The sequence below is a fragment of the Vulpes vulpes genome, chromosome 3 (genome assembly GCF_048418805.1).
Source record: "Vulpes vulpes isolate BD-2025 chromosome 3, VulVul3, whole genome shotgun sequence".
Lineage (NCBI taxonomy): Eukaryota > Metazoa > Chordata > Mammalia > Carnivora > Canidae > Vulpes > Vulpes vulpes.
Window position 1 is genome coordinate 85,988,449 of NC_132782.1, and position 208,303 is coordinate 86,196,751.

At 42.1% G+C, this 208,303-nt stretch overlaps 7 protein-coding genes and 1 pseudogene across 18 annotated transcripts; 4 read left to right on the forward strand and 4 right to left on the reverse strand.

The window, feature by feature from the left end:
- The first annotated feature begins 939 nt into the window (after window positions 1-939).
- Window positions 940-4,585, forward strand: OCM2 (oncomodulin 2). The gene is made up of 4 exons (XM_025986163.1): window positions 940-1,000; window positions 1,863-1,995; window positions 2,629-2,738; window positions 4,560-4,585. Exons 1-4 carry the CDS (start codon window positions 940-942, stop codon window positions 4,583-4,585), a joined length of 330 nt encoding a protein of 109 aa, XP_025841948.1.
- A 9,697-nt stretch (window positions 4,586-14,282) lies between these two features.
- Window positions 14,283-80,548, forward strand: CCZ1 (CCZ1 homolog, vacuolar protein trafficking and biogenesis associated). Of its 4 annotated transcripts, XM_025986157.2 has the most exons (15): window positions 14,283-14,459; window positions 15,632-15,729; window positions 15,820-15,913; window positions 16,183-16,260; window positions 16,639-16,686; window positions 17,416-17,499; window positions 18,606-18,781; window positions 26,387-26,468; window positions 28,572-28,633; window positions 28,916-29,027; window positions 34,990-35,023; window positions 35,614-35,731; window positions 42,459-42,617; window positions 42,889-43,016; window positions 44,146-44,493. In XM_025986157.2, exons 1-15 carry the CDS (start codon window positions 14,346-14,348, stop codon window positions 44,199-44,201), a joined length of 1,443 nt encoding a protein of 480 aa, XP_025841942.2. In that variant the 5' UTR covers window positions 14,283-14,345; the 3' UTR covers window positions 44,202-44,493. The 4 variants fall into 4 exon arrangements, with proteins under 4 accessions (XP_025841942.2, XP_025841945.2, XP_072609263.1 ...); XM_025986160.2 differs by lacking the exons at window positions 42,459-42,617; window positions 42,889-43,016; window positions 44,146-44,493 and adding exons at window positions 47,630-47,720; window positions 48,101-48,216; XM_072753162.1 differs by lacking the exons at window positions 42,459-42,617; window positions 42,889-43,016; window positions 44,146-44,493 and adding an exon at window positions 80,442-80,548.
- On the reverse strand, window positions 46,828-106,846 carry LOC112909962 (radial spoke head 10 homolog B-like). 2 transcript variants are annotated; one of them, XM_025986156.2, is made up of 20 exons: window positions 106,497-106,846; window positions 104,350-104,662; window positions 97,903-97,978; window positions 94,481-94,549; window positions 92,595-92,768; window positions 90,496-90,581; window positions 89,283-89,403; window positions 81,537-81,713; window positions 80,457-80,616; window positions 79,798-79,919; window positions 75,707-75,896; window positions 73,498-73,612; window positions 72,450-72,529; window positions 72,199-72,347; window positions 70,111-70,218; window positions 66,196-66,336; window positions 63,827-63,952; window positions 62,196-62,289; window positions 48,161-48,359; window positions 46,828-47,110 (listed from the first exon to the last, which is right to left on the reverse strand). In XM_025986156.2, the coding sequence occupies exons 2-20, from the start codon at window positions 104,604-104,606 to the stop codon at window positions 46,936-46,938; spliced, it is 2,619 nt and encodes an 872-aa protein (XP_025841941.1). In that variant the 5' UTR covers window positions 104,607-104,662; window positions 106,497-106,846; the 3' UTR covers window positions 46,828-46,935. The 2 variants fall into 2 exon arrangements, with proteins under 2 accessions (XP_025841941.1, XP_072609262.1); XM_072753161.1 differs by lacking the exon at window positions 94,481-94,549.
- Window positions 106,847-107,520: 674 nt separating this feature from the next.
- On the reverse strand, window positions 107,521-134,830 carry PMS2 (PMS1 homolog 2, mismatch repair system component). Of its 7 annotated transcripts, none has more exons than XM_025986225.2 (16): window positions 134,421-134,541; window positions 133,170-133,236; window positions 132,428-132,567; window positions 131,697-131,783; window positions 131,413-131,515; window positions 130,526-130,709; window positions 127,464-127,631; window positions 126,784-126,881; window positions 125,087-125,186; window positions 123,998-124,082; window positions 122,184-122,339; window positions 118,058-118,931; window positions 114,126-114,293; window positions 111,450-111,550; window positions 111,071-111,240; window positions 107,521-108,234 (listed from the first exon to the last, which is right to left on the reverse strand). In XM_025986225.2, the coding sequence occupies exons 1-16, from the start codon at window positions 134,524-134,526 to the stop codon at window positions 108,091-108,093; spliced, it is 2,751 nt and encodes a 916-aa protein (XP_025842010.1). In that variant the 5' UTR covers window positions 134,527-134,541; the 3' UTR covers window positions 107,521-108,090. The 7 variants fall into 7 exon arrangements, with proteins under 7 accessions (XP_025842010.1, XP_072609259.1, XP_072609261.1 ...); XM_072753158.1 differs by having other exon boundaries at window positions 132,428-132,562; window positions 134,421-134,511; XM_072753160.1 differs by having other exon boundaries at window positions 133,913-134,498.
- Window positions 134,670-142,176, forward strand: AIMP2 (aminoacyl tRNA synthetase complex interacting multifunctional protein 2). Of its 2 annotated transcripts, none has more exons than XM_025986230.2 (4): window positions 134,670-134,802; window positions 138,687-138,893; window positions 140,576-140,807; window positions 141,657-142,176. In XM_025986230.2, the coding sequence occupies exons 1-4, from the start codon at window positions 134,788-134,790 to the stop codon at window positions 142,043-142,045; spliced, it is 843 nt and encodes a 280-aa protein (XP_025842015.2). In that variant the 5' UTR covers window positions 134,670-134,787; the 3' UTR covers window positions 142,046-142,176. The 2 variants fall into 2 exon arrangements, with proteins under 2 accessions (XP_025842015.2, XP_025842014.2); XM_025986229.2 differs by having other exon boundaries at window positions 134,788-134,922.
- EIF2AK1 (eukaryotic translation initiation factor 2 alpha kinase 1) lies at window positions 142,175-174,436 on the reverse strand. The gene is made up of 15 exons (XM_025986228.2): window positions 174,156-174,436; window positions 167,168-167,326; window positions 163,797-163,930; window positions 162,397-162,434; window positions 161,066-161,165; window positions 160,438-160,518; window positions 159,467-159,566; window positions 158,862-158,919; window positions 157,854-158,175; window positions 156,550-156,661; window positions 152,972-153,072; window positions 147,230-147,344; window positions 146,890-146,972; window positions 145,597-145,830; window positions 142,175-143,235 (listed from the first exon to the last, which is right to left on the reverse strand). The coding sequence occupies exons 1-15, from the start codon at window positions 174,271-174,273 to the stop codon at window positions 143,098-143,100; spliced, it is 1,893 nt and encodes a 630-aa protein (XP_025842013.1). The 5' UTR covers window positions 174,274-174,436; the 3' UTR covers window positions 142,175-143,097.
- On the forward strand, window positions 148,977-152,308 carry ANKRD61 (ankyrin repeat domain 61). Its single transcript, XM_025986231.2, has 3 exons — window positions 148,977-149,177; window positions 150,089-150,186; window positions 151,363-152,308. The coding sequence occupies exons 1-3, from the start codon at window positions 148,977-148,979 to the stop codon at window positions 152,306-152,308; spliced, it is 1,245 nt and encodes a 414-aa protein (XP_025842016.1).
- Window positions 174,437-192,653: 18,217 nt separating the features above from the next.
- Window positions 192,654-193,014, reverse strand: LOC112910009 (endothelial differentiation-related factor 1 pseudogene; annotated as a pseudogene).
- Between the last annotated feature and the right edge of the window lie 15,289 nt (window positions 193,015-208,303).

A 208,303-nucleotide genomic window follows, 5' to 3' on the forward strand; every position in this document is an offset into this window, starting at 1 on the left:
CCACACTGCCAGCGGGGTTCATTTGCAGAACTGAAACCTTAGTTAAGGTTTGTTGAGGTTTGTTTTTAAAAATTGGCTGTTCCCACCCACATTCCCTTGTGCTATAAATAGAAAAAAAAAGGTTTAATTAGTAAGGCAAGACATTTGAGCTACGTCTACTTGATCCTTGAAAAGGAAATCTAAGAGGTTCTTACTATCACTTTTTCAACCCTATATAAGGTAGGTCAGTAAGGTAGCAAAAGCACATCTGTTTTTCTGCTCCTTCAATTCTTTTTCCTGATTCTTCTTGGGGGAAAATCTAAAACGGTGAGTAGCTGGTGGACCTACAAGACCCCAGATTCTTCTTTCCTACCTGCGTTCATATTACGCTGGTATGTGCTGTGCTCAGATTTCTTTCCCCATGGACTTGACACCAGGAAAGATTTTAATCTCTGATGGATGGGCTTTTCATGTCTTTGATTCCCAGCCTTCGGGATAGATAGCATCTTTTCCACAGAAGGGCTTTGAGTAGCCCAAGTTGTATCCTTTCCCATGTGACATTGGCAACATTGCATTTTCAGTGCATGAAAATACCATTGCATTTGTAACATGGTTTACTTTTGGATGTTTTGTAGATGCCTATGAAAGTGATTGGTTGTGCAAATGTCATTTTCATAAGAAAATGGGATCAAATAATTCTTTAAGTTGTATTTCTTAATTCTGCCTTAGGAAAATATTCAGGAGAAGGCACTGAGACAACGGGGGCTGGAATCATTTCAATCGATGGTTTGCATGTGGCTATTTTGTCTCATCACTTAATAGGATATACCTCGATCTCATGTTTAAAATTTCCCTACCAGCATACAGTTTCAGTGGGCCAAGGAGGGTGTAGTCCCCATAGATATGCATGTCACTGCTTGCCGTTGACCACAGCTCATTTATTGTGTGCACAGGTGAAAAATGAGCATCACAGATGTCCTTAGCGCTGATGACATCGCAGCAGCCCTGCAGGAGTGCCAAGGTAAAGGGCAGTGAGGCGGGGCTGGGGTCTGGGTGGGGTATTTCCCACCTGGTCACACCTCCAGCAAAGCCAAGAAAATTAAAATGTGGACTTTGCTGAACATTCATGGGATCAGAGAAGAAAACTGTTACCAGTGAAATAACTACAATGAGAGAGCATAGGATTCCTTTGCTGTCAGGTGGAAGAAACTTACTAAAAGTGAAAAAACGTGAGGATATGATAGACTGAATCCAATGACTGCATTTCACATTCTCCCCCGCCCCCATTAGACCAGTGCTGCTTGAGTCTTGAACACTCAGCCTATTAAAAGGGAAGGGGGAGGCATGGGATGGGAGGGCGGGTAGGAAGGAAGGGGGCAGCAAGAGCAAGTGGGCAGGGAAGTGGGGAGGGCCATAGGAGATGCTGTCACAAAGTCACCTGGTCTTGGTTGCCTCAAAATCTTGCACTAGTCACAGCCCTGTCTTTTTTTTCTTTTTCTTTTCTTTTCATTTATATTTCTTTTCTTTTTCCTTTCCATTCCATTTCCTTTCCTTTTTTTTCTCTTCTCTTTCTTCTTCTTCTCCTTCTCCTTTTTAGAGTGGGAGGACAGAGCTGGAGAGGGAGAGAAAGAATCCTAACCAGGCTCGACATGGGGCTCGATCTTATGACCATGAGATCACGACTTGAGCTAAAAATCAAGAGTCAGACGCTTAACGGATGAAACCACCCAGCACCCTATCTTCTTTAAAATTTGAAAACAGAGCCTCCCTGTAGCTTGATGATATCATGAAGAGGGTTTTAATAACTTATGTTTCCAGCACCTTGGTCCAAATAGAGAATGTGACCCGATGAGCCTCAGAATAACCCTCTCTCTGTCCTTCAGACCCAGATACTTTCGAACCCCAAAAATTCTTCCAGACATCGGGCCTCTCCAAGATGTCGGCCAGTCAGGTGAAGGATGTTTTTCGGTTCATAGACAATGACCAGAGTGGATATCTGGATGAAGAAGAGCTTAAGTGAGTTTTGTCCTGAGCTTGCGTGGCACCCCTGACATTGCTAGGTGGGTTGGGAGCAGTGGAGGCCAGTTTGGTAGTATTTCTTCAATGGCCAGCATTGACACTGGTTCAGCAGAGCCCCATGGAAGGGAAGAACATGAGTCACTGGGCCATGCATCTTTCCTTGTGAAGCACTAGACATGGGCGCTAGAGACTGTAGGTACAAAAATTCATTCATTGTAGGTTTTTTCTTTGGCAAATGTACTTATCAACAAAACTGTGAAAAAGCATTTTAATCTTTTAAAATTTACTTTTTATTTATTTTTTGAGAGAGAGAGCAAGAGCAGGGGTGAGGGTCAGAGGGAGAAGCAGACTCCCCCCTGAGCTGGGAGCCTGATGCAGGACTCAATCCCAGGACCCCAGGATCATGACCTGACCTGAAGGCAGACAATTCACCAACTGAGCCCCCAGGTGCCCCTCTGAAAAAACACTTTTAAAAATAAAATGCCCACCAGTAGTTTCTACAAGGAAGGCAAGTTTGGCTTGTGAAAGCCTTTGACTGAATATTGCAATGGCCGGGAACAGTTGGTTTGCTTCAGGAGAGAAAAGGGTAATTTTTTCAGGAAATTTCCACCAATTTTGATTGTCCTGCAGGTTTTTCCTCCAGAAGTTCGAGAGTGGTGCTAGAGAGCTGACAGAGTCAGAAACCAAGTCTTTGATGGCAGCTGCAGACAATGATGGTGATGGGAAAATTGGAGCTGACGGTATGTTCACACATGCACATAGCACAAACGAATTTAGCTCTGGAAGCAATCTGGGGGACTTGGGCGATGAGATCAAGCAGACATGGTTAGTGAAGATCCCCCTTTCTTAACTTTGCTGAGCTTCAGCTTTCTCATTTGTAAAATGGGCCTGATGCGAGGATACAAATGATGTACGTAGAGGCTAGCATGATGTCTGGGGATGTACCATAAAAGCTGATCCTGTGAATCACTGTCTGTGACCCAGGAAATACCCTTCACCTGACAGGGGACTAGCTATTGTCTGGCTAATATTTGCAAGACACCCTAATGCATCATGAGAGTTATGTGAGGAATTTTTACCACTGAGATTTGAACCCCCCTAAGGGAAGAATTGACATTCTCAAGTGTGTCTTGTATCAAAATGTCTCTTGACTTGAATAGGAAAGCCTCTTAGCTTTCAAGGTTTAAACAAATACATTTTATTGGACATTAGCCCACTGACTGGACAATATGGGAGAGTAGATCAAACATCATGTACAGAGACTTTTGTGTGCAGAGCCCTATATTAAAATTTTAGTATAGAAGCACGGCTGTAGGATTATTTTCATCCAGTTCAGTCATATTGTTTACATGTTTTTTATTTTTATCTTTTTAAAAATTTTATTTATTTGAAAGAGAGATCACAAGGGAGAGGGAGCAGCAGACTTGCCGCTGAGCAGGAAGCCCAACACAGGGCTCTATCCCAGGGCCCTGAGATCATGACCTGAGCCAAAGGCAGATGCTTAACCAACTGAGCCACTCAGACACCCTACTTACATGCCTTTTAGCTACACTGTGCATGCCAACTCAGGAGAATTTATGGTCTTTGAGGTGGTACTCATTGGAGATTAAAAATTCCTATTTAGATACTCCTTTTAAAAACCTATCCAGGGGATCCCTGGGTGGCGCAGCGGTTTGGCGCCTGCCTTTGACCCAGGGCGCGATCCTGGAGACCCAGGATTGAATCCCACGTCGGGCTCCCGGTGCATGGAGCCTATTTCTCCCTCTGCCTGTGTCTCTGCCTCTCTCTCTCTCTGTGACTATCATAAATAAATAAAAAAAAAATTTATAAAAAAAAATAATAAAAAATAAAAACCTATCCAAAATTATACCACTATGACTTTCTACACAGGAGTTAATGTAGCTTCTATACATAACTCAGAAAAATAGTTTAGGTAAGAGAAAATATATTTACTTAAATCTAACCACCAAAAAATTCCAAATAGGCAAAGTGTACCAATAAATACAGAGCAAATCCCCAGTTTTCCAATTTCAGTTGGTCACATCTGCTCATTCTTACCACTACCATCATCACCAGCATTTAGTAATATAAACTCTTGGGGGTAAGGTTAGAGTTCATCAGACAAAAGGGAATTCCAGGCCCCGCCCCCATGAATTATTTCCTACATCTGCACAACATAGATTTAGAAAAGAGGAAGGAAACCCCCAATCTGTCTTAAAATAGCCAGACAGAGAATTGAGTGATCCCAGACTGCAATAAGTTATTATACCAAATCCATGTGTTGTCAGAGGGAAATGGCTGGACTCACAAATTCGAATACAAGGGGCTCTATTGCAAAGCTGAAGACGTTTGTTAGACTTTGCAGGAAGATGCAACACTATAGACCATCTGCACCTGTAGTCAGTGACACATTTTCCCCCTCCTTTTGTGCCCGTGGAGGGGGCCAAACCCATCACCGAACAATCTGCTTCCCTTCCTCTTCAGAACTCTCACTGGCCACAGCATGTCTGGAAAAATACCAAGCCATCTCCACTGATGTTTTCTCACCTCTTCTGTTTTAGAATTCCAGGAAATGGTGCATTCTTAAAAGCCCCAGGCTGTGGAGACAATCAGCCAGAAGGTCTCCAAAGCCCCAGGAATGGGAAACACCACTTCCTCTCCCTAATTTATTTATTCACTCCCCCACCCCCACCCCCACAAGTGCTTCTGCAATTTACTCCTGTTTTAGTGAGGTAATAAGACAGTCATTCATGAATTTTCGATGGTCAGTATGCCCTGATGACTCTGTAAGGCCCTCGGCAGACAATGCCTTTAAAATTCATCCAATAAAGATAACGTTTCTCATCATCTGCTGATGTGTGGGTGTGTTGTTGTTTTGTTTTGTTTTTTTCAGCAAGGTACAGGAATGAAAGCAACTTGGGAGCCGAGGGCTTTTAGAAATATTTCTGGTCTTATCAAGCACTAAGTGGAGTGTACAACCAACAGAGGAAAAGGTTGGGGGAAGAAAAGTGACACACAAATGGCACTGTCAGGCTAGGATTTTCTTAGGGAGTTATTGGAGGCTGAAAGTAATACAAAGAAATTTACAAAGAGCCTAAAATCACCTTTGCTTATGTGTTAGATGGCCTAAGAGGGATTTAAAAGCCAACAGTACAGGACAGAAAAAAGTGTGAGGCTACAGTGGCCCCAAAGCTAAGGAGACTTGCTCTGCCAAATGGGCACAAACCCATTTTTCAAGCTTGCTGCTTTTTTTTTTCTTTTTTCTTTTCTTAGAAAAACAAGCTATCTGAGACTTGCCTGTCTGACCCAACCTCCTGCCACCTCTCCCTTTCTATCATTACTTTCCTGGCTCTTATTTGATACCACCTGAGCCAATTACACCGAGAATTGCCTTAACTTTGGAGGTGAGCCTTGGGGTCCTGTTACATGGTGTTCATCAGGGTGGGGCAATCTCAAGCAAGGAAATTCTCACTGAGCTGATTTCCAAAGGTGGCAGATGCAAACTGTGGTCTCTGGCTGACCCTGGAAGTTAGGACTCCAGGGAGGAACTGAGCCATTTTCCTGGGAGCCTGCTGTAAGGCTCACACCTTTCACTCCACATGGAGGCTCATAAGGCCCTGGGATCTCCTGGATTGCTTCCTTCACACTTAAGTAGCTCAGTGACTTTCGAACCCCTGTTTTTTGGAGGGCCATGTTAGCTTTTCAAAGCATAGGGTGTATGCTACAAGGGGGCCTCTGGGTTACTCCAGGAGGCCAGTGTTCCCACATTTTTATTTTAAAAACTATGTATTTATTTTAATATGCATTAAAAAATTCAACTAGAACAAACATGTGATTTCAATACCGCTAGGTTAGAACAAAACTAAGGGGAATATCAGGTTTTTCAAAGCACATCGATTTGAAGAACAGTATCAAGTGATATTCGAGATACAATGTGGTATTTGGAGGGACAAATCCCATAAAGGGCACAACCATTCCCTCCTCATGCCCAAGCCTTCTTGGCAGGAATCAGGCTAGGTCTTCCCCGCCTCAGCTTCTCCTGGTGTGTGCAAATATCCCCCATGTGCATCTGTGATTTGCTCACACTAAAGACAGCAAGAGGGTCTTTCTGACCAATACTGACAACTTTAGAGCCTTGATTCTTCAGACAATCCATGTGTTGCCTTTGCCTTCACACCACACATGGATACTCTGATCCTTCTGTTATTTCATGTCTCTCTGTTAGCTTTTCCCAGCCAATGGTTCTTTATCCCAGCTACAGCTCTAAATACCTCAAAGTGAGCCTGCCCCGTTCTTTCGTGGGGCGGGGGCTCAGGCCACCATACACGTCAGAGAAGCTAGGTGGTTGATGATGTTTTAAAAATACGTGTTATGAGCTTCTAAGCAATCCATCACCCACTGGCACTGCAAAGGCAACATCGCCCTCATCTAGGTGAGATAATCAGTTTCTCATTTATTTTCTGTCACTGAGGAGGGCATCTGTCTAGGGATAATGACTGGAGGGGTTAGATGGAGCACCCAGGGGACCCTGTGTCATTGGGTCATACTGATGTCCTGACTTGAGGAAGCTATTTGAAAGAAGACGTCTACAAAAGGATCCATTGCCACAAATTTTCCACAGATAGGATTATGGCCAGTTATTCATGAATTTTATTCATTCTGCTGTTTTAAAATGACAAGTCCAATTATATTTGGCCATGTCAGGTATATTGCTTTTACATTGTTTCAACCCAGTTTTAGGAACTTAATTTCAGAGTCATTGTCAATAGAAAATAAGTAGCAATCAAAACAAAATAAGTAGCCATTTCTGTGTACCTAGCATCCAAAACGTGTCAGGTGGTATGCTTCCATGAAACAATCTTTACTCATAACAATTTTAAATTACATTATTTGGATTTTTAAGTGTGCTGGCAGGGAGGAGGGGTGGTACATAACTCCATCCCTGAATGCAAGTAACAACTCTGGGCATTTGAATACATTTGTTAATTAGCGCTTTTTATTTTTCTGATTATTTTTCTAAGTTTATATTTTGCAAAGACGTTAGCATTTCCAAATCTTTGGTAAGTATAATTTGAAAACAAAAAGCGTTTTCAAAAATTACCCGAGTTTAGTCATTATACAAACTTTGTACAGGGTAATTCATTTTTAAATGAGTCTTATTCAGTATTTACCTCACCAAAGAGAGAAAGGGTACATAAAATGTCAACATCGGTTATCTCCAGCTGGAAGTATTACAGAGCAGTGTGGTAAAACTGAGGCCTTTAAAGAAATGGAGCATAGTAACTAGAGAAATGAAAAACAGATGTAGAATTTACCCAATTTTTGTCACTAAGCCAAATAACAAATTTTGATTTTAAAAAACTTTCATGCCAAAGATGTATCCCACACTCAAATGAATGAAAGCCCTACATACTATTCTGTTCCTGAAATTTCTACTGATTTCTTTGGACTCATTTATATTTTTATATACTGAGGAAAAATTTAAATACGTTAAATATAACATATCCAGAGTCTAATCAAAACTGGAAAAAATCCTGAAATTGTAACAATCTGGAAAAAGGATTGACATGCATGTAAGGCAACTTTTGTGCTTGTGTTCTTGATTTTTAACTAATTTGCAGATGACCACTAATATACCTCAAGAAAGAATGTTCTCAGCAGCGGCGAGATATATTTTAACTTTGAGATGAGGGCCTAGAGCATATGATAGATTACAGAAGTCTGTTTTTCCTACTTGCTTATAAGATAGGGCTGCGACTGTGGCTTTAATCTGGACTACTTTTACTTCATTGTAGTTTTGACTGACAGTTTGGTAGTTTATAATTTAATGGATGTGATTTGAAAGCCAGTTACCTGAATGTGCCTAATTGTTGAGGCTAATAATAAGAATTACTAAAATAGTTCAAACATTTTGGGTATTTTGCTTCAGCATCTGCACATTATGAAATATTTACATTGATTTTTAAATACATAGTTTTCACCATATTCCCAGCTCAAAAAGAAAGCACAGAAAAACAGCAAAGATGTGAAGTGCTCGTCCGTTCAGGTTTACAAACCACATAGTTAATTCTGTGTGACGATGCAGTTTAATTTTGTCTAATGAGTACTCGGGAATCTAATTTCAAGCAAAAACCTATCTTATATCTCTCCTGCGAATGTGAAGGTATGGTATTACTTTGCAAACACTTAAGACGACAGATGAAATTGGAATCAGGAGGCTCGTTTCCACCTGGCCTGTTAATTTATTCACTGGAAAGACTATTCATTTACATGAGGTTGGTTTTAACTGGTTTCAAAAAGTCAGCTTTTTCAGGTAAGGAGTAGATTTTGACATTGTCTTCCTAGGTGTTTTCTACAATGAAAGTAAATAGATTCACATCCTTGAACTATTATTACTGTTATTATTTATTCATGCTGGAATCACCTGAGGAGTTTAATTTTACTCTTTTTAAAAGATTTTACTTATTTATTTCAGAGAGAGAGAGAGAGTGTGCACACGGGGGGGGGGGGGGAGCAGAGGGAGAGGGAGAAGCGAGCTCCCCACTTGGGGAGGAAACCTGAAGTGGGGCTTGATCTCAGGACCCCCGTATCATGACCTGAGCTGAAGGCAGACACCCAACCAACTGAGCTACCCAGCCACCCCTCCTTGAATTATTTTTAAGTGATGAAATATTTCATTTTTTAAAATGATTTATTTATTTGAGGGAGTGTGTGAAAGAGAACATGGACAAGCAGAGGGGAGGGGTAGAGGGAGAAGCAGACTCTCTGCCAAGCAGTGAGTCCAATGTGGGACTTGATTCCCAGACCCTGAGATCATGACCTGAGCCGAAGGCACATGCTTAACCAACTGAGCCACCCAGGTACCCACGCGATAAAATATTTCAAACATAAAGATGACAATAGGTGACAACAAAACACCTGTGTACTTAACGCCTCACTTTATCAAATCTTGGCACTGCTTGTGTCAATTTGCTTGGGCTGTTGGTACCAGTCTTAGGTGGGTCTGAGATTTGGGGGGTAGGGGTGAAGCGATAGCCATGGTACTTTTATTATGGAAATCAGTAGGGGATGGTCACTTATTCGCTGGCTCCCCTCCTTGGTGTGGGGCCCTCCTTCAGCTCTCATGTCCAGGTGTGTCTTTTCTGCTCTGACAAAGTACAGCAGCTTTTCCTGGAGAAGCCAGTTCACTTAGGTTGTTTCCGTACTATTGAGAATAATGCTACAGTGAAGAAGGAGTGCAGATCTCTCTTCTAGATAATTTTCGTTTCCCTTGGATACATTGCCACAAGTGGGATTGCTGGATCATATGGTAGTTCTATTTTTAATTTTTCTGAGTACCCTCCATACTGTTTTCCATAGTGACTGCACCAATTTACATTGCCATCATCAGTGCTCGAGGGTTCTCTTTCTCCACATCCTGGCCAGCATTTCTTTTGTCCTTTCAGAAAACTGACCTACCAGGTGTGAGGTGATACCTCATTGTAGTTTTGATTTGCATTTCCCTGATGATGACTGATGGCAAGTGTCTTTCCATGTACCTATTGACCTTTTTCTTTGGAAAAATGTCTATTGAGATCTTTTGCCCATTTTTAAATTGGGTTATTTGGGTTTTTTTTTTTTTCTATTGGGTTGCATGAGTTCCTTGATATTTTTAATATTGACCCTCATCAGATGTGTGGTTTGCAAATATTTTCTTCCATTCCACAGGTTAACTTTCCATTTCATTGATGGTTTCCTTTGCTGTGCCGAAGCTTTTTAGTTTGATTTACTCCCAATTGCTTATTTTTGTTTTTATTGCCTTTGCTTTTGGCATCAAATCTAAAAAATCATCATTGAGACCAATGTCAAGGAGCTTACCCCAGTTTTCATCTAGGAGTCTTACTGTTTTAGTCTTTACATCCAAGTAAAGTTTTTAATTTTTCACTCAAACCTTTAATCCATATCAAGTTGATTTCTGTATATGGTATAAAAATAGATATCTAGTTTAATTCTTTTGCATGGGGCCATCCTGTTTCCCCAACACCATTTATGGAAGAGACTTGTCCTTCCCCTGTTGTATACTCCTGGTTCCTTTGTCATATATGCATGCATTTATGTTTGGGCTCTCAATTCTATTCCATTTGATCTTTGTGTCTGTTTTTATGCCAGTTGTATAGTGTTTTGATTATTATTGCTTTGTAATATTGTTTGAAACAAACTTTGAAATACTGTTTAAATTATTTAACTGGTCTATTCAGATTTTCTACATCATTTCAGTCTTGGTAGGTTATACATCTCTAGCAATGTCTCCAGCTCTCCTGTCATCTAATTGCTTGATGTGTAATTATTCACAGTAGTTTCTTATGATCCTCATTAGTTCTGTATTACCAATTGTCATGTCTTCTCTTTTGCCTCTGATTTTTGCATCTTTTTTCTCCATCTAGCTAAAGGTCTGTCAATCTTGTTTATTTTTTTCAAAGACCTACCTCCTCATTTCATTGATCTTTTCCATTGTCCTTTAGTCTCTATGTCGTTTCTTTCCAATCTGATTTTTGGGTTTTCCTCTTTTCCTACTAAATTTGGGCTTAGTTTGTTCTTCTTTTGTTAATTCCTTGAGGTGTAAACTTAGGCTGTTTGAGAGCTTTCTTTTTTATATATATTTTGTTTATTTATTTGAGAGAGAGCACAAGTGAGCACAGCAGAGGGAGAGGAAGAAGCAGACTCCTTGCTGTGCAGCTAGCCTGGACACAGGGCTCAATCCCAGGATCCTGGGATGATAACCTGAGCTGAAGGTAGTTCCTTTATGGACTGAGCCACCCAAGCACCCCCCTTTCTCCCCCTTAATATAGGCACTTATCTCTATATACTTCCTTCTTGAAACTATTTTTGCTGCACTCAGTTTTTGCTATATTGTTTTCATTCCCATTTGTCTCAATATATTTTTTGATTTCCATTTTTGAAAAATATTTATTACTTATGTTATAATATATAACAATATAATATATATTATGTTATTATATATTACTTATATATTTTTTGATTTCCATTTTTAAAAAATATTTTTTATTATTATAGCCACTGGAGGGCGCTCTTGTCCTATTTAAAACCTGCTTTTTGCTATGGTGTTAGTGGGGCTCAGGAATGCCTGCTGGCTCTCAGAGCTAGGTAATTTGGGGGCCCATCCCTTAGGTGGTGACTGTAAAAGTTGGCATACTACATGTGTTGAAGGGAACCAGAGGGGAAAATCGGGTGTAGTGCCCACCAGCTATTTTGGGTTCTGGGAAGGATTGCAGCCAGCCCCTGAATGCGTGCTAAATTAGAAGCCAGACCCTCAGGCAGCGGTTCGTAAGTGTACAAATTCCTTCCAGGCAAAGACCACAGATAGACATTTCGCCTGCTCCCTTTCCACTGAGTTTAGAAGGGATTGCCATGGGGAGTGCTCACATGCCCATTAAGAACTACTTTGCTATATAGTCTTGTAGGTCTAGTAAATCCAAGTCCCACTGGCATTCAAAGTTAGGTGTTTTGGAGATGGGAGCTGTGGGTGGGGGTCTTAAAAGTTGGGGTGCTCGATGTACAATCCAAACCCAGGGAGAGGCTAGGAGTTGAGGGTTCCCTCCTAATTGTATGATGCTGTGCTCAGGTAGGCATTGTGACAAGACCATGTCTCACCCTATTCTAACCCATTTTGATCTGGGTATTTCCTCATTTGACTGTGTAGGAGTCACTCAGCTTGTTTCTGGATTTCTCCCAGAAGGAATTGCTCTATGTATAGCTGTACATTCAGTGTGTTTGTGGGAATAGAGAAGTTCAGGGGCCTCCTGAGGTGGGGGGGGGGGGGTGGGGGGGGATGCCAAAGCCCTACATGGGAAAGGAGTATTTGGTGCTCAATCCATACTAGTAACTCATCTTTATTCCTCTCTAGTCTTGTGGTCTTGAGTGGCGGGGTCCATCGAGGCCACAGCTACCTCCACTCTGTCCTGACTTTAAGGCCGCTCAGGTTTGGCTTTCTCTGAATTACTTCTATATATCAGTAAAACATTTGGCTGCTTCCTGCACCGAGTAGCAACCTACTGCCTAGACACTCATGAGGCTATGGTACCGTTGCTTGCATCACACTTGACACAGAGGGAAACTCTGTGAGGCTTGCTACCTCCCCAGCTTCACAAGGAAGCAACTACACATTCTCTCTACTTTGAGGTCTCCAAAACCATCTAAGTGTCCATCATCACCACTCCTCCCACACCACGCCCATGTACAACCCCAGACTGTGAGAGAAGGGGATGCATCAATATCTAAGCTTTTTTGCTTCCCGATTTGAAACTTAAAAATCTCTTTGATTTCTGGGTTTTTGTTTCATTTGGTTTTGTATCATCTGTTTCCTGTGGCAGTTAATTTAATTGATTGGGTGCAGGGGAGGCAAAGTCTACAAGGAAGTAGAAGTGTGCTGGGGAGAAAGGTTGACTAATATTCTAAAGTGCTCATGCATCACATTTGCATAGTACTTTGTACTTTACAAAGTGTTTTCACTTGCACCATCTAGTTTAATTCTGCAATAACCTTGTGAGGCAGGTACTAACCTTATTTCGCCAAGGAGGAAACTGAGATTAAATAACATTAGTGATTAGTCAAAAGTCATTCAACTGATAAATGGCAAAACCAGAACTCAAATCCAGGTGTTCCGACGTCAGCCCTGGGCTCTTCCTTCTACTTTTCCAGAAGTATTTACTCAGGGCCAAAGGAGGCTTCTTTATCTTGGAGTTTTCAAGTTACATGGAGTCACAAGGTCCTGGGCAGGTGCTTTAGGGTCCCCAAGGAAGATGGGACTGGTGGGCAGCACCTAGAAAAAGCCAGAAGGTACTCCTAGACCTCAGTCCTATCCCTTGGGCTCTCATTTAACCATGGTAGCTCTGCATCTATTTTATGTATTAGAACTCTTTGGGGGATAGAAAGAGAGAGAGGATTCTGTTACCTTAAAATATTTTAAAATTATTGCTTTAATACCAAAACACTGTATTTAGTGCAGAATTTCATGCAACAGAGCAAGTTAGCTGGGAAAGTGTTTCAAGGGCAAGTAATGACAACCATTTGTTGAATAATGATGAAGTGCTGGGCACTCTATATTCAATTCGTGGTCCCATTTAATTCTTTTTAAAAAAGATTTTATTTATTCATAGAGACACAGAGAGAGGCAGAGACATAGGCAGAGGGAGAAGCAGGCTCCCTGCAGGGAGCAGGATGGGGGGCTCTATCCCAGGACCCTGGGATCAGCACCTGAGCCAAAGGCAAGTGCTCAACCACTGGGCCACCCAGGCGTCCCCCACTTAATTCTTAAAGCAAAATTCCTACTAGGCAAGCATTTGCTACTCATCATTTTACAAATATGAACTAGAGGCTGGAGAAAAGCTAGGTAACAGGTCCCAGGTTTCGCACTGTGCGAGGGACCCGGTTAGGATAAATACCCAGTCCAAATTCCTGTGCATAACCTCCCTAAACATTAAAGTCTACTCTACCAGGTTGAATAAGAGGTCCTGTTCCTAAACTTCACCTGTGACCAAGGAGTCATCCTAAACTGAGGTCTTCTTGAGTTTGGCCAAGCAGGCTGCCATGCAAGGGCTCGGACTCCCAATACCAGAGGCCAGAAGCGACGAGCTGTTCCAACATGGCACAATCCATAGGGCTCAAAAGCAAGTGACTCCTCGATGCGAAGAAAGGACGATGCCCTGGTCGCCGAGGCCCGGGACGGGGCGCTCCGCGGGGAATGCCACGCTCTGCTCCTGCGTGGACCACACACGCCGCGCCCTCGCTTCTGCGCACAACCTTTCTCCCCAGAGCCACGGGAGCTGGGCTAAGACGCAAACCCCGTTGGTTAGGTTTGACCCAGCGGTCACCTCAGGTCGCTCAAACAGGGATCAAAAAAGCCTATACAGGCCAGGCGGGACCCTGTAGATGATGGAAGTGGGCAAATCGCCCAGCTTAATGCACCTCATCTTCCTTTGCGCCTTCACTCTCCCTTCTAAAAAAAAAACAACAAAAAAAAAACCCCAAAAAAACAACCTATGCCCGTTCTATTTTTCTTTAAATACTCAGTTCTCGCTTCAGCCAGGACACAAACCTGGGAACCACCAAACAAAAGAAGTTTCACTTTCACCTCCACTCTCAAACAAGAAGCACCTGCGGCAGAAACCAACGCAAAACGAACCCTCACGGGGCCTCGCCAAAAGGGGATGGTGGGCGGCAGGTTCTCTTTCCGGGTCGGCGGCGACCACTTCCGGGGCGGCCGCGAGCGAGGCGGAAGTGCGGTCTCCTCAGGGTGGCTGTCTCTGGGCGGGCCGAGGGAGGCTCCCGAGGCTGGGGGCCGGGCCGGGATGGCGGCAGCGGCGGCCGGGGCCGGGGCCGGGACGGCCCAGGAGAAGCAGTTCCCGCCGGCGCTGCTGAGCTTCTTCATCTACAACCCGCGCTTCGGGCCGCGCGAGGGCGAGGTGCGCGGAGCGGTGCCGTGGGCGGGTGCCAGCCGGCGGTCGGAGGAGGGCCGGAGGGCGGGGGCGGTGGCCGGCCGGCTGGCTGGCGTCGGAACCGGAGAAGGCGGGGGGTGGGGCGCGCCCGGGGGAGGGGGGCGGGGGATACCGCGCAGCACCTGTCACTCCCCTGCCCGGGCGGCTTTTACCGAGGCTGCTTTGTGCCGGGCGTGCGCCCGCGGAACGAGTGGGGGCCGGGCAGGGTCTCTGGACGGAGGCTCGGCAGGCTCATCACGCCACGCAGGGTGAGTGAGTTTCCGCGCTTCTGCGCCAATCCCGGGTAACTAAAATTGAGCTTATGTTTTTGTTAGTACAAGTCCCGGACTAGAAGCATGGATGGAGAGTGGTGGCCTATGTGGTCCTAAGATAACTCAGGCTTGAAGGAGCATAGGAAAGTTTTGTGTTGTTTTTCCGAATTGCTAAATAAATTCCAGGGATGGGTTTTGTTTGTTTTATAGGTGGGGACGGTGACTTCCCCAAAGGATGTCCGGTTGGGCTGGCAGCAAATCACGTTTATTTATTTATTTATTATTTATTATTATTTATTTATTTAATGGGAGACACAGAGGCTGAGACATAGGCGGAGGGAGAAGCAGGCTCCCTCTGGGGAGCCGGATGGGGGACTCTATCCGAAGACCACCCCCCCCCCCTTCACGACCAGAACCAAAGGCAGATGTTCAACCACTGGGCCACCCAGGTGCCCCTCAGGACCCTTTGAAAGGCTCTGAGTTCTAATGCTCTTGAACCTGCTGAGTTTTACTCGCAAGGAGGCAGTAAGTCTGCACATGTGCGCACATGCTTTTTTTTTTTTTTTTAACAAATGGTGTTTTTTGCAAAATTAGTGTGAGGAAAGAAACTGTAAGATTGAGTTTTCAGAGTAATTGTTTTGTGCGCCTCCAGAGGACTTGTGACTTAACTTGTAACTTAATATCACAATGGCCTTCCAGGCTGGTGAGCATCATTTACATATCGAGGAGAAGACAATTTCTGATTTTTCTGAAAAGGGTTTTTTGTTTTGTTTTGCTGCTGGCATGTGTGATGTGAGAGCTTGACATTGAACAGCATTTTCAACAGCTGAGATGATTTTTTTAAAAATGCTTATGTTAATGTGATGATTTTGTTTCTCCATACTTTAGGAGGAAAATAAAATTTTATTTTACCATCCAAATGAAGTTGAAAAGAATGAGAAAATTAGAAATGTTGGATTATGTGAAGCTATTGTACAGTTTACAAGGTAATGCCCTTAAATGCAGAGCTCAGTAAGCTCAGTGAATTCTTACAACTTCGAGAACCGTCCCCCAACATTTTTTTTTAACCTTTTTAGGACCTTTAGTCCATCAAAACCTGCAAAGTCTTTACATACACAGAAGAATAGACAGTTCTTCAATGAACCAGAAGAGAATTTCTGGATGGTCATGGTACTTGCATATAAAGTACATCTTTTTGAGTTTGTGTAGTGAGATTATGGGTGATCTTTTCTCTTAGGACTTTAGGAAAGTCCTCTAGCTATTGCAAAGTAAAATTACAATAAAGTTGGTTGCACATATTCAGTGTATGTGTTCTTGGGGCTGTTTTAAGAAGTTGTGTTTTTGGTGTTGTGATGTGCTCAGATTTTTTCATTTAAGAGAAAATTAAAAACTTATGTAATTGGATCATTGTGTAATTTCGTCCCATCAAAATTTTGTAGGTTGTTCGGAATCCTATAATTGAAAAGCAAAGTAAAGATGGAAAACCAATTGTTGAATACCAAGAGGAGGAGTTGTTGGTAATGTGTCATTCTTTGTTTCATATTTTTAGAAAATGTTACTGAATATGTTGAGTGACTTGGTCAAATTTAAGCAGTCACCTTTGTAGAAGATTCTGAGGTTCTGCATAGTGACGTTTCATATCAGTTTACATTAGCACAGTTGTATAAAAATCTGTATCTTGTCTCCCTAGTGTCTTCTAATCATCTTTTTATAAGCCCTCCTAAAATTAGGCTTACTGGTTCATAACTGAATTTAAATACATCTTACTGTCAGCACACAACTGTTGTGGGTCCAAGCTTATAAGCACTATATTGCATTGCCAAGAGTCATTGTACATTTGCTATGCCATGGACTTTTTCCCCCTTGAATTGAGATCTGTGTCTTTATGCTTGCAGGACAAGGTTTATAGTTCAGTGTTACAGCAGTGCTATAGCATGTACAAGGTAAGCATGAAGTTCTTTCTGAATTGAGTCTAGCCAGTTACTCCTGTTTACAGGGATTGTTTCAAAATCTTAGTTCTTTAGATGACTGTGTGGTGACTATATCTGTTTTAAGGGAAGAAATAATGGGGCCTTTGAAACTGCTTTGAGATTTGTGTATATAGACTTATTCACTGAGTAGTGAGTCTTTCTCTGTTCCTAGCAGTACTAGGAATGTATCCCAGTTGGTAAACAAGAGAGTCCAAATGCTTGAGGAAAAGGCATACTGTAGATATTTGTATGATTTAAGAAGTCTGGCAATATTATTTACATAAAATGAAATTTAGTTATGAGATGAGGTTATGAAAAAAAAAATGCGGGGTGCCCAGGTAGCTTAGTTGGTTAAGCATCTGACTCTTGATCTCAGCTCAAGTCTTGATCTATCTCAGGGTCATGAGTTCAAGCCCAGTGTTGGTCTCTATGCTGAGCATGAAGCTTACTTTAAAAAAAAATAATCTCCCAAATGATTCAGTGATTACACAGAAATGATATCACTTAACAGTGTTGATTTTGTGTGTGATTTATTTTATAATTCAGGCCCTTTCATGTAAATATTTTCTATATGTTTAAAAGGAATGGGGTGGGGGGTTAAATAAGCCAAATTAGTTAATCTAAAAGGAAAAGAATTTGTTATACTGGTAAATTGCAGGGTATAAGAAACTGACTTTTAAAAAATTTTTTTTGCATCATTAGCTTTTTAATGGTACATTTCTGAGAGCCATGGAAGATGGAGGTGTCAAGCTCCTAAAAGAAAGATTAGAGAAATTCTTCCATCGGGTAAGTATTATGAATTTTATTTATAATCCTTGTAGTCTTCAAAAAGACTTTTAGAAATAAACATACAATTTTGCTTCTCCTTTAGGAAAAACTTAGGACTTGAAAGTGACAAAGTGTAAGATACATTGTGGCAAAATCAGATCAGTGAGAAAACTCTTTAGACTTGCATTCTTGAATCTTTTCATAACTTTTTGTGCAGGATCAGAGCATCCTGCCATTTGTGTGCATCCCCACATCATCTTGGAGACACCTTTTGTCTTCATTCTTGGTCCACCTGTGTCGTTAGTGTGGGCTTACTCAAAATGAACTTCCTGCATGATGATTGGTCAATTAGCTGAATTTAAACTCTTTACCTGAATCATACATTCTTATGGATTGATTATGGTTCACTGAACAGTATTGTTTAATCTGTATTGATGCAACGGAAAAGTTATTGCTGTGATATAGACTTTATCACCTTAGTGGTTATTAGTGTGATTTTTCCCGAACAACAAATGAATGTGCCTATATAGTTGTCACTCTGTTACACTGTAAGTTTTTTATAGCTTATCGCTGGTAAAATTCAGTTTAGCTTAGAGTAATAATTCTCAATTTATTTTTTCCCCTAAACTACATTTTCTCTGTTTTTGAATTATTTTGTTTTTATGAATTACTTTTGTTTCCTTTTTGTTTCTTCATTCTAATGACCATCATTTACTCTTATGCTGTCTCCTGACTTCTGTCCTTGCCTTTTTATTACTCTCCTACCTATCAACAACTGACTACCTGTGCTCTCAGTGTTATTTTTGTAGAAGATGGCACTGTCAGTCCATATCAATGTATAGGTCCCTAATGAGATTAATATAATTTGAGAATCATTCATTTAGGGAATTAAGTACCTCAAAGAGATAAGACAATCCTGAATAAATATTAACAGTTTACGTTTGAACTTTATATTTTGAAATTGGTATTGATTTCACATCCAGTTAGCTGCGGCTCATCTGCTTATTGGTCTTCTCAGTGTGCTAGTATGTAATCTTATCCTAAATTGACTAATTATTCTCAGCTTTCAGAGTGCTATATTCAGTGTACTCTTAGTAAGTTTAATGCCTTATTTTTTCCTACAGTACTTGCAAACGTTGCATTTGCAGTCATGTGATCTCCTTGACATTTTTGGTGGAATCAGCTTCTTCCCATTGGATAAAATGACTTATTTGAAAATCCAGTCCTTTATTAATAGAATGGAGGAAAGCCTGAGTATAGTCAAATACACTGCCTTTCTCTATAACGATCAACTAATCTGGTATGTACACCCTAAGGCTTGGCATATAAAAGAAGAAAACCTATTAAGATAATAAAAACAGCAGTGACTGGATTGATAGGTTGTCAAATTGGAATGAATAGCAAGGGGGCAAGGTAGGAAGCATCTTTACAGATGCTGTCAAAATAAAGCAGTGATCATTTAAAATAAAAGTAGGGTGATTTGGGTTAAAAAGATTTGGGTTAAAGGGGAATTTAAAATCGGTTGCATGAAAGGTATAGAAAATGTTCGTGTCAAGTTTAGGGATCCTATTTTTATTTGGGTGTTCTTCGGAAAACTTCTTTAAAGAAACAGTATGATAAATGTGGAAAGCATACTTTTCATACTTTATTTTCAAGCTAGATTTTTAAAAATATCCAAGAAGTTAAATGTGCCATAAAACCAGAAAGTTACCTACTGGCAACCAACTGTGCATCCTGTAGTAGCAACAAAAACATAATTTCTTTGGAAGTGTTGATACTCAAGAAAAAGGAGAAACTAAACTCTCTCAGCCACCCAGGACAGCTCTAGAAAAGCCATGTGACCATGACCATATAGAGGCTGTGTGGCTCAGAGACGTCCAGAGCCCCCTGATTGTCTGAGATGGGCTCCTAGAGTTCAGGAGCTGTTCCGGGTGCTCACTAGTGTTGAGCTTTCATGTTTACATGGACTGTATCCCACTTTCTGCAGTTCAGGTTGTGGCCGTATTTGAGCCCAAAAACTTGAGTTCAGCTAACACAAAAAGCAGTAATGGTTTCTGGAAACCTTTCCTCTCCCTGCCAAGATCTTGTGGCATCATTTTAGGAAGAGAAATAGGCTAATCGAAAGAAATTTGAATCCGTTTATAAAACACGTTGATGAGTTTTCATGTAGAATTTGTGTGTGTGTCCTGTTTCCCCCCCCCCCCCGCCCCCCCATGAAAGCAGCATGAAATCCAGATGAAAAAGCCCTTCCCTTCACATTTATCAAGTTGTTTAGCAGGACACATGATGCTATATTAGCTGGTCCTGTTCTAGTTGCTTTTTATAATTTTCACGCTATGGTAGTCAAATGAGATTCTTAATGCTGTTGTGAGAGGTGGAAGAGTTAACACAGGGTTGGAGGGTGTCAGGTCTGAGGAGGGAGCAGCCCTCCACAGGCAGAAATTCCAGGGAGGTGCTGCTGGGAAGGCTTTCTCCCTTACCCCCCTACCCCCATTCCCCCACCCCAGTAAGGAGACAGACGGATATGCTAGAATTCCATGGCAGTCCATGACCTGGGTGCTCCTGTCAGAGGAAGGTAGCTCAGATTCTAATCACCTGACATAGCATAACCCCTGACGTGGGCATGAACCCAGGGTGAGAAAGGGTACAGGCCTAGAGCAAGAGGGTCCCCCTCAAAGTCAGCAGCTTCTGCTGAGAGGCCGATGAGCCAGTAGGACCAGTGGAGTTGAAGTCTGGAAGCCTGAGCTCACAGGGCTGCATGTTGCCCTAGTCCTAGGGATCCTGTTGGCATCTTTCTCTTTGTGAAGAACAGCCCCTGGAGTTAAGCTGTGCCCAGCTCCGATGGCTGCACAGCGCTGCTTTGGGATCCCACCATAATATGCAGACAGGGCAAGGTTGGCCCCAGGCAGTCATCATAAGGAGGAGTTTCAAAAAAAACAACATATTGTGGGAGGCAACTGTTAGTTACAAAGCTGGTCTGTTTAAATACCAATGAAGTATTTTATATTTCACGAATAGGATATATATTTGCTCTTAATTGCTTACTATTATATATGTGTGTACATGTGCCCATGTGCACGTATTTAGTTTTGAATGCTTTGTGAAGTGGAGCCCAATGTTTTTTTTTCCAATCATTTTAATTTTTTTCCTCATGATAAATATACTCTTTAATCCCATCCCCTATCCCCCCGCCCCACCCCGTAACCATCTGTTTGTTCTCTGTAGTTAAAAGTATGTTTCTTGGTTTGTCTCTCTCTTTTGTCCTTTGCTCATTATTTTTTTAAATTCCACAAGTCAAGTCATATGGTATTTATCTTTCTCTGACGTATTTCACTTAGCATTGTAGTCTTTAGTTCTATCCATATTGCTGCAAATAGTAAGATTTCATTTTTTATGACTAATACTCTGTTGTATGTGTGTATATATATATATATATATATATATATATATATATGCCATATCTTTATTCATTTACCTATTTTCGGACACTTGGGCTGCTTCCATAATTTGGCTATTGTAAATGGTGCTGCTATAAACATGGAGGGGGTACATGTATCCCTTTGAATTAGTTTTTTTTTTTTTTTTTTTTTGTATATTTTGGATAAATATCCAGTAGTACAATTGCTAGATCGTAGGATAGTTCTATTTTCAATTTTTCTAGGAACCTCTGTACTGTTTTCCACAGTGGCTGTATCGCCACCAGTTTGCATTCCTAGCAACATTGCATAAGGGTTCCTTTTTTCCCCACATCCTCATCAACACCTGTTGTTTCTTATGTTGTTAATTTTAGCCATTCTGACAAAATTACCTCATTGTAATTTTGATTTGCATTTTCCTGATGATAACTCATCATGAGCATCTTTTCATGTGTCTGTTGGCCATCTGGACATCTTCTTTGGAGAAATGTCTGTTTATATCTTTTGCCCATTTTTTATTTGGATTATTTGTTTTTTGGGTAATGAATTATATCAGTTCTTTATATAGTTCAGATATTAATCCTTTATTGGATTTGCAAATATCTTCTCCCATTCAGTCGGTTGCCTTTTTTATGGTTTCCTTCACTCTCCAGACACTTTTTATTTTGATATAGTCCCAATAGTTTATTTCCCTTGCTCTAGGAGACATATCTTGAAAAATGTTGCTACAGCTGATGTCAGAGACATTACTGCCTGAGCTCTCTTCAAGGATTTTTATGGTTTCAGGTTTCACATTTAGGTCTTTAGTCTATTTTGAGTTTCTTTTTGTGTATGGTGTAAGAAAGAGGTCCAGTTGCATTCTTCTGCATGTTGCAGTTGTGTTTTCCTAACACCATTTGTTGAAATGACCATCTTTTCCCCATTGGATATTCACTCCTTTGGTGAAGGTTAATTGACCATATAATTGTGGGTTTATTTCTGGAGTTTCTGTTTTATTCCACTCATCTATATGTCTGTTTTTATGCCATTACCATACTGTTTTAATTACTACTGTATTATAATGTAACTTGAAATCTGGAGTTATGATACCTCCAGTTTTGTTTTTTCAAGATTGCTGTGGCTATTTGAGGTATTCTGTGCTTTCATACAGGTTTTAGGATTGTTTGTTCAAGTTTTGTGAAAAATATTGTTGATGTTTTGATAGGGATTGCATGAAATGTATAGATTGCTTTGGGTAGTCTAGACTTTTTTTTTTTTAGTCTAGACATTTTAACAATATTTGTTCTTCCATTCGATGAGCATAGAATATCTATTTGTGTTGTCTTGAATTTCATCAGTGGTTTATAGTTTTCAGAGTCTTGGTCTTTTACCTCCTTGGTTAAATTTAGTTCTAGATATTATATTGTTTTCAGTGCAGTTGTAAATGCAATTCTTTTCTTAATTTCACTTTCTTATGTATGGGAAAAGAACAAATTTTTGTAGATTGATTTTTGTGACTATTGAATTAATTTATCAGTTCTGATAGTTTTTTGGTTTTTTTTTTTAGGGTTTTCTACATATAGTGTCATGTCACCTGCACGTAGAATTTTACTTCTTCCTTACCAACTTGGATGCCTTTTTATTTCTTTTTTGTTATCTAATTGTTGTGGCTGGGACTTCCAGTACTATGTTGAATAAAACTGGTGAGAATGGACATGCTTGTCTTGTTCCTGACCTTAGAGGAAAAGCTCTCAGTTTTTCCCCATTTAAAAAAAATTTATTTATTTATTTATTCACCAGAGACAGACAGAGACATAGGCAGAGGGAGAGGAGAAGCAGGCTCCCTGCAGGGAGCTCAGTGCAAGACTCCATCCCAGAATCGCAGGATCCTGCCCTGAGCCCAAGGCAGATGCTCCACCACTGAGCCAACCAGGCTTTCCTCAGTTTTTCCCCATTGAGTATGATGTTGGCTGTGGGTTTTTCCTATATGACCTTTATTGTGTTGAGATACGTTCCTTCTAAACCTACTTTGCAGAGGGTTTTTATCATGAATAGATGTACTTTGTTGAATGCTTTTTCTGCATCTATTGAAATTATTTTTTGGTTTTTATGCTTTTTCTTATTGATGTGATGTATCATGTTGTTTTGTGAATATTGAACCACCTTTGCATTCTGAGAATAAATCCCACATGATCATGGTGAATGATTTTTTTTAAGTATATTATTGGGTTCAATTTGCTACTTGTTTATATTGTTTTGAAATTTTCTGATTGAAGTTAGAAACTCTTATTTGTCCCAGGACATGGCCAGAACCTTATAGACTGTAGGTACTTGGTAAATGGTTGTGAGCTTAAAGCAAATAATTAGTAGAAAATATCTTCTAGGTTCTTGACTTTGTTGCATTTAATGGATGGATTTGGTTTTGCAGTGACCATGATAGGATTAGACATTACTGCTGTTTGGTAGGAGGATGTCAGTCATTTTTCTTGTCCAGAGTTCTTGGCCTGTATTTTGAGGAAAAAAAATTTTTTTTAATATTTTTTTATTTATTCATTTGACAGCATAAGCAGTGGGAGGGGCAGAGGGAGATGGACAACCAGACTCCCTGCTGAGCAGGAAGCCCAACACAGCTTGATCCCATGACCCTGGGATCATGACCTGAGCCGAAGACAGATGTTTCACCAACTGAACCACCTGCGTGCCCCTGAGAGAATTTTCTTTTTAGTGAATTGATTTACCTTCCAGGGGTTAATGCTTCCATGAATAAATGCTTTAGGTATTTCTTAAGTTCATCAAAGTTGACCATCCCCTTGGATCTTGCTTGACTAGATTATTTTATATTTAATACATGACGATAACATCTGTATTGTAGACAAAACTGATCTTGATATGAAGGATTCTGCATTGCACACAAATTGAATCAATTGAGATTTAAGCTGAAGAAAAGTTTTTTTTTTTTTTAAGAAAAAAATTATTCGTATTAAATAACCATATTTGAGAGACTTTGAGAGAACCCCTGAACAACTTCTGAACATGAGTGGGCTATTGTCTGTGTGATGTGAACCATTGATGGAGTCCTGAATCATTTGGACCTGTCAGTGCAGGGATTTTTTGCTTTATTTATTTATCTATTTGCACTAAAGAAGGAACTTTTAAATTTACCTTTTTTTTAAAGAACTTTTCTCCAATAATAACATTTCCATAATTATAACGAATTGTTGCCTCATTTATTTTTATAGGGGAGCAGAAGTAGGGATAGGAGTGGCAGACACTGGAGAGAGGCCTGCTGTGGTCCAAGCTCATGGAGATCCTACAAGTAGGGCAGGCCTTTCTGTAGGCAAAGTGGGAATCACCTACTTGGGGTTTTTTTTGCTCTGAACAGCTGCCTGCAACTTAGTATTTTTATTTTTATTTTATTTATTTTTTTAAAAGATTTAATTTATTTATTCATGATAGACATAGAGAGAGGCAGAGACACAGGCAGAGGGAGAAGCAGGCTCCATGCTGGGAGCCCGACATGGGACTTGATACGGACTCCAGGATTACACCCTGGGCTAAAGGCAGGCGCTAAACTGCTGAGCCACCCAGGGATCCCAAGTATTTTTATTTTTAAGTTTTCTATCCAGAAGACCAGTACCAAGTTATTTAATGCCTAGCATTAAATCTGAAGTAAAATGATAAAGCCCTAATCACAATGCACAGTAGAATAGTTACAGGCTGCTTTTACAGAGTTTTTTCTTCTTGGTGTCCTATGGCCTAGAACAGCACCGTCCAGTAAGAATCTAGTGCAGGGGCCTCTGGGTGGCTTCAGCTGGTTAAGCATCCAACTCTTGATTTTAGCTTAGGTCATGATCTCAGGGTTGTGAGATCAAGCCCTGTGTTGGGCTCTGTGCTCAGCAGGTGTCTGCTTGGGATTCTATCTCTGCTCCTCCCACTGCCCCTCTCCCTGCTCACTTGCTCACACCCTCTCTCTCAAATAAAATCTTAAAAAGAATATAGTCCAAGCCATTATATATAATTTTAAGTTTCCTAGTAGCTATGTTCAAATGAAAAGAAACTAGTAAAATTAATTTTTTAGCCTGGTATACCTAAAATTATTTATTTCAACATGTAAAAGCTTAAATTATTAATGAACTATTATAAATTTATTACTTGGACATGTAAACATAAATTATTAATGACCTGTTCTTTTTGTGCTAAATCTTAACAATCAAGTGTATGTTTTACACTCACTTTGATGAGCCACATGTCACACATTTAGTAGCCAGATGTGCCCAGTAGCTTCTCTTACTGGAAGTGCAGCTCCAGAAGAAATTGCCCAGCACATAGTTCTTTATGTACTGTCTTCTACCTATCATCGACAGCCTCTCCCCACCAGTACTTCTGACTATGTCTTAAAAGGAAGATAACATCCAGAACCTGTTTTGTTTTCCTCTTTCTCTCTTCTTACCTCCATTATTTCTGCAAAAGAAGAAAGTGGGTGACTTTTCATGTGTTTGATTTGGAGATTCCATCTGCCCAGTTGGCTGTATGGTACTCTGAGTTAGAGTTGTTGTAGGACAGACAAAACAAACCTGCTTAAAGGGCTAGGGCTCCATCCCTTATAATTTTAGTTGTGGACAAGACCTTATGAAAATAGAATCTGGAAAGGAGTGAGGTGGCAGAGGAAGGGTTGAGACAGCATTGGAAGAGTCTCAGGAAGGGAGCAGCATGTTATTTGTTAAGGGAAGCCAGATTTTTGTAACAGATGGTTTCACTAGGAAAAGAAGAGAGTGCCTCTGGAATAGGGTATAGAGGCTTGATTTATATAAAGCTGGATTTCATCACGGGATTTTTTTTTTTTTTTTTTTTTAGTTGTCTCAAATAGAAAAACCAGACACAGACTCATGGTCTGTTTATATCCCTACCTAGAAAACTGATCTCAAATAAGGTCTGAGGCCTGCTGGTGTCTCAGCACTCTTTCCACAGTGCTACTTATTCTTGCCTCATTTCAGATTAGACTTACATGAAAGTTTGTCTCTTTCTCTTCGCCTCTCTGCCTACACTGAGGTCATAGAATGAAAATCCACATAAGTTTCTGACACCTGGCAGGAGCAAGTTCCCCATCTACAGCATGCCAGTATTTCCCAGGAGGCTCTTGAAAGTGTGTGGCATTCTCATATAGCCTGGAAAGCAAAGAAAATCTACCTGAAGTGGAGCGTGGTGGTTATTAATGCTCCCTGAAGAATCCTATATGGAATTCAAGCAGAGAATCAAGTCAAACCAAATCAGACTAGTGACTTTTTGTTTAAAATGGCATATAGAATACAAGATGACATAGTAGTAGCCTTTGCTGGATCAAGATAGAATGCTCGTGCCAAACTAGTTTGATTTTGGAATTTCCCAGTCAGGGAAAAGACTTCTGAGTATAATGTAAACAAGACAAAAGAGGAGTTTTATTATGATCAGAAATACAGGAGACGGAAGACGGGTTCCAGGCTTTTTAACACCATTTTTTTCTGATGTTTCAGGAGTGGGTTAGAACAAGATGACATGAGAATTTTATACAAATACCTCACCACATCTCTGTTTCCAAGGCATATCGAACCTGAGGTATGTCCGGGCATTAGTCCTCCTCCCCCTCCACCCCAACACCTCTGTCTGTGTCTATGTGTATGTATGTTATATGTATACATACACATGGACACCCGGGGCGGGGGGTAGGGGGAGAGAAGAGAGAGTGAAGTAACATGGTGGTGGGGGCAGGGGCAGCTCTGATCTATATTTTACACTGCTAGTGTGATATTTATTTGGTTGTGTATCCCTTAGCACAGAAAACCACGTATGTCAGCTCTTCTTCATCTTTTTATGTTCAAACACAATTGCAAAGGTTTGTTTTTAAGAGGAGCAGTTCACTGAGTAGAGGGTTTTAGGTAGGGTTCTGGGAATTTGAAAACACCCAGGATCTTTGACAGAACAAAGGTTAATCCTGTGATCTTGTCACCTACAAACATGAGATATCATTCAAGTAGATGTCCTATTGCTTGCCTTGCTTTTCCTCTGTGATACTTATTTTCCCAGTTTTCTGCAGAGACCTGTAAGTAGTATTGCAGCCTTCTCCCCAAAATGTCCTTTTGCAGCTTTCATTAGGTTGGAGGTAAAAAATATTCATAGCCCATAAACCATTTTGGCTCAGGTGCATGCATGCACTTGCTCGCTCCCTCCCTTCCCTCCATTTAAGGCTGCGACTTTTTTTTTTTTTAAGATTTTATTTATTTATTCATGAGAGACAGAGAGAGAGAGGCAGAGACACAGGCAGAGGGAGAAGCAGGCTCCATGCAGGAGGCCTGATGTGGGACTTAATCTCAGGTTTCCAGGATCACGCCCTGGACTGAAGGCGGCGCTAAACCGCTGAGCCACCGGGGCTGCGGCGCTAAACTGCTGAGCCACCGGGGCTGCCCAAGGCTGTGACTTGAAACAGGAAAAAATCTCTTTGATAAGAAATTGAAAGTAGGATTTTGAGAAGGACCTAGTCCTGCATGTAGTTCCTTTCTAGGCAGTTTGAGTACAGTGGCTTGTGTTTCTTAAGTACATACTGTGTCCCAGATGCTGGACTGAGTGGCCAGCAAATGTGCATTATCTCCTGGCATCCTGACAACCATCCTGAGTAGGATATCTTATCCCCATCTTGCAGGTAGGATATCAGGTGAGGGGGGTTTAAATGATGTATGTGGGGTAACCTCGCTGGTAAATGGCAGGGCCAGGACTTGATCTCAGGGTCTGCCTGATGCTAAAGCAACTGCTTACCTCCACACTCTCAGGAGGCTTTTCCATGTGTGACAGTGCAGCTGCCACAACAGAAAGTTCTATTTGGTACTTTATTATCTGTCCAAGGAGCTGCACTTATAAAATAGGAAGCCAAAATATACAGCATGGCATTGTGAGTGTAGACACATAGATCTTTTTTTTTCTCAGGACAGACTATGTGAGAGATGGATATACATTTTTATTACTGGATTTAGAATGTTTTTCTTTTCTTTTTTCTTTTTCTTTTTCTTTTTTTTTTTTGCGTGGGGTTATATGCTAAAATTTTATATATTTTAGACTGGAAGAATGTCAGAATTTTTTAGAAGAATGAGAAGTTTTAGCTAGTGACTTTTAGATTTGGATTTTTTTTTTTTTTCCTTTTTCTGGGCATATCAAAATAGCACATCTTCAGCAAAGACTGTTAGGGATGTGCTACAAATACAAATCTGAGGAGGCGTGATGTCATGGCTGAAGGCAGGGGCTTTGATGTTAGACAGGCTTGGGATTGACACCTGGCCCTGCCACCTAGGAGCTGTGTGCCCTGGGGAACTTCTAACTTGAGTTTCCACAACAAAAAAATGGGAAGTATGTGGTGCCTCTAGGGGTCCCATGAGGTGGTCATTGCCTAACATACATTAACCACATGGGAAATTTCGATTATTGCTATTCAAGGAACTAAATCAGTATATGGAGTTGAGAATATGATGAAGTTCTGATCATTCTGGTTCACATCAGTACATTCTTTATGTACCTCTTATAATCCTCCCTCCCTTTTTTTGGTGGAGAGGAATATAAGCAAATGATACAGGAAAATGGCATGGAGCCAACTAGAAGATATGAATGTTGTTTTCAAAGCTTTGAAATGAGAAAATCTAATAATCTATTTCTCAACATTGAATTTGTTTACAGCTGGCAGGAAGGGATTCTCCAGTAAGGGCGGAGATGCCAGGAAATCTTCAACATTATGGAAGGTAGAACTTCTGTTCTTTGATGTATGGTATTGAATTTTATTATCTTTTTTGGCAATGGTAAAATCATCAACACTGAATTACCTTTGTGCTATTTATTGGCAGTAGTCAGTAAAGGGAATTCTGTTGTTTCCAGTGAATTAAAACTTTATCATACTTTGATTTGGTGTTTTCAAAGTGGTGTCTAGCTTCCAAAAAAATGAATATAAAGTGGGAATATGTTCTGTTTTATATATTCCTGTATATCATTTACCTAATTGAATTATTTCCATGCTTATTTTTCAGATTTCTTACTGGACCCTTGAACCTTAATGATCCAGAAGCAAAATGCAGATTCCCCAAAATTTTTGTAAATACAGATGACACTTATGAAGCACTGCATTTAATTGTTTATAAGGTAACAACTGTTTTTCCTGCCGGTGTTACAGATTAGTACAAAAGCAAATCTTTGTTGCACGTGTGCACAAGTGTGTGTGCGCCTACATACCTCTCAGATATTTCTCAGAACAGATATTAAAAGTTCTAATTGCTGTAAAACTCAAAATGAGTGCTTCTCTGGAACAGTGGGTTTACTTTCAACTCCTTTTCAATTTTTGTTGGCTAGTGAAAGAATCAATCACTCTGACACTGTCTGAGGCTGTGCCTCAGAAACATTTGAAGTCCTGTGTGCTCATCAATCAGAGGCCATCAAAGATTGTGTTGCTTGTCATTAGATGCCTTCTGATATGGGCCTGGCCACACGTCAGTGAATGCTGCTTTCACGGGTTAGAAAGCCAAGGACTTGCTGATGTTTTTTTTTTTTTAAAGATTTTTTAATTTATTTACTTGAGACAGAGAGATACAGAGAGAGAGCACAAGCAGAGGCAGAAGCAGGCTCCCTGCTGAGCCAGGCATCTGACGTCGGGCTTGATCTCAGGACTGGGAGATCACGACCTGAACTGAGGGCAGATGCTTAACCATCTGAGCCAACCAGGTGTCCCAGGACTTGCTGATTTATAATCTCAGTTATAACTCAGATATGTTAGATTGATTTTTCAAAAGGTGGGTTTTGGTTCAAGAAAGAAGGTTAAGCATATGTATTTATTTTCTTCCCCACTTGAGAGTATAATTATGTTTTAATTTCTAAAGGCCTAGAAATGAGGGCATGAGAGCACAGAGCAGAAGTGAACATCAGATTACAAGGGATCTGTCTCTCCCTGGAAGGCAGAAAAAGGGAGGATGATGGATGAAGTGTGGCCAAGGACATGAGTGGACAGGGTGCAGTGAGCCAAGAGCCCATTTGCTGCCACAGAAGCCCAGAGAAGCTCTTGGCTTGGAGACAGCACCAAAGGGAGCAGGAGTGGGAAGTGAGCTTGGAAAGAAGGGGAGTAAGTGAAGTGTTATATATAAACCAGCCAGGCACCCCTTTTCCCATCCTTATACACACACACACACACACACACACACACACACACACACACACAGAGGCAGCTGAGCACCTATCCCTGGGTGAAAGTCAAGGGTCCTTTCAAAGAAAAACAATCCAGGGAGTCCTAGCTCAGCTAGAGTATGAGCACCTGAGAACAAGTGGTGATTGTGGGTGCTCATAGGACTTCTGCCCTCATCCTGGACCCAGTACAAAGTCTCCCTCCCTGATGTGTTTGGAAAAATAAAACTGTAGATCTTGAGAGAAACAAAAATAACTCTGGAACAGAGAGAACTTCTAAAAATTAGCATCCACAGAGATCAGAGAAGTGTATCTATAGGACTGAAACAGGAGGACATCAAAGAGTCAGGGTTAGAGTAAACTCAGGTTAATTGAAAACATAATTGTTCAAATTATTTATTGGTGCAAGATATACATAGCATAGAACTTGCCATTTTAACCACTTAAGTGACATTTAAGTTATATTCACAGTATTGTACAACCGTCACCACTGCCTGTTTCCAAAACTCGTCTTCACCCCAAATTCTATATTTATTAAACAGTAACCCCTCCAGCCCGTCTCCTGAAAATAAAATTTTTGACAAGAGAACCCTTGATCAGAAGGGTTCAAGATAAGTTGCCCTTCCTCAGATATAAGATAAAATGACAAGAGATGAAAATATGGAGAAAAGATGGGGGAGCGGGATCTCGACATCTGATTCACGGAAAGTTGGAGGAGAGGAAATTATTCAGGTGTATGATGAGGATACGTCTAGCAAAGGCCCACTGAATGTCTCACACAGTGAATCAAAAAGACCCACTCCAACCCACACAATTGGCAGTTTCAGAAGCATAAAGAGAAGATCCCAGAAGCTTTCAGAAGGAAAATCAGGTCACCTGTAAATAAAAGCAGCATTAGCAGCAGTTTTCTTACAGGCAGCAGATGTTAGGGAAGGAAAACTTCCACAGTTCCGAGAGAGAATGATTTTCAGTGTAGAATTCTTTGCTGAGCCAAACTATTCCATCACAGGTGAGATGGAAGAGAGGTGTGTTAATGGTAAAAAGTCTCAGACAGGTTACTTCGTGCATCTGTCCTTTGGGTTTGTGTGGTGTTGCGGGTGAGAATCAGGAAACAATGAATGAGAACACTTTAGAATCCACAAGAGTGGCCCTAACCCATGAAAATAGTAAGAGGAAGGCTTGAGGTGCTAGAGCTCCAGGTCTGTGATGAAGTTAGCACCTCAGTGACTCCTGCAGTGGAACAGAGGAAGGGGGCTCCGCTCTGGGTGCCCAGGCTTCAGAACAAATAGATGTTGCATTCATAAAATAGTCTGTGAGATTTGAGTAAATGTTGAGGGAATGGCACAGGAGGACAGAATTCCAGGCAAGTTGTACAGATGTGTCTGAAAATGAGCCATAACTGAGGTAGGGAGAAGTCCAATTCTGTATCAAGTTCAGAATCCTCTGAATGACTCAGGGGAATGACTTTGAAGCCAAGTGGAAGAAATACCCTGGTACACTCTGTTGTTTATTGAATTTCCATTTTTAGAGTCAATCAATAGATAGAATTTTTAATAGGATCACAGGCGTTTAATAGGCATCACAGTTATTTAAAAAAATTTTTTTTTCAAAATAGCTTGAGATATAATTTACATACTGTATAATTAGCGCCTTTAATGTATTCAGTTCAGTGGTTTCTAGCTGCAAAGTGCAAGGGTCCCCAAGACCACCCCTTGCTCCTGACCCATACTCGCTCAGGAGTCCCCAAGACCACCCTCGCTCCTGACACTGCTAGCTCCGAGACCCCCAAGACCATTGGGCCCACGAGTTCACTAGAGGCACTCACAGGACTCAGAGAAGCCAGTACACTCCCAGTTAGAGTTGATTACAGCAAAGGAGTACAGATGAAAAATGGTCCAGGGAAGAGGCACCTGGGGCAGTATCCAAGGGTCACCCAGCACGAGCTTCCAGATGTCCTCTCCTGGTGAAGCTGTGCAGACAGCACAGGTCCTGTTTCTCCCAGCAGTGACGTGATGTGTATGTAGTATGAACATCCAGGGAAGCTCACAGGAGCCTTGACATCCAGGGTTTTTACTGGGTGTTGGCCACACAGATGCACCTGACTGCCCGTGTCACTGGCCTTAGTCTCCAGCCCTCCAGTGGCCTGCTGATGCCTGTGGGCTTGGGGCCTGAAGGGATGTTGGCCTGTGTTTTTTTCCTTTCGAAGTTACGGTCTGGTTTTGGTATCAGAGTACTACCAGCCTCAAGCTAAGTTGGGAATTGTTTCTTCCTTTCCTGTTTTTTGGAAGAGCTTGTGAAGGATTGTTGTTAATTCTTTTAATAATTCACAGTGAAGCCATCTACAGCTGGGCTTGTCTTTGTTGGAAGCCTTAATGTTGTGAAAGAGTCTCTGTACTTATTCTGTGCCTTATTGTCTATTTCTTCTTGAGTCAGTTTCAGTTGTTTGTGTCTTACTAGGAATTTGTTTTGCTTTTGAGTTGTTTCGTATATAATTTTTCGTAGGATTATAGCCTTCAAATCCCTTTTTCCCCCATAAATCAGTAGTGATGTCTCCTCTTTAATCCCTCATTTTAGTGATTTGTGTCTCCTCTCCTCCCCCATTTTTAAAAAAATTATTTATTTATTCATAGAGACACAGAGAGAGGCAGAGACACAGGCAGAGGGAGAAGCAGGCTCCTCGCAGGGAGCCCAGTGTGGGACTCGACCCTGACCCCAGGATCACGCCCTGAGCAGAAGGTAGCTGCTCAACTGCTGAGTTGCCCAGGTGTCCTGTGTCTCCTCTCTTTATGCCTTGGTCTAGGTGGTCTAGCTAAAGGTTTTTCAATTTTGCTTATCTTTTAAGAGAACCAACTCCTGGTATTGCTTTTTTTATATTGTTCTCGATTTCATTTATTTCTGCTCTGATCTTCGTTATATTCTTCCTTCTCTTGCTTTAGGTTTAGTTTGTTCTACCTTTTTTCCAAGGTCTGAGGATGGAAGTTTAAGTTCTTGATTTGCAATCTTCCTTGTTTTTAACGTATGTGTTGATGGCTCTGAAGTTATAAAGACTGATGCTGCTAATACTCAGATTTAGTAGGTTTTCTTAAAGAAACATTACTCCATTTGCTGTCTGCCCTTAGGACACTTTCCCTCTGGAAGCTTAACATTTTTTTACAGTTTTCTCCAGTTATGGTGTTTGAGGTCTGTGGAGCTCCTCATACTGCCATTTTGAACGGGCTCCCGAGTCCTGGTCCTCTGTAGGTACCTATTGATGTGTGTTAGGAGTAACTGATGTGGTGTCTGAGATGAACATGTAGGTAAGGCAGGACTGCCTCAGCTGCCAGTCGTTGGGGAAGTGATGGTCTCCCAGGTTCATAATGCTGTTCTATGTGCTTTTCTATGTATTTGAAATTCTTCAAGTTTTTAAAAAGGGACATGAAAGGTACTTAAATCAACCAGGATGCCTAGTGGCTCAGTGGTTGAGTGTCTACCTTTGGCTCAGGCCATGATCCCAGGTTCAGGGATCGAGTTCTGCGTCAGGCTCCCTGCAAGGAGCCTGCTTCTCCCTCTGCCTATGTCTCTGTCTCTCTCTTTGTGTTTCTCATGAATAAATAAATAAAATCTTTAAAAAAAAAAAAATCAACCTGGAAGGAGTCACACATACAGTTGCCTACAGGAACCCTGCAGATGGCAGACATAAACAGATGGGGCTTCAGTGTGTGTGGGGCTATGAAACACCATGTCACAAGGAGGCCAGAGGCCACTCACATCCACTAGGTAGCACCTTGGAATGTAGAACCGGTGCTCTCAGATGCCCTGATATTTCAGGAGAGGCTGGAAGTGGGAATTTATGTAGGAAACCTCATTGGCATCTAAGTCAAAGTTACACAAAAAGAAACATACTGGCTGGAACTTGCCTGTGATCCATCAGTTTTTGCAACCTGTTTATAAGCAGTTGATAATTATGATTCACTTAGAAAATAGTGCTGGTGTGCTTAAGTATGTGAAAACAAAGTTATAGCTGCTAGGGCTCGAGAGGTGGATGTGGGGAGAGGTGCCGATGGTGGATAGGGTAAGTGTCCTTGTGTAAAAAGCAGCTGTTTTCCAGGAGCTTGTGCCTGGGACTGTGGCATGAGAAGTGGGCCATTTGGAGCTGTAAGGTGACCAGTGGGGAGGCTGGAGTGGCTCTAAACCACAGGGAGGGAGAAGAAAGCCAATGGGGGGGTCATTGCTGTCGTAACATGAGTAGGGATTCAGTGTGACATTTGAAGGCCACCGTGGTAGAGCCCTGGTGTCTGAAATGGTTAGAAGTGGCTGCCTATTGGAACAGGCCTCACGAGGAGCTCTGTGGCTTTTTCTCCTAAGGCCATATTCTGTGTGACTGTTTTTGCACTGTACCATGTATATAGTATCCACTGATAAATAATTCGAGTTATGTGATTTGTGGTCTTGGTTGCTGTAGCTCATATTACAACTGTCACATTCACTCATAAAAAGGGAGACAAGGGAACATCATTTTGCTGGGGGCTTTTTAACTATGTTCGTGCAAATTTTCAAACATACACAAAAATAGAGACCAGAACAGTGAATCCCCAGGCACTTATCACACAGATTAATTTAATTAAGAATATGCTAATCTTTCATCTGTTTTCCCTGCGTGTTCTTTGCTAGAGCGTGTTAGATCATGTCATTTCACTCATAAATGCTTCAATTTGCATCTCTAATAAGGGCATCTGTTTCCACCTAACCACGTGTTATTAGCACACCTAGCAAAATAAACAGTAGTACTTCCTTCGTGTCCTCTACTGTCCTGTCCATATCCAGATTTCTCCAGTAGACTAAAAAATATCTTGACCAAGTGATTCAAGTCCAGATTCAAACAGAGCCACTGCATCGTCATCGAATTGCTTTTTTTGTGCCATTTTGTAATCTTTGGTTTGTTTTCTCTTCCCAGGCCATGAGTGCAGCTGTTTGCTTTATGATTGATGGTAGGTACACACCTGTATCTGACTTCAGCCCAAGTAGATAAGCCTTTTCTCTTTACGCTTTGCTGTGTTCGTTCTATCCCTAAACAGTAAACATGTTGTCATAGAGGCTCTCTTAAGCATGGCTGCCCTCTCTGATTTCTGCCGTGGTAAATAGTCCTGGTCTTCCTGCTTCCTGCAGTAGGCCCTGGGCACCTTTCTGTGCCTCTTTGCCCATGAAGTGCTAACAAGAGTACCTTTGTCAAAGGGGGTTTGGGGGCTAAATGAGGTAATGTTTATAAAGCACCAGAGGGCAGCTGGCCCCTGAGTGCTGTATGGTATTAGTTAAATATTTGACCTTCTTGGGTCTAGTGGGGGTAGTCGGCAAATTTACCCATGCCACAGGTGTGTTTATATCGATATTCACAATGAGCTGGGGTCTCTGACTCTTCTAGAAGTTTCCCTTGGGGAGGGGAGGGAGAGCCAGTTACTGCATTGTTTTATTTTCCTAATCAGTAAAGTTTTCATTGGAATACTGTGATCAAGACTATTAGATGAATATTGACCTCAACACAAAGAATTCTAAAACTTACTGGCATTTTTTAAATTGTTAGCCTCTGTACAGCCCACATTGGATTTTTGCCGAAGACTGGACAGCATTGTTGGGCCCCAGCTCACGGTGCTGGCGTCTGACATCTGTGAGCAATTTAACGTCAACAAAAGGATGTCTGGGTTTGTACTTCATGTTTACTTTCTAGCATTTAACTGGTTTGGGAAGAGTAAGGGTATTTCTACTTAAGAATATGGATGGTAATGTCATTCATGTTTTCTTTGAATCCAGAAAAGAGGTGTGCAGTTCAGTCCTGTCTGATAAGCTCGCAGGGGAACTCTCCCTGAGCTTTTCTGCTCCACGATGATGGCTGGGGCTGGGTCTTCTGGGAACACATTTCCTCGCTCTGCCCTGACTGTGGCGTAAACATACGGGGTTAGGCATACTAGCTGTGCCCATTGGCTGGACCTCATGAGCACCACCTCACGTTCTGCCTGCCCAGTGGTAAAATTCACACTGGCAGTGTTAATTAGCAGGGGTTTGCTTTGTGTGGACAGAAAGGACTTTGCTTCTTGTGCATAAATGTATGGGGTGAAGTTAGCTGTGATGTAGGCCATTAGGGCATTGGGCCAGAGTTTGGTGCCTTAAAAGACGCTGGCTCCAGTAATATATCAGGAGACTCAGGTTAACTTCATTATTTTAAGAACACTGGGAAGTCACTGAACCTCTTGCTACTCTTCTCAATGTAAAGTCAAATTGCTGTAACGATGAAGCAAGCACATGGGAAGTCCTTTGAGAAACATAAGCCATCTATGAACTTTCTATGTTTGTGAAGTTACGTGTTTGAATTTATGTATAACCTGTGTGCGTAGTGACTCCATGCTGTGTGTATATGGTCTTACAGAAGCGTCAGCCTGTAGAGAGGTCACACATAGGGTCCAGGTGATAGTACGAATAGGTTTTGTATCTGTGCGTAGATTGTTACTGTCAACAGCTTGCTTTGTGTTAGAAAAGATAAGGCCAAGAAATGAACATGCCAGACCACTTTCCATCCTGAGGTTTAATTGTTTTTAAGTGAATTTAATTAACATACAATGTATTATTTGTTTCAGAGGTAGAATTTAGTGACTCATCAGTTGCATATAATGCCCAGTGCTCATTCCATCAAATGCCCATCACCCAGTTACTCCCCCGCCCCCCACCTTCCCTTCAACATAACCCCCCCAGTTTGTTTCCTAGAGTTAAGAGTCTCTTATGGTTTGTGTCTTGAAGTTTAATTTTCACCATTAAACTGTCAGATTCTCTTTTCTGAAAGAAGCCTAAGTGAATCAGATCTGTTTGGTATCATGCAAATTATAAACTGTTGAGAGGAAGTGTAGTTCCCTGTTTTTCCACCCCACTCCCCACCTCCCAGCCGTGGGGCGATTGCTGGACAGGGTACCCATTCTGCCGTGCCTTCCATAGATGTGATGGATTTTACATAACTCCCCAGCAAATATCTCAGGTAGACTTGCTGTCAGGGACCTTCTATTCTGCAATCTTGGGATTGTTCAGAAGTCATATCGTATATTCTCATTTTTAACTTTGGTTTTATTTATGTTTTTATGGTTATTTATTATGGTATGTTATTTTTATAACATACAAGTGTGGGATTTATATGTTGTTTATTTTAGTAGTCATTTCCTTTAGATTTCTACCTTCAGTGTCATACATATGGCTTTCTACTCCAATATCCTAAAAATATGCCATTTTTATCTCTGGCACTTTATGGTTTTATCTTCTGTGTTTCAATCTTTAATTCACCTGGAATTTTCAAGCAGTAGAGGAAGGGCTGTAATTTAAGATTTTTATTCCCAAATCAATAGTTGAAGAAAGGAGAGAGCTGTGGATATTAATAATCTAATTTCACTAGAAAGGAGTTTTCTCCCTGATATTTTATTATGAAAATTTTCAAACATAGGAAGTGGAAAAAATGACAGCCTGAACACATATGCAGCCCCCCATCAGACTCTACAGTTAATACTTCGCTGTGTGTGGTTTGGCACAGATCCATCTACTGCAGGGGACAGTTTCTGACTGCCTAGAACCACTGTGTAGTGTCTATGGCCCCTGAAAGATGGACGCCTGGAAAACTTGATGATAGAACATACAACTTAGGGCAGTGCCCAAGAACAGAGACTCTAGAGGCATAGTTGTTTGTGTCTTTGAAAGGTGACCTAAAGGTTACTCTCGATGCATCTAAGATTTTGCTTGTAAGGGGCTCTTGTTGCCAAACTGTAAGTCTCAGCTGACTAGAAATGCTCTTGAGTAGGAAAGATAATGTGCTTTTCTTTTGGAGATCCTGACCCAGGTCAAACCATTTTACATACCAGTTCTAGGACCTCCAAGACTCACATCCTAGCTCCTAGCATTGCTGATAGGTGGGGAGTACTGTGTTATTAGGCAGCCAGCCATCCTGACCCCAGAGGTCAGTGCCAGGACTCCAGGGCCCAGCTGTTCTGATAGCCTCAACCCTCACTGGGAGGCAACCATAGGGCTAGCTCAGGGCGTAATCTTTAGTGTCAAATTCATACTCATAAGCTGTGGTTCTTTTAATGTTCCTTATGAAATTGAGGTCGCTCCTTTAAGGAATGGCATAAAGTAGGTTTGTTTGGCCTTTGGTTTCTATTACTTGTGTGACACCTCGATTTTTTTCTACTTAAGGACTTTGTAATTCAATTATTTTAAATGTTTTTCTTAAAAAAAAAAAAATGTTTTTCTTTTTTTTGAGAGTAATTTATATCCATAATTTTTAAATTCAGAAATATAAATATTGGAAATCTTAACTCATTTAGCATGTATCTTTTTAGACCTGTACACATAGGAAATCAGTGACCTAGACACAGTGTTTTTTACTGGCAGGTTTTTAAAAATAAAGTCATGCTGTAAATCTGTAGCTTTTAGAAAATATATGGCATGAACATCATTTTAAACCAATAAATATGGATCTATCTATTCTCTTTCATGGCTTCATAGGTACTTAATTGGATAGATGAGCTCTGTTTGTTTAATCATTGTTCTATTTGGTGGGTAGCCTGGTTATGGCTGTTAACATTCAAACAGCTCTGTATTAAATGATCCGATGTGTTAGGAGATGTCCCTGGCATGGAGTTCTGGGGCAAAGGGAATGTGCAGTGACAGTGTGGGTCACCTCGCACTCATTCTCCATGCTGTGTCTTGACATCTGCTAGGTGACACTCGAGGTTGGCATTTCTGTCTCTTCCATGAACTGCCTGTCTGTGTCCATTGGCCCTTCCCACTGAAGTGCTTTAAATCTTTTCTTTCAGCACTTTTCATGTAATACTCTTCAGTCATACCACGTATTTTTTTAACTTTGGTTTTACTATTTTTTATAACATTTGGGTTTCATATGTAATCCATTTCATTAGTCATTTCCTTTTGATTTCTGTTTTCACTGTCATATTTGCAGCTTTCTATCCCAGTATCATTCCATTTTTATCTGTGGTATTTTTATGATTTTATCTTCTGTGTCTCAGTCTAATTCACCTGGAATTTTTAAGGGCTCTAATTTAATACTTTTTCCCCAAAATCAGTAGTTTTCTGAATCTGAGACATTTATTTCTTTCACATATTCTTACTTACTAGCCACTTTGAATACTAAATTTGGAAAGGGAGGAGGAGGAGGAGGAAGGACAAAGTTACTGGAAAAGGAGACTCTTTCCTGTGAGTGATTTTTATAATCCTTTTTTAATCAGTCATTTTGAATACATTTGTAAAACAGAGACGCCTGGGTGGCTTAGCGGTTAATCATATGCCTTCTTCTGGGCGTGATCCTGGAGACCCGGGATCGAGTCCCACATTCGGGCTCCCTGTATGGAGCTTGCTTCTCCCTCTGCCTGTGTCTCTGCCTTTCTGTGTGTGTGTTTCTCATGAATAAACAAATTAAATCTTTTTTTAAAAAAATCGAAAACAGCCCAATTGCTTGGGAGGCTGATGGTGCTAGGATTTCTACGAGAAGTGAGGAGTAAAACCGTTGACAGAAGCTTGGTAAGAATAAGACTTAGGATGGGATGCCAGGCGGAGAGACATGACAAGGGATGGGTTAGTCTGACTGGCGTGCAGAGGTGGTGCAGTGGGAGCAGGGGCTCAGAAGCCCTGCTCAGAAGTCCTTCCAGGACAGGGTTCACATGTATATTCCTGGGGCCCAGCTGTGCCTCACTTCCTGATTATCCTAGACATGCAAAGGAGCAAGAGCTGTAATGTTTAACTCCTACATGAAGGCCAGTTTTCCTTTTTACAGTATCCACGTCGGTCAGTTCAGAATCTTTTTTGTTCAGTTCATTAAGTGAGGAATAGCTATCCTTATCCAGAAACCACGTGTGTGGCAACCTTTAGCCATCTGGAACGAGGCCCAGAATAAGTAAAGCCACCAGATGGTCTCAGTTCCACCAACTATTGACTCCACAGGGAAACTCCACAAGCAATCAGGCACCTGCTAAACAGCTGATGATTTCCTCCATGGGCTCAGGGCCTGTAGTAACCTCTCCTGGCATGCTTTTGAAGTTTGGATAGGTTTTCACATACCTGGTTCTTAAACACTTAGTCTCTGGCATCTCAGTAAAACTGCTGCTCTTTACTTGTGAGAAACCTCCCTGTGACTCTGCCAGTCACGGATACTTAGGTTTTCAGCTGATAGTAGAAGGGGCAAAAGGATATAAAGAAAGGGTTGACAGAAAACAGAAAATCTGTAAAAAAACTTTGGACATATGAACTGAAAAAGCATAGACTACAACCAGTTAAGACAGGCCTCGCCTTTCCATGTTCTTTGAGGATATCGTTACTGTGCTATGATATTTTAAACCAAACTTTGTAACATCGTCAGGAAGAATTCTGTATTTCCCTGCATTCAGTGTATTTTATATTGACGTGATTAACTGTATTTAGCATGTTCTTTTTTAAGAAGGCAAGAAATTTTCATTTCTGTGTTTAGGAGGAAAAATGCTTTGGTGTTTAAAAGGAGTCCGTTTTCACTCTTTGGAAAAGATACCATGTGAATGTGGCCACTACTACTTCAAAACTAGCACACCATTTCCATTTGTTAGATGTTACTTTTGACATGACTAATGAGTCTTAGGATGCACATTTTCCTTGCTGTTTTTATTGTGAGCAGGTCTCTCCTTTTTCTTTTTCTTTTTTTTTTTTTTTAAGATTTTATTTATTTATTCATGAGAGACACAGAGAAAGAGAGAGGGATACAGAGAGACACAGGCAGAGGGAGAAGCAGGCTCCACACAGGGAGCCCGACATGGGACTCGATCCCAGGTCTCCAGGATCAGGCCCTGGGCTGAAGGCGGCACTAAACCTCTGAGCCACCAGGGCTGCCCTCTCCTTTTTCTTATATGAAGAGGACAACTTAATTGTGAAAGAGCAAGTAGCAATTTTTAATCTATTTCTGTTTTTTTATTATCGTAGTGGAAGGTGGGGTGGAAAGAGGCCACATTGGTCCCTGTCTTAACTACTGAATAGCATTTGCTAATGTAAATTTCTACTGGGGGTAGAAAAGAAATCATTTAGATCTTAGAATATTTTTACATATTCTAAATGAGGGAGAGAGGGAGGCCACAGAGTGTTTTGGAGTGAAATGGAATAGCCAGGACTGTAAGCCCGATTGAGGCTGGGTAGGAGTTTATATGCCCAGACAACTAAATTCACAACTCTTTCCAAGCATTTTTAAAATGTTCTATTTTTCCAGTGTTTCTTGTAGTTATACGTGCTTTTGTTAGTTTTAGGGGGCCTACGAAAAACATATTCTGGTTTTGTGAGAATTCTCTTTTCATGTTCCTGGACACTAAGCCATCCACATTCTTTCTTTGCCTAGATGTAAAGTATTACAGTAGTAACCCACTTTTCCGGAGGTCGGATTTCCGGCACCCTCAGCCCACCAGAACATGGCTCCTAACCCTGAAGTAAGCAGAGAAGGCTTCTGAGCCTCCCAGTGGCAGGGCTGCTCAGGCTGTCACCACACCCCAGAGTGTAACTTAAGGGTGCTGTGAGCAGGGAGGGAGGGAGGCCCCGGGAGCTGTGGCCTCGCTGTCAGAGTGGCTCCCTGAGGAGTCCAGACTCTGACCTGGGAGGCAATGTGGTAGCATTGTCTGGTTATTTCAAATAATAAAAGATGTATTCCAATTAAAATATTCTTTATGCTTCAGCAGTAAAGCCGAATACACCTTAGAATGGTCTCCATTTAGGGTAACAAAAGCTTTGTTACCATAGTAAGCTTCAATTCTCCCTCCCTTACGTACAGGGAGCATGTTCATTCCCTGGCACTGTGGGATAAATGAGCTATTCCTCTCCTAAGACAGGTCAGCAAACAACTTCTGCAAAAGACCACATAATACACCTTTCAGATTTTGTGGGCTGTATATGTTGCAAACACTCAACTGTTGTTGAAGTGCAAGTGGCTGTAGATAATATATGACCTATGGGTGTGGCCGTATGCCAACAAAACTTTAGGAAAATGGCCACATTTGGCACCAGAGCCACTAGTCTTTTGCTGACTCCTCTGCTAGAAGACAGATGACTTGTGTGTAGTTTGCATTTGTTTTTAAAAATTCAGTGAATAATCCAGTGATTGCCATTTCTAAAAGCACTATTATTGAGAAAATCACCACAAAATGGTTATAATACTGGTTTTTCAAAAAGATAAGCTTTCTGGAAAATCCCATCATTGGATACTTCATGGGTATCAAATAAGTTACTATTAGCATCTTAACTGAGATTCTTGATTTGAAGGCCCCATCATCAAAAATACAAGGCCTTCGCCACATGGATTTAAGGTTTTAACATTGTAGTGCTCTTGTTAGGATAAATATTCTTTGAGAATGACATTTTAATGACATGTTTTCACAGGTCTGAAAAAGAACCCCAGTTTAAGTTTATCTACTTCAACCATATGAATTTAGCCGAGAAAAGTACAATTCACATGAGGAAAACACCTAGTGTGTCACTTACATCTGTGCATCCGGACTTAATGAAGATTCTGGGTGACATCAACAGTGATTTTACTAGGTAATTCTAACAACTTCTCAGATTAGGTGTCCCTTTTCTAAGAATAGAAGAGGCATTGGAGGAATCTTCTTCAAAGAAGAGCATCCTGGAGCCTCCCCAGAGGGAGCCCCCCTTTTGAACCGATCAGGAGGCCCCAAAGTCAGTAGTCACTTGCATGTGGGTCCCCAGACTTTTCAAGTGACTGGTTGTGGCTTCTGGTCTTAGAGTGGTGGGTCTTTCACGCTCTAATAACCCTGTAACAAACTATTGCATTTTGGAAACTGTCTTGCAGAGTGGATGAGGACGAAGAAGTCATTGTGAAGGCAATGAGTGATTACTGGGTTGTTGGGAAGAAGTCTGACCAGCGGGAATTGTATGTTATTCTGAATCAAAAAAACGCAAACCTGATTGAAGTAAATGGTAAATAGGCTTTGGTACTTGAGCAGAATGCTGTCTGTTGAGTGTGCTGAGAAACCTGCTAGAGAGCGAGTCACACAGAGGCTGTTGAACAACAGCTCCCCATTGCTTAAAGGAAACCATGATTTAATCCATTCTGTGTTTTTCTGTTGCACAATTCCTTGAAAATATACATGAAAAACTTCCCTGGGTTACAGGAAACTTGGCAGTGGCCAAAGGAAAATTTTCCATAATGCTAAAAGAAAGAAAACTCCCATGGCTTTATTCACTGTGTATAAAAAAGTCCACTTTTATTCCCAGTGAAGAGGGAGTTCTCTTCCCAGGGAGAACTGTGAGGTTCATAGGGCAAACTACAGCCCCGTCTGTGGGTGAGCTCCCTCTCTCTCGCCTTCCAGTCCTGATGGTTGGTCTGGTCCCCCACGCCCTGTGGTTCCAGCAACTGCCTCGGCTGATCCTGACAGCTGCTTGGGCTGGAGGAGAGGATGGTGTCCCCTTCGCCACATCGGGCTCCTTTGCTCCTCTGCTCGAGCTGGAGCGGGAGAGCTGGGGGATTGCTCTATACAGGAGAAAAGTTGGGTGTGAGGTTTCATTTTTTGCACGAATCTGCTAGGACATGGTTCATTTTTTTCTTACTAGTACTTGTAGTGAGAGTTGCATGCATTAGAAACAGCAGTGACTGACCCCGGCACAGGGGGAGTTGAGTCATGATGGTGCCACCTCAGCAGGGCGCTTGAACCACAGCCCTGGTGGCAGTTGGGGTTCCTCGGGGGTTGCACCCAATTGCTCAATATTTTAGAAGTTGTGCTCCAGGCCCCCAACTGGTGGGTGTTGCCAGCACTTGCGGTGTTAGGCATGCACCTCCCTGGGCCCAGACCAGCTGCATGTTGATGTGCGGAACAGTACTGAGGCCTTTAGGCAAGGGAGGCTGACTTTTTGTTGTCCTTTTCCTTGATTGATGACCATTTCTGACCTAGGCCTTAAGAGATTAAAGGTCATTCAATGCAGACATTTATTCCCAACTATATTCCAGAAGAGTTTAAGGTACTAAAATATAAAATATAACCTATAACCTTTCAGGTGAAAACCTCAGTTTCTCACTCCCCTGTTTTCTGTTTGTTTGGTTTTTTTGCAGAAGAGGTAAAGAAACTTTGTGCAACACAGTTCAATAACATATTCTTCTTGGATTGACCGATAGTGGCTCACCGAAACATCTTTTGAAAAACAACTCAGCAGGCATTTTGTTTACCACTGCAGGTTCTCGGTCATATTATTGACTGAATTAATGACAATAGTAAAGCAATACTTGCTTTGAAGAATCAAATTTCTACTCAGTCTGATGATCCCCTGGGGTTTTTAGATTTTAAATATTTATGTGGAAATAATTAAAGGTAGTTGGCTACATCTCTTTCATTCCATTCTTTTGACATTATGTGAATATTTTACTGGAAAATAAGACGAATAAATTGTTAAGGTTTTTAAATTCTGGTTTGGCTCTGAGTCTCTCACCTGTTGCTTGTTTGTGGACCACCACCCTGCCCCCTCTCCACCCTGTGGGCCCCTGGCTCATCCTTGGGGATATTCTAGCTGCTAGAGCTGCTCAGAGTTTGGGTCCCTTCCCTACTACCTGCTATAGCAAACCCAGAAGCATTCTGTCTCATGTGTTCATTGCTGACTTAATTGCTAGACTTGGTTTTTCTCTTGAGTACTAATGTGATTTTTCGACCATATGTAATACAAAGAACTGAATGGAAGTGCCCCAGTGTGGTCTAAACGTCAGGCATTACTCATTTGTCATGTAGAACTCTTGGGTAGCCGCAGCCGCTTGCGTCCTCACAGCTGACACGTAGCCCGGCTGGATTTATTTACCGTAACTTGGTTGTTGGGCCATCCGAGTTTAGGGAAACCAGTACTCCCCTGGCTCTAGACAGGGCTCTCCACCTTTTGCCTTTAACCCAACCTGCATGGCAGAGGGCCAAGGACTTCTCACCGACATGGAGTATTTTTGTTGCCGCTCTCATGTCTTACGTAATTTACTCTTTCCATTATGAAATCATGAATCACTCTTAAGCCATGAGGTACCTGAGATTGTGCTTTGGTCTGTGCAGGCATTCTGTCTCATGTGTTCATTGCTGACTTACTAATTGCAGCACAATTAGATCAGGGTCTCTGATGTATCCTTTGGAGTTGTACTTTTCAAACTAAAATGCAGTCAGTGTTTAGCTCTGTTGCATTCTTGTTTCTGCATGTTAAAACTTTTTTAGTTTTCCTTGCTTAAATTACCCATATCCATTGCTAAATGTCTTTTTGATCAGTTTCTTCCCTGTACTTCTGCCAGCTTTTGCAAGGTCAGTATGTAAGATGTTTATGAATGCATCTTTTTGGTGGTTGGTCCTTTTATCATTTCTAGTTTTATCCCTGTTATGCTGTTTGCCTTAAATTCTGTTCATTTTCAATTTTATTTTATTTATTTTTTTTTAAATTTTTTATTATTTATTTATGATAGTCATACAGAGAGAGAGAGAGAGAGGCAGAGACATAGGCAGAGGGAGAAGCAGGCTCCATGCACCAGGAGCCTGATGTGGGATTCAATCCCGGGTCTCCAGGATCGCGCCCTGGGCCAAAGGCAGGCGCCAAACCACTGCGCCACCCAGGGATCCCTCATTTTCAATTTTAAATTTATTTTTTTGAGTGAGTGAGCAGGTAGGGGGTGGGGAGGAGGAGGAGAGAATTGAGACCCCGAGACCATGACCTGAGGTGAAACCAAGAGTTGGACCCTTCACCAGCTGAGCCACCCAGGTGCCCCTAAACTGGTTTTTTTGTTTGTTTGTTTTATAAATTTTATTTATTCATGAGAGACACAGAGAGAGAGAGGCAGAGGGAGAAACAGGCTCCACGCAGGGAGCCCGACATGGGACTTGATCCCAGGTCTCCAGGATCACGCCCTGGACTGAAGGCGGCACTAAACCACTAAGCCACCAGGGCTGCCCTAAATTGCTCTTTTTGATACTGCTTATGATTCCAGGCATCTTGATTAGATTTTCCTGCTACATATCTTTATTTTCATCCTTCCTATCTGGTTTTAAGAGATTTCCCTTGGAAAGAGTAACTCAAGTAAATTCCAGTTTTGAACCCAATCTAGTCATCTGGGTGCCGGGCGGGGGTTGGTTTGAACCCACTCCCAACTGTGTGCCACATCGGCACTTTCCCCACTATCTTCTGTGATTTCGGTTTCCAGCTTTTTCCTTCATTTTCCTTTCCCAGCATTGTGGACCCCGTTTCCTTCCTTTTGCTTCTTTGGGAGCTATAGATTGTATGCTTACAATCTTTTGGTGCTTACCCTTAAATTTAACACAGATCAGCATAACGTTTCCTAACACAGACTTAAAGTTTCACTTCACCTCTGGCTGCACACGCATTCTTCAGCCTTTCCACCTTGGCCTGTGGTCCCTGCTGCATTTGCAGTGCTGGGGAACTGATAGGGGAGCAATGGGTCAGGAACTGGATAAGAGGCAGCACGTGAGGACACATAAGATTTGGATACAGGGGACTGACAGGGGCAAGGAGGTGGTCCAGGCTCAGGCTGGGGCCCTGAAGAAATGTTTTAATTAGTCTGTCCCCTGCCAGCTATCCTGTGATGAGTTTTGTCAGATTCTAAACTTCATCACTCATACTGTCCTTTGATTTAAAAAATATATATATGGAAGGTGCACGCATTTAATACCCAGGTGTGTATATTCATTCAGCTCTGTTTCAACCACATAAGAAACATGAAATGCAGTGGCCTAGGCAGAGGTATTTCAAAAACACTAAGACAAGAAGTAAAACGCAGTTTTATTGGTCAGGAAATGTGTTACAGTACTTCAGTTGTCAGTTCCTTTTACATCGGCTTGTTCCTGGAGCTTGTGTACAAATGCAGTAGCCTCTACTTTTTCTTTTTCTTACTTGTGACGGGCTTGCTGGATGGGGGCACTATGGTGTCCTCCTTAGGGGGGCTGGGTGTGAAACTTGAGGATGGAGCATCCACTGGTTCCTTGATCACAGTGATGTCGATCTCACAGTCTGCTCTTTTGGCCTCTTCCTCTTTCAAGCTGTTCAGCCTAACACAAGAAGCAAACAGGGGAAGACAGCTTTGTTTTTACTTCACAATTTCAAAGCCAGATTTTATGCTGTATTTTGTTTACACCAAATTGGCCATACCTAGATTTCAACTAGTTTTTGTAAGCAAAACTGTAAATTGTCCTCACTTGGCCTGAAATAAAAAGTAATACCATATATAGACACTCCAGAATAAAATTTCCATGTATCTAAGGTGATTTTGGAACATTTTCCTTTATAGCAACCAAAGCAGCTAATAAGTGGTCTTTTAAAATACTCTTGTGATCTTTGCCCGTAAGTATAGGATTTTTTTAAAAGAAGTTATTTGAGAGAGAGTGAGCACATGAGCAGGGATGGGGAGGCAAAGGGAGAGGGAGAAGCAGACTCCTTGCTGACCAGGGAACCCAATTCAGGACTGGATCCCAAGACCCTAAGATCAAGACTTGAGCCTAGGCCAGATGCTTAACCAATTGAGCCACCCAGGTGCCCCTGTAAGTATATTTTACTGCTTTCTTCAACAGACCAATGGGCTTGAGGTGTGCTTTGCAAAGAGCAGGCTCTAGCACTCTGGACAGACGTGACTGCACAGTTCTCTACCATATTTCTAGAAAGGTAGGTGAGCAGCAGGTAGTGGGGTCTCACCACATGCCAGGCACTGTTGTAGATATTTTACATCAGCTCACTCAGTCCTCACAACAGCCCAATGGGGGATTATCTTACAGATGGGGAAACCGAGGCATGGTGAGTGGAATTTATCCAAGGCCACCAAGGGGTGGGACTGGGATCTGAACCTAGCAGCCTAGCTCGGTGGCCTCTCAGCCACGATGTGGACTTGAGTCTGTGTGAGCCCTGGGGCCCAGGCATCCTCACCCCCTGAGAGAACCGGTGGCCATAGGCAGGATCCTTCTGGCAGTTCCAGGTTCTCGGTACCACCAGAGGAGCTGCATCTCTGAGGAAGTCGTACATTTTTAATGAAAGCATTTGGTCCACAGCCACACAGATGGGAAGGAAAGATCATGGAGGACAGGAGCAGAGAAGTTCTGTGAAGTTACCTAGCTTCCAGCTCATCGTTTTCGAGTTTCCTCTGGTGAGCCTTGGCCATGTAATGCAGCCTGTCCTCCCTTATTTTCTCCTTGAGGGTTTCTTCGTGTTTGTGTGCATGGAACAGTATGTTCACAAAAAAGATATACAAACTCGTGATCCACACAGCAAGTTTTTCTTTTGGTTCATCCTTGGATTTTTCTTTTCTCTCTGGAAGAAAGTTTAAAGTGAGCCTGAATACAAATCCAGTTCTGCAACTTTATACAATGACTAAGCATCCTCCTCTCCTGGAAGATGGGGTGATGCTATGCTTCCCCTCAAGCTTGGGAGGGCTAAGGTAACCACAGAGTGCTTCACTGACTACCTGGAACAAGGCAGGTACCTGTCAGTAGACCCAGAGCTATGATTATTGATGTTCTGAATCTCCTGGTATTTTTTTTCTAAATGGTGTAAGTATTCTTGTTTTCTAAAATTAAAACTATGAATTGAATTTAAACTAGAAAATTTACATTTTTCATGTTTTATGTGGGAGGGGACCTTGGCTTTTGCAGTTTTCAAAGGCAGTTAAGAAAATAGGATTTTTAAAAAGATTTTATTTATTTAGAGAATGTGAGCAGGGGAAGGGCAGAGAGAGAGGGACTCTCAAGCAGACTGCACTGAACACAGAGCCAGACGGGCTCGATCCTACCACTCTGAGATCACACCCTGAGCCCAAATCAAGAGTTGGATGTTCAACCAACTGAGCTATCCAGGCATGGCATGAAAGAGGATTTTTAACTCTCAAATAAATAAGAAGGTCGGTAGAACCACTGACTTGGTAAGAGTTGCTTCACATCTACAAAGGCCAAAAGATACACACTTTGGAATGTGTTTAATTCTGGGAAAAGAATGCTTTGGATGGTTCGGTAATATCAATAAGCTCTGGGATATCTCAAGACAGCAAGTATTTTTAGACTGTGTCTCTAGCATGGGCTACTCTGGCTGTGTGAGGGCAGGGATGGGTAAAGTGGGTGGGGGGACAGGGACAATGGAAAGGTGGGTTCTGCAAGCAGTCCAACTTCCCATCTCAGGAGCCACTGTGGCAAGCATAGTGGAACACTAATAGGGCCTTAGTGCCAGTACCAGATTTTATAAACACTGAGAGAAACCTTCATCTGCACTTTACACATGAGTTCCTAGGTTATCCATATAACCTGGAGCGGGCCCAGGCTTGGGAAAATGTTGTGCCTGGAGGTAACTGATGAAGAACACCTCCCTGGGATTGTGTTGACCCTCTTCCAGGCTCTGGGAACCATGTCAAGGAGCATGCACAGTCTCTGCTGCTGCTGCTGCTGCTGCTGCTGCTGCTGCTGCTGCTTTTATTCTTGATACTTCCGAAGCAGAGGCTTCGGAAGTATCAGAGTGCAGGAGTCCAGAGCATAGATGTGAGCCAAACAAGTTAGAGTCAAGGCTCAGCTATGCCACGTATTAACTGTAACCTGCAAGTGAGTATTTGTGCCTTGGCTTCCTCATCTGCAAAAAGGGAACCATGGAGGACTTACCTCACAGAGGTGGTGTGAAGGCTAGATGATTTAATACAAGTAAACAGTGATATGCTTGTGGTTTCCCCACAAGTCATGTTTGCCAAAGCAAATAATTACAAAATAAATGGCCACACACCAGGAGAAAATATCTGCCAAACATATCAGATAAAGGATGACTTGTATCCAGATTACATAAATAGCTCAATGAGACAACCCAATAAAAAGAAATTTTAAACACACACTAAGTGTTGGGAGAAGACAAGGAGAAACCAGACCACTTCCTATATTACTGATGGCAGATAAAATGGCATGGCCAATTAGGAAAACAGCCTGGCTATTTTAAGCACTAAGCATAGACTTAGCATATGACAGAACAATTCCGCCACTGGATACCTACCCAAGAAAAGTTAAAATATGTCCACCATGCCTTACACACCAATTTTCACTATTCATGATAGCCCAAAGTGGCAACAGTCCAGCTAGATTAAGACGGAAAAACGTGGTTTATTCGTACAATGGAACACTACTCAACTGATCAAAGGGACACAATGCTGAGATGTTACAGCATGAATGAATCCCCAAGTAATTACAAGTGAATAAGATGACAGATGCAATAGACATATGATTCCATTTATTTGAAATGTCCAAGAAGAGCAAATGCACGAAGAGAGAAACTAGGCCATTGATGCCAGCTGGCCCACAGGAGCCCCCAGCACCCCATGCACCTCACCACATAAGGTGGGGGGAGTGAGCGCTCACAGAATGTGGGCCAGGGAGAGACCACCAACTTGAGTTTTAGCACCATCTCGGGAAAGCAAGAAGGAGGCTGCCAGCACACGACCTGATATGCTGTGGGATGGAGAGAAGGCATGTGGGCTTAAGAATTCTGCTGTAAGAGGGACTAAGAAATATTGAGCAGGTGTGGCCTTAGGTGGTCTGAGAAAGCTTCCGAATCCCTAGCAAGGCCGAAGGAAGGTTTTATTAGTGGAGGTTTCAGATACAAAGACAGCAACACAGGCCTTAAAGAACACGAACCCTCTAAGAAATGTGACCACTGCAAGAGCACAATAATCTTCTAGTAACCAAAGTTATCCATGGAGGTTTGCAATGGACCCGACTGAACGTTCAAAATAGCCATTTGAAGGATGCTCAGGGAGGTAGAAGCACACCCAGGAAGAAAATTCCATGAAATCAGGAAAACAATGTACAAATAGAAGGAGCTTATAACAAGGAGATGGAAATCACAAAGAACCAAACAAATTGTGGAACAGAGGAACGTGAGATGAAAATCCAGTAGAGCATCAACCACAGAAATGGAGCAGAAAAAACACTCTGTGGATTAAAAGACAGGAACTTTTGAATTAATATTGTTTAGGTCTCATTAATTTAGCATGTTTTAGACTCCGGGAATTCATCAGGGATCTTCCCACTCATGTAGGTTTTATGTACCCACCCCTGCCTCTTTCCCAGTGGAGAAACAGGGGTCTAGTTTGGTTTTGGTTTGGGGGTTTTTTGAGTCACATTTTCAAACCAGTCTTGGTTATACTGATTCTGTTAAATGAATTGAAAGGTTTTTAGCATAAGCTTTAGAGTTTTGAAAATAAGAATGTAAGAACAATTCTTATATTGGTACTGTCTTAAGTTTTTTTGCTCCTAAAATTAAATATAGGAGAGTAACTTTTTTTATGGTTTTCCCCCCATGATTATTCAGGGTTTTTTTTGTTTTGTTTTGTTTTTTTTGTATTTTCCTGAGTCAATTTTTGTTATTATCTTCCTAGAAAAGAATTTCAAATTTTTCACATGTATTAGCTTGGAGATGTATAGCATCCTTTTACTACACTTAAAAAAAAAATCTTGGGACACCTGGGTGGCTTAGTGGTTGAGAATCTGCCTTTGGCTCAGGTTGTGATCCCAGGGTCCAGGGATCAAGTCCTGTATCACCTCCTCACAGGGAGCCTGCTTCTCTCTCTGCCTGTGTCTCTGCCTCTCTCTGTCTCTCATGAATAAACAAAAATCTTTTTTTTAAGAATCTCATTGGTGGGTACTTTTTCCTTCCAAGAGAGATGATATGTGTTCTATCACTTTCATCCTGACTGTACTAGGTTGGGGGTGTCTGTCTTCTCACATAAAAAAACAGCTTTCAGAATGATCAATTTTAGTAATTTTAGTATTTTTGTTTTATGCATAATTTAGGAGTTTATATTTTTGTTAATGCCTCCTCCTGCTGTCCTTATATTTCATTACTCCTCTCTTCTACCCTTTTTTGGCCAAATGTTGAAGTTACCATGTTTTCTTGTTTAACGGTGAAAACATTTAACACTATCCATTTTCTTAGGTTATAGTTTTGACTGTATCTCATAGGGAGTGTTTCTATTTTTTCAGTTTTCTAAGTATCCTCAGAAATGTAATTTTATTTTTCTCTAAGGATTAGTTAGAATAGAGGACCTCCTATTTGGTGGAAATTTTTGTTGTTTTGGTTTTAGTGCTTTTAATGTCCCAAGTGGTTGTATGATGGTTTGCTGTTTAACTGAATACAGCTGGCCCTTTTTAAAATAGGAAGACCCCAGTGGCATTAGATGACTCCAGCAAAAGGAGAGGGATGAAGCTGGAAGCCAGTTTAGACAGGGCTGAGTAATGATCTGAGAGTTGGGGAAGTAGAAGCAGCAGATAGAATGCTAGGGGGCTTTTTACCAGGGAGGGGGATAATATTAGAAGGAATATGAGGTACTTGAGCATCTTTAAAAACCATCTTACTCCATACACAAAAATGAAATGGATTAAAGACCTCCCCCAGAAAACTCCTAGAAGAAAACATAGGTAGTAATTTCTCTGACATCAGTCCTAGCGACATTTTTCTAAATGTGTCTCCTGAGGTGAATAAAAGCAAAAATAAACTATGGGGACTACATCAAAATCAAAAGCCTTTGCACAGTGAAGAAAACCATCAACAAGACAAAAAGGCAACCTACAGAATAGGAAAAGATGTTTGGAAATGATAATATCTGATAAATTCTTCATATACTTAGGGTATTAATCCCTTAATACCAAAATCAAATAATCCTATTAATAAATGGACAGGGAAAAAAAATAAATGGACAGGGGACCTGAATACACATTTTCCCAAAGACATTCAGATAGGCAACAGACACATGAAAAGATGAACATTCATTATTGGAAACACAAATCAAAACCACAGTGAGATATCACCTACACCTATCAGAATGGCTCAAATCAAAAACACAAGAAATAACAAGTGTTGGAAAGGATATGGAAGAAAAAGAACCCTTGTGTATTGTTGGTGGGAATGAAAATTGGTGCAGCCACTGTGGAAAATGGAACGGAGGTTCCTCAAAAAATTAAAATTACCATATGATCCAGTGGTTCCATTACTGGGTATTTATCTAAAGAAAATGAAACCACTATTTTGAAAAGGGATATGCACCCCTATGTTTATTGTACCATTATTTACAAGAGCCAAACATGGAAGCAATTCAGGTGTCTATCCATAGATGAATAGATGAAGGTGTGTGTGTGTGTATATATGTACACACTATGTACATATTTATACCTATTTATACACATATATGCATATGATGGAATATTACTCAGCCATAAAAAATGAGATCTTGCTGTTTGCAACATGGATGGACCTAGAGGGTATAAAGTTAGGTGAAGTAAGAGAGACAAATACCATAGGATTTCACTCATGTAGAATTTAAGAAAACAAATGAATAAACAAGAAGAAAAGAGACAAAGTCTTAAATATGGATAAGAAAAAAAAGAGACAAAGTCTTAAATACAGTCTGGTGGTTGCCAGAGAGGTGAATGGGAGGGATGGGTGAAATTTTAAAAGAGGGTTTAAGAGTACACTTATCTTGAAAATCATAGAGTAATGTGTAAAATTGTTGAATCATACTGTAATATGAAACTAATACAACACTGTATGTTAATTATACTTCAATTTTTTTTAAAAAGTGAGTGAAACTCCTGAGAGATACAAGTCGGCTGTGTAAGGATATAGTCAACAGTGTCAGGCTGGAGAGATGGACATGCAGGCCCCACACCAGAGGGGCACTGTCCTGACAGACTGATTCAACTTGGTAGGATCATGCTTCAAAAGTCAACTCCAGGAGAAGTGGCATCACCAAGATGGTGACATAGGTCATCACCTGACTTCACTCCCCCTTCAAAAGAAGAACCAGAACAAGACACCACTGGGAGAATCCTAGAATGCAGGGGTGAAGCTGAAGCCCCCCTGCACCACAGAGAACAAAGCAGCACTGGAAGAGTAAGAGGAGCAGTTAAATGCTGCCCACACCCCCCCTCAACCCTCAGGCTGGCACAGCACCACGATGAGGCCACCCCTGAGCCTGTGGTTCCTCCAGTGGGGAAAGAGAGTCCAGGGTAGACATCCAGTTCCCTCAGCATTGCAGGTCCCTCCAGTCTTACCTTATGGGAACCGCTAGGGAATCTGAGGACTCAACCACTAGGAATTTGATTGTAACAGAAGTGTGTGGGGGGGTGTCTTGCAACAGTCACTGCACTGAGATCTTGGCAGACTGAGTTCCTACCTGCAGCACCCAAGTGGCAGCCCACAAACAGCATCGTTGCACACCTACAGTACCAAATTGGTGGTGAAACCTGACCAGGAAACTCCACAGGGTACAGATCAGCCTGACTCATATCCTCAAATGAGGAGCTGTGCCAGCCCTGGAACCTGGTCAGCCCCACTGCCCTGGCAGGAGGGCTGAGTCACAGCCTGACTTACAACATCTGAACAGAAAGACAACAACACCTGCAAACTGTATAATCCAACACTTAAGCAGAAAAAATGGCAGCCAGTGCCATGTGTGGAGGGTTCCACTGCTCTGCCCAAGCAGAGTAGCTGATTTATAGCCCCACCCAGTGCTAAGGAAAGCTCCCAGCCCTGCTCAGCCAGAAAGCCTGGCCAGAACACCTGGAACTTATGTAGTCCTACAACACTTGAGCAGTCTGGTATGCGGAGCTGAAAGCCTGCAGAGCAAAGCCAGTGGCCTTGTTTAACCAGGAAACATGGGGGCATGGGTTGGCTTGAGTCAAGACTACAAACAAAAAGCCTTATCCACCTCAGGATAAGGCTTTTCCCTCTCCACTCAGCCAAAGAAACTAATTCATAACACTACTCCCCACCCCTTCCACCATGCCTCATTGTTGGATAGTCTTTATCCCACCCAACAGCCCTGCACTTGAACAGAGAGCACAGCCTAGAATTTTCCCTGTCTGCAGAGCAAAACCAGTAACCTGTCTGTCCAGGGAATTATTTCACAAAATTGTCTGATTCAGGAATCCCAACAATAAGACATGCCATCCAAGGACCCTGTCCTGCTGCCCCATTAGAGTAGGGAAGCTAATTCATAGCCTTGCATACAGCTGAGAATACTACCCAACCCCAACCATCTAGTAAGCCTGACCAGAACACCAAGGCAACCATGAAGCTGACCCTGTAGCCTCACTTGTGTAAGGAACCAAGCCACCAGTCCTACCTAAAAACAGTTGTTAGCCAGCAGCACCTTACTCCTGTCAACCTCAGAGCTCACACAGTGGCCTTGCCATGAAATAGAACTGATAACAAGCCCCCTTGCCCAAAAAAGTACCACCAGACACATCCAAAAACCCAAATTGAGCTTATTGGTGAGCAACTGTCTCTGCTAATGCAAGCCTGTAAAATCTCAAATCAATACCCCTTGCTCAAATGCATAGATACCAAAGTAAGGAATCAAGAATTATGAAAAACAAGTAAACATGACACCACCAAAGGAAACTCATAAAGCTGTAATAAGTGACCCTAAAGAAATGGAGATCTATAAACTGCTGAAGAATTCAGAACAATCCTCTTGAAGAAGTTTAGTGAACTACAAGAATATACAATTATACAAAATTAGGAAAACAATGCAAGAACAAAACAAGTTCAACAAAGAGGCCATCAAAAAACCCCAAAACCGAAATCCTAGAGCTTAAAAATAACCAAATTGAAGCTTTAAAGTCAGAGTGGATCATGCAGAAGAAAGAATCAGAGACCCAGAAGATAGGGCATTTGAAGTTACCCAGTCAGAGGAGCAAAAAGAAAAAAAAGGTGAAGAAAGCCTATGGCATTTATAGAACACAATTAAGAGAAACAATATTCTCATTATGGAAATTCCAGAAGAAGAAGAGAAAGGGATATAAAGTTTATTTATTTATTGTAAGGAAATCCTCCTTTTAAAAAAAACATTTTATTTATTTATTCATGAGAAACACACACACAGAGAGAGAGAGAGAGAGAGAGAGGCAGAGACACAGGCAGAGGGAGAAGCAGGCTCCATGCAGGGAGCCCGACATGGAACTCAATCCCAGGTCCCCAGGATCATGCCCCGGGCCAAAGGCGGTGCTAAACCACTAAGCCACTGGGGATGCCCTATAAAATATATTTAAAGCAATAAATAATGGCTAAAAACTTCCCAAGCCTAAGAAGAGAAAAGGACATCCAGATCCATGAAACCATAAAGACCCCAAATAGGTTGAGCCCAAAGAGAGCTACACTGAAGCACATTATAATCATCAAAATTAAAGAATTTTGAAAATAAGAAGTTACATATAAGGGAACACCTATGTGACTACTGACTGGTTTATCAACAAACTTTTTAGGCCAAGAGAGAATGAAATGAGCTATTCAAATATTGAATCAATCAAGAACTCTACCCAGCAAAGCTGTCCTTCAGAAATGAAGGAGAAAGACTTTTCCGAACAAATAAAAGAGGGAGCTCATCACTGCTAAACCTGCCTTATAGGAAATGCTTAAGAGGGCGCTTTAAGTAGAAGTCAAAGGATACTAATTAAAATCATAAAAACATAAGAAGGTAGTATAAAACCCACTAGTAATAGTAAATACATAGATTCTGTAATATAGTAATGGTGGTGCCTAATTCACTTACAACTCTAGTTCAAAAGTTTAAAAACATAATAAAAATAACTAAGTTACAATAATCTGTTATTAGTTACATAATCTAAATATATGTAAATAGGGATCCCTCAGTGGCTCAGTGGTTTAGCACCTGCCTTCCACCCAGGGCATAAGCTTTGAGTCCCAGGATCGAGTCCCGCATCAGGCTCCCTGCATGGAGCCTACTTCTCCCTCTCTCTGTGTCTCTCATGAATAAATAAATAAAATCATAAATACATAAATAAATGTATGTATGTATGTATGTATGTAAATTGTAACATCAGTAACCTAAAACATGAGGGGGAGAAGTATAAAATTTAGGAATTCTAATGAAGTTATCAGTTTAAAATAGGGTATTCCAATTTTAAGACATTTTATATAAACCTTATGGTAATTACCACAAGGGAAAAATCTATACAGATAACACAAAAAATATGATATTATAGAGTTAGAGCATACTGATACCAAAGACATCAAAACACGAAAAAAAGAAACCACAGCAGGATAAAAATACAACAGTAGCTCTATGAAACAATCAGAAAGCAATTAATAAAAGAGCAGTAGTAAGTCCTTACCTATCAATAATTACTTTCAGTGTAAATAGATTAAATCTCTAATCAAAGGCATTGAATAGCTGAATGGATAAACAGACAAGATCCAACAATAAGCTGCATCCAAGAACTCATGTTAGTCTTCAAGGCACACAGACTAAGAGTGAAGTGGTGGAAAAGACATTTCAACCAAATGGTAATCAAGAAAAAAAAAGGCAGAGGTAACTATACTTATATCAGACAACATAGACTTTAAAAATAGTAAAAAGAGACAGGCAAGGTCATTATATAATGATAAATCATCCATCAGGAAGATACAATTGTATTTATGCACCCAACTTCATGGTACCTAAATAAATAAAGCAAAAACTAACAGAGCAAAAGGAGAAAAAAGCAATACAATAAAGTTGGAGACTTTAATACCCTACTCTCAACAACAGATAGGTCATCCAGACAGATAATCAATAAGGAAACAGCAGATGTGATCAATGCTGTAGACCAAATGGAGGACCTAACAGACATATACAGAACATTCTGACAACAGCATAATACACATTCTAATCAAGCACACGTGGAACATTTCCTAGTATAGAATATGTGTTAGACCACAAAGCAAGTCTTAGCAAATTCAAGAAGACTGAAATCCTATCAAGTATCTTCTCTGACCACAATGGTATAAAACTAGAAATCAGTAACAGGAGAAAACCTGGAAAATTCACAAACACATGGAAGTTAACACTCTCCTGAATAACCAGTGGGTCAAAGAAGAAATTAAAGGGGAAGTTTATTTTTTTTTAATTTTCTTTTTATTTATTTATGATAGTCACAGAGAGAGAGAGAGAGAGAGGCAGAGACACAGGCAGAGGGAGAAGCAGGCTCCATGCACCGGGAGCCTGACGTGGGATTCAATCCCGGGTCTCCAGGATCGTGCCCTGGGCCAAAGGCAGGCACCAAACCGCTGCGCCACCCAGGGATCCCTAAAGGGGAAGTTTAAAAGTATCTTGAGACAAATGAAAATAGAAACACAATATACAAAAATTTACAGATGTAGTGAATATAGTTCAAAGAAGTTCATATTAAGAAACACCTACATTAAGAAACAAGAAAGAACTCGATTAAACTAACCTAACTCTGCCATGGAGAACTAGAAAAAGAAACTAGATCCAAAAGTAGCAGAAGGAGGAAAATCCTAAAGATTAGAGCAGAAATACACAAAATAGAGAACAGGAAAATAGAAATATTACCAAAATTGTTTTTTCAAAAAACCAACTCTTAAACAAAATTGACAAACTTTTAGCTAACCAAGTAAAAAAGAGAGAGGACCCAAATCAACAAAATTGTAAATGAAAACAAATATATTTCTGTGGTATTAATTGTAATAAGTTTCCTAAGAGGCTATTAGGAACAATTATACACCAACAAACTGGATAATAACCTAGAAAAAGGGAGAAATTCTTAGGACTATACAACCTACCAAGATCGAATGAAGAAGAAATGGAAAATATGATTGGACCAATTACTAGTAAGATTGAATTAGTAACCAAAAATCTCCCAGCAAAGAAAAGCCCAAGACCAGATAGTTTCACTGTTGAACTTTGCCAAACATTTGAAAAAAATTAATGCCAATCCTTCTCAAACTCTTCCCAAAAACTGAAGAGGAGGGAACACTACCAAATTTTTATTTTACGAGGTCAACATTACCCTGATGCCAAAGCCAGAAAAGAACACTAAAGGACCAGTAAAGAAAACTACAGGCCAATATCCCTGGAACAAAAATATTCAATAAAATACTAGAAAACTGAGTTTAGCATATTAAAAGGATCATTCACCATGGTCAACTGGGATTTACCCCTGGGGTACAAGGATGGCCCAACATATGCATATTTCATATGAATGAAATAAAAAATTATATGATCATCTCCATAAACACAGAAAAAGCATTTGATAAAAGTCAATGTCCATTTATGATAAAAAACCCTTAACAAGGGGTGCCTGGGAGGTTCAGTCAATTAAGCAACTACCTTCAGCTCAGGTTGTGATCTCAGGATCAACCCCCATGTCAGGCTCCCTACTCAGCAGGGAGCCTGCTTCTCCCTCTCCCTCTGCCCCTTCCCCCCACTTGTGCTCTCTGTGAAATAAATAAAATCTTTAAAAAACCCTTAAATTAGGTACAGAAGGAATGTACCTCAACATAATAAAGGCTATGTATGGGGTTCCTGGGTGGCTCAGGTCATGATCTCAGGTCCTGGAATTAAACCCCGTATCAGGCTTCCCAGTCAGTGGAAAGTCTGCTTCTCCCTCTCCCTCTGCCCCAACCCCCCTGCTTGTGCTCTCTCTCTCAAATAGATAAAATCAAATACATACATACATACATACATACATACATACATACATACATACTATCTATTACAAGCCCTCAGCTTATATCATACTCAGTAGTGAAAGATTGAAATTTTTTTCCTTTAAGATCAGGAACAAGAGAAGGATGCCCACTCTCACCACTTTTATTCAACATAGTACTGGAAGGTCCTAGCCAGAGCAATTAGGCAAGAAAAAGAAATTTAAAATATCATAATTGGAAAGGAAGAGGTAAAATTGTCTCTATTTGCAGATGACATGATTTTATATGTAGGAAATCCTGAATATTCCACCAAAAAAATGGATAGGTCTAATCAATGAATCAGAAAGTTGCAGAATATAAAATTAACATGCAGAAATCAATAGTGTTTCCATACACTAACAATGAATTATCAGGAAAAGAATTAAAGAAAATGATCCCATTTGCAACACTATCAAAACAATAAAATACTTAGGAAGAAATTTAGCCAAGACGGAAAAAGATCTCTAATCTGAGTACATCAAGACTGATGAAGGAAATTAAAGAAGACAAAAATAAATGGAAAGGTAGCCCACATTCATGACCTGGAAAAATTAATATTGTTAAGGTGTCAATACCACCAAGAGCCATTTATAGATTCATTGCAATCCCTATCAAGATTCCAATGGCATTTTTAATAGGTAGAAAATTTACAGCTCTAAAATTTACATGAAACCACAAAAGACCCCAAATAACCAAAGCATTCCTGAGAAAGAACTAAGCAGGAGGCATCATACTTCCTGATTTGAAGCTACACTACACAGTATAGTAATCCTAACAGTATGATGCTGGCCAAGACCAATAGAACAGAATCAGAGCCCAGAAATAAACCCATGTGTATAGTCAGTACTTGACAAGGAAGCCAGGAATGTTCAATGGAGAGAAGATCGTCTCTTCAATAAGTGGTGTTGGGAAAATTGGACATTCACATATAAAAAAATGAAACTAAATCCCTGCCTTACACCATTTATATTAATTATTTCAAAATTGTTTAAGAATTTAAATGTAAAATTAGAAGCCATAAAACTGCTAAAAGAAAACAAGGAGAAAAAGCTCCTTGACATGGATTTTGACAAGGATTTTTTTGGTTATGATGCCTAAAGAAAAGCAACATGATCAGAAATAGACAAGTGGAATGACATCAAATTAAGCAAACGAAATGAACAAAATGGGGCAGCCCGGGTGGCTCAGCGGTTTAGCGCTGCCTTGGGCCCAGGGTGTGATCCTGGAGACCTGGGATCGAGTCCCATGTCAGGCTCCCTGCATGGAGTCTGCTCCTCCCTCTGCCTGTGTCTCTGCCTCTCTCTCTCTCTCTCTCTCTCTCTCTCTGTCTCATGAGTAAATAAATAAAATCTTTTTTTTTTAAAAAGAAATGAACAAAATGAAATGACAACCTGTAGAGCAGGAAAAAATATTTGCAAACCATATTTCTGATAAGGGCTTCAAATTGAAAATATTTAAAGGACTCTACAACTCAACAGAAAAAAATTAATTAAAAATAAGCAAAGCATCTGAATAGACATTTTTCCAAAGAAGATATACAAGTGGCTAACCAGTACATGGGGAAAAAAAGTGCTCAACATCACTTATCATCAGAGAAATGCAAATCAAACCACAATGAGAGATCACCTCACACCTGTCAGAATGTCAACCATTGAAAAGACAAGAGATAACAAATGTTGGTGGGGCTGTGGAGAAAGAGGAGCCCTTGTGCCCTGTTGGAGGGAATGTAAATTGGTGCAGTCACTCTGGAAAACAGAATGGAGGGTACTCAGAAAATTCAAAATAGAAGTACCATATAACCCAGCAATTCTAGTCCTGGGAATATATCCAAAGGAAACAAAAACACTACATGGAAGAGAAATCTGCATCCATAATAATCAAGTCATGGAAATAACCAAAGTGGTGTCCAACAGATAGATGGATGAAGTTGTGGTATATATACAATGGAATTCTATTCATCTGTTAAAAAGGAGGAAACCCTGCCATTTGTGACAACATGGATGGGCCTTATAGGCATTATGCTAAGTGAAATCAGCCAGCCAGAGAAAGACAAACACTGTATGATCTTACTTATATATAAAAATTTTAAAAATAAAATAAAAGCTCAGAAAAAGAGACCAGATTTGTGGTTACCAGAGGCCACAGTTGGGGGCAAGAGGGATTGGATGAAGGTGGTATAAGCTTCCAGCTGTAAGATAAGTAAGTACTAGGGATGTAATCTACAGCATGACAACTATAGTTGTGATATAGAAGAAAATTGTTAAGAGTAGATCCTAAGATTTCTCATCACAAGGAAAAAAAAATTTTTTTTGGTTATCTATATGAGATGATGGTTATTAACAAAATCTACTGTGGTGATCATTTCACAACATACATATGTCAAATCATTATGCTGTATACAGGCTGTAAGTTACTTACATCTCAACAGAACTAGAAACAAAATACAAAAACAAAAAAACCTCAGCAAGATCATGCCTTGAAAGTGAACTCACTCTGTCAAGTGGGTGGCAGGATTGGAAGTAGCGCTACCAGCCTAATTATATTTTTAAAAGACAGTTGTACATTTTTATAAGCCTTATATCATTTCTAAGCAACAGTATGCAAACATTAGAATTCAGTAATTCAAATACTCACCATTTTGAGACAAAAGAAAGGTTAGCCCTTTTCCTGGAGATTTAAAGTTCATTTTGGAAATTCTTTCATTACTTAGAGACTTCTTGATCTTGGGCTTTTACAAAAAAAATCATAAAGCAAAATATGATTTCTGCATCAGTGTGGATTAAAACTAATTTTCTGCATTACAAATAATTAGAAAATTATTAACGAGGCCATTCTCTTTAAGCAAAAGAGACTATCTTTGACTATTTTTAACCTGCATAAAATATTGCTATTTGTATAATTAAGGAAATGAAAACAGTTATTATATCCACTAAAACCTTCCTCCCAAGAAACCAAAGATTTGAAAGTCTTCCCTGGGATGTTGGAAAGTGTTTAGTGCATAGAGTTAACTGTGTATACGTTCCAATATTAATGGCTTTAATTTCCAGATATAATCTGTTCACATCCACATTTTTGCTTCCAACTAGATCTCAACCCCAGGCTTGTGTCTCCATTTGTGCCCCCTGGGTGTGTCTGATCAGTTACTTTAAGCCTAACGTGTCTAAAACCAGCTCCCTAATTCTGCCCCCAAACTTCCATCCCCCCCACTCCAGCCTTCCCTCATGGCAAATGACAACTGTCATTTGTCTTCCAGTCATTCAGGCCAGAAGGCTTTGAATCATCTTGGCCTTCTCTTTCCCTCTCAAACTCCGCAGCCTCTGACAAGCCTGCACATAATTCCAAGAGCTTCCTTACTAGTTTGTCAACAGTGAAGCTATAGGGAGCCTACTGATCTCTGCTCTGGGGCCCTTCCGCCTCACTGAGAAGGAAAGCCAGGCCCGCACCATGGCTGGGCACCCTCCTGGTCTGGCCCCGCTGCCCCACTGAATTCCTGTGCCCTGCCACTCTGGTGTGGCTGCACCTGCTGATCCACTTTTCTTTCAACAACCCAAATACACCCTCATGCCCATGACTTTTGACATGTCTACACCTTGTCTACACCTGTGAAACAATCACCTCGGTCAAGAAAGTGAACATTTCCATCACCCCAAATTTCCTGTGCCTCTTGGGATTCCTCCCTTTTCTCTCATCCACAGAATACTCTTCCTCCAGATAATCCCATGGTTGCTTCCCCACTTCTTTCACATGTGCTCAAATGTCACTTCATCAGAAGACCTGTCACCACCTCACCCTGTCACTCCACAGCCTGCCTTGTTTTTTACCTTATCCCTTGTACCTCGTAAATGTGAGGAGGTGTAGCATTGTGGTAATGGGTGGAAATTCTGGAGTCAGACTGCCTGCATATAGACCCCCCGGCCCCACTAGTTACTGGATCCATGACTATGGGCAGGTTACCTAACCTTTCCATGCCTCAACTCTCTCCTAGAGATGGGAACAGTACCCGAAGGTGGTTTGGGGTGTCAAATGAGCTCCTCCTGGGAAGTGCATGGCACCTGGTAAACACCCCAGGAGTCTTAGTTAGCTATTATTACTGTTCACATGTCTCTCTCTCCTACTGGAATGTGAAGTCCACGAGAGGACAGGTTTTTGCTTCACTGCAGGTCACTAGCACATAGAAGCATGTTCATCACACAGTAGGTGAGCAAAACTCGTTAATACTGCAACCAGGTAACTGTTGTTATGTGGTTATAGTTGTACATGCAAACCTCTGATCTCCTTATTTTGCTAAGATCAAGCATGAGTCCCAGCTTGCTTGAAGAGGACTTGGTGCTGCCATCCTCCAGATCTGATTCCTGGCTTGTTCCTACACTTGAACTCCTGTTCTGGATGTTCTGAGCAAGGACAAACACATAAGAGGATTTGGGGTTTCCATGGACACACAAACACGATTTTTAAAAAAGATTTATTGGGGGGATGCCTGTGTGGCTCAGCAGTTGAGCATCTGCCTTTGGCTCAGGGCATGATCCCTGAGTCCCAGGATCGATTTCCGCATCGGGCTCCTTGCATGGAGCCTGCTTCTCCCTCTGCCTGTGTCTCTCTCATGAACAAATAAATAAAATCTTTAAAAATATATATTTATTGGGGCACCTGGATGGTTCTAAAATAAGTAAACCTTAATGACTAATTAATTAAAAAATAAAGATTTTATTTATTTATGAGAAAGAGAAAGCACAAGCCAGGGTGGAGGGGCAGAAGGAGAAGGAGAAGCAGACTCACCACTGAGCAGGGAGCCTAATGCAGAGCTCCATCCCAGGACCCAGAGATCATGACCCGAGTCAAAGGCGGACATTTAACCTACTTAGCCACCCAGGTGCCCCCACACACGATTTTAATGAAGTATAATTTACAATTAAGCTACACATAAAGTATACTTACTATTGGATGATTTTTGACATGTCTATACCTGAGAGACAATCACCTCAGTCAAGACAGTGAACATATCCATCACCCCCAAGCTTCCTGTGCCTCTTGGGAATCCCCCCTTTTCCCTCAGTCTCAGGCAACCACTGATCTGCTGTCACTACAGATTACTTCGCACTCTCTAGAATTTTATATAATTGTACTTTTTTTGTCCTTTCACCCTGCATAATTATTTTAAATCATCCTTGTCCTATATCATGAGTTCTTTCATTGCTGAGTCATACTCTATTGTATGGATATAATAGGACTTACCTTGTTGGACATTTGGAATGACATATTAAAAAACTGAAGTGCACATGGTCCAGTGATTTCTGAGGATGACCCCCTAGACCAGTGTTCACACTCGGTTATTGGAATCCATGTGATGCCATCCATGAAATCACGGATGAATTCAAGGCAGACATTCATTTCCCTCAGAGCCAAGCCCCAGACCACGGCCCATGATAAGGCCTCCAGTGATCCAGAAAAGCCATCAGTCATATCCTCAATCTAGAAGAGGCCTATCTGGTTATTAGGTAGACTGTGAGGTAAGGTTGAACATGGAGCTCTCTCCAGCACACAAGGAGTCTGAGACACATCAGAGAATTGTGGAAAGAGTCGCTCTTGGGATCCCTGGGTGGCGCAGCGGTTTAGCGCCTGCCTTTGGCCCAGGGTGCGATCCTGGAGACCCGGGATCGAATCCCACGTCAGGCTCCCGGTGCATGGAGCCTGCTTCTCCCTCTGCCTGTGTCTCTGCCTCTCTCTCTCTCTCTCTCTCTCTCTCTCTCTCTCTCTCTCTGTGTGACTATCATAAATAAATAAAAATTTAAAAAAAAAAGAGTCGCTCTTTACACAATAAATAATGTGCTTGTGTGCGCAGGTCTGAAGAGTTCCATTGGCCCCCAAGACTCTCCCTGTGGCTCCAAATGAATGGCTCAAAACTCAGAAATCCTCTAAGCCTATTTAAGACAGCCTCACCCACGTCTACTTGGTATCAATTTGCCCCAGCAGCTGGATCCTTCAACAGGGTGGCTGACACTGCCTCTACTCCACCAAGGTCTGGCAGTGGGCCTTGAGTCCAGGAGGCCTGTCCTATGAGCTGGCCACATCCTAAGGGACCCATCTAACATCTCATGCACACTCAGGAGCTGTTTCTTAACATCTTCACTCTGGGACAGGCTCTCCACTCTGGTAAACTCTAGATCATGTAATGAAACATTTCATTCTAGCCCTTCTTGTCCACCCAATGTGTTGGTTGGCACTCTGACCTTCATCAGGATATCTCTGCTACTGTGGTTTGGAGTTGATGCCCTGGGTCATGACCAGGGACCTAACTTTTTTTTAAAGATTCTATTTATTTATTCATAAGAGACAGGCAGAGAGGTAGGCAGAGGGAGAAGCAGGCTCCGTGAGGGGAACCCAACCTGGGACTCAATTCTGGGACCATGACCTGAGCTGAGGGCAGATGCTCAACCACTGAGTCACCCAGGCGTGTCCCAAGGACTTAACTTAAATACAATATACTCTTTCAAAATATGAAAGGAAGTCTCAAGTTTTTTCATAAGTCTTAAATTATTTCCTGAAAGGTGACAAAAACCCAAGATAGTTTTGATATTGGTTTAACCATGCCACAATGAAACCATTTCTTGCTCTGTAGATTCTAAGACACCTTTACCTGATTCATCATATAAGGGCTTCCATGTTTGTTTCCAGACAGGTCCTCATTTGGAAAATTTAAATATTCTTTAATCATTTGTTCAGTAACAGAGATGAGTGCGAAGCTTAAGAGAGCTTCAAAGAATTCCAGGAAAACCAGCTGAAACATAAGAAAGTATAAAGGGTCTTATTCATTCTGACATACTCTGAGGTAGACAAGTGAGTCACCTGGGTGTTGGCTTCTTTCTCCAGAGGATGCCACCTCATTCAACACCCACCTATCATGGGTGCATGCCTCTTTGAAATAAAAACTACAATATTTAAAAGATTATGTGCATTCGATTATTAGAGTTATAAGCCATTTTCTATTTTGATGGAAACTTTATTTTATATTAGTTAATTGAGGACATTTTAGAAAGGGTTTCCTTTTTTCTTAAGCTACTTAGACCAGTGGCATCTGAAGTGACAAGTGCAGGTGTTACCCACTTGGCAGCCATGCCCCTCCCGGCTGTGTGCACACCTGACCACGGGCCTGCCTCCACCCGAGCAGCACCTGCAGCAGGGACAGCTTGCTTGGACTTTGATCATTCACCTGTCTCTTGGTCCTAAACCCAGAGCCCTGTGAGTCTGAGCTGGAACAGGCTTGCTCATTTGACCGATGGTGCCAGGCCAGCCCCTGCCTGCTGCCAGGGATCTGCTTAGCATCCCTGAAACCTCAGTGTCCTCTAGGCTAACAGTTGGTTGACACCTGTCCAAAGATGGCTGGTAAATGAGACATTTGATTAGCTCAAGGGCAGGACACTTTTAGTTTCTTATCCCCAAATTTGACTCTTCCTGTGACCCCACCTAACTCTCACTCACTACCCACCAAGCTCATAAACTGTCTTACCACTATGCCAGACCGCACCTCCCAAAGACTTTGCTATTTGCTGAATTGAACCACGCTGAGCATCAATTTCTCCGTCTGTAAGATGCGTCAGTACCATATACTTTGGATCAAATACATATACATGAGGATCAAATGAGATCCTGGTGTGAAGTGCCTGTCACCCCACTTGTTGAATCATTAGTGGCTGGTATTTGTAGCTGTTATCTTAAGTAAAAGCACAGGCCAGTGGGTTCCTGCCCCTACCCAGGCACCCATTGTCACTGGCCTTGAGGTGATACCAAACATCCACTTTGTAAGCATGACCCACAACAAGAAGAATCTTGCTTTCTTACTAGCTGTTCTGCTCATGTCAGTCCTACATCTTCCTCCCCTAGCAGAGAGCAAACTTTGAAGACACAGCACCCCACCTCGCACTGTGGGTGTTCTGTAAACATCAGACAGATAGAAACAGTGCCTACAATTAATAGCTCTAGCCTACTCTGTGTATCCTGGCTTATGATTTTGCCTGTCAGCTTGAGAAAAGCAGCCTAAAGTTTTTGTTCAAAATGGAGTTATTCTTACAGTTTGGATAAGATCTGAAGGGAACTCACAAGCATCGTGAGGTGGAAGCAGCACAGTGGCAGATGGGGAGCTCACCCAGTATAGACACTGGAATGACAAAGTCCTTGGGAGACACTGGGATGGGATGAGTATATTTTACACTTAAGGAGGACATGAATGGGGGGGTGAGAGAGCAAAGGGAAGACTGTTATGGGCTGAATTATGTCTCCCAAAAAAGTTGGAGTCCTAACCCCCAGCACCTCAGATATGACCTTATTTAGGGATAATGTTTTTAGAGATCAAGTTAAAATGAGATCATTAGGGTGGGCCCTGATCCAACATGGCCACTGTCCTTATAAGAGGGAAATTGGGACACAGAGACAGACCCATGGCGGGAAGATAATATGAAAAGACCTGGGGAGATGGCCGCCTAACAAGCCAAGGGGAGAGGCCCAGAGCACAGCCTTTCCTACAGCCCCAGAAGGAACCAGCTCTACCTTAACTCAGTGACTACTGGCACTACATTTCTGTTATTTAAGCCCCCACAAAAATGGCGGGGTGGGGCACAGCAAGTTTAAATGTTCTGAGGTAGGAGCATGATGGGTGTGTTGCAGGAACAGCTTGGAGGCAAGTATGACTCAGTGGTCAGACAAGGACTCAGCAAGGTGGCACCATCCGTGTCTTGAGGGCCTTTACTCCAAGTGAGATGGGAAGCTGGACGGTGTGAGCAGGGGAGTGACCTGGCTGCTGCCCTGGGCAGTGGGAGGATAAGAGATGAATCAGGAAGATTAGTGAGCGGCTTTCTAGGTGACGATGGGTGGCTCGGCCAGGGTGGAAGCAGTGCAGGTGGTGGGAGGTGCCACATCCTGGATATACTTGAAAGTGGAGCCAACAAGATCTCCTGAAGATTTGAATGTGGCCTATGAGAGGAATCATCGAGACAGGGAGGGGGCCTGACAACTGGAGGGTGGAGTGCCATCAACACAGGGGGTACACAGGGGGAGGATGAGGGTCACAGCTGTAGTTTGGAGTGTGGGACACTCTGGGCTGTTAGAAGCCCAAGAGGCCACTCTGGCTAGGCCATCTGGAGCTGGAGCGCACGATTTGGGTTACAGATACAAACACTGGCCTTGTCCTCAGAATGATTATGAGACAAAGGGTGGGCGTAGCTAGAGAAAAGGACCCAGGCCTAAGTCTGGGGCACTTGGACAGGATGAGTGTGGCAGAAGTTGGAAAGGAACCAGCAGTGAGGGAAATGGAAGATCAGGGAAAGAGGGGAAGAACATGTTTGAGGTGGGAGACATGGTATTTCAGGTGCCACGGCAATGCCCCCCGGGGTAGGTCATTGCAGAGTCACTTGTGGCCTGAACGCAAATGGTGTTAGCTGAGTTGGGGGAGCCACACAGATCCCACCCTTTAGGACCTGTCCAGAAGAGGCAAATGCTCAAGGTCAAGGAGTAGATTCCTGGTGGCAGGGGTCGGGCGAGGGGAAATCAGGAGGAAGGATTAACTGGTTTGCACCACTTCCGTTTATAGAAGAAAAGACTGAGCCTGGGGAGGCCGAACTGGCCAAAGCCCTTCTGCAAGGAGTGCTGAAAACTGAAGGCACTTAGACTAAGTCACTAGAGATCCATCAGTGTCTTTGACAGGTTATAGGACTCATCTCCCAGAAAAACACACACGTGTATTAAATTGCTAAATTATCCAAGAAATAGCATCGTACAGATGACCCTTGAACAACACAAGTGTGAAGTGTGTGGGGCCACCGATATGCAGATTTTTTTTTCTATGCATACAAGTGCTGCAAATGTCTTTTCTCTTCCTTATAATTTTCTTAAATTTTTTTCCTCTAGCTTATTTATTGTAAGAATACAGTATATAAAGCCACCTGGGTGGCTCAGGGCTTGCATGTCTGCCTTGGGCTCAGGTCGTGATCCCAGGGTTCTGGGATCCAGTCCCACATCAGGCTCCTTGTGCAGAGTCTGCTTCTCCCTCTGCTTATGTCTCTGCCTTTCTCTCTATGTCTCTCATGAATAAATAAATACAAATCTTAAAAAAAATACAGTATATAATACAAAATACATGTTGATTGCCTGTTAATGTTATCTGTAAGGCTTCCAGGCAACAGCAGGCTATTGGTAGTAAAGCACTGAGGGAGTCAAAGTTATACCTGAATTTCTGACTGCGTGGGGGTGTCAGTGTCCCTAACTTGTGTTGTTCAAGGATCCACTGTAGTTTCATATCCTTTTGACTTCATTCACTACTTCTTGACATCTGAAATATTCTTTGTTATATTAACTCTAGTTTTCTAACAATCAAGGAGATACAGCTATATAGATACACACAGCTATACACACATGTATGTATACACACACATGCATATGGACATTCACGTATTTATGTATGGGGTTAGAATGCTTTTCAGTCAAATCTTGGTTCTTATTTGTATCCAAGGCAGGACAGCCTCAACCATATCTGCACTATTTGTGACACCTCTTTACAAACCTCAAGTTCAAAGTTGCTGTCAACACCGTCATGTATGAAAGGATTATCCTCTGCGATGACCTCCACAAATTTGGTTGCTGTTAATTCTTTATTTATCATTTTAAAGTCCTGCAAAAGAATCAACCAATTAAACCACAATGGCCTGTAATTACAAATAGTTACATATTTTTAGTGTCAATTTATATCCATATGACACTTTAAGGAGATGTTCTAGAAATGCGTATCTTTGAAACTGATCCTCTTGAAAAGCATTCTAGATTAACATTGGTATTTACCTCTCTAGACCTTCCCTAATCCCTCCAAAAAGAAAAGTGTCTTTAGAGGGATAAACAAAGGGCCGAGGGGTTGGAAGAGTAGATGATCCAGATGTGAGTTATTGGCCCAGCTGTACAAGTAGGGAAATGGTGCACTGGGGGCCACAGAATCAGGGTGCTGTGGGTACTCAGGAAGGAGACCCCGCTGGAAGTAATGCTGCAGGCCAGGCTGGACACAAGAAGACTCCCTGAAAGTCCAGGTATAGACCCTGTCCGCATCAACACTGCAAACAGGAGGTTTGCTCTCAGAGATACTGAACCAGAGAGCATTTGGCCCAGGACACACTGTCTCTCCTAAAGTCAGTGCTGCCGAGATTAAGGATTAAGTGAAAGTGCACCTCGCAGGGCCTGGCTCTGTGCTGGCCGACCCTCCTCTCTCCTAAGCTGCGTGCAAACCAGGCTCATAAGTTCTACTGGAAGAATCGTACTGACACCACGTGAACCCACTGATCCATCTCAGTATCACTCAACGGGAACATTCCTGAGGCGATGCAACACAGAACCACCTGTGGCTTTGTCAGGGGAAGAAACCCAGAATCCAGACAAGCCTCTAACTGTACTGCTTCACTGGATGTGCGGGGGAAGAGAAGAACATGGTAATGAACTTTGGGAGGATGCCGCCAGCCCAAATTGGAAGGCTGACCCATCTAGAGGGACGATGACCTCGTCTCTTCAATATGAGGCCATGGAGAAAGGAGGAAAGTGAACAAATAAACAGGATACAATACTCCTCCCCCAAACACACATACTTCTAACAAGCTACTTTCCTCTAGTAGACACTAGGTCACTGTCCCTTTTACACACACACACACACACACACACACACACACACACACACACGACACTGTTAGACTTCCTGAAAGCACTCTATTCCCTATGAGTATTTGACTCATTTTCTCATTTATCTTCCCATGGTGTAAATTAAAACAAAAACTGCCAAGAGTTAGTACAAGGATATTGTAGGACTATCCTCACTATTTTATAAACTATTAGCTTCTTTAAATTCTTTTTGATGAACATTTTTTTAAATGACATCTGCTTCCCCACCCCCACCTCATCTTCTCTTACATGGCAAGGTCTGCATTAGCAAAGGCAATGAGGCTGCCTGTGCCTTCCCCTCACTGGGAAGCACATGGGGTGGTGCTCCCTCTGCCTCAGGTCCTTCCTCCATTATGGATCCCAGAATTACTCACTTCTTCCCAAAGAGGCTCAGCAAACATTCAATGGCTATGAAGATCCCTGATCTTCACCTCATTGTGTATCACAGCTAGAATACATTGTCTTTCTTTCTTTTTCTTTCTTTCTTTCTTTATTTTATTTACTCATTTGAGAGAGAAAGAGTGTGTGTGTGTGTGTGTGTGTGTGTGTATAGGGGGAAGGGCAGAGGCAGAAGGAGAAGCAGACCCCCCACTGAGCAGGGAGCCTGATGTGGGGCCCAATCTCAGGACCCTATGATCATGACCTGAGCCAAAGGCAGACACCCAACCAACTGAGCTACCCAGGTGCCCCTTTCTTTACTGAAAACCAAAATGCTAGGGTGCTTGGGTAGCTCAGTCAGTTAAGCATCTAACTCTTGATTTCAGCTCAGGTCATGATCACAATGTCGTGAGATTGAGCCCCACATCTCTGCACTGAGCATGGACCCTGCTTGAGATTCTTTCTCTCCCTCTGCACCTCCCCCTACTTGTGTGCACACAGTCTCTCACTCCTCAAAAAAATAAAATAGCCAAAATTCTTTATTAATATAAAACCAGTCTCGATCATGAGTGTTTACTTTCAACATCCAGAGGAAGTGTCGCATCTTCATGGAAGGCTCGTGGGGAGGAGCTGTGTGTGGTCTGCTGTAAAGTGTATAAATCTCCCAGGTCTTGTCGATATAATTCATGGAATAGAGTGTTCGGTGCTGTCCACTGAATAAATTACCTAAAGACATAATGGAAAGATAAACAGTCAAAAGATGATTACAAAGCTACATTCTGGGGGAAAAACAGTTAATAAATATAATGCTGTTAGTTTTGTATTTACCTTTTACACGGCAGGCATTCGGGTGAATGTTCTCAGTCATCAGTTTGGTAAAACACAGAAAGAGCGATGGGCTTCTGTTTCTGCCAAGACAGATTCAGTCACCCCTCTGTCCAAGAGATAAAACTTAATTCCCTCCTCTCCCTACAGAGTGAAGTCAGTAGTTTGCTTCAAATGATGAGTGTACAGAAAGGGAGAAACGATATATTTATCGTAGAGAATCCTGGCCACCACCCCTTTAGCCAAATGTTCAGTAACCAAACATTACAGGGTTAACATCACCAGTAATAAGACAATCCAACATCACATACCCCTGATGTGATGGATGTGATGTGATGTGATGTGATGTGATGTGATGTGATGTGATGTGATGTGATGCCAGAGGCAGTTCACCTCCATGTATTCTTTTCCAAAACCCAAGCCTCAGGGAAATGATGAAAACATATCAGCAGACCAAAATCAAAGGATATTTACAAAATAACTGACCAGTAGTCTTCCAAAGTGTCAAGGTCATAAAAAAAAAAGTATAAGAAATTATTACAGGTTGTAGGGACTGAAGATATGGGATAACAAAACGCAAAGAACATGGAACAGAAAAGGGACATCAGGGGAAACTTGGAAAACCCAAATAAAGTCTGTGATTTCATTAGTATTAACCAACATTTGTTTCTTCACTACGATAAGTGCTCTGTGGCTGTGCAAGACGTTATTGTTCAGGGAAGCTGAGTGATGGATGGAGAGGAACTCACTGTACTAATATGGCAACACTTCTATAAAACTAAATTTATTTCAAAATAAAAAGTTTTTTTTTTTAAAAAAAGTAATGGATAAAGTATCCATTTTTCCCTGAGAAAGACAGGAAATTCTAGCCTATGGAAGAGTTGGTGGTGACCATTTCTGAGTAAAATCCTGAGAACAGTATTCAATATGGAAACATAACTCGCATCTGAGGGGTCTTCTAAATTTTAATCTGGTATCTCATGGTTGAGTAGTTAATATTTGTGAAACATGGGGCACCTGATGAACTCAGAGCCCTGGAAGTAGTACTTACTGGTATTCTTTGTGATAGATGTGGTAAGCCAAGTGCAGGAGGTAATTCAGAAACGTTCTCAAAAGTATTGTTGTAAACGGAGAATGAATTTCTTCAACTGGCATGTCACTATTGGCTAAAATAAAGAAAATTGGAAATTTAAGTATTTTTTTAAATTGAAGTATAATTGACAATACAACATTGTACTCAAGTGTTGCGACATGATTCACCATATGTTGCAGATTGACCCCCACGATAAGTCTTATTGATATCCTTCACCTACACAGTTACAAAAATTTCTCTTTTATTCTTGCCATGAGGACTTTTAAGATTTACCCTCTTAGCAACTTTTTTTTTTTAAGATTCTATTTATTGAGAGAGTGAGTGAGAGAGAGAGAGAGCAGGAGCAGGGGAAGTAGAGGGAGAGGGAGAAGCAGGCTCCCCACTGAGCAGGAAGCCTGACATGGGACTTGATCCCAGGACCCTGAGATCATGACCCTGAGCAGAAGGAAGAAGCTTAACCGACAGAGCTACCCAGGCACCCCCTCTTAGTAACTTTCACATATAACACCGTATTTTTAACTATAGTCACAGCCTCTGTGACACGTTTATTTTATAGCTGGAAGTTTGTATCTTTTGACCCCCCTTTCACCCATCTCATCCACCCCTCCCCACTCTGGCAACCACCAGCCTGTTCTCTATATCTGTGAGCTTCTTGTTTAGGTTCCATTTATAAGTTCAATCATACACTCTTTGTATTTCTCTGTCCGACTTACTTCACCTAGCAAAACACTCTTAAGGTCTATCCATATTTGTTGCAAATATCAAGATTTCATTTTTGATGCCTAGTATTTTCTAAAGCCTTTTATTTTTTATTTTGCTCCTGGTATGCAATACAAAGAACTGAGTTTGACGGAGTATCTTTTTTGCTAGTAAATACCAATGAGCAGCATATACACATCCACTTAAAACTTAAGTACCACTCAAAAGATCTCGATCTGGTCACTGCTCAAGAAACTTACAAGATACCGTGTGCCAGTGTTTTTTCAAAGTGGTCTGAGCCACATGTGATTGATGATTCTAATTTTTTTTTAAGATTTTATTTATTTATTTATTCATGAAGACACACAGAGAGAGGCAGATACACAGGCAGAGGGAGAAGCAGGCTCCATGCAGGGAGCCCAATGTGGGACTTGATCCTGGGACTCCAGGATCATGCTCTGAGCAGAAGGCAGACACTAAACTGCTGAGCCACCCAGGGATCCTGATGATTCTAATTCTAAATAGATTCTAAATCTGTATCAAACACTTACATTTCAGGTAAATAGGTATTAGTTCTTTTTTTTTTTTTAGGTATTAGGTTCTAATATTTTATTTTTCAAGTAGATAATTTGAGGTTTTCAAGGCCTGCTTCCCAGAATTCAACTGTAAGGAGTAAAATCTTCAAAGGTATTAAGTTTATCACATGAACTTTCTCATTTGAAATCAAGCCCAAGCCCAAGACAACCTAAAGTGTTTTCTCGGCTATGACAAGCCCCTCCTTAATCCTCTCTGCTTCTGATCTCACGATTTTAGTGGGTTTTACAGATCAGGGGCAGGCAAACTTATCTGTCAAGAGCCAGACAGTACATATTTTATGCTTTGTAGGCCACACAATCTCTGTCACAACCCCTCAGTTCTGGTATCATAGGACAAAAACAGCCACAGACAGTGCATGAGAAAATGGGCATGGCTGTGTTCCAATAAAACTTTACTTATGGGAACAGGCAGGAGGCTGGATTCAGCCCATAGGCCCTGCTGTAGATAATCTTTCACTGCTGCCATTATTTCACAAAATTGTCTCAAGTACATTTTAAGCACCTTGGGAAGACAACCATGTGTTGATTTCTGGAACACCTCTCCCAAGATCTGTCTTCCTCACTCCCTCCACATTTTCTGACTGGTTTCATGGTGACATGATGTTATACTACTGTTTAAACCAAAAGATGTTGAGGTACCTGGGTGGCTCAGTCAGTTAAGCATCTGACTTCAGGTCAGGTCATGATCTCAGGGTCTGGGATCAAGCCCCATGTCAAGCCCCGTGTTGGGCTCCAAGCTCAGCAGGAAGTCTGCTTCTCCCTCTGCCCCTCTCCCCACTCATGCTCTCTCTCTCTCTCTCTCTCTCTCTCTCAAATAAATAAATAAAATCTTAATTTAAAAAACACAAAATATGTGGATCTGGAATACTCACTACTTAATACCCTGTCCATATCAGCAAGAGTTATATTATGGTGATGAAATTTGCAGTCTTTTAGAAACCTCCAGAAGTGAAGCTTTGTCATCAGGAAGGTATTATCCAGAGAGCAATCACATCCTAGGCTGCTGTAGAAGCAATAGATTCTTCTCAATTCTGTGATATTTCTTAAGACAGCATATTCTACCTACAAAGAAAAAACCATGCATGTCTTAATCTTGCCTAATAAGAACAAAAGCAAAAGAAACAACATCTGTTTTGTAAATTAAATGGGATAACATATGTGAAGTAATAGCATTTAACTCTTATCACTGTAAGAGCTCAACAAATGTTATATTTTCTCCACTCATCTCCAGTTAATAAAATGCATTTTCTGAATAACATTTTTAAAAAGTGCTGTTATCAGTACAATGGAATTGCTTTCATACTGCTATGTGGTAGCATCCTATTTGGGCAGCAATAAAATCCTCTAGTCTACAAAGCAGTATCTTTCATGAAAACAGACACAAAAATCCTCAAGAAAATAGGAGTATATGAAATATAGCAATATATAAAACAAATAATAAGTCAACACCAAGTGGGGTTTATCCTGGGATCGCAAGGCTGGTTCAACCAGCTTTGTTGGTTGGTTGGTTGGTGGGTTGGTTGTTTAGTAGACTCCACACCCAACATGGATCCTCATGTGGGGCTGGAATGCACAACCGTAAGATCGAGACCTGAGCTGAGATCAAGAGTCGGACACCCAACTGACTGAGACACCCAGCCTTGGTTGATTTAAAACATGCAACTAACATCATACTTCCTGCTGAAAGTCTGAAATAGAAGATACTCACACTCATTACTAACCTCCCTCTCTGTCCCCAATCACCTTCTATAATTTTCCCCAACTCTCAATACCCTTATGCTACCTTGACTTCCCCATACATGTAACCCTGCAGCATATGCAGTGCCCTGTTCTCCAAAACCACTTACGCTCTGTTTCTCCCTCCCAAATGAAATATTCAGGAAATGTGAGGACTGGTGTTTGGGGCCCCCAAGGAGATGGAAGAGTCCCACCTGGCAGTTGCATCAGGCATCTGATTCTTCTTAGCATTAACCCCTGCTTTTAAAAATTTAATTCAATTGGATAAACATATATAGACTGCCCTATCTAAAGCACTGTTCTAGAGTAAGCACAGAATTTTCTTCATGAAGCTTAAAACCTGGGAAAGACACCATAAGGAAGTGCCACTGGTAGAACAGAGCCATGGAGAATGGACAGGTGGATTCCAAGGAAGTTCCCTAGAGGATGCTGTACTTGAACTGAGCCTCATAGCACAGAAAAAAAATGAGAACTTCACAGACATCAGGCCCCCCCAGTGGAAGCTGGGGTGGGGGAAGCAGAGAGGTTGAGGTGCTTTTGGAATTCCAGGAGGGCTGCCTGACCTGGATAAAGGGTATCCCTGCTCTCTGCCCCAGCTGCCTCACGGGCAAAGGAGGACAACCACAGTTCCAGCCCCATAGGCTGTTGGGGGGATTTACCAAAATAAAGGTGTTTGGAAACATGCCCAGCGCATGTTCCTGTGTACATGTTGGACATTATTACCATGTGAGTGCAGGGTAAGGAGGAGGGAGATTGACAGGGGCAGGTTGGCAAGAGGCTGATATCAGATCCAAGGTGGTTCTGAATACACACTCAGGAACAGGACATGGGTAGCCAAGGCAACTACCTGATGGAAGAGGCCAGAGCTAGAAGGGCAAGAGAGCTTGTCCAGAACCCCTGCTCAAAAAAAGATACTGCATCTTGACAAAATGATCCAATAACAATAACGAATACATATAACGAACACAGCAGATAAGTCCACATGGAGGGACATTCTTCATAGTAAGCGAGCGAGACTTTTCCAAGCTCTGGAGGTCACGGAGTACCATGGAAGGCAGAGGCTCCATCACAGACAGAGGAACTTAAAGAGATGTGACTGCTGCATGCGGCGTGGGGCCTGGGGTGGGATCCTGCGACAGAGAAGGAGCACTGCGAGAAAAAGCGAAATTCAATTAAAATCCGTGGCTTAGTTTTGGTGGCAAGTGAGGCCCATGTCTCAGCTTCAGTCTCCAATCTGCAGCAATGGGAGATGCTCATGTGCCAAGGAGCTAGTGCCAGGGATGCCAGGGATGCAGAAACCTCGCTTGTGCAGCTCTTCTGTAGGGCTCAAGTCCTCTCAAAAGGTTCAGAAAAAAAAAATAGAAGTTTTCCTAACTAGATTGTAATATATCTATATTATGAAATACCATGTAACCATTAAACATTTTTAGAGGCATTTCTAAAATGTCAAGTTACAGATTTTTTTCATTTCCTAGGTCCTATTTCTATAATTGAATTTTCTATAAAGAGCATGTGCTTTTATAATCATAAAATAGTCAATATTATTTTTAAACTTGTAGTTGTTTACCTGTTTTGTCATGGGAAGAACTCTAAAGTGGAAAGTGAATGATACATATGTAAACCAAAAAAGAAAGAAAGGGGGGAGAGAGAAAAAAAACTATAAGGATACAGCTCCCTTTGGAGTGAATCAATGCATGTTCATTTATCCACCTAAAAATTATATTGTAGGAGAATATTTAATAGCACTGAAGAGCTATGATTAAATACACACACAAAAAAGAGATTATATGAGCAGAATGCTCCAATTCTAATTATGTTTGCTCAGAACAAAACTGGAAAGATGGTCACCAGATTTTGTCTGGGTGGAGATTCTCTTCCATTTTTTTCCTATCTGCATTTTTCTAAATTTTCTCCAAGTATCGTGTACTATTTTCATAACTCTTATCTCATTTTTCTAAATTTTCTACATGTATCATGTACTATTTTCATAACTCTTATCTGCATTTTTCTAAATTTTCTACATGTATTGTGTACTATTTTCATAACAAAGAGAATATCATAGAAGTTTTGTTTTAGCTTTTTAAAAAGATTTTATTTATTTACTTGAGAGAGTGAGTGAGAGAGAGAGAGAGAGAGCATGAGGAGGGGGAGCAGCAGGAGAAGCAGACTGCCGCTGAATGGGGAACCCCACGTGGGGCTCAATCCCAGGACCCTAGCATCATGACCTGAGCTGAAGGCAGCTGCTTAACTGAGCCATCCAGGTGCCCCAAGGTTCTTATTTTTAACAAGAATCTGGCAGCAGATGAAGTGAATGATGTCTGTAGCCTGAATTACAACATTGGCCGGGACAAGAAGAGGGGAGAATGGGGGATGGAGAGTCATCGTTTTTGAGACCCACAGAACTGGGGCCAGAGGAGACAAGAAAGAGGAAGAGCAAAGGGGCACACACCTTGCAATTTCGAGGTACTCTTGTAGCAAGCAGTATCTTCAACAATGGTTTCACAGAAGAATCATACCAAACCCCAGTCAAAGCAGGGATCGTGATACTAACATGTAATTTGGTGGATGGGATTTTCCAAATGTTAATCAAATGAAGTCTGCATACACATAATTTTCCCTGTCTCTTAGGATTTCTAGATTTCTTTTTCTTTAAAGATTTTATTCATCCTTTCATGAAAGACAGAGAGAGAGAGAAAGAAAAAGAAAGAGAGAGAGAGAGAGGCAGAGACACAGGCAGAGGGAGAAGCAGGCTCCACGCAGGAGCCCGACGTGGGACTTGATCCTGGGTCTCCAGGATCATGCCCCAGGCCGAAGGCAGGTGCTAAACCACTGAGCCACCCGGGCTGCCCAGATTTCTAGATTTCTAATGATTTTTAGGAGTTCAAAGTTCTTTCGAATCCCAGCAGCCCATAATAATTCACAGCAGAATTAATGTCCTGTAGTTGGAGTGCCACAGCCCTGGCCTTCAGACCAAAGCTGGAGGTGAGGATAACTTGGGCCTAGTTAATTCACTGAGTCCTTCTATCTAGGCTTCTGTTTACTTACAAAGCCTCTTCACTAGGGTTGCCTTGCAAATTAAATGGGATGGTACACAAAGCATCTATTGGGCTTATGAAAGACACTCAACACAGGACAGCTACCCTAAGGCTATATTTTCCCAAGACTGTGGAGACTGTTGATATTTAAGCTTAAAATATAAATGTATAACAATATGAAAGGTTTTTACCTGCTTCTTTTCCTCTGCTTGATCTTTCTCAGGGTACATACTCAGCAGCAAACTGAGATTCAGTTCAATGCTTGATCCTAACACAGAATTACTTTCACTGCTATCGAGCTTTCTGACAATTTCTAGCAAATAAAGGCAAATAGATGGGATAATGGTGAAAAGCAATGTTAAAAGTTGTCAATGTTACCACTGCATCTAGCAAATTAAAATGCTTTTGGAAAAAGAAAATAAAATGCTTTTGGAAGTTAAAAAAATTGTTTTCAATGTTAGGTCAAAATTATTTTCCACCAAAGTGGGATATAAAAGTATTTCAAAAACCTACTAAGAAAGCAGTTTCTCCCCCGGAAACATCTTTTTAAAAAAAAGGTTTATTTATTTATTTTATTTGAGATGGAGCACACAAACAAGCAGGGCAGACGGGCAGAGGGAAAGGGAGAAGCAGACTCCTTGCAGAGCAGGGAGCCTGATCCCAGCCTCAATCCCAGGACACTGAGATGGTGACCTGAGTCAAAGGCAGACACTCAACTGACTGAGCCATCCAGGCGCACCCCCACAAACAGAAACTTCTGTTTTCTGAAATATTCAGTGTGTCTTGATGAGTAGATTCTATTGATAATTTAAGTTAATTTGCATGCATCTGACAGGTGCACACCCCCTACCAGCACTGATGGAGGATCCAGGGTATTGGCTCTTGATGGAAGACTCTGAAGACAGATCCAGGTGACTTAAGAACTCAACTTCAAGATTTGGAAACTCCACTAGGTGGTCGTTGGAAAATGCACCATTATACACACGCCCGTTCTTGAAAGTTAATTGGCCCTGCAGATAGAAAGATTTACAGTTCAGGAAAATCACTGCTAATCTACTTCTGTACTATTTTCAAGGATTTGGAGTTTTGTTTTGGAGTTTTTTGTTTTTAAGGCATGCACTTAGCTCACATAGAATCAGGCTCCTAGATTCTCAAGTCACTGTGTGAATCCTCTCTCTTCCTCCTCCTCCTCCTCCTCTGTCTGTCCCACAACCTCTCCTCAGCTACCTCTAGGCCACAGAAGGTGCCTTATTAAAGCACTATACTAATGACTAGCAGAGTGCCCATCACCAAATAGCAGCTCTCTAGCTATTTGTCCAACGCAGGCCAACAGTCAGTCTGATCGAGAGGTAAGTAAATGACCCAAGTCAGCTCAGCCACACTGAAGATATTTGTGGAAAGCTTCTCAGAAAAGAGATTCTTCTCTCCTTCTACTTAGTGTGGTATGTGGATGTGAAGCCTGGAACCACAGCATCCATCTTGTGGTCATGAGGGAGGGGCAGCCTAAGGGTAAAGCTGACAACATGGTAGCAGACATCATGGGTAAATGGAAGAAAACTCCTGACATCACTGCATTGCTGAATCAAACCAACCCTGAAACCAATTTATTGAAAAAAAGAAAGAAAAACACCAATTTATTCTTTATTGTTTGTGGATGAGTAAGCTAGATTTTCCGTTACTTGTGAACAAAACCACCCTAACACACATATCTATGTACATAACATAAACTAAGTAAATAACTTCTAAATATATAGGACACTGATGTTATGTTGAAAGTTGTTTTAAATTTCATGTAATCATTTTAATAAAACAGTAAGTTATCCTATGCAAAAATGGGTTATGCACTTTACCAAAGAATGGCATGCTTTTTATGGTATTCTAGTTGCTTCACAAAATCTTTAAAATGTGCTCTTCACACGTCTGCACTTACCATGCCATGTTTTTTATTGGACACCCATTCTCCTTCATAGATGGCTCCACTGGCATAGTAAAACTTCCCATGGCCATGACGATATCCATTCACAAACTCTCCTATGTATTCATTTCTTAAAGGGTATTGGGAGTTGGGGATTCTCTTTAGAAACCATGAGTGTGTTCCAAAGCCATTCTGAAAACAAAACAAATTTCCATGGGAAATACTCAAAATATTTCCTCTTTTTACCTGAATCCATTTAAAATTCATTCAATAGGGGCACCTGGGTGTCTCAGTCTGTTAAGCTTCCAACTCTTAATTTGGGCTCAGGTCATGATCTCAGGGTCATGAGATGGAACCCCACATCAGGTTCTGAGCTCAGCACAGGGTCTGCTTATACCTCTTCCTCCCTCTACTTGCACTTTCTTGCTTTCTAATAAATAAATAAAATTTTTTAAAATTAAAATAAAATTCAGTCAATAGATCAAATACAATGACTCACTTCAAAGGACAAAGAACATGGATTTTAGAGTCACACAGACTTGGGTTCAGCCTCTGTGTCATCTACTTACTAACCAGCCTTTTGACCTAAGGCAAATTATTTAAGCCCTCTGGGTTTCATCCATAAAATGAAAATAACACTTATCCTGCAGGTTGGATATAAAGACTGAATATAGTATATATAAAATGCCTGACTTGATACTGATAAATCATTACCTTAAATTTTATTTATTTTTAACATACAACCTCATTAAAAAAAAAATGCTCCCTCTTCAATCCCACTTAGCAGAGATAACCACTACTTGAGAGTTTGAGAATTCATCTGTATTTTCCCCAGGCACATGCAATTGTATGTACTGAGTCAATGTATTACACATATGTACATAGAACACATAGAAAGACACAATTTTTTCACAATGGGATGACTCTGTATATATCTTCCTAGAACTTCTGGGTATATGCTGAAAAGAATTGAAAGCGAGGAATCAAACAAATACTTGTGCACTCATGTTCATAACAGCATTATTACAATAACCAAAAGGTGGAAGCAACCCAAGTGTTCATCAATGGATGAACACATAAACAAATGGATGATATAAACATACAACAGAATATTATTCAGCCTTAAAAATAAGATGGATAAGATGGATGAACCGTGAAGACATGATGCTAAGTGAAATAAACCAGTTGCAAAAGAATAAATACTATATAATTCTATTTATATGAGATATCTAAGGGAGTCAGATTCATAGGGGCAGGAAAATAAATGGTGGGTGCCAGGGGTGGATGAGGGGGCTGGGAGAAGGGGTGTGAGTGAGTGATGGGGACAAAGTCCCAGCCTGAGGAGATGAAAAGAGTTCTGAAGATGATGGTGGGGGTGGATGCCCCTAAACTGGACACTTAAAAATGGTTAAGATGATAAATTTTCAGTTATGTGTATTTTTCCACAATTAAAATTAAAAAGATAAAAAGAAAGCTGGAGTGGCTATATTCACACCAGAGAAAGACTTCAGAGGAACAGAAATGATCAGGACTAAAGAGGGACATGACAATATGATAAAAATGGTCAATTTACCCAGAAGACATAACAGTCCTAAACATGTACATGCCTAACAACAGAACTTAAAAATGTATGATGCAAAAATTGATGGATTTGAAAGAAATAGATGAATCTATACTTGGACTCTTCATCACTCTTCTCAGAAATGGGTAGAGGGGATCCCTGGGTGGCTCAGCAGTTTGGCGCCTGCCTTTGGCCCAGGGCACGATCCTGGAGACCCGGGATCGAATCCCACATCGGGCTCCCGGTGCATGGAGCCTGCTTCTCCCTCCTCCTGTGTCTCTGCCTCTGTCTCTCTCTCTCTCTCTCTCTCTCTCTCTCTCTCTATGTCTATCATAAATAAATAAATAAATCTTAAAAAAAAAAGAAAAAAGAAATGGGTAGAAAAAGTAGACAGAAAATGAGTAATGTGATGTGGGAAGCTAAACAATACTACCAGTGTGATCTAATTGGCATCCACAGAACACTCCGTTCAACAAAAGCAGAAATACATATAACACTTAACAAGACAGACCATATCCTGGGGCCCAAATAAACCACGACATATTTAAAAGAAATGTCATCATATGCAATGAAATGTCAGAACACCTGCACCCCAATGTTTATAGCAGCAATATCCATAATAGCCAAACTGTGGAAGGAGCCTCAGTGTCCATCGAAAGATGAATGGATAAAGAAGATGTGCTCTATGTATACAGTGGAATATTACTCGCCATTAGAAATGACAAATACCAAAAAAAAAAAAAAAAAAAAAGAAAGAAAAGAAAAGAAAGAAAGAAACAACAAATACCCACCATTTGCTTTGACATGGATGGAACTGGAGGGTATTATGCTGAGTGAAGTAAGTCAGTTGGAGAAGGACAAACATATGGTCTCATTCATTTGGGGAATATAAAAAATAGTGAAATGGAATAAAGGGGAAAGGAGAGAAAATGAGTGGGAAATATCAGTGAGGGAGACAGAACATGAGAGACTCCTAACTCTGGGAAACGAACAAAGGGTGGTGGAAAGGGAGGTGGGCGTGACTGGGTGACGGGCACTGAAGGGGGTACTTGATGGGATGAGCATTGGGTGATATGCTATATGTTGGCAAATTAAACTCTAATAAAAAAAAAGAAATGTCATCATACAAGATATGTACTCTGACCACAGGAGAATTACACCAAAAAATCAACTACAAAAGGATATTTGGAAAAATCTCCAACTATTTGGAAATTAAATGACATATGTCAAAATAATACACCCAAGAGAAGTCATAGGGAAATTAGAAAATATTTTGAACTGAACAAAAATTAAAATATATCAGAATTAGTGGGATGCAGGGGCCCCTGGGTATCTCAGTGGTTGGCTCAGGTCATGATATCAGGGTCCTAGGATCTGCCTATGTCTCTGCCTCTCTCTCTTGGTCTCTCAGGAACAAATAAATAATCCTAAAAAAAAAAAAAAAAGAATTCATGGAATGCAGAGAAAGCAGTGCTAAGAGGAAAAATTTTAGTATTTAATGCTTATGTTTGAAAAGAAGAAATGTCTCAAGTCAATAAAGCTTCCATCCTATAACCCAAGTAAAAGAAGAGAATATTAAACCCAAAGCATGCAGAAGGAAGGTAATAACAAAGAGTAGGTATCAAGTTAAAGACTGGAAAACCTCAAGAGAAAATAAATAAGACTGGCTCTTAGAGAATTTCATGATATGGATACACCTCTAGCAAGACTGAAGAAAATAGAGAAAACATAGATAACTGGTACTGAAAGAAATAGGAAACAACACTATAGATCCCATATAGTATATATTACAAGAATGCTGAGAGACTATTACGAACAACCTTGTGCCAACAAATCACTATGAAATTGGCAAATTCCTTCAATAATACAAACCTCTAAAACTTACTCAAGAATAAACAGACAGGGGTGCCTGGGTGGCTTAATTGGTTAAGCATCCAACTCTTGGTTTTAGCTCAGGTCGTGATCTCAGGGCCATGAGATTGAGCTGCATGTTGGGCTCTGTGCTGAGTGTGGAGCCTGCTTAGGATTCTCTCTCTCTGTCAACTCCCTGTGTCCCACCCACACGCTACTCTCTCTCTCTCTCTCTCTCTCTTTAAAAAAGTATAACCTCAAAAAATATATAAAAAATAAAAAAGTATAACCTCATTCACTGCAATCAAGTGAGATTTATTCCTATGTTGCCAGGGTGGTTCAATATTCACAAATCAATGTTATATACCACATCAATAGAAGAAAGGATGAGAACCACATTATCATTTCAGTAGGTGCAGGAAAAGCATTTGACAAAGTACAACATCCATTCATGATAAAACCCTCAACAAAGTAGGTTTAGAGGGAACATAGCTCAACATAATAAAGGCCATATGGGAAAAAAAATCACAGTTAATATCATCTTTATTGGGGAAAAACAGAGCTTTTCCTCTAGGGCCAGGAACAAGACATACAAGTCCACTCTTACCATGAAAAAGTAAAACATTTGCCATTTGCAGATGACATGATACTCAATATAGAAAACCTGAAAGACTCCACCAAAAAATGGCTAGAACTGATACACAAATTCAGTGAAGTCACAGGACACAAAATCAATCTATAGAAATATGCTGCATTTCTATACACCAATAATGAAGCAGCAGAAAGAGAAAGTCAGAAAACCCATTTACAACTGCAAAAATAATTAGATACCTAAGAATTAACTCAACCAAAGAAGTGAAAGACCTATATTCTGAAAACTATAGAACACTTCTGAAAGAAACGGAAGAGGCCACAAAGAAATGGAAAGGCATTCCATGCTCATGGATTGGAAGATCAAACACTGGTAAAATGTCTATATTATCCAAAGCCATCTACACATTTAATGCAATTCCTATCGAGATATCAACAGTATTTTTCACAGAATTAGAAGAATCCTAAAATTTGCATGGAACCATGAAAGACCCCAAAAGCCAAAGCAATCTTGAAAAAGAAAAGCAGAGTTAGAGGCATCACAATTCTGGACTTCAGGTTATATTACAAAGCTGTAGTGATCAAAACAGTTTGGTACCATCACAAAAATAGACACAGATGAATGGAACAGAACAGAAAATCGAGAAAAAAACCCACAGTCATACAGCCAATTAATCTTTTTTTAAAAAAGATTTTATTTTTTCATTCATGAGACACACACACACACACACACACACACAGAGGCGGGGACACAGGCAGAGGGAGAAACAGGCTCCCTGTGGGGAGTCCAATGTAGGACTTGATCCTGGAATCCTAGGATCATACCCTGAGCCAAAGGCAGACACTTAACCACTGAGCCACCCAGGTGTCCCACAGCCAATTAATCTTCAACAAAGCAGGAAAGAACATCCAGTGGGGAAAAAAAAATCTCTTCAACAAATGTTGTCAGGAAAACTGGATAGCTATGTGCAAAAGAATGAAAATGGACCACGTTCTTAGATCACCACAAAAATAAATTCAAAATGGATTAAAGACCTAAATGTAAAATCTGAAATCCTAAAAATTCTACAAGAGAACACAGGTAGTAACCTCTTTGACAGCACCCACAGAAAGTTCTTACTAGATAGGTCTCCTGAGGCAAGGGAAACAAAATAAACTATTGTGATTTCATTAAAATAAAAAGCTTTTGCACAGTGAAGAAAACAATCAATAAACTAAAAAATAACCTCCAGAATGGGAGAAGAAATTTGCAAATTACTCATCTGATAAAGGGTTAGTATCCAAAGTACATGCAGAACTTATAAAACTCAACACCCAAAACAAGCCAAATAATCCAGATAAAAAATGGGCAGAACACATGAATAGATATTTTCCCAAAGAAGACATCCAGATGGCCAACAGACATATGAAAAAATGCCCATCACTTATCATCAGGGAAATACAAATCAAAACCACAATGAGGGGATCCCTGGGTGGCTCAGGGATCACCATCGGCCCAGAGTATGATCCTGGAGACCGGGGATCGAGTCCCACATCAGGCTCCCTGCATGGAGCCTGCTTCTCCCTCCGCCTGTGTCTTTCTCTTTCTCTCTTTCCCTCCTCCCCCCCATGAATAAATGAATAAAATCTTAAAAAAAAAAACACAATGAGATATGACCACACACTTGCCAGAACGGCTAAAATCAACAACACAAGAAACAACAGGTGTTGGTGAGGATATGGCAAAAAGAAACCTCATGTACAGTTGGTGGGAATGCCAACTGGTGTAGCCACTCTGGAAAACAGTATGGAGTTTCCTCAAAAAATTAAAATTAGAACTGCCCTATGATCCAGCAATCACACTACTAAGTACTTATCTAAAGAATACAGAAACACTACTTCATAGGGATTTGTGCACCCCTGCCCATATTTTTAGCAGCATGATTTACAATAGCCAAATTATAGAAAGAACCCAAATGCATATCAACTGATGAATGAAGATGTGGTAATTATATACAATGGAATATTATTCAGCCATAAAGAATGAAATTGGGACACCTGGGTGGCTGGCTCAGCAGTTGAGCATCTGCCTTTGGCTCAGGGCATGATCCCGGGGTTTGGGATCAAATCCCACATTGGGCTTCTTGTGGGGAGCCTGCTTCTCCCTCTGCCTGTGTCTCTGCCTCTCTATCTCTCTCTGTCTCTCATGAATAAATAAATAAATATCTCAAAAAAAAAAACACTAATAAAAAAAGGGGGGCAGCCCCAGTGGCTTAGTGGGCAGGGTTAGTGCCTGCCTTCAACCCAGAGCCTGATTCTGGAGACCCGGGATCGAGTCCCACGTCAGGCTCCCTGCATGGAGCCTGCTTCTCCCTCTGCCTGTGTCTCTGCCTCTCTCTCTCTCTGTCTCTCATGAATGGATAAAAAAATTTAAAAAAAAAAGAATGAAATCTTGCCATTTGTAACAACATGGATGGAGCTGGAGACTATAATGCTAAGTGAAATAAGTCAAATAGAGAAAGACAAATACCATGATTTCACTCATATGTGGAATTTAAGAAACAAGCAAAGGTGGGGGAAAGACAGAGTCAAAGCAAGAAATGGATTCTTTTTTAAAGATTTTATTTATTTATTCATGAGAGACACACAAAGAGAGGCAGATGCACAAGCAGAGGGAGAGGCAGGCTTCCTGCAGAGCAGAGAGCCTGACATGGGACTCATTCCCAGAACCCTGGGATCAAGACCTGAGCCGAAGGCAGCCACTTAACTGACTGAGTAGTCAGGTGCCCCTAAAAAAATAAAGAAAGAAAATCAATCAATGTAATTCAACATTAACAACAGACTGGAAAAGAAAAACCACATGATTATCTAACTAGAGGCAGAAAAAAGCATGAGATGGGACTCCTGAGTGGCTCAGCAGTTGAGCGGCTGCTTCTGGCTCAGGATGTGATCCCGGAGTCCCAGGATAAGGTCCCACATCAGGCTCCCTGCATGGAGCCTGCTTCTCCCTCTGCCTGTGTCTCTGCCTCTCCCTATGTGTCATGAATAAATAAAATCTTAAAAAAAGAAAAAGAAAAAGCATTAGACAAACTTCATATCCATTCATGATAAAAATTATAAGCAAATTAAGATTAGAGAGTTTCCTTGGCCTGATCAAGAACACCCATGAAAACCCCACAGCAAACATCACTCAAGGACCAAGTGCTATACGCTAGGGCTCAGGCAAAGTGCAAGGCTGGCTGCTTTCTCCACTCAGTACCAACCACACCAAGAGGTCCGAGCCAGTGCAAAGGAGGAGAAGAAAAAGCATACAGGTGAGAAAGACAGACAAAGCTTTCTTAGCAAGGCTCCCAATTACCAGATTAATATGAAGTTATTATTAGAAAATCCTAACTATATAAACCATATGAAATTAACCACATCAATAAAGCCTTTCTGTTCTGTGCAGGAAATACATTGCTTCTTTTTTTTTTTTTTTTTTAAATACATTGCTTCTAAGGTACAAAGAACTGTTTTGGTCCACACGTGAGCTGTGGGAATGATGGATTTGCCAATGCCATGACCTCACTGGTATGCATAAGACCTTCAGAGGAACCTAAATGATAAAATGTACTTAAAAAAAAAAAAAAAGATGGTTTAGACCAGTAAATCATATTTCGGGTTTCTAAATTTCACAGAGCTTAAGTTTTAGGTCACCAGATAATATATGGAGTGACGCATGCGCTGAAGATCAGTGCCCCCGTGGGGGTGTGTTCCGGTCACACCAGCTGGCACAGTACCTGGATCCCCTTCTCCCACTGACCCGTGTACTCCTCATTGGCTGTCAGCCACCGCATCCTGCCTTCTCCATGGCGCATATTGTTTTCCCACTGACCTTCATATATGTTTCCAGATTTGTAACTGGAACAAGAAAAAAAACGGAAAACAGTCAGTTATTTTACATACTATACTTATCTTTAGGAAGACTTTTAAACTTCTCTACAGGTGCCTGGGTAGCTCAGTTGGTGAAGTGTCTGCCTTTGGCTCAGGTCAGGATCTCAGGGTTCTGGGCTCCCTGCTCAGCAGGGAGTCTGCTTTTGCCTCCCTCTCTGCCCCTCATCACTGATCATTCTCTTTCTCCCTATCCTTCTCTCTCTTCTTCAAATAAATACAAATCTTAAAAAAAAAAAAACTTCTCTAAACACCTTTGAAAAATCCAACCCTTGTGCCCATACAGTCTTCTTAAATTCAATGGAGAGGCATGTGGTCAGTAAAAATAATCATCTTAGGAGTAGGATAAACCACTTTATTAAATCCTCTGATCATTTAATAAGGTGATAAAGTAGATAAGAACAGGGATTTTAAGTCTTTTAAAGCTAACTCCCTATGGAATCATTATTACTTAACATTTCTCCCCTGAATATTCCAGTCCTTAAAATATTTGACTCTATCAGCTTGATCCAAAATCAAAGAAACATGTCAAGAGTCTTCTGAAAACATACAGAAATAGATATCTGTGATTAATGGAGAAAAAAGAAAGATGGGTTCTACCTGTGATAAAGTGAAATTGTATTATTAAACCTCACTTAATATAATGTTTCTCTAAGTTTTCCATAGAATGTTTTCATCACTATGGAGATTATATTGGGGTGAATTTAGATATTCCACCCTGTTTATATAGGAAATGTGTTCCCTGGAATTTCTATACCTTATCTTTTTTTTTAAGATTTTATTTTATTTTAGAGAGAGAGCACGTGCATGAGCTGGGGTGGGGGAGGGAGAGGGAGACAGAATCTTAGGCAAGCTCCATGCCCAGTGCAGAGCCTGATGTGGGGCCTGATCCCACCACCCCAAGATCATGACCCAAGCCAAAATCAAGAGTTGGTCATTCAACAGACTACGCCATTCAGGCACCCCTCTGCACCTTATCTTTAAGTCACCTAAGTGAAAATTATTTGGGCCCCCAAACACATGTTTCACCCACACCCCATGTGTGGCAGCAGCGATACCTACCATCTTATCCCCCAGCCGTTTTTGATGTTGTGTACCCAGTCCCCCTCATACCAGGAGGTACCCTCTTCATTGTAATAAATAGAGCCCTAAAACAAATAATATCATTAAAAAATATCAAGCCTCATAAAACAAATGTTTATTAAAGGTAAAGATTAAAAAGTACATGAATTTAAGGAATCTAACCCCGTGGAAGTCAATGTCATACATGGGCAAGACACCTAACCCATGGTATGTCTCTGTTTTGTAATCAAGGATATGGTAAAGTAGCCATCACATCACAGATCAATTACTCCCTCATGATGAGGTATCACAGTAAGGTGTGGAATGACCACATCCATTATATTCGGTCTATCCATTCTACTTGGTAACTTTGAGTCAGATGAGTACCTAAACAATCCTGTTCTGTTGTTACCTAAAGTGAGCGGTAGATCCTTCTGTACAAGTAAAGGTCAGTCCCCCTCCCTGCTCCTTTTTTTGAGAGAGGGACGGAGGGAAAGAGAGAGAGGGACGGAGGGAAAGAGAGAGAGGGAGTGAGCGAGTGCTTGCACAAGCAGGAGGAAGGTGCAAAAAGGGAAGAGGGAGAGAATCCCAAGCAGGCTCCACCTATACCCAGTGGGAGCCTGACATGGGGCTCGATCTCAGGACCCTGAGATCATGACCTGAGCTGAAATCTAGAGTCAGATGCTTAGATCTGAGCTGAAATCTAGAGTCAGACGCTTAACTGACTGAGCCACTCAGGAACCCCATGTCAGTACCCAAACCACTTTTGTTCTATCCATTCATCATCATACTTATCTTACTGCCTCTGAGTATAAAGAAAGATGGGTTCTACCTGTGATAAAGTAAAATTGTATTATTTCCGAGTATAAGTGACCATGGAGTAACCTTTCTTTGGTGACTCCTCTTAGGGAATGGTACTAGCTACCATGTATTTGGATCTACACCAAATGGCCTCAGATTGCTTGTTTATCCACTGGTTCATCTCACTGCATATGTGTGTGTGTGTGTGTGTGTGTGTGTGTGTGTGTGTGTGTGAGAGGAAGTGTGCAATTTTTCTCTTTTCTTCCCCATCATCAAGCTGACTTGCTCCTTTGTGCAGCCATCCAGGTGCCATGGTCTAGAAGTCACCACCCCCATCCTAGTCTGAACTGCTATGAGCTGGGAGAGGAGAGGAGAAGAGAAGGGAGGGGAGGGGAGAAAAGGGGAGGGGAGAGGGAGGGGGGAGGAGGAAAAGAAAACAGAATACAATTGACAGAACAGTCTAAATCTGAGCAGAGTGATGATTATAATGGTAGACTCTTTTCTTACATTTTCCAAGAACATGGCTACGGTATTTTATAATCCTATACAGAAGGGAAATAGCAGTGCCAGGAAGAGCAACCTTGACTTAAAAGTGAATATAATGTGCATTACCGGAAAGAGTATAAACTGGTCCTGCTGCTGTGGAAAACAGTTTGAAAGTTCCTGACAATGTTAAACACCCAGTTACCATACTCCACTCCTAGGTTTATACGCCAGAGACTGGAAACAAGTACCCCAATACATCCTTACACACCCATTCATAGCCGTACTAGTCACAGAAGCCAAAAGATGAAAACAGCCCAAATACCCATCAAAGGATGAACAGATAAACAGCAGGTGGTCCATCCATACACTGGAGCAGTATTATTCAGTCACCAAAAGGAATTAAGTACCTACAACATGGATGAATCTCAAAAAAACATGATGTTGAGTGAAAGAAGCCAGACACGAAAGGTAATATATTGTAGGGTCTCATTTATACGAAACAACCAGAATAGATGACCCATAGAGAGAGGCAGACAGGGGCTGCTGGGGTTCGGGATGAGAAATATCTGCCTAGGGTTTTATTTTGGAGTGTTGACAAAAAGGTTTTGGGGCTAGACAGAGGTGCAGGTCTCACAAGGCTACGAGGGCACTATATGCCACGGAACTGCTGACTTTGGAATGGTCAGTTTTGCATGCTGTGAATTTCACATCAATCAACAATTGAATATACTTTTACAACAGCCCCCCATTTCCCACCCCCTGTATTTGTTCACCCTATCTACAGGCAGAAGTCATGTGGCCGCCTCACCCACCTTCCCATGTCTCTTGCCGTGACACCAGTGGCCGATGTAGGACACAGGGTGTGTGCCACATTTGAACATACCAAATCCCTGCCTTACACCGTGTAGCACTTCTCCTTCATAGGTGCTGCCATCTGGCCACGTGTACACACCATGGTTCATGGGGATGTTCTTCACAAACTCCCCCTAGGATAAGAAAGCTCAGTGAGAAAAAGCAGTGGCGAGACCCCTAATCCCATGGATGGTTTGCAACATCTCCTTGACTACTGCACACGCTCCTGTCTCTCCTCTGTGGAAACAGTGGAGTATCCCGGCCACCAGCTTCTCCCTCCTTCTTCCTTCTCTAACATACCCTGTCCTCTCTCACCTCCCCTCCCTGGAGTGGAAGCCCCAGCAGGATAAAACAGCTGGAGGCTGTGTGTAGACAAGGTTCCAAGAGGCAAATGGGTAACATGAAAAGGTGTTGGTTTTTCTCCTGGCCTTAGGAACTTTAGAGTCTTGGAACCCACCTCAGAGGAGGCTTACTGCCCTGGGTTCCAGTGTTCTCCTCAGAGGACACCAGTGATTAGCCTGGCTTGGTGATCAACTGGTGGAAACTCCTCTTTATGTTTGTGGTTCATCAAAATATTCTGCAGACACATCAGCCAACCACATCCCTGTGGGTGCCTTCTAGAGAATCTGCTTTGCTCGGGGCCAGGACTTCAGCTGAGTGGGCAGCACGCAGTTCCAAGCACCACAGCCCTGAGCCACTGGATTCTCTCTCAGGAACATGAACTCACCAGAGGCATCCGGCCAGCAGAAGAGGAGGACAGGGTGGCCTGGTCTGACCATGGGCCATATTGCATGAGGCTAGCTGACCTCCCTGAAGGTACTTTTGTGACAGCCCAAATCCTGTCCATCAACCCTCCTATCTAAGCTGGTATGGAAGGGTCTATGCCTACCAGAAGGATTCCCACCTGAGAGCTTCCAGAAACTCACAGGTTAGAAGGCAGGGTGCTGCGGGGAAAGTTTCCCTGGAGAGGCTGGCCCCAAACCACCAGATCCTCAGGCTCCCCTGAGCCTCTGAGTGCTTGTCTCCTACTGTCCAGCCCCAGTGAGCTGCCCACCTGGCCCAAACTTGTCTGTTTCCCTCACTTGGCTGCTACTTGAATATGTACATTACATGCATGTGTCTTCTTTTTTTTTTTTTAAGATTTTTAATTTATTTATTCAGGAGAGACAGAGAGAGAGAGAGAGAGAGGCAGAGACACAGGCAGAAGGAGAAGCAGGCTCCATGCAGGGAGCCCGACATGGGACTCCATCATGGGACTCCAGGATCAGGCCCTGGGCCAAAGGCAGGTGCTAAACCGCCGAGCCACACAGGGATCCCCCTCTTATTTTCATTACCACTTATAAATGCCATCACTAGCAGCTCTGCAACTGCAATATCTAGAATAGCCTTCCAGCTATTGATTTAAAAAATATACATTTTCTTTAAACCATCAAGATGGGTTGAGACCCACAACCCATCTTGAAAAAAGGAATAAAAGTGGCCAGTAAAAATAGGGGAAACTGGATGAATGGATACAGTCTGAGCTCCAAAAAAATAAAGGTACAGAAGAGAATGTATAATGAACTATTTGTATTTGTAAAGAGTAAGAAAGGCCAAATATAGGCATGTGTGCTGTACATGCACAGAACACACAGGGACCTCTAGAATTTACAGATGAAATGGGTAACGATCAACAGAGGAGCCTGTGCAGTAACAAGGCTCTTCGCCTATATTCTCTGGTACTATGGACTTTCTTAAACTCATGTGCTGAATTACTTTTATGAAAGTAGTGGGTTTAACTGTAGGAAGCTGGACATTAAGTTTCATTAATTACAGTTTAAAAACTATTACCTATTACGTGCTTTACCTCATATTTCAGACCATCAGCCCAAACGTAAGTCCCTTGTCCATGCATGAGTCCTTCTGAAAACATACCCTTCAAAACAGAACAACAAACCCTTAGCACCAGTCCTTGATTCTACACAACAGCTGCCACTGTGGTTTTAGTTCTTAGGATGGAGCCTTATCCCCTTTCCATTTGCATGAATATACTTGACCAAATTCCCCAAAATGTACATCATGCAGTCCTATGCAGTGGTGAAATGAGTTGTAAATTCACTCTGTGTCGTCCTCTCCTAATTAGTGAAAAATGCTGTAGTTCAAAAGAATTCATACACTTTTGGTTTTGCACTTCCAAATGCAAGGATTTTAAAAAATTATTTATTTATTTTTATTTTTTTTTAATTTTTATTATTATTTATTTATGATAGTGAGAGGGAGACAGAGGCAGAGACACAGGCAGAAGGAGAAGCAGGCTCCACACACCAGGAGCCCGATGTGGGACTCGATCCTGGGTCTCCAGGATCGCGCCCTGGGCCAAAGGCAGGCGCCAAACCGCTGTGCCACCCAGGGATCCCCTAAAAAATTATTTAAACTAGACAAACCCGGTGAAAACCATTATCTGGATATCAGCAACTACTCCATTTCTACTTACTAGGATTTATTGGTGTTGGTGTGTCTGTGTCTATGGACATATTCATGTATGTACATCATATACTATTGTCAGTATAGTCCATTTATATTTAGTGTGTACTGTTAATATATAAAACTAATCACTAAAAACTTAGCACACCTGAATGTCTAAATGCTATCAGAGAAAAGAAAGGTAAGAATACATCCAGTTTTGCCTTAGAATCATCTTGTTAGATGTGGGATGGGTGTTGGGGACACACCCTGAGTAAACAGTGCTCTAACTCTGGTTCTCAGATTCTACTGTGCTTCAGAGCCGCCTGGGGTTTGTGGAAACACAGATTTTCTGGGCCTACCCCAGAGACTGATTCATCAGCAGGTCTGGGTTGGGGCCCAAGAACTTGCATTTTGAAAAAAATCCCCCAGGTAATGTTGCTTATCCTCTTGACCATGCTTCTCTGGAGAATGACAGCCCTTACTGACCAGCAAGGGTTAATATGGGCTCACCCCAGGCAGGCTGCCACTGAGCGGTTTTCTAACCATAGGCTGGTTCTTGTTTGTTATTATGGAACTGATGATGGTCACAACCACCAGTGTTTTAACAAATTAGACTGGAAAGGATCACGCTGCATCTACAGGGTAAGGGCAAAGGGTTCAAGAAGTGTTTGGTTTTATTATCTTTAGGGGATGGTGATCTAAATGTGTGACAAACCCGAGGTCTGATGATGTGGGGCCTGGGGCTACAGAGTTATTCTGCTGGATTTGCCGCTCTCACAAATTAAAGGAGATGTAACTTATGAGGATTTTAATTTTTTTAATTAAAAAAAAAGATTTTATTTATTCATTCATGATAGACAGAGAGAGAGAGAGAGAAAGAGAGAGAGGCAGAGACACAGGCAGAGGGAGAAGCAGGCTCCATGCAGGGAGCCCAATGCAGGACTCGATCCCGGGACCCCAGGATCACACCCTGGGCCAAAGGTAGGTAGGTGCTAAACTGCTGAGCCACTCAGGTATCCCCTGATGATGATTTTTAATCAAAATAATTTGAGTCTGAGGAAAATATGGAGAGCTTACAGGGCATGTAGCAGGCAATGGGTGGAGAAAAGATCATCTAGAAACAGAGGGTGTTTGTCCCCACATGTATGGGAAGGGCAAGGCCACTGGGTCCAGCTTGAGCTTTAGGTAACCAAGGCAAACCCTCTGGCGTAGGAGGAGCTGATACTGCGACTTCAGCAGCCTGGGAGGGATTGGCCCACATAATAAACTGGGTGTCTTGGGCGCATGGGTGACTCAGTCAGTTAAGCGTCTGCCTTCAGCTAGGTCATGATCCTGGGGTCCTGAGATTGAGTCCTGAGTGGAGCTCCCTACTCACCAGTGAGTCTACTTCTCCCTCTGCCCCTCCCCCTGCTCACGTACTCTCCTCTCCTCTCCTCTCCTCTTCGCTCTCTCTCTTTCCCTCTCCCTCTCTCTCAAATAAGTAAAATCTTAAAAAAAAGAAAGAAAGGAAAGAACTAAGGTTCGTGTTGAAGTATTCACACACCAGGGCTACATTTAGTGCCATGGTGCTGAAAGAAGACTCTGACCAGAATGAACGTGACAGCTTATTCCAAAACTGGCAAAGGCCAGATGGGACATTTTAGTATCACTTGGCCATAAAAATGGCATTTTTAGGAGTTTTTATGACACAGGAATAAGAACATGTCATATATTTAGTGGGGAAAAAAATCAGGGTACTGAAACCCATGCTCTATGACCCCAACCACAAAAATTTGTTCTTATTATAAGCACATTTCTTTGATAATCATGTTCTTATTATAAGCACATGTTTCTTTGTATCATTATTGATGGCAAAAAATGAAAACATCCTAAAAGTAATAATTATGGTATGTAATGAATAATAAGTCAGAACACTGTGCTATATATATAGTATATATACTTATATATGTTATATAATTAAATATCGTGTATATTTATATACAGTATATAATTAAATAATATATAAATAAAATACATTTTGTTTTTATAGAGGAAGAAATGGAGGTTAGTGTTTAGATGGGGACAGTGTTTCAGCCTGGAAACAAGAAAAGTTCCAGAAATGGATGGTGGGGAGGATTATACCACAATGTGAATGCCCTTAACACTACAAAACTCTACACTTAAAAATCATTACAACAATAAATTTTATATATGTTTTACCACAAAATATTTAGGTTATGAAAACCATGCAGCAATATAGCAAAGTATTCATAAGTGGAAAAAGATTCAAGAGTTTATCTGCCAAACCAATAGGCCCACATAAATGCTGATACTTCCATTCAAGGAACAAAAATGACACACAGCACACCCAAAACATTTCCTGGAAAAGGATAATGATGATACTGGAATTTTCCTCTTCCTTATTTCGTTTAGTCACCTTAATGTTGTATAAGTACAAATCAAGAAAAGAAAATCTAAAATGATGACTTCAGTTGTATGGAGCCGTGTTTTTACCGTAAAAATAGGTCATCAGGATTCGCAATAAAATGAACAGAAAATACTTCTAATTTCTTCTGAAGAACCAACGAGCTTTTCTTTTTTTAAATATTTTATTTATTTATTCATGAGAGACACAGAGAGGCAGAGACACAGGCAGAGGGAGAAGCAGGCTCCCTGTGGGGAGCCTGATGCAGGACTCAATCCCAGGACCCCGGGATCACGACCTGAATCAAAGGCAGACTCTCAACCACTGAGCCACCCAGGTGCCCCTGAAAGTACTAATCTAAAACTCTCACAGGACATTCTGACCTTCCTCCCAGCCCGTTCCCAAAATGGGTAACTCACGTGGTAGGTGCAACATCCTTGGAAGACTGCAAAGCCTTCTCCCTCATATAGTCCATGGACCTTTTCACCTTCATAGCTACAAAGAAATAAAGCTAAAGGCAATGAGTGGCATAAGCAAATCTAAGTGACAGTTAAATTGACAATTCACATCAGTGAGGAAGTCCAAGTGACATCTCACACTCATTCACTCAATAAACATGCCCTGAGGGTCCCTGTGCCCTTTTCTAAGCCCTGGTCTGGCGCCGTGAACAAGACAGGAAAGTTCCCGCTCTCAGGAGCTCATAGTTCACTGTAGAGACAGACAACACAAAGGAAACACAAACAAGATGATTCCAGATCCTGATCAGCTTTTGTGAAAGACGTGATCAGGGAATAAGTAGGAGGAGGCTGCTGTGTACAGGAGGTCAAGGCAGAGGCTTCTCAGAGGATATGAGAGCTGAATTGAGATGTTCAGGTCATGAAACAAACAGCCCTATGAAGAACCCTGGGATGAGGATCCCAGGAAGAGGGAACAGCAAATGCAAAGGCCCTGAGGCAGTAAAGAACCTGACAGCTCAAGGTCAGCCAACAGAAGGGAGGGTGACCCAGCTGGAACACAGGAGGGCAAGAGGAGAGGCCAGAGGGCCACAGCAAAACCCAGAGCTCTAGGAGGAATCTGGAGAGGGTTCTAAGAAGGGAGTTGGCCAAGGTCAGATTAACATCAGAAGAACACTCTGGCTGGCTGCTATGTGCCAAAGACTGTGTAAAGAGCTAACAGCCAAAGGAAAGAGTGAAGAGGGGTGAAGATGGAAGGTGACAGTTTATTCTGGACAGTGTCCAGAATGATGAAAAAAGTTCTGGAAATTGATAGTGTTGATGGTCGCACAATAGGGTGAATACACTTAATGTCACTAAACTGTACACTTAAAATGGTCAAAATAGGAAATTCTATGTGTATTTCTTTTAAGCAGGCCCAGAACAGGGCTTGAACTCCTGACCCTGAGATCAAGAACTGAGATTAAGAGTGAGACACTTAACCCACTGAGCCACCCAGGCACTCCCTATGTTAGGTGTATTTTATTGGATAACGTAGAAAAAAAATTTTTTTTAAGATATATTCTAGACATGGGGCCAGAAGAGTTTGCTGATGTGCTGGCTTTGGAGAAGTGGGAGGTTCAGAACAGTGCTCAGATTTTGAGTTCAGAACTGGGTGGATAACATGCAATTCAGGATCTCACTCAGCCCTAAGCTCTGGGGTAAGAGAGGTGAAAAATAATCAGGTGACAGCCATGACCAAACTGGGCTTTGTCCAAGAATCCAAGGAAGATTTGACATTAGAAAGTCTATTAAAAAAAAAAAAGAAAGTCTATAAACACAATTCATAGCACCAGCAAATCAAAGGAAAAAGACTGTAGGTTTATAGCAGGATGCCAGCAAGGTATTTGATAAAATTCTGCAATCATTTCTTTAAAAATTCTAGTTACAGTACAATGTGAGGGAACTACCTAAACATAAGAGACTACTTATGAAAAAGCAACAGATAGCATATATTATTTTTGAGAGTGAAATACCAAGATCAACTCCCTGAAAATCAGGAACATGAACAGGATGCCTCCTCTTCCCACTATTTATTCGATATTGTTTTAGAGGTTCTGCATCATGTGAGAACTCAGGAAACTTAAGCAATCTGCATAAATATTGACAAGAGTTAGGCAATTGTTTTAACTGGAAGATTGTGTGATTATTTACCTGTAAAACCCCAAGACTTTCTTTTAATTCATGAGAGATTGTGGCAACCCATGGGAAGAAACTGGAATATGGTGGAGGGAAAGACTAAACTATTTATTTATCTATCTATCTATCTATCTATCTATTTATTTATTTAGAGAGCGAGCACATGTGTGCACATGAACTGGTGGGAGAAGGAAAGAGAAAAGCAGACTCCTCGCTGCGCAGGGAGCCCAACACGGGACTTGATCCCAGGATCCAGGGATCATGACCTGAGCCAAAGGGAGTCGCTTAACCACCTGAGCCACCTAGGCGTCCCTCAGGGATTTTTTAAAGAAGCCATATACCATTCAATGGTATAGACACCTCCCCTCACTCCCAAACCACATATATGTCTCCAGGTGCTCCTGGCCTGGATCCGGACCACCCTGATGTCAGGATATTCAACTCCTATGGTTCCCACAACAGTGTAACCCCAGGCTCCACCTTCCCTCAACTAAGAGCATACTACTGACACTCAGCTGAGTTTTTCTAGAAAGAGCACAATGTAGAATATAATTATGTGCTGCCTACATAGACCATATTTCCTACTTTTTAATATCCTTCTATAGTGCTCAACCCAGAGCTGGTCCGTGGTAGCTCATTAATAAACGGCTGCTGACAGAAATTAGTCACACTTCCATACACTAATAATAGCAGAAAGAGCAATTAAGAACTCAACCTGGGTTGTGAAAGACCTGTACTCTCAAAAACCATAAAGCATGGATGAAAGAAATTGAAGGCAATACAAACAAATGGAAAGATATTCCATGCTCATTCATTGTGAGAATATTGTTAAAATGTCTATACTACCCAAAGCAATCTACGGATTCAATGAAATCCCTATCAAATTGCCAACAGCATTTTCCATAGAACTAGAACAAATGATATTAAGATTTGTGTGGAACCATGAAAGATACTGAATAGCCAAAGCAATATTGAGAAAGAGGAATTAAACTGGAGGCATTATAATCCCAGATTCTAAGATATACTACAAAGCTGTAGTAATCTAAACAATATGGTACTGGGAAAAAAATAGACACATGGATCAGTGGAACAGAATAGACGCCCAGTAAACCCAACTTATATGGTCAATTAATCTACAACAAAAGAGGCAAGAATATACAATGGGAATAAGGTGGTCTCTCAATAAATGGTGTTGAGAAAACTGGATAGTTTCATGCAGAAGAATGAAACTGGACCACTTTCCTACACCATACACAAAAACAGACTCAAAATGGATTAAAGATCTAAATGTGAGACCTGAAACCATAAAACTCCTAGAAGAAAACACAGGGAGTAATTTCTTTGTTATCAGCCATACCAACATTTTTCTAGATAGGACTCCTCAGGCAAGGGAAACAAAAGTGAAAATTAGTTGTTGGGATTACATCAAAATAAAAAGCCTTTTTTTTTTTTTTTTTTTTTTTTAGTTTTATTTATTTATGATAGTCACAGAGAGAGAGAGAGAGAGGCAGAGACACAGGCAGAGGGATAAGCAGGCTCCATGCACCGGGAGCCCTACGTGGGACTCAATCCCGGGTCTCCAGGATCGCACCCTGGGCCAAAGGCAGGCGCCAAACCGCTGCGCCACCCAGGGATCCCTTTTTTTTTTTTTTTTAAAAAAGCTTTTGCATAGCAAAGGAAACCATCAACAAAACAGGGCAACCTACTGAAGATATTTGCAAATGATATATCCAATAAGGGGCTAACTTATAAAATATATTAAAAATTTATACAACTCAACACCGAAGATACAAATGATCCCATTAAAAAATGGGCAGGGGGGATCCCTGGGTGGCGCAGCGATTTAGCGCCTGCCTTTGGCCCAGGGCGCGATCCTGGAGACCCGGGATTGAGTCCCACATCGGGCTCCCAGTGCATGGAGCCTGCTTCTCCCTCTGCCTGTGTCTCTGTCTCTCTCTCTCTCATTCTCTCCTCTCTCTCTGTGTGTGACTATCATAAATAAATAAAATTTTTTTTAAAAAAAATTAAAAATAAATAAAAATAAAAATGGGCAGGGGACCTGAATACACATTTTTCCAAATAAGACATGCAGATGGCCAACAGATGCATGGGAAGATGCTCAACATCACTTGTCATCAGGGAAATGCAATTCAAAATCACAGTGAGATACCATCTCATATCTGTCAGAATAGCTAGACTCAAAAAAAAAAAACCCAAGACACAAGTATTGGTAAGGATATGGAGAAAAAGGAACCCTTGTGCACTGTTGGTGGGAATATAAATTGGTGCAGCCACCCTGAAAAACCATATGAAGATACCTCAAAAAATTAAAAGTTGAAATACCATATGATCCAACAATTCCACCACTGGATACTTGCTCAAAGGAAATGAAAACACTAATTTGAAAAGATAAATGCACCCCATGTTTATTGCATCATTACTTACAAGAGCCAAGATTTAGAAGCAACCCAAGTGTCCATCCATAGATGAATGAAAAAAGAAAATGTGGTATATACATAAATACATACACATCTATACAATGGAATGTTGCCTTTTGCAACAATATAGATGGACCGAGAGAGTACTATAAGTGAAATAAGTCAGATAAAGACAAATATCCGATTTCACTTCTAGGTAGAATCTAAAAAACAAATGAAAAGCAAAAAAACAGACCCATGAATACAGACAACTGATGGTTACCAGAGCAGAAGAAAGGAGGGGAAGTTGGACAACATGGGTGAAGGGGAGAGACAGATACAAGCTTCCAGCTATGGAGTGAGTCCCGGAAATAAAAGGCACAGCATCGGGAATAGGGAACGGCGTGGCAACAGGGCGGTATGGTGACACATCATAGCTACCCTTGTGGGAGCAGAGCATCATGTACAGGGTTGTTGAATCACTGTGTTGTACACTTGTTGTTACTAATGTAACACTGTATGACCATATTTCAACTAAGAAATAAAAATAAAAGTGACCACTAATATCATTCAAGTGATAAATCTTGACCAAGTACCCACTAGACTTAAGGTCTGATATTCTTGGGTGGGTCTCTGCTGGGACTGAATTTTCCACCTGGTGGAGAAGCTGAGACCTGGAAACAGATTAAGTAATTTATACACATTATATATGTGTGTAGTAGGAAGGAATACATGCTAATACACGTAATAGAAAGTGATAAGTATGATGAAAGCAGTTTTGAGCAAAATCACTTTCTATTGGGAAGAAGCACAGGAAAAGTCTGGAACAGAGGAGTAGATGGGATTTGGTCATTCAGAAACATGGGACAAACACTCCAGCAAAGCTATCTTTGCAAACAAAAGGTAAAAATACAAATGGTATTGTGGGGAGGCGGCTAGCTGGGCTCTAGAGTTTGAGAAGAGAGAGGCAGGCTGAAGTCAGGGCATCAGGCTGGGAGGTTTATTCTGTGGATAATGGAAAGGAATCAAAAGTTTCTAAGGGTGTGGTAGCCAGCTTCAAAATGGTTCCCAGTGATTCTCACCTCCCAGTACTCAATATCTTTCTGGAAGCCTTGCCCACTTTGAAGAGGACTGGCCTGTGGGGCCCACTACAGTGTTACAGAAATGACAGAGGGATATCTGAGATCAGGTCATAAAAGACATGTGGCTTCCACTCTTGCTCTCTCTTGGATTACTGTCTGGGGAAGCCAGCTGCCTGGTGATGAGGACACCCAAGTAGCCCTGTGAGGGAGTCTGTGTGATGAGGGGCTGAGGCCTCCCACCAACAGCCATGCCAGGAAGCCGCTGTGAAAGCGGATGGAACAGTCGGCCATGCCTTTAGGTGATGGTAGTCTAGATTTGCATCTTGGCTGAACCTCCAGAAATCCTAACCCAATACTACCCAGCTAAAAGTTGCTTCCAGATTCTTGACCCTCATAAACTGTGTGAGATAATATTTGTCTTAATTATCACGAGCTGACTTAATAGGACAGATAACTAATCCAGGGAGCAATGTAAACAATTAAGAAGGCAAATCTCTATAAGAGGCTCAGGAGGAGCCTGAAAGCAGGGAAATCTTTATGAAATGAATCCAACAGTCAAGAGGTCATGAGGAGGTGGAGTGAGCATAGAGGAAAAAGAAATACACAAACACAGGAGAGGAGGAGGACAGCTTGGAGAGGGAGGAAGAAATCAGCAGAGGGCAGTGGAGAAGCCAATGGCTGGAAGAAATGTAGCAACATGTAGAGGAAACTTCTATGAGTGTATTTTCCTCAGTTAAGAACCTGAGACTAGGGGCACCTGGGTGGCCCAGGGTTGAGCATCTGCCTTTGGCTCAGGTCGTAATCCCGGGGTCCTGGGATAGAGTCTCGTATTGGGCTCCCCATGGGGAACTTGCTTCTCCCTCTGCCTATGTCTCTGCCTCTCACGAATAATAAATAAATAAAATCTTAAAAAAAAAAAAAAAAAAAAGAACCTGAGGCTTAGAAAAAGTTCAATGATGGTGCTGATGTTGCAGAGGTGACTCTAATCCAGATCTCATTTCAAGTCCTGCAGTCTTTGCTTTTGGACACAGGGGGTTTGATGACCAGTGGACGATGTCCAGTAGGAAGTTAAGAATTTGAACCTCAAACTCCAGGAGGGAGACCTAGATGTTTACAATCATCTAGGGGGGAAAGGGGCAGGGAAAGCCAAAGTATGAGATTGCGGGGAGAGAGAGAACAGAGAGCATCAAAGTGGTAGAAAGGAGAACATGGAAGATGCAGCCCATTAAAATCACCTTTCAACTATGAGTTTGGTGAGAATGGGTTCTTCATACTGAGTGGCATCTTCATCCTGCTGCTCATCATATTTGGACTCTTTTCGGGGCATCAATTCACTGAGTTGTATGTCCAATGTTGGGACAGCACCAGGGGACATTTCCTGTCTAGGTGTGTTGCCATCTTGTTTGGCAAAGTCTGGATAATCAGAGAGAGAGGAGGGAGAGCGGGCAGACTTATCCCCCTTTTTGTCTGCTCTTTTCTTTTCTTTCACCATTGTCTTTAGAAGTCCTAAAGTTTACTTTACTGTTTCAAGGTGCTGATCAGTTTCACCTGAAAAATAAAAATTACCTCTCTAAATACTTGCAGGTTTCACTTGTAGTTAAACTTCTAGCTTTACAACCCAATGTCATGATTGTTCTCCTCCCAAAGCTTGAAAAATTACAACTATCAAGTACCACCAGTTTATAAAAATATCTCCTTGGTTGTCCCTAAAACTCTTTAAAAAACTGGAACCGCCACTTACCATTTCTTTTAAAATAGTGTTTCAGCAAGAAGGTAAGCTAACACATGAGAAATAGCTAGCTGCTCAATCCCTATGGCCTCATGTCGCAAATTTATACTTTAAAAGCCCATCTCTCACTACATCTGCAGGACTGAGTGCTTAAGAGCTGGATTCAGGCTCCTGCGTTGCACCTTACCAGCTGTGTGTTCTTGAGGTTAATCTCCTTCTGCTTCAGATATCAAATAGAAAGAACAGCACCAGGGCAGCCCAGGTGACTCAGTGGTTTAGCGCTGCTTTCAGCCCAGGGCCTGATCCTGGAGACCTGGGATTGAGTCCCACGTCAGGCTCCCTGCATGGAGCCTGCTTCTCCCTCTGCCTTTGTCTCTGTCTCTCTCTCTGTCATGAATAAATAAATAAAATCTAAAAAAAGAATTACAGGGATCCCTGGGTGGCGCAGCGGTTTGGCGCCTGCCTTTGGCCCAGGGCACAATCCTGGAGACCCAGGATCGAATCCCACATCAGGCTCCCGGTGCATGGAGCCTGCTTCTCCCTCTGCCTATGTCTCTGCCTCTCTCTCTCTCTCTCTCTCTCTCTCTGTGACTATCATAAATAATAAAATAAAAAATAAAAAAAAATAAAAAAAGAATTACATGAAGTGATGCACAAGAAACCCCCGAAAGTATGGAACACACTATCAACGATGGAGTGATTTTTTTTTAAAGATTTTTTTACTTATTTATTCATGATAGACATAGAGAGAGAGAGGCAGAGACACAGGAGGAGGGAGAAGCAGGCTCCATGCTGGGAGCCAGACACGGGACTCAACTCCGGGACTCCAGGATCGCGTCCTGGGCCAGAGGCAGGCTCTAAACTGCTGAGCCACCCAGGGATCCCCCGATGGAGTGATTCTTATGTCACTTTCCTGTTTTTGAACTTAAAGTCATTGACTGCCTAATCCCTATGCCAGACTGAGTGCCTCCCATGCCAGAAAACAAATGGCATGATGTTTGCCCAAAGTCATAGAACTGGGGGGCAGATCCCCAAAGCCATAGTTTTCATGGCCCCCCAAACTGGCCCCATTGAAAGGATCACACGCAGTCCAACAAGCAGGACACAGATGAGTCCTGGGGTGAAGGTCTAGTCTCCCCTCACACCCTGAGGGGTGCAGTGAGCTCCCCATACCCTTCACTGCTTGGATGGTATCCTTTGGACACCCCACCTGCCACCTCAACCCACCCGGGGTTGCTCTCACCAACATGATCCTGTTTTTCTTTCTTTCAAAGCCCCATTATTCTCTCCGGGGAGGCCCAGGTGAGTCTTTGCTATAGATAGGCTTTCTGGTCCTGTCAATGAATTCCGACCTACAAATAAGGCAAATCTTGTTTCTCCTGGCATTTTTCCCACTAACTTTGATGTTCTGTTCTCCCTGGTGTGAGGTCGTATTATCGTGATTTATTCCTTCATCAGGCAGCGAAAAAGGAGCGCTCGTTCTCTGAGTCGGGGGTGCCCGCACCTGCTCGGGCCCTTGGGGTGCCCCGCACCTCCCGTCCACCGCACCCGCTCAGGCCCCTGGGGCTGCGTCCGCCTGGCTAAAGAAGAGCCGGACCTGGCCGTCACGTCTGTAGTGGCGCACGCAGGACCACCGACCGGCAGGGCACTCACCTGGCTGCCAGACCTCGGCTGGGAGGTGCAGCGCGGAACTCGGAGCGTCCAGACTCGGGCAGGTCTCCAGGCAACTGCGGGCCCCGCCCCCGCCCAGTCCTTAAAGGGACCGCCGGCTGAGGAGTGGCTGAGCCTCAGGCCTTAGCTCTTCCGATCAGATCAATCCGGAAGGCCAGGTGGCAATCTGGAGCTGGACGCACCAGACCCAGGTTTTCCCCAGCTCTGCCAATTGCCGCATGGCCTTGCAGCCTTTATCTTCACCATAACACAAGAATTCAGGCGGTTTTCCATTGCCCTAAACAAATTACCCCGAAATTAAAAGGCTTAAAGCAACACAAACTTGTTATTTTAGGATTTTAAGTTAGGAGTCCACCTGGGCTGGTTCCTTTGGGCGGCTCTGGAGGAGAATCTATTTCTTTGCCTTTTCCATCCTTTAGAACCGCTTTCCTACGTCTTCTGTATCAGCTGAGAAAGGGTCTCCCAACTTCTAAGTCACCAGCTAGATTGGGCCAACCCAGCCAATCCAGGATATTTGCTCCATTTCATGACCCCTCCCTCAACCACATCTTCAGAGCCTCCTCTGGCCATTTAGGTCACATATTTGAGGGTTCTCAGATTAGGACATGGCAGTCTTGGAGGTGGGAGAGGGGTGGTGCCTACTAGAACCTAATTTGCAGAGTTCTTGAAATTATCAAATGAGATCCTGTCCAAGGGCACAGAGGCATACTGCCTGACACCTGACAATAACTCGATTGTCTCCTTACATCTACAGAATTCTAAGTCTGCAAATGGAAGCTGGGAGGGAGGGTGAGCACAGGGCAGTGGTCCACACTGGTCACTGGTCAGACAGCTGTCTGGGTCCACAGAGGGCACTTTGATTTCTGTCTCTGCCCCAGTTCAAATGGGATGAGATTCCATGAAAAACTATTTGACAGAGTTTCTGCTCTGTTCAGTACCACTCAAGACCAGTAACAAGTACATCCTGCAATTCACACCTCACAGAAATGAAACTGCAGCATTAAAGTTATGGGAAAAAAAAATCAATCTTTTATTTCCCCTTGCCTAGGACAATGCTTTGCCACCCGGGCTGCACTGGGGAACATTTAAAAATAGTGAACCCAGGCCCCACCTGGGCCATTTCCTTCCAGTTGGGCAGGGAATCCCCCTTAGGTTTTGTTTTCTTCTTTTTTTATTTTTTAAATTTGAGTTAGGGTTGAGAACCACTAACCCAAAAGGACCATAATTTTATGAAATTAAACCATTATGAATTTAATCATATTATGGGCTGAAAGCTGCAAACTAAAATAGCCTAGGCCATAGCAGCAGAAGCCTGAGTGACTTTCAAGATGTGCTTCCTATGTTTGTGATGTGCTCTTGCCTGTATATGCACACACATTCAAGTGCAGAACAAAAAACATTGCAAGCAATGCTCCATGTGGTTTGAAGAGGTTCTCAAGATCACTTCTGATGGATCTGGTCTTTTTTTTTAAAAAACAGCAGGCTAATTTACAAACAAGTGGCTAGCTAAAACCCTGCTTTTGAAAACAGAAAAATCTGCAATAAAATGTATAGTTCTATAAGATGAGAAATGTTGTCAGTTTTGAGAAATGACATCCAGGTTAGCAATGTGTCTCATGGTTGGCCTTCCGTGGGGACAGTTCCAAGGATGGTCCATCTCGCCCATGTGGATAATCAGCTTCTTCATCTCACTTGTATTAAGAGCAGTTCCAATCATTACCTGATTAGGAGACAATGATTTAAAGCTTTACTGGTTTTGGTTAGAATAGCAATTCTTCAGTAACATTTTTCTCTGAAACAAAGATGGGAAAGATTACAACTCAGAAACTACGTTCCCTGAAAAATCTTACCCAAGAAATCCTACCTACCCTCTACAATCTCAGGCCCCCACCTTTTTGGAAAATCCAGTCCGTCCGTAGCTCCTGCAGAGCACCACATGTCTGCTAGAGACACCAACCGAACCTGTCTAGGACCCAACCATTCTCAGTGGCTCCACTACTGCCTACAACCACTGCCCTGACCTTTCACCTCAGCAACTGCAGGGTCACCAACAGGCCTCCCTGCTGCTCCTTTCCATCTGTTCTCCACTCAGCAGTGAGCAATTCCTTTAAAAGGCATGTCAGGGGTGCCTGGGGGCTCAGTCAGTGAAGCGGTGAAGGCTTTGCCTTAAGCTCAGGTCAGGATCCCAAGGTCTTGGAATCAAGCCCCAAGTCAGATCCCTGCTCAGCGGGGAGTCTGCTTCTCCCTCTTCCTCTGTCTCACCCCCCTCCCTGCTCATGCTTGCAAACGTATTCTTAAAAGAATAAGTAAAAATCTTAAAAAAAAAAACAACACACGTCAGATCCCATAGATCACGTGGCTCACCTTCTCACCTGAAGAAAAGCCCACGTGCGTCCCCTGATGTGGCCCCCACTGGCCCTAGTGCCTGCACCTACAAGCACACATCCCTCCCTGCCCCACTCCAGGACACTGGCACTCCCTCTTCTCTCACACAGGTGCACTAAGCAGGCACCTGCCTCAGGAGTTTGGCACTGGCTATGCCCTCTGCCCAGGATACTCTGTTCCCAGATAGTTGCACATTTCACTTCCCCTTCCTTCAGGCTTTTATCCCTGCCTACTCTTGGGAGCACTTCCTGTCTGGTCTTCTGCGGCCCTCACCCTGCTGGTCTCCACAGTATTTATCTCTGACATATACATGGAGATGAGAAGGCTCCACAGGAACAAAGAAACTGACGGCCTTAAGAAACAAGGAGAGACAGTGAGAGACGATAAGCCCAAGCCTCTGGGTCCCTTTCCTTCTTCCACACAGGATATGCAGCAAGACTCTGCCACATTGGTGGCAGGTAAGACCAGGAGGTAAGTTAGACCGCAGGTAAGTTAACAGAGAAACAAGACCAGTATCAGCCAGGGGGCCATGCCTGAGTGCCTGGGAGAGGCTACCTCAGTGGGGTATTCCAGGAGAGCCCAAGGACAGGACGGGGCCTGGTATGTGAGAGAGCTACATGAGGCAGCAAATGCAAAGGCTGGAGGAGGGCTGGTGCAGCCGTGGACCTGGAAGTGGCCTGTGTGGCTGGAACTGAAGGAGCGGATGGGCCCCTCAGGGTGCGGCAGAGGGGAGCCCACCTTGGCCAGCGACTGTGCTGATGGGAGGACACAGAGAGCCGCAGTACAACAGGCCTGCCAGGGTGTGGAGGGAAGGGGCAACTGGGGGCACCAGAGAGCTGAGTCACGTTCATACAGGATTCTGAGATGCCTGGCTATTAGCACAGGTCCATCTGCTCTGCCCCCATTCACCATGAGATCTGGGCAGCAGTATTAGGTCTTCATCAGAGAAAGACCTGTGGCTGGCAGTCAGACCCGAGAACCCTGCCTTGAGTAACTTCATGCAATCCCAAGGCTATAAAGTTTTATCTCCAGCACTAACATTTCCCCTGAGCTCTGATTCATTAATCAGACCGTTTTTAAGACACCTCCACTTATAGCCTGATGGGACCTCAAACACATCATGTCTAAAATAGCTTTTAGGCCACCCACACGCCCCCGCAAAATGTGAGCAAGCTATTGTTTCCAGAAGGCGGTGGCATCCACCTTCTGGCGCCCCCAGCAACAAAGGCTCCCAGGTTCCCACCAGGATTGTGTGGCCCCGTGTGGGTCCCCGGATCGAAACCACTCTGCTGGCATTCTGGCCCTGCTCCAAGTCACGTGGGAAGACTCTGGCTTGGTCCAAACAATCTCCTGTCTTTGCACTCGCTGTTTCTTGTTTGGAGTGTTAGTTCAGATGCACCAGCCTCGGACAGCCCTTCCCCGGCCAACATCTCAACTGCTCGCCCAGGTTTCCATGGCCACTCCCCAGCCCCATGTTTTAACTTCTTTCCCAAACCTATTACTGCTGGAAGCTGTCACTATTTTTGCTTAGGTCTTTTCCTCCCCACCAAACTGAAAGCTCTGCAAGCACCAAGACCTCATCCTTTTTGTCACCTATGTCCCCAGCACCTGAACAAGGTGGGCCACATAGTTGGGACTCAGGGAGAATCTGATGAAGAGAGGCCATCCTGGGCGCTCCCAGGGGCTGGGTAGTTCAGATGCACCTAGTTTACTTTGACACCAGGCTGATCACCACCTGCTGCCATCACTTCCAGGACAACCTGAATGGCAGCAGAGCACCAGGGTGCCCTGCGAGGAGCCCACTGACAGAAGGACTTGCAAAGCCCCGTGCAGCAGCAAAGCTCATCTGCCCATGTTACTCCCATAAAGTCCACAGATGAACTATGTGCCTAGATAGCTCACCACTCTGGGATCTGCAAAAGCTCTAACAGAGCCAGCTGCCTGACAGAAGTAGAGAAGGAGCAGTGATTATGGGTCAGAGGTCAGAGATATGGCGGGCTTGTTCAGTGTACAGGGTACAGTGGTGCAGAGGCACATGTTACATACGACGACCCAGGGCAGTCACAGCCACCACCACCAACACTGCCTGGTTGTGGGCCGCCTGGGAGCTGCTGCCACCACAAGGCTGAGTAGGGCCTCCAAGTCCCAGCAGATGAACCATCTTTACTTACAGACTTCCGACAGGCTCTGGAGGCAAACATCTGCCTGACCCGGGAAGGACGGCACATAACCCCAGGACTGTCACTCAGCATAAAGATCAGTTCATCGATGTCCTGGGGTCCAAAGGTCCAGTTTTTGCTAGTTGGCAAGGAAATCAACTTAGCTCTTTCAGTGACTGGAGCTAAAAGAATAAAATTGGGAGAAGAATCTGTGATTTGAAGAGCACATTTCACCTGAGTGCTACCTCTAATAACGAACACCAGAAGAGGGGAAAGAAGCAAAATGCTATTTGGGGGATCCATGTCTGCCTGATAAAATACACTGATCTGCAGAACCTCAGGGACTGTTCCAGACACTGACAGGACGCACTCTAAAGTCCTAATAACTCACCTCCTTCATCGATAACAAAATCAAAGCCATTCTTTCTGAATATTTCCAGGTTTTCTATTAGAATAGCTTCATTGACAGCCGTTAAGTTGAGAGTCTGGGGTCTGAAAGGACAGAGAGAGGAGATTCAAGCCCAATTTCGAAGTCAAACATTTAGCTATAAGGCAGAAGTGAAACTCAACAGTGCATACTTTTCTGAATTCCTTTCAAAAAGCAACACGAGTAGCGATACTTCCTTGAACTACGTGCCCTTCCTATCACATAACTGCTCGAGAATTCCCCTTTTATCATTTTATTAAAGTTAAAATGCCCACAGAAGTAGCCAACTTTCCCCAATCTGTCACCCCACCGCAATGACCCCGTGCTTCTCTGAATTCGCTCCTTAAAGATAAAGGTAGAACACGAAGGTGCTACTTTTCCTTCCTGTGTTACATTACAGCATCTGAAAGCAGATAAAGATGCTGCAACATTTCTCTCTCCATCTGTCCACAATCCATCCACTGTCCTCCCGGATTCACCAAGCACTTAATCAGAGAGACACTGATAAGGGCAGGAGGTAGGATGGTACACACATACATATGCCCAGTCTCTGCCCTTATGGAGTAAAAGACCAGTGGGGAAGAAGGCCATGGATCCAGCAAATTATAATTACAAAGCGTGCTGCCAATCAGGAGGAAGAGACACCCAGAGCCATAAGAGCACAGAGCAAGTGAGACCAACCGGGAAACAGGGGTCAGGGAAGGTATCTCTGAGGAAGGAGCCTCTGAGCTGAGATCTGGGGGTGGGTCGGCAGTTATCAGGTAATGGACAGAGGGGTGAGTGCAGAGACAAACATTCTAGGCAGGGAAAAGTCTGTGCAAAGGCCCAAGGATGGATCACTGATGTTCCCAGAGCAACAAAAAAGATCTACTTCGTTTTTCTTAATGGCCACAAGAAATCATCAGGCCTATCAAGGTTTTGAAAAAGAAAGATGGCCAGTGTGCCTCAAGCACGGAGAACAAGGAGGTGAGGGCATAGGGAGGGCCAGACCATGCAGGGCCTGGTAGGAAAGGAATGACCTATGCTCTTTAACCTTGAAATATGGTCCATTTGGGACCCCACATGGCCTGTGATTACCTGGGCCAACCTGAAAGGCCACAAATGAGACCTTATCTATGCAAAATGGCTAAAAACTAAATGACCTCTATAAAAAGGGCAAGAATGATCCAGTATGATATAGTAGCTTTTTCTTTTTAAGATTTTATTTATTTATTTAGAGAAATCAAAATCCCTCCTTGAGTGGGAGGAGGGAGAAGGGAGAGATTCTTTAAGCAGACCCCCCCACTGAGCACAGAGCCCACCTTGGGGCTCAATCTTACAACCCTGAGATCAAGACTTGAGCCAAAACCAAGAGTCAGACACTTAACCAACTGTGCCACTCAAGTACCCTGATAAAGCAGCTTACTGAATGTCTTTAGTGTTACCACTTTCACCTGCTGAAAATAAATAGAATTCAACCATCCATTGGAAACAGAGTACTCCGTAGACTCAGTGTATTTCCCCAGCTGAGTGACTATTGTAGAAGAACATTTCTACATGCCGGGATCTACTCCTGTTGGGATCTGAGTTTATTTCTCCATGTCGCTGAATTTCCCAAATGAAAATCCAGGACCTCTTCTTCTAACTTGGCTTTAAGAAAAGACTTCTGGTTTACATGATACAACCTCCTACCACCTTATACAGCGGTCAGTGTAAAACAGGCAGATTGGCAAAGTGGAGGAAAAACATCAAATTCTGCAGTGACTAACTGAACTTGGTGATCTAGTCTAGCTGAGGACCAACACACAGGCAGTGCCACCTTCCTGAACACATAAACCCTATGCGCTATAATAAACTGACACACAACATACCATAAATTGCCCTTAATCGAAAAGATTTTCTGGCCAACCAGAAGAGGTAAAAGACTTGATACTTAACACATTAGCAGGGCACCTGAGTGGCTCAGTAAGTTAAGTATCTGCCTTCAGCTCAGGTCTTGATTCCAGGGTTCTGGGATGGAGTCCCACATCAGGCTCCCTGCTCAGTGAGGAGCCTGCTTCTCCCTCTCTCCCCCCATTCATGTGCATGCTCTTTCTCTCCCCAGTAGATAAATAAAATCTTAAAAAAAAAATACATTAGCTATATGAACTTGGGAAAGTTATGTTAACTGCTGTTTACGTGCCTAAGTGAGATCACCTGTGAAGTGCTGATGGGAATAGCAGCTACCTCTTGGTGTGGGAGGATTAAATGAGTTAATGAGTGTAAATGCATTTCAACAGTACCTGACACGTAACAAGCATTCAATAAATGGCAGGTGTGGGATGCCTGAGTGGCTCAGCGGTTGAGCGTCTGCCTTCGTCTCAGGGCGTGATCCCAGTCCCAGGATCAAGTTCCACACAGGCTCTCTGCAAGGAGCCTGCTTCTCCCTCTGCCTGTGTCTCTGCCTCTCCTTATGTATGTCTCTCATGAATAAATAAATAAAACCTTTAAAAAAAATAGTTAAGTAAATGACAGGTATGACTATTATTATGTAAAAAGTATAAAAATCTGCCGCAGGGATGCTTGTGGCTAAAAAAACAGACACATACACAGTAAGTTCTTAGGTCTTAAACTTGAGGGGTGAGACTATACTGAGAAATCTGAATGGTAAAGCAAACTCACGCTATGAGCCTCTGGCCTTGGAGGACCGTGTGCTGCTGCAGCATCTCAAAGTTGTACTTCTCATCCGTGGCGTGCTGGTCCACTATGAAGATGTCTGCCTTCAGTTTGGTGATTATAAATCCCAAGTTAAACTGACCAATGATCTCCATTTCTGCAAACATTGTTTTACTGCGTGTAGAAAAGGTTCATTATGAGACATTTTAACTGTGAAAGATTACTTTTCTGATTATGAAACAGACTGTAATAAAAAATACAAAAACAGAGAAAGTCCCTAATAATCCCACTTTCTGAAGATAACATTGTTCATTCATTCATCCAGCTCCCCAGACATGGCGTTACTCATGCTCATTTGCCATACATCCTTCCAGACCTTTGTCTACACATTGTTTTAAACAAACAAAAATGTAATCCTAATTCTTCATGCTGTTCTATTCCCATCACTTAACGATGCATCTTAGGCGCTCTTTCAGACCCGTGTATACAGAACTTTCATTCAATGGCCACGTAGGAACTCACTGTGTGGATGTACCATAACTTGTCTGACAAATTCTGTACTAAAAGACATTTCAATGGTTTCCATTTTGAGTAACACAAACAACACTGCAACAAAAGTTAATGGACATAAATCCGCTCTATTCTGGGAGCATTTCTGTGCCATAATCTCTGGATGCAGAAATATGTACGTACATTTTTTTTACTTGGATAGATCTGCAGAAGTTTGTCCTCCCAACAGTATGTAAGACTACCTTTTCACCAATCCTGGGTTATCAATCCTTCTAGATAGATAACTGCTACGCTCACCAACAGGTCCTATGGTGGGTGGCTTCAAAATCTAATTCCACTAGTGATGGTGTGCATCAGTGTAGATGAGGGATTGATACCACCACTGATCTTCACGTGACGAACTGACATTGCCATTCTACACACCACACAACTAAATTTTGTGAAGATGGGTTTTGTGAAGTGGCCAAGAGGATCAACCCTGTGGCCACAGGACACGAGACTCTGTCAGAGCTTCCATGGAAGCACCCTGGTTTCCAGACGGTGCCTGGAACGGAGACCTGAGCTAGTCCTTTCTGTAAGTGCTCCGGGGCACTAAGGAAGGTCCCTCCCACACCACAGCAGCCACCTCAGCTCCCAGGGGACTTGCTCTGGTTGGTGCTTCACCATTCAACCACAGGTGATGGTCTAACAGTGATGTCTCTATGTGCCACCGGTTACTGACCTCCCATTTCCTGTTGGCAAACTGCTCAGCACTGAGCTCAAGTCCAAGGTAGGATCAAACCAATCCCCAAACCCTGTCTTGAGGATGTCTCTCCCAGGACCATTCCTGGTAGTAATTCTACATCAGAGTCTAATCAAGACACAAAAACCCCACCAGTGATTTGGGCAGGGAAAATTCATAACAAAGTATTGGAAACTAGTATAAGGTGATTAATTAGCTAAGAAACACAGGAGTAACAGAGGAGGCAGCTCCTATGTCCAGGGATGAGGGAGCACATCCAGAGAAGTAACTCCTAGAAAAGCACCCATCCCCCCTCCCTGGCTGAGCTTTAGACCTGCAGCCCACTAGGTAAAAATAAGTCTGCTAAGTCGGCTGGAGCAAAGGAGTGAGCAATGCTAGGCCTGCTGCTGGCAGCTGGCTTTTAAGAGGAAAAGACAAGGGCAGCCAAGAAGCAAGGGAAAAGCTGAGCCCCCAGTCTTGCAGTGTCCCTCCAGCGCCCCCTACTGACAAAGTCTAGCAGTACACCAGGAGAAACGTTTACATGGCCCAGCCTCCAGGGTTGCAAAGCAAGGCAAAGTACAGTGGATTTGAACTGACGGGCAACACCTGGCGAAGTGGCACGAATGCCAGATCCCTGCTCTGATTCTGGGCTCTGGCTCTCAGGTGGATTCCCCACGAGAAGAGCCTGTATCGGCCTGAAGACTCAGGAATTCTGTCTGCAGGTGTATCTCCCTGCAGAATAGACTAAAAGATAAACTTTAGTCTATAAACTAAAAGATAGAGCTAAACTAAAAGATAGAGCTTTACAACTTGATATATCTAGTTATGACTCAAAATATAAACAAACACAAAAGCTGGCAAACACGGCCACAGTGCTTTTAATTACTGCCTCATCTTTCACCCCAAGTGGGTCTCAGGAGAAGGCCATCGGCAGAACCATAGCTCAGAACCAAGAGCCAGCAGCTGTGCACTGAAGGCCAAAAGCTGACAGCAGGCCCACTGTGGATCAGGGTTTCTCAGAGTGACCACTTGGGGGGAGGTGGTTACTGATCAAAAACACAGATTCCTGGGCCCCACACCCACCATCAACCAGATCTATTAAGCAGAATCTCCTGGAGGCTGGCCCTCGGTTCTGCTTTTCGATCAAGCTTCCGCAATAATCTTATGTGACAATAAATTCAAGAACCATGACAACAGGTGATCGATGGATATTTGTTGAATTAAAATCACTATTTTTAGGGGCACTGGGGTGGCTCAGTTGGTTAAGGTCTGCCTTTGGCTCAGGTCATGATCTCAGGGTCCTGGGATTGAGCACCGTGTCGGACTCCCTGTTTCTCCATCTCTGCCCCTCTCTTTGCTTGTGCACATGCTCACTCTCTCTCTCTCAAATAAAATCTTTTTTAAAAATCACTATTTTTTAAAATTACAACTGATTTCACGCACTGAGAGAGCTAGAGGAGTCCAAGGTGGAAGCATAATTGGTTTTCATTTGGAGCACCTTACAGGTCTTTCCTCATCAAGCACCTGTTCCATGATTGTGTGTGATTGGGGAGCCTGGCTCACCACTGCATCCCTCAGAGTTCACAGGCCCCAGATCCCACTTCCATTAATCACACACACTTTAAAGGAATTACTTCCCGAAAACCCTTCTCAGTATAAGTTAGGCATGGATATCAAGGGAAATATATAATGCTTGCTATTGGAGAATTCATAGTCCAAGTTAAACAAAGTCTGTGTGGTCCAGACTAAAAATGCCACAAAATTTCCATGTAATTACTGAGTTGGACTATGTACAGGACACAGTACTTTTTAGTACCTGCCCAGGCAAATCGTACATGATGTTTAAAAAGATAAAAGTTACATATTTCAAGAGGAGTCATCATTTTTAGAAGTCACCACATTGTATGCAATTAATGTCAACAAAGTGGTGATGACCAGTATTTTCTATTGTCAGTATTATTAATAGTTTTCTTTAAATTGACTCCCTCCATTACTTAGCCCTACCCTATGTAATCTTCCAGAATCCACAGGCTTGATAATGCATTATAATTTTTGCTAATAAATCAATAACAGGAAAGAGCAATGTCTCCCACAACCACCATGAATTCAGCGCAGGAAGGAGGTGCTGTGAGCTGGAAACCTTTAACAAAGAAGTGAGGTCAGGGTCAAGGAGGTGATTAACGTGGACCAGTGGCAAAGAGGTGCTAAGAAAATCTAAGGAAATAATGCTTGAAAGGTTTCACAGATAAAGACCGCTTTAAAGAAAATCAATTTGTCGCATATGAGAGGCAATGAGAAGAGGGTGGTGAATGGAAAGAGCACCAAGGACGCACCAGTGAGGTTAATTAATGACAAAGCCGTGGAGAGATGGGCTCCAAAATGAGAATCTTTGAAAAGGAGCACTGAGAGGGCAGAGACAAAGGGGCCTGGGGGAGGAAGAGAGAGGAGCTCAGGTGAGTTTGACATTGGGGTGCCCCATGCCGGCAGTGGAGGGAAGGCCCCCAGGTAGGTCCATCCATCTGTCCAGCAGCTAGAGGATGGGACGCTGGAACCAAGGAGGAGCCACAGCTGCACTCTGAGCCAGAAGAGGGGAGGCGCAGGACAGAGGACACCCCCGAGAGCAAAAGTAGAGGCTGGAAGGATCAGCCTTGCTCCCTGGCCATGGCTCTCCGACACGAACACAAACAGTTCTGAGAAAGATCTTTACCTTATCTCCTTTCTTAGTTCATCTTCCGCAGCCTGGTTTTCTCCAGGGCAAATCTTGGCCCTGAACTTCCTACAGTTCTGCTCGCCTTCTCTTTGCTGTCCCTGCTGCCTCAACTGCTTTATCTGTTTAGCTAGGGAGCGCATAGAAAAAGCAAGGGGCACTACTTTCTTATTGATCTTAACAGCCACATCAACCTGAGACGCTGGCATGTTCCGAGTCTTCACCAGCCTTGGGTGGGCATCAGAATTTAGAGGCATTCCATCTTTTTTAAAACGCTTTGTGTTTGAGAAGGACATGTCTGCAGGCTGAGGCGAGACTTGACATGTCTGGCTACTGTCCTCATGGCCGAGCTGGCCTCCGGCATCAGCAGGGTGATGGTCGATCTCAGGTGACTCTGCACTTCCTTGTGAAAGCCTGTCCTCAGGGGCGCAAGCAGCAGACACCCCGCCAGAGTGACTGCCCGCTTCTGGGGCGCTCAGCCCTTCCCCCAGGCCACCTGACAGGTGGCTGGGCCCGGATTCCTGTTCTATGTCCACCCTGTTACTGCGGCCACAGAGGCCCTCATCCAAATGTCTCACCACCTCCTGAGGGCCACATGAGTTGGTGTCAGGGACGGGCCTCGGGGTGCAGGGGGAGTGCAAAGCGCCGGGCAACTGTATGTGCCTTTTCTGTCTTGGGGAGATCTGCCTTGATTCAGGGGTCTGGGGGCCCCGAGACCTGTTCTCTGTTGTGTGCCGAAGAGAAAAGTTCTCTCTCAGTCTGGAGATGGTCACAGCCCTTTTCTCTTCTCCTTCGGTCCTGAACAAAGCAGGACTATCCTGTTTTTCTGCCAGGGGCTTGTCCGTTTCTGCCTGATGCGTTTTTATTACGTGACCTGAGTAGATACAAACAAAAGAGTATCAGGGGCTGCATGGATATGGAATCAGAGGCTATTTCCACTGGAGCAGGCACTGCACAGAGGCACAGATCGAAAAGACAAAGATGGTTCCACGTCCGATGTAAAGGACATATGACTCAAAACCACAGTATCGATGCTACTAGATACCAGGATGGGTAAAAATTTAAGAAACAACACAAGTTCCCAGGGACTAGGATCAAAAGGAAGGTTTAAACACCGCTGGTGGAGAGACGCCTGAGTGGTTCAGCGGTTAAGCATTTGCCTTCAGCTCAGGGTGTGATCCCAGGTCCAGGATCAAGTCTCACATCAGGCTCCCCGAGAGGAGCCTGCTTATGTCTCTGCCTCTCTCTGTGTCTCTCATGAATAAATAAACAAAATCTTTAAGAAATATAAAAATAGGGACACCTAGGTGGCTCAGAGGTTGAATGGCTGCCTTTGGCTCAGGGTGCGATCCCAGAGTCCCAAGATCAAGTCCCGCATCAGGCTCCCCTCAAGGAGCCTGCTTCTCACTCTGCCTGTGTCTCTGCCTGTCTCTCTCTCTCTCTGTGTGTGTCTGTCATGAATAAATAAAATCTTAAAAAAATAATAATAAAATAAATAAATAAAATAAATACCGCTGGTGGTAGTACCATGGGTACAATGGCTTTGGAAAACCCACTAGGAAGAGCTCCTGAATCTAAACACGATGCAGGCCTGAGACCTGGCACTCCTGTCAGAAAGGACACCCAAACCCACCAAAGCCACAGACAGGTGTCCATGGCTGTTCTAATCACGACAGCCCAATCCCAGAAGCAACCCAACTGTCCACAGATGGTGGCATTTAAATACAAGGGAATGCTGCTCAGGAAGGAAGGAAGGCATCAGCTGCCCCACGTGATGTGGATGAGCCTCACAAGATACTGAAAGAAACAAATCCAAAAGAGCCTACATACTAGATGGCTTCAAGTTAAAAGCAGATAAAAAGAACCTGTGGTTTCAGAAGTCAGGAGGGGATCCCTGGGTGGCTCAGCAGTTTAGCCCCTGCCTTCGGCCCAGGGCGTGGTCCTGGAGTTCCGGGATCAAGTCCTACATTGGGCTCCCTGCAGGGAGCCTGCTTCTCCCTCTGCCTGTGTCTCTGCAACCCCACCCGGCTCTCATAAATAAATAATAAAATCTTTAAAAAAAAAAAAAAGTCAGGAAAATGGTCACCACCAGGAGGCAGTGTACGGAAAGGGGTACCAGGCTGGTTTATGGGCGCTATGTCTTGACCTCAGGGCTCATACATTCGTGTTTATTTCTGAATTCAGTAAAATGGCTGAAAGGGGGCCTTAGTTACAACACTGTGTGCTTCAGGATGCCCTGATATTTTGAGCAGATTCTCTTTATAGGGTGGCCTCTGGCAAAGTATCTGTGAGTGGGCTCAGAGATGCCACCCTGGCCCACTTCGACAAAGATGTGTATGTGACTCACCACCCTCCACCCCATCTCCACACACATCCATATCGCCCCATGCCAAGAGCAAGCAAGGCTGACGGGCTCACCGTGTCCAAACCAAAGTTCCAGCACTATCAGAGCTTCCATGCTCCTGCCCCACCCCACCCCTCTGGAGCTTCACCTCCACCTTATTCCCAGATTATCGGAATGAGAGCCTGCCCCCATCTTCCAAATCCACCTCTCCTCACCCCTGCAGTGATAGGGAATGCCAAGGATGGAGCTTCTCTGTATCCCTGCCCTCCCTTAAGCTCCTAACTTACAGCTTCTCCTCTATCTTCAGTTTATAAAGCCTCATCCCCAAACCATCTCCTCTCACTGGGAGCAATATGCATTTGTCAACTTAGCTTCCCACCAAACTCTAGTTCAGCTCCCTCAACAGCTCTGGTCTTAGCTCTTGGAGGACACAATGATGGGCACCCACCACCCACCTCCCTGCACATACAGACATGGAGATTGGGCGGGTTGGCCCACAGAAGACAGTATGAACCCTAAGGAGCAGATGTGGGCAACAGGGGAGGTAATGGCCAACTCTTCCCTCTGCCATGGAAGACAGCTGGAGCTCAACCCTGGTCCTCCTCCCAGATGCCCCAGCTGTACTTGGTTTGGATAAAAAAGAACCACACTGGGGCTCCTGGGTGGCTCAGTGGCTGAGCATCTGCCTTTGGATCAGGTCGTGATCCTGAGGTCCTAGGATTGAGTCCCGCATTGGGCTCCCTGTGGGGAGTCTGCTTCTCCCTCTACCTGTGTCTCTGCCCCTCTCTCTGTGTCTCTCATGAATAAATAAATCTTAAGAAAAAAAAAAAAAGAATTAAACTACATAAACAACTGATCATGTGTGACCAGGCAGTAAAATAATGACTGTGCGTATTATTATTACAGATGCTGGATCAGCTTGTGGCAATGCTCATTCCAACACGCCACCCAGTGAAGATGGCACAGGGGTAACGTGGGAAATGGCACAATGAGGGCCTCAGAAATTCCCCACTCCATCAAAGAAATGGGAAAACAGGAAAAAGTGGTCAGAAGTGACTTTCTCAGAACTCTGGAAATGAACAAAAGGCTTGTAGCAATCAGCAGTGTTTATTAAAAAAAAAACGGTTGAGTCTCGATAAGAACACATTCCTGTATGTGCCAAACACGCCTGCCAATCCTCTCGTTAATCAGACTTCCTTACATCTGCAGCTCTACACTATTGAGTGCGACCCATCCTGTCTGAAAGAAGAGGATTAGGGGATCCCTGGGTGGCTCAGCGGTTTGGCGCCTGCCTTTGGCCCAGGGCGCGATCCTGGAGTCCCGGGATCGAGTCCTGTGTCAGGCTCCCTGCTTCTCCCTCTGTCTGTGTCTCTGCCTCTCTCTCTCTCTCTCTCTCTATGTCTATCATAAATAAATAAATAAATAAATCTTTTTAAAAATTTTAGAAAAATAAAAAAATAAAAGAAGAGGATTGGCACATTACATTTTGTTCCATGTAAAAAAAAAAAAACTTGACTTCATGGGATGCTTGGGTAGCTCAGACTATTAAGCATCTGCCTTCAGCTCAGGTCAAGATCTCCGGGTCCTGGGATCAAGTTTCACATCAGGCTCCCTGCTCAGGGGGGAATCAGCTTGTCCCTTTCTCTTTGTCCCTCTCCCAGCTCCTGCTCTCTCAATAAATAAAATCTTAAAAAAACAAAAATTTACCTCAGAAAAAAATAAGGAAAAGTATCACAATAGCTGTGAGTTTTAGAAGCTGTCCATACACTGTATTTTTCTTACCTTCAATATCCAACAATGGTTGCTGAGAGACAGTGAGTTTGTTGACGTCACTATCAAACATTGCTATCAAAGACGTCTTTAAAACTGCCAACAAAAGCTTCTCCTCTTGTAGTAAAATTTGCCTTTTATCTGGGGTAACATTGATATCAATACATTCTAAGACAAAAAAAGGAAAAGGATAGTCCTTATGTTTAAAATCACCTTTAATAGTTGAAATTACCCCATCTTATTCACTTGCAGTTACCAAAGCACTATTAAAAACATTGCAGGGTCCAGGTTAATATTTATAAACTAAAACATTAGCTCTTTCAAAGAAATAAGAAAAAGATGGACAATTTATTAAATGGATAGGATATGCAAGTATTTGGATAATTAGCAAAAAAAAAATAAGAAGCAAATAAACACATGAAAACATATGATAGAAAACTGCAAGGTAAAAAAAAAGGTCCTCCTATCACGCACTGAATTTAGTTAAAAATGATACTAGCTGGTATACCACTAGTAGATGTATGAATTAGTACAGCATGATCATAGTCATGGACACAGTAATTCTAGTTCTAGAAATGTATCTTAAAGGAATAACCAAAGATATAGATAATTTAATTATAAGGATAGTATTTAAATTTCTAAAAACTGAAGACAGCTTAAATTAAGGCTAAGAATTTAAAAGCTTAAGCTATGAGGCACCTGGGTGGCTCAATTGATTAGGTGTCTGACTCCTGGATTTGGCTCAGGATATGATCTCAGGGTTGCGGGACTGAACCCTGCATCAGGCTCTATGCTCAGTGGGAGTCTGCTTGGATATTCTCTGCCTCTGCCCCTCCCTACCCCACCTGCATATGTGTGCTCTCTCTCTCTCTCAAATAAGTCTTTAAAAAAAAAAATTTGGGCAGCCCAGGTGGCTCAGCGATTTAGCGCCGCCTTCAGCCCAGGGCGTGATCCTGGAGTCCCAGGATCGAGTCCCACATCAGGCTCCCTGCATGGAGCCTGCTTCTCCCTCTGCCTGTGTCTCTGCCTCTCTCTCTCTCCTCTCTGTGTATTCTCATGGAAAAAGAAATAAAATCTTAAAAAAAAAAAAAAGCTGAAGATACATCTGTATATTGAAACAGAAGAAATACCGCTATTTAAATCATGTTTCTCAGTAATTTTTTTTAAAGATTTATTTATTTATTCATGAGAGAGAGAAGCAGAGACACAGGCAGAGGGAGAAGCAGGATCCTCACAGGGAGCCCGATGCAGGACTTGATCCCGGATCCCAAGATCATGACCTGAGCCAAAGGCAGATGTTCAACCACTGAGCCACCCAGGCGTCCCTGTTTGAGTTATTTTTAATGACATAGTAAAAAAAAAAAATTCATATAAAAGGATAAAGAGCTTGATACAAACTTACTCAAAATTATTTTCTCCCTGCAAAGAATATGAGCAGGTACATATATCGTTATCTATTTTTTTAAAGTGTGCACATATATCTAAGTGCCTAGAAAAAAATACTAGGTAACAATAAGCCAGAATTTCCCCAATCATAAGAAAAACATGCATTATTTTTAAAAGGAGGGAGAACATTTAGTTTGCTTTCTACTTTGGATGCCAGGAAAAAGTCACATTTTTCTGATAATACAATAACCTGGTCTCAAGTAGAAAAGGCTGCATAAAAAGTAAGTCTATGAAATAAAATTAAAAGTCTATAAGAAAAAAAAAAAAACCATTAACTGTTGCTACAATAGTCTCTTTCCAGTCATATCAGGGCTTTATAATTTCATTTTACTCTTTTAGGGGTAAGTCACTAATGTGACAGAGAGTTCAGTGGAACTTACCTGAATCAACAGAAATGTTAAGAACAATGAATGGATACTGATGTCGATTATACATGTGATAGACCTCATTCACAAGTCTGGAGACCTAAGTACAAAACAAAGATCAAAAAAGAACCTGTCCCCCAACAAGCTGTTCCAACTAGAAGGATGTATTTGAACAGCTTTATCGAGGGGGACCTGCCATAAACTATGCATATTCAAAGTATACAGTTTGATAAGTTCACTATCAAGGATTACAATCAAGATCATCAATATATCGATTGCCCAAAGAAGTTTTCTCATGTGCCTTTAAGGAATAGTTTTAATCATCAACCCTTAAAAGTGAATCTTTTTCCAATCCAAAGATGCTTTTGAAGAATTATCAAAAGATGCAGGGGCAGTCCATTTATTTATTTCTTGGTTATGTTATTTGACCCTGGTGTCATTATCATACTGTAGGTGCACCTGAAATGATCATTAAACACACACTAATGCACACAGAAATGTATTTATATGACTTCCTAAAGTGATTATTAAACGGGGTCAAAGATAAACTATAAAATCATACCATCTACAATCCAGTGGAAAATGCAGAGGTTGAACATCTGACAGATGAAAGTCATTTTAAAGTATCACCTGAAAACAACCTGTGACATTGTACCAATGTAGCTGAAGAAGCAAAATCAAAACTAAACCATTAACACCCACATAACTCCATTAGGACAACCAGAGGCAGAAGATACCATGGCCCTTATTTACCTGGAAAATGGACAAAAGAAGAAAATACGAAGCATATCCACACATGTCACTCTAGACTGAAGAGTCTAGAAGATGGTAAATGTTTTGATATGCTTGCTTTCTACAAACAGTGATAATTTCTATGGTGATAAATATGTTGGATATCAATGTGTGTATACACATGCATCACTGAAACAACCATGTAATGGGATTCTTTAAATGGCTGAAATAAGATAATTCCTTAAAGCCAGGTTTCTGAGTCAAAGTCCTACGTTCCATGTAAATTGTCATGAGACCTTATTAGATAAATGAGTAAGATTAAAAGTTAAAGGCAAAAAAGAAAAAAATGAATAAAAAAAAATCTTTAGATACCTTTGCTGGGTCACAAGGCCGCCGATTGATGAAGAAAAACTGTCTGTCTGTTGAACTTCTTCCAACACCATGAGCACAGTGAGAGATGAAGCCTGAGATGCTGTCCGATGTTCACAGGGTAAGGGCAGGATTCCAGAATGAAAGGAGTTAGTAACACATCAGAAAAGACGTTCTCAAAGTAAAAACAAAATAAAAACAGAATTCCTAGTCATGTGCTAAGTATTAACATGTCAGTTAATTCCATTCTGATAAATCACAAAAACACGGACCTTCCAGAATGTTCTACAGCTCCTGCAAATCCAGCACTGGCAACGCAGTGGGTTGAAAAGGGATTTGCTTCAGCTCTCCTCTCACACTTGTCCTATTAAATTCTTGGCCTCCACGCAAGGAGTGACTTTCATCTCAGACTCACATTCTGGAATCTTCAAGCTGACCATACTGGTTGTCCAGGGAGTCCAACGACTTGTATTCACAATTTCTGCCCACATTCCTTGCCCTTTTAAAATCTGCTCTCTATCAGCAAGCTCCTGCCTACTGAAGTGTTGTGAAAGTGCTTACTCTACCTGTAAACTACCTCAGGGATATGCGCACTTCTGTAAGAACAGTATGTTAATGTAAAGAAATGTGTCCCCACCTTTCATTTCAGGCATAAAAGCCAAAGGCAAGTGCAGGGACAATGAGCAACATGGGCTGTCCCAGGACCAATCCCAAGTAGGGAAAACTGCCAATTTTTCTTACAGTTAGAGTAATGATGCTGGACAAGATGCTGGGTAAGGCATAAATTAAAGAGCACAGCCTCTATTACACTCTGCTGAATCCTCATAAAGCGCAACATACACATAAATTAAAAGTTATTCTAATTGGTTACTAAACAAGGTCTTTACTACAAAGGCAAATTCAATAGGAAACTCCCTACAATGCACCAAGGACCCAAAATATTGAATGAACTAATTAACAGACCCCTTTACAGAAGTCCTCTTTCTGGGACACCTGGGTGGCTCAGTCAGTTGAGCATCTGCCTTCAGCTTAGGTCATGATCCTGGGGTCCTGGGATGGAGTCCTGCATCGGGTTCCCTGCTCAGTGGGGAGTCTACTTCTCACTTTCTACCCCATTCATGCTCTCTCTCTCAAATAAAATCTTAAAAAAAAAAAATCCTCCTTCTCAGCAGTAATAATGCCTAGAATTTTATTTTATTTTATTTATTTTTTTTATAATTTTTTAAAATTTTTATTTATTTATGATAGTCACACACACAGAGAGAGACAGAGAGAGAGAGAGGCAGAGACACAGGCAGAGGGAGAAGCAGGCTCCATGCACCGGGAGCCCAATGTGGGATTCGATCCTGGGTCTTCAGGATCGCGCCCTGGGCCAAAAGCAGGCGCCAAACTGCTGCGCCACCCAGGGATCCCAATGCCTAGAATTTTATAATGAATGTAAACTATAAGCCTTGGGGCGCCTCACTGGCTCAGTAGGCAGAGCATGTGTTTCTTGATCTTGGGGTTTTCAGTTTGAGCTGCCATGCAGCATAGACTTGACTTAAAAAAAAAAAAACTAAATAAATTTAATTTTTTTTTTAATTTAAAAATTAAAAAAAAATTTAAGCCTTAAAATCATTATCTTTAAAAACAAAAAAAGTTTGATTGCAATTTTCTGTCAATCCCCTCCACCCCCGGCAGTAAGGTAGTAATTGACTCACTGAAACCGTGAATGCAGAACATCAGCGTGGTTCAACCCATACTCTTCACAAACGGAGTCACTAGGGGGCAGCTGAACAAAAGGAATGAGGCTTTGCAGCTGAAAGAAACAAGATGCAGTTAATTCCTAACACAAACAGGATGAACCTAACTTCAGAAAGGAAGATATAGAATGAGGGTTTGGTGTGTTTTTTTTTTAACCTGGTCAGGCTACTCACATTAAGAGCACAAAGAATCTCTAACAGCTCCATCTGGCAGTAAGAATAATTGTGATTTTTTTTATTAGAGAGATGAACAGCTTGAGCTTGTACTTATTCATAACCAATACACTGCCCACAACATACTTTTTCAGATAGAGTAAAAGGAGCGTTTTCTTCTCTGGAAGAATAAAATAAAAAAATCCTTCAGCTCTCAACATTAATTTTTGTGATAAGTACCTAATTCAAAAATCAATTATTGGGGGCACCTAGCTGGCTCTGTCCATAGAGCATGCGACTCTTGATCTCAGGCATGTAAGTTCGAGCCCCATGTTGGGAGTAGAGCTTACTTAAAAATAAAAATCTTTAAAAAAAAGAAAATCGATCACTGGGTTTTATTCTCTATTCTTTGGAAAGGACAATGGAAACCTGCCCTAATAACCAGAGCTACAATAAAATGTTTCTTAAATAATGGGCTACCACACCTGTTTCTGCCCAAACACCGATCCAATATTTTCCTTTACGCTGGAGCTTCCACTTGTGCATACCACCAGCTGCCGTCTTCCTTGTCCAACCTGATTGCTGCAACTGATACGGATGCCCGCTGAAATGATGCAGTATGCATGTAAGACCTGGACCATTTTGGCATACTCCTGCATAAAAAACACAAATATGAGACTCAGTATTACTTTAAACCTAAAAGAATCAAAAAAAATTTTTAAAAGATATTTATTTGAGAAAGAGAGCAAGAAAGCACATAAGCAGGGAGGAGAGGGAGAAGCAGACTCCCTGATGAGCAGGGAGCCCAACTCGGGGCTCGATCCCAGGACCCTGAGATCAGGACCAGAGCCAAAAGCAGACACTTAACTGACTGAGTCACCTAGCTGCCCTTTTTAAAAAGATATTTTATTTACTTATAATCCTACAAGAATTACATGATTCAAGTTAAAATATCCAATTCAATGTTCTCATATCAGCACACGAATAAGGCCAATTGCTCCTGACAGAATGAGCCATATGCCTCTGTACTGGGTAAAAGAACTCACAGGCTTAGTTAGGTTCCTAGCCACGCTTTTCTTGTGTCCACATGCACTGCTAGAATTTTATTTTTATTTATTTTTATTTTTGGAGAGAGAGAGCATGAGTGGGGGGCAGGGGAGGGAGAGAGGAAGGAGTAGATGGAAAGGGAGAAAGAATCTCAAGAAGACTCCCCATTGACCATGGAGCCTGACCCTGGGCTGGATCCCACGACCCTGAGATCATGACCTGAGCTGAAATCAAGAGTCAGACATTCAACTAATAGAGCCGCCCAGGTAATCCACGCCTGCTACTGTAAAAATCAAAAAGTGCATTCCCTTAGACTTTATAATCCTTCCTCTAGAAATTTATCCTTACAGAAAGACTGGCACAAACAATCAAAGACATATTACAAAAATGTTCACTGGAACAATCTGTAATTGTGGAAAATTAAAAAGCACCTAAGCTACCATCAACAAGGAACTAATTATGGGATATCTATATCATAGTAGAATGATAATAAAGTAATGAGTCAGCCAAAAAAGATACCTATGATTTATAATATTCTTTTTTTAAAATATTTTATTTATTTATTCATGAGAGACACACAGAGAGAGTCAGAGACACAGGCAGAGGGAGAAACAGGCTCCAAGCAGGGAGCTGGACGTGGGACTTGATCCCAGGTCTCCAGGATCAGGCCCTGGGCTGAAGGTGGCACTAAACCGTTGAGCCACCCGGGCTGCCCGATTTATAATATCCTAATTGGTTGTTTTTTTTTTTAAGATTTTATTTATTTATTCATGAGAGACACACATAGAGAGAGACAGAGACATAGGCAGAGGGAGAAGCAGGCTCCATGCAAGAAGCCCAATGTGGGACTCGATCCCAGGACTCCGGGATCATGCCCTAAGCTAAAGGCAGAGGCTCAACCACTGAGCCACCCAGGCGTCCCTATGATCCTAATTGTTAAAGAAAAATATCAAAACATATACATAAAGATTCTATATATCTGTATACAGGTTTGGATATACACCAAACTCTGGGAAGACAGCAGAGCCAAGATCAACCTTCTACCACATATAATTCTACATTACTTAAACGTTTCATAATCTGTATTGCTTGATTTCATTATATTAATTAATTAATTAATCTTGAAATTGTTTTTCAAGATTTATAAAGACATGAAACTGAAAGGAGTCTGGAGAGACATACATTCAATCCATCAACAATGGTCATCTCTGGTAAGTACGAGTTCTTTATTGCTCTAATTTCTGAGGCATTGATTTTTTTTTACCATGAGATACAGAAAAAAAATATTTTTTCTATACAAAATTTTTTTCTCTTTTAAATAAAAAAGAAAAAAATGTTTAAGTCTTGCCTGTAGTAAATACATATTTTTGTAAAATTTCATAGCTATAACTAGCACAAATTGCTTTACAAGAAAGTTTTTTTAGCTGCATATGTTTAAGTAACTTTTTGATTATGAAAAAATATATGTACAAAATAGAAAAGCACAAGCAGACAGCAAAAAACAGAGACAAGCACACCTCCCTGGACAACCACTGATAACAATCACACAAGAATCACATGTCTTCTCCTCCAGACTTCTTTCTATACATATTGAGGCCAGCTGCTTTGTCTTTATAAAACTATAATCATATGTAGTAGAGTTATATACATATACACATACTCACATACACATTTATGCATAGTTTATAACTGTTTTTTAAGCACAATTATATAACATTTAGCTACCTCATTTTCATTCAAATTCACAAAAGTTGTAATCGTTCATTTTTCAGGAAACCAAGAAAAATAATCTTATTAAAAACTACAGATGGGGGATCCCTGGGTGGCACAGCGGTTTGGCGCCTGCCTTTGGCCCAGGGCGCGATCCTGGAGACCCGGGATCGAATCCCACGTCGGGCTCCCAGTGCATGGAGCCTGCTTCTCCCTCTGCCTATGTCTCTTCCTCTCTCTCTCTCTCTGTGACTATCATAAATAAATAAAAATTAAAAAAAAAAAAAAAAACTACAGATGGGGGCACCTGGGTGGCTCTGTCAGTTCAGTATTCAATTCTTGATTTCAGTTCAGGTTGTGATCTCAGGGTCGTGAGATTGAGCCCCACATTAGGCTCCCCACTCAGTACAGAGTCTGCTCAAGATTCTCTCCCTTCCTTTCCTTCTCCCCTCCCCCTGCTCATGCACAAGCTCTAAGTAAATAAAATATTTAATAAAAACAAACCCCTACAGATCAAATTTAAAAAGTTACTTCTTAACCCATTCCCACATTAGAACACTTACTAAATATGCTTTGATAATTATTTTTTTCAAGAAAAAAAAAGAGGTAAATGATCCTGAAATTCAGTCTTTGCTGGGGAAACAGCAAACCAAGCACTTCCCAAAAGAATTCAAGGAAGAGAGTTCACTGAAGAGTTAACTTCAGTTTACTTCCAGTGGGAGATCTTTTACTACATATGTACATTACACTACCAAGGCTCTGGGAAGCTGGGGTCCTGGATTTACTGTACCTTCTTAATATTCCTTTGAAACTCCTTATGACGCACAGGGAGTGTATAAAATAGCTGCTGTACGCTAACGGTTGTCCCTCTGGGTCGTGGATGGGGCATTTTCTGGACAATTTTCCCATTGTGATCAAATACCAGCCGAGTTCCGACCTTTGCAGATGTGTGGCAGGTAGAAATAGTCACGTCACTGTGAGAGAGAGCAGGCACGATTGGGTCAGAAACTCACAGGTGCCGGGCACTATTTTCTTACTTGTGTTCTCTAAAACCCCTCCTGAAAATAGCTGATCTCTCTAAGATAATCCAAGAAAGTTTCTATGAGTGAATGATCATCAGAGAATCTAAGGCTTGGCACCAAACAGAGAGTTTTATAAATGTTGTTTTGATAAAAGCTTTGATATTTGTGTTTTTTTGGTTAAACTGCAAAATAAAAGATCTCAAACTTTATACATTAATGAATAAAGATTTATTTCTCAGTTTTATTCCTATTGTTCTAACAAAATGTTTCACAAGGATCCAAAAAATATTATAGTTCCAATATATAATTATTCATAAAAATTTAAAATTGTTATATATAATAAGAGCTTTGGTTAAATATTTTCCTAAACGTTGAAATGCACTAATACCAACATGTATATAATTTATGGTTTATGTGCTATTTTGACATTTTAACAAGGGCAATGATTTTTTTTCCAAGACAATTTACTTAGCTTCATTGCTTACATTTCAGAAGTATCATCACTTAGATTGGCAGTAAGATAAAATGGAATGTGGAAGTTAGAAGTTGAGGCGTTCAGGATGGAAAAGTATAAGCAATGATTCTAATCTCTTTGTTTTCGTTTTCAGAGAGATTTTTATAAGAAGTCAAGTTAGCGGACAAAATATTTTATCACCTCAGTGCACAAAGTGAGCTCAGAGCTTCCCCTCGAAAGCCAAAAGTTTCAACCTGAGTTAGGTCAGCAAAGTCTTGAATCTTAGAAGTGTGATGTTTCAGAGCTGAAAGACAGGAGCACAGTAAGACCCAAGATGTCTCAAGTGACATACCCTGAATATAGACAACCTACCAAAGTAACTGGTTTTTAAAAAGCCATTTTTGTGTTTCTTAAGATAGTGTTACTCAAAGCTTTGAAATACTTTGTCCAAATATTTTTAAAAGGATTAGAAAAATTCAACTTACTTAAGCCTTCAAAGTTTTCTTCTTTGACTCCGCATCCATTGTCTGAAACTTCAATGAAATCCACCCCATAGTCTTTAAGCTTTAGATCTAAAAAGTTTAACATATTAATTTCTCAAAGAACAGATCCATGGAAAAGCCTGTATACTGACAGTATTTATAACTTACCTAATGCAAAGGTGAGTCCTAACTATACTTACTTAAATGTACTATTGTCATTTTGTGTGTTTCATTCATTTTTTTTTAAAGGCCTTCCTGGCAATTTATTAAACCAGATGAAAGTTTTGTTTTTCTTTCTTTTCTTCCTTCCTACCTTTCTTTCAAAAAGATAATTTTAACATACTCATTAAAGAGAATAGGCTCTGGAATCAGACTTCCTGGGATCATAAATATGATCTTAGCTTTATAACCTCAAAAAAAGTAAATTCCCATGCCTGCATTTTCTTATTTGTAAAACAGATATAATAACAACAATGATAACTCCTATCTCATAAGGTTGTTCTGCAGATGAAAAATACCTGTGAGGCACGTTAGTAAAAACACAATAAAAGTTAACTGCTTTTATCATTACTACTACTTACCTAAGTATTAGGTACATAAGAGATGATTAAGTTTAAAAGCTAAAATTTCTCAGTATATCTACATTCGATTGTCTCATTACAATCACGAGTGTTTCTTGAATAAAATAGTATAAAGTGAGGGTTCCCTGCGGCTTAAAACTCTCCCAAACTTACCAATATTAGTGGCTCCAGCATCCACACTATTTTCTACCAACTCCTTCACAGCAGTACTTAGACTCAGTACCACTTGTCCAGAACAAATCTGATGGACTGACTTCCGATCGATAGGTTTGATGGCCTTAGCAAGTTCTGTACTAAAGACATCAGTTACAAGAAACAAAGCGAGTATACATTTATGTATTTTCATCCTGGTTTTAACTGCAGTAAATGATTCACTTCTGTTAAAAGCTAATGGGTCTGATGTATTCATTTATTATATTAATGAATCCACTAATTACACTCATAAATATAAATGCTGACCTACAACCCTTATACATCTGTAAAAATCTTCTGAATAGATACTTCAATGCCATGGATATTTAGAAATTTAATTATACTGGGATCTACATGGAGGAGACACATGTACCATTCAACCTATGGGTAAATAATCTTTGGCGACAATGGGATCTTCTGAAAAGTGAAAGCAACACTTCTCACACGTTTTGAAAACCCAACAGTATGGTGGGAAATAGTGTTTATGTGAAAATAAAAAGCCATCTTAGAAACTGGGTGGCTCAGTGGTTGAGCATCTACCTTTCGCTCAGATTATGATCCCAGGATCCTGGGATGGAGTCTTGCATCAGGCTCCCAGCAGGGAGCGTGCTGCTCTCTCTGCCTATGTCAGCCTCTCTCTCTCTGTGTCTCTCGTGAATAAATAAATAAAATCTTAAAAAAAAAAAAAAAAGGAACTACGTACCCATTATATAACCATTTCCACAGGAGCCTTTGAATCTCCCCTCCAAATCCAGGCTGCCAGCTGCTGCCTTAGCAAAAACACCCAAAATTCTTGATGTACCTACTTTAAGAGTTTTGCAACCAATTTGCCTCTACTTTCTCCCTGTTCCAATCCACCCTCCACTACCACCAAAAAAAAAGGTACTTAATTTACATAATTACTTAATTTAATTAAACAAGCTTTAGGGGGGAAAAAAATCTACTAGCATCCCACTGTTTGCTATCTGAAAATCTAGTCATGTGAAAAACTGGATCCCAGTCTACTTTTCTCTCATTCTCTGCAATCCTCTGTTCACCCACCAATTCCCCTATGTTCTAGTCATAGCAAACTGTTTCCTGAATATCACAAGCTCTTTTAAACACTGCACGTTGTCTATACAGGTCTAAATCGTTCCCCTCTTCCTCCTCTGCCTGGCAAACTCCTGCTCATCCCAAGAACGTATTCCTTGCGTCCGTTAGTTTAGCAATTTCTTGTAAGGGTCTTAACTGATAATGTGGGTATAACAGAACCCAGGCGCCTCCCTGAGAGAGAAATCTTTGGGTCCTCTCCCACAACTTCTAACACATAGCAGACCCTCCGTAAACCCTTGTAAAACAAGCAACATCTTTACTCTTTGTTCCACCTTGCAAAAAAATTTCACTCGGGTTTCTCTTAAATATGAAAACCCCAGATGACAACATAAAGTGGAAAGAAGTTTTTCTTACACTTTATTTGGGAACACACCCCAAGCTGCCAATTCACTTCGGATACTTATTTTGAGCACGGGGGATGAGACATTGAAACACGGACAGTGACGTGGGGTTCAGGACCCTGAAACTCCCTCCGAATCGGGTTATTAGCCAGAAATGACACAGTCAAGGAGATGCAAAAGTTCTGCTTTTCTAAAACCTGTGCTGCTATGCAAATTAGCATGTGCCTTGAAGCCTCCCCAAAATAACATCAATGTTCAAAAAAGAAAGAACGAAAGAAAGAAAGAAAAAGAAAAGAGAGAGAAACCAGGTAGAAGGGAAATGAATTCATTCTCCGGGGATGTCGCGCTGCCTGGGAACGGGCCGGATCCCCGCGACGACCTCGACCGCACAGTGTCCCCCCAAAGGGCCCCCGCGCTGGCTCGCCTAGCACCGCGGTCTCCTTCCCCTCCCTTCATGGAGTCTGGAACGCCGTGGGCCTCAGGAACGGCGACCGCGAAGGGACACCGCACGCACCGCTCACCTCGGCCCTTCGGCTGGCTCCATGGATCCAGAACCCGACCGGCCTCCTGGACTCGGGACAGTTCCCGCCGCCGCTCCCACGGAGGCTCCGCCTCCCTGCCTCCCATTGGTTGCCTCCGGCACTGTGCCCCGCCCCTTCCGGATGGGGCAGCCGACGCTTCCCACCCCTCCTTCTTGCCGATTGGTTGTGTAAAGAGTCGAGGCCGCGACGTCCAAAGCACGCGGGCCAATCAGACCGCACGGACTGCGCTTTCCTGAACGGCTGCAGTCGGAGCGGAAAGGAGGTGGTCGCGGTCTCTCGTGGTCTCGGGCGGTTTTTAAGCGTTCGTGCCCCCCCACTTGCCACGTTCCGTCTTTTGGCTCCCACGATGCCAATGTACCAGGTAAAGCCCTATCATGGGGGCAGCACATCGCTCCGTGTAGAGCTTCCCACCTGCATGTACCGGCTCCCCAACGTGCACGGCAGGACAGGCAGCCCCGCGCCGGACGCAGGCCACGTGCAGGTAGGAGCGTGCGGCCCCGCCCCGCCCCCACTCGTCCTGAGTGTACATTTTTCCACCCCGTCTAGTGCGCAGGCGCTTAGTTTCATCCGCCCGCCTTCCTGCCAGTGCGCAGGCGCTTACTTCTCATCGGCCCGCCTTCTGCCCAGGGCGCAGGCGCCGTGGCCGGGTCTTTGGGGTTGAAGGACTGTGGGCCTGGGGTCAGACCTGGCCGCCTGCCCCCCCCGCCCCCCCCGTCCCCGCTTTCATGCTTCCGCCAGTTTCGCGTTCCAGTTGTGTCTATTAAAAGTTCTATTCCTCTTGTATCTATTTCGTTTTCCGCTTACGGCTCCTAAAGCTTTTTTGCTACCAGATTGTGGCCACAGAAATATGAGCAGCACGTAAATGCTCATTTTTAGGAATTCTAAAGCGAACCTCGCTGTCACCGCTGCTACTCAGGGTAACAGGACGTTGTCTGCACCCTGCTGTGTGAGGCTGCCTCCCCCTGACCTGGCTCCCGTGACGTCGGTGGGGTGGGGCGGTTGAGCTTCGGTGCTGTGCGCGGAGGGGCGGGTCTGCATCGGTGCTGCGGTGGCAGCACCTGTGCACGAGCAGGCCTGGGGTGTGCACCGGCGCTGGGGAGGGGAGGTGGACTGTCATCGTTTGGGCTAGGTAAACCGCTTTCCGGAGCGGCCTGTCTTCAGGTGTGTGTGCCTGGGCCATGAGCACTGAATTCCTGGTTCTTGCACCCTCCCCAAAGCTGGTGGGTGGACCGTGGGAGCTTGATGTGGTTTTTAGCTCAGGTTTTTCAGACTACATCAGCGGATCGCCTTGTCGTGTTGGCTGGCCATTTTGGCACGCTCTCTTGTAAAGCGTCTGCCTAGGCCTTTCGGGTTTTTTGTTGGCAGCAGATACCCATCTTAGGTTTCCAGCAGGAGAAACCTTCTGTCCATTCGGGCTGAAGATGAGTGGACGGGTAACTTTTATAGTCCATTTTCCTGTGGAGTGTTATCCTTTACTTTAAGTAGGCTCCAGGCCCCGTGTGGAGCTCAATGCAGGGCTTCAACTCACAACTCTGTAGATCATGACCTGAGCCAAGATCAAGAATCCAGGAGGCTTAACTGGCTGCGCCAACCATGCGCCCCTCCTTCACTTTCTCTTAATAGCCTTCTGCCTATATGGGAAGGCAAACGGTTGGGTTAGTTGGAAAACAAGGACACAATTGTCTCACCAGAGAGCTAAGATGGAAATAGCACCATGATCCAGTGTGGCTCAACTGGACAGTCCCACTGAACTGAAAAGAAAACCCAGACTCAGAGTTGGAAGTGTCACAGCTCATTTGAGATCAAGTCTTTTTTTTTTTTTTTTTTTTTCTGGTGTGCTGCTAACTTCCTTGGACTTTCAGCTGTGAACTTCTAACTTATAAGACACCTAGATCCTCTTGATTAGCAGATCATAATAATATAGGCCGATAATTAGAAATCAAGCATATTAAAGGCAAATAGCGGCAGAAAGAATTAACTGCTTCTAAAATACATATAAAACATATAGACATGTGCCATGTCACAATCTCATCTCAACAGGAAAACAAGCCAACAAACAAGGTTAAAGGTACAGGTAAAGCAGATCTTGAGAATTTCCTCATTCCTCACATCCAGAGGAGTGAAATCAGCCTGTGCTGGGCTTCCAGTCACAGGACACATTACGAATGTACTATTTGTTTCAGGCACTGTTTACTGTGTTGACCGGGACATGGAATCTAGTAGGTGCTTCTTTGCCCTGGTTCATCAGGGAGCTTCCTGCCACTTGTAGAATTGAGCAAGGTAATGCACACACACAATGCACAAATCAGGCTGGTTGGAAGTGATTGGAATGCTACTTGAGGACTATCATTGAGGAATGGAAGGATATTACACACTATTAGCCCTATTCATCAGACACCTTGCATTAATTTATTTCCATCAAAACATAATTATTTAATTGGTGCACTCAAGTCTTTATACCTCTTTACCCACAGGTCAATCATCTTACATGTCTTTGCTGTTTGATCAAAAACAAGAGCCAGGCTAGCGGAGATGAGAAAGTACAGATGAGGCTCTTGGAGAAGATGGAGAAGTGTCCCAGATAGAGAGAAAAGAATAAACAAAAGCTGTGTGGCAGGTAGGGGCATGGGTGTGTTTAGGGACCCAAAGGACAGCACAGGGGAGCCATATGTGAGAGGAGGTAGCCAGAGGACAAGTCATATGAGTATTTCTTAAGCCAGGTTCAGGGCTTTGCTTTTTAGCTAAAGCCTTAGAAGTTAACACAGAGGTGGGGTAATGGAGTTGACATTTGTTATAATCTCTGGCTGCCATCTTAGGGATGAATTGGAGGGGTGACCACAGTGAGAACAAGGTGGACACAGGCCAAGTGAAAGTGGTGTCTTGAACTTGGGCAGCGACAGCTGAGGCAAGCTTAGAAGCCAGTGGATTCCAGAAAATGAACAACATCTGGTGATGAATTCAGTCTGTGAGAGGGCAGTGTTACAAGTGACTATAGAAGGAAAAAAAGTTCCCAAGAAAGTGAGGCTTACCAGCACACAAATACAATATATCATGAGTGCATATTTATAGTCCTGGTCCTTGCCACATGGATTGTTCTGTCTGGTTATGAGCATTTTCTTCTTCACACATTCTTTCTGTTCAAAATGGATTATCCTTTATAAGAGCTTATGAATCTGGAAATAGGTTATACAGTGTGACTTTATTGAGAGGGTTCTTATTGCTTTTTTCTTTTTAAAGATTTTATTTATTTATTCATGAAAGACACAGAGAGAGAGGCAGACACAGGCAGAGGGAAAAGCAGGTTCCATGCAGGGAGCCTGATGTGGGACTCCATCCTGGGTCTCTAGGATCAGGCCCTGAGCTGAAGGCGGCACTAAACTGCTGAGCCACCCGGGCTGCCCCATTGTTAATACTTTTTAAAGTGAGTCTAGAGATTTGAGATTGCTTCCTCAGCAGATGTTATTGGTTACTTACTGTGTTGCAGTCATTATACCAGGCAAGAAAGATGCAAAGATTCATTGAACTAAGGACAAAAGCATTCCATCCTTAGGAAGTTTTACGTTTCAGCAGTGAAAATGGTCTGGATGATTCTAAGATAAGAGTGCCAATATCCCCTTGAGAATGGGGCGGGGAAATGATCAACTGACTCCACGGACATACCTTTCATTTTCCTTTCTATTAGTATAAATTGCTGAGTTACATTCTCATTGCACTTCCCCATCTTTTTCTCTTTGTTAAATTAAGCAAAGTAATGTGAACTGATTTGACATTAAAAATAAAGAACAATTATTTGTGTTCATTTTTTTTTTTAAGATTTATTTTATTCATGAGAGACACAGAGGCAGAGATACAGGCAGAGGGAGAAGAAGACTCCCTGCAAGGAAGCATGATGTAGGACTCTGGGGTCACGACCTGAGCTGAAGGCAGATGCTCAACTGTTGAGCCACCCAGGCGTCCCTGTTTGTGTTCATTTTCCATCCTCTGTTCTTAGATTACCTGAACTAGGAGTCCTACAATTTCGAAATGGCTTTTGATCATGTTTTTTGTTTTAAAGCATTTGTGGATCACTTTGAAGGACCTATTGGACTATGGGAAAAACGAGATGGTTCTGCTTCTTCATTTTAATGTCTTCTCACAGTTGGGGGGTTTGATAAATTCATGGCACCCCATAGAAGAAAAGTGATCAAATTGAAATGCTGCTGTGATGTTAGAGGAAATTGAACATTCTGGTTATGGTTTGTTTAGGAAGAGTCTGACCCATCTCTCCAAGCTCTCGAGTCCCGCCAAGATGATATTTTAAAACGTCTGTACGAATTGAAAGCTGCAGTTGATGGCCTCTCCAAGATGATTCAGACACCAGATGCAGATGTGGATGTAACCAACATAATCCAGGCTGATGAGCCTGCTGCTTTCTCGACTGGCACATTGGATTTAAATTCAGTGCTCGGAAAGGTGAGTTCATCTGGAGAGCTAAAGAACATCAGCGTCCTAGGTGGTGGTTTGTGCTGGAAAATTGTGCTCATGTAATTCAAGCTTTGGTTTTCTAATTCTCAAAGGCAATACAAAGGTCATGTTCTTTTTTCCTCCCCTAAATGATTGTGCCTTACCACAGAACAGATTCGTGAGCTATGAGTGAAGCCAAAGCAAGTTCTAAAGCCGCTTGACTTGTCAGACCTGGTGGAGAAGAGCTAAGAGGATCTGTAGGCAGGGATAGGAGTTGAGTTACAGGTCCCTACCATTCCAGGCAGTGTGGGATGCAGGCCAGAGGTAGGATGTCAGTCCAGCAATTTTCCAAGCCTAGAGAAACAGACCTGTGTCAGCTTGGTGCTTCTCAGGTTCAGCAAGTCCATCCTGACTCTGAGAGTAGCCTGAAACTCAGAGCGTTGGTCACCCAGGCACAATCTCATGAAGCAAACATCTTTTGCTACACTGTTTGCAGTCTTAGAATTAAGTTGCATCTGCTACCTTTAAAGAGCTTCAGGAAATGTAGGTGACCGGCTGACATGCAAAAAAGAATGTCTTATTTCTAAGTGGTATTTATTGAGAGTACAAAAGGGTTTGTCCCAGGAATCCCTGCTAAAACTGTCCCCTGGAATTGGTGGTAGAAGTGGTACTGCATGAAGCCCTAACGGGGAGGTGAGGTTGCAGTGTCTCCCAGGTGACTTCGTTCGGTTCCTCTGCACTTAGGTTCTTGGATTGTTGAGTACATTTGCCCACACCAAGGACCTATAGACCTGGCCAGACACCCCAGGGAGCCAGTCTAGATGAAGAGTCAATGATACCATACAGCTATGCCAGTGTCTGGGGGCTGGGAAGCCTTGCTGAGGCACATGGTGCTTATGATGAATTTTGATACCTCAGAAGGCACAGCATCAAATGATACTATGCTCAGAGGATTGCAGAGCATTTATCACAGGTTGATGTGATGGGCTTCGGGGAGGAGTGGTATGACTCTTAGCCAGATTGTGGCAGGCTGCATACAGAAAGCCAAGGAATTTGAATTTGGCCTTCATTGTATTACAGGAGTTCGTTCGTTATTAAGAGTGAACATATAAAATAAAGTCTGCATCTAAGAAGACAGTATGTTTTAGCCCTTTAGTTAATACTTAGTTTTTTAGATGTTGCCTGCTTGCCATCATCAATGACATTTTGAGCCAAGGCCCTTATTGAGGGGACTCTTCACTGACCTGTAACTCACACACCAATTGACATAGAAACTATCCTGTCAGGTGGTCAGGTATTGGAAAGATTTGGTAGAGTGATTGCATGTGTGATTTTTTTTTGATATTTTATTTTTAAATAACTTAGGAACAGGTAGTATCATTCTTAATGTGTTGTTTTACTAACTTCACTATGAAGTCAACCTTATAGTTGTTGGGGGCCAGCAGGGCAGAGGTTGAGGGGTTGGAGTGGGTTTGCATCCCTGTTCCACTTCTCACTGAGTTCCGTGAGCTCAGCCAGGTTATTGCCTCCCCAGGACGAGCTTCCTCAGCTGTGAGATGGGGTGATAGTGGAACTGTCTTCATGGAAATTGAAGATTTAGTTAAATAACCCTGCTTAGGCCCTACGAACAGCACCAGGTACAAGTCCACACACTCAAATGTCTATGTTACTGTTTGGGTTTTCTCCCTCAGGATTACGGGGCTCTGAAAGACATCGTGATCAATGCAAACCCCGCCTCCCCTCCCCTGTCCCTGCTCGTGCTGCACAGGCTGCTGTGTGACCACTACAGGGTCCTGTCCACCGTCCACACGCACTCTGCAGTCAAGAGCGTGCCAGAAAACCTCCTCAAGTGCTTTGGCGAGCAGACTAAAAACCAGCCCCGTCACGAATATCAGCTGGGTTTTACTCTGATTTGGAAGAATGGTAAGCAGAAGGCACTGGGCTGGGTTCGTACACTCTGGAATGAGGCGTGCCCTGTGACTTTAATCAGATGCATCAAGGAGCCAGGACCATGATGTTCTTCAGCTACTTGCTGTCGGTCAAATTCCCTGAAGTTTAGCAAGCACATGGGGTAGTTCTGGAAAAGGAGCATAGGTAAACCTTGATGCAAAGATGCCCTCCTTCCTCCAGAAAGGTTAGGATCTCCGAGAGCGGTTTGGGGGGATCCTGCTGGGCAGCTAGAGCAGGAAGGTAAGGGCTGTCCTAGCCATCTTCACCTCACATTTCCAAACTTACCACAGGGACATCGATGTTACCTTTTCAAAAGGCCTGAAAAAGGTGGCAGGCTGTCCTTTTTTCATCATCCCGCTGCTGTATGCCTCTCCTGGTTACATTTATCCCAGGGGGTAGTGTGTTTGCACCATTCATCCAGGAACACCTTAGCTACTCCAGCTCCACGTAAAGAGCCATTGTGAGGGTAGACTGAGTTCCCAGCTTGGGAGGTGGGACTCCTGGTTTCCAGTCCTCATCCTGCAAATTCTCCGGCACAGGGCTTAGAATAGATGGTCTGAGGTCACCCTTCTAGCTTGAGAATGGTTATAATCAAATACCAGAAATGGTTACTTTTTTTAACGTAGAGTTTGCATTCTGTAAACATCTGGTTTAAACTTTCTTGAATCATACACGTTTTGGAGACAGACAAATGTGATATTGAAAATACTTTCCCTTGCCACCAGTTTCCAGTTTATTAGAGACTTCCCTCTCCCTGTTGCTCAAGCACTTCCTCTGGGTGGCAGGGGGCTCTTGTTACATGGTGTGCTTTTTCCCTTCCAGTGCCGAAGACTCAGATGAAGTTCAGCGTCCAAACAATGTGTCCCATCGAAGGAGAAGGGAACATTGCACGTTTTTTGTTCTCTCTGTTTGGCCAGAAGCAGAATGCTGTAAATTTGACCCTCATAGATAGCTGGGTAGATATAGCTATCTTTCAGCTGAAAGAGGGAAGCAGTAAAGAAAAAGCTGCTGTGTTCCGCTCCATGAACTCTGCTCTTGGGAAGAGCCCCTGGCTTGTTGGGAATGAACTCACTGTGGCAGATGTTGTGTTATGGTCTGTGCTCCAGCAGACAGGAGGCTGCAACGTGACAGTGCCAGCCAATGTGCAGAAGTGGATGAGGGCATGTGAGAACCTGGCCCCTTTCAACACTGCCCTCAAGCTCCTTAAGTGAAGTTTAATAACTGTGTAAAAGGTTGACTTTGAGAATGGTGCTGTTTCACGTGTATTGTGGGTAAAGGAACTTGTACTAAAATCGGTCTATCTGGGCCAGTTGCCTAGAATCAATAAAGGCATCAAATAATTTGTGGGTTTTCATTTTATTTTAAAATTCAGCCACATCACGTGCCATATACCATGACAACTGCCAGCTATGTGGCAGGCATTTTTTGAGATACAAAAATGAACATACCCCATCGGGGCCTTTGGGAAACATAGATTGGTGGGGAGTCGAGTGCTAAATAAAGGGGAACGCCATGGAAACACACAACAGTACCAGGGGGAAAGCAGGAACTCCTACCAGAGCTACTTTGAGATGATTTAGATGATTTGGAGGCAAGCAGCACAAGGTTTAAAAAGGGCATGATTTTTGGAGTGACACCAAGCTGAAGGTGAAGAGAACAGAAAGAGGTTGGATGATGATGCTAGGAAGCTAAAGTTGCATCTTAGAGGCAGCAGGGAGCCAGCAGGAGCTTCTGAGCCAGGGAGTGAACTGATCAGATGTCCTTCTGGTAACTAACTGGCAGCAGCATCGTGGAAGGGTGAGGAAGACTGGCAGCCATGAAAACGAACAGTCCAGCCATCGTGCAGGCCTGGGCTTGGCTGTGATGGTGCAGGGGTGCATACCTCAATCTGTGAAGTAAAACATTCTAGAGGAGGACTGGATGGTCAACAGGCAGAGGTCAAAGGAGAAAGAATGGAGGATACTGTCTAAATCGCTCCCTCTAGAGACAGGACAGACAGTAATATTAAAAATTAGGAGTTTGTGGGACAGGAGAAAGGAAAAGGCAAAATAGGTTTAGTTTAGAGCAGCTTTGTTCAAAGTGCTGGATCGTAACAATTCCTTTTAGGAAATAGCGATTTGAGGGAACTTCTACAACTTTGATAAGTCTTGTACAGGGTCACTAGATACAATTATATCATCTATACCCTAACAAAGACTGAAATGTACATTCCAGTTGACAATTTAAAGAATTAGAAGTCCACATTCACATTTACAGAGCTTAATTAAGGCAGGACGGGCACACTCCCATCCTTCATGTCATCCTTGGCCCCTTTGTCCTGAGAAAGGAGACTCAGCTGCTTCTTTAGTTCTTCGATTTCTTTTTCTTGCTCTAGTATTTTCATCTGTAGGGTGAGGTTAACCTGTCAAGAGAAAGTTTTAAGTTCTATTAAAATGGCCTCTTCCACTTTAAATATACAGGCATACCTCCTTCTGCATGGTATGCCTGAATTCCAGTCACTGCAGCTAGTGAAGCAGCACCAGCGTCATGTCACCACAGTTCTCTCACTGTCAGCACCTCAGTCCATGATGCATATCACAACCAGGGGCCAGTCACCACTTTGGTCCCTGCACACACCCTGGCCAAGTGTGTACTGGTGATAAATCCACATGACATTTTAAAAAAATAATTGACAGATGAAACTGGCCAACAAAGATGGAAGTGCAGTGAGCAAATGCAAAGTAATGATGCTGAAGGTGGAATCAAATTGCACCCACATGATGTTGGAGGAGAAACAGGCAGCCATGGGGGTGCTGCTCCCACCACCACCAGACAGATGCGGTGTGCAGCCCCAGGACTGGGAGGAGAGGAGTTAACATAAATGAGGAAAAGGACGAAGATGTCCCAGAGAAAGTGATACCAGCAAAATTCACATTGGAAGAACTCTGGGAGCTATCTCCCTCACAACTTTGAAAGTCCAAAAGATGAAATCTTGGCCCCTGATCCAAGCTTACAGTTCACCGAGGCACAGAAAAGGCACTCCCTATCCGGAGTTCTATGGTAAGATGCAGGTAGGCACTATTCAAACCATTCCTGAACACATTAATTCTTCATTATAGTACACTAAATACTAGTTTTATAACTTGCTTTGTTTCCATGTGCATCTGCAACTGAGTTTTAATGTTTTGAAAACATTTTTAAGGGTCACGGGACAATCGTAACTTCCCATGAATTACTAAGATCCCTTGCGTGGTTTGATGAATTACTAAGATCCCTTGCGTGGTTTGCATGGTCGTTTTCACAGTCCTGTACCAACAACCACACAAACCACAGACTGCTTGTACAAGTTTTCTCTATATAGGTATGTATAGGCTATTTTATAAATTCAGCAAGAGAAATAACCATAAATGCCACCTAACTACGGTCTCTAATAGCTAACGTAACTGGGGGTTAGAAAATCCCTTCTGTGGGAGATAAATTTAATCAACACATCTGCTGTTCCCAAAGACTCAGAAAAGTACTATACCTACCTGTTTACTATTCAAGCTTGTAAAATTTACCATTTTACCTGAAACTTAGCCTTAAACAGAAAATAAAACAGTGGAATAGTTTACCACAAATAGGTCCCAGACTATGTGCGTCAGAATGACTACTGCCCCTTCTCCCCACAGACTTCCTTAAATAGGTCAGAGCAGCCAGGAGGGCCTAGAGACTGCACTCTGAGGACCAATGCATCTAACACAATGCTGTTCACACACTGGAGGTAAACCACTTGGGGATGTTATTAAATGCAGATTGTGATGTGATATGTCTGGAGTGGAGCCCAAGGCCCTGTACTTCTCATCAGCCAGCAGATAACGCTGATGCTGCTGGTGCAAGGACCATGCTTGGGGTAGCAGAGCACTAGAGAATCTGAATGCATCTTTGAATAAGCTTTTGATAAATCCTAGAAAGTTTCTGGAGGAACAGAATGGATGAATCACATTTCTAGTACATATAGACTGGAGATGGTACTTGGCACTGTGGCTACAGTCTGGAAAGAGGAAGGAAGGGACTGCCCTGGGGCGATCCCACATCACAGGACTGAAAACCAGAATCACACACTTGCATGCTAAAGGATCCCAGGCTGAGGCAGTCTATGCCACCCTCATTCCAGCTCCTCACAAGATTTCCTCCTTTTACCCTTTGGCATGTGCCCCCCTTTGACTAGGAGATAAAAGGTTATGTTTATAAAAAGTTATATCATAGTTGGAAAACCAAAGCCTTTTGACTTAGCAAGATGAAGCTAGAAAGTAGAGCCTATAATTGCAATTTTTAGACAGTTGGTCACCTTGCTTACTTGGACTCTGAAGAGTGTGCTACTCAGAACTCTGAGAATGAGTTTAATCTGGTTTCCATAAACGTTTTCTAAGCTCAACTGTTCCTCATGAAATTGGATTCACAATTTAAATTCTACTTTAAGCTTCATACTTTCCCCAGTATTAAAAATACACATATATACAAGAACTCCTGGCTGGCTCAGTCAGTGGAGCAGGTGACTCTTGATCTCAGGGTTGTGATTTTAGGTGTAGAGATCACTTTATAAAAGAAAAAAAAAGAGGGACACCTGGGTGGCTCAGTGGTTGAGTGTCTGCCTTTGGCATAGGGCATGATCCCAGTGTCCTGGGATCGAGTCCCACATCAGGCTCCCCACAGGGAGCGTGCTTCTCTCTCTGCCTATGTCTCTGCCTCTCTCATGAATAATAAAATCTTTAAAAAAGAAAAAAATAAATATGTTACATACATTTCCAGAATTTTGGAAAAGTTCACTTTGCAGCAGCTGAAGAGCAGATGGTCTCTGAGATGCATTCCTTCTAGTTAAGTGCTGGATGTACTTGGCTTGCACAGGACACCTCTTACTGAGGGAGTCAGGTATCTGACCACTTCTTAAACCTGTTAAAATGTGTACTCGCTCCATTTCTGTTCCAAATGGCTGAAAGAGCTCTAGCAGGATCACACCCAAGCTGTACATATCTGACTGGAAAAAGAAGGGGAGAGGTAATGTAGTAGTGAAACACAAAGGGAGACTAACATCTCCATTTCAGTGTACCATCCTCTCAAACACAAGATGATTTCTAAGACAGGACGATTCATAGACCCTATGACGCAGGGAACATGGTGGCCAAACTTATCCCCTCACAAAGGCAGGTGTCTGCCACCTGGATTTACAGCCCTGGGGAGAGCTGATATGGTCACAATCCCATCTCTTCAACACCACAAAGGGACATCCACGGGCACAAAGGATGGCCAACCAGGTAAGGGGCAGGGAGAACTCCCACTACTCCCCTGAAAATTCAGGCGTGGAGCAGCCTGAGCGAGAGATGTGAGCTCACACATGCTGGTGCCAGTTCCAGGGCTCGGGTTCCCTGTGGCCTGCCTCGTCTCCCCTCTACCACCATACACAGGCATCTAGTAGAGTTTAAGAAACTAAAAAAATTGTTCCTTTTCCTGAAATCATCTCTTAAGAAAGGTCTTTACCAGACAGAATTTGAGGAAGAGCTATGGATTTTTCTTTCCTGGCAGTTCATGCCCAGTCTGAAAAAAGCTGAATGATTCGTCAAAAGGAAGAAAATGTACTAGGCTGTTATTCTGAGGAAAGGATTTACTTTAATAATTTCTTCAAGGAACCAAAGGAATTAAAACTTTTCAATATCTTCACTCTTCAAAGGGAGTCTAGTGCCACACTTCCCCAGAGCACTTTTAGCATGTATTTATGAAAACAGAAGAAAGGCAGACTGAAAAGGCTTCTATAAATTCTAGCTTCCTGAGGTGAATTGTGACATTTTAAAAGGAAAGCTCATTTCAAAAATAATTTCTGACACCCACGGATTTAGAAGTGGTAAAGTAGCCCGTAAATCAGTCAGATCCAGGTAAAAATTGAGGTTTCCTGTTAACCGCAGTTTGACATAACAGATAACCTCCCCTGTTATCTCCAAAGATACCTCTACACAAGAAATAACACTGCATTTACTGTGCTCTTTGTTATTTATGACAGCAGAGAAAGTCCAGCAAAGCGGGGAAGAGCAGCAAATACTACCTTGGCGTCATAGTCGGATCCTTCCAACTGCTCGGGTGAAGCGTATAGACAAGTACCCACTCTGGAAGTGTGTGTGGGTGGCCCTGTAATTTGAAGAGCCAAACATTAAATAAACATAGTAGAGTTCACACTGTCTACACTGCAGAACATAGAGCCTAAACAGAGCAGTGTAGGGAATGATGGCTGCTTTTTTGTCTTTACCTCATTTTTGCTATTAAGTTTTTATAAGTCTCTCTGAATACTGACAAGTTCAACCGTGTTTCTTTTTGTCTTAATGCCAAGAAAAAGAAAGAAGAAAGAAAGGGAAAGAAACAAGAGAAAAGAACCAGAATAAACTTACTCTTCCCATCTCTACCAATCCAGTCTGTGTTCTTTTGAATGATGTCTGTGCAGGCCAGACCAAAGTCTCCTATTTTTACTTGCTGATCAGGGCCATGAAGAAAAATATTTCTTGGCTGTAAGTAAACAGAACTCCTTGGTGTTCTTAAAACAGTAAAAATGTGTAGACATTAAGAGTTTTCAACTGACAAGCAAGTAGCCCCTCAAAAATAAAAAATCAGAGCAGTGGTTCTAAAACTAGGCTGCACATTAGAATCATCAGGGAGCTTTAAGAAAAAAACCACCAATGTCCAAGCCATGCCACAGACCAATAAAATCAGAATTATTGGGGGTGGACATAGGCAGCAATATTATTTAAGTCCCCATATTACTCCACGTTTGAGAACCACTAACACACAGCACACCTTGTACACAAGTGCTCCTCAGCCCTGACTGGGCATCAGAATCCCCCAAGAGGCTTTTAAAAACTACTGTCCCCTCCAACAAGTCAAAGACTGATTTGACTTGTTGACTATTTTTTATTTAACTTTTTTTTAAAGATTTATTTATTTATTCATGACAGACACAGAGAGAGAGGCAGAGACACAGGCAGAGGGAGAAGCAGGCTCTTTGTAGGAGCCCGATGCGGCACTCGATCAAGGATCCTGGGATCATGACCTGAGCCGAAGGTAACTGCCCAACCGCTAAGCCACCCAGGCATCCCTGATTTTTTTTTTTTAAATGAGAAAACTTTGATATTTTTTAGAAGCTCCTAGATGATGCTTTTATGTCAGCCAGAGTTAGGGGCAACTAGGTCACACTATGAAGGTACCCATTTAGCTCTATTTAAGCAACCGAGGCCAACCCAAAATTTCTCCCAATGGAACTAAACCTGTGCCATTGAAAACCTGTACCCACACTGGGCAAAGAGGGGATTGCCACTCAAAATGAAAACATAGGGGAGCCCAGGTGGCTCAGAGGTTTAGCGCCACCTTCAGCCCAGGGCATAATCCTGAAGACCTGGGATTGAGTCCCACGTCAGGTTCCCTGCATGGGGCTGCTTCTCCCTCTGCCTGTGTCTCTGCCTCTCTCTCTCTGTGTCTGTCATGAATAAATAAATAAAATATTTTAAAAAATAAAATAAGGGATTCCTGGGTGGCACAGGGGTTTGGCGCCTGCCTTTGGCCTAGGGTGTGATCCTGGAGTCCTGGGATCGAGTCCCACGTCAGGCTCCCTACATGGAGCCTGCTTCTCCCTCTGCCTATGTCTCTGCCTCTCTCTCTCTCTCTCTCTCTCTCTCTATCGTGAATAAATAAATAAAATCTTAAAAAAGATTAAAAATAAAATGAAATAAAACATATTTAGGTTAAAAATTGGGTTTTCTTACTTTAGATGTAGTAATTTTAATTTTTGACTTTCAGTATAAATTCCTGTTTTAGCTCTTTAAGCTCTGTTTTTTTTTTTTTTTTTTAATAGCTGAATGGAAGAGAGCACAGAAATAATCTTAGGTGTAAGGTGATAATTTGGGTGTGTTTTTGTGATTGAGTCAAGTCCAAAACACTATGCTTCTATTTGACACTGCAGGACCTGGGAACAAAGCTTGAAATAGTTCGCTCTAAGATAAAAACAAATCATGTTCACAGCTACAATTCTCACCGCTCTAGAACAATTCTAGAATGGAACTGAAGGGATCATAATGAGACTCCAACAAATCAATTCTGTCACAAGTGTCCCCTGAACTTCCAAGTCCCCACTCTTACATTTTGCTCATGGGAAACACAACCAGGAGAGGTGCAGAGGGCACCAAGCCCCCAGAAGAAGGCCCACCTGTGGCACTCCACACCAGGCTCTATGAGGCCATCATGAGGGAGGACCGCTCGGCAATCCAGGTGCTCCTGAGGAGCCACCCAGTCAACCAGCCTATGACCATCCTGGCCAACTCCATCAACTACCGAGTACTTCTGAACCAGGTACCCCCCCGCCCCTGCTCTGTCACCTGTCGGGAAAAGTCACACTGCTTTGCGAGGCCCACCACTGAGGTCCTCAGAGCTCCTGGCGGCCCCCACCATGCCCACCCCAGGACAGTTCACTCCACACACCATGCACCTCACTTCCCAGTGCCACTCGCAGGCTGACATGCAGAAAGGCCAGAAACCACTTGGTTGGCGGAACATTAACATCATCCTCTCAGATACACCAATGGCCATTACATCTGTATGAAGGAATTATTCTTCCCCTTTTTTACATATGACTTTTCATTTTCTAAATTTTTATACAATGATTATTACCTTTAAATTTTTTTTCCCAAAAGTCACCGTCTCCTTTACCCTGCCTTCTTCTCTTATCCTTTCTGAGGAAAGGAAATCCTTTCCTGAGAAAGGAAGTTATGCTGTACAAGTCACTACTTAGTATATATGTATTTTAAGAACTGGCATAAACAGCTCTGCTAATCATAGAAGACTTGCTGTGTTATCTTTGAAACCCTGGAAATGCAGGTTTTACTACTGATACTATGACTTTGGCAAAGCCTTAAAAACCATAAAACCTACTTGTCAATCACCCTGTGGGTTAATTTAAGGACACAGTGACTTAGTTGCATTTACCATTCATTAATTTTACACTATGAGCTCTCCACAAGAATCAGCTTTGAAAGCTTTATGTAAGTTATTTCTGCTGCACTGGTAAATTTGCATTTATGTAAAACACAGATTTTATAATAAGAATCTCACTAGTTTGGGGTCTTTTAAAATAGTCAAAAAGAAAACTTCAACGCATTTGAGGAACTAAATACACTTATTGCCTCTGGAATAGCAGGCTGACACAATGATTTCTTCTCACTGCACAGGGCTACTTATAACATAGTCTGCTTTCTCCCTCAAAGCAGACACCGTCCATCATCCCCATTCATCTGGCTGTCGAATTCTGCAAGGCACAAAGTTTGCTTTGTTTGTTAGAACATGGGGCTGACCCAGAAGTAAGGTGAGTTAACTCAATAGCAATCAGATCTAAATGAGGATATGCATGATTTAGATGTTACTCTCCCCAGTCATGTCTGGACTCATCCATTCTTCGGGGGCTATGGACTACAAAATACCATAACCATGTCTCGAATGAACCAATTTCTTTACTGACTAGATGAGATACTCTGAAAAACTGGCAGTAATCTAGGAACACAAACCAGTCTGCCCACTTCAAGTATCCTGAGAATTAAGTGCTCAGCAGTGATGATGTGGAAAACACATGAAGTCCTGGTCACAGCCCTCAGGGAGTTAGTTTAAAACCCTCAGTTAGGTATGGAAAATAAGTAAACAGAAATAGACAATGGATTTTCTTTTTACTACCCACTGTAAGAATACACTTCACGATAAAGAAATTATCTCATTCACCAACACATCTTCACCACCTTAAATGACTGCCTGACATTAAGTGCCAATAAATACTATCTTAATGAATGGAAGAATCACATGGTATAAACAATCAACTTCTTGCCCCCATAACATTAACAGAAAGTAAAGCCCTAAATGCTCAACATGCTCCAGAATTGCTCCTTGACCTGTCTGGCTCGAACGACCCTCTCCCCCACCCCATACAGCCCTGCCTAGCTCTGCAGATGCTCTTCCAGTCCTCCATGACTGGATGTCACCAATGTACCTCCTCCTCCACAAGGACTCCTCAGTACACCCTTTCCAACCCTTCCAACCACAAGCTGGCCCTGTGGGGCCCTCATACCTCTTAGAACTTTGCCCATTTGCAATACTGACCTAGTTATTTAAGTATGTTTAATGTATTTTATGCTAGACCATCAGCCCTGCAAAAGCAGGGACTCTGTGCTATTTTACCATATCCCAAGCATGGTGCCTTACACTAAATAAATATACACAAACTGAAATCATTTTCAAATTTTAGTAGAGCAGTCAGATGTTTATAATAAAACTGAAACTGCTACAGACAGCTAGGACCCTCCATGCTGTGATGCAAACCACCCCATCCCTCGAAATGCTGTGATATCCTGAGAAACACAGATTTTCAAACACCTCTTTAAAGTAGTTGAGGGGAAGTACTTTCAATAAATGTCACCTTCTTAAGCACTAATTCTTAGTGTAGAACCGTTTCCATGGTGAATACAGTATAATCTGCGATTAATAACTATTCTAGGGACACAAGAGGCCTCACCACACTTCACCTGATGTTACTGCACTGGCCAATCATTTCTACCACACGGACAAAACCGGGGAACAGAATCCAAAGGATCCTGACAGACATTCAGAATAATGCTATGATGTGTCTCCGCATTTTGTGTGAACACGGAGCTCAAGTCAACGCTCAAGTAGACAATAGCAACAAACATTCACCCCTCCACCTGGCCATAACCTATGGGACCTATCCAGTTCTCTCTATTTTAGTCCAAAATGGTGCCTACGTCAATGCCATTAACGAATCCAGCATGACACCCCTTCACATGGCTGCCAACATCCTGAATAAGGAGATGATGGAAATGCTGATAGCCTGTGGCGCAAACGTTAACTGTGCCGTCTCCTCCACAGGGAATACAGCCCTCAAGTTGGCAGTGTGCACCGCATCCAGCAAAGCCGGCCGACTGCTGGCAGCAGGGGTGAGCTGCATCCGTTTGCTGCTAATTCATGGAGCCAAAGTAAATGCCCGGGACCATGAAGGTCAAACAGCTATCCATGAGGCATGTTTTGGAGGCAGAGAGGCAATAATCAATCTCCTGCTTGAATTTGAAGCAAACGTTAACATATTAACAAGAAACGGGGAGTCTCCGATACACATGTACCTCCAGCGAAGTTCCAACATCAGGGACACAGGGCTTCTCGCCAAGCTACTTTACTGTTCTTATCCTTTAAGACTAACCAATAACCAAGGGATTCTACCTGCAGGAATCATGCTGCCAGAATTCCACCTTTTAAGGGAAAACTTAATAAAGTTATCTCAAAAACCCTTATCCCTAGAGGACATCTGTAAAAGAAACATCAGAAATATTTACGGTGAGAAATACAAACAACACTTAAAGCAACTTCTCCCAGTGCAGATCTGGAACTCACTATATGGTTATTATGACTTAGCTTACCTCTTGATATAGGACCTCAAAGTTTCACCAGCCACAGAATTTCAGTAACTCACACAGCATTTTCTGGCTAGACTCATACACAGAAAACACTTAACTCATCTTCATGTACATCCCAGATGTACAAACTGGTTCTTAAACTTTTTTCAAAAAATAAAATGATTTGCACATTAACTTTTTGTTCCCAAATATTTCTTTAAAGACATTTTCCACAATTTCTTTGTTCAAAAAATAAGCAAATTAAAACTCTTCTGCCAAAGAAGTAAATCTATTTTCTTTCTTGATACAAGGTCTTTTGTAGATTAAAAACTGGAATAATCATAATTTTTTAAATAGCAGAAAAAAATTTCCCATGTTAAATTTCCTTTAAGATACATAATTGTAGAAACAGATTTTACCTCTAAGGCTGCTATAACATGAGGATTTTTGACAGCATTAAATACATTTAACATCATCTACTATATGAGTACTCTGAGCATACTCACTACCTGAAACACACTACTAATCCTCCACAGAGAATTTTCAAATGCCCAAAGATCACTGCTTTAAAATTCAATCAAAAGTTCCAGACTCATGGGATGAGGATTTATATAACCCTCTAAGTAAATGAAAGAGGACACATAATTTCATTTAACTCAGTGAAGCAACACCACGTCCTCAACTAGCCTCCCCACTTACCTTCAGATCTCTGTGTACGATTCCCATGTTATGTATGTAAAATACACCTTCCACCAGTTCTTGAAAAATCTTTGTTGCAACACTGGCCATGACATAAGGACCTTGAAATAAAAAAGGAAGTTTTATTTCTCTGTCTTTTTTATTTATCAACATCTAAACGTTACCTAGTTCTAAACACATTAAATACATTAACATAGTTCAGATTTGCAACAGTCAATATTCCAAAATGGTGAAATATAAGCAACAAGAGCTATCTCAGTTTACAAAGAAACCATCACAAACTAGTGCCCTAGTGAATAGATTTGGTGTCACTAAGTTCACCCAGAGCCCCTGTATTAATCAGTGTGTAAACCATTCTCAGGCATAAAATGGCTGGATTAAATTAGGTTTAAATCTCCTTTAAACCTTTGACGCTCTGGGGTTTAACACTAATAAATCTGGTGTCCTAAGCCTATTGTGGATTAAAGACTTACAAATAATGAAATTTTTAAGAAAAGAGCTCAAAGAGTGAGCTCCCATTATGTGGGAAGATTTGGAGTGCTGCATTTTCCAAAAATGAATGACGAATGAAAAATGAAGTATACAGGGGAAAAAAGCAAATGTTTTAATTCATCTATTAACATGATGATACAACAGACTTTAAGGGTAGGAAAGTTTTGGGATCCCTGGGTGGCTCAGTGGTTTAGCGCCTGCCTTTGGCCCAGTGATCCTGGAGTCTCGTGTCGGGCTCCCTGCATGGAGCCTGCTTCTCCCTCTGCCTGTGTCTCTGCCTCTCTCTCTCTCTCTCTCCCTATGTCTATCATGAATAAATACATAAATCTTTAAAAAAAAAAAAGGGGGGGGGGTAGGAAAGTTTTGTAGGACTAAAACTGCTAAAGCAAAAAATTTCTTGCAGCTAAGTAAATTTGGTGCTCTCATAATAAGAACTTACTAGCTCTTGTCTCCTCAGCCATTTTAAACCGTAAATACATAACATGTAAATACAACATGCTCCCTTCTCTTCCTGGACAAGCCTACTTTGCTATGCAGCTCTCCTATGCACCACCTTCTCCTTTTGCACCAGCTAGCATGTAACTCAGGGACCTCAAGTCCTTAACCAAGAACTTGAGAAGACAGAAAACTCTCACGTGTCTGTGTGTGTGTAAACACAAGGGGGGCTACTTATAAGTACTGCCACTACCATGCCCCTCACACTGGAGTGACAATTTGCTGCAGAGATGGAGGTCTTTGGGACTTCCACAGTCACCCAGAACAACTACTTTCCTTTGGTCTGTCTATAATAGGGGTCTCACAGTAACCACCTACCATATCCAAACAATGGGCCTCTGTCAAGGGCTCAATGCCACATATGGACCTGATCCGGTGAGAACAGCCTCCTCCGTTCCTCGGCAATGCATCCTTTACCCTGAGTGCTCCAATCCTCACACTCAAATTTCACAGCAGAGGAGACAGGCTGAGAGCAGTTACCTGAATGGTCCTAAACCTTATCGCCAGTGACTGCAAGGGCCAGGATTCAAACCTGGGTCTCTCACATATGGACTGCTGGGAATGACTAATGTAAAACTGTACTAGATATGAAGGTATGTACCATTGGTGGAATACTACCAAGTTAAACCTTTTTAAATACTTTTAAAAGAAATATGCATCATGCTAGCAGTATCCTATCTTGCCCTCTCTGTTTTCATAAGCTTATTGTCCTGGATGGTGAAAGTCAGACTTATCTCCTATATCATGAAGGACTCATGACCTACTTTCCAAATGGAAGTTTAAAGATCAACAACTACATACAAGACTTTAATAAACCATTATTCTTTTTTATAGAGACATCTGTGCCTACCACTACAATGCTCACGCAGCAAAGAATAAAACTTTACAGGGCAATGAAAATACCCCACCCATTACTTGCCACAACCAAACTGAACAAAGTATGGCAAGTCTTAATTACATAGTAAACCAGAGAAGCAGCAGGGGGCATCAAGGAGATGCCTGAAGGAGGCATTATGTTTCTGCCTCCACTGGAAGCTAAGATTTTGGGTGGGTTAAATGACCTATATTTTAGACCAAATAAAGAGTTATAGTGTCATTAGGTGTGAACAGCAAATGATTAATAATCAGTATTTAGCTGAGTCTTTACTTAAAACCAGGTCACTTTTATTACCAGTTTTGATCACAGAATACAGTGATTTTCAACTTTGGCTACACATTAGAAACAAGAAAATTTCCAAAAAATTACCAAAGATCAAGCCCTATCTTATATAAAAATTCCTGGTGCAGTCCCTGATATCCTTTAAAAAGGTGGGGGGGGGGGGGGGGAGCCCGGGTGGCTCAGTGGTTTAGCGACGCCTTTGGCCCAGGGCATGATCCTGGGGACCCATGATCGAGTCCCGCGTTGGGCTCCCTGCAGGGAGCCTGCTTCTCCCTCTGCCTGTGTCTCTGCCTCTCTTTCTGTGTCTCTCATGAATAAATAAATAAAATCTAAAAAAAAAAAAAAAAAAAGAACAGACTACTTATTGGAATGATCTTAGATCTACAGAAAAACTGAGACCATGGGGCAGCCCAGGTAGCTTAGCAGTCTAGTGCTGCCTTCAGCCCAGGACCTGATCCTGGAGACCCAGGATCGAGTCCCACGTCAGGCCCCCTGCATGGAGCCTGCTTCTCCCTCTGCCTGTGTCTCTGCCTTTCTCTCTCTGTCTCTCACAAATAAATAAATAAAATCTTAAAAAAAAAAAAACTGAGGCCATAGTATGGTTCCCACTTACACCCCACCCAGTTTCCCATTATTAACACTTATACTGGTATAGTACACCTGTCACAGTTAATGCACCAAGATTGGGACAAGTTCACCATTTATTCAGGCTTCCCTAGTTTTTATCTTACGTCCTTTCTCTTTTCTAGGATCCCATCCAGGATACCGTATTACATTAGTTGTCAGGTCTGCGGTCTGTGACAGTTCCTCACTGTCTACAGGGGAAGATAGGAGAGATCTGGGTCTTAAGAAAGACAAACTTTTCACCACCTATCCTTCTATAAGAGTTTCTTCAAAGGTGTCTTTTTGCAAGAGTATCACATTGTCAGATTTAAAAAATAAAATATTTAAATTTCTCCCTTAAAAATTCTTGGAACGCCTGGGTGGCTCAGCAGTTGAGCGTCTGCCTTTGGCTCAGGGTGTGATCCCAGGTCCGGGGATTGAGTCCTGCATCGGGCTTCCTGCATGGAGCCTGCTTCTCCCTCTGCCTGTGTCTCTGCCTCTCTCTCTCTCTCTCTCTCTGTGCATGTGCCTCTCATGAATAAACAGAATCTTAAAAAAAAAAAGAAAATTCTTTTTCTGCCCCAATCATTAACCTAAATTCTAGCACATTACTGCTTAAGACACCCATAAATATATCTCTATCTCAGAGAAAATTAACTTCCAAATGCCTGTATGTTCTTGAGAATGTTGAAATAAGCACAACTGTTTGTTTTAAAAAGGTGACTTTTTTCCCCTGAGTCTAAAGCACCTGGAAGTAGTTCCTACTTCAGAAGATCCTCCTGTCTCTCCACCTCCCAGCCCCGTGTTTAGAGATCCATCTGGTACTCACATGCAGATTCGTCCACATACTGCCGACCCCGCTGGTTTCTCTCCACTATCCAGTCCCACAGGGAGAGCTCGCACAGCTGCATCTGGATGTGCAGCATCAAGTGGTACTGCACCTGGGGGACGACACGGCTGGCTCCCACCTTTGCACGACTTGCTCGCATTATTCATTTAGTCAATAGATACTCACTTGCCTCCTCTAGGCAGAGCAGGGGGCTAAGTGCTCAGGAAAGAGACGACAAACACACGTCTGCCTGAGAAGCCAAAAGTCTTGTGAAAGAGACAGAGGAATAAAGGAACGCCTAAAATGGCGAGTCAGAATCTGAGTGGGCAGGGGGAGGCCCAGCTGCAGAATGGGACAAGCTCCTGAATGTGACACTAAGGCAGTGGCACTGAAACGACTGGGTCGGCTCGCCACACAACCAGTTTCTAAAGCTAAGACACAGCATCAAGAGGTCAGCTGTGCGGCAGGCACTCTAACGCTCTCTGTATACCCCAAAGTAGATGCACATTTTTGGAGGCTTTGCTGTGTCCATAAATAATTTGTTCAAACAAGAGGCAAGCAAAATTTAAGCTCTCTATAGTGCATTCATTTAGACACCAAGGAAAAGTTTCCCACATGTAGTCCAGAGTAACAGAATGGTTCTGATGAAAAGTCCCTCAAACCCAACTCTTGTGTACTCAGATGACCCTGTTCAAAGCTTTGTCTCCTAAAAAGTGCATGCACAGAGCCACATACTCCTGCGCAGTAAGAATCAGTTCTGCGTGCACATATACAGATAGCACATACAGTTCTGTAATCCCAGCAGGCCAGATTATACTGAGACCCTGTTAGCGTTCAAGGTTTTTAACACTAAGACTCCACACTGGTGAAAGTATGTGACAGTCTCAATAGCACATGGGTGTGACCCTTAATGATAGTGTCCTGAAAATGGACCTGCTGATCTCTCTTCCCCTCTCTCCCAAAGTCACATTCCAAACTACAAAAGATCTTTATGCATAAATATTGTATAGCAGGAGGCGAACACACAACAGAAACATGTGAGCGATGTTTCCAACTCCAGGGGGCACAAATGATCAGATCTAGACAGAACCAGAAAAGGCTTAGCAGGCATTAAATTAAGTAAAGGAGGGCAAAACCCAACACAAGGGCCACAGGCCAGGGGGACGAGGAGGGGAGAGACTGACAAAGACAGATGAAGAGTGAGGGATAGAGGGGACGGAGGGAGGTCACATCCTAGGCATGGTCCTCCACATCATAACTATTTGAGCATCAAATCATCAGTAGGTTCTGGTAAAGTGATCTACCTCTGTCTGCCCCAACAAACTTAAGTTTTCAGAAGATTCCCCAGTGGATGTGAAATTCTCTTCTAAGTCGGAATGCTGCCTAAGTGGCAGCTGATGTTCAATAATTGAGCTGGAAGGCAAATCAGCCAAACCATTTGTTTGGAGAAAACTGGGTGATTCAAATTCACTGGTGTCTCTGGGGATTAAACTGGTGCTGTAGTTCACCAATCTATTATTCGGATTTTCAATGCCAGATTTTCCTAAGGACTTGTCTTTTCCTGAGGTGAACTCGGCGAAGATAATGGATGAGCTGTTACTTTCATCATTTTTAACATGTTGATTTCTGGAGGGGGGAAAAAAACAGTAAAGATAAAAATCAATGTAAAAAAAGATCAAGAGGGGATTCCTGGGTGGCTCAGCGGTTTAGCCCCTGCCTTTGGCCCAGGGCGTGATCCTGGAGTCCCGGGATCAAGTCCCGCGTCGGGCTCCTGGCATGGAGCCTGCTTCTCCCTCCTCCTGTGTCTCTGCCTCTCTCTCTCTCTCTCTCTCTATGTCTATCATAAACAAATAAATAAATCTTAAAAAAAAAAAAGATCAAGAATAACTCAGCTGTCCCTTCAAACCTACATATATGGGCAGCCCTGGTGGCGCAGCGGTTTAGTGCCGCCTGCAGCCCAGGGTGTGATCCTGGAGACCCTGGATGGAGTCCCACGTCAGGCTCTCTGCATGGTGCCTGCTTCTCCCTCTGCCTGTGTCTCTACCTCTCTCTCTCTCTCTCTCTCATGAATAAATAAAGAAATCTTAAAAAAAAAAAAAAAAAAAAACTACATATACCTCACTGGTAAACACTGGAAGCAAATGGTATCAAATCTCTCTAGCAGCAGCATTTATTGAAAACACTAGCAGGAAACACTTGAGAGGAAGAAATCATTTATCATTTTCTAATGAAAATGATCAAAAAGACAAAGAAAACTCAGTGCAGGGGACAGGTTATACCTAACTTGTCAAACTACACACCGATTCACATACCTGTCACCCTCCTCGTCAGAGATCACTTCCAGAGATGGCAGCTGAATAGAAATTCGATCTGCAAAAGGAAACAAACAAAAATAACACATCTTCAGGCAGCCTAGCTTTCTAATGTATGATCAAAGACAGAGCTAAAATAACACCAAAGGAGACCACAAGTCTAAAAATGTTAATACTTTCTGGCAAAATGCAATATAACAAGGTCATTCAAATGCCTGGCACATTTTAGGAACCATAAAAACAGACCAGTTCAACTATGCCAGGGGAGCAAACTTTCCATAGTGGGCCCGAGAGCAACTGTTGCAGGTTTTGTGGGCCCCAAAGGACTCTGCACCATAACTGAGTTCAGCTGTTGTAGTGCAAAAGCAGCCACAGACAATACACAAATGAATGAGCCTATGTCCTATCCTAACACACTTTATTCACTGACATGAAATTTGATTTCATATAGCTTTCACAAAATATTCTTTTGATTCCTCTTTAAACTACTTAAACATGTAAGAAAATACTCTCAGCTTGGGGATGCACCAAAACAGGGGCAGGCCGGTTTGGCCCATAGGCCACAGTTGGCCAAGCCTTCAGCTATATCATCTATAACTGCTTACCTTGTGCGTGGGCCATGTGAACATGTTCTATCCAAGCAGTGTGATAGCCTACTATGTTAGGATGCTGAAGGCCTGCCAGCACCTTCACTTCCCGTAGTACCTAAAGAGGAAACGAACGCACTTATATCCAGCCTTTACTGACAACTTGTTAAATGTGTACGGTATCAAAATGCTACGTGTTCCAGAGCAAAACGGTAAAAATCCAACTGAACAAAGAATCTAAACTACATTAAAATAATCAGAATATTTCTGAGAGGCAAATAGAATTATTACAGCAACAAAATAACTTATATGCATCTAGTGCTTTACGCTTTTCAGAGCCTATTTATATTCATTCTCTCATTTTATTCCTCCTAGTAAGTCCAGAGCTTGCTTCAGCACACATATACTACTACTAGCAAGTCCAGTCCTGCTGTCACCACTATGTCAAGGACAAGAGACTAGGTCATTTATTTGTCCAGGACCACAGAACATGTCAGGGGGAAGACCAGAACCTGAACTGAGCTCCTATTTTTTCTAACAAGCTACACTGTATACTTTCTTTAAAGATTAATTTCCCCAGCAATGATCCTGAAATGTGGTCAGAAGCGTCTATTCAAAATTAAGTCAACAGGCACCTGGGTGGCTCAGTCACTTAAGCATCCAACCCTTGATCTCAGCTTGGGTGATCAAGCCCCACATTGGACTCTGTGCTGAGCATGGAGTCTACCTGGGATTCTGTGTCTCTCTCTCCTGCTGTCCCGGCACCCCATTCACACTCTCACTCTCTTAAGCTCTCTCAAAAAGAAATTTTTTTATTAAAAATTAAGTCAAATAAAAATTTGGTTTTGATGTTTGCTTTTATATAGCCCACTCTTAGTAAACTTAGCGATCCACAACACCTAATATTTGCCAAATATACATACATACATAACTCTTTCAAAAGAACCTACTCAATTACTTAAAATAAATACACTTAAAAAAAATCATACCTTCATACAATCTGTTTTAGTTGCACCATTAATCAGGATTTTTTTAATTGCATAATACTGACCATCTAATTTATTCCTGACCTAAAAAGCAGAAGAAAAGAAAAAGTATTTGTGCCATTAAATTCAACTGAATGGAGCAAATTAGTCCAACCTGAGCTTAAGATCCAAACTAGCTAAAAAGGTGAATTTAAATGAAAGACCAGGGTCTTTAATATGGTCAGGGAAGTCGACCAGTCAGCTCAACAAGAAGCTTCCAAACTGCACTGAGTCTCCAACCCCTAGAGACTCTAGGTCTGAAAAATGGGGAAGTCCCTGCCACACACACACACACACACACACACACACACACACACAAACCATGAAGCTCAAAATACAAATGCACAACTTTCTTTAGTGATATATTTTTAAGTAAATCAATGTGGTTTCCAAAATCTGCCTAAACCACCAATGTGGTTAGGAAAAAGTTAAAACCTGCCCACTTCCTTATAAATGACAAATTTTAAGGAAAAGTAATATACATCCTTTCTAGGAACTTCCCTTGGAGCACTTTAAATAGTAATCATGAGAACAGCTTCTCAAAACACATTTATTCAGGGTAGGAGGTCAAAAGTGATCTGTGGAAAACAACCTTGTACACTCTTCCGTATCCACCTTTGCCTAAGACAGCAAGCTCTTCAAATTCATTTAGGTAACGTGAAGTCTGTGCTTCAAAGGCTATTTCCCTTGATCTAAAAGTGAAATACAAACAACTAATCAATTTTAAAGCATGAGAGAACCATGTGCCCACCGTATCACTAACCTGTCAAACCTTGCTAATCACTAAGTTGTGATTTGAAAAGAGGAGTCAAAATTTTTCATTCTCTAGGAAGAAAACTATTTGCTAAGCAAATTGACAGGTAATAAAGATAGCAAGGGGAAAAAACAGATGCCAAAGGGATTGTTAATCAAATAATCAAGTATACTACCAGTAATTCGTATTCTAATTAGAAATTATCAGTTTTATTATTTAATTCAATTAGCTGACATATGGTACATCATTAGTTTCAGATGTAGTTTCCAATAATCCATCAGTTGCGTATAACATCCAGTGATCATCACATCATGTGCCCCTCCTTAATGTCCGTCACCCACTTTCCCCATCCCCTTTCTCTCCAGGAATTATCAATGTTTTAAAGCAGGAGTCCTAAGGATAACTAACATGCTGATTAGCTGAGCTCAGTAATAAATTTACTTATATTTCTTAATGAGAGGGCACCTGGGTGTCTCAGTCAGTTAAGCATCTGTCTTCAGCTCAGGGCATGATCTCAGCAGGGAGTCTGCTTCTCCCTCTCCCTCTGCTCCTCCCCTGTTTGGGCTTGCATGTGCACACACTCTCTCTCTTTAAAACATAAATTCTTTCAAAAAATTCTTAATGATAAACTATTAGGGATCCCTGGGTGGCGCAGCGGTTTAGCGCCTGCCTTTGGCCCAGGGCGCGATCCTGGAGACTCGGGATCGAATCCCACATCGGGCTCCCGGTGCATGGAGCCTGCTTCTCCCTCTGCCTGTGTCTCTGCCTCTCTTTCTCTCTCTGTGTGACTATCATAAATAAATTTTTAAAAATTAAAAAAAAAAATGATAAACTATTAATGAATTACAGATTTTAAACTAGCATTTCCTACATATAGCCAAAATTCAGTGTTGTTCCCCTGACAGAGACTGGGTATCAGTGCTCTGAATTAAGGGCAGGGCCTATGGAATCCACACAGAATGGGGGAGTGGCATAAGGGGGAGGGGAACGAGAAGTAAAGTAAATCTTAGAGCAGTAATCAATTTCTGAGAATAAAGCTTTCAAAATTTTCATAAACTACCCTAACTACATTATTTTTAACCCCAAAACTAATTTCTGATTAATTCAGAATCAGTTCTTAACCTTAATTTCTTTCAGCACAATCACGGATGTATCTAACTAACACGTACCTGATCTTCTGGGTATGAGAATTATCTTCACAAGGATCCTAAAATCAGAAAATTCCTTTTAAAAGCATTTTAGGCAAATTTCATGGAATGAGGACTCTAACAAAATTCAATGTCACATTAATAATCCCAAATATTCAAATAATACTTAAAAAAAGAAAAACATTCTGGCTTTTTCAATATCACCTAGAGGTTTACAACTGAAAATGTTTGTCTTAGCCAAAAGATCACTACTGAAAAAGCTAGATTCTGGGATCCCTGGGTGGCGCAGCGGTTTAGCACCTGCCTTTGGCCCGGGGCACGATCCTGGAGACCCGGGATCGAATCCCGCATCGGGCTCCCGGTGCATGGAGCCTGCTTCTCCCTCTGCCTGTGTGTCTGCCTCTCTCTCTCTCTGTGTGACTATCATAAATAAATAAAAATTAAAAATTAAAAAAAATTTAAAAAAAAAAAAAAGCTAGATTCTTGCCATCCACTGATAAGGCTAAGAACTTACCAAAGAGCTCTGTCAGCAAATAATTCTGACTTCACCTTCAAAATAGATGCAGAAATAGACCACTTCTCACACCTCCACTGCTACCACCCAATCCAAGTCACCATCACCTCTTGCCTGTATGACCACCTGTCTCCCTGCCTTGGCCTTTTATTTCCTCCGTCTATTCTCAACACAGTAGTTGCAGTGGTCCATTAAAATATAAATCAGAACACCTCATTCCTTGGCTCAAAATCCTGTAAAGCTTCGCACTTGACTCTGAGTTAAAAACCAAAGATGTTATGATGGTCTCAAGATCCTCCACCATCTGCCCATCCCAATGCCCTTCGCTTCCCTACCTTTCCCACACGCTCCTCCTACTTACTCTCCTCCAGCCATATGGCTGCCAGGCAGCTTCCCAAACACACCGAGCACACTGCTACCCCAGGAATGACTGTCCCTCTGCCTACAATGCTTTCCTCCAGATTGAAGCATGGCTCGTACTCTCAACTGCAGCTCCTGATTTCAGTAACTGGACACCCTGCCACACGTTTTCTAATCTCCTTCTCCACTTTATGTTTCTCCTTAACACTTACCACCATGCAACTCTCCCTTTATTTTTATAGATTTTTAGGTTTCTATTGCTGACTGCCCCCCCATCAGAACATAAGCTAAAAAAAAAAATAAAAAATAAGCTCCATGAGAGCAGGTGCTTTTATCTGTTGTCTATTTTGTTTGCTGCTTGAATCCCAGCTCCTACAACATAGCCTAGCACACAGTAATCATTCAACAAATATTTGTTGAATAAACAAATTAAGGTCAACATTTTCATAAACCTGCATATAACTAGGATTTCATAATGCTTTAAAATACAGTTCTCCTGAAATTAAAATGCTTTTGTCATACACAAAGTTTGTATTTTAGTGCTTACCTGACGAACTCTCTCTTTAGCAGATCTCATTAAATGAGTAATAGCTCTGTTGTGATGTAGCCTCAATGAGCTAAACTCATCACTACAGGTGAAAGAAGACAGCAGCCCCATTTTGATAAAGGTCTGGCAAAGCACTAGAAAAAGAATATGGACATAATCAGAAAGGCCTTCAATAAAATGGCAATTTTAAAGAGACTAGAGAACAACAGCCTTTATTAAAAAAAAAAAAAAAAAAAAAGTGGGGCACCTGGGTGGCTCAGTCAGTTAAGCATCTGCCTTTGGCTCAGGTCATGATCCTGGGGTCCTGGGATGGAGCTCCAAGTTGGGTTCCCTGCTCAATAGGGAGCCTGCAGCTCTCTCCCACTGCCCCTCCCCCCCCCAATCGTGTGTGTGCATGCACGCACACACTCTCACTAATAAACAAAATCTTGAAAAAAAAAAAAAAAGAAAAGCCTCTGTAAGATAAAAGTTATGTTTATACGTATTATAATTTGGGGATTAACCCTCCAATAGAGAAGGAACAGTCGGTACTCTGAGTGATCAGGGGCACATCTAGAATTACCTATTTGATACAGAGAAGTCATTTGTTTACCATGCCTGGTCAGCTGGTAAAGCACAAAGCTGTTTTTAAAAAGGCAAGAAAAAAATGTAGACTTACTAGTCTCCCAACATTCAAACACATCACCTTTTGTTGACAGGCAATGAAGTAAGAACAAAGGCAACAGTGAAAACATGATTAGAACTGAAAACAAAAGTGACTTATTGTTTTCAGCTGTGGACTGATGATCTCTAACCAACAAGGAGTACAAAGGGATGTGCGCAGACCAAATACTAGGGGAAAGTCAAGTCTGAAGTCACAACACCAAGCTGCTCAGAAAAAGAAGTTTCTACAGAAGTGCTTGGCTTTTATTTATTCAAGGAATACAGATACCATGGAGAATATTCTTTTTTTTTTTTTTTTTTTTTTTTTTTGAGCACTAGGCCAGAGGTCTTAGGTGACCTGTCGGTCAAAGCCTGGTGCATGCTAGTCTGGTCAGGAGCCAAACGTGTCAGAGGACTTTCTTCAGTAGCTGGTTAGCTCTGACTTGTTAGCAACACACAAGTAGTTAATTGTGGGGTTAGCATTTTGGCACTCCCCCCTCCACAGAGCTCTGTAGGCTCCTAAGGAGGAATAGAGATGTTACGTGGCACCTGATACTATAGTAACCCATTATAAATGGGCAAGGTCCTGGTAGTGTTACTGTGGAGTAAGCTCAGGCAACACACAGGAGCCAGAGGGAACCCAAGAATATTCTTTCTATATGGGTAACTTCATTAGATTATCCACTAGTTAAATAACATCAAAAACATTTTAGATATACTTTGTTTAAAAGTTCGGTCACTAAGGAGAGCACAGGATGTAATGAGCACTGAGTTTTATATAAGACTGATGAATCACAGAACTCTACCTCTAAAATTAATAATACACTACGTGTTTACTAACTGAAATTAATTTTAAAAACTTTTTTAAAAAGAATAAGCAAAAATACAATTAGGAAGAATATGTTACAAAATTCTAATGATATAAAATTAGGTTAAATAATAAATAAATAAATTTTTAAATAAATAAAGTGGGTAAAATAATTTACATAAGTAAACAAATAAAAGTTCAGTCACCTACAAAGAAATCCAAAAATATCTTAAAATCAACAAGATTCAGATTTGCTTTAATTAGGAGCCAGATTACTACCCCAAAATCATTACAATCTGCTTTTCTATACAATGAGCTCAATACAATAATGCCCAGCTACCTGCACTCTGGAACCTACAAGAACACCCGTTTTATACACTTGTATATTTCCCACGTCCCATCAAGTTCATTAAAACACCAATCTACCTTTAAAATATTACTCTCTAAGGTCACATAAAGGTAGCTCTACGTTTGAGGATTTCTAACACTAAATAAGATTTGGAAAGACTTTTTTGGTAAAAGATTCTTAGAATCTGTGGTTGGAGCTATTAAAGAGACCATAATGTTCTCAATGAGCTGGACCAAAAACAACATGATCCATAATTCTGCTCATGTCTATGCATGCTCAAGCTTCTCATATACGTAACATATGGCAGCAATAAAAATAAATTATTTCAAATACTGTGGTATAATAAAAAACATATTTGGTCTGGTTTCCTGAAACTCACATAGCTTCTAAAATTCTTGTGATTTCCCAAGGGCTGGGGGTACTAGGAGCATCTTTTGTTCTAATATTTGGTCTTTGACTTTAGTTCCTGACACAAGAACTTCTAAGACCCTTGTAATCTCCAGTAATAACAGTGTTTTTTGTATGCTAATGAGATGACTGGAGATCCCCAAGAGAACTTCAAAGGGGGACTTGTCACCAGAAAGACCAAGCCATGATTAGAAGCTTGGAGTTTTCAGCTCCACCCCTCCATTCTCCAGGGAGAAAAGGGCTGAAGATGGAGTTAATAATTGATCATGCCACCATGATGAAGACTCCATAAAAACCCCTCAAAACAAAAAAATCCCTCAAAAGGGATTCAGAGAGCTTCTGGGTGAGCATTTCCATACACCAGGAGAGTGGTGCACCCAACTCCATAGAACAGAAGTTCCTGTACTCTGGTCCTCGCCCTATGTGCCTCTTTATCTAGCTGTTCACCTGTATTGGTCATCATATCCTCTCTTATATAATAAACCCAGAAGCACAAGTGTCTCCCTGAGTACTATGAGCTATTACAGCAAATTATTAAAACTGAGAGGGCAAGAGTGGACGCTTGATTGTGAACAATTTACAGCCAGGTCGGACACAAGTATGGGTAACCTAAGGACATGGTGGACCCACTACTTGCAACCAGCATCTGAAATGAAGGCAGTCTGTGGGACTGAGCCTTAGCCTGTGGGATCTGACATTAACTTCAGGTAGACAGTGTCAGAATTGAACTGAATTGTAGGACACCCAGCTGGTATCAGAAAACTAGTCAGTATGGAGGAAAAAAACCACACATTTGGTGTCAGAAGTACTCTGTAGATGAAAACAGTCTCCTATTCAACAACATAGACTGCAGCTGGTTCAAGGCTCTGGTCAAGAACTAGCTCAGAATGAGTACTTACGATGTTCGTTTGGCTGCTCACTGACTAAACCATGATAAATCTTCAAAAATTATATGAATGATCATGTTACAGAGACAAAACAACTATTTTTTTGTTAAATACAGCCAACTTCATGGTTATTAATCTTTTGGAGTTCCCAATGCATTCAAGGGATACAAACTATTAATACTCATTTCAAATGTTTACATATCAGCTGCTTTTCAGACCCACATCAAACAACATAGAATTTCTACAAGGTTAATTTAGAAGAGTTATTCTTACTAACATTTAAACACCTGTCTTGAACGGAGCGGGTTTGGTTCATGCACATGGCTCAAGTGCTCCAGCAAAGAGACGAGCAAGAGTTGGTTTGCAACTGCAAAAGGGAAAGTCGGCTGTTGTAGGGGTCCTTTTAATACTTGGAGTTCTGCTGGGACATCAGATTCTAAAAATTAAAAGAGGAAAAAAATGTTTATAAATGGGAAACATATCCCACAATGACAAAACAGCATCTTTTAATTAATGAAACACAAACTTCTGACATTTAAGGAAATAAAACACAAGAAATAGTAGTTAGCTGAGTGGGGTTAATCAAGATGGACTTTCCAGAATTGAGTGTTGAGTTGAATTCTGGAAGTTGGAAGACCAGCAAAAGGATACCATCAGAGGGAGGGTGAGAGTTGGTAGTAAGGTTTGTGCAAAATCAGAAATAAACGAATGAGTAACATTCAGGCGAATTAGCGGGAACTAGCGGGAACTAGGAAAGGCTTCCTAGTCAAAGTCAGAAATAAACGAATGAATAAACATTCAGGCGAACTAGCGAAAACTAGGAAAGGCTTCCTTCCTTTGAGAGGACAGTCCAGGCACCAGCACGAAGAAGGAAGTCTGGCAACAGAAAGAGGGCAAGGCAGGAGGCATGGGAATCATCAGGGGCACGTGCTGCGTGTGTGCCAGGTGTTCCACAGAAACAGTCTCATCTGGTCCTCACAAAACGGTGGAAGGTAAGTGTCACCGCTCTCACTTTACAGATGAGGATACTGACCTCATAGAGCAGTCAAGGAACTTGTAAGCAGAACGACGCCCAAGTCCATCCTCTTTCCACTACACAAGACGAAGCAGATGGACAAGCTGGCACTTCAAGTTGAAGGCTGTAAGTTCTCACTTACTGTTTGTTTCATGGATTACTGAATAGGCCAGTAACAGTAAGAAGGAAACATGTTTCAGAAAACTGTTCTGGAACATGTAATAGGTAGACAAGAAGAAGCACGCAACAGGCAACAAGAACCTAGTATAGGAGGTAAAGGACAGAAACATGGAGGAAAGAATAGGTCCCAGAGATACTGAGAAAGAAATGTAACTAGCCAATTACACAACACTAGGAGTGGGAGGATGGAGGTGCGAACAAGAGTAAAAACTCTTAGAGGGCGGGGGTTCCTGGGTGGCGCAGCGGTTTGGTGCCTGCCTTTGGCCCAGGGCGCGATTCTGGAGACCCAGGATCGAATCCCACGTCAGGCTTCTGGTGCATGGAGCCTGCTTCTCCCTCTGCCTGTGTCTCTGCCTCTCTCTCTCTCTCTGTATGACTATCATAAATTAAAAAAAAAGGGGGGGGGGACTCTTAGAGGGCTGTTAGAGAAAAGATGAGACACTGTAAGCTCTCCAGAGCTGTGGACTCACTATATTGGAAATGCCCTGCAGTTAACAGGGACCATACATCCTATATCTGCTAAGATCCTCCCCATTTAAAATAAAATAAAATATTTTATATAAAGGTCCTGGAAAAGTCAAAGTTTCCATATTCGGACCTCGTCACCAATTTCCTCTCTGACTTACAAGGTAACCAAAACCTTCCATATATGCAGATGTGCTATTCATTTTAAATGAAAACTTACTGAGTGTGGGGACAGGAAAGAATGAAAAATGTGCCCGTGTAATAACTTCTCTATGTAAAGACATCTTAAAATTAAAATATAGGGGCCTCTGGGTGACTCAGTTGTTTAAGTGTCTGCCTCAGGGTCCTGGGATCAAGCCCCACACCAGACTCTGATCAGTGGGGGCTCTGCATCTCCCTCTCCCTCTGACTGCCACTCTCCCTGCTTGTGTTCTCTCTCTCTCTGTCAAATAAATTTAAAAGATTTTTTAAATTAAAAAATAAAGTTAAAATATGAATCACAAATTGAAATATTGGAGCAGCCCAGGTGGCTCAGCAGTTTAGTGCAGCCTTCAGCCCAGGGTGTGGTACTGGAGTGCCAGGATCAAGTCCCACATCGGGCTCCCTGCATGGAGCCTGCTTCTCCCTCTGCCGGTGTCTCTGCCTCTCTCTCTCTCTCTCTGTGTCTCTCATGACTGACTGACTGACTGACTGACTAAATAAATAAATAAATAAATAAAAATTCAGCTACTGCACATAGATCTAAGAAAAGATAGTAATATTTATAGAGTTCTTACAATAAAATGAAGCATAATTAAAACTCAAATAGGCTTAACATAACTAGTAACTAGTGACATATATATATTAAAATAACTATGCTACCAACATTTGCCATCAGACTGGTAACCATTTGAAGCCTGGAATACATGGTATTGTTATGAACACAGAAAAGCAGACATTTTCAATCACAGTGGGGTAAAAGTGTCTGCAACCTTTGGCAATAAATATATCATAAAATTCAAAATATGCAAACTTTTGACTCAGCACGTCGAGTTTTTGAAAATACAAGAAAATAAAGCACAACATATATATATGTAACATGTTTAGCATAACATTGTTTAGAATACTGAAAAGTTGCTAAATTATATACGTATAACAGGTTATGCAGCTATTGGAAATGATGGTGTATAAAAAGATAATCATGAATAGTCTTATCAAGTCAAAGAAGCAAGCTATAAAACAGTAATACTAATGAAGGTGAGGCAAGATACCTTCATATAAACCAACACCACCTCTCTTGTCATCATTTTACCAAAATATATCAAAACTTTTAAACTTTATTTAAACCAACAAATCCTATTTCTATAAATGTAGTCTAAGGAAATAATCAGATATCAACAAAGATTTTTGTATACAGATGTCAAACCCAATATGATTTCTAATGATAAAAAAAGAAAAATCTATTTTCCAAAAAGGCAAAGACTAAAATGATAATACAGAATGTAATGGTCTTAATGTTTTTGAACGCTAATTTATCGCAAGAAAATGTTAATATAACATCACATTTAAAAAGCAGAACATGGACAGCCCGGGTGGCTCAGTGGTTTAGTGCCGCCTTCAGCCTAGGTCCTGATCCTGGAGACCCCGGATCGAGTCCCACGTCGGGCTCCGTGCATGGAGCCTGCTTCTCCCTCTGCCTGTGTCTCTGCCTCTCTCTCTCTCTCTCTCTCTCTCTCTCCCCCTGTGTGTCTCATGAACAAATAAAATCTTTAATAAATAAAATAAAATAAAATAAAATAAAATAAAATAAAATAAAATAAAATAAAATAAAATAAAAAAAATAAAAAGCAGAACATATGGTGCCTCAGTGGCTCAGTCAGTTAAGTGTCTGCCTTTGGCTCAGGTCATGATTCCAGAATTGCACATCCAACTCCCTGCTCAGTGGAGTGTTTGTTTCTCTCTCTGCCCCTCACCCCACTGTGCTCTCTTTCTCTCTCACTGTCTCTCAAATAAATAAAATATTTTAAAAATAATAAAACATAAAAGGTTTATCATACTACTATGCTCACAATTTAAAAATACATTTATTCCATAGCTACATAAACGTACAGACAATACAAAGAATAAAACAGCAACTCTCTGCCCTCTCTGTTCCCGATAATGTATCAACAGAATTTGTACAACAAATGAAATTAATGAATATGTTGTTTTACAATCTGCCTGTATGATCCTTAGCATCTAGGCATTTACCTGGCTTACAGCAATTCTCATTAATAATAATAAATGAATACACCAAATTGTTAGCAGTGAGTCCTCTGGGATGTGAGTACAGGTGACTTTCCCCTCTTTTTCCTTTATTTATTTTAAATTTTTCAAATTATATTTCTAAATTTTTATCTTATTTAGACAAACTCAGAAATTTTTAATCCATTTATGATATCTCTGACCGAGTTTTAAATGCAAAACTCAGCAAAGAAATTTTTGCTAGGTATGTCAAAATGTAAACAGTAATCTCTGGGTGATGAGATTGTGGTTTTTAAATTTCCTTCTTCAGGCTTTTCTAGAATTTCAACATACTTTGTAATGTGAAAAAAAAATTTTTTAACACACTTAATTGTCAACAGTGGTGACATTAAGGTTTGGAGGGTTTTCTGCTTTTCTATGCTCATACTTTCCTATGTTCTACAACAAGAACATCCTACTTTTTAGTAAGAAAACAAACAAACAAACAAAAAGAATGACCAAAGTCAAGTGAACCAACTAAACCAAAAAAATGGCATCTTTACAAAAGAGCAGTGGACAAACACTCAAACGCAGGAAGACATAAAACTTCGGAAATGAAGTCTGAAGCAGAGTGCTTCCCATTCGGTCCTGATCAAGTAGAAGAGGAAGAGCAAAGTGGCTAATAGGAAAGACGAGGTCAGGCTCTCTCATAAAAGAAGAATAAACTTGATGAGATCCTAGGTGAAGTAAGAGATCGACATTTCTGCCAAGTAGGAGGGGAGGAGACAAAAAGGAAAGGGATCACCTACTGCAAGCTTCTCAGGAAAGTATGATCCATATAAATGGTCCAACATTACATAAGTGAGGAATGTGGAGGACTACTCTGAGGTAAAAATTCTGAAAAACTCAGGGATGCCTGGGTGGCTCAGTGGTTGAGCATCTGCCTTTGGCTCAGGTCGTGATTCTGGGGTCCTGGAATCAAGTACCGCCATCAGGCTCCCCACAGGGAGCCTGCTTCTCCCTCTGCCTATGTCTCTGTGTCTCTCATGAAAAATAAAATCTTTTAAAAATTCTGAAAAACTCCTATCAGATAAAAGAAAAAAAAAAAAAAACAACGAGCCTGGCAATGGGCTTACTGTTGCTCTCCTGCTGCTACCTGCTACTCCACAGCAGGAAAAGAACATACAGGAACTCTGATCAAAGTTAGTCCCTACGTAATAGACTGACAAACACAGGTTTTAGAGTTATATCTAGGCTTTGAATTTTGACTCTAAAATAAACTGGCAAAGTAACCCCCTCACATCATTCAGATGACCTTCGAGAAATCAGGTAACCACTGTTTCTACATCCACTAAAATCCACTCTACATTTTTTTCACATAAAAAGATAAATTAAAAAAAAAAAAGATAAATTATAAAAAGAAAAAAAAAGATAAATGTCTGGGTATTCCAGGCCTCTTTGAAGAAAAGGTAATATGTAAACACAAGAGTATTATTTGTAACCTCGGAAAAGGACATTTTTCAAAGCTTATCTAGATCACTCCCTTCAAGAATAATCTTTCCTTTGCAGAAAGCCTTATCATAATGTTACAGCAAAGACAGACTTGCATGTTTACAGCTGGGGCTTTTCCTTTGATATAACACTTCCCATATTATTGAGCTGCCACAGTACACCAGGTTTCATGTGAAAAAATCAGTTCGTTAAAAAAAGTTCCCTTAAACCTGTCCTCTGTCAATGACCTACTTAAATTACCACCAGTCTGTTTTTGTTCCCTTTAGGGTGAAGAATTATAGACAGTATTAGCAGTGAAGATCGAAGGACTTAAGGAATAAATTAATCTTTTCAATCCCTTGCCCTTTCTAATCCATCGCAACATGTTAATATTTGTTTCATGCTGCAACTGAGTGTATTCCCTGTAATCATCCTATGCAAACTACCATAAAGTAAAAACCTCCGTGAATTGTTATTCATTCTTCATAGCACAGTTTAGTTTTAAAAACTGCCAAAACGGGATCCCTGGGTGGCGCAGCAGTTTGGCGCCTGCCTTTGGCCCAGGGCGCGATCCTGGAGACCCAGGATCGAATCCCACGTCGGGCTCCCGGTGCATGGAGCCTGCTTCTCCCTCTGCCTGTGTCTCTGCCTCTCTCTCTATCTCTCTGTGACTATCATAAATAAATAAAAATTAAAAAAAAAATTAAAAACTGCCAAAACATGGGACACCTGGGTGGCTCAGCCAGTTGGGCGCCTACCTTCTGCTCAGGTCACGATCTCAGGGTTCTAGGATCAAGTCCGGAGTGGGACTCCCTGCTCAATCAAGAGCCTGCTTCTCTGTCTCCTTCTGCCCCTCCTCTGCTCTCTCTATCAAATAAATATTTTTTAAACTGCCCAAACGACTGATAGTAATTAAAGATCTATGAACTTTCAATAAAATCCTGGATACTCTGGTTAGAGTCAATGTTTTAGGTACCCCTCACTTTATTAAGAATAACTTGCCTGACTTAACTCCGTATCTCCTAGTAACCAAAAGCCTCAAAACAAACAAACAAAAAACAAAAAAAAAAACCTTGGGCATTTCTTTTCTTAAAACCCAAAAGACGGGATCCCTGGGTGGCTCAGCGGTTTAGCGCCTGCCTTCAGCCCAGGGCATGATCCTGGAGTCCTGGGATCGAGTCCCACGTCGGGCTCCCTGCATGGAGCCTGCTTCTCCCTCTGCCTGTGTCTCTTATGAATAAATAAAATCTTAAAAAACAAACAAACAAAAGGATGGGACGACTCTGCTGCTCAGTGGTTGAGCGTCTGCCTTTGGCTCAGGTGGTGATCCCAGGGTCCTGGGATGGAGTCCCCCATCAGGCTCCCTGCAGGGAGCCTGCTTCTCCCTCTGCCTATGTCTCTGCCTCTCTCTGTGTGTCTCTCTCATGGATGAATAAATAAAATCTTAAACACACACACACACACGGATTATTTCCATAGCGCCCCACTATCAGAGGTCTCTAACTCCCTCATCACTGCAGCAAAAGAGAAGGTACAAATTAAAACACTTAACCCGAACTGTTGAGTGTATGTCTGCAAAGTCCCCGTCTAGTAGTACAAAGCTCATTCTCGTCATCTAACAAAAACCACAACGCTCGCGAGCTGGAAAGCAGCCTGAGGTTAATCTTAGCACGTCCGGAGCCAAGTCCGCAAAGAGGAAACCACGAACAGAAACGTAAACAAACGAGTGGGTCGCGACACTCTTCAATAAATGTCTACCTTACCCAGACCGCCCTCCCGCATCTCCCCCTCGCACTGCACTCGAGTCCGGATCCAGCCGAATTCGCCCCAAGCTCACAGCCGCCTTGCCCGCCCGGGAATGAAGGTAGACGGGTGCAAGGGGAGGGCGGTCGCGGCATTCCAGGTCCCTCACCATCATACTTGGGGTCCGAGCCGTCGGCCGGGAACTCGATGGCAGGAGGCGCAGGCACAGCCTCCGCCCCGTCGCCCTCCGCCTCGCGCTCTCGGGCACCGGAGCTGCCCCCCAGCATTGCCCGCCGCCAGCCCGCCAGCCAGCCAGACTACAGCCCAGCGACGCCTCTCTCAAAACCAGCGGCGCCCGCCACCGGATCCGGAAGTAGCCCCTCGCGCAGCGGAAGACCCTCCCCGGCCTCCCGCGCGCCGCTGGCGGAGGCGGGCCCTGCCGTAGGCCCCGCCCTTTCCCCCCCTCTCCCAGGACGGGAGAGAGGGAGAGAGGGCGGATCCCGCGCGGTGCGCCCCTCGGCGCAGGCGCGCTGGTGAGCTGGTCCTCTGTGGCCCGCGACGGTCCGGGTGCGGGCCCGGGACACGCGCCACGCCCGCGGGGGCCTGAACCAACGGTCCCGGGCGTTCTCGAGACATTAGCACCCGCACAGGGGTAAGAGCGATCACATCTCACGCTAAGACTTGGATGCTCATGTAAGAAGCCCGTGTCTGCAGATTCTCATCCAAATAGATGCTCTCTGCAGATGCAACGGTGACTATTTGTCACTTGTTTTTCAAAAACACAAAAAAAGCAATAAAAGCATCTACAAGACCTATCTCAACAAGAACTGAACCTATTTTAGTCAACCGTTAAAACACTACAAAATGTGTAATACCACTTCGGTTCCAAAGTGAATCCAACCTAACAAAAATTCGCTGCTTTTAAGACTGAACTTTCTATTGAAATGATTTCAAACCTGAGACCAAGTGATCCCATGGCCACACTGCATCGACTATGATTTGGAGCCCTTGGCTTCAAAAAATCCTCTGCCCTCTGGAAACATCTCTGATTACTTGGTTACCAACACAATGCTGTTAGAAATAATTCTTAGATTCTAGATCAGATAATACAGCTGGAATAAAAAGCCTGTCAGATTTTGAGCCTCAACCCAAGTGGCATGTGCAAAAGTGGTATTGCTTAATTTTATTTGAATAAAGTTTTCTTATAAAATCATATGGGATGAATTCAGCCTGATAGAAGCAATTTGGAATGGTTCATCCAAAGATTAGGGATGCCTCTTTACCTGCTCTGTTGATGGGAAGAATACAGGCTCTATGGAGGGTGATTTCTCTATATGTATCCACAACTTTAAAAACGCAAATACTTTTGACTCATCAATTCTTTCAGTAATTTATTCTAAAGAACAGGTTAAGAATAAGCAAAAGTATTCAGCTAAAACTATTAATTGCAACACAAGTTATATAATACCCAAAACAAGAAGACAATATAATTCAGTAAATTATAAACATCCATGCAATGGTACACTTTGCAACCAATAAAAACAATAGTATGCAATATCCAGTTCTCCACTTTCCACCACCACCAGAATGGAGAAAACAGCAAACCCATTCATATGGAAATATAAATGAAGGCAACATTTCTAGAAGACAATACTCAGCTTATAGTGAAAATTTTCAAATAGTCATACTCTTTAACCCACATACAGGAATATATACAATGGAAATAATCAGAATGATGAAAAAAGGTGAATCTATAAGAGTGTTCATCAAAGTGTAGTTTATAGTAGAAAAGCACTGGAATAAATCCAAATTCCCAAAAAGAAGAGCAGTTGGGATACACCCATGCAGTGAAACCTTATGCAACCATTACAAAACTTGAGGGTGAGAGTGGGGGAAGAGCATATTTCTCTCTTGGCTTTCATGGTATCACACAATTCTAGTTTTTCTCTATTTTGCTGGCCCTTCATCTTAGGATTCCTTTCTGGATTCTCCTCCAAATGCATAATTCTGTAGGCTTCTTGTCATGTCACTCCAAATTCTCTCAGGAGATAACCACATGCATTGCTATCACTTTACATAGTATCTCTAAGCTGACAACTCCCAAATGTATCTCTGTAGCACAGACTTGTTCTCTTGAATGAACTCAAAAGCATCTCAAATTTCTGAAAGCAAACTCACAATATTCCCCCTAAAATTTGTCTTCTACTACCTCTCTTCATTCAAGTAGCATATAATCCACCCACTTGTCCATGCCTAAAATGTGAGAGTCAAACTTATTCCATAACCAGACTATATCTAGGCTCTCCACAAATTAATTAAAAATAGAAACATGATATAGCATATAAACATGCAATATTAAACATGCAGTTAACTGGAAAGGAACCCAAATGGCCAATAAACATAGGAAAAGATGCACAAATTTCTCTACGTACAGGTAATGCAAATTAAACAGTGAAATAGTTTAAGATGTCAAACTATTATATTTTCAAAGTTAATCTTTCACACCAAGTGTGGGTGAGGATGTGGAGGAAAAGAAGCTATCATACATCACTAAAGACCTGCTTAGTGGGCAGCCCCAGTGGTGCAGTGGTTTAGTGCCGCCTGCAGCCGGCGGCGTGATCCTGGAGACCTGGGATCGAGTCCCACGTCAGGCTCCCTTCATGGAGCCTGCTTCTCCCTCTGCCTGTGTCTCTGCCTCTCTCTTTCTGTGTCTCTATGAATAAATAAAATAAAAAATCTTTAAAAAGAAAAAAGACCTACTTAGTGATACTGAGTAAAGTCACATGGTGCATACACAAGATCCATTAATTTAATTTCCATTGAGGTTCCCTTTGGGTATTTCTACATGTGCCCAAAGATAGGTATATTATGTGTATGTCCTCATGTCTTATCATGAACATTGAAAACAACACAGCATAAGTTGCAGAAGGTTTTATGATAGTAATCATAATAAAATAATAATTGCTGATATTTACCAAGTACTATGTCAGCTCCCTCACCTGTTCTTTTTTTTTTTTTTTTAAGACTTTATTTATTTGAGAGAGAGAGTAAGCGAGCATGAGTGGGGTGAGGAGCAGAGGGAGAAGCAGGCTCCCCTGCCAAGCAGGGATCTCTATATGGGGCTCAATCCCAGGACTCCAGGATCATGACCCGAGCTGAAGGCAGAAGGCAGAAGATGCCCAACCCCTGCTCAACCATCTGAGCCACCCAGATGCCCTTCTGTCACCTGTTCTAAGTGCTTTCACAAATATTAATTCATTCAATCCTCAATACAAATTTACAAGCTAGGTGCTGTTATTATCCTATTTTATAGTTGAGAACATAGATGTAAAAAGAGCTTTTCAATAAACACCTTGCCTGAAGTTGCACTACCTGTCGTATTTGGGCAACCAGGACTTTTTTTCACATATCACCTTTCACTGCTCTCTACTTTTTTTTTTTTTTACAACAGCTTTCTTTTTAATTTTTTTATTTATTTATGATAGTCACAGAGAGAGAGAGAGAGAGAGAGAGAGAGAGAGGCAGAAGCAGGCTCCATGCACTAGGAGCCCAACGTGGGATTCGATTCCGGGTCTCCAAGATCGCGCCCTGGGCCAAAGGCAGGCGCTAAACCGCTGCACCACCCAGGGATCCCTTACAACAGCTTTATGAGATAACTTATATGTCACAAAACTCATTCTAAAATTCTTTTTGAATGTACAAATGACTGGTTTTTAGTATACTCAGAGTTGGGCCATTACCACTATCTGATTTTAAAACATTTTTTGCCACCCTATAGAGAGATTCATTTGGGGTTAGATTCCTTTTGAATTCCCATATATGTTTCATCAATAGGGAAATGAACATATACACAAATGAATATTATAGGGATCCCTGGGTGGCGCAGCGGTTTGGCGCCTGCCTTTGGCCCAGGGCGCGATCCTGGAGACCCGGGATCGAATCCCACGTCGGGCTCCTGGTGCATGGAGCCTGCTTCTCCCTCTGCCTGTGTCTCTGCTTCTCTCTCTCTCACTGTGTGCCTATAATAAATGAATAAAATTTAAAAAAAAATTTAAAAAAAAACAAATGAATATTATAGAATTGTCACAATGATTCAACTAGATTCAAGGTGTTAAGTTAGGGCACTTCATGCAGTAGGTGGAGAAAAAAAAGAAACAAAACGCATGCAAACACACACCCACAGTGTGGCCCTGAATTTGACCCTATGAAGTACAGTATGATGCCATGTATGTAAAATTTTAAATATACAAAAAGCATATTATTCTGGGACATATATTTATCACAAAAATATTAAAATATAAATGAAGAGTGCCTAGGTGGCTCAGTCAGCTAAGCTGCTGACTTTGACTCAGGTCATGATCTCAAGGTCCTGAGATTGAGCCCCTCTGGCTCCCAACTTAGGGCTCATTGGGACTCTGCTTATCCCTCTGCCCCTCCCTCCACTCATGTTCTTTCTCTCTCTCAAGTAAGGAATGACATCTGACTTTTATTTTTTGTAAAGATTTTATTTCTTCATGAGAGACGCAGAGAGAGAGAGGCACTAAGAGTAACCCTAAGGGATCTCCTGTATTCCAGATTCTTTCTAACTTTCACTGTGGAGGTAAGTCCCATTTCTCCTTGGTTGTCAGAATCAATTACCCCAGCCAATATTGTAACTCCCTTTTTTACCTGTTGCCTTAGAATCATGAGGAGCCTAGGCGACTATTCGACAATCTTAACTTGCAATTCAGTTGAATCATTGTTGTGTCTACATTAGAAGAAACAAGACCTTTTGGAAATCCTTTTGGAACTAAGACCTCTAAGCGAGGAAAGCATAAGGTCACAGAGACAGGAAGAAAAATGCTAGAGTCACTTGGGGGTGATACTGAGTAGAGCAACTCCCATTTCAACTCCTTGATCTACAGACCCGTGGATCCTGGATGAGGGAGAAACAGCACCATATATTTACTGGGCACTGACTCAAAATATAAACAACCCTGAGAACCTTACCCCAGTCCTTCGAGGTGTGACCCCTAACTGGCACTGTAACTGAGTCCTCAAATGGCCATTACATCAAGTCAGTTGCTTCAGGAAAGTAGGAAACATGGTAAGACAAGAGACTTCCATGAGCATGGGTCAACTGCCATACTTTATTTGCTAGAAAATGGGTTCCTTTATCAGAAGCAAAGCTGTGTGGAATACCATGACAGTGGATAAAGATATTCTGTAAGTCCACAAAGGGAAGTTTTGGCAGAATAATAATTATAATGATGATGATGATGATGATGATGATAACAACAACAACAGCAGCAGCAGCAGCAGCAGAGAAGGCAAATCTGTACCTATAGTATCTATTTTAGTAAAAACAAAACACTGCTTGTCCATGAGAGAAGGAGTCTAATGTAATCGACCTGCCTCCAGGTAGCTGGCTGATCACTCCAGGGAATGATGCCATACTGGGGATTCAGTATTGGTCTCTGCTGCTGGCAGATTGGGCACTCATGTGTAGCTATAGCCAGGATAGTCTTGGTGAGTGGAAATCCATGGTTCACTGCCACCATAGCCACTTTGTTCATGAGCCCACTAGGTGATAACAGGAGTGGCTGACGAAAGAAGCTGACTAGTTAGTATCCATAGATGGGCCATCCTATTGACTTGATTATGAAAATCCTCTGCTGATGGAGTGACTGGGTGGCTCAGTGGTTGAGCATCTGCCTTTGGTTCAGGTCGTGGTCTCAGGGTCCTGGGATTGAGTCCCGTACTGGGCTCCCTGCAGGAGCCTGCTTCTCCCTCTGCCTGCATCTCTGTCTCTGTCTCTGTCTCTGTCTCTCATGAGTGAATGAATAAAATCTTTTAAAAAAAAAAAGAAAAAAGAAAACCCTCTGCTGAGATCACTCTTTGTTGAGCATTCACATGGCCTACAAATACCTTCATATTTTTCACCCATCTAAGAGAGATCTATCCATACCCATTCCCCAAACTTCCTCATCACCAATTTTGCAATCATATTCCTTCCAAGTCCTTGACAATCCAGCCAAATTATTGACAACATCCCATGAATCAGTATATAATCAAATATCTGGCCGTTTCTCCTTTAAAGCAAAATGAACAATCAGATACACTGCTTGGAAGTTCTGTTCACTGGGAGGATTTCCCTTCACCACTCTCCTTCAGGGATGTTACAGAAAAGGGCTGTCATGCTGCAGTTGTCCACTTTCCAGTGATGCCTGCCTGTTGTGCAGAACCACCTGAAAACAAGACTTGAGTCTTCTCTGTCTCTGTACAAGCTCTGATCATAGAGAACTCCCAATGAAGCCATACATGCAGGCTTGGGAAAAGAAGGTATTGTAGTAGGAGTCAGGGCTGTGGGCATTTGAGCCATTTTTTCATGTAATCTGTGCACTCAGGGCCTGCTTGGGCATGATCTCATATATACCACTTCCATGATGGATGTGCTTCTGTACACACCCAACTTCATAACTTACTGGATCGGATAACACCCAGTTCATGATAAGCAACTCAGGTTGTGTGGTAATTTGGTGGCCCATAGTTAAGCATTCTCTATTAAGGCCCAGTACCAGGACAAAAGCTATTTCTCAAAAAGGAGAATAGTTATCTGAAGATGAAAGCAGGAGGCCAGTTGGTTCTTGGGATGGGCCAGCCCTTCCACTGCATTTAGAACAAAATTCAGACTTCACTGCATGACCTACAGGATGTTTCAAGAGCTCCTCCAACCTTCCTTGCCAATCTCTGCTCAGGCCACTCTCATGGCAGTCTATGGGATCACACTAATGAATGAACAGAAAATAAAGATCCATGACTTAAGCATTCATGAGAGGGTCAGAGCAGAGGTGGAAATTGTTCTTGAGGTCTTAACCTCTAGAGCAGGGATAGAGTCACACAAGAAGTAGGACAGAAATCTCAATGACTTAACAATTGTTGGCCTTTGGCTGCATAGATAGCACCCTTACCCACCTTCTCCACCTATATTGCATGTACAGTATAGCTTTTCCCTCACAATGAAGCAAAGACAAACTCTCTAAAGAGACAGAAACTTTTTCATGGCATGGATGAGAGTTCTCAAAGTTGATTATTAGAATGCAAATGGTAATATTTTGTAGATCTCTATTGCCATAACATGCCACAGACTCCCAGTGCTTCCTTTGCTACTGGAGTCACAAACATCTTTCAATCTAGCCCAAATTAGAAAGCCAAATCCAGAAACCCTGGAACAAGAAATTGGCATTCCAGTTCCAGAATAGGGCTTCCCCTTTTGGGCAGTGTATTTGTGTGTCTGTGTGTATTCGTGCACCTGGGTATGTGTGTGCACAATTGCCAACACAGCCTCTCCTCTACCAACCCCAGTACCAAGCCCCCTAATGAGAAGCCTTCCCATAAATATTTAAATGGACTTCAAAGTCAATTCTCTTGACTGGGAAAATATCAGGAACATCAGAGGAGGGCAGCCCAGGTGGCTCAGCAGTTTAGCATTGCCTTCGGCTCAGGGCGTGATCCTGGAGACCTGGGATTGAGTCCCACGTCAGACACCCTGCATGGAACCTGCTTCTCCCTCTGCCTGTGTCTCTGCCTCTCTCTCTCTCTCTCATGAATAAAAAAATTAAACAAAAATTTTTTAAAGGAACATCAGAGAGGGCAGCTCCAGTCGCGCAGCGGTTTAGCGCCGCCTGCAGACCAGGACGTGATCCTGGAGTCCCTGGATCGAGTCCCACGTCGGGCTCTCTGTATAGTGCCTGCTTCTGTCTCTGCCTCTCTCTCTCTCTGCGTCTCTATGAATAAATAAATAAAATCTTTAAAAAAAAAAAAAAGGAACATCAGAGGAAGCCACCACTAGCTACCTTTATTAATCATCATGTTACATATTATGGTTACCCAAAAGAAGGTAAGTGCTATAAACCTTAACAGTTTAAAGTTAATGTTATTACCATATGTGTTTGGAAATAATAAGATGGTAAGAGGTCAAAATTTGATTTTTTATTTAGTGGGTAATGAAGAGATACTGTCTCAGTTGGATGGATTAACACAGGGTTATTTAAGAATATTACACAAGGTGAGGGCAGCCCGGGTGGTTCAGCGGTTTAGCGCCTGCCTTTGGCCCAGGACGTGATCCTGGAGACCCAGGATCGAGGCCCGCGTTGGGCTCCCTGTGTGGAGCCTGCTTCTCCCTCTGCCTGTGTCTCTGCCTCTCTCTCTCTCTCTCTATCATAAATAAATAAAAATTAAAAAAAAAAAAGAGTATTACACAAGGTGGGATGCCTGGGTGGCTCATCTGTTGAGCATCTGCCTTTAGCTCACGGCGTGATCTTGGCGTCTGGGATCAAATCCTGCATTAGGCTCCTTGTGGAAAGCCTACTTCTCCCTTTGCCTCGCTCTCTCTCTCTGTTTTTCATGAAAAGATAAATAAAATCTTTTTTTTTTAAAAGAATATTACACAAGGTAACTAATAATGAGTTTAGCTCGCTGTGTAAAACTGGTTGTATACATTTTATCCTCTTCCCATCCTGCATCATCTGATGTTAAGGAAATTGTATGGTGTTGCATTCTCAATTTGACCAGTGTTCCTAATTCCTTTATTTCTACTACAGCTTTAGGCATCCTGTAGGTATCTGGCAAATATCAATGAGAGTGAGAGATTGGGAAATGGTCTCACACCATGGAAGTTGGCCTTCAAGACTGCTCCCAGTGATTTCTGCTTCCTGGTCTTCATAGTCTTTTCAAGTTCCCTCTCACACTGTACTAAGGCAGGTGTGTATGATTACTAGCACACAGACAACAGATGGTATGAAACTTCTTAGTTTATTTTTTATTTTTTTTTATTTTTATTTTTACATTTTATTTTATTTATTTATGATAGGCACACAGTGAGAGAGAGAGAGGCAGAGACACAGGCAGAGGGAGAAGCAGGCTCCATGCACCGGGAGCCCGACGTGGAACTCAATCCCGAGTCCCCAGGATCGCGCCCTGGGCCAAAGGCAGGCGCCAAACCGCTGCGCCACCCAGGGATCCCTAAGATTAGTTTAAAAGACACTGTGGCTTCCATCTTGCTCTTTCTCCCTTATTTTTGCTCAGCGGTGGGGGGTGGTGATGGGGGCAAGCTGCCACATTATGAGCAGCCCTAATAGCCCATGTGATGAGGACCTGAGGCCTGCTAGCAACAGGGAAATAAACTTGGAAAGGATTCTTTATCCCCAGTGGATGGGATGCTGCCATCTTGAGATGTCAGATGACTGCAACTGATGGACTGAGGCAGAAATACCAAGCCACACTGCTCTGATTTCTGACCCTCAGAAGCTGTGGAGGAAAACAGATGCTTGTGTGTATGTGTGTGTGCGTGTGCTAATTTGTTACATAGCAATAATTAAACATGCACTAAACTAGTTATCAGACATCTTACCAGGGTAAGGAATGCCCTAAGCCAACACCTCATGAAAATTCTGTTGACTTGGCTGGCTCCCAAGCAACAGTTGTGATGTCATCAGTTAGAACCCTAACTTAGGAGGATCTTGCCAACCACTTGACAGGAAATCCCAAAGCAAAGGGGACTTTTCAGGTGAGCACATCTATGTCTGCTTTCCTCTTTAGTTTCCCAAATAAAGTGAATAATCCAGGGATCTTCAAACCAAAATTGATTCTTACATTCTTTATGTCCACTGATATATTTTAAATGGCAATTTCAACTGGTTACTGCCAATTAGAGCGGATCATTCCCATTTCAATCCTGGGACTTCTTTCAGTTTGGGGGCCTCAACCCCAGAGGAATGTGCAAGAAATGTTTCTTATTTTTAACAATTTTTATATAGGGTTACAAAATTGACTGGTATAAGATACTAGAAAATCATTAATAATATTATTGAAATGAATAGCTCTGTAAGCAAAAATCCCCATTTTATAAAGCTAGGCTATAAAATATTTCATGAAAATATCAGGATGCGTATTTGAAAAAGCAGATCTTACTTATTAATGCCTTCCAGTTTCCATCCAATGAGTCATGTAATGTAGACCTAGAACAGGTTTCGGGTAGCAGTTTTTTAAGCTCTTTTGAGACTAAACAACGAAATACTGCACTATTTAAAATGTCTTTTAATATTCTTTTGGGAATTTCCCAATAATATTTTTATGTTCATATTCCCATAATCCCCAATTCTTCGCCCCTTAATCCCTTAATGGTGGATTTTATCTTCCAAACTACTCAAACGCCATTTATAAGTGTTGGCACTCAAATGGATAGAAATGCAATTTTTAGTCATTTTAAAGTTATTATATAAGGAATATGTTTATTCTATATCCCCCTCCAAAACACATGAATGAGAATAAAGTTCTATTTTACCATAACTCCCATAAATCCCCGTCCCCCTTCCCTCCCTAGTCACTGTTATCAGTTTAGTGTACATTATTCTGTTTTTTCTTCTATTCGCTTACATAGATAGGTACCACAGTAAAACAGCATCGTTTCGAGGGCCTGTTTTTGCCTAAAAGAATGACTAAATACGTATTGTTCTGCAACATGCATTTTGTTCTCCTCTCCAAAATACGTCCTGGGGAACTTCCAATGTTCGTACAAACAGTATTCCATAACTGGGTCCAGCCATTCCCCTAACTGAAGGGGAAATTAGGCGTCTCCAATAGGTCAGTATTCCAGACAACCTGAAAAACCACCTCTGTATCCAGTTTTTTTACAGGGACTTCTGCCACTAGTAGCTGTGATTTTAAACACAGTCTTTAACCTGTGTCTCAGCTTCTTGGTCGAGAAGATTCTACTACCACCCAACCTTACGGGATCGCGGTAAGGATTAAACCCATCGATATATGTATGGCCAGCTCGTTTTAACAGTCAGCAGCGTTATCTTCTTTGGTTAGGTCCGATCCTTTGGTCTTGGCTCTTAGGAGACTGGACTCTAGCTTGCATGCGCTGAGCGTGACCTTCCAAATCAGAGTTAAGTCTGAGGCTGGTGGGAGTGCCTGCCTCCGACAACCTTTATTCTCCCGCTTTAAAGTGCGATTTTCTGACGGTTTCGGCTTCTCTTTCCAATGGTTAACCGGGGTGAGCTCCACAAGCATCCTCCAACATCCTACTCTTGGTCCACAAGCCGTTCCCTTTACTGGGATATCCAACCTGGCTCCTCGCCACCACGCCCGGGGCCCGAGCCCTCTGCCGAGCCGCCCTCCGCCACGCGCTCCCGAGTCCCACAGCTACCTCCCAGCATCTCCGACCGCGCACCCCGGCCGCCGCCAAAGCACCCGGCAGCCAAGGGTTTTCTAAACCCGAACGCGCGCCTTTCGCCACCGGATCCGGAAGTATCTCCTAGCGAAGCGGAAGACCCGCCCCAGCCTCCCGCGCGCGGCTGGCGGGGGGCCGGCCCTGCCTGAGGCTCCTCCCCTCCTCTTCCCAGAAGGAGGGGATGGACTGGCCCGGCGCGGGCGTACCCCTGGCGCAGGCGCGCTGGTGGACTTGGTCCTGGGGCGGTGGCCTGTGGGGCGTGGACATTGGGTTCCTGCCACGCCCCGAGGGGGGACCCCAGCCTGCGCCCCTGGACGCCCCTCTGGGCGGTCTTCGACAAGGTCTGAAGCTCCGCCTGATGATCACAGCCAATCTCGGTCTTCCCCCCAAGAAGTAAGCAGTTTATCTGTCCAGCATCCTGGTATTTATATTGATTAGCACACACGTGTATATATAGGTTGCGGATCAATACACAAAATACCATATCGTAAGGTGGTAAAACACAGACTCTAAGTAATAATGTGAGGACATATGTGTGGGTACGTATAACTATATATACATATATGTAAATACACGAAATATACTTTTATTATACATAGGAATACATGTGCTTATATGTGCATATATACATATGATTGTATTTATATACACACAAACCTCAATAAATATATTTATTTATATACTATGCAACTCCAGTCTATAAAAATTTATTTATTTAAAGATTTTTTTAAGGTTTTATTTATTTATTTGAGAGAGAGAGAACACAAGTAGGTGAGCGGCAGAGAGAGAGAGAGGAAGAAGCAGACTCCACACTTAGCAGGGACCAGGGAATCATGACCTGAGCTGAAGGCAAACGCCTAACTTCTGAGCCACCCAGGCATCCCAAGATTTTTTTAAGTAATCTCTAAACCCAATGTGGGGCTCCAACTCACTATCCTCAGATCAAGAGCCACATACTCCACTGACTGGGCCAGCCAGATGCCCCAATATATATAAATATTTTCTATGTATATGTACATATATATACATATGTATTTATGTTCATATATACATACACATACCCCTACAGAAAATACATATTATTTAGGATTTGTGGGTTTTTTAAAAGATTTTATTTATTCATTCATGAGAGACACACAGGGATAGGCAGAGACATAGGCAGAGAAAGAAACAGGCTCCATGCAGGAAGCCCAATGTGTGACTTGATCTCGGGACTCCAAGATCATGCCCTGGGCTGAAGGCTGGTACTCAACTGCTGAGCCACCCAGGGATCCCAGGATTTGTGTTCTTATTGCCCTACAAGATGCTACTTTACATATCGACCTGCAACTTACTTTTTTCTCTGGCTCTTTGAGAACCCTCCCCCTTAAAGTAGGTCTATTCTTCTTCTTCCTTCTCCTCCTCCTCCTCCTCCTCCTCCTCCTCCTCCTCCTCCTCCTCTTCTTTTCCGTTTGTTTCATGGTGTTTCTCAACTGGCCTATTCAGAGCTATTGTGGGAGTGGTTAGGAACCAGTAGGAAATATTTTAGGATCTCTGGCAAAGGTGGTACTGGTGGGTTAAAATAGTTTCTTAACTTCCTGCCTCATTTTCCTAGCTGTAACATGGAATTATTAATGGTACCAAACTCCCAAGCTGGTTGTAGGTCCTCATGAGTTAAGGCATATAAATTACACAGAAGTACTTGATCCTTTGTATCTTTCAATAACTTTTATTCCTTGTTTGTATTTTGCCTTGTTAGAGATGATGCTTTCGGCTTTCTCCCTAAGGACGTTTGATTCTTTTTTTTTTTTTTTTAAGATTTTATTTATTTATTCTTGCGAGACACAGAGAGAGAGGCAGAGACACAGACAGAGGGAGAAGCAGGCTCTCCATGCAGGGAGCCTGATGTGGGACTGGATCCCGGGCCTCCAGGACCACGCTCTGGGCCAAAGGCAGGCGCTAAACCGCTGAGCCACCCAGGCATCCCAGGACGTTTGATTCTATCTGCCAGACATTAAAGGACATCACTCAGACCAGGAATCACGAAGCCCAAGGAATGATCTCTCCTTCGGTCTTCCTTTTTTATCCAGCCTTACTCTGGGATATTTTTCTGAGCTGAGGAGGCCACCAGGCTCTCCAAACCCTCACTCCCACATCTGCTGTTCCACCTGTGTTCCGCACTGCCTGCTCCAGCCCCCATTTCACCTGGTTCTTTGCTACCCATCTTTCTCAAGTCTCCTTCGCACCTCTTTCCCTTCCTAACCTGACAGTGCAAGAACTCTTGATGTCTGACCAATCATTTTTTTTCTCTCACTTATTGCAAACTCATAAAGAAGACCCTGCAGTTAAATGTGTTAATGAATGAGTTTATTGCTCAGAGGAACACTTAAAACATTTTAATGCTGGAATGACTCCTCTTAATAAATTCTTAACATAAAAGTGTAAGGACGGGATCCCTGGGTGGCACAGCGGTTTGGCGCCTGCCTTTGGCCCAGGGCGCGATCCTGGAGACCCGGGATCGAATCCCACGTCGGGCTCCTGGTGCATGGAGCCTGCTTCTCCCTCTGCCTGTGTCTCTGCCTCTCTCTCTGTATGACTATCATAAAAAAAAAAAAGTGTAAGGACACGTTTGTGAAAAGGAACTTCGTATTATTTATTACCTACCCGTTCCCGGTAGCTGTACAATGTAGCTTCTCCTGGAGCAAACACATTAAATTTGCTGGCTAGGAATCCTAGAACGAACCTCTAAAGTTTTACACTGTTGAAATTTTTTTTGGTATATTATCTTTTATAATTACCTCTAAGCATTTTCTTTGTTATGCTCACCAATGCCTTAAGGGTGCATTTCTGGAATCAAAACACTTGCCTTCTCAAGGTTAGTTTAGATGAATAGAGTGAAAGCCAAAACAAAATCAGATCTTTGGCCAAACAAAATTTTTATTAATACTACTATACAAGGAATATGTAAACTCTTCTGGGAAAAATTAAAACATAGCATTTAAGTCAAGTTCCATTTGACTATACTCTAGCCCATCTTCTTTTCCCTTTTGAGAATTAAGCGCTTCTCATTTTCTATTTGTCCAAATCTCTTTCTATTCATTTACATGCATAGACATATTCCCATAGAAAGCATATAATATTTTGGACTTTAGTTTTTGAATTCTTACTACATATTGTATGTGTTGTTCAAAAACTTGCTTTTTCAGTCAATGATTTTACTTCAGGAACTTTTTTATTCCTGCCTTTTAAATACTAACATGCAGAGCTTCTATAACAGAGTTGGACACAGTTGAAGAATATTTTCAGATATACCAGGAAAGATGGATTTCTATTGCCCACGATGCCCTCTTTCTGACTACCATTGCCACCTTTTATGCCAATGACTCCACCCCATTCATTTGCCTGGTGGCACTTTCCTGGTTTTATTTGTTTTTAAGCCATTCCCTTTTCATTTTTGGTAAAATGGGCATCTAATTCTCTCTCATAGTGTTTTTTAACATAATTAATGAGTTAGCATGTGTAAAGTCATATAGATTATATAGAGGATGTACTTTGTATACAATAGTATCACAATAGCATATGCTATTAATATATTATTTGATTAGCTCTAATGTACTTATTACCTTGTAAGCAACTCTTGGAGACTTCATCCCATCACAGACGCTGATTGACAGCACTGAGATCAGAGAAACCATCCCGGTAATAGCAAAACTTATTTAATTCTTCTTTATTGTACTAAGCTGAGACATTTTTCAGAAAGAGTTATGGATTTTCTCCAAGAGCTCCTGAAGATAATCTGCATACTGAGCTCTTTCTCTCTTTCTTCCCTTACTGTCTTTTTGTTAAGATTTTATTTATATTTGAGAATGAAAGATGGCAAAAGAGCATGAGTGGGATGTAGGGGGAAAGGGAGAAGCAGACTCCCCACTGAGCTGGGAGCCTGATGTGGGGCTTGATCCCAGGACTCTGGGATCATGACCTGAGCCAAAGGCAGATGCTTAACTGACTGAGCCACCCAGGTGCTCCCCCTTATTGTCTTTTATTTCAGCCTTTATGTATGCTGTCCTGTCTACCTAGAAAATCCCCTCTGTCTCAAGCCCCCATTTCCAGTTTTACAGTAAATCTGTATATGTACAGTTTAATGTTGAAGAATATATGTTCTGACACTAATTGTGAGGTTATGAACAAAGTAATTAACCTCTGATCTGTAAAATTGAAATATTATACCTACTTCATAGTCTTGTTGTACACAATAAATGAGTTAATATATTTAAATCATAAAGAAGAGGTGCCTGGGGCATAGGAACCTCTCAACCATTTGCTGGTATTAATAACTCTTCCTAATGATGATTCTTCATCTTTGCTCCTAGGAGGCTGATCTTTCCTGCCACCACTGGGTGACATCCGCTCAGATACTCTGACCCTGGTGGTAGTGTTCATTGGTCTTTTGCCATTAGAACCCAGGCAGAAAGATTTCTTCTGCAAGTGTGTGATTTTGTGTCTTCATTTCTCATTAAGGTGAGTTAGACATTATGCTTCCCTTCTCCCCTGGTTTTCCCCCCACCCCCACACCTCTCCTGGAAACCTAAGAACATAAATGTTGAATGTGGTATGGTAAAGTTAGTGCAGCCACAGGAGGAAACAAATATGAGGCTTGGAAGGAAGAAATCTGTTGTACTCACAGGTCCCAGAGAGGGGGAGTCACCACATGCCATGCAGGGCCATAGGGGAAGCCCCAGGTGTTGGTCAGGTGGCAGAAGACCAGAGTGAGGGGAAAGCATGAGCCAGGATCTTTTTTGGGGTTTCCACTCTGCATGGAGTCAGCAGTTTAGGATTGGCTAATTGGAATAATTCCAGGAGGCTTTGGGCTATTGGGGTGGTCTCTAGTTGGCTGGTACCTAGCCCTGGATGATTAAGGGCAGAGGAAATATTGGCTTGTATGTTATCATTAGATAAGGAGGTGGCTGGGTCTGTATACTTGGGATTGGTTGGTTTGCACTGGTTGATCAAGCACTTTGCTATCTTTAAGATTTGGCTATCCCAGCCCTGGCAGGGACAGTCTCTACAGGCCAGCAAGCTTTTTAAGATGTGAGAGCATCATAAGATATAGACCATTTAAAAACAGGATTACTAAATGCAAATCTGGTTCCTTCTGACCAGAACATTCCTCTGCCTCAGCCCCACTTCACCTGACTTCCTATTACTTATCACTCAGGTCTGTAATGAAATGTGACATGTTGCATTTACACATAACATATTACCTCCCTCCCTTTATATTAGTTTGCTAGGGCTGCCATAACAAATTGCCACAGACTGGAAGCCTTAAGTAGGATAAATGAATCCTCTTACAGTTCTGGATTCTGAAAGCCCAAGGTCAGAGTGTGAACAGGGTTGGTTCCTCTGAGGCTGTGAGGGAAAGTCTGTTCCATGTGTCTCTCCCAGCTTCTGGTGATTTGCTGGCCATCACTCATGTTCCCATGGACTATAGAAGCATCACCCCAATCTCTGCCTTCATCTTCACATGGTGTTCTCCCATGAGAGTATGTCTGTGTCTGAATTCCCCCTTTTTATAAAGACAGTCATTGGATTAAGGCCCTCATTAAGGACCTCATTTTTTAAAAGATTTATTTCTTTATTTATGAGAGAGAGAGAGAGAGAAAGGCAGAGACACAGGAGGAGGGAGAAGCAGGCTTTATGCCAGGAGCCTGACACGGGACTTGATCCCGGGACTCCAGGATTGCTCCCTGGGCCAAAGGCAGGCGCTAAACTGCTGAGCCACCCAGGGATCCCCAAGGACCTCATTTTTAAAGAACTTGATTGCTTCTGTAAAGACCCTGTATCCAAATAAGGTCCCATTCTCAGGTAGTGGGAGTTAGGACACCAACATATTTTAGGAGGACACGATTCAGTCCATAATGCTCCCCTCACAGTTCTCCCTTCATCCCCCTATGTTAGGGCCCTCCATTCTGCACTTTCCTAGTGCCTGTATCCACACCCCAGAGCCCTAAGCACACTTTATTGTAGATGTTACTTAAAAAAAAAAAGATTTTATTTATTTATTCATGACAGAGAGAGAGAGAGAGAGAGAGAGAGAGAGAGAGACAGGCAGAGGGAGAAGCAGGCTCCATGCAGGGAGCCTGACATAGGACTCAATCCCAGGTCTCCAGGATCACACCCCTGGGCTGAAGGTGGCGCTAAACTGCTGAGCCACCTGGGCTGTGCTAGATGTTACTTTTTGGAGGCAATTCTACTTCTTTCCTACCCAAATATGTCTCTGACTCCTCATTTTTCTCTGTGTCATACACACACTTATATGCTCAAGGGACACACTTAATGGAAAATTGATGAGTGAATAAAAGCATGAAGTGTTGGGGGATTGGGGAGAGAAGATTGCTTGTGTGCATAGCTGTAATCATAATTTAATGTTTATAGTCCAGAGAGCCATTTACAACATTTTCACTAACTTCCGGAAGGAATCCTCTTGGGATTCATTACATTACACTCATAACTTAATTAAAAGGTATTATATATTTAGTTTATAACCAATTTATTATGTTCCAGGAAGAACTCTTTGCAGTTTTATCACAGTCACAATCTAATTTGGGGACACATGATACTGGTTCAATATTGAGTTATAACCATGGCATTTGACATGTTTCCCTTGGTTATGTTTGATCACATTCTTCATTTAAGGCCTGTGAGTTATTTCAGTTTGTTATTTATTATTTGCTATTTTGTTTCAGCTACTGTGATGAGAGTCACTGCTCATAACATGTTCTAAGTTGTTCTTGTTGATTTATGGAGATCATTTGATTTATGTACGTGTCTTTTTAAAAAATATTTTATTTATTTATTCATGAGAGAGACACACACAGAAAGGTAGAGACACAGGCAGAGGGAGAAGCAGGCTCCTTGCAGGAAGCCTGATGTGGGACTTGATCCCTGGTCTCCAGGATCATGCCCTGGGACGAAGGCAGCACTAAACTGCTGAGCCACCCTGGCTGCCCCTGATTTATATATGTATCTTTTTTTTTAAATATATGTATGTGTCTTTTTAAATCAGCTAACATTTTAGACTCTAATTGGGTTTCTATTGATTATTTTGATTCTCTCTCTCATTTTATTTTTATTCTTGTGTTTCTACATTGGACCAAAACACAAGAACCATATGTAATCATTATGGTAATAACACACATTATGGTTTTATTCCTGAATAGATAGAAGTTATTTTATTTATTTACTTACTTATTTTTTACTCTGCAAGGTTGTTTGTATGACACTGGGTATGGTAGGGAGGGTTCCTGGGTAGGGCTAATGCCCCATGTTCCACTCAGCCACGTGAAGAGAACCATGCTAGAGCTGGTGGTCAAGGGCAACCAGCCAGATGAGATCAGAGGGAACATACTGATTTCCAAGTTTTGTGTTCATTTTGCCCTTGGCCCCTTTTTTGGTTGGCTTCCTAGTATCCTACCCTCAGAACTTGAAGCCAATAGCTCTTTGGATTTTGCCCAGAACTTGGTTATTAGGAATGGCCTGTCCACTCTTGTAGTCCACTATGCCCTGAAGCTTTTCATTAATTTTCATCGCCAAGTCTTTCTGAGTCAGCCCCTTGCTCTGCTGGCCCTGCTGGATCACCTTGCCCACCTCTAGGGTCACCTGATGATGATCCAGCTTGGCCATAGTCTTGGTGATCAAATGCTGTTTGTTCTGGTCAGCAGCCCATTCTTGGAAATCTCCACATCTTCTCCTCATCTCTGAGCTGCTAAGATGGTCTGCTTGGATTTAGGGCCTTTCTTCACAGGACTGTCACCATGTCCCAGTTGTTCTTGGCCATGGCAGTCATGCAGGTCTGGCTGTCCATCTGGTGGCTCTGGGGCAACTGCTCGAGAACTGGACCTGCAATGTTCCCTCACTGCTTGGCTGCTTCGTGATAGAAGTTATTTTAAATTTAAGATGTTACATGATCCTTTGTATGGTATGTTTCCTCTCCTTCCTTTGAAAGTTCATGCCATTATGCATCACCACTCTTTTCTGCATTTGTCTTCTGACTTCCATATCATCTCCTTATGTTCATGGGAAGGCTACAGTCCCCAACTCTGTTTTAGCCATCCTTCTCTTCAAATGAAATGATTACTCTCAATTTTAATAACAAAACAATGCAAAGTCACTTTGGTGTGTATAGTTTCCACAATTTTCTCAAGAAAGTGGGGAAAATGGTGTATCAGAATTAATGGCTCCTTGAACTCTCTGAAGACTCCCAGTGACCACAATTCTCATATTTTTCATGTGTAACACTTATATATTATGTCCAAGCAAAAAATTAGCATTAAAAAAATTCTTAAGAGTGATGTCAGCAAAAATGGTAGAGTACAGATTTCCAGGGGCTCTCTCTCCCCATAACACTGAAAATCTCCCTTAACGCTGAAAATCCTGGTAAAAACTGTCAGAATCAACTTTATCAAAACTCTAGAAGATAGTCAAAGATTTATTTTTTTAAGATTGATTGATTGATTGATTGATTGATTGATTGATGAGAGACACAGAGAGAAAGAAGCAGAAACACAGGCAGAGGGAGAAGCAGGCTCCCTGAAGGGAGCCCAATGTGGGACTCAATCCCGGGACTCCAGGATCACGACCTGAGCTGAAGGCAGACACTCAACCACTGAGTCACCTAGGCGTCCCAAGTCAAAGGTTTATGGGCATGAGGCAAATGCTTAATCATGAGAAAGGTCACTGAAACCAGCAGGGATGAGGATCTGGCATTTTAACTTAGTCTTACCCCATCCTTTCCCAGTGCAGCAGCAGTCTCAAAGGCAGCCACCATTCCCAATGTGCACATCTAGTCCAAAACTTCAGGAGACTTTGATCAAGAAATTCTACTGGTCTGTTTCAACTTGCCTATGGGTCCTCTGAAGAGCTGACACACAAGGGACCTGCTTTTGTTCTTCCTAATCCAGAACTCTCTCAGGGTGGAAAGATGTCCATGGCTACATGGAGGATGCTCCTGGAAAAGAATGAAAGCCAAATGCTGTCTGGGGCAAGAAATAATGCTTGAGATAAATAATAGACATTCCGAAAGCTGGGGAGGAAAAGCTAGAGAGTGAGAAACTTTGGTGAAAAGGCCTTTGAAAGACTCCCACACACAGTGTAGGACCTAGAAATCCATGTGCATGGCCAGGGCAGGATGCATGCTCACAAAAGACCTGGGAAGATCATAAGCTTTCACCACTGGCTGGTCTTTAGACTCTGCATAAACAGAAAATGAAGGCTTAGGCAGAGTTGTAAACAGCCTGGTTAATTGTTGAAGGAATGCCCCAACACAGAGCTAATCTGCAAAGAACAAGGGAGTTTCTTTCTTTCTTTCTTTCTTTCTTTCTTTCTTTCTTTCTTTCTTTCTTTCTTTCTTTCCTTTCTTGCTTTCTAGAATACACCAAAATGTCCATCCAGTTTTTAATAAGAAAGTATGAAGTATGTAAAGACACAAGAAAGTATGGCCCATTTCCAGGATCAAAAAACTGAACAATGAATAGGGGGAAATCTGCACTATTGCTTTACTGTGTTTCTCCTTTACTCTCACACAAAGACCACACTTAAAACACTTCTGACACCAGATGTTCAGTGTTTTTTCCCACACCAAAGCAATTCTGTGATACTACCTGGGTGTCCCACATTCTAACTCAATTCTGACACTATCAATACTGTCAGATCTCACAAGTCAAGGGCCCACTCTCATGAGAATGCCCCCCCCACTTCAGATGCCAATGGCAATTAGTAGGTCTTCAGGTTACCCACAAGTTCTATCTAACTTGGCTACAAATCAGAGGTTCTTGTGACTGCCCCCCAACCTTGGATTCAATTACTTGTTAGAACAGCTCACAGAACTCAGTTTACACTTACCAGTTAATTAAAAGATATGATAAGGGATACAGATGGCTGGCCAGATGAAGAAATGCATAGTATGAAGTCTGAGAAGGTGCAAAGCACAGAAGCTTCTGTCCCCATGGAGTTGGGATGCATCAACCTCCTAGCGCTTAAATGTGTTCACCAACCTGTAAGCTCTCTGAACCCCACACTGTTGGAACTTTAGGGAGGCTTCCTCATATAGGCATGATCAATTATTAACTCCGCTTCTAGCCCCTTTCCAAGGTTTTCATCATGGCTTGGTTTTTCAGATGGCCAGCTCCCATGCAGGAGCTATCCAGGAGCCCACCCAGAGTCAACTCTTTAGAACAAAAGATGCTCCTACTGCTTTTATCACTTAGGAATTTACAAGGGTTTTAGGAGCCCTCTGCCAGGAATGGAGATGGAAACTAAATATTTTTTAAATAATAAATCAAAATATCACAAACAGAAATTATCCTTGAGAAAATACAGACATTAAAGCAACTATATTAACTATGCTCTAAGAGCTAAAGGAAATATAAAAAAGCTGAAGAAAACCAGAAGGATTATGTCTTAACAAATAGGGAATGTCAATAAAGAAATAGACATTATAAAAAAGGAAATAAAATAGAAATTTTAGAGCTTAAAAGTACAATAGCTGATATGAAAAAATTTGCAAAGTGGTTCAACAGCAGGTTTGAGCAAATGAATCAGCAAATGTGAAAATTGGTCTGATGAAGTATTTCAACCTGAGAACCAGAAAGAGAAAACAATGAAAACAATGAACAAAGACTTAAGTGACCGGTGGGATACTATTAAGTGGACTAACATATACATAATAGGAGTCCCAGAAGGAGAAAAGAGAGAGGAAAGGGGCAGGAAGAATAGTTGAAAAAAAGATTATGGAAAATTTTCCAAATCTGATAAAAAAAAAACATGAATCCATATATTCAAGAAACTCAGTGAGGGCTCCTGGATGGCTTAGTTGATTAAGCATCTGCCTTTGGCTCAGGTCATGATCCCAGGGCCCTGGGATTGAGCCCCACAATGGGCTCTCTCCTCCCCAGGGAGCCTACTTCTCCCTCTCCCTCTGCCTGCAGCTCCCCTTGCTTGTGCCCCTTCTCTGTCAAATAAATTAATACAATCTTTTTAAAAAATTCAGTGAACTCAAGTAGAATGAACACATATTTATACACACCAAGACATAGGAGAAGAAGGAAAAAAAGAATCTTGAGACAGGGGAAGAAGCAACTTATAACATACAAGGATCTTCAGCAAGATTAACAGTAGATTTCTCATCAGAAGCCATGAAGACCAGTAGGCAGTGGGGTTGACATATTTAAAGTGCTGAAAAGACAAAACCTGTCAACCAAGAATTCTATACCTGGCAAAACTATCCTTCAAAAATGAAGGCAAAATTAAGACATTCCTGAAGAAACAAAAGCTGATGGAGTTTGTTACTAGTAGATCTTCTCTACAAGAAATGCTACAGGGGGTGCTACAAACTGAAATGAAAAAATACTAGATAGTAACTTGAAGCTATACAAAAAAATAAAGAACACTGGTAAAGGTAATTACAGGTGAGTATAAAAGCTACTATTACTCATGAGAGACACACAGAGAGAGGCAAAGATATAAGCAGGGGGAGAAGCAGCTTCCTCATGGGGCACTCCATCCCAGGATCTCAGGACCACCACCTGAGCCAAAAGCAGATGCTCAACCACTGAGTTACCCAGGTGCCCCTGAAGTAGACTTTATTTTTTTAATATTTTATTTATTTATTCATGAGAGACAGAGAGAGAGAGAGAGGCAGAGACACAGGCAGAGGGAGAAGTAGGCTCCATTCAGGGAGCCCAACGTAGGACTCGATCCCGGGTCTCCAGGGTCATGCCCTGGGCTGAAGACGGCGCTAAACCACTGAGCGACCCGGGCTGCCCTGAAGTAGACTTTAAATCAAAACTGTTCTAAGAGACAATGAAGGGTATTATTTAATGATAGAAGAGTGAATGCATTGAGAAGATATAACAATTATGTAGATACCTAACAGAGCCCCCAAATATATGAAGAAAAAGTTGACAGAATAGAACAGAGAAATTGTTCTACAAGAATAGTTTGGAGACTTAAACACCTCACTTACAATAATGAATAAAGTAACTAGACAGACGATCAGTGGGGATATGAAGGAAGTGAACAAAACCATATGCCAGCATTGTCCAGGGCAGATCATATGTTAAGCCACAAAACAAGTCACAATAAATTTTTAAAAAATGGAATCACACAAAATATCTTCTCTGACTACAATGGAATGAAACAAGAAATTTAGAAGGAAAACTAGAGAATCCACAAAATGTGTAAATTAAACAATATTCTTTTTTAAAATGTATTTTTAAAGTTTATTAATTTTTTTTAGTAATCACTACATCCAACATGGGGCTTGAATTCATGGCCCCACATTGAGTTGCATGCTCTTCCTGCTGAGCCAGCCAGGCACACTTAGAAAATTATATATATATATATATATATATATATATATATATATATATGCATATATATATGTATTATATATAAGTATTATACATAAGTATTATATACATAAGTATAATACATAAGTATTATATATATTATATATGTTTTAACATATTTTTATATATAAAGTTTATTTATGAACAATACATTCTTTTTTAAAAATTTTATTTATTTGTGAAAGAGAGAGAGACAAGGGAGAGGGAGAGAAAGGAGAGCATACGTGGGGGAAGGGGCACAGGGAGTCCAGCTGGAGCCTCAATCCCAGGACCCTGAGATCATGAGTTGAGCTGAAGGCAGATATTTAACCCACTGAGCCACCCAGGCACCCCTAAACAATACATTCTTTTTTAAAATTTTATTTATTTATTTTAGAGAGAGAGAGATCACAAGCAGGGAGGAAAGGCAGAGGGAGAAGTAGACTCCCTGCTGAGCAGGGAACGTGATGCAGGACTCAATCCCAGGACCCTGAGATCCTGAACTGAGCCAAAGGCAGATGCTAAACCGACTTAAGCCACCTGGGCACCCCTAAACAATACATTCCTAAATAACAAATTGATCATAGAGGAAATCACAAAATAAATTAGAAAATATTTTGAAATGAACAAAAACAAAAATAATCAAAACTTGTGACATACGGTGAAAACAGAAATTTATAGCTATAATGTCTATATTTAAAAGAAAGGTCTTAAATATATAGCTTATACTTTAAGGAACTAAAAAAAGAAGAGCAAATTAAGTCCAAAGTTAGCAGAGAGAGGAAAAGATAAAGGTTAGAGTAAAGATAAATGAAATCATGATCAGAACAACAGAAAAAAAATAAAACCAAATTTAGTTATTTGAAAAGATTAATAAAATTGACAAAACTTTAGCTAGATCGACTAAGAAAAAAAAAGAAGACTCAATAAAATCAGGAAAGAAAATGGGGATCTTACTACTGACTTTACCAAAAAAAGCATTATAAAAGAATACTATGAATAATTATATGCCAACAAAGTATGACATAGATGAAATGGACAAATTACTAGAGACATACAAACTCCCAAAACTAACTCAAAAAGAAATAGAAAATCTGAATTGAATGTTTTTATCATGAGTTGGATTCTGTCAAAGGAAAAGCCTTTGAGGGATCCCTGGGTGGCGCAGCGGTTTGGCGCCTGCCTTTGGCCCAGGGCGCGATCCTGGAGACCCGGGATCGAATCCCACATCAGGCTCCCGGTGCATGGAGCCTGCTTCTCCCTCCGCCTGTGTCTCTGCCTCTCTCTCTCTCTCTGTGACTATCATAAATAAATTAAAAAAAAAATTAAAAAAAAAGAGGAAAAGCCTTTGACAGAATTAATTGAGAAGATCATGTTCTATTAATGTGGTGTATAACAAATTAGGATATTGAATTGATAATCCAAAACCTCCCAACAAAGAAATCCCAGGACAAGATGGCTTCACTGATGAATTCTACAAAATATTTATAGAAGAATTATCATTAATACTTCTCAAACTCCTCCAAAAAATAGAAAAGGAGGAAACATTTTGTATCTCTCTATAAGGCCAACATTATCCTGATACTAAAGCCAGACAAAAACATCACAAGAACACTGCAGACCAGTGTATATCATAAATATAAATGCAAAAGTCCTCAACAAAATACTAGCAAGCTAAACAATGATGTGACCAAATGGGATTTCTCAGGAATGTAAGAGTGGGGGACACCTGGGTGGCTCAGTGGTTGAGTGTCTGCCTTCAGCTCAGGTTGTGATCCTGGAGTCCTGGGATCGAGTTCCACATCGGGCTGCCTGCTTCTCCCTCTGCCTGTGTCTCTGCCTCTCTCTCTCTTTGTCTCTCTCTCTGTCTCTCATAAATAAATAAATAAAATCTTAAAAAAAGGATGTAAGAGTGGATGAACAAGTGAAAAATCAATTGGTGCAATACACCACATTAATAGAAGGAAGAGGAAAAAACCCTAACCTCCTGATCATATTAATTCATATAGCAAAAACATTTGACAAAATCTAACACTTTGTACTGATCCCTGAGTAGCTCAGTGGTTTAGTGCCTGCCTTCAGCCCAGGATGTGATCCTGGAGACCTGGGATCAAATCCTATGTCGGGCTCCCAGCATGGAGCCTGTTTCTCTCCCTGCCTCTGTGTGTGTGTGTCTCTTGAATAAATAAATAAATAAAAATCTTTAAAAAAAATCTAATACTCTGTCATGAGAAAAACACCCAACAGACTAGCAATAGGAGAGAACTTCCTTATTATAAAGGGAATTTATTAAAAGCACACCAAAAGCACAAACAACAAAGGAAAGAATAAACTCGGTTTCATTAAAATTAAGTTTTGTGTTTTAAAGGACATTCTCGGGAAGCCTGGGTGGCTCAGCAGTTTAGCGCCTGCCTTCAGCCCAGGGCATGATCCTGGAATCCCAGGATCGAGTCCCACATTGGGCTCCCTGCATGGAGCCTGCTTCTTTCTCTGCCTGTGTCTCTGCCTATCTCTCTCTTTCTCTGTGTCTCTCATGAATAAATAAATAAAATATTTTTTTTTTAAAAAAAGGACACTCTCAAGAGAGTAAAACAACCCCTATCAGAGAAACTATCTCCCAATCATATATATTTTTAATGTTTATTTATTTATTTGAGAGAGTGAGAGAGAGGGTAGAGCACAAGATGGGGGAGGGGCAGAGGGTGAAGCAGACTCCCCACTGAGCAGGGAACCTGATGTAGGGCTTCATCCCAGGACCCTGAGATCATGACCTGAGCCTAAGGCAGACACTTAAATGACTGAGCCACCCAGGCACCATCCCCATCTTATATTTGATAAGAGTCTAGTAACCAGTATAAACAACTCTTACAACTCAACAATAAAAAGGCAAATAATCCAATTTAAAAATTGACAAACTAGTTGAATAGACATTTCTCCAAAGATGAATGGCTAATGAGCGTGTGAAAAAGTGCTCGACATCATTAATCATTAGGGAAATGTAAAACCACAATGATACATCAGGAAAAGAAAAAAAGTAATAACAGGTGTTGGCAAGGATGTAAAGAAATTAGGACCCTCAAGTATTGGGAATGCAAGACGGTGCAGTCACTGTGAAAAATAGTATAGTGGTTTCTCACGTTAAACATAGGTTGACTATATGACCCAGCAATTTCACTCTTAGGTACGTACACCAAAGAATTGAAAACAGGTATTCAAACTAAAACTTGTATATAAATGTTCATAGCTGTTCTATTCATGACATCCAAAAGGTGGAAATAATCCAAATGTCCATCAGCAGGTGAATGGATAAATAAAATGGGGTATGTCCATACAGTGGAATATTATTCAGTTGTAAGAGGGAATGAAGTACTGACATATCCTACCATGTGAATAAATCTTGAAAACATGCTATGTGAATGAAGCCAGACATAAGAGACCTCATGGTGTGTGATTCCTTTTATTTTATTTTATTTTATTTTATTTTATTTTATTTTATTTTATTTTATTTTATTTTTTTAAACAAGAGTTTTAAAAAGATTTTATTTATTCATGAGAGACAGAGAGAGACACAGAGAGACACACACACACACACACACACACACACACAGAGAGAGAGAGAGAGAGAGAGAGGCAGAGATACAGGCAGAGGGAGAAGCAGGCTCCATGCAGGGAGCCCGACGTGGGACTCAATCCCGGGTCTCCAGGATCACACCCTGGGCTGAAGGCGGCGCTAAACCGCTGAGCCACCTGGGCTGCCCATGTGATTCCTTTTATATAAAATACTTAGAATAGGTAAATCCACAGATACAGAAACAAGATTAAAAGCAGATAGGGGGTAACTGCTTAATGTGTAGGTTTCCACTTCAGGGTATTGAAAAAATTCTGGAACTAGATAGAACTAATGGTTGCAGAAACTGTGAATGTACTTAATGCCACTAAATTACACACTTTGAGGGGCACCTGGCTGGCTCAGTCAGTGGAATGTCACTCTTGATCTTGGGGTTGTGAGTTCGAGACCCACATTGGGTACAGTGATTACTTAAAATAAAAAATCTTGGGATCCCTGGGTGGCGCAGCGGTTTGGCACCTGCCTTTGGCCCAGGGCGCGATCCTGGAGACCTGGGATCGAATCCCATGTCAGGCTCCCGGTGCATGGAGCCTGCTTCTCCCTCTGCCTGTGTCTCTGCCTCTCTCTCTCTATGTGACTATCATAAATAAATAAAAAAAAAAAATAAAATAAAAATAAAAAATCTTTAAAATGGTCAAAATGATTAATTTTATGTTGTATTTTACCACACTTCAAAAAAGCAATGAAATAAAAATTATTAGAAATGCTCTGTAAGTAGCATGATAGTCTTCAATGGAAAGATCTCTAAGGAATTTCTGTGGTTATTAAATATCATAGGAACTCAAGATATCATGCTTAAAGAGTTTGGGTTTCTTTTTTAAAGATTTTTAAATTAATTTGAGAGAGTGTGTGTGAGCAGCGGGAAGGGCAGAAGGAGAGAGAGAATCCTGAAGCTGACTCCCTGCTGAGTGCAGAGGCCAACATGGGGCTTGATCCTAGACCCTGAGATCATAACCAGAGCTGAAATCCAGAGTTGACCACTTAGCCTACTGAGCCACCCAGGCACCCCTGGGGTTTTTTATATATATACAGCTCTGTAGCTTGTTTTTATCACTTGATAAGGTACCCTACAGAACTTTTACCCTCAAGTAAATATAGAAAGTTTCTACTCTGATGATTAGTATTACACAGACCTTTACTCTCCAATATGTTAGTGGCTAGTGAGCAACCTGCTATGTGGCTCATACTACATGTTTAAATGATAATATTTGGGGTATATTGGATTAAATCAAGTATATTATTAAAACTAATCTCACTTTTAAAAAGCCTTTTATTTTTATTTTTTAAGGATTTTATTTGAGAGAGAATGAGCAAGAGAGAACAGGAGTGGGGGGGAGGGAGAAACTGAGCAGGGAGTAGGACACGGGGCTCAATCCAGGGACTCCAAGATCACGACTGGAGCCAAAGGCAGCTGCCCAACCCACTGAGCCACCTACGCACCCCTTACAAAGCCTTTTTAAATGGGACTACTAGAAAATTTAGAAATATGTATGTGGCTCACATTATTTATATATTTTTAAAGATTTATTTATTTACTCATGAGAGACACAGAGAGGCAGAGACATAGGCAGAGGGAGAAACAGGCTCCTCGCAGAGAGCCTGATACAAAACTCGATCCTGGACCCCGGGATCATGCCCTGAGCCAAAGGCAGACTCTCAACTGTTGAGCCACCTAGGCGTCCCTCACATTATATTTTTATTGGGTAACGTCACTAGACATCAGGGCGTGTTTAAGGCCCACAAGAGTAGATTGAAGGCCAGGAATGAATCAGGGATCCCAGACAGGGCAGGTCTATATTGAATGCAATGTATATTTGCCCTGACCCTCCTCCCTGATGTCCAGATTTTGTAATTCTTACTAGATTTCTCCACGCCCCTCATTCGAGTTGTGTATTTTAGACATTCTCCCATTTAGGTTGTTTCTTTCAATATTATAAACAATTCTACAGTGAACATTCTCTAACCAGAGTAACTTAGACCTGTGTGTCCAATACTGTAGCCACATGTGGACATTTTAGTTGAAATTAGTTGAAATTAAAACTGAAACCTAGTTCTGAGGCATCCTGTGCCACATCTCAAGGGGTGAACAGCTGCATGTGACTAGTGGCTACTGTGTTAGCAAGGACTTTATCATCATTGCAGAAAGTTCTCCAGGACAGTGTTGGCTTAGAGCTTTAAGAATGTGGATTCTGAAGCACCTAGGTGGCTCAGTCAGTTAAATGTCTGCCTTTGGCTCAGGTGGTGTGATCCCAGGGTCCTGGGACAGAGCCCCATATCAGGCTCTTTGCTCAATGGGGAGCCTGCTTCTCCCTCTCCCACTCTCCTTGCTTGTGTGTGTGGTCTCTCTCTGTCAAATACATAAATAAAATATTTTTTAAAAAGAGAGAGAATTTGGGTTCTGCCACTTCCTAGATGGTATGACCTTGCCACACATTAATTAACGTATCTTTGCCTCAGTTAACTCGCCCATAAAATGGAAATGCCCTATAGTACCTACCGCATGAGGTAGTTGCAAGAACATGTGCAAATCTTTACAAGTGATGTCTGGCACATAATAACTTCTGTTAGCAGTTACTAATATTATCTTAAAAACTGTTGAGACCTAGGGATCCCTGTGTGGCTCAGTGGTTTAGCACCTGCCTTCGGCCCAGGGCGCATTCCTGGAGTCCCAGGATCGAGTCCTGCGTCGGGCTCCCGGCATGGAGCCTGCTTCTCCCCCTGCCTGTGTCTCTGCCCCCCCCCCCATCATGAATAAATAAATAAATCTTAAAAAAAAAAAAAAACTGTTGAGACCTAAAAAAACAAAACTGTTGAGACCTGAGTCTATCATTGGATGTCGATTGTCACTCTTCCAAACAGAGAAACTCTGAGCTTGGTGGTAGCCTCTCCCTTTGGCTACCACCAAGCTGTGAGTTGACCCTATGCTGAGAAATTTTTCTGATACAGTTCTGATCCAGTTTCCTTTAGATACTCACCAAGGTGAATTAGGTTATCAAGTTCTGCTTTCCTCTCTTTTGACTTTCTCTCTCCATCTGTTTCTGTGTCTCTCTGCTCTGGGTTGCCCCTACTAATTTCACCTTGCACATTGCCACTCAGTCATTCTGCAGGGGCTCAGTCTCAGGGAGCCTCCTGCAGGAAAGCCTCCTCTGAACTTCCCCTCCCACTTATCTGGCCCCTCCCACTATACTGTTTTCTCCTACACTTCCTGCCTGCAATATTGGCACTCATTGCTCACCTGCTTTATGTAAAGATCCTAAAAGCTCACTGAAGGCGGGGACTAGCACATTATCACTGCTCTCTCTGATTTCCAGAGTAGATGGCAGGAGGGTATTTATTTGGGCAATGAATGTGTGAGCTGTTTCAAGAGAAGGGAGCCATATACAGTTAAGTGTGAAGTGTATTAATGAATGGCTTTATTGCCCAGATGAATATTCAAGCATCTTAGTAAGTGCCACATGAGTCCTTTTAGGACTAACTGCATTGCATTTGTAAATTTATTTTAATCTTCATATTATAGGCATTTTATTGAATTCTGGAAAGAATTTCTTTTTTTAAATTTTTTAAAATTTTATTTATTTATGATAGGCACACAGTGAGAGAGAGAGAGAGGCAGAGACATAGGCAGAGGGAGAAGCAGGCTCCATGCACCGGGAGCCCGATGTGGGACTTGATCCCGGGTCTCCAGGATCGCGCCCTGGGCCAAAGGCAGGCGCCAAACCGCTGTGCCACCCAGGGATCCCCTGGAAAGAATTTCTTTGGGATCAGTTACAGTACTCTTAAAATCTTTACAAACTGAAGTATAACCCTTCATTCAGAAAATCTTTTTTTTTTTTTTTTTTAAGATTTATTTATTCATGAGAGACACAGAGAGAGAGAAACATAGGGTGAGTGGGAAGCAGGCTCCTGGCAGGGAGCCGGATGCGGGACTCGACTTGATGCGGGACTTGATCCCGAATCCCAGGGCCTGAGCCAAAGGCAGACACTCAACCACTGAGCCATCCAGGCATCCCCAGAATATCTTTAAGAAAGCTTTTTAGGACTTGGTCATGAGTTCTGGGTCCTGCACAATTTTCAAGTTTGTTATTTATACCTTAGCATTTTGTTTTAGCTCTTGTGACTGTTATTTTTCTTTTCTTTTTTAAATTCATGAGAGACACAGAGACAGAGAGAGGCAGAGACACAGGCAGGTCCTACAGCTCCTTCAATGTATCATTCCTTTCCTCCCTAAGTAAGACTTATGCTTGTCCAATTGGGCCATACTGAGACTTAACCTTAGTGACTGGTCTAGTGGCCATGGGGGCTTCGGGCAGATCCTAAAGAATGCATTGTCTTGTAGGGTGTTTGCCTCATTTGAGTATTCTACATTGTCTTCAGGTTGGGGGGCTAAGATGGGTCACTTCTGAAGACCCAGAGTTTAGAGCAATCTGAAGTTCCTATCCCTAGTCTTGGGAATCCACCACTTCTTTATTAGAGCCCTGACTTCAGTGTTGGAGACTGACCTTGGCTGAGAAGTCAATCACTTCTAAAGTTTGGCTTCTTCGAAGTGGGCCCCTGAGCCTGGTCCTTAGGACTGCCAGCTTGTCCTCTGACTCCAGATGATGGTTATGGTGGGGCACTAAAACATCTCTCTGGCGTTTATGCTTTGCTTTACATTGATGATGAATAGCCCAGGCCTATCATTTTCCTTCTTCAAAGCAGCAATGGTCATCGAATTTCACAGTTCTTCCAATGACTGTTTTCCTCACGTTCACAAACACCAGAGATTGAATAAGCCAACGCATGCCCTTCTACCCATTTCCCAACTCACTTTCCCCTAGGTGGGAGTCTTACACAATTGCATGGAGATCGGTGAATCACATATCACCTGGAATCTTATCCTTAGACTCTCTTGCCTAGGACCTTTTCTGGTACCTGCTGTCTAGTCAGGCTACCTAGAAGCAGGACTTGAAACAGAACTCAGATACATGTGACATATCGAGGGTGTGCTCTGGGGAGAAATAGAAGGGAGGAAGAGAGGAAGGAAAGGAGTCAACCTAGGATGTAGTGAAGACGAACTTTTCTCTGATCCCACCGGAGCTCTGGAGTATGCACTGCACCACAGGGCTGGTCACAAGTTGAGGCAAGGCCTTTCTAAACTCATTTATCAGTGGGACATTGTTGTAGGTTATGAGGGTGGTAGGTGTGGTTAACCTCCCTGTGAGGCAGCGCCCCCATTCAGCCAAGAACAGCTGTCAAAAGGGGCAGCTGTAAGTTATTAGCAGCTATCACTCATAGCAGCTGGGAGGGGAATGGGTGCATCAGCCAGTAAAGAGGATCTGGTAGGGCATTTACAGCATCACTACAGGCTCCCTAAGTGTCTAGAGGTTCTCAAAAAATCTAATTTATCATTCTACTACTTTTGGTTCTTTATCTGGATTGGAAGGCGAGGGCATTTGGGGTGAGTTGGCTTCTGGTGTAAAGACAGTTTTTGTAAAGGCAACGGGCTAAGCAATCTGTGAAGTTCAGAAGAACAGAGGCAAAGTGAAATCTCCAAACAGATTCACTTTGGATAAGCTCTGGTCTGGAAGAAAACAACTTTTTGGGGCAAGTTGGCTCACCATCTCAGCCAAAGACCCATCTGATCCTGCCTCTAAGAGCCTGTTCTGGTAGAGAATGAAAAGGGATGGTTAGAACATAACAAAAAACAAAACACACACACCCCAAGCCCTCTTCCTATCTAAGTTGCTCAGGTACTGTATTAAGGGGTGGACTCTGGGGGTAACTTTGTTAGTAGAATGCAGAATGAAAAATGAAATTAGAAGCCAAACATCTAGTGTGACTTCCAAAGGAAGCGTTTTGAACTGCCGCAAGAGTCAGGTGAATTATGAAGGGTTTGGCTCTTTAATTCCTTCTTATTCTGTATTTGACATCTCAAAGTCATTTGAGGGAAGGCAAGTAAATTATTGAGTCCATCCCTGTGGCCTTTCTGCTATTGCAGATCTCTCATTAGTGCTGAAAGGGCCACAGAGGTGAAATTCCATAACCATTCTTCATCAGAAAGTAAGTTGTGGTGTTCATCCCCAAAATGAGCCCTGAATTTTGGAGGTTTGGAATTCACCTTTTCCCATCTTGTTTCTTCAAAGTACTTCAATGTTCTGCTCCAAACACACAACTGATATTGTTAATCACACAAGTGATCTCTTTCCATAACAAGAGTGAAGTAAGGGCCACCATAAAAATATGTGCAGTCTTGTAAGGGGGAGTAGTGAGATTCTGATGGGGGATTCAAGCGGGGCTCCATGAGGAGGCACAGGCAGGGCTTCCCCAAGTAGATAGATGTAGGAATGGGGTGTTTGTAGGAAAAAAGTCTGCTATGGCTGGGACCCACACAAGAAGAAAGGTAACTGAGGCTTCAGTGTCAGGTGAAGGAGTTTAGACTATTCTGCGGGCAAGAGGCTGAAGGCTCTGAAGAGAGCAACGTTTGACCTGTTATTGAAGGATGAAGGAGATCACAGGAAAATAACGGTGGAAAGGGAGTTGAGACTAGGAGGAGAACATCAGAAAGGATACTGAGGGACTGGGTGTGGCGAGGAGGTGGCCTCGGCTAGGGTCGGGTGTGACTCGGTGTTGGACGTTAGACCGTGGGAAGGGCTCGGATTAGTGCAGGAGAGTGCCCTGTCCTTAATCAAAGCCGAGAAGCCATCCGAGACAAGCGGAGCTGCAGCGCTGAATCTCGCCGCGGAAACCCAGTAAGCGCTCGGGAGTAGGCACCCGGCACTGGGGAGCCAGCGCTGGTCTAGCTGTCCCATTAAGTGCGAGGAACGCTTGGAGCGGAGGTGCAGTCGTGACGGGCTGTCCTTTTCAAGGGCCCTTCAAACTCTCCTTCCCGCCGAGTGCCTAGGAATCCCGACTGGCGCCCCGCGCGCTCCGGCGTCCTTAAATGCTGGATCGCTAGGCCGAGGCTCTCCCGGACCCGTGTCCGTTCAGGGGACCCTGGCCCGCCGCGTCACCGCGCAGGCCAGATGGGCCCAGGCGCGGCGAGGGCGCGGCGAGGGCGCAGGGAGGGCGCAGCTCGGTCCACCGGGCCGCCGCGCGCTCGGGGCGCTCCGCTCCCGCCCGCCGCTCCAGGGAAA

What these genes read in the sequence shown, in the direction of transcription:
- OCM2 (XM_025986163.1), top strand. Translation starts at nt 940, where the DNA reads ATGAGCATCACAGATGTCCTTAGCGCTGATGACATCGCAGCAGCCCTG. An exon ending in CTGGATGAAGAAGAGCTTAA is followed by an intron (nt 1,996 to 2,628) that starts GTGAGTTTTGTC and finishes ATTGTCCTGCAG; the next exon opens with GTTTTTCCTCCAGAAGTTCG. An exon ending in TGGGAAAATTGGAGCTGACG is followed by an intron (nt 2,739 to 4,559) that starts GTATGTTCACAC and finishes CTTCTGTTTTAG; the next exon opens with AATTCCAGGAAATGGTGCAT.
- CCZ1 (XM_025986157.2), top strand. Translation starts at nt 14,346, where the DNA reads ATGGCGGCAGCGGCGGCCGGGGCCGGGGCCGGGACGGCCCAGGAGAAG. An exon ending in AGTGCTATAGCATGTACAAG is followed by an intron (nt 16,687 to 17,415) that starts GTAAGCATGAAG and finishes TTGCATCATTAG; the next exon opens with CTTTTTAATGGTACATTTCT. An exon ending in GTCAACAAAAGGATGTCTGG is followed by an intron (nt 35,732 to 42,458) that starts GTTTGTACTTCA and finishes ATGTTTTCACAG; the next exon opens with GTCTGAAAAAGAACCCCAGT.
- LOC112909962 (XM_025986156.2), bottom strand. Translation starts at nt 104,606, where the DNA reads ATGGTGAAAGAAAAGAAAAGAGCAGACAAAAAGGGGGATAAGTCTGCC. An exon ending in AACGGCTGGGGGATAAGATG is followed by an intron (nt 89,404 to 90,495) that starts GTAGGTATCGCT and finishes TTCTTGTTCCAG; the next exon opens with TTACAAATCTGGAAACATAT. An exon ending in CCAATAAAAAACATGGCATG is followed by an intron (nt 80,617 to 81,536) that starts GTAAGTGCAGAC and finishes TTCTATCTGCAG; the next exon opens with GGCCAATTAACTTTCAAGAA.
- AIMP2 (XM_025986229.2), top strand. Translation starts at nt 134,788, where the DNA reads ATGCCAATGTACCAGGTAAAGCCCTATCATGGGGGCAGCACATCGCTC. An exon ending in CGGACGCAGGCCACGTGCAG is followed by an intron (nt 134,923 to 138,686) that starts GTAGGAGCGTGC and finishes TGGTTTGTTTAG; the next exon opens with GAAGAGTCTGACCCATCTCT. An exon ending in TACTCTGATTTGGAAGAATG is followed by an intron (nt 140,808 to 141,656) that starts GTAAGCAGAAGG and finishes TTTCCCTTCCAG; the next exon opens with TGCCGAAGACTCAGATGAAG.
- PMS2 (XM_025986224.2), bottom strand. Translation starts at nt 134,830, where the DNA reads ATGTGCTGCCCCCATGATAGGGCTTTACCTGGTACATTGGCATCGTGG. An exon ending in TAACATTTCTGTTGATTCAG is followed by an intron (nt 122,340 to 123,997) that starts GTAAGTTCCACT and finishes TTTTTGTCTTAG; the next exon opens with AATGTATTGATATCAATGTT. An exon ending in TTTTGTTATCGATGAAGGAG is followed by an intron (nt 111,241 to 111,449) that starts GTGAGTTATTAG and finishes TTATTCTTTTAG; the next exon opens with CTCCAGTCACTGAAAGAGCT.
- ANKRD61 (XM_025986231.2), top strand. Translation starts at nt 148,977, where the DNA reads ATGGGAAACACAACCAGGAGAGGTGCAGAGGGCACCAAGCCCCCAGAA. An exon ending in ACCGAGTACTTCTGAACCAG is followed by an intron (nt 149,178 to 150,088) that starts GTACCCCCCCGC and finishes TCTCCCTCAAAG; the next exon opens with CAGACACCGTCCATCATCCC. An exon ending in GGGGCTGACCCAGAAGTAAG is followed by an intron (nt 150,187 to 151,362) that starts GTGAGTTAACTC and finishes TAACTATTCTAG; the next exon opens with GGACACAAGAGGCCTCACCA.
- EIF2AK1 (XM_025986228.2), bottom strand. Translation starts at nt 174,273, where the DNA reads ATGCTGGGGGGCAGCTCCGGTGCCCGAGAGCGCGAGGCGGAGGGCGAC. An exon ending in CTAAAACAGATTGTATGAAG is followed by an intron (nt 159,567 to 160,437) that starts GTATGATTTTTT and finishes TTTCCTCTTTAG; the next exon opens with GTACTACGGGAAGTGAAGGT. An exon ending in TCGTACACAGAGATCTGAAG is followed by an intron (nt 147,345 to 152,971) that starts GTAAGTGGGGAG and finishes GTTTACTTACAG; the next exon opens with CCAAGAAATATTTTTCTTCA.